Source organism: Rhinolophus sinicus, linkage group LG09 (assembly GCF_036562045.2).
Source record: "Rhinolophus sinicus isolate RSC01 linkage group LG09, ASM3656204v1, whole genome shotgun sequence".
NCBI lineage: Eukaryota > Metazoa > Chordata > Mammalia > Chiroptera > Rhinolophidae > Rhinolophus > Rhinolophus sinicus.
This window is the reverse complement of record NC_133758.1, coordinates 100018553-100237400: the sequence shown is the minus strand read 5'-3', so window position 1 is coordinate 100237400 and position 218848 is coordinate 100018553. Positions and strand designations below refer to the sequence as shown.

The 218848-nt window shown below is 40.0% G+C and overlaps 4 protein-coding genes across 11 annotated transcripts; 1 reads left to right on the top strand and 3 right to left on the bottom strand.

The window, feature by feature from the left end:
- Positions 1–15583: 15583 nt before the first annotated feature.
- IGF2BP3 (insulin like growth factor 2 mRNA binding protein 3) lies at positions 15584–133129 on the top strand. 4 transcript variants are annotated; one of them, XM_074340851.1, is made up of 15 exons: positions 15584–16473; positions 17887–17947; positions 56765–56813; positions 93158–93209; positions 93305–93368; positions 102901–103182; positions 106946–107080; positions 108353–108475; positions 110690–110825; positions 112364–112489; positions 125947–126060; positions 129110–129184; positions 131767–131898; positions 132592–132705; positions 132992–133129. In XM_074340851.1, the coding sequence occupies exons 1-15, from the start codon at positions 16299–16301 to the stop codon at positions 133088–133090; spliced, it is 1737 nt and encodes a 578-aa protein (XP_074196952.1). In that variant the 5' UTR covers positions 15584–16298; the 3' UTR covers positions 133091–133129. The 4 variants fall into 4 exon arrangements, with proteins under 4 accessions (XP_074196952.1, XP_074196951.1, XP_074196953.1 ...); XM_074340850.1 differs by having other exon boundaries at positions 15587–16473; positions 125944–126060; XM_074340852.1 differs by lacking the exons at positions 15584–16473; positions 17887–17947 and adding an exon at positions 50968–51073 and having other exon boundaries at positions 125944–126060.
- Positions 126840–143649, bottom strand: MALSU1 (mitochondrial assembly of ribosomal large subunit 1). Of its 5 annotated transcripts, none has more exons than XM_074340855.1 (6): positions 143360–143649; positions 142026–142204; positions 137272–137353; positions 135872–136051; positions 135188–135247; positions 126840–131760 (listed from the first exon to the last, which is right to left on the bottom strand). In XM_074340855.1, exons 1-5 carry the CDS (start codon positions 143613–143615, stop codon positions 135198–135200), a joined length of 747 nt encoding a protein of 248 aa, XP_074196956.1. In that variant the 5' UTR covers positions 143616–143649; the 3' UTR covers positions 126840–131760; positions 135188–135197. The 5 variants fall into 5 exon arrangements, with proteins under 5 accessions (XP_074196956.1, XP_074196957.1, XP_074196958.1 ...); XM_074340856.1 differs by having other exon boundaries at positions 126840–129200; XM_074340857.1 differs by having other exon boundaries at positions 126840–128529.
- Positions 143650–156108: 12459 nt separating this feature from the next.
- Positions 156109–175575, bottom strand: GPNMB (glycoprotein nmb). The gene is made up of 11 exons (XM_019727640.2): positions 175411–175575; positions 171180–171332; positions 170297–170440; positions 168079–168252; positions 165713–165871; positions 165086–165397; positions 162899–162997; positions 161936–162038; positions 160124–160338; positions 157682–157775; positions 156109–157217 (listed from the first exon to the last, which is right to left on the bottom strand). The coding sequence occupies exons 1-11, from the start codon at positions 175478–175480 to the stop codon at positions 157070–157072; spliced, it is 1671 nt and encodes a 556-aa protein (XP_019583199.2). The 5' UTR covers positions 175481–175575; the 3' UTR covers positions 156109–157069.
- A 23994-nt stretch (positions 175576–199569) lies between these two features.
- NUP42 (nucleoporin 42) lies at positions 199570–213501 on the bottom strand. The gene is made up of 7 exons (XM_019727627.2): positions 213286–213501; positions 210488–210719; positions 209069–209169; positions 204491–204567; positions 203650–203736; positions 201115–201199; positions 199570–200491 (listed from the first exon to the last, which is right to left on the bottom strand). Exons 1-7 carry the CDS (start codon positions 213395–213397, stop codon positions 199920–199922), a joined length of 1266 nt encoding a protein of 421 aa, XP_019583186.2. The 5' UTR covers positions 213398–213501; the 3' UTR covers positions 199570–199919.
- Between the last annotated feature and the right edge of the window lie 5347 nt (positions 213502–218848).

Below are 218848 nucleotides of genomic sequence, written 5' to 3'. Positions count from 1 at the left end.
AGTGTGAACTTGTTCATGCAATCCTTGTATTTAGAATTAGAAAGCATGCTTTCAAATCTTGAGAGATGTTTGGGGAAAAAAAGGTCTTTAGAGCATAAGTAGTGAGCTGCTTGTGCGCCCTTACCGCTAGTCTCTGTTGGGACATGATGAACCCAGATATCTGTGGTTGACCCCCCACAAAAAAAATTTATTTGATGGAAGTGTTGTTTTTTGAAGTTACTCTGATATTTTCATTTCATTTAGATATGTTCAAGAAAGGTTTTGATAAATCCTAAATAAAAGCTTTCAAATGGACTATTAAAGAAAGCTAAGGACATTTTGGTTATATAGCACTGACATTTTCAAGGACTGCATAAATGGCGTTTATATGCTGCCTCTTCAGGGGTGATGGGCCAGGACCACACCTTACGCATCAATCTCTATCCTCCACAGCGCCCTACACTTTTTGGGACACAGTATTTGTTGAATAAATAAGGAAACCCTACTTCACCAAATTTTTTTGGTAACATTTATGAAAGAAATTGTAGACTTGAACAAATCCAGTTCAAAGTACACCTAAATACATAAAGGTCTTTACAGGAAAATGTATCTGCTATACTCATCATGTTCAGAATCTAGTGCTTATATAAATCATTTTTGTTAGCTAACCACACAATGACACTATATTACTGTATTTTGGATATGCTAGCTATTTGATATTGCCCATAATGAAATAAGAAATGTAAAAATTAAGGCTTCCATAAAAATCAAAGCATATATTTTACTATCTAAAAATTACAGCTATTTGAAAGAGGAAGGTGAAATGAGTTTACTGTGACTTTCTAGAATCCCATTTGATAATTTTTATGAGGCTCTCATCACCTCAACTTTTTTTTAACCAGAGAGTTGTTGTTTAAGGAGTTTAGATCGCAGATTGACACTTGTTCTGGACTTCTGCCATTTCTTCTCTTCAAATAGGACTATATCATAGGACTACATCATTAAGATTGTGTTATAAAAACCTCGTGTTTACTCAATATATTTTGCCAAAATGTGACAAAAGTCATTCATAGTAAGCCTCAAAAGAGTTTCCTTTGAATTCAATTCTCTCTACTCTTGTTTGTTTAGAAGTTAGCCCATGTATGAAGGGATAGTTTATGCTGCTTTACCTGACAGGATTGTACTGAAAATGAATTATGACCAAGGATTTTTCATTACCCTTACAAAACTGGAGACTATAGAACTTTAATGTGTTTTGGTTCAGAAGTATTAGTCTATATTCTCAACCTCAAAGTAGTTAGTTTTTTATTTGAAACAGTCACCACATGCCTTTTAGAGGGCAAGGTGGAGTATGTGTTTTTGCACACAAACCCCCCAGTATTTGTATGTTCAACAACTTTAATGGAGGACTTGCTTCTTAGAAGGCTGGATGTTAAATGGTATCATGCATTCATTCAGCAAATATTTATTTATTATATACTATGTGCCAGGCACAATTTTAGGTATTGGAAAACTAGCAGTAAGTAAGCAACACAGACAAAACAAAACAAAACAAACAAAAAAAAACCAATCCCTGCATTCATGGAGTTTACTTACACTCAAAGATAAATCAGAACTTACTAATCAGTTTACACTCTAATAGGGGAGAGAAGCGTAAAAATTTTTTAAATGATTAATGTCTTCCAATATATAGACAAAGTGCTATTTCAAAGTTCACACTTTAAAATTCTGATATAAGAGGAGGGGTAGATTATTTCTAGTGTCAAGGCTGAGGGAAGACTTCATGGGAAATAATGATTCAGAAATAGTCTACAAGTGTAGTCTAAGCTATGAATACTTGATACATATAATTATTTTACATTAAGTTCAGTATATTACAAAATAAAAAGAACAAAGAAAAATGAGGTAAGTTTAAAATATAAAGTGCACAATCTGCCCATCTTTGACTGTCATGGACATGAAAGATTTTCAACCTTAAAGACATAAGAGCTCAGGAATTAAAAGGAAAAATATGCCCAAACTTGACTGACTTCCCTGTTTTCAAAGAATTATTAGTTCTGGGGGATCAAATATATGGTGATGGAAGGAGAACTGACTCTGAGTGGTGAACACACAATGGGATTTATAGATGATGTAATACAGAATTGTACACCTGAAATCTATGTAATTTTACTAACAATTGTCATCCCAATAAATTTAAAAAATAAATTTAAAAAAAGAATTATTAGTTTTGATTTTAGACCATAATGATTTTTCTCATTAAAAATATATTTTGGCCGGCCCAGTGGTTCAGGCGGTTGGAGCTCCATGCTCCTAACTCCGAAGGCAGCCGGTTTGATTCCCACATGGGCCAGTGGGCTCTCAAGGGATCCCTTGAGTCCCGCAAGGGATGGTGGGCTCCGCCCCCTGCAACTAAGATTGAACATGGCACCTTGAGCTGAGCTGCCTCCCAGATGGTTAGGTTGGTCGGAGTGCGGGCTCTCAACCACAAGGTTGCCAGTTCGATTCCTGGGGCCCCCAAGGGATGGTGGGCTGTGACCCCTGCAACTAGCAATGGCAATTGGACCTGGAGCTGAGCTGCGCCCTCCACAACTAAGACTGAAAGGACAACAACTTGAAGCTGAACGAAGCTGAAGGGCACCCTCCACAACTAAGACTGAAAGGACAACAACTTGACTTGGAAAAAAAGTCCTGGAAATACACACTGTTCCCCAATAAAGTCCTGTTCCCCTTCCCCAAATATATATATATATATATATATATATATATATATATATATATACATGTACATGTATATGTGTATATGTATATATATATATATTTAAATTTTTTGCAGTGGTATAAAAGTCTTATGAAATAGAAATTTCTTATCCTATATTTGCATTATTAATAACTCCAAAGTTGCAGGGCCAGATTAAAAGGCTTTTATTTTTATAAGCACTTGGAGCTATAAACTAAATAAGCTAAATAATATTTTCTGCTATGTTATTGAGAGTCTTCATTTACTTTCATATTATAAAAATTATGTTAACGAAATAGCCTTTCAATTTGCCTAGACTCTAAAAATTTTAGTCTCTGCAAACATTTGAAATATCATACGTGAAAGCACCAACGAAATCTCTTTCAATAAAATTCCAATGAGGTTTTTTTTGGTTTTTTTTGCTTTACAATTTGTTATTTTAAATAAGTGAGAAATAAGAAATGGTTCCTAAATCACTCAGTTTGCTCCATCAAGCTTCACATTCTCCTTCATTCGATGAGAATGAATTAAACAGATAAAATGTACAGGGGTACTATAATCACAGAGTATTAGATTCTGAGTCCTATAACTGTGCTTATTTCAAATATTTAAAATAAAGATTCATCTACGGGATGCTTTTTTTTTTTCCCTCTTAGCAGAGCCCTGCCACTTCCATTATTTTTGCTAGTTTTTTAAGTTCACCACTGCTAAAGCTATTTTGCAAGAAGGAGCAGCTATGCCGGAGTTCTTTAATTCTTTGGAAAATTTCCTCTTAAATGATGTTGCTCAAATGAATGTGTCAAATCAGGAGGGGAAAAGCCCAAGCCAGAGACAGTCACTGCAGCACAAATGAAAATTTTATGTCTATCTTTACTCTAAGTAATTCTTACAGAATATTTCAAAATTCCACCAGGAAGAGAAGTAAACATAGACATTTAAACCCAGCACTTTAAATTCTTTCAATATATGGTCTAAATCTAATGACATTTTATTTACCTTTAATTTGGTCTAGACTATCTTCCAATGGGTCTCAAGGGGCTCTAGTTTTTGTTCTAGCCATCTGTAATCTGTTTCTATAAAATTAAAATATCCAAATTGATCTGTTCTCCAGAAATCTAAGGGAAGAAGATAGAAAACTAATTTCAAGGCCAAATATAATTAATAGTAAACATTCACACTGACTAATCTAGTAATTTGGATGGTTTTGTTTTCCCTTTTAATTCTTTTACACATAAATTCTGTATTATGGCAATAATACCTTCTCTAAGTTCTTGTGAAGCAGAAGGATCTGATCTAATAGAAGGAAACCTTTTGTGAAAATAAATTCTTTTACTTGGAGAGCAGATACAAATTTCAGATACTTTTCAGTCAGGACATTAGTTTGTGTTACTGGTTGGCATCAGAGAGGGGTTTCCTTTAGGATAGATTGGCATTTTTATTCTACTTTCCCCACCAACTGCTACTTAGCTGTGGTATTTATATAAGCTTTCTTTTCTCTGATACTGGATAGATGTATACAAAACATCCCTCCCTGCATTATTTTCCGGTGCCAAGCATTAATCCCTCCTCTTCTTGCATTTCATAGAACTTCCTGAAGTGGTCCAATAACTTCATTGATATTCCCCGTCCTAGTCCTTTTTCTGAAACTAAATTCCACGAATAGTTGTAGAAAGCCTGCTCAGTATCCTATTGTTTTAACAAAGGTAAAGGATGGTATAAATAGTTTAACTCTCTCGATAGCTGTGGAAACAAAGGCCAAGGAGGTGACAAAACTGATTCAGGGTCACAGCAGGGTCAGCTACCTACATAGAAAACAGGCGCCATTGTGGCATCCACCGTTGTGAAGATCAACAGATTTACAGATAGACAAGTTATTCAAGTGCAGTGTTTAATTCAAAGGCACAGCCAAGGACTTTGAGCTCTTAGAACAGGATGTGGTTCATGCATCTTCTCAGGGGTTGGAAGCCAGGAGGATTTATGGCCAGTGACCACTACTCCTTATCGGTGGAGCAAATAAGAGCTGGTGGCAGGGTGAGCTTCTGCCAGCTGTTCTTCGACAACCAGCAAATAAGAGAGGAGTGAACAACACCATGGGAAGATATATATGCACATGTGTGTGTACCTATATATGTACACACACACACACACACACACGTAAATAGTAATACACGGTCCCCCACCCTCTGAAATTTTACGAAAGCTGAAAGTAAATAAAATTCAAGCCCACTGATAAACTATTGTTAATTCGGAATAAATCCGAACATATCATTTTTAAAGTTTCATATGAGGAGGAATTTCTTAACTTATTGCTAAGATTGTGTGAGGTGGCTGAAATGCAGATTCCTTGGCCCCTAGAGGGCCTGATATAGCTGAGCCACGAATCAGACTTTTGAGAGTACACAAGAGAAATCATGGGCTCTTCTTCCCTACAAGCTTTTCACACTGAATTGATTTTACCTGTTTGGGATAGTTTAAAGATACCGAGTAAAGTCACTAAGATGAACCAGGTAAAAAATGTTTTTCAAGGTCTCCTCTACCCTCAAAGCTTTTTCCTTTAGCTTTCAATGATAAGCAGAACCTTTGGTCAGGATAAATGTACGGTTTTTTTGTTTTGTTTCTTTTTTTGAGTAATGATATTGAGTCTGCGCAAACCTCACCTTGAGTCTGTTTTCCTATCACCAAAAATAGAAAAATGTATTTATTACTAACTCTCACTCAGGATTGTTACATGGTTTCATTCCATGATAAACACGTCTCAGTCCTGCCGTTAGACTAGCTGTTGTCTACCTGCATTGACCTTTCTTAGCCTCAGTTTCCTCAACTGTAAAGTGGTAATCCCTAATAATCCTTACAGCCCTCAAATTATAGAATCATTTTATTATGAAACAGGTTCAACTGTAAGTCACGTAAAATAGAAGATACCCTAATTTAACACACAAACAAAAAATCCAAACATTTTTAGACAAAGTATCCAAAAATTGGGAATATATGTATATAGAAAAGTATAAATATTTTCCTCCTTTGAGTATTTTAGTACTAGGCTCTAATATATATTGTCTCAATCCCTTCCTCTTTCCATTAAATAAAAAGTCCTAACAGTTTACATTTCCAAAGGCAAAATCTTAACTACCAAAATTACATTTTAGGGAACTGTAACTTACTATTTATTCTAGTAAATCTAGATCTCTTCTGGTTCACACAGCCTTTTCCTGTTACAAGTGCTTTAAACACTTTGACTTTCCATCACATTACAGAATCTGCTTTCTTGAATTTTACATCCACTGTAGTCTGTGTTTTTTAAAAAAATAATTTGCATATTTATATTGATATAGCCATAGCAGAATTTAAACTCCAGAGTCTATAACTTCATATTACATTGCATAATCACTTTGATAAAGCGACTCTGACAATTTGCTTGAATTGCATTGGTTTCAAAATAAATTTGTTTGACTATCCAATCTCTAATTATTTATATATGATATACATATAATCAAATTCTCCAATATTCTTAATTATATGTAAGATTATTTTTTTTAAAAAATCAGTAAAAACCTATTTATTAGCTTACAAATACCATTAACTTTGTTGACTTTTAATAGGTTATATTCCAAGCTTTCATGGAAAAATTAGAAGAAAAAGTACATTTTAATCCACAGACAATAAATTTTAACAAAGTAATTAATAGTCTTCAGTTTAACTTTCATGTTTTCGATTTTACTGCAAGGAAACATGAAAAAATGTTAAAAAGAACAAGGTAATTGTTTCTTTATATCACATGTAAAGTTAAAGGGAACCACAAACTATCAAAGAGATTCTTCCCATAATAATTAGTAATAACTGCACACTAAAAATATCTTCAAGTATTAACTGTTACAGACTTTATACAACAAAAACTATAAGCTTGATCATTGGATTTGGTTGTGGGAAGATATTTCAATTTTTAGCTTAATCGAGTTCCATAAACACGCTGATTTTTTTTCTCCTTGCTTATACATCTTCTCTGCATTGGGCTATAATATATTTATTTCCATTAACTGCCACATCCGAGAGTAATTCAGTTTATTGCTATATTAACAGAACATTGGTAAAGATAACGAAAAAAATAATAAATGCATCATTTATTGTAACAAAAAGAAACTGTTTATTTAAACAGCAATGGCCATTCTTCATCTACCCAAAGTTCAAAGTGTTAAAAATATTTGGTTATCCTAATGTAACATGACTCCCCCCAAACTTTGTAATGAAATAACTTAGGGATACTTAATAATCTAGGAAGGAGAATCTCTCACAAGAAGAGTAATAGGAAGAGGCTATCATTGATTGAGACAACATTCTTCATTTATAGCCACTAAAAACTTCATTGGTGGTCAGACCTGAAGCAACATTACAGTTTAATCTGTTTCCTTATCCCTCCATAAACATAGAAAAGGCAATAAATAACAGAACCCACCTTACATTTAAAATCTGAGTTTCCTCTCCAGATTTAGATTTCAAAACATGTTGTTTTCACAACACAGCAGACCATATCTTTGGCATTTTTAAAAATTAATAGGGACATTTTCTCAAATAATGCTATTTACTTTGATTAAAATAAAGTGCCACATATGACTTATATGCACAAATAGAAGTGGTAGAACAATTCAACAGAAAGAATGTGATAACTTTATACCTTGTAAATAAATTTAACATTATTTCAAAATATGTGATCATATTATTCTGTAAGTTTTAAAACTGATCAAGTATGTTTTAATATTGAATACTTTATTATATGTGCATAGTAAAATAATTGAAAACAAGATACAGAAAGTTATAAAATTAAAAACATTTGTATTATTTAAATTCTAATGTTGATGTACTAAAAGTATCCTAATTTCATTCTGTATTGTTATTCCGGTCTTCCCAGCTTGAAAAATATCATATTCAAATATTCTGATGGTTAAGAATAAAACTTAATAAAATAGTGCTACACCTTGCTTGTTTTAACCTGCAACCTCAGAATTTGAACACAAGTTCTATCTTGTTTACTCCTTTTCAAATCTCCAGAGGGCTTCTCACAGGAATATGTGTATATATATTCTTATTTCCAATTGCACATACTGACTGCATTCCATACCCGACAAAATTGCCCTCAACTGTAAGATTTGCTGTTGTTGAAGGGAAAAAGTAATATTACCTTTAACCCTATTGTCTATTTCACTGGATTAAAACATTTACTCAACTTTTTTTGTGTTTATTAATATTTAAAACAAAATTCAATTTAATCTCTTTTTAAAAGTCACAATATTGGCTCTGGATTAATATAAAATTTGAATATAGCTCTATAATTGCCAGAGATAAGTACTTAGAGTGTATTATACCAAAATTTTCGATTTTTTAAGTTTATTTTCTATTTGGCTTTTTATATATGGCCAGTCATTGAAATCAAAACCAAAAATGTCATTTTAATCTTGGTAGTTGAAATATAAGAGCAAAGAAATTACCATAAGAGATACAATAATAGAATCAAAGAGCAAAATTCTAGGCAATTTTCAACAAACGAAAACAAAAGATGGTGACAATATTTTGTATTTAATTGTCCTAGAACAAAATTTTAACAATATAACAGAAACCATATCTATTTCTGATGTAACAAAATTGGTATTTTTCTTGTTTTTTATAACTTTTGTTAGTGTCCTTTTTATAAATTAGATTTTTAATAGCTGGATTAGAATTAGAATGGATTAGATGAAATTAGAAAAGGCATCATAAAATTACATTCAAATATTCAATAGTAATATGTTTCATACTTGTTTGCATCAAATTATATACATTTTAAAGTCTTTACTAATATTTTACAGAGTAAGATTTAGTTAAATTATTTTCCAAGTGTTGGAAAGTGCTAGGAAAAACATTTTTAGGTTACAAATAAGATATGAATAGTTTACAAAGAAAAATTACTTTAAAAATAGAAAAGTTACCTCAATGAGTAGCACATGACATCCCCCCCAATCAAAATTAAATAAGGAGAAATTATTAAACAGATTCAATTACTGATATTAAATTAAACCTCAGTTCAAGCAAAATTTTACCTTTGAGAAAGCACTACCATTGTCAGTTTAAAAATAATTGATCAGTAAAGTTAAGTCACTTGAGAAAACCAACACAAAATATTGCCAAGTTTTAAAAATCAATTTACTACAAAAAAGTAAATGTTTCAACAGAAGTGTGTTAGACATGAATTTTAGAACAAATAATAATTATAGAGTCAATCTTGATCAAGATTTCACACTAGGTTTGTTTTTTTTTCTGATGTATCTTAAGTTCTCAGATTATGATGAACTTTAGCTGAGCTGTTTTGAAATAATAATAAAAAATCCTCACCTTCCTTGCTGCTTTCATCTTTAAAGCTGGGATTATCATGCTAGAGAAGCTGAGGACCAAAATGTAAACTGAACTCAAAAAAGGGATGAATTTTAATGAGTTAAAGTGGAAATGGTAATGATCTACTATTGTTCTTTCAAGTAAGGAATTTACAAACATATCTTTCCTTATTAAATCTAAAAATTAACTTTCCATTTATAGACAGCATGAGGAATCCATCAATTTATCTCTAAAATCACCTAGAATGAGCTGATTTGTATCTATTTCTCATGAAATCTGCTGTTTCATTAAGAGGACTTTAGTTCCTAAGTTTTTTGGAATGGGATCTGGAAAAGAAACGGTCAGGAAAACAAAGGGTTCAAATATTTAAATAGTAACCTAAGATGTGTCTTTTAAATGTACATGTTAGAAAATGCTGAAAATTACCTATAACGTCAGCATGTGCTTTGCTTTTCAGTTATTTTAGTGAGGGGAGTGGGTTCTTATTGTTCTTTCCAGTGGGATTTCATGCTTGGATTACTGTCCCATTTTACTCCATTAGTTAATACATTCTCTCTCTCTACCACCCTTAGCAAGGAAGCCTTCAGGATACATGAGTTGAAACCAAGAAACAAGTTTAAATACCCAACTCTTCTCTGCCTTCCCATACTCCTCCCCCACAAATACCTACCTTCTTTGTTTTCTAGGGCTGGTCTGCAAATACTTATGTACACACCAATTACCAAAGAATCTTTTCACTAAAGGTCTCATCCCTCCCCCTCCTAGGAGAATAGTAATAATAAATGAATATTTTAAAGTTTCACCCAAATGAAATAAAATACATAATTGCAATAAGAGGAATCATGCTTTATTTACTACTTTAACACTTAAATACAAAGTTTACCAGACAGATTCAAATTCTCATTCCTGACTTAGTAGCTGAAAATTAAGACAATCAATTTCTCCCAACCAGAACAAAGTTTTCTTAAAGAAAAATACTGGTTATATAAATCTTTGATTTTGAGAAAACATTTGAAAATATCTCAAGTTCTAGAGTTTGGGCTTGTCTATACTAACTTTGGAATTTTTTGTACAATTAAAAATTTCTCTAAGAATTTTTTAAAAATATTTTTCTAATGCATCATTTTCAAAACATAAAAATTGCAGAATATTAAACCCCAATCTAGAATCGTTTTACAAATAATCATGTTTTCACCTTTTCAATTTCTTAGGTATTTAAGAGTTATCTAAATTATTAACTCTGTAATCTTCAGCATTTACACCATAAATTTAATCTCTAAGCTTTAATTAATTTGTTCAACTCAAAATAAACCATTTTTAAGTTACTGATGTTTCTGAGAAATAATTGTACATGAAGACTTCAATATATATATATCTATTAACCACATTAGTGAAATGTAGTTGAATTATACAAAATGTAAACAAAATATTTGTATTTTAAGTTTTTTCTTTACTAATTAAGTCAGTTTAAATTTTTTGTTTTAAACAGCTGTTAAAATAACTTTGTTTTAGTGTTATGGTTCATGGCAATTTATGTCACTCCAATTAGTTGGTTTTTAGACACTAAAATGAAAGAGTACAGAACTAAATAAAGAATACTTTTTCCAAAAGATTAAGAGAATGAGGTAACATCACTACTAGCTAAGATTTAACAATATAAAAACAAATTTTGAACTCAGTGTTTTAAACCAATTCTCTCCAAGTTTTTAATATTTACTGGGGAATTATCGTTTTACTGGTTTTTAACCACATCAAATATTTTGTCAATACTTAAAAAATGAGCAATTAAATTATCTGTGAACAAATTATTAAATTACATTTCTAACTGGTAATTTCCTTTTGCTTAGATAGTGAAAGAATTGGAAAGTCTGTTACGAAATTAAATATATCAAACAAATTTATACTTCCCTCTTTTCTGTCATGGTCAGAGTTCTGATCTTTATTTTTGAGAAGACCAATAGCAACTTATGTAGATAATTACAAACGTTGCAAAGACACCAACCACTACCTGGAAGTCACACCACTGTAGCTGTTAGCTTTTTCAGTTAGTGAAATTAAATATGATTATTCGTTTGTTTTGTGCTTTCCTAAGCCAAACTTGTATTTATTTTTTCTCACCGTCTCCACCAAATGTCAGTAAAATTAGAACATTTCAGCTACAGAAATCGCTAATCCTTCAAGGTCGGTCTCAGCTTCTTTGGTCTTAGGACAGCTTCAACGAAAATATTGGTCTCGGCATAGCTGATATTACCCGGAATTTTTCGTTTGCTTTTTTTTGGAGGGGTTGTTTGGTTTTGCTTGTAACAATCCCGTGGACCACAAAGGGGGTTATAAAAGGAGGGGGCTGAAAAAGTGGATTTCTCTAGAAGCCCAGGAAAATTCAGGCATCTAGAGACGTATTTTGCTGTTGTAATTTAAAAAGACGTATACATTCTAAGATGTTGGAAACGAAGGAAACGGTGTGACTTCAGCTACTTAGCATGGCGCAAACCCACGACCTCCGGGCGCTGGACGTTGGGGGAAGGGAAGGGAGTCTGCGGGCACCATGCGGTCAGCCCAAGGGGCGGGCTCCACACGGACACGCAGAACTATTTTCTACTCTTCCTTAGTCATCTCCCCTTTTCTTCTTCGGGGGTTGGGGGCGCTCACAGTTAAAGGGCAGGAAAAATGAGAGCACTAAGAGGGGAACCCAACCTCAACCCTCAGCAACAACAGAACCAATGAGAGGGAGTAAAGGGTTATTTTCGCGCCACAAAAGATGGAAATCCAGGGGTGGCTCGCGGGCCAATGAATGGAAACCAGCAAACGGCTCCGGCGGAGGCAGCCGATGATGATAGGCTCCCTCCATCCACCAATCGGGTGAGAGTCGAAGACCCCCGCCCCCTCCCCAGCTAGGGGCGGTGTCTCTCTCCGTGCCGGTTGCTCAACTTGGTTTCTGCGAATCGGCCCCCGTGCAGCACAAAACCCCGCCCCGGGGCCGCGTTTGCGCGCCCTGGGCGCCCGTCTCGCTGTCCCGCCCCGCCCCGGGCAGAGGCGCTGAGTTCAGCGAGGGCTCCTTGCGGTCTTTTTCCTTGGGTACCAAACATTTCCCAGCGCGAGGGAGCCCCTCGCAAAGTCGAAACAGGCTGGGAGCGCGGGAGGTCTGCTAATCGCACGCTGCTTGATTCGCCCCCGCGGGCCACGGAGGAGGACCTCAGGTGGCGTCAGACAGTGAGGGTAAAGATAGAGGCACCCCCCCCCGACCCCCAAGTCTAACCAGTGCACGCAGCTCCACGCGGACGGACAGGACCCAAAAGGCGCCTGTCCCGCGGCAGAGCCAGGGCCGTGCAGTGTTCGAGGGCCTCCGAGGCTAGCCGGCACCGACGAAGGATCTTGCCCAGTGTGCGCTGCAAGGATCCCGCCCTCTTTCTCCCGGCAGAGCCAGGAGGAAAGGAAACAACCCCATCTTCTCATCTTCTGGGGCACCATTTTTTATTTTAAACAAAAATAACTGAAGGCAGGTTCAGAAGAGGGCAGAGCCAGGTTACTACTTATCACGCATCTGGTTTAACCATCAGAGCCCAGGAGAGCTGGTTGAAGGAGGAAGAGTGATGTTAAAAATACGTCGTAGGAGGCCCAGGCGACGCGGCGAGCATTGCGTGCTCACCCGAGGACTTCGTCTCCCGGCTGGTCCCCGAGGCAGCCGGAGTTAGGGGTAACAACGAGAATTTCCTTTCCCCCTCCTTTACCTGCTCAGCCTTCGGTCATTACCTGTGGATACCGCAACGGTAACCGACCTTCTAAAGAGCTTTTTTCTCCTTTAATATTACACTCACCCATAAACATTTTTATTGCCCTTGGGTCAGCAGATGAGGAGCTGCAGCTGTCCACAGAGTAAACAGGCTGCAGTTGGAAAGACTCAGCCGCATCAGAACACATACAATGGGTGGGAGTTCTTCGTGAAGTTAACCTTAATTAGGAGCTGCAACTGTTTCAGGAAGAACTTGGAGTAGCCCATATACATAGTTAATTTCTTGTGGGAGATTCATTAAAAGATTGCGAGTTACATTGACTTTATATTCATTCTTGAAAATCCACCAAAGTTATTTTTGCAGTTGAAATGCCAGTAAAAAACAATTACCTATGCTTTTTTTACTCAGCCATTTAGTGTATACTTATCTCTCAGTGCTTGGAAGACTCGAAGTGGACTGTGTCCACCTCCTTTTTTGATGTGTGAGCTTATATAACTCGTGTATGTTTTTAAGGTCCTAGACGGAGTATCCAGTTTGTTACAATAATACACAGATTAAGTTCACAAGAGTCCTAGGAACATATTTCATCAAAACAGCACACACTTGTTTTAAATTCCAGCTGTTAGATTTGTTTGATAGTGACAGACAAGCATGGGCTAGTATTTATGGAAAATAAACAATTTATCCCATGCTTTGGAAGTAGATATTTCCTTTGGTCTCAGTTTTAATAACAGCAAATTCAGTCAGCAATCCAGAAGGCACCATTCAACTGACTTTGGAAACAAGCTAAACATACAAAATTTGTTTTTATGAAAATTACTAAACGCTAAATTATCAGTAGACTCGTTTATAACATTTAAAGAAGTATTTAGAAAACCACACAAATGAATGAAAAGCATATTTTTCCAAATAGTTTTTGATCGCATGCAACAGGTCCATGAAAAATAAATTCACAATTTTTGATATTTTGAGTACCACAGAAGTCATAAAGGAATACGTATTTTTTCTTTAGAACCAAAGTTCTCTTTTTAAAAACATCAAAAGGAAACAAGCTCCTTTCAAAAGTTAAACCTAGCCATAAACTTAAATTTTCACCAAAATGTTCAAGATAGAGCTCACAAAACAGTTCTAAACATTATACAAAAACACATTTGTCTCCTCTATTTGATAAAGTAAAAACATTTTCCTAAGTTAAACCGTGAATGAAAATACTGTGAAAGTAAATTTACGTTTGAAAAGTTGGATTTGCTAGGCAGGAAAAAAACCTATTAGAAAGAACAGTTGCATTTAAAATGGATGATCTGACACCTTCCGGTTCCTTCACACAAAATTACAAAATAAGTTTCTCTTAAAAGAAAAAAAAATGTAAATACTCTTTATATCATGTAATAATTCCCACATACTTAAAGAATAATCTGCCAATCATCTTTTTATTGGAAAATATACTTTTAAATGCCATATACGGGTTTGACAAAGGGAAATTAACTGTATCAATTGTCATAATTACTTCAGCTATTTCAGTGTAAATTACAATAGTGTCTATTACACAATACATTTTCCTACTAGTAAGAGTACGAAGTGATTAAATAGTTTTGTATATAAGTCTATGCTATATAGAATTTCATTCACTTATTTAAAATAAACATTTTGTTTTCCATGGAATACCTGTTAAAAATATACCACAAGTATCTGGTACAAGAGAAGCCTCTGAGTGGAGTAGACAATCATTAAACGACATTTGGAGATTTCCACCAATACCCCAGCACTGCGTTCATTTCCGTATTCCTCGTCTCCAGTCCACATTTTGTTGCCCAGGAAGGCTCCACCGGGCCCAGACCCTCCCCCAACACCCAGCTTGTACTCGTTACGTACAAGGGAAATTCTGAATGGTTCTCATGGCCAAATGCGGGCAGAAAGACAGAAACAGACTCAAATAATTTTTCAAGTGCGAATACCACCTAGGGGTAACGCAGAGTGGTCTTTCTGTTTTAAGAGTCCCAAGTTCTCCAACTAAAATTATTTAAATGAAAGTACGAGCCTACCCCACTCCTCCTCTGGAAACTACAGGAAGATATGGTTTCCGTTTAAATACCGACTTTTCCCACTCTGTCTTCTCTGCTCCGGCCTCCGAGGCCCCGGGACGCCCCTATCCCCACGCCAGAAACCGCCACCCCTGCGCTCCCCTCCCCCACTGTTGGCCAAGCCCGCCCCCGGCCTCATTTATCCCGGAGCCTTTTCTGAATCGCGCAACCAATGGCAAACGCGAAGCCGAGAGCCACTGCGAGCGCAGGCGGAGGCGGAGGAGGTGTCGCCCAGACACCCGCCCAGGACGCCGCGGGCTCCCATCCCCCACCGCCTAGGACTGGGGGGCCCCCCCACTTCCCCGTTGCCCCGGCCCGTGAAGGGTGCAGGGGTGGGGCGCGCCTGACCACCTCTCCCGCCCCTATCCACCCTACCCCCTCGCCGCGTTTCCGCCCCTGCCAGCTCTGGAAACGTGCTCGCGGCTTTGCCGAGGTTACACTTCTAATGTCATCCAAGCCACAAGGCGAGTTCGGAATTGTGACTCTTTGCTTTTGTTAATTACCTATCTTAAGAAATCGAATATTTAAAACTCCGGTAACTAGAGCTGAGGAATTGCCTAGTTAGTACCCACACCCCATCTCATTTAAAAAAAGAAAAAGATCGATATTCCAACCCTACTCCCCTCCCCCTCAGGATCCGCCCCGACCGGATAACCCTTTCTAAACTCTGTTGTGACAATCAGCTCCCGCAGCCGCGCTCCCCTCGCTCTCCGGCTGCGGCTCCTTTAGCGTTTCCCCCGCTGCCTCCTCCCCTTCTCAGGGTCCCTCGCCCAATCTCCTTTCCCCTCCCCCTCTTCCTCTCGCTCGCTTTTTTTCCCCCCGAAACCCACTCTAATTGAGGCGCTGGGATTCCTCACGTGAGACGTTGATTTGTAGTTTGAACACGTGGCTCATTCAAAAAGCCGGACACTCGGAGCGGATTTTTTCCGCCTCCTGCGCCTTCCTCCCTCCAACCCGATTCCCCTCCCTCCTGCCAGTCACTCTTGTGGGTTTTTTATGGGGAGGCGGCGCCTGCCCTCACGTAGTGTGATATTTTCACAGTCCTCCGGCCCAAGCTAAAGGGGTTGGGGAGGAAGAGACAAAAAGTAGTTTTCCCCCTCCTCCTCCTCTTCTCCTCCTTTTTCTCGCTAAGCCCGCCTCCTCCTCCGAGTTAGGAAGACTCGTTGATGCGTTTGGGTTCTAGCAAGGCTTTTCAATTTCCCTTTTTTTTTAATACCTAGAAAAGGAAAAACAAGACTCCTTGGATCTGATTTTTCTGTCCTCGTTCTTATCCTTGGTTCTTACTGTGTTTGTGTTTTTTAACGGCGAGAAGACGAAGGGAACAAAACCCTCCGGGTCCATCCATCCCTGTGGGTGGTTTTAATTTTTCTTTTTTCTCATAATTCTTTTAAACAACCACTCTTCACAATGAACAAACTGTATATCGGAAACCTCAGCGAGAACGCCGTCCCCTCGGACCTGGAAAGTATCTTCAAGGACGCCAAGATCCCAGTGTCTGGCCCCTTCCTGGTGAAGACTGGCTACGCGTTCGTGGACTGTCCGGACGAGAGCTGGGCCCTCAAGGCCATCGAGGCGCTTTCAGGTGGGCCCCGGCCTGGCCCCGCCGGGCGCCTGCCCCAGCCCTGCGCCTCCGCCTGCCCGGGCCTGCCGGGGTTGAGGGCCCGGAGCCAGGCCCGCGGCTGCCGCCGGCTTGTTCACGCAGGGCTCCGGGTGAAGGCGAGGAGAGGGGCCGAGGCCCCGGCGCCCGTACGCGTGGGCTCCGGGGTGCTTCCTCAGCTGGGCTCCCACCCGGGCCCCCGTCGCTCCCCTCCCCCCGCCGGGGGTTTGCGGGCTCAGGGCGGACGCGCTGTCAAGAAAGCTCAAGCGCGGGTCGGAGGAGGAGCGGGGGACCGCGGCGGGGCCCGGGGAGCGGCGCCAGCCGGCGCCGGACCCTCAGCGCTCGCCCCGCGCCCCGCCCGGGCCCAGGCGCGTGCTCAGGCTCCGGCACGCCGGGCCTCGGGGGCCGAGCGCGAACGCCTGCTTCTCCCTCCCTCCTTCCTCCCTCTCTCTGCTGGTTACTTATGGCATCGGAGTCGCTGCGCCGCTCCCGCCCCAGCCCCCGGCAGTGGGGGAACGCGGAGTGGCCTCGACCCGGTTGCGGAGTGAGGCCCGCCGCGGGCTGGTGCTTCGCACCGGAGGCCCCGCGCTGCCTCTCGACACTGTGGGAGGCGGGTGAGTGCGACCTGGGTTCCATGCTCCACCGTCCACGAGACAAGGGCAGGTGGACAGGGGCGCCCGTGGTCGCTAGGTAGGGACCCGCGGTTCTCCGCACCCGGCCACCCGCTGCGGCCGCCGGGGGTTTCGGGACGCGCTCTGCGAGGGCGGGGGACAGTGGGTAGCGGGGTAGCGGGCCCGGCCGCCCCCAGGGGAAGGCTGCGCTGGGGTCCCTCTGGGCTCCCGGTGGCTTTCGGTGTGGTGGGCGCCGCGCAGTCCTTCGCGCGTTGTCCATTCGATACCGAAATGCACCTCCGGGCGTTCGCTCCTTCTGCACCCACTCTACTGTCCTCGAGCCTTTTCCTCCACTCCTTGTTCCCGGAGGGCCCGGGCGCCCCCTCCTGAAGAAAGCCAACACAGCCCCCTCTCCTAAGTTTGTTTTGTGTGTGTGTGTCCAGGGAGATGGGCGGAGGGGCCGCGTCCATCCTGCGGCTATCGTGGGGTTGGGTGACCCCCCTCTGGTGGGCGGGGGGGCTCTGCCAGTGGGTAGAATGTGACTGAAGTAGTGGGGCCACCAATCGACTCCCCTCCTCACCCATCTGTAAGTTACACACACAGCCGGGAGGGGGTCAGCTTCCCACCCGCGCGGTGCCGGGCTTCTCTCCCAGCCTTGAGTCGCGTCCGGATGCCGTTTGGGGGTCTCAGGAGGCCACTTGTGTCGCCGCTCAGGCTGTGCAGGTCCTTTGGGCACGGAGAGCCGCTAAACCCGGCCAACTGTCTTCCTCCTCTTGTGTGTCCGCAGGTAAAGTGGAACTGCACGGGAAACTCCTAGAAGTTGAGCATTCGGTCCCTAAAAGGCAAAGGTGAGCTCATTTATTCTGTTCTCGCCGATTGTGTTCTCATTCCAGTATCGGGAGGAAAGACTATCAACACAGCTAAAAACAACTTTCCCTCTTGTACTTATTGGGCGGCTGTATGGCGTGGCGTTTCTCGACTTTTTCTCTCGTATTTAAGTGTATAGCAGGTGTGTGTGCGTGGGTAATGCTGCAAAGGAAGAGAGGGCTTATGTGTGGCCTCTGCCACCGGATTAGTGTTATTGGACTAAGTCGAGGAAGATCTCCCATCTCAATATTCTCTGGTAGAGGGGGTCAAGTTGCTTCATCTGGAAATCAGTCTCAGAGGGCAGGTTTTGGGAATTTGTAACTCTTGGGAAGCAATGGGTGACCCCTCCCCCACCACACCTATAAGTACAGGGTAGGCGAAATCAGCTGTGGACACGCACGAGTGTGTCGTGCCTTTCTTTCTCTGTCCTCAGCTGGCGGCGACCAGCCTGAGAGGCCAGCCCCTAGTCTGAGGGGAGAGGGATTGCCTTTACCCTGTTAGCTGGCCAGCTGGGATTGGAACACGTGAGTGAACCTCTGGCCTTCTTCTGCCCAGAAGTGCCTTGCACGCACTCCGGAGGCACACAGGTTTCTGCAAACCGGTCTTTGTCTCCCGCTTCTCTCCCCCATCCTTAAAAAAAATATTTTTGCTTACGAATTACCACCAAGAGATCGTGGAGACTAAAGATTTGTGCTACTTCAGCAAAGGGATTGCACTTTGCAGAGAGCATGTGTCGTGTGTCATTTTATAGAATGTTTGGAGGCTGTGTTTTAACCTCTAGAGTAATTGCGAGAAATGGCTCTTTTTCTCAAGAGCAGGCCAGATCCCTGCTCTGTAACTCTAATTGGAAAGGTGCTGCACCCTCCCAGTGGTGCTAGGGCTGGCCTATGCCTTTCTGGGTTTCACAAGGTGGGGTTAAGGTTCCTGCCCTTTCCCCTCCCATCTCCCCACTCCCAACCTGGGTCAAGCGATAACCGGGAAGTTAATTTCAACTAGGACTCTGTATGTCTGGTTAGGTATTGGTGGAGTGTGCATGCTGAAAGGCAGGAGGGGTTTGCTGCCTAGTTTCCTGGTGCAGAGCAGACATGGCTGCACAAAATGTCATGGTTTGCCTATTTCTAGATTGAACTTTCTTCCAGGTAAAGCATTTTCACAGGTCACGTTTTTGTTAGTGAGCTGATTTTGATTTTTGTAGCTTTCTCTTGTTCATGTACTTAATTTGTATTAGGATAGTTGGAAAGGGATTAGCCTGACCCAATGGATTTAGTTCTAGTTGGGAATTTGGTAGGGGTCAAATGATTTCATATAGTAGAATGGAATTCTTTTTAAAAAGCTATTAAAATAGTAGAATGTGTACAGAAAATTATCTGAATTGATCTCAGTTTAATAGGAATTGAAAAATTGAGGATAAAATCATATCCCCTCAAAAAGAAGTTTAAAGGCATGATCTGAATTGTTTACCTGGGGAAAAATGTAAGCACATTCGGCAAATTCTAATTGTTTTCATGTTTAGCCAGTGTGCCTTAATTTTCATAAAATACTGAATAAAAAATAAGCAAATGGTTGTGTTGAAGGACTGGCATTTTAACATTTGAGTTTCTAAATTTAAACATTAACTGTCTTGTGCTTTTCAGCTATAATTCATTGACCTGCAGGTAAATGCAGGTTACTTTAGCTCACTTTCCTGATTTTCCTTTCCATCCTGTGTGAATTTCTCCCCATGTGTAGGGAATTAAATTTAAAACATCTGGTAAGGAGACTGCTTGTTTTATTCTTAAAGACTTTTGCTCAAACCTAAAAACATAGTTACTTGTTACTTGATAACAGCAGGAGTTCCTCTTTCAGAAAGCACATAGGTAAAATGTTACCAGTCACAGCAGCTATTTATCAATGGAAGCCTCTTCAGTTTATTAACAATGTAGATTAAATGCTCAGGATTTTAAATGATACTGTGTTACTAGCAATGTAAATAGGAGTACATTGGAGGCAATCAAGATTAAATGCTCAGGATTTTAAATGATACTATATTACTAGCAATGTAAATAGGAGTACATTGGAGGCAACTGATTTAGAGAATACTCAAATAAGTCCTTTGCTTGCTTTGAAATAGCTAAAAACAAAAGGAGAGCTTTCTTTTTCTGCCCAGGGAAGTTTGCTGGAAATCCATATTGCATTTTTGTTTTAATTGAACTTTGGAGCTGTGATGTAGTTTCCCTTATCTGGACAGTTCCACTTTCTGAATGAGCTTTGGGAGAGGGCAGAGAAGGCACCCTGGTGATACACATGCCCAGCACCTATAGGAAGGTCAAAAGGTAGTATTGGTGAAAGTGCATTGAATGCCACACACTGATTCTTGCCAAGGGAGCCTGCTGGACTTCTGGGTGGAGTTCTTTGTGTTTAGCAGTCACTGCATTCCATCCCATCATCATGTAGGCATCTGAGACAGGCACACCCACACATGCAGCAATGACCTTTATACCTGCTGTGCAAGGCATGTTGGGAGCCGGGTACTGAAGAATGCTTATGGCAGCACTCTGTGATGGATAAATGGGCTTGCAGGCCTAGGAAGCGATTCGTCGCTTAGCAGACTGGCCCAACTCCGCCTGGGAGCAGAGCTGGGGGTGGGGGGACCCTTTCAGGAAGGGGTATTGTTGAATTTGGTTCAGACCAAGCTTAGCTCCTGATTACCGAAGTCTCAAGGGAATGTGGAAGGAATGTTGCTTTTCTGCATTCAGATACCCCTCAGTTGGGGAAGATTATAGCAGTACTTCACAGAGCTTGAGTTCCCCTGCATCCAGAATGAAGAGAGGATTGCACTGAATATCAGTGAGAGTGTTGCATTTTCTGTTCCAAATGTTTCAAATATAAAAGATAGGAATATAAAAGATACATGAAGACTTGGCTTCACTCTGAGGTATAAGCTTTAAAAAAAAATCCCTCACCTTTGGAGTAAGGGTTAAGGGTGGGCATGAAAATTGTGACTTTGGAAGACTAGCTGAGCTTGGTTGGAAGAGCCACTGGTAATCTCTGTGGGACCTTGTCGGTGCCCCTATGTGATTATGTAAATAGCACTGATTTTTTTGTTATGTTGTGGGCTGTTGGGCATGGGAGAGGGAACGGGAAAGTCGCTGACACTGGGGAACTGAGGATGGTGGTTTTAGTTCATTTTCCATTACTTTTTTATGAAATTTTAAAAATATTTTCAGTTTTCTATAGCTTAAATTTCCTCATGGTTTCACTGTCAGCACTGATTAGGATTCCATGTAGCCAAAAATATATTTGAATAACGGGGAAAAAAATAGTAGCATGTTATAGTTAATATTTTCCCAGGAAGAATCTGTTAAATAATCCAGACTGTGGTGGCCAAGCTCAAATGTCCTTTTTTGTTTGTTTGTTTGTAGCCTTAAAAAAAAATTAAGTGAACAACTTAATCTGCGTATTAGACCCTTGTGTTTACCAAGTAATTTGGGTACACAGAGCATGTAGAAAAGTTACTGGGGTTTTAAACGTATCTTGTTTTAAATGGCTATTTAGAAGCTAGAGCTGCCTTTTAATAGCTGTGAAGTGTGGACTAGGATGCGACCACGACCAGCCACGTGCCCAAACCTGGGCATCTGACCCTGTTGTCTCAGAACAGCAAAGCTGTTTGTAATGCTGACCATTTAAATAGAGGTATGAATAGCTGAGCTGCTCCTTGCGTATCAGTGTGGTACAGGTGAATCTTGTGAATTAGGGAGATTTCTCACACGTGTAGCCACGTGAGGTTCTGAAACTTTCCTGGCTGGTTAAGAATCATAAGCACGGTTATCTCTGGGGTGCTCAGTTTAAGATCAGTAATGCATGACTGCTTAAGTGGTTGTAGCCAACGAGATTTTTCTTGATTTCATATTGTTTTCTCCGTACAGTTGAGGAGTTTAAGTGATTTCTTAACGTTGGCCTTATTAGGATTTAAACAAAAAATCAATGTAAAGCAGCGTGTGTGTGGCTGTCCACCGTAATAAGGAAGATGTTATGGAAACGTGACCTGAGCCTGGAGCTGGTGGGAATCGAGAATCTTGGCTTCTGTTTCTCTCTTTCCTTTTGATTTGTGTGATCACTTACATTCTCTGTTCATACCAAATGCCATTATAATACATGATAAGGGGCATATCTTGTTCTGAGTTTTGCTATTCTGCTTGACATAAATGACCAGCTAAGGCTTAAAAAATATCTTTTGGAATTACAGAGATCTGTGATTTCCCTAGTAAGAAACTTGTGTTTCTTTTCTGTCCTATGGCAGCGCAGTTGTTTTTGCACCTGTACCTCTTTCAGGCAGTCAGCAAGAGGGCAATGCTCCATGTCAGGCTCAGAAATTCTTCTACAAGACACACAACACCAGTTAAAGTGTCGTTCCGGGTCTGGGATTTTGTGTGAAAGTGAAGCTTTGAGCCACCTCGATGATGTATTTAAAGCAATTCCATTGTAATTGTCTCTAGCCGTATTAAGACAGCAACTTTTCTAGCAGTAACATTTTTGAAAGGTATGAATGATCCATTCAGTAACTCTGGTGGTTGGTTTGGTCTTGGAGGAAGGAGAGAGTCTGTGCTATTCTTAGCTGAGTTTCCTTTATCGACTCTTGCCTCTGATTCAAGCTTCTAAAGTCATAAGACGGGAGGTGGCAGTGTGGTAGCAGTGACGGAGAGGTAGGATTGTCAGTTTTAGTTAGGTCTCTACCCCGTAAATCTGACACTTAAAAATTGACTTGCACTGCCAGGGTTTTGCTTGAAAGCTGGTGGCAAATATAGTTTTCAGTGCTCTATTAAAACTGAGGGTATAATTTTTCATGGTCTGAAATTGCTGTTTGGCAAGTGTTCAATATTGGTAAATAAACAGTTATAAATGCTAATATACTATGTGGATTTTGTTGCCCTGAAGGGAAACACATAGTATATAAATTATTCATTTTAGAAAATTATCCTGAGACCATTTAACTTGATTAGGAAATAATTTTAAATTATGGTGAAACTATTCTTTGAGGACTCGAATAGAACTGAGCTGAAAGAGACCTAAGTCCTTAGAATAATCTCTGGCTTTATCACTTAGTTGTTTAGGAAGTTGATTCCATTGCGGTCAGGATGCTACAGTTATCTTTTGCTACTACGTAACAGACGCCCCCAAAACTAGTGACTCAAGACAACAACTTATTCATGATTCTGTGGGTCCGCTCGGTGATTGGTTCTGTTCCATCTGGTGCTGTTTTGGGTCACTTACTAAACGAGGCTAAAAGGTGTAAGGAGGCTTCATGCATGTGTTTGGCCTCTCGGTGCTTGTCCTGGCCTTTCTCCTGGGTATCGCATCATTTGCTAGTAACCTATAGCGGGCTACCCCCAGCGAAAGTAGAAGCTGCTAGGCCTCTTAAAGGTTTGGTCCTGAATTGGCACTTTAGTCCCTCTATCCCATTCCCATTCTGTTGATCGAGGCAAGTCGCAAGGCCAGCACAGATTCAAGCGGGGTGTGGACGCAGACTTCACCTCTTGATGGTAGAGTGGCAGCCACTCAGAGAGAGGGAGGAGCTGGTGGTGGCCATCTTTGTAGTTTATCTTCCATAAATTAGAGGGCGGGAGGAGTAGTGGCTTCAAAATGCTTGGAATGTAAAATATCTGAAAATTGCATTTCACTCTAGAAATGTGGCGCTAATCCCCATTGTAATATCCTGGCGAGAGATAACAGTGCTAGCTTTGGAGGTGATGAGTAGTGGTCAGTCTCTCGTTTTCTAAGGAACAGCCAATAGGAATTGCTGATGGATTAGGTGAGGGGTATGAGAAGAGGAAAGGATGGCAAGAAGATTTTTTTTTGTGGCCAGAACAGCTGGGTGGAAGGTGATGCCACTTACTAAAATAAAGAGCATTGGAGGCAGAATAGATTTTTGGGTAGACATCAGGAGCTTTACTTTTAGCATATTATGTTTCTGATTCTTATGAGAAATCAGGAATGTAAGTGAAGAAGTTGAGCAGCTGGATACAACAGTCTGTTGCTCAGGGGAAGGTGGGAAGTAGAGGTGAAAATTAGAGGCTTCGTTAGCTTATGGTATTTGAAATCATGGAATTGGATAAGATCACCAAAGGGGGCCGGCCCGGTGGCTCAGGCGGTTAGAGCTCCATGCTCCTAACTCCGAAGGCTGCCGGTTCGATTCCCACATGGGCCAGTGGGCTCTCAACCACAAGGTTGCCAGTTCAACTCCTCGAGTCCCGCAAGGGATGGTGGGCTCTGCCCCCTGCAACTAAGGTTGAACACGGCACCTTGAGCTGAGCTGCCTCCCGGATGGCTCAGTTGGTTGGAGCATGGGCTCTCAACCACAAGGTTGCCGGTTCGACTCCCGCAAGGGATGGTGGGCTGTGCCCCCTGCAACTAGAAAACGGCAACTGGACCTGGAGCTGAGCTGTGCCCTCCACAACTAAGACTGAAAGGACAACAACTTGAAGCTGAACAGTACCCTCCACAACTAAGATTGAAACTTGACTTGGAAAAAAAAAGGCCTGGAAGTACACAGTGTTCCCCAGTAAAGTCCTGTTCCCCTTAAAAAAAAAAAAAAAATAAAAAAAAATAAAAAAAAAAAAAAAGATCACCAAAGGGACTGAGACTGGTGCTCTGGGAGGAAGGAGGCACCAGCAGAGGAGAGGGAAAGAAGCCAGTGAGGAAAGCAAGCAAGCAGAGTGAGCTGTACCTTAGAGATAAGGGAGGAAAGCCTGTGGAGAAGGAGAGTGTCACCAACTGTGTAGCACACCACTGAGAGTTTCAGATTCAGACGAATGAATAAGCGAGTGGGGGTGGTGTTAAGCCTCAGCCTTCTGGCTCTACTGTAAATAGATGGAGAGTGATCTGTGAACTTTGGAGCAACCTGGAATGTAGCCTTTTCTTGCAGAATTCGTTTATTAGGACATTAGTTCATTTTCTTACTTTCTGGAGGCATCTATGAGCATGTTTATTTTATCACCTGCTAGAGATGGAAGAGTCTGAGTTGAGTAGATCCTCTTGCTGAATGGACAAGACTTGTTTATGACAGTTGATCTACTCTGTGGTGTCTGTTTCAACACTTCTGGTGACTGTGAGCATACTTGTGTATAGACAACACATTCTGCTTTTTATTAATATACACTTGGAAAATATTCTGGTTCCAAAACAGTGTAGAGCAAGTCCAGTGCTTCTCTATGTTCTTGTCTAAATACTTGATGATTTGACAAACAAAGGTTGAAACTATTGGCCAAAACATTTATGGATATCATGGGCTAGGTTTAAAATACTTGAATCACTTGGTGATGTTAAGATGCTGGAATAAGTGAAGCATTTCTTCCATTTTACTCATAAAACGTTAGCTATGAGAAATACAAGAAACCTTTTGTAACCCTCATTTTTGCATATTTAAACATCTGGTCTTTGGTAAAGTAGCCTCCTCCTCAAATTACGAATTCTCTTTGGCCACAGTAGTCACCTAAACTAGGTGATGTGTTACAGCAATTGATTTTGAGACAGCTGACTTGGTCAGAACGCATGTCTAAGACTTTCTGTGTCTATGCAAGTCCTTTGATCAATAGGGTACTACTTTGAAAATAGGTTAAACTACTTAACTAATTGAAGAAAGGAGAACTAATCAAAATGAGATAGCACAATAGATTTTTTTTTTTTAGTGGCATTAGTTGCTTTACCAAAGGATTCTGCATAAAGCCCAGGAGAAGAAGTGACTTGCCCAAGGGCTGCAGGTGATTAGTGGGACCTGTTTCCAGGTCCCTGATGGGGCCCTGCCTTCATTCCTCCCACTTAAGTTGTCAAATCCTCAAAGTAGCTTACACAGCAGCCTGGTCATGTTTGCAATGGCAAGTCAGAGCAGAGATGTCCTGTTTCTTGCTTTCTCGGAAGAAAAAAAAGAAATCTTGTTTGGCGTTTTTGAAGGGTTGATTTATTGTCTTCCTGTAGGAAAAAAGACAGGAACAGGTAGTCTGGAATTTGGGGCTTACTACAGAATAAAATATACAGACATCTTTGTTTTAAGATGGGAAAAAAAAAAATGAGACGACTTTTTCCTTGGAGGTAATTTTCAGCAGCTTCACCTTAATATAAATGAATCGCAGAGAAGTTGGGGGTGCCTAAGGAGATATGAGAGGAGAACAGGGCATGAGGAGGCAGACGCCATGGTTTTGTCTCAGGCAGGTGATTGTGACTGATGGGACGTGTTCTGGATTGCAAAAGAAGGGTGTCTGGAGCGGAGTCTCCTGCTTGTCCCAGATGGTTACCAACATTAGCAGGATCCCGGCTCGCAGAAGGAAGTCTCTTAAACTTGGGAGTATTGTTAAGGATTAGGGGCGAGTAGGAGACAGAAGTTGTGCTGGAACCCCTTGATTACGAGGCTGAGGCTTGCTGCATGTGCCCTTGTTGATCTGAAGGGTATGGCCGGAAGAATGTGGGATAGGAGATCTTTGATCTGGGTTTGAATCCCAACTCTACTTTCTAAATGCATGATGTTGTTTCAGGTTGAGGAAATCGAGGCCTGGGGAGGTTAGAATGGAAGCAATGCCTCATAGGATCGTTGGGACAACATGTGTAAAGCATCAGTACAGCAGCATTCAGTAGTCACTCCAAGGGCAGCTGTTGTATTTTCCCCCTTGAGATTCAAAAAGCAAAGGCTGGATGTAGGTTATATTTGGTGGTGATAATAGAAATATGGAAAATCTTTCTTCTGTTTTGGGATGTGGGCTATAAGTAGCCATCTGTGGGTGGTGTCCTTTTGTTTTTATTTTCATTGAGCAAGCATTACCTTTTTTAATTAGGGAATAACCTAAATACAGTAGAGTGTGTAAGTATTAAATAAAAAGCTTGATGAATTTTTGCATATGCAAACATTCAAATTAATTCAAAACACATGAAGGAAAAGGTGAACATTACTTGTTTTTCAATCCTCTCTTCACCCATGTATTTCCCAGGTTTTACAGCTGGTAGCTTGGTATATTATTTTCCAGAAATTCTTTTTTGCATGCATCCACAAACACTTTTTAATTTAATAATGAAATCATTCTGTTGATATAATCTGTTCTTTTACTGAATTGCATATTCTGAAGAATCTTCAGTGTAGATACAAATAGTTCACTCTCTTTAAACAGTGGCATTGTTTAGCATAGGTGTGCAACAATTTAACTGTTCTTTTTATAGTAATTTCACTCGAGCATATTTATATCTATGTCATAGAACTCTGGGTTGTTTATTCTTAGAAGGTAAATTCTTAGATTGGGAATTGCTATGTCAAAAAAAGACACACACGTTTAAATGTGAAAGTCTCTGCCCAAAACACTAAGTTAACATATTGACATGGTTAGTCATAATTTGACAACCAACAGAGCTGTTTTCAGTGAAGTGTGCAATGAGATTGTTTGGTTAAAAACTGTCTTTTCAAGCATGGAGGACTCTTATCATTCTAGAAACATCTTATTCTTTCTACTGTAGATGTTGTACTAACTCTGACAAGTCTAGGTTCCAAATCATCTGTGCCCCTTGTATGTAAAAATTAAGTCAAAAGTTACAAAGGTTTAGGTCTCGTAACTTATAGCTCGAATATCTAGGGTTTATGTTTTCCCATACTTAGCACCTTGAATTTTGGATCTTACCTAGAAACTCACAATATTTTCTTGCACTGGGCATTTTACTAAATTATATTTTGAGGTTAAATTTAATTAAAAATTAGTTTCCAAAACAAAGTGTTACTCAGCTTGCCACTCAAGCTGGGCAGATGATGATTGGAAAGTATAATAGAAGCTGTGATGTTATTAAAACTATTTGAGAAGTGATTGCGTTCTCCCCAATAATCCACACATGTCTATTTTTTTTTTTTAAAGTCAGTTGTTCTTGCAAAAAAGGAGGAGCTCTTGTTTTTTCTTTGGAGAGATACGTGTGGTTGAAAATTTTAATTTCCATATTTTTTATGTGCTAGTTTACCCATCTCTGCATTTTTATTTTTATTTTTTATTTTTTGAGTTTCAGAAATGAATGCATTCCCTATGGCTTATATGAATTTTTAGTTTAACAAGCACTTGTGCTCATAGTTCCATCCAGGTTTCAGGGGCTAAAAGAATATGATACTTGTTCTAAAGAGAACCTGGAGTGCAGTGGCTTTTCCTTCAGAGTTCTGTCTCGATCCCTGGATGATGTTTTTATCTTCAACACCGACAGTGGCTCAGTGTGATGTAGTCATCCTGAAGGTGGATGCATATCTCTGCAGGTAAAGAGAAGTTGTAAAAATGAAACACAGGACGAGGGACAGCAGGCTTAGCTGGTATTGGTTCGCCAGCCAGGGGTAGGTTCAGAGAGGGAGGGATAAGGTTCAGATGGGGCTGTGCAGGCAAACAGACGACCCGTGTGCGTGGGGGTGGAAAGACAGAAGGGACCACAGGAGCTGAGGCGTGTAAGTGTGAAATACCCTGGTGTGTGCGGGCTGGGGGAGTGGAGGGGAGTGAATCCCAACTACAAGCTGTTTGGGATTAGAGAGGCTCCCCTGCAGAGGATGGAGTTTGGGGCTGAGCCTCGAGGGGCAGCAGCGTGAGCAGCCTGTGAGTCAGGCGTGTCTACCGTGTTTCCCCGAAGATCAGACCGAGCCGGACCATCAGCTCTACTACGTGTTTTGGAGCAAAAGTTAATATAAGACCTGGTCTTACTTTACTATAATATTAAGACCAGGTCTTATATTTTACTATAGTATAAGATGAGGTCTTATATAATATAAGGCTGGGTCTTACATTAATTTTTGCTCCGAAAGATGCATTAGAGCTGATGGTCCGGCTGGGTCTTATTTTCGGGGAAATGCGGTATATTATTCTGATTCTTCATGTGTGTGAGTTTCGAGGCTCAGTCAGTATAATTTAGCAGGTGGTCATCTGGGGTTATCATGCAAGACTTGATTTGCAGGTGAATTTTGGGATCTGCACAGCAGAGATTGTGTTGAACTGCTTTTACCTCTTAAGTACTTCCTGGGAAGGACTGTGCCCCCAAAAACATGCCATGAAGTTGAAAGCTGTTCTTAGGGTACCCTCTGCCGGGGTAATTAGGGTCCATTGTGATAGGACTAAGGAACCCGGACTGAGCCTGTGTTACCTTTTTAAGGTCAGCTATGACAAGACAGTCGCGAATAGTGATGATTAAAGCACCGGTGGTATCGATTTTTATTGGAGCACCTCAGATGATGTAATGAACCTTTGGAGAAAAATGAGCTAGACTCATCTACATGCCCACACTGTTGACAGCAAAATTAGGGGCAGCAGTAGAGCACAGTGACAGGGAGGGCCGGGGACATCCTGCTGGGAAGCACCAAGACCCCACTTGCTCAGCTTTGTGATCTTGGCGAACTCTGAGCCTCTCAGTTTATACACAGGGGCAATAAAAGTAACTGCACCAGGTTTTTAGGAGCTGAATGATCATGTTTGTAAAGGAGTCTTGGAATATCTGACACCTAAGTGGTATTGACTCATATTAATTAGCTTGTGTATTTTCATGGGGTACCTGGAAATAAGTGAGGAGTGTATCTAGTCCTGTGTAATCCCATGGTTTGTGTCTCATGCAGCTTCCACATTTCCTTGTTAGAATGAGTTCTGCGTTGCGAATAAGAATTCGTACTTTATGTTTAAATGTGTAGGTCTTAGGTACCATGTGTCTAGTTGTGAAATTTTCTTGAGAGATCGCACTGTTTAAAAAGAAAAGAGAAGAAAAAAAAGATGAGGAGATGAAGAACTGTTCATTTCAAAGAGGTGGACAACATTGCACAAAGATGTACAAAGGAGAAGGCGCTGCAGTTCAGAAGGGGATAGCTGAGAAGCCAATTGTAAGGAAAAGAAACGCAGTGTTAGTAGTTAGTATTAGGAAAATGCCGGTGATAATGGCAGCGTTGCTTCTCAGGCTGGGGACAGTGAAGGAGACTGACAATATTTGGTGTTGGCAAGAATGTGGAGGAATGAGCACTCATATGGCTAGAGAGTAAATTGTCAGCGACTTCTCCGCAGGACATTTGGCAGTATCTGTTAGAACTGAAAGTGTGAATACCCTTCAACCAAGTATCTTGGAAGACAGCTCAGTCCCCATGGTTTTGTGTGGTTTGTTAAGCTTAGTTTTAATCAGCAATATTATAAAAGAGCTCCAAATCACCAGGTAGGGCTCGGCAAAGAGGTCTTGGGGAGAAGTCCATAATAACATACAGATAAACCTGTGGGCTTTATTATATCATTCATTACATTTTAACAGGTATTACACAGATAATCTGGAACTTTCACCATTGTCTACTTTCCAAGCAAAGACGATCCCTAGCCTTAATTTGACTGTCTGGGACATTTTGTAGTTACCAATTTTTTTTTTTTTTTTTAACCTGTAAGTACTGGGAAACTGTCAGAGCTCATGGTGGTAGATAAGTTTGCCAAAATTCTGTTTTTTTTTTTTGTTTTTTTTTTACTGATTTTTGAGCTTTCAAAAGTAGAGTTTTGGAAAGGAGGAAGATAGATAGAACTCCTTCTCTTCATTTTCTTTTTTTTTTCCCTTAAGAGAAGTTTGAAATAATGTTAAACAATTTCTAACTTTCAGGCTTCTTTAATGTTTTTCTCCATACTAGCAATTTCACTTGTCGTGTCCTGTTAAAAGGAAGTACTTGGCAAAAAGACATTTTTTTGCAGTAGTGTTTCATAGAAAATTGGAAATAACTTAAATGTTCATCCAAAGAAAATGTACGATATTTTAACAAACTATACTGCGGTATGTTTTGTGGCTGTTATACAGAATGACATAGATTTATATGAGCTGCCATGGGAAGAGCAAATTGAAAAGCAAGTTATGGAAAGACAGGTATTTGGAAAAAATTCTTATGCACAGGTCTGCTTAAAAACAAAAATGTCTGGAAGGTTATCCACAGAAAAGAGTGGTTATCTCTGCAAAAAGGAACTGACTGAGGAAGGTGGAGGCTAATGGTTTTGTACTCTGTAGTAATGGTTCTCAAACTTTTTGCTTTTGACTCTTTGACACTTAAAACTTGAGGACCCCCGAAGAGCTTTTGTTTGTTTCATTAGCAATCAACTGGATAATGTTTAAAATTATTTGTAAGTGAATTACTGTAATAAAACCCATTACTTGTTAACATAAGATTTTTGTAAAAAAAAAAAAATTCTAAAAACAAAATAAAAATTAGAAAGTAGAATTGGTTCACATTTTTGCAAATTGCTTTAATGTTTGGCCTAAAAGGTAGCTGAAGCCTTATAACTATTTCTGCATTCAGTCTGTTGCGATACATTGTTTTGATTGAAGTATGTGTGTGTGTGGGGGGGGAATCCAGCCTCACACCACTTTGTATAGTTAGAAAAGGAAAGGGATATTTTACTAGTCTTTTTAGATACATGTGGATATTTTTTGTTCCTACACCAAAACTTGACAAGTGGTAATTTTTTAAAGGCTCATTGAAATGGGGAATCTGAAATCGAACAAGTGAATTTATTGAATTCTGTTACATTAAAATCCATTGGTCTTTCTTGCACTTTGGACTTTTTTTTTTTTTAATCTGTAAGTATTGGGAAACAGAGCTCACAGTGGTAGAAAAGTTTGCCAAAATTCTGCTTTTTTTTTTTTACTCAAAAGCTCAAATTTAGTCATTGGCAACAAATACTGTGAGTTTTTATAGAAGTGACTGGCCGACTCTTCTCTTTTGAGAAACTGTCTATCAGATACTCAAGGTTAAATACTTTGTCTTTAACTCATTCAAGTGAAAATGGTGCTCCGTGAATAAAGTGCCTGGTTCAATCTTGCAGTTCAAACAACTGCTCACTGTGCTTTTTCTCCAGACAACCATAATAGGTAACCCAAGTTCTTTGCGCGTACTGCCCTTGGCTTCACAGAGATATTCACAAGATGCGTACTCAAGGGTCACTTAAGAAAATTAATGAGTTGTACTGCTTCATCAAGAACATTTAAAAATGAAACTTGGATTATTATGTCCTTCAGCGTTACTGCCTTGCTTCATTCATGCTCACGTGCTCCAGGTTACCCACCATTGCTTTTGCACCATCGGTGCCAATGGCAACACAGTGAAAAAGGCAAATAACAACTTAGCATGATAAAAATAGTTTTGATTTCTTGGACCTCATGAAAATGTCTCAGGGACCCCAGGAGTCCACATACTGTACATTAAGAATTGCAGCTCTACACGAATGCGGTGTTTGAAATTAGTTGGATTAGCTCTTCCTGTGAATATATATTTACATCATAACACAGCAGATGGCAAGAACAAGTGAGGACTTTATACAACTTCATGGCATGTTAGCCTTGATAAGGAATTTTACAGAAGTCAGTTTGTGAAAAACAGGTGTGGGAAGAGAAAAAAAAAGTAAGAAACTAAGCACAAAGGAAAATTCTAGGTGTGCGAAAGATAAACTATTTAAGCAGTTAGGGAGCACTTCAAACAAACACACAGGAGCAAAATGAAGTGAGTTTGGACATTTGGGCACCCACAGTCCTGTTTTAAGTTCCACAAACCAAAGGGAATGGTATTTGTTGACTGCAGGTCTTGCCTAAGGAAATGAACAGCCTCACTACCTTTTGTTATCCCTAAAATGTTAAAGAAATTAATTAGACTCTAGGGGCACCATCAAAGTTGGTGTTTTAGATATTTTGATGTTTAGATATTTTGATGTTTAGATATTTTGATGTTTTAGATATTTTGCGGTTTGAAGCCTGCGGTGACTCCTTGAATCCGTGAGGGTGGCCAAGTGAGGAGTCTCACCTCATACATTTCAGCTAGCTTTCCTTGCCCTTCCTAAGTGTTGGTTAACCTCGGAAAAGAACTACTTTTGTTCCTATCACAGGAGAGGTACTTTGCTTAGACAATAAATTTTTTTCCCCCTTCAAGAGTTGTAACACAACAATGACCTTTCATGGTATTTCACCAAGTCCTTTCCGTTCTGAATATATATATTTTTTCTGGTTTGAGAAAGCGTTCTGTTTTTCTGGTTTGAGAAATGGTTCTGTTTTGTCGATCTCGGATCTTAGCAGTTTTTAAAGGATTCATTCAACACAATTTCGACTGTTTACTACCTGCCAAGGCACTGTGGTAGTTTCGGGAAGACGAGAACTTGCTGTCACAAAGCCTAAGGTCTAGGAGTGTGCTGTCCGCTAGGGCAGCCCCTGGCGGTGTGGGGCCGTCAAGGAACTGAGATGTGGCTAGTCCTAATTGAGAAGTGACGTATGAGTAAAGTTATTGGATCTTGAAGCCTTAGTTCAAAAAGAGACTATAAAATATCTCAAATTTTATATTACTTTCACCTGTTTCTTTTTACTTGAATGTGGCTCCTAGGAAATTGGTGTATGTGGCTTGTGTGATAGTTATTGGACAGCACTGATTTGGCGAGGAGAGATGGAATATACATGTATATACATTATATATATACATATACATGCATATATAATGTGAGGCATGCTGAAGGTTATGGAGAATAACTGAAATGGTAAGGAGGAATGGGGACAGTTGGTTACTTCATGTTGATCAGGGAAAGCCTCACCAATAAGGCGCTCTGCCTGAGCAGCGGCTCATAGGAGGGAAGGGAATTAGAGGACTCGGTAGGTGTGGGGGAGGGGAGGAGGGACAGCAAGCCCAGGAAGCACTGATGCCTGTGCATGCTCACCACCCTCTCGTCAATAAGGAGGCCATTGTGGTTGGATTAGAGCAGCAGGAGGAGAGCTGGAGGACGTGAGCTTGCCTGCGGGTGGCTAGGAATGGAATGAGAGGAAGCCATGCAACGGTTTTTAGAAGGGACAGTTCTGTTGAGGTTTATTTTTAACAGGGAACTCTCTGCTTCAAATAGAACCTGGTGGGTGGAGTGGGACCAGGGAGACCAGTTAGGAGAAAATTACAATTACACAGGTCAGAGATGGTGATGGTGTTGCCAGGGTTATTGACATGATGGTAGAGGTGACGTATGGATAGAATCTTCTACTTTGAAGATGGAACCAACAGCAAATGTGGAGGGATTGGGTGAAGGGAGTGATGGAGGAACCAAGGATACCTTGACCGTTTGGCACAAGCAACTTCAAGGAGGAGTGGAGGGGAAGACAATGAGTTCCCTTTGGCCGGATTAAGCCTGAGATGCTTGTTAGACATGTGGTGATAGGACAGTGAATAGTTGTAAGTGGAGGAGCAGGGTGGGAGGAGAAGAGGTCCATGGGTATGGTGGGGAGGTGAGGGGAATCCCAGTGATGAAGCCCAAGGACAGGCCCATGAGGTAGGAGAATCTTGAAAGAAGCACATGTAGGCCCTTGTGAAGGTGTTTCAGGAGGAAAAGTTATCCGCGGTGACAAATGATGTAGAATAAAGTGAGGATGGAGTTGGCCACATGTCACCACTGGTATCCTGACAGGTGAAATTCTGATGGAGCAGTAGGGCTGAAGTCTTGAATGGTATGGGTTTGTGAACGAATGGCAAGCTGGAGAGGAGGTCGGCACAGCAAGCGTGGATAGGCTTTGAAGGGGTGCTCTGTAAAGATCTCAGAGAAATGGGATGGCAGTTGGAGGGGTTGCCGTCTAAAGGGAAGGGAAGGATTGTTTAAAGCTTTTTATTTCAAGTCATAGGAAAGTTGCAAAGACAGTACAGACTATCCATATATCTTTCATCCAGTTTCCCCAAATGTTAATTTTGACTATAATTTTTCTGGAACATGTGACTGTAAGTTGCAGAGCTCAGTATCTCAATGTGTGTCTCATAAAAACCAGGACATTGTATTACATGACCACAGTAAAATGATAAAAAAAAAAATTAACATTGATACCCTGGTGTTTAATGTACTGGTGTTATTCAGATCTTGCCTGTTGTTCCACTAATGTCCTTTTTCTGACCCTGGGTCCAATTCAACATTACATAATGCATTTATGAGATATTTCTTTGTGTTTTTTTTTTTTTTAATCTAGGATAATTTCTTAGTCTTTTATTTGTCTTTCATGACCTTTATGTTTTTGAAGAGTGTAAACTAGCTATTTTGTAGACTCTCTTGTATAGATTGGTCTGATGTCTCCCCGTGGTTAGAATCAGGTTATGCATTTTTGGTGGAATACCACAGAAGTGATGGTATCCTCTGTGAACCACCATATCAGGAGGCTCGAGGTGTTCGTTGATTTTGTTCCAATAATGGAGATGTTAACTCTGATCAGCTGGTGAAGGTGGTATCTGCCAGGCTTCTCCTACTATTTTCTCCTTTGCGTGAAGAATCTTGTGAGGGAGATATATATATATATATATATATATATATTTTTTTTTTTTTTTTTTTTTTTTTAAAGTGTGTTTTTCCAGGACCCATCAGCTCCAAGTCAAGGTTGTTTCGATCTAGTTGTGGAGGGCGCAGCTCACAGTGGCCCATGTGGGGATTGAACCGGCAACCTTGTTGTTAAGAGCACCGTGCTCTAACCTACTGAGCTCTACTAGCAGCTGCCCCATGAGGGATATTTTGAGACAATGTAAAGATCCAGTTTCTCATCACACTTTCACTAAATTAGCATTCATTGATGATTCTTATCTGAAATCATTATTATTGCAGTGGCTGCCAAATGGTGACTTTCTATTTGTCATTCCTCCTCCATTTATTAATTGGAATTTTACTCTAAGGAAAAGCTTTCTCTTTTCCATTTATTTTATTTATATTAATATGGACTCACTCATTCTTTCATGGATTATAACATGTTACTATTATTTTGTTACTCTGTCAGAATGAGGGATTTTAAAGCAAATGGTATTTTAGGTTTTAGCATGGTGGTGGTGAGCTAAAGGCATGATTTGGCACAGATGAAAAATGATTATGATAATCTAGTGTCCATAGTACTAGATGAAATCTTTGCATGTTTATGTTTCATTTTAACTGAGCAGCTTTGCACTTAACTTGAAAACACGTTAGCTGCCTAAGTGCAACACATCTAACATATTTGACTCTCTTCTGGTAATGTCTTACAACTAGTAAAAAATGAGGTCGTTCTTCAGGTCTATATGACACATTAAGTCCAAATTCAGACACTGTGCAGCTGAAAATGTGTAATACGTGCTGGCTGGTGTGTGCATCACTTATAAGAATTGGTAACCACGTGCAGGTTTTTCCCATACAGGCCTAACTTGAGCTCATGATCAGGCATTTTCCCCGCTCTATTGCATTTTGATGCACTAACTATATATAGTGCGCGTGAAATTGCTAGAGCACTGTCATACATTTCTTCAGTGTTTCTGTTTAATCTTACGTCTTTTGGCAAGTGGTATAGACACTGAAACAAATCAAATGGAATCTCAAACTATCTTCTTGAGATAATAGACTATACAAAACACCCACAGGAATTAAGCAAAACTGTTTTTTTCAATGGTAATTAAAGTTTGGAAGATTTTTTAAAATGTAGTTACATGACAAAATTTAAACGATAAAAATGATTAAAATCTTTTTCTCTGCCCCCAAATGCAATCACTGTGTAGTTTCTTGTGTTTTGGGGGGAAAGATTTGTATACATATACAAGTATCTGTGAATGTATACTTTTTAGAAAAAAATATTGCTTACTCAGTTCTGCCCCTTACTGTTTTGAAGTTTTAAAAAGCAGTTTTAAAGGTGCTTTGGAAGCTGGGGTGGGGGAATTATGGCAATATAATAGTTCAAAACTATTAAAATAGAGAAGTCTTGATTTAGGAATAAAGTGTGTTTACCCATATCTGGGCTGATAACATATTAAAGCTTGTTTAAATGTCTTTGTTATTAATAGGATATTAAAACTGTTAGGTTTCATTATTAGTACTTATTACAGATCATTCTGATTTCTGAAAACTCCAGTGTGTGGTTTACCTCCATCATCAGTATGGAAAGAAGAAATATGTTGTATAATGTTGAACCAAAACTGAAAAAAGAAAAACCACCCTGCAACTTCTGAGAATCTGCGAGCAATCCTTTTAAATAGCATGTACACAATACATTATATTAACTGGAACTAGTTCAGTACTCAAAGTTTCATTCTGTTAGTGTTCTTTTTTCCCCCCAACGTTTTGGTTTTAAAAATTTCCTTAAAAATTTCTAAAACACTTCATTTTTAATATTTAATTTTTTGTATTCTTATTTTTCCTAATGGTGTTCTTAAACTGCTTTTTTGGGTTCTCAAAATGCTGTTTATTTTTTATTTAAAGTATCTTTAAAAATTATTTTTGAATTACAGTTGACATACAGTAATTTCAGGTATACAACATAATGATTAGACATTTATATACCTTATGAAGCAATCACCATAAGTCTAGTACCCATCTGACACCATACATAGTTATTACAATATTATTGACTATATTTCCTATGCAGTACTTTACATTCCCATGACTATTTTTGTAAGTGACAATTTGTAATGCTGTTTATCTTTAAAATTAGAATTTTTACAGAAAATCTTATTAAAATATTCTGCAAATACAGAAATTTGATTTGTAAACTTAAAGGAAATAATTCAAGATTTTAAAGAGGGGACTTATGTTTATTTTTAAACTGTTAATATAAATATTTTAAATTGATGTATATATTAATGAATTTTTAACAAGTGAAATACTGGTGTTTTTTAATTCCAGGTGGAAGTCTAAAACGTTTAGTGCACATCAAACTGGCTGACACTAAATTTATAGACTTGTTTAATAGCTCTTAAATAAACTATAATTAAATGTTAAGTATCTCTTAATGGATTACATTACTAATTACATTAGTAATTACGTTAGTAATGACATTAGTAATTCAATACTGCATATTCTAAGGCTAGTTATGTGTCTTGAACTTTAAACAAGTTTATGTTTTAAAAATATCACTATGGTGTCTAAACATGTAAAGCTGAGATATTTTAGTTTTGGTCATGTTACATTTGTGTATCAGTCTTTAACTTTTTCAGAACAAGTTCTAAATTTTATGATAGTGTAATTAATTTTTAAATGTTAAAATTTCACTGACCTTCCAAATGGCTTGGTCAAGCATAAAATTCTAGTTAGTTAAGTTTTATTGTAATTTTTTAAGTTGGTTTAAATACTGGTACCCTAAATCTCTAAATTTATTTAAGGACTGGAAGGATATTTTAATAAAATAACAGCAAAACAAAGTATCTAAAACAAATACTTAAACTTGTTGATTAAATTTGAAACACTAAAACTTTTTAAAATCTGGAGATTGGTCTCAGAAAAGTCTAACTAGGTATATGTATTATTTCTTCCAATAATGGAAAAAAAAAACAAAAAAACACCAAAATGTCAAGAATTAAGATTTTTGAAAGTATAGTTCTATATTACTAATTTTGAACAAAACTTAAAAATTTACATGATAACATTAATTCAGAGCCAGCTGATAATAAATCTGCTTCAAGACATTGTATTTTAAAGCTATTGATATTTGCAGTTTGACTTCTGTGGCTTATTTGCAATTTTATTTTATTTTTTCAACTTATCTGTTGAGTCCTACCTATGACAACCAGTCCATCCATGTGCTAGGGATACAGAAAAGCATTATCTTACAATTATGAAAGAGAAAAACATTTTATAGTAATTTGATTCAAATAAGAAAGCAAATTTATATGAATGATATGTACATTAACATATTTTTATCCATTGTCAGATTGGCAGTAACTTTAAATGCAGAGCTCAACTGAGTCTTTCAGACTCTTTGATTTGGTAATCTGTAGTTTTTGGAAGAGGTGGGAGCGGTTAAGAGTCTGAAAGTTTCTCTTTTTTCCCCTCCAGAATATTAAGATGTGTGTGTTGTTTTAAGTAAATCAGGTCTGGTTCTGGTTGGTTGTTTTGTTACTATTTGCTTGGTTTCAAAACTGTCATTACTCTGAATTTACAGGCTCTTGAAAAGACAGACTAAGTTACATATGCAGTATTCTTCCTATTGCTTTTTCTGCTTGTATCAGAGTGAAGATAGAATTCTGCAACTAGTTTTTTAGTTACCCACTGTATATAATTAAAGCCTTCCCAGGACTCAGAATACCAACATTCGAAACATAGGAGTAAATAACTAATTGATGTCTAACAAATAAATCTATAAGAAGGGATTTAGAATCCCAAATATTTGTAACTGATATTTTGCTCTTAAATTTAAGATGTGTTTTAGTTTAAATCCTCAGTAGAATATGCTACATGCAAGTGTATATGTTTGCTGCAGGATCTCTTAGAAAAAAAAAAAAAGTTAAAATTTTGACCTAGGTCCTTCCGCAGTCCTTCTGAAACCTGTGGGGTTTTTTGTTTTTTGTTTTTTAAAGACCGGGTGAACAGATGGCTGGTGGTTAGGGGGTGTGTCAGAGTCCTCGTGTGCTGCCCCCTGGTGGACGGTCTGTCCTGATAATTTACGTTTTGCACTTGTTTCTACACGTCAGTCTTTAGGCAATTAATTAAGTGCTTGGCCAGCGTTTAATACGTTCTTAAGTGTTTTGAAAATGCATAAGCTTTTATTTCAACATTTTTACAAGGTGTTAAAGTCTAAAGCCCAGCCCACTAAAATTTAATGCCCTGTACAGATTGTTAATGACAGGCTTAGTTTGTGATGGTTTTCCTAATAGTAAAGCTTTCAAAAGGGTTAGAGCACTTAGGAGTAGTTAGGGGTGTGGGGGAAAAGGGGGAGAAAAGGCCATTTTAAACTCTCGGTGTCTTTGTTATAGAGAAAGCCTGAGGGCAGATAGATGTGCTCTGGGTACTTTTGAAGGTGAGCACTGTGCAAAGGTGAGAGCCTTTTATACCTTTGGTGCTCAGTGCCCCCCTCTCCTTTTGGCTTATGTTAAACTTTTTGGCCAATTACATCAACATCGTAAAGCAGACCAAGAGTTTCTTCCTTTGAGGGACTTATGTCCTCCGTAAGTTAGTCATAGATAGTGTTTTTTTGCATATAATCACAGTGATTATAAGCATGATATTACATTCTAAATTATCATAATAGGCACAATTTTAACATGTCACTTTTTAAATTGATGCATATGTAACATTTTCTTAAATAGAATGAAAAGTACAGCCATTGAATTTTCTAGCATCTAGGTCTTTTACATTTATTTAGTAGATTTTACCATTATTGCTCATGGAAATTTCTCGTATGTTTTAAAATGTAATTGGAAGTGTGAATATAATTTGGAAATGTAAAATATCGTTACTGAAGTTGTGAAGTAAAGAAAACACAACAGAGCTAGATTATTATAAAGTTTGTTTAACGAAAAGATGAATGCTTTATAATTTTAAGATCATTTTATCTGTGTAATAACAATTATAATCATATGGGGTTCTTGATAGGACTTCCCAGTAGAAGGGAACTTCTTGAGATATCATATGCATTGGATTTTCTATTGTCAGAGTAGCTATTTGTCTTATTCATGTGTCATATTAGCTGCTGGGTGAGGTTGGATGTTTGATTACCTTGCAATGATGTACTCTGTGTTGATGTGAACTCCTGGGGCCCCCTTTATAAAATATGGATGTAAATTTAAAAAGTTAGTGTTTTCTCCAGGAAATTGGGATTTATGTTGTTCTGATTATATTGGACAGTTTTTTGGAACATCTGTGTAAGTGGTTTTTTGTTAGACAGAAGCCAAATAGAAGACACCTAAAGTTAAGGTAGAAATAGCATGGAGGTAGGAATTTGAGTTTGACTTTTTCTTTGCCTGCTTTTTGACCTTGGTTAAAATAGTAGCTTGAGGCTGTTTTCCTTAATCTGTAAAGTGGGAGTATTAATGCCTACTTAGTTCTGTTGGTGTCAGAATACAATGAAAAATTTCTAGTGCCTGGCACAGCCTTTTATCCATTAGGAATTCTGGAATAAATGGCATGTGTTGTTATTTTCATTCTCAATATTGTTGACAATTTAAAATTTATTGGTATATTGTAGTTGTGGCAGAAATAATCTGGAAATGATCAACTTTCTCCTGAATGTTGCTGTTTTCAGTCTTCCTAGCTAGATGATGGAACTTTTCATCTGCAGTATCTCTTATTTGTATCAGAATTGGCACAAATAAGAATTATGTAGAATTTCCTAATATTAACAAAATATTTCTTTTAAATTAACAATACAATTTTATTAATATACATTAAGTTATAAAACAAAATTTTTGTAAATAACCTAAATTTGAAGTTACACTATAGTTATGGCAACAAAACGAATCTAAGTGTACAGTCATCTCTTGGTATCCATGGAGGATTGGTTTCAGGAGACCCTCGCTCCCCAACTGATACCAAAATCCAAGAGTACTCCAGTCCGTTACATAAAATGGTGTGGTAGTTGCATATACCGTCCCCCACATCCTCCCATATACTTTAATCTCTAATTGCTTATACCTAGTACAATGTAAATGCTATGTAAATAGTTGTTATGCTATATTGTTTAAGGAATAATGACAAGAAAAAAGTCTGTACATGTTCAGTACAGATGCAACCATTGTAGACCTAACTATATAGTACACATCAGCAACAATGTAACTTTTTTCCCCAGAATATTTTTGATTGTGGTTGGTTGAATCCATGGATGTGGAATCCTGCAGATACAGAGGGCCGACTGTGCTGTCCTTCCCAGGCAAGAGAAGGAGACTATTGTCTAATGCAACAATCTTAGGACCGTTTAGTGTTTCTGCAGTATGGGAAATGCTAATGTGATTGAAAGTTATATGAGTGAAAAGTACTTACAGCTTCTTTGTTACCAGACAGTCATGTAAACTTAAATCATAGTTTTCTTCTAAAACTTCCTTCCTCGTGGTATGAAGTACTAACAGGCCCAGAGTTTGATTTTAATGGAATTTATCATTTGTGAAGATGGTGACTTCTTGATTTAAGGGAGTTGGGAAAAAATGAGGACATTTCAAAAGTACTACAGTAGAGACAATAGAATAATAAATACTGTTATACTCCTCACCTAGCGTCAAGAATAACTAACTGGTGACGAGCCTTATTGGATCTCTCTGCCCCAAGGCCATACCTCTCCCCATGATTTTTGGAGCAAATTCAAGACAGCAAGCATATTGCATCCCTAATTCTTTAGAATGTATCTCTAACAGATAAAGAGTTTTATAAAGCATAGCCAGTGCCATTATTACATATAAAAAACATTGGCACTAATTCATTGATGTCAAATACTCCAGTTTTTCCCAGTTGTCTAATTTTCCCCCCATTAGGATTCAAATAAGTTTCATAGATTGTGATTGATAGGTCTTAGATGTTGTTGTTTTTTTTTTAAATGTCTAGGTTCCTCATCTTTTTTCTTTGAAATTTGTTTGTTGAAAAAAAGTTACCGTGTCTTGCCGAAAATAAGACCGGGTCTTATATTAATTTTTGCTCCAAAAGACACATTAGGGTTTATTGTCAGGGAATGTCATCCTGAAAAATCATGCCAGGGCTTATTTTCTGGTTAGGTCTTATTTTTGGGGACACATGGTAGATATTTGTGCTGGAGAGTTTCCCAGGGTCTGGATTTTGCTGGTGTGGTTTCTTTCAACATGAACTATATACTCTCTGTCCCCAGAGGACACCATAGGTCTAGAGATTTGATCGTTTTCAGGTTTTATTTATTTTTTTTAATTGGCAAACATGTCATAGGCAAGGCATGTGAAATATTGAATGTCTTGGCCAAGGTTTTGTTTAAAGGAATAACACAGATTTAAGTAGTTTATCAATGTAAATTCAAGTTTGGGGAAAAATTGATAGGGTTGAGGAAGCATGTGGCATTTAAGTAAAAACAGTTTCTTTAACCTATTCTTCCTTAAGTAGTATAAACACACACGTGTGTGTGTGTGTGTGTGTGTGTGTGTGTGTGTGTGTGTGTTTAACTGCACTAGAAGGTAAACTAGCTTATTAAACAGGAACAAATGGCTGCTAGCAGGCACTGGTAAGGTAGCATTGCATTTATAGTATGCATGGTGCTGGGAGAAGGGTTATCTGCAGAGTCTAATAAGGTTCTGTCAGAGGCACAGCAAGGGTTGAGTAGCCTTGGACAAGGAAAGTCAGACAGAGATATTTGTCTGCCTTCTTTGTTTTCTTGCTGTGTAAGAATTCTTCAATTGCATGAGACTGAGAATTTTCATACTGATTTTCTTGTGAGCAATAACCATTGTTTGCTTATTTTATTTGCTTGATTATACAAAACATACTAAAATTTGAAATGTAAACTACATAGATTCTGGAACGACCTCCTGGAAATAAGAAGGCATCCGGGGTGGCTGGTTAGCTCAGTTGGTTAGAGCGTGGTCTAATCACACCAAGGTTGCCTGCTCGATCCCCTCATGGGCCACTGTGAGCTGTGCCCTCCTTTAAAAAAAAAAAAAAAGGAAAAAAGAAAAAGGCACCTAAACTCTCTTCATTCTTCAGACTCTGGTAGTGGGGTTATTATAGGTTATTATAATTTCTGAAGTCGGTGAGAATTTGATGATCAACTGTAGCTTTCCCACTTAAAAAACAAACCCAAGGATGGCCTTGGAGAAGGACATCCAGTTGGCAGTAATATGAAATAAGTGTTAATGTAGAGATGCCCTAGATTCAAAATGCAGCGCTTTTAAACGTTGTCCTAAGACACCTCTTCTGGCAGGTACAGCTCACTTAGTGATGGTGGAACTTTGTTTCTTGATTGTTCCTGACGTTTCCTTGACAAACAGAAATAAAATTTTATCAGTTAGTTTTGCCTTTGAGGATTAGATCAGCTCTGTCCCATTGGAAAATGTGAAATTTTATGTATATGTAAAATTTTCACTTTTCTAGTAGCCACAGTAAGATGTAAGAAGTAACAGGTGAAGTTATTTTTTAATATTTTATATAACCCAGTATAGCTAAAATTTTAATCTTTTAACATGTGATCAGTATTGAAAACTGTTGAGACATTTCATATTCTTTATTTTTGGTACTAAGTTTTCAAAATCTGTTATATATTTTACACTCATGGAACAGTTTGGTTTGGACTAGACCAGCCGCATTTCAAGTACTCGGTAGCCTCATGTGGCTAGTGGTTATTAGACAAAGTAGTTTTAAGATTTCAGCTTTTAAAATCACTTCAAAATATGATGAATCTTGCTGGAAAAAAATAGTATTTATAAAACTAGTTTTAACTGTGGAAAAATAGGGGAATGATTAATTTTCAATGTGACTGAAACAAACTAGAGGTTTCATATCCAAGTACTTTATTCCCTTGTGACCACCCTAATTTTCAAGGAAGATATGTGTAATTTGCTATATTGTGTTAATGTTATACTTTTGAAAGAGCTACACTTTTGAGTTATACAGGCAATGAGACGTGTATTTAAATAGAACTCTCTCTGATATTCAGTTGCATGTGTTTCTGTGGTTGGTTGAGATACTGGTAGTAACTGTTCTGGGTAAATGCATATTGTCAGATTAAGTCTCAGCATGAAGACTTAACGGTCTGCACTGGGGCTCTGGAATCTTCATGTTAAGTAAGCCCTTCCGGTGATCTAATGTAGATGGTTCTTGGACCACACTTGGAATGCCATCTCTGTACAGTGAGGGGACAGCATACTTTGTCTTTTCCTCCATGCACTATTCAATTCACTAGGATCCGGCATCATTGCAGCAAATATGCTTTTTTTTACAGTGTGCGTGACCACCTGACTGTCAACCCAATAGATAGGATTCTCACAGGGATTCTCACAGTCTTTCACAGGGATTCTTAACCTGAGGCCTACCTGATTTACTCCTAAATCTCAACGTTGCTCCCTCCTTCCTATTTTTACTGACACTGCTTCTTTTTTCTTTTTTTTTTTTTAAATAAATTTTATTGGAGAGTATTGGGGGTAGTGTGTTTCTCCAGGGCCCATCAGCTCCAAGTTGTTGTCCTTTAATCTAGTTGTGGAGGGCGCAGCTCAGCAAGTCCAGTTGCCGTTTTCAATCGTTAGTTGCAGAGGGCGCAGCCCACCATCCCATGTGGGAATTGAACCGGCAACCTTGCTGTTGAGAGCTCACGCTATAACCAACTGAGCCATCTGGCTGCGCCCTTTACTGACACTTCTTGAAGACTGTCCTAAAATGTCTAATTTCTTCTGTTAGACTGTAAAATTTTGAGGGGAGAGAGAACTGATGTTACAGAGCGAGTTAGAACTCTTAGAATCTACAGCTGGTTTCTCATGCTTCATCTTATGTTATACTGCAGGTTGGAGATGATACCTTATTTCCCTCCTTAACAGTTAGTAAAGTTTATTTTATAAAACACAAAGGCAAAAAGAAATGGAAAACTTCTCATGATTCTATCAGTACATCATGGTCGTTATTTTGGTGCTGTACCGCTTTCTTATTTCTATTTGTGTGCTTGTGCACACTTTATTATCTGCTTGGGACATTATTTATTGTGGTAAAACACAAATTTTTAAATGATCATATTTTCTGTTTTGTTTTGTAATGTACTTTTCCCAAAAAATAATGCAACGAATATGTGTCATCATTAAATACTCTTTCACATTTATACTATCTCCATGATATTTTGTTGCATATATGATACAGAGTGTTCCAAAAAATTATACACACCTTTAAGGAAGGAAAACTATTAAAATTGTCATACTCAATATATACTGATAACAAAAGATGAATACAAGTCACGTTGACTTCTGCAATTACAAGAGGTGCTCAAAGTGGTTACCATCAGCGTCCAGAGACTTCTGATTTTTTGGTACCCCTGGTATTGTAATTTACTTAGCTAATCCCTTTTACCTGGACCTCTAGGTTCCTCCTAGTTTTACTGCCATGTTTCCCTGAAAATAAGACTTAGTCTGACAATCAGCTCTAATGCGTCTTTTGGAGAAAAAATAATATAACACCTGGTCTTATTTTACTATAATATAAGACCGGGTCTTATATAATATAATATATAAAATATAATATAATATAATGTAATACAATATAATACCGGGTCTTATATTAATTTTTGCTCCAAAAGATGCTTTAGAGCTGATTGTCTGGCTAGGTCATATTTTCGGGGAAACCGGGTACTACCTATTTACAAACTTCAGGCTAACTCTTGGCGCATCTTACAACTTTACCTAAGGAAATAACATAAGAAAGAGAATCCCCAAATCAGAGGCTGCGCCTGTAGGCAGGATTTGCTAAGAAACTGCCAAGTCAGTGATGAGGCAAGGCTATGCCAAGTAACGCTTTTTATCAGCAATGTGTATTAAATTTTTTAAACATTGAGGTTGACTTTTGAAAGAGCTAATTCTTAACTGTATAAAAGAAAGGATATAATTATAATATTGAATACTGTAATTATTACCAGTAACTAGAAGCAATAGTAAATTTGGCCAGGTTGAACAAATTCTAATTTGGGCATAGACTGAGTTGGTTGTTGCACAGCTGGGATAAAGATCAGAAACCAATACAGAGGGCCCCTAAGTGACAAATCAGAGAAGCCATGCTATCCTGTGTTCTGAGTCCACAGGGATGGCTTTCTCTTTGGAAGTGACGGGTCCAAATATGGACCATGTACCCCAGTTCTTTGCATACGAAAACAAGGCAAAGAGGATGGGTTACAAGTCAGAGTTGGTTTTCTCTTCCCGTCTTCAGCTGGAGTTAGCAGTAATTCATGATCCAAGCTGCAGCCTCTCTCTATCGAGTGGGAAGTGGTGATTCCCTGGATATAAGCATTGGTAGAAAGAAAAAAGTGAGACAGAACATTTTAGGCAAAATAGATAAAATATACATTCAGGACTTGCAGGTAGTTTGGACAGAAGTTTGCGAGTCTAATCCATTTCTGTGTCTTGCATTAGGACTTACCATGAAATGGGTGGCTTCACAAGTGGCTGGGTGCCTGGGCCTATGATTCTCATGATATCTTGAGGCAGTTGAGTTAGCTGAGTTTTCAGCATAGTTGCCTTCCTTTCTTGGTAATGATGTGTAACCATGTCCATTTGATGTCAGTATTGAGTCTTGGTATGTAAATTATGATTGTACAGCTTAAAGCTGTGGGATAAAGTGAAAATGTAGTTTAGGATTAGCATGTCTTTGACCTTTTGGGTTGAACATGCAACCTGTTATTTTTCTAAAGTTATTTGATACTGTTACTTTATTGGTTGGATTATAAGTGAGATCAGTAAGATTAAATACAGTGTAGTTAAGAGGATAGACTCTGGAGCCAGAATGCCCAGATATGGATTCTGACCCTGCCACATGTTTGCCACATATACTAGTGTAGACCTGGAAAAGTTAAACTTCTGCTTTTGTTTCCTATCGAAAATGCTGACTGTGAGGGTTAAATGAGATAATAGACATTCTCTTAGGCAGATCGGGCTGCTATAACAAAATACCATGCACCTGGGTGGCTTAAACAGCAGACATTTATTTCTTACAGTAACGGAGGCTGAGACCTCCAAGATAGAGCGCAGGCAGATTCATTTGTTCTTGGTCAGGGCCCTCTTCCTGGTTTGTAGACAGATGCCTTCTTGCTGTGGGCTCCCATGGCCTTTCCTCAGTGTGTACCAATGGAGAGAGTTCCGGTTGGTTTCTCTTCTTACAAAGAGTAACCCATTGTGGGGGCTCCCCCCTCATGACCTCATCTAAGCCTAATTACTTCTCAAAGGCCCCAACTCCTAATACTCTCAGGCTGGGGGTTAGGGCTTCAACATGAGTTTTTTTTGGTGGGGATACATAAAGTATTTTCTGGTTTATATTCTTATTTATACTGTTGTCAGACTTTACAGTGGAAGAAAAGATGCAAGTTATCAAAGACTTTTGGCAAAAACTTAGGAACCTAAAATTTGAATTGGCATTAATCAGCATGAACACATGGTTTATTTCTCTTTCCAACAAAATGTATGTTTTCTAGCTCTGGTCTGGGAGCAGTGACCAACCCCATAACAGTGAGCACCCTCGTGACCAGACGGTGTCTCCAGGTGTCATTTCTGACTCAAAGGGACCAGTGCTCCATGTAGAGAAGGCTGACTGCAGATGGGGGCAGGAAGTGTACAAGTTGAACCTGGATTTATCATGTCATGACAGAAAGCAAAAGAGCTCTCAGAGGTTACTGGAGTCATTTCAAAAGATGCAGGAACCAACCTGAAGAGGCTCCTACCGACGGACTAAAGATGAATGAGGCAATTTGAGCATCAAGAAGAATTAATGCAATGGATTGATACACACAAAATACCTATGAATCCATGAGTTGATAATGATACTGAAAAAAAGAAGCACTTAGTCGTCTTTGGACAGTGCCAGGGCACCAACTGAAAATTTTGAAATAATGATGTCAATAAACTCCTGAAAGACAAGATTGAGATGGGAATGTGCACGAAGCTGATTTATTTTGGAGATGATTTCAGGAAGCAGAGCGAGGGAATGGGGAGAGTGAAACGGGGAATGAGGAAAAGCTAATGAAGGGGACTTGACTGAGTTTGCCATAAGGAAATAGTGCCTTAGAGAGATGTACGGAATGCCTCCCAGCTGGTAGCCTGGGGCATTTATCTACTGTCACCCACCCCTTCCCCTATAAGCTACAGATTGTCTTACGGGTTTTCTCTCTCCTGTGCTTCTGAGCTGCTCCTGTACTCTTCTGACACTTTGGAGAAGTCCTGAGATAAAACGGCAAAGATGGGTGTATGCTGAGGGGTGGAAGGAGGCAGCTCAACTTCAGGGTGCATGGGACTGTCTACCACAGCTGTGGATGAAATCTGAGGTGAGTGAGGGGATGTGATAAGGGACACACAACCGTCTGCTGCAGAAGGGAAAGAAGTATTTATCTGCCTGCACTGTACTTACTCTGCTTCAGAGTATCCAAATATTTGATAAGGGTAAGTTGTTCTTCATGGAAAAAGTCCAGCTTAATCAAAACACAGACGGTATGATAAAATGAGAAAATCAGTTTTCAGCCTTGAATGGAAGAATGGATTTAGGCAATGGCCATTAGCAATTGCATCATAGGAAGACATCCAGAGAATGTATTTCCTCGTGATCTCTTGAGTCACGAAACACCCCCTGTGATGTATTATTGACTCTCTAAACAAAGAAACAACAACAAAAACCAAATTGAGTCTTCAGATCTAATAATCACTTGTATAGGGGACAGGGGAACATATTAAACACTACCATGGGGGTTTAATTAGCAAAATCCAGGCAGGACAAATGATAGGTTTTGGGTTTTTTACCCTCAAGTAAACGGCAAGAAAAAAAAAAAGAAACATGTAGATTATAAGACGAGTCATTACTTGGATACTGATTGAACAAACAATTGTAAAAAAAAAAAATTATTTTTTAATCTTGGCAATTTGAACACTGACTAGATTTTTAGTATGAAGTTTTTAAGGACTGATAATATTTCGTCTATTTGAAGAGTCATTTAAAGATATAGTAATACTTATAAATAAAAGGCATGAGAATGACAACAAATTGGGGGTGAAGTTTACATTCTGGGAGACAGGCATTTGGGGTGGGGAAGGAGCATGGGTGACTTTCGTTGTCTTCTATTTGGTTTCATAGATGTTTTATGCTTTATAATATAGAAAATTACACATTATTGTGTATCAAGTTCAACACAGTAAACAATGACTAAGACAGGACAAAGGGGATGCAGTGGATCAAATCTAGAAAGAGTGACTGTACAGGATTTGTGACCTGGATCGCCAAAGAAATGGCATGAAAACAGTGAAGAGAAACTCTTGTGTCAAATAGGCCTAAGAGATTATCAACTCTCCCGTGCGCATCTTGTTGAGACCTTGATATGAACAGACCAACTGTAAAAAGATAGTTAAAAGGCAATTGGAGATAAACGGAGTGGATATCTGATAACAAGGAATTTTTGTTTATCACTTTGAGGAGCGATAGTGGTGCTGTAGTTAGGTTTAAACAAAAAAGGTCCTTTTATACGTATCTATTTACTGATGTACTTCAGCATGACAGGACATGTAAGTGGGACTCGTTGGTACAGGTGTGAGTATAGATGAACAGGATCAGCTGATCGTACTTGATAATTGAAGCTGGCACGGCCACATGGAGGTTGATTTTACTTTCCTAGTGTGGGGAATATGTCTATAAAATCAGCTTCAGTTCCATTGATGACTGAAGATCTTGGAGATGCCCTTCGTAATCTACATGAGCTTCTCTGTTGGCTCTTTATCCTGTAATTGAAGCTGCTTTGAATGAATAACTAATACTGAGTTTTCATGGTTAACTAATATTTCAAGCACAATTGGCATTTTTTTTTAATTCTTTTTTTTTTTTTAATTTTATTGGGGAATATTGGGGAAGAGTGTGTTTCTCCAGAGCCCCTCAGATCCAAGTCCTTGTCCCATTGTGGAGGACACAGCTCAGCTCCAAGTCCAGTTGCCGTTTTCAATCCTTAGTTGCAGGGGGTGCTCGCCCACCATCCCTTGTGGGACTCGAGGAATTGAACTGGCAACCTTGTGGTTGAGAGCCCACTGGCCCATGTGGGAATCGAACCGGCAGCCTTCGGAGTTACAAGCATGGAGCTCTAACCACCTAAGCCACCGGGCTGGCCCACAATAGGCATTTTTTAAAGTTTTTTTTTTTTTTAAATCTGTTAGCCTGAGAACTATAACAGATTAGTCCATTTTACTCTCTGGGGAGAAACCTTTAAATTCTATATGATTAGCATATAAACAGATTGTGCTAGAGTTTCTTAAATAACACAAGTAATTAAATCAGTATTTTTCTGGTTTTTGTTCTCAAACTTAAGTGTGGCAGTTGTTCTCTCTCCCCCTTATGAGCTGTAAGAAAATCACTGGAAATGTTAGTAGTTTTTGGATGGCAGATCTGTGAGTCTTGTTTTTCCTTCTCTATATAACAAATATTTATTTAATTATCAATTGAATGCTTCTCAGGTGCCAAGCACTGTTCCAGGCTCTGAATGCAACAGTGAATAAGACAGCCTAAGTTTCTGCTCTCATGGAGCGTGAGTCCTCTTAGCACCACTACAGTGTGTTGCAGGAGGAAGTGAAACACCAACTTATTTTGTTAGTGAAATTGAACTTCAGTGATTTGGTAATCATACAGTAGAAACAAGTACCAATGTCTGTTTTCTTGACTCTTAAGTGTAGAATCAGAGTAAGATACAAGCTAAAAGCTCATATGGGAGATGGCAGCTCAGAGAAGCAGGTGGAAGTGTCTTAATTGTGTACAGCCAACTTGGTAAGTACAGTTGAGTGGGGTAGATTTTTCTCTAGTACTTACCAACCAGGTCACCGGTTTGTATTTATGAGCTGGATAATTAGAATTCATGCCTTTGCTTGGTCTCTTTTAGTTTTTAAAAGATTTTTATTAAAATATAGCTAACATTCAATATTAGTTTCAGGTGTACACCATAGTTATTCCACATGTATGTACCTAAAGAAGTGATCACCATGTTAAGTCCAGCAACCATCTGACACTGCATCATGCTGTCACAATATTATTGACTATATTCCCTATGCTGTATGTTATATCCCCATGACTTATTTGTTTTATACCTGGAAATTTGAACCTTTTAATCCCCTTCACCTTCCCCCCCCCTTTTTTAAATTTTAAATTACAGTTGACATTCACTGTTATATTAATTTCAGGTGTACAGCATAGTAGTTAGACATTTATATAATTTAAGAAGTGATCCCCCTGACTAGTATCCACCTGGCACTATACATAGTTATTTCCATATTATTGACTATATTCCCTATACTTTATATCCCTGTGACTATTTTGTAACTACTAATTTGTACTTCTTAATCCCTTCACCTTTTTCACCCTGTCCTCAACCCCCCCTCCTATTTATCACCCTCAGTAAATCTAGTACCCATCTGACACCATACATAGTTATTACAATATTAACTATATTCCTTATGCTATACCCTACATCTCCATGACTACTTTGTAACAACTAATTTATACTTCTTAATCCCTTCCCCTTTTTCACCATTCCCAACTCTCCTCCCATCTGTCAGCTATCAAAATGTTCTCTGTATCTATGAGTTTGTTTCTGGTTTGTTTATTCTTTAGATTCCACATATAAGTGAAATCACATTGCATCTGTCTTTCACTTTCTGATATGCTTCACTCAGCGTTGGCCATCCATGTCACTACAGATGGCAAGAACCCATTCCTTTCCCTGGCCAAGCAATGTTCCATTGTATATACATACTACCTACTTTTTATCCATTCATCTATCAATGGACACCCAGGCTGCTTCCACATCTTGACCATTGTAAACAATGCTGTAATGAACATTTGGATGCTCACGTCCCTTGGAAGCTGTGTTTTGGGTTTCTTTGGATGATTAACCAGAAGTGGGATTACTGGGTCCTTCTTTGTCACTTGTTATAGCCTTTGTTTTACAGTCTATTTTCAGTGGTATAACTGTTGCTACCACAGCTTTTTTTTTGTTGTTTCTATTTTCATGAAATATCTTTTCCCCATCCCTTTACTTTCAGTCTGTGTGTGTTTTGATCTGAAGTGAGTCTCTTGTAGTCAGCATCTGTAAGGATCTTGTTTTCTTATCCATTCAGCCACCCTATCTTTTGATTGGAGCATTTAAGTCATTCACATTTAAAGTAATTGTTGATAGATATGTAGTTATTGCCATTTCATTATTCATATTATTTATTGTTTAATCTTAAGTAAGTCCCTCTAACATTCCTTGTAATACTGGTTTGGTAGTGAGGAACTCCTTTAACTTTTTCTAGTCTGGGATTCTCTTTATTTGTCCTTCAATTCTAAATGATAGTTTTGCTGGGTAATATAGTCTTGGTTGTAGGTCCTTGCTTTCCATTCCTGAATGTTTCCTGCCTGTCCCTTCTGGCCTGCAAACTTTCTGTTGAGAAATCAGCTGACAGTCTTATGGGAGCTCCCTTGTAGGTGACTAACTGATTTTCTCTTGCTGCTTTTACGATTCTATCTTTGTTTTTAACCTTTGGCATTTTAATTGTGATGTGTCTTTGTGGGCCTTCTTTGGTTCATCTTATTTGGGACTCTGCATTTCCTGGCTTATATATCTTCCTTTGTCAAGTAGGGAAGTTTTCCGTCATTATTTCTTCCAATACGTTTTCAATTCCTTGCTTTCTCTCTTCTCCTTCTGGTACCCCTATGATGTGAATGTTGGCACGCTTGATGTTGTCCCAGAGGCCCCTTAAACTCTCGTATTTTTGGATTCTTTTTCCTTTTTGCTGTTCTGATTGGGTGTAGTCTGCTACCTTATATTCTAAATAGCTGATTTAATCCTTTGCTTCAGCTAATCTGTTGATTCCCTCTAATGTATTCTTTATTTCAGTTATTGTATTTTTTATTTCTGGCTGGTTATTTTTTGTTATCTGTCTCTGTTTTTATGTTTCCTATCTCTTTGTTGAAGTTTTCCTTGAGATCATTGAGCATCCTTGTAACCAGTGTTTGGAACTCTGCTTCTGGTAGATTGTTGATTGTGTCTATTTTGTTTAATTCTTTCTGTGGAGCTTTGTTCTGTTCTATTTGGGAAGTGTTTCTTTGTCTCCGCATGTTGGCTGCATCCCTGTGTTTGTTTCTATATATTAGGTAGGGCAGCTATGCCTCCTGGTCTTAATAGAGTGGCCTTATGTAGTATATGTCCTGTGGGAAACAGTGGTGCAGTCTCCCTAGTCACCTGAGCCTGGTGCTCCGAATGTGCCCCTTGTGTGTGCTTGTTCCCTTTTAATATGGATCCTTTTGACTCTTGTACTAAAAGAGTGGAGCCCGGGCATGGTTAGGAGCCAGAGGTGAAACTGCAGACAGAGTTTAAGATTAGTTACTGTGTAAGAGGGAAAGAACAATTCTTTTTATTTTTCTTTCCCATTTCAATGTTGTCCTAATTTGCATTGCTTCTGTTCTTAGTGTTATTGAATATATTTCTACATAGTTTCTTAACAATTCTTGATGTCAAAACACTGAAAACAATTCCGATGTTTGTCTAAAATGAAACTTTTGAGAGAATCAGATAATGGAAACAGGACAGCCATTTAAGGGAAATGATTATTCTGGAGTAACTTTCAATAAGTAAATGGGTATTGGATGTGAATTTGCAGAATGCATTGGGAGACATGGCTAATGGATTACTTCTGATGTACGAAAGATGGTATTCTATTAGGTTGGTACAAGAGGAATTGCGGTTTTTGCAATTATTTTTAACCTTTTAAACCGCAATTCCTTTTGCACCAACCTAATACTGTGTTCTCCGAAAATAAGACCTAGCTGGACCATAAGCTGTAATGCGTCTTTTGGAGGAAAAATTAATATAAGACCTGGTCTTATATAAGAACTGGTATTATGTTATATTATACTATACTATACTATATTATACCCAGTCTTATATTATATAAAACCCGGTCTTATGTAAGACCAGGTCTTATGTTAATTTTTGCTCCAAAAGGCGCATTAGAGCTGATGATCTGGCTAGGTCTTATGTTTGAGGAAACACGATATTTAAAGAACTCCTTGGGAGTCCTGTGAAGTGGGTTTTCCCCCCCTTTTAAGAGGATTTTATTTGAGTGGTTCTTACGAAGATCGTTGCACTATGAAAGTCACTTGTTTGATAGAAAATTTGATATTTGTTTTTGTAATATGAATAATTACTTGCTAGTTGACCCAGAACTCTGTATGTTCAATTATACGTGTACTTTGGGGGGAAAATTTTGTTAATTCATACCCAGAAAAATGAGTCCAGTGAGGATGAATGCTTAGTTTCTTAACATTATTCTGCTAACTCTTACTGTGTCAGATGTTTGATTAAAACAGATTAGTATTTACATATGTGTAGTAATTCTTCCTTGGTTACCCAGAGTAAATATTTACACAATGTGAGTAACTTCTGCTAGCTAAAGCAATATATAACAGTTTCGAAATCTATGTATTAGACATCTTTCTACTGTGGTGTATTTTTTAAGGCTTTCATAGAAAATATAAAACTTATACAAAAAGCAGAGATATAGTACACATCCTGCAGTTATTAGCACATGAGTTATTTTGAAACAAATCCCAGACAAGTATTTCATGTGCAAATTCTGGTGTTTGAAAATTTTTTTTCTTAAATTGACATTTTCTGTCACTATCTCTTTGGTGTATTGCTTCTGCTGATTGTGCTTTGTTTTATTGTCTCATAAAAATAATGTAAAAATGCTTCTTCCTTCCTCCATTTTATGATTACAGATGGTGTACCTGAGTTTGGTTAATCTACATATTTTTTAGTTCTCAAAAGGATAGGCAGTATCTGTGGCATTTATTTGTTCTCATGCTTTGGGGGAATGGAAGAGAAAAAAAGGACTGGGCTATCAATCTTGTATAAGCTGTTGTTTTGCTGTGGTACTTCAAAATAAGTGGATTATTTGACCTGGAAAGGAAAACTAACTGTGGTTCTAATTTTAGAGGTTAAGTAGTTTAATTACTTCCCTTGAGATGTAAAGCCCAATGTGGTAGGTTTTGTTTTGTTTTTTAATAGCCAGTTGTCTATAAATTCCTTTCCCTTCTAAAGAGGGTGATTGGTGTGTGGCATCTACTACAATCTTATATAATTAATGGCCCTCCCTCCCTCCTCTCCTTCCTTCTTTCCTGCCTGCCAGCCTTTCTTCCCCTTCCTTCCTTCCTTCCTTCCTTCCTTCCTTCCTTCCTTCCTTCCTTCCTTCCTCACTCCCTCCCTCCCTCCCTCCCTCCCTCCCTCCCTCCCGTCATCCTTCCCTCCCTCCCTCTTTCCCTCTCCTTCCTCTTCTTCCTCCCTCTGACAGTGTTGAAGAAGGAGTAGAAGAAGAGGGGATATACATTTATTTACATATAATATAAATAATATAATAATAGACATTATATATAATGCATAATGTATATGTATATGTGAGCATTTGAACTAAGGTGGGAATTTTTAATGTTTTCTGTACTGTGGACTTCTTTGGCAGCTTGAAATGTATTTGACTTCTTAGGATGTTTTTAAATACATAAAAAATACATAGAACTATAAGGAAATCAATTATTTTGAAATCCAGTTAACAAAATGTTAAAAATCATAGTAATATATGCTTTTTAGCATAATGAGTAACACGTTGTAGCAACACATCTAAATTTCACAGTAATCAGTGTAAATGGTATTTAAAGGTCTACAACAACTTAATGTGATATGAAAATAACTGATTTATGTTGATGTCCGAATTATAAGTAGTGTAATTCTACTGTAGTTTAATGCCACCATTCATAATTGAAAAGAGGTACTAAATTTCAGTTTGTGGATAGTGAAAATAAATGTAAAATCTCCCCCCCCCCATCCAAGTTCCCCGAATTCTGTCCATGGACCCCTTGACTGCAATCTCAGATTAAGAACATCTGTACTAAAGCTTTGTTTGTGTCCTGCGATGCTTAATTTGAGGCCAGAGCGTTTGAGTTTAGAATATAGTCACCAGATGTAATGCGTTTCCAACATTAATGTGTGCCAATTTTAATGACTTTTTTTTTTAAACTTTTATTTATTTTAAGTGTGTTTTTCCAGGGCCCATTAGCTCTAAGTCAAGTAGTTGTTTCAATCTAGTTGTGGAGGGCGCAGCTCATACTGGCCCATGTGGGGATTGAACCGGCAACCCTGTTGTTACTAGCATTGTGCTCTGAGCTAACTGGCTGCCCTTTTGAAGGCTTTTAAAATAAACCATCTTTGTAAGGGCATCACAGTGGAATAATGCTGGATCTCCAAATGATCTCAATATGTACCCTGTGATTAACTTTGTCTCTTTTTTTTCTTCTTGGGCCGCCTTTTCATACTGGTTTGTAGTTAATATAAAAATTGAGTAGTTTCTCAACACCCATGTTGGTTATTAATGTCTTTTGCTTTTATGTTTTTTTTTTCTTTTAAAAAACATTTTAATTCTTCTGCAGGATTCGGAAACTTCAGATTCGAAATATCCCGCCTCACTTACAGTGGGAGGTAAGAATTTCTATATTTAAAGTTAAGATTTTAGTACTAAGCCTAATGCTGTTAGTTTTTCCAAAGGTTTTTCTCCTGCCCCCAAATCTTGTGTTAGAGCCCAAAATTTTCTCTTACAGTCTGTGTCTTGCTGTGGGATTTTCTTTGTAAGGGCACACTGTATCTTTTAACAATTGCTCTTTAAGATACTTTTTTAAAAAGTTGAAATAGGTTCTTGGGTGAACTGGCTAATTTTCCTCATTCAGTCCCATCCCAACAGAATCTTGTTTGAGATCTTTCTGATGAGCTTGCCAATTAATTGTGTTTAAATATGAAGTTCCCTCCTTGGCAAACTTTTGAAAAGAAAATTCCTGCTACTTACGCTGTATTTTAAAATGTTACTCTGCTTTCTCTTGCTCAGATGGTGGCACTGTAGTGACTGTGTGTAAACACAGGCTATTTAGCACAATTGAGTAACCTGTGTCAGCAATTTCCAAAAGCATAATAATGATGTCAGTGGTGAGAATGTGAGACACCTGTGGTTGAAGAGGTAAAAGAAAATGTCTGGACTCTTCCAGATGATGGAATCTGAAGTTCTTAAAACCTACCTGGGAGAAGGTGGTGCAGGGAAAACTGCTCAGCTCTTAGGTATTTTTAATATAAAAATCAAGAGTAACTAGCTGTGTGTGTGTCACGTTGTCTTCTAAAATGATATTAGATGAATCACTAACCCAGAATCTTCATCAAAATGCAAAGTATGGTAAAAAGGTTATTTTGGCAGTGAGCTAAGGGAAGTTGTTCTGAGCTGTTTCTCCAAGGTGCCAGCAGTTGGTAACAAATCATTTGTGCTCAGAATATTTTACACAGCATTTATTTTGAGAACAATATCATCGAGTGTAATCTTTGTAGAGGAGTTAGTTCTTTGGTATATGCTGAATATTTTTCAAATTATATATAATGTATGAAAAGTACAGTTTTGTAGATGGAAACAGTGACTTACAATATTAAACTCTATGCATTTTCCTGTGTCAGATTAACATTTTTTGGGGGGAAGTTTAGTAGCTTGGAGGTGGGTCCCCCAATCAAGTGTTGTGATATCAAGATTATTGGTGTGATCTCCCTGGGCCATGTTACATATGATTTTCTGTTTGGGAACTATATCTAGTGTAATGTAGCTTTCAATGCAATAGTCCAGTGGTAGTAGCCAAATTAAATAATTATTAGAGTAGAAGCATATCAGCTACAGGAAAGTGGAGTTTCCTTTTAATTCATTCCTAATATTTTTTGAAATTTAAATTGCAGTGGCTTCTCAAGCATTTAGTTTATTGTATTGGTGGCTTTTCAAGTTTTTAGTTTATTGCATTCTTTCTCATTCTGGGTAAAATTTCATGAGAATAAATCTATCTTTGTCTTATCTAACGTTTATATTTTATTTTATCCTCTCCATAGTCCTTTGAGGTATAGTGAAGTTGGTGACATTATCTCCATTTTCAGATGGGCAAATATGGGTACATAGGATTCATACTAAGAACACATTAAATTGTAAGAAGTCTGGAACTAGACTTTGAAACTCTTGGCTTTTAACCTCTTTAAATTTTTTTAAATGACTGTTTGAAATATTGCTCAACAAAATTTATTGAGGGTTTGTCAGGAGTAGCATGAGCTATTGCAGTGTTTCCTTTCCTTGAAGACTTGAATGAACACCGTCAGTTATTTCCTTTTTGAAACGACTCACTTTGTATAAATTTTATTTGTACACACTGAGTGTGCTGGCTGTCTCGTGTCAAAGCCTTATCTTAGGCAGTGATAATTTTGCACTTACTGGCCTGGACTCCCTTTATATTGCAGGGATTAGACTTTGAATCCCTTGATTATTCTTAGAATCAGTGAAAGTAGAATGACTAGACATTATGTGCCTCCTGATTTGATGCAATAGGAAATACATAGACACAGGTGAAATACTGTCTAAGAAATAGAGGTTTGACTAGATTCACTTTCAATCTAAGTTTGAGTTTACAAGAAATACAGAAGATAGAGGCAAAACTTAAATGAGGCCACGAAGGAACAACTAGCCAAGTCCAGAATATGGGACATTCTATAGGACAAATTCTACTCTGAAGAGGTTTTTGCCGTGTAAGAGCCGTTTCTGCCTCGTGCATAGTCTGATGTGATTGAGTAAAGGAAGCAGAAGTTGTTTTCCTGGGCTAAACATAGGGGAGCAAGGGGGGGGTGGCATGTTCTTTATAACTAAAGCGCCCTCAGATTGCATCAAGGCTTCTGACATTCATGAGTTGGTCTCTCATTCTTGACACAGACAGCAAGTAACCAGTATACTAAAAATGAAAGACTAAAGCTATAGGTTGGATATTACAGCATAAAATTTTGTGTTTTTTTCTCAGAGCAGAGTTACCTGAACGATTTCTTTTGAAGGTCTTTTTGGTGCTTCTAGATGCACTTGAAGCTAGTTTTGGAAGTAAGTGGATCTTATAGGAAATCTTAAAAGACTCTTTTGTAAGGCCAAAGGATTGCCCTAACAGACTGTTTTACTTAGCATTTGGCTTGTTAGTTTTGAACCCAGCTCCTAGTAACAAGTTTGGAGAAAGTTGACTTCTAGGATATAGGGAATATTAGAAAGCCCTTGGCTTCCTTCATGATGAACAGAAGTTTATTCCACATTTCAGACCATAATGAAAGACACACTCTAGTAAATCAGGTGGAAACCTCAGAAAATGGGTATTTTCTTGTGAGCTGAGGCAAGTACTTATAATGGAGAATTTATATGGTCCACGTTATGCTTCGAAGAATACTTAATGAGGGTGAATTGTAGAGGTGAGAAATTTCCCAAAGATTAGTAGCAGCTTCTTCAAGCTGGTAACATCTAAATGAAATCTGTTATTTTCTTTCCATGTGTACTCTGAATCTAGTAAAAAAGATCAATTGCAGGAAACCTCCCTGGCTGTAGGAGGGAGCAGAAATAGCAGTACCATTAAACCAGGCCCTGGCAGAAGGGACACCAAAGGAGTTTTTATTTAGAAAGAAATAAGGAGGTAAGCAAGAAAGTGATGTCATGTGATCTAGTCAGGGGCGGAAACAAAAAAGTAGCATAGTTAATATGAAACAGCTCCAAGAGAGCCCTCCTAGGCACCCTTGGACAAATATGTACTGAGAATTGGAAGACTGTTTTGGACATTGGTGGGGAGGTGAGATGACTTCCAAGCGAAGAGATTTAGGCAAGAGCTGTGGAATCTGTTAGGTGAAGTTCCTGGTAGAGGCTGACGTCTTGAAGGGAAGGGACTGTCATTCATCTTCATCTTCCCATGTGCTGATTCCTGTTTGGCACTGTGCTCAGATGATTTTTTGGTCCATGATGAATATGTGAATTAATGCCAAAGAGAAATTGGGTGACACCAAAACATGTAAGTATAACTGACAATGTAAAGCTAACAACAGGAGGTGCTTTACCTCAATGAAACAGCAAGCGACATCTGTAGAAACAGTGGCGTTGAATTAACTATGAACTGAACAAGAAGTCACCAGAGGCACTGATACTGAATATTAGAAATAACCCATTTGAAGGTGGCCTTTTGCAGCAGACACCTTGGAGTTGGAGATAAAGTAGCAGCAGATAAACAGTGTTCTGGGAGGGTGCTTTTCAGACTTTTTTCTTCAAAGGAGATGATATGGCAGAAGCCTGGTGTGAATATAGACAAAGGCAGAGCTATTTAAAGGTGGCACAGAACCTTACCTGCTGGTTCCCTCTTTGGCCCGTGGGGAGCCCCCTGGGGAGGTTTTGTGGGACTCTTTGAAAATCACTGTGACATCAGTGAATTGGAGTATGAAGCGTTGTTAGAGGTAGTTGATCTCCATCAAATAATTCGGAAGGAACGTAATAAGCAATGAAGGGGACCATTGACACAGATAGGTGATCTTTCTTCGCCATGGCCCACAAATAGCTGACACACAGCGCTTGTGTGTTGGGTGCTGGATTAACCCATTTTATCTTCACAACAGTCCCATGTCCCCACTTTACAGATGAAGCAACTGAGGTAGAGTGAGGTGAAGTAACTTGCCCAGGATCGTGCAGTTGGATAGTGGTAGAATTTCTGCTCTTAATCAGGTTACTCAAACAGAAAATTCCCCCAAAACATAAGTTTCTGTTTCTTGTAATTATCACATATTTGCTTTCAACGTGTCCCTGAAAGTGTGACAGTAAATCCAATAAAAACTGGATCCTCCCTGGGTCTGGAGGAAACGTGGTTATGACTGATGAATGGGCTTGGACAGATTGTTGGGGAAAGTTGTGGGGAAACTCTTCCTTTTAGAGAACTATGGTCAATAGAGTTTTTCATGCATCGTTGGTCTGGGATGGGTCAGACTTTGCCCTGTTAGAGATGACCTGGTGAAGGTGTGCAGGGGATGCCAGAGTTGTCTGCCACCTGTACGTGAGTGGTGTGTGAGGCATTTACTTCTGCTCCGAACTGCTTACTTCCCTGTGTCAACCAAGCCATTGCACTGAGATGCCTGGGCTTTTGCCCTGAACTTCCGTAGTTCTTCTGACCCAGTCATCCCAAAGGTCTCCATGCCCTTTTATTATGAAAATATCAAACATAAACACAAATAGAGAGGCTAATACAATGACAGTCAGTTTCAACCATTCGCAATGTATGATCAGGCCGTCTTGTTTTGTTTATAACTCTGCCCTCTTCACCCTTTTCCCAGACTATTTTGGAGCAAATCCTAGACATATCACTTCGTTTAGTAAATACTTCAGTATGTATCTCCAAAAGATAATGCCTCTGTATTAGGTTGCTAGGGCTGCTGTAAGAAAATAACACAAAGTTGGGGGATTAAACAACAGAAACTTTTAATTGGGAATTGAACTGGCAACCTTATTGTTGAGAGCTTGCGCTCTAACCAACTGAGCCATCCGGCCGCCCCACAAGATCTTTTTAAGACATCTAGTCAGTAGGTTCACCCCACCTCTGCTGTGTGTGTGTGTGTGTGTGTGTGTGTGTGTGTAGCATATTTGTTGAAGTTGGTTTGTTCTATAGAATGTTCCACACTCTTAGTTGGCTGAACTACATTCACGTGTGATCCCTTAACACGTTCCTCAGACCCTTGGGGGACTTGGATTACACTCAACTTCACTTTGTTTGGACAAGACAAGGTATTCAGGTGGTTATGTATTCTTCCACCAGGAGGTACATAATAGAATGTCTGTCTCTGTGGTGTGAAATGCCATTGATCATTGCGTAGGTTCATTGTTGTGTGCTTGCCAGGATGGTAATATTCTAATTCTGCAAAGTCTTCCTTTATTAGTTGGAATGCAGTTGTAAAGAGGAACTTGTCCCCATCAGTCATTTGATCACTCTGAGGTAAAGTTTGTATAAGAGAGACAGGAAAAATGCTTGATTCTTTCCATTTATTTTCTATCTTATAAATATGGGTGCCTTGGCGTCCTACAAGGATGACCAGTGAGTTGTTGTTTTTCGAACCTGTGAGTTTTTATGTGTATAATTATGAGCTCATGAGTTTAAATACATTGAGTTTCAAAATTATTCAAATCATTCATACAAATACTCAAACTATTCTAACCCAAGAGACCCGTGGAACTTCTTCAAGACAATGCCAGTGTCCTTTTGATGCCACCTCAGTTGTTGATGGCGTCCTTGATATTGGGTACAAGAAGCCCCAGGTTTATCTTGTACATTTTCTGTTCCCAGGACCGGAATCACCCCTCTCTCCAAGGAGCCTGGTTCCTTGGGAAATGGTATGTGGAGATCACAGTGTGATCGTGCTTCTCTTGGGACCAAATCCATTGGCCTTTCCTTAGTTGTTCATTTTTTGGTAACGTTTATGCCTTCAGTTCTGCTGTCTGTGGGTTTTGGTTGTGGCTGCTCTTCTGTGTTTTTCCTTGATGTGAGCTTCTCCATTCCTAAATGTGAACATTTCTATTATTTACTCTGTTTTTTTCTCTCTTGGACATTCCACTTATTTCTACTGGTTTTTTGCTTCCTGCTTGAAAACAAACATTCTCTTGAATATCCATTGAACTTAAGGTGTCAAAAACTAAATTTCTTTCCCACTCAAATCATTGCTTTGTTTTCTCTGAGTTTTAATATTGCTTAGGTCACGTGGGCTTGACCTTGAGGTCATCCTTGCTTCTCCCTCTCCCTTTCGCCCTCTGGCCACAGGAAACCAGGTGTTCTTAGGTTCCCTGTCCCCATGCTTCCTTTGATGTTCTTTCCCATACCCATGGCCACCACCCTGCCGAGGATTCAGTCATAAGTCAGCCTTTTTAAGCATCTTAATTACCAAGTGTAAATGGAGAAAACAGCATGTAGGCACGACCACCCCATGAGGAGTGACCACAGAGGGCTCCTGCTATGTGTTCTCAAGCTTTAAAACCATCTTTAGAAGTGTCTGAGCACTAATTTTAGGATTCTGTGTTAGTGCCAAGATGTTAACTTGCTCTTTTAATTTCATAATCTGCAAATGAGTCCTGTAACTCTTCAAATGAAAACAATTTGTCCTTTCTGTTTGAATTATATTAAACTGTCAACAACCACAAACAGATTGTTTATGGTTGTAAAAAGAGGTTGTTGGTTTCAGTAGTATTTACTTGGAGTCATTGGCACATCCAAGAAGAAATAATTAGTAATAAATCTCTCTGATTTGTGTTACATGCAGAGCTTTTTTTTATGTGATACCTCTACTGCTTTAAAGTTCAGATTGGTGCTTTAGGAATAAGTGTGGCTCCCATGAATAAAGATTGAGAGGAAAAGAAGTTAACTACTTGGGGGTGGGAAATAAGAAATAAGGTAATAGTTATACAAACTTTAATGTTCCATGACTAAACAATCAAACAAACAAGCCACTTTTAAAAAGCCTATTTAAAAAACAATCTTCTTTTCTGCATGGGATATTTATGTTCTAAACTTGCAGAAATCCTCAAAACTCTTGCTGTTTTCTATGCTAAGTGGTACCTTAAGTGTGAAGAGGTTTGTTTGTTTTTTTTGAACCTGGAGAGAAGGGATCTGTGTTGTTTTTACTGACAAAACTTCTGCAACCAAATACATGGTGTCTTTTCCAAACCAGTTCCACTCTCCATCACCATCCAGGTGTCCTACAATTCAGTTCAATTCTGACACTAACTATTGGGTTTAGTGTCAGACTCCACAGGTTAAGGGTTCCATTTCACAAAACGGGCCCCTTTCCCCCCAGATGCCAGCTGCAGTGGGATATCTAGGTTAACTCACATTTCTACTTGAATGACTACAAATTTGGAGGGACCCACAAGCCACCTCCCTACCACCACCACCACGTGCGCGATAATTCACTAGACTGGCTCACAGAACTCAGGCAAGTCCTTTACTTACTATTACCAATTTATTGTAAAGGATACAACTCAGAAACATCCCAATGGAAGAAATGCTAGGGTTAGGTAGGAAGAAAGGGGCACAGAGATTCCACGCCCTCCTCAGGCATGCCATGTGGTTCAGCACTAGACATGTCTAGAGAATGCGAAAGAGAGAGCATTTGAAATTCAAGTGCAGAGAAACCTTCACTTGTTGCTCTTTTTCTATTGCTTTCTACTTCTGATGTCAATGAACAAAATATTGAGGGTCAACATGGGGGCGGGAGAAGTGCCAAGGCAGGGGTTTAGAACAGTAATGCAATTGGGAATGACAGGGCACTCATAATCCTAGTTCTAATTTTAGCATCGGCAACCAGAAAGCAGGGTTGCCTCAATACTTCGGGCATTTTCCCCTTTGTGTTTTTGCATTGCTCAATGGCCTACTTTGTCTTATCCCAAACATAATCTTACTATTTAGTTTCTTTCCTTGTGGGAATGAGAAAGGCTATCGTTTTCTGTGGTCTTTCCTAGATGTGTAGTATACACGCACTGACATCTTTTCAGGATTCCTCGGTTATCAATTGCTTCTTGTCTAGTAGACAAAAGGAAGTGTTCAGTGAGCATTGGCTGAACTGAGAACGTAGTGTGATGCTTTTCAGAACAGGACCGTAACCCAGATAGAGATCTCTGTGTTCATCTTGCAAGGTTCGTTCTGGCTCTAATTGTTGTCACCCCTCCTCACTGGACAAGTATATATGAAAAGGATTGAAATGGTTTTAATTAGCTGTCGTCAGGGTGGTGGTAATGAATTGATGTTTCAGCCTTTTGTATTTTTTTAAAAAGCAAGGTCTATATTTGATTTGTCCGATTTCCCTTATTTTTGTGCTGTCATGTTCTTTTCTACTCTGCCTTTAAGATCAACTTAATAGCACACATGTGGGGAGCCCTGACCATGGACAGCACAGGATGCTAAACTCTTTAGATGGATGGTCGTTTGTTTCTTCCAGCCAACCTTAGATATAAAGGAAAGGGTGCTATCCCCACCTGGGGGAAGGAAGGGAAGAAGGTAACAAATGGAGAAATTTGTTGAGGTCTTGCAGCTAACTTTGGCTGAGTGGGATTCAAACCAGGCAACTTGACCCTGAAGCCCCCTTTCTTCGTCACTACTGTATGTAAGCTGTGTGTAGTTCTGTCATCTCCTATGTAAAAATACGAATGACCTCTACTATGCCCTGTAAGTCTATTTATGACTTTGAACACCAACTTCGTCAATGTTTTTATTTAGATTTACCATAATTTCTTCCTATGATGAGCACTTAGATTTTTAAATAGACCTGCATTTTCAATCCTCAGACCTGTACCCTATTTTAAACAAATATTTTCTAATGTTTCAATTACAATCTTGAAACTTACAGAAAATGTAACCCTTCTACATACATTTTTTAAAACTCAGTACAGGGGCCAGCCCGGTGGCTCAGGCGGTTAGAGCTCCATGCTCCTAAGTCCGAAGGGTGCCGGTTCGATTCCCAGATGGGCCAGTGGGCTCTCAACCACAAGGTTGCCAGTTCAGTTCCTCGAGTCCTGCAAGGGATGGTGGGCAGCGCCTCCTGCAACTACAAAAAATTGAACACAGCACCTTGAGCTGAGCTGCCGCTGAGCTCCTGGATGGGTCAGTTGGTTGGAACGCTTCCTCTCAACCACAAGGTTGCTGGTTTCGACTCCTGGAAGGGATGGTGGGCTGTGCCCCCTGCAACTAGAAAATGGCAAATGGCAAGCTGCGCCCTCCACGACTAAGACGGAAAGGACAACAACTGGAAGCTGAATGGCACCCTCCACAACTGAGATTGAAAGGACAACAACTTGACTTGGAAAAAAGTCCTGGAATTACACACTGTTCCCCAATAAAGTCCTGTTCCCCTCCCCCAATAAAATCTTTAAAAAAAAACACAAAAAAATAAACACTCAGTATAATGCCCTAGTAATACCAGAAAGGAGAAATAGAAAATAATATTTCAATACATATGATAAATACCTGGGCATGACCAGAGCTTAGGCATAATGAAATAATCAAGTGCCTGCACCATATGTAGAATAACCGTCAGCAAACCAATATTGATGTTAATACACAGGTATACCATACAGGCGCTTCAAAATTGTGTTCTGTAGGGGTGAGAAGCAGACCAAAATACAATTATATCTTTTTTTTTTTTAATTGAGGAAGGGGTACTTTATTGGGGAACAGTGTGTATTTCCAGGACTTTTTCTCCAAGTCAAGTTGTTGTCCTTTCAGTCTTAGTTGTGGAGGGTGCCCTTCAGCTTCGTTCAGCTTCAAGTTGTTGTCCTTTCAGTCTTAGTTGTGGAGGGCACAGCTCAGCTCCAGGTCCTGTTGCCATTGCTAGTTGCCAGGGGGCGCAGCCCACCATCCCTTGCGGGAGTCGAGGAATCGAACTGGCAACTTTGTGGTTGAGAGCCCACAGACCCATGTGGGAATCGAACCGGCAGCCTTCGGAGTTAGGAGCATGGAGCCCCAACCGCCTGAGCCACCGGGCAGGCCCCTACAATTATATCTTGATTTACATAGTGGTTGCAGTTTTGGAAGATAGAGCATGTATTCCAAACTGAACAATTGCATGAAACTGAACACTAAATAGTTTGTGAGGTTATAGGCTCAGGTAAATGGGCGCTATGTGTATGTGACTGTCAAGGGCTTTTCAGAGCTGTGCAGGACTTGGGGCATCTCTATGTGTGAGACTGTTCTGCTCACTTCAAGATGTATGCCTTACCTGGCTCCTGCCTATCAAGTGTCAGTGAAACCCCTTCTCCCACCCTGAAGGACCCACAGCTTCTAAAACCACTCCCTACGCGTAGGGAGTTTTCTGTACTGGGAATTACTGCTCTAGATCATTCCTCTCCCAACAGTGGGGAAGGTCCAGTTTTACAAAAATTTCCAATCAATCACTGACTTTGTATAAAATACAAAAATTATTAGAAAAATGGAATTTTAAAGTCAGCCAAAAAGACAAGCCAATTTTTATCATGAGATTCAGCAGATGTAAAATTCTTATCAATCTGCTATGAAAATTTCTAAATGCTTCATCTCCACTTCTGAACTTACCTTGTTACTGTGTGGTCTCACTCTTTCTTGCCCCAAAGTCACCCAAAATGAATGTATGTTATTGAGAAATTCTTCCTCTTCGAAGATTTCAGTCCTGCTCTTCCTAGCCAAATGCTCAAACGTTTTATTCCCAACACCCCCTTTGCTGTCCAAAAATGCTACCCTTTATAAAACTATTGTTATTTAATGATGGAAACGAGTCTAACTGTCTCACTATCAGGGATGCTTTTTTATTCCATGATAGAAATTTGCAGTGGATTTTTACAGGCAGAACTCAGATAGTTTTTGATCTCTCTATAGCTTTTATATACTTGAAATCCACTGCACTTTCTCCATGCCAACGCACAGAGAAGCTGTGACTTTTCTAACCTTAATTTTAGAAGACTTCAGCTATGTTTTTCACACTATGAGACTCTTGATGATTGAATATAATTCCTGTGACATAGCAGGAAGGGTCCTGGATCATGAAATGTGTCCCGCGATTCACATTGCTGATATGATGGCAGAACACCCTCAGCAAGGGGCCTGCAGCTGTTCCCCTGTGGATTTGTGGGGTGAACACTAGCGCTGCTGGAGAGATCAGACGATGTTGCCACAGTGACTGAATCTTAAATGTGACCTCTCTCCTTTTCCTGCCCTTTGGGTTCCTCCAGATGAGCAGAACCGCTTATGTGGCTTTCAGAGGGACCTTGCCTTCAAACACAGGTTCACAATCTGAGGTTTTTTTTAAGATTGGGGAAGGGGAACAGGACTTTATTGGGGAACAGAGTGTACTTCCAGGACTTTTTTTTCCAGGTCAAGTTGTTGTCCTGTTTCAGTCTTAGTTTTGGAGGGCGCAGCTCAGCTCCAGGTCCAGTTGCCATTGCTGGTTGCAGGGGGAGCAGCCCACCATCTCTTGCGGGGCTCAGAAGAATTGAACTGGCAACCTTGTGGTTGAGAGCCCACTGGCCCATGTGGGAATCAAACCGGCAGCCTTCAGAGTTAGGAGCATGGAGCTCTAACCGCCTGAGCCACCAGGCCGGCCCCACGATCTGAGTTTTGATAGCAGCTCAATACCTTCGCTTTGCCAGCTGACTCAGTGCACAGTTAGTCCTGCTGTGATGCGTGTGCTTGGCTTTGGTGTGTGTTTGTGTAAGTGCTTATGGGATAGACCCAGACACAGTCATGAGGTGGCTTTTGAAGTGGTTCTGAAGTGACATGGACATGCTCGGGCCTTTAGCTATTTCTTAAAAATTTTAGTGCTTATAAAAAACACAAGTAGGCCGAAGGACGGGGTTTTATTTCCTGCCTTACTTTGCGAGGCTGGGTGGCCTATCAGAACGGCTCCCTTTAGTTGTGACGTTGGTGTGGTAGAGGGGGGTACTCTGCTGTGAGGAAGCTCTCAGTTGGCAGCGCTGGCTCTCAAAAGTGTTCCCTGGAGGAGAGGAGCAGGGCAGAGCCAGCTGGGGCTCACTCGGGTGCAAACCACCTGCTCAGATAGAGCTCACAGACATTTGTTTTTCAACATTTACAGAGTTGAGTTGTGTTCGAACTATGTTCCTCTTAGATGGATTTATCTATATGTAATCAGCAAAACAAAAGGCGATATACTGGGGGTGCCAAACAAATGTATGCACATGACTTGTATTCATCTTTTGTGATTGGTATACATTGAGTGTTACAATTTTAATATAGTTTTTTCTTTGCTTAAAATGTGTATACATTTTTTTTTGGGGGGGGGCACCCTCTGTATAGTACTTTGAGTGGAGAATTTTTGTCCATCATTTTATTCCTTGATCCGCCATCCTGGGGAAATGCGATATGGGAAATATGAATGTTTCTTCAGTTGCTCAGTTCCCATGTGCCGCTCATACACACTGAGAACATGTTTCAAGATCCATACTTTTTATACCACGTGTCCCATAACCACTAGCCAATAACCTGATCTGGTGTTAAATTTAAATAACAATGTGTTCTAATATTGGAAGCAAAACGGGCTCATCTGCCCCTAGTGGGCGCAATGGACTGAATGTGTCTCTCCAAAATTCATATGGTGAAGCCCTAATCGCTAACATGATGGTATTTGGAGGTGGGGCCTTTGGGAGGTAAGTAGGTCATGTGAGTTGAGCCCTGGGAATGGGGTTAGTGCCCTTAGAAGAAGAGACCAGGAGAGACAGTTTCTCTCTGCAATGTAGGATACAACCAGGAGGCAACTGTCTGTAAACGAGGAAGAGGGCCCTGATGCAGAACCCAGCCATGCTGGCACCCTACTCTCGGACTGCTAGCCTCTAGAAACTGAGAAATTAATTTCTGTTGTTTAAGTGGCCCAGCCTGTGGTATTTGTTACAGGAGTCCGAGATGACTAAGACTTTAGGGAAAGTGTAGAAATGTGGTACTTCATTAGGAATTTAAACTTTTAAATTCTCTTTGTTGGAAGTTTTCAAACATATACATGTAGAAAAAATAGTATAATAGAACTCCCACGTACCCAACTTTAACATATTCTGTTTTTATCTATATCCCCTAACTTTGTTCTTTTTTCTAGACTATTTTAAAGAAATTCAAGGGTGATTGATGGCACAGAAAATTTGTTTTACATGCTCATGTAAACATAGATGCATTAGTTTCCTATTGCTTATGTAAGGCAGAAATGACCACAAATGTGGTGGCTTAAAACAATAAAAAATTTTTCTCTTCTGGAAGTGAGGAATCAGAAATCATTCTCAATGAGCTAAAGTCAAGATGTTGGAACCATTTACTTGCCTTTTCCAGCATCTAGAGGCTGCCTGCTTTCCTTGGCTTGTGGCTTCTTCCTGTATCTTCAGATCATGTCATTCCAATCTCTGCCTCTGTTGTCACTTGACCTTCTCTCTGACTCCTCTTGTGCCCCTTTTTATAAGGACCCCTGTGATTACATCGGGCCCACCTGGATAACCTCTCCACCTCAAGATCCTTAATTTAATCACACTTGCAACGTCTCTTTTGCCATAAGAGGAATGTCCACAGGTTTCCGGGATTAGGAAGTAGATACATTTGGGACCATTATTCAGACTACCACAGTAGGACCACCGTGTGGTCAGCATTCAAATGTCAGATAAAGGGTAGAACCACAGTCCCAAGAGTGGGGACTCTAATCACAGCGAAACACGTGAAGACTCAGTCCTTCAAAACCTGGAGAGATCGCTATACAGAATACAGCCTGTCAGATAACAAGGAAGAAGGAGGCGCGTGTTGGGGTAAGGCCAGTTCATAACTGGTGTCTTTTGAGACATAAAAGATAGCTGTAGTCCAACATCAGATTCGAGACTTCGAGCAAAGGTGACTTAAACGTACAGAGCCTCTTTCCCACCTGTGAAAAGGAAATCAACAATATGGTCCTTTCTAGGGCATTGTAAGAACCAGCAAATAGCACAAGTGCCTTGTCCCATAGTTGATTGTGAATTAATAAACTTCAAGTGATTTGTCCTTTGGCTGAAATGCCCATCCTTTGTGCTCCACTCTAGGGAAGTACTTTACTTCCTCAACCCCATCACTTTCATAGTTTTGGAGCTTTTGTCATTCATATGTTCTCTGCCAAGAATCCATTTGCTCCTTTCTGTTTTCCTGAATTCCTATTAATTAGCCCTCAACTTAGATGTCATTTCTTCCACAAAGCATTCCTTACATTTTCTGCCATACTTGGATTAGGTGTCTCTTCTATGTTTCGCCCATAGTTAGCACTATAGTACCACTTAGCACTTTATATTTTAATTGCCTTCTGACTTGTGTCTATTCCACCACCAGATTCTGAACTTTGGGTGCAGGACTGTATCATCTCCCTATTGTCGTTAAAGACCCAGAATAGTGTCTGTTGTGGATTAGCTGATGCCTGTCAGCTCTGAGCATGTTCTGTGCACGTCCAATGTTCCAGTATTACTGCACCACCTGAAGTTGGCCAGCTGAACAAATACTTCTGATATCAAATAGTCGTCATTATTTCTTTTCCTTAAAAGACATAACCTAATCACGTTAGCTTCTTGCTTAGCTAAACATGGGCAAGTCTGTCATCAGACACAGCTTTGTTTCTGTATGCTAGGAATTTTATTCTGACTTACTGTTTAATTAATGCTTATTTAATTACAGGACCTTTGCTCATACGCTCCCTCTGCTGCTAGAGACAGAGCTTTGTAGTACGTAATAGAGCTTTAGTTCCTTTTTACTGATTGGGTCCAGCTTGGTGTTTTTCTCTTAATGATTTGAAGGATCACGTCTACCTTACAGTATATTTCAGGGTTTTAACTTTTTACTACTGATTTCATACTAATTATTTTAATCCTTAGTTTCCGCTGGCTTTATTTTTTCTCTTATGGACATTCAAAAAAAATCTTGTGTAGATTGTCTTTTGTAAGTTGCTTCATCCTTTTGAGAAGTAGTTGTTTTTCAGTCGTGCAGGTTTTTCTGTAGCTAAAAGAGCTTGGTGTGTGAACTAGATTAGTGGTTGTCACCTTTAGAAAACGAGACTCTCAATAAGCCTAATCAGTGTTTAAAAGCAAACAACCCATCTGTACATCCAAAAAAATTGTGGTATACACATGGTTAAGATTCATTATTTGTTCAGTTTACCAAAAGCTCATGAAAGCATGTATGGATTTATGTACCCCTTGCCATAACTCTGTGCCCTCTGAAGGATCCGGTCCACTCCGATCATTGACGAAGGACCAATGATGGGAAATCCATGGTACTTGGGCTGCCATATCTCCTTCCTTCCACACCAGGAGGGACTGTCTCAGAGAGAGCTTTTCCACTGAGCCCAGAGTGAGCCTCAGAATCCTTCCTAAACAGTGTCCCAGGGTATCACAGCCAATTGTCGCAGCTGGAACGTGAGAAGAACATTGCCTCCTTGGGCTAGATGCTCTTTTAAGAGCCCATCTATCTGGACTTCCATAAAGCTCTGCTGCTCCCTTGAGAGTGTCTGCTCCCTTATTCACATATACAAATCCTCCCGTCATGTGAAGAGAGCACACTTAGGGGGTCCATTGTTTATCTGAGACGCACTTCTCCAGATCCCTCATCTGTGCCTCCTCTGTTCTCCTTCCCTGACCCCTCACAGCTTGTCTCCCTCTGGGGTACTGGTTTCTGAGTCTCTGAGAGTAGGGCTCAGAACTGATTATAGCATTTTATTTGCTATTGTAGTGTAGGAGCTTTCCTCTCCTTGATGGTTGCTGACATTTGTTCACTGAAGGAAAGATTATGTGCCCACGTTTCCTGGACGTGAGACTTTCATTGATTATAATTGAGCTAAGTTTTAGCTATTAAGAATATTAAAGTATTATTGATTTACACTTTTAAAGATAATGTGTAGTGTCTGACTTAGCTGCTGCCTGGCACTAACATGAATGATTAGTCTGGTTAGGGTGATTAGTAGTGAGGTGATGGGTACCCTTTTTGTGGGGCAAGGGCTCTTCTGGAAGCCACGCCTGTGGGCAGAAGACATACTGACATGGGGTGACAGCAAGTTCTCCCTGGTCATGGAAGTTGAGGTGGGTTAACTAGAAGCAGGGTGATGGGACTTACTTAGTACCCACTGAGGAACTGAGGTATTGGGTTATTCTCACTGTGAACTCCAAAGAAGTTGATCATTGATTGTCGTCCATTTTAATTTTTTAAATTAGAAATGTTTTGTGTTCTTTGTAGAAAAAAACCAACAACAGAAAGTACCTATAATGCTATCATCCAGAGGTAACCACCATTACTAGTTGAGTATTTCTTGCTTGCTTTTCTTTCTCTCTCTCTCTCTTTCTCCCTCTCTCCCCCTCCCTCTCTCCCCCCTCCCTCTCTCCCTGCTTCCCTCCCTCCCTCCCTCCCTCCCTCCTTTTCTTGCTCTCTCTCTCTTCTATCTATCGTGAGCTAGTTAACAACTATCCTTGGGTTTTTTTCTCCAAAATGGTTTTCTTTTTAAGATTTTTTATTGGGGAAGGGGAACAGGACTTTATTGGGGAACAGTGTGTATTTTCAGGACTTTTTTTTTCCCGTCAAGTTGTTGTCCTTTCAGTCTTAGTTGTGGAGGGCGCAGCTCAGCTCCAGGTTCAGTTGCCATTGCTAGTTGCAGGGGGCACAGCCCACCATCCCTTGGGGGCCCTAGGAATCGAACTGGCAACCTTGTGGTTGAGAGCCCGCACTCCTACCAACTGAGCCATCCAGGAGGCAGCTCAGCTCAAGGTGCCGTGTTCAATCTTAGTTGCAGGGGGTGGAACCCACCATCCCTTGCGGGACTGGAGTAGTTGAACCAGCAACTTTGTGGTTGAGAGCCCACTGGCCCATGTGGGAACCGAACCGACAGCCTTCAGAGTTAGGAGCATGGACCTCTAACCGCCTGAGTCACTGGGCCGGCCCCAAAATAGTTTTCTAGTTGTGGTAGCACCACTTCATGAATCAGCTTTTTCTTAGCTGAACCTTTGCACTCTGGGAGTAGGACAAGTTCACTAAAAAGTGTTGCCATTCTCATTTGAGGCTTAGTCAGGCACTGGGAATTCTTCACAGGTCAGTGAGGAGGGGAGAGCTGGTTCTGCCACATCTGTGAGCAGTATTGGCCATCTGTTTACAACCAAGCAGCAACTGTGAATGTGGAGAAGAGCAATCTCATCCTTTTTTCCTTCCGAACTCAGTTCTGGACTCAAATACCTTGTCTTTGTATTTTTGCAAAGCTAGCTAAACTGGTTAGGGTGTGTAGCAGATGACACCAGTGTTGTTCATTTTAATCTGAGGAGACTATATTTTATGTCATGAATACCCTAGAATGGCTGTCAGTGAGATTTATTGGGTTGTTCAGTTTTTAGCTTTGTTTTCAGATGCTTAGCAATGTACTTGTTTCTTGAACTAAATGCACTGAAGAGTAAGGGCAGAAGTGATGGTTAATGAACATTCACATTCAAAGTCAGTAACATTCCTTCTTCTTGCCTCAAGTTCCTACTCATCTTGATTTTATTGTTCTACCTTCTGTTATAATTTATTCAACCACAGTGTGTATTGGGCTTGTCTACAGACTATAGTCAATGTTTGCTATTCTTTATTTTTACCTACAGAAAAAGTGTTTTTGTTTGTAATCTTATGGACAAAACATTTCTCCATTATTCTGCCTTGCTTAGGTGATATTCGAGTTTAAGGAAGGCACCTGTAGTACCTTGGTCATTGTAACAGAATTCCCAGTTTTGGGTTTAGTTTGGGGCTCACTTCTGAAGAAGTTAAAAGCGGATCAGAGTAGCTCATGATGTCTGAGTGTCTTTAAAAGCCCCTCCCAGCTGTCATAGCTGTTCTTGCCCTCTCCCCGCCCCCAAAGTGAAAGTGTTACTGAGAAGCTCATCCTCCATAGGTGGGTGACATATCTCCTATGTCAATAGCCACAAAATTGAGATTAAAAAAGGCAAAGAGACTCCCAAGGTGACAAACAGCTGTGAAGTCTTTAGGCTTCTTGCCCGGAATGAGAGGCGTCTGCACTGCGTAATTGTGGCTTTGGCCTCTGTGTGCTGCATCCACAGGCCACAAAGGAGGAAAAGGGCATAAGGGTGGGTGCGTGCTTCCAGCGTCCGTATTTAGCTCTAGCTGGCATTTGAGGGATTTCATTCACGTCCAAGAATGGGTTGTCCCGGAGGGGGTGCCTTACTACCTGAGTCTTCCAAGGAACTACTCCTGATAGGGGTTAGTGGTTTGCCCCAATCCAGTGGTACTCCTTGCTTGCCTCTGGCTCAGTTACTTCATCAGTATACTTCGTGTCCTGGCCAGTCAAGACACAGATGAACTCTTGTTTGGCTTGTACGTGTATTTTGGTTTGAACTGCTTTTTTCCCCCCTAGAAGCCACAGTCAACGGAGTGACTTAAATGCCCCTCCCGCCTTTATAAGTAATATAGATTCATTGGATAAAATTTGAAAAGTACAAAAGGTTTTGGTGTATTACCATTCCTATTCCTATGCAGGAATTCAATATAAATTGAACGAGCAGATCAGAGTGAATTTTTAGCCTATTTGTTGGTACAAAAACTTTTGTAGAAATTTTGTGCTTCTTTATACTTCCCCTGCTAATAGATGAGACTGATTTTCACCCATATCCTCTCCCGCATAATTCATGTTAAAATAATTTAAAATCTTAACCAATTTTATTAGCAAAAACTAGCATTATTATTTCAATTGGCATATTTCGTCCAGTAGTAGAACTTTTAAAATGCATGTTGACCATTTCTTTTTGGCTGTCAGTTCTGTTCATGGTCTCTTTCCTCTAACTATATATGTCTGGTAATACTTTTGTTCCTGGGCAAACACTAGTTATACTATGTCGAGATTAAAGATTTATCATCCAGTTTCTTTTCTTTCCATCTGTGCAGGCTTATAATTGAAACACACACACACACAAAAACTGATCCTATTGCATATAATTTAACGTACTGCTTTGGTTTTTTCCTTTTAAACCTTAGATCCTCCTCTCAAGTCAAATGCTGGTAGTAATCCTCCTTTTCTTAATGATTTACAACAACTTAAGCCATATTAGTAGATCTTTTATTTTTCAATAGCTTTATTGAGGTATGATTGACATAAAATAATTTACACATCTTTATATGATTTGACAAGTTTTGACATAAGTATGCACCTGTGAAGCCATCACACACACACAAAAAAGAGCATAACTATGACTGCCCAGAAGTTTCCTTTTATAATCTTGCCCACCATTCTCCTCAAGCAGCTACTGGTCTGCTTTCTTTCACTGCAAATTATTTTGCATTTTCTAGAGTTTTATAATTATGAGTCAAATAATATACACTCGTTTGGTCTGGCTCCTTTCAATCAGCAGAATTACTGTAAGATCTACCTATGTTGTGTGAATCAATAGCTTATTCCTTTTTATAGCTGAGTAGTATTCCATTGTGTGGATATACCATAATTAGTTTATCTGTTCGTCTGTGGATGCACGTTTGGGTTGTTTCCAGTTTTTGAACAAAGGTGATCTGAACGTTATGCACAGGTCTCTGTATGGATATAAGCTTTTGTGGGGACCCACTTGGATGTCCAGAGTTGGTATGAAGATTATCTTACACTAAAGACTTTTGAGATTCAACAGAGGCAGAAAGAAGCCTCTTTATAGTTCTCCTTATCTGAATTGACTAAAGGCAGAAACTTCTGGGAGTGAGGCTGCCATAAATACCCTGTCTGGAGTTTTACTAGCCTGAGGAAAGATGGAGAAGACCACTCCTTTATAAACAAACATCACAAACTTTTATGTCCCATTTATTCTTCATTTCTTCTCCACCTTCTCCCCCATCAAGTTAAATATATAAGTCCCCATCTTTAGCTATTTAGAGAGCTACTTCTTTCGTGTGCTTCTATATGCATATATGAATAAACTTTGTATTTTCTCCTGTTAATCTGTCTGTTGTCAATTGAATTCACAGGTCCCCAGTCACTCAGCCTAAGTTGGTAGAGGAAAAAGTTTTTACTCCCAACACTTTGATTTCTCTTGGGGGAATTCTAGAAGTGGAATAACTGGGTCATAATGTAGGTATATGTTTCACATTTTAAGAAACTGCCAAACTGTTTTTCAGAGTACAGTAGTTATACCATTTTATGTTCCCACCAGCAGGTTACGAGATGTCCAGTCCTAACGTGTGCAATTCATTGGGTTTGAGTGTATTCACTGAGTTATGGAACATCCCCACCGTGTAATTTTAGAACATTTTTATCACTCCAAAAATCAACGCTGTACCCACTGGCATTCACTTCTTGTTTCTCCCCTCCCACCAGCCCCTGGCAATCATTGATCTACTTTCTATCCATGGATTTGCCTATTTTGGACATTTTATATAAATGGAATCATACGGTGTATGGCCTTTCATTTAGTATGAGGTTTTCAAGGTTCTTCTAGGTTGCCAGTGTGTGTCAGTGCTGCGTTCCTTTTTTCTTTTTTAAATTTTTTATTTTAGAATAGTTGTAGATTTATAGAAAAATTGCAAAGATAGTATAGACTTCTCATATACCCCATAGCCAGTTTCCCCTGGTATTAATACATTACATTAGTATGGTACATTTATCACAGTTAAGGAACCAACATTAAACTAAGTCCATAATTTATTCAGATTTCCTTAGTTCTTACCTAATATCCTCTATCTGTTCCTGGATCCCATCCAGGATACCACATTATATTTAATTGTCATGCCCTTTTAGGCTCTTTTTGGCCGTGATAGTTTCTTAGGCTCTCCTTGTTTTTTGATGACCTTGACAGTTTTTGAGGAGTATTGATCAGGTGTTTTATAGAATGTCCCCTAGTTGGAGCTTGTCTAAAGTTTTCATGGTTTAGACAGGAGTTACGGATTCTGAGGGAAGACGACAGAGATCAAATGCCGTTCCTGTTATAACAAAAGAGTACATATTACCAGCATGACTTAATCACTGTTGATATTAACCTTGATCAGCTACCTGGATGAAATAGTGAATGTTAGATTGCTTCACTGTAAAGTTACTTCTGCCCACCCCCAACCCCTTTCCTTACTGTACTCGTTGGAAGGAAGTCACTGTGCACTGCCCACATTTAAGAAGTGGGGAGTTAGGCTCTACCGCCTTGAGGGCAGAGTATCTACATAAATTATTTGGAATTTTCTGTGGACATTTGTGTATTCTCCCCCATTTATTCCATTTCTTCAATCATTTAGACTCGTGGATATTTATTTTATACCTTGGATCATAATTCAACATTAATTTTGTTCATACTGTTCCAGCTTTAACTGTTGGGAGTTTTCCGTTGGCTCCTGTATCCCTGTGGTACTCTCACCATTGTGTGTGTGCATGGTTTTTTTTTTTTTGTTTTTTTTTTTAAAGCTCTTCCATACTTTCTGGCACCAGAAGATATTCCGCAGTCATCTTGTATAATTTCTGCTTCAGTCCTAGAATCAGCCATTTCTCTAAAGAGACTTGGCTCCTTTTATTGGAGACTGGTATTAGAAACCAAGGTCTGGGCACTGAGTATGACCATTGCTATTGGGGTGTCATTGCTTCTGGGTTCTCTGAGCTGACAGTACAAGGGAATACATGGCTATATGCCAACCTGTATATATGCATGTCTATAAATATCTCTGTGTGTAACTATCACAGTAAGCTACATATCCTGATAACGTCGTTTCTTTCTATTGCTATGTAATATTCCATTGTGTTGCTTGCTATACCACATTTTGGCTGTTCATCCATCAGTCGATGGACATTTGGATTGTTTTCACTTTTTGCATATTGTGAATAATGCTGCCGTGAACATTCATATACGGTTTTTTGTGTGGGCATATGCTCTCAGTTCCCTTGATGTAGACCTAGAGAATTGTACTGAGTCACATGGGAACCCTATGTTTAAAAGTTTTGCCAAACTTTTCCAAAGTAACTGGACCATTATACAGTCCCACTAGTGATGAATGAGAGCTCCAACTTCTTCACATCCTTGGCAGCGCTTGCTATTGTCTGTTTATTTAGTCATCTTAGAGGGTGTGAAGTGAGCCTCGCACTGTGGTTTTGATTCGCATTGCCCTAAAGACTAACAATGTTGAACTTTTTTTTCCATGTATGTATTTGCTATCCATATATCTTTTTGGTAAAGTGTCTTCTTTAAGTCTTTTGAACATTAAAACATACATTTTCTTATTGAGTTTTGAGATTTCTGATCCAAGCTTTTTAATCAGACATATGCTGTGCAAATACTTGCTTCCAGTCCAGTATATACTTTGCAAATACTTTGGTTTTTTTTTTTTAAAGTGTATTTCAAACAATATTGAAGGTAATGATCATTATCTTATTGATTTGGATGCACTATATGCCATTCTTCAGCCATATTAGTAGATCTTTCACTTCAAAAAATGTTTCGAAAATTTTAAAGCTTTCTCAGATGATAGTTTCAAGTGTACACAAATGTAAAAAAAATAGTATAATGAATCATTCCATGAACATATCACCTAACTCAAACTGTGTTTATAGCCAGTCTTATTTCCTCACATCTACTCCCAGTACCCGTGCTTCCTCCATCAGATAATTTTGAATAAATCTTAGTAAATAACTTTATTGATAATTTCATCATATATTTCTAAAAATTAAGGGCTTTAAAAAAACATAACCAATATCTTTACACAAAAATTCTTATTACAAAATATGAAGCCTGTTCAGATGTTTTAGTTGCCTCACATATTTTTATCAGAATTTGTTTGCATCCGGATCCATATAAGGTCCATGCTTTGCAGTTGGTTGATTTTTTTTCTTCCGCCTCTTCATCTTTGGCTTCGCACTCCTTGTTTCCTTGCCATTTGTTGAAGAAACTGGGTTTTTGTCCTGTCACATCTAGATAAGCGGATTCCAGCCGTGTCACATAGTTTTGTTTCTCAGTCCTCTGTATTCCTGTGACTTGGCAGGTAGAGCAACAGCAATGATCTTAACCTTGGCTGCAGGTTACAATCACCTGGGGAGTTTCGTTAAAAAATTCAATGTTCAGGTTATATTCCAAGCTAATTAAATCAGATCTCCAGAGTGAGGGCCCAGACATCAGTATTTTAAGGTCCCCAGGTGATTTGCTGTGCTTCCATGGTTGAGAGCCACAAAAGGCTTGGTCTTAACTCAAGTTCCCTTCCTCCCTCCACCCTCTTTCTCTTGTAGGAAGAATAATTCATAGGGGGTAGTGCAGACTGCTCTCAGGAAGCCCATATCTGGTTTTCTGTGTTTGTAACTTAGCAGCCATAGATTTTAAGAAATCCATTATTTCATGAGGGGAGGTAAAAGGTTGATTTTTTTTCCAGTTCTGTTCTTTCATTTACTAATTAAACTGCTTTTATAAAGAGAAACTTCCCAGGTATACTATTTTGTTCCTGTGAGATTCAGTTCCTATAAGAAAGGCAAGGTAAATGTTTGATTCTATTTTTTTTTTTTTTAACTAGTTCTCAGTTCTCCAGTGGAACTGATACTTTAAATATTTGAGTTTGTATTATTAACACTTTACATGTTTCAGTCTATTTTTGTTAGCTTTACTGATAGTCAAATTATCTTATTTTTAGCTAGTGGGAGTTCTTTCTAGGTGGCTTCTGAATCCTTTTGAAAATACACCTGTAGTCTTTGGTAATAAGAAAGCAGACACCAACGGGAACTAATAAATGACACCAACGGGAACTAAAAGGTTTCTTTATTTGTATAGAAAACATATGCTGCGTATATAAAAGGACAAACAAAAAGTCAGAGTGAAAATTTCCATTTACTTGGAGATTTAGTGAAGAACTTCCTGAGCATGCTTTATTTTTTGGTTTACATGCAGAGTTATTTACACAAAGGGGATGATACAATCAGTACCTTTTTGCAAATAGTGTTTAGTACCTACCAGGTGTGTTGTAGAGATCCATTCATGTCCATTCTTTTTTAATGGCTGTGTAATTGGAAAAGACTAATTTATTTATCTTTTGTTGGGTGTATAGATTGTTTCCAGTTTCTCGTTCTTATAATATAGTCCCCCCTCTTATGACTATTCAGATGTAATCTACATAAAGTGTATGATTCAATGGTTTTGGGTATAGATAATATGTGCAATTCTCACCACAGTTAATTTTGGAATATTTTCATCACCTCAAAAAGAAATCCTGTATCCTTCAGCTATCACCTCCTGTCCCCCTGGCTCCCCTTAGCCCTAAGCAATTGCTAGTCTTTCTGTCTCTATAGATTTGTCTATTCTGGGAGTTTCATAGAAATACAATCATTGTATTTTTTGTGTCTGGCTTCTTTCACTTAGTCAAATGTTTTCAAGGCTCCTCTGTGTTATAGTGCGTATCAGTACTTCATTCCTTTTTTGTTTGCTAAATAATATTCCATTGTATGGACATACCACTTTTGTTTATCTATTCATCCATGGATGAACATTTGCATTGTTTCCACTTTTTTTGGCTATGGTGAATAATGCTGCTTTAAATATTAATGTACAATTTTTTTGATGTGAACTTATATTTTTATTTTTTGTGGATGTATACTGAGCCATGGAATTGCTGAGTCCTATGGTAATCTGTTCAAAGTTTTGAGGAACGGCCACTGTTTTTTTAGAGTGGCTGTACTGTTTTACATTCTTACCAGTAATATATAAGAGTTCCAGTTTCTCCACATCCTGTGTCAGCACTTGTTATTATCTGACTTTTTGATTATAGCCATCCTAGGGTATAAAGCACCGTTTCATTGTGGTTTGGGTTTACATTTCCTTGATGGCTAATGATGGATGCCAAGCATCTGTTCATGTGCTTATGGGCCATTTGTATATCTTCTACGGAGAAAGTCTATTCAGATCCTCTGCCCATTTGTAAATTGAGTTTTGTCTTTATTACTGAGTTGTAAGAGTTCTTTATACATTCTAGATTACAAGTCCATTATCAGATAATGATTTGCATGTTAACCTGCAGGTAAAAAGTGTATATCATTAGCTCACCTGTCCTAATTTTTGCTCTGCACTTCCGATCAGTATTCATTGCATGTATGTGAATAATTAATATTCAATACTTGCATATCAAAATAAGCAATGTACTTATAGTGTTTCCAGACATGGCTTTGCTGAAGGAAAATTAGTGAGTTTGTTATGCGGTTCTAGAATTTTGATTTTTATACTTATCTGAAGTATCACTAATGAGCAGGGCCATTTTCATTTCACCATAGCGGCTATAACAATTGTATAAAAAGTGGTGGGAGGATAATTATTAGGGTGGCAGATGAGGCACTAGTTGTGATGTAAGTTAATTTGTATTTAGTTGAACTTTTGGTAGTGATTGAAATTCTGACAGATACAGTGCTTGAGTTTTTAAAATTTTAGACAAATTGCTAAGAAGGTAGAATTTTGTTTCTGTCTATAAAATATAAAAAATGAGAGAACATTTTTCTTAGGGCATATTTGAAATCCTGGGAAAGAAACTTAATCTTGGAAAAAATAAATCTGGTGAGATCAAATTTCATTTTACTCAGGAAGACTGCACTGTGCTCTGAAGCATAGAGAAGCAGCTTTTCTGTGAACCTGTTCTTGTTGTATTCAAAGATAATGACCTGTTTAGTGCTAATTACATAGTGGAATTTTAATGACTGGTGCCAATGTTACACCTTTGCCTGAGGATTATTGTTCAAGTTGCTGAGAAATACTGATATTAATTTGTAATTTTGACTTTTGAAGTAAATTTCAAATCAGCCATCACTTTAATAAGTACAAAGAACTTTATTTTTCTCTCTAATTATACATAAGCATATAGAGAGTATATAGTGAATTCTCCTGTAACTGTCAACCAGTTTCAGCATTTATCGACTTTCTGCCCTTAGGTTGGTAAGAAGAGGTTTTGAAGATCATTTTCTATTCAAGATGGTGACCTGAGAAATGCATGGTGTATCATAATGAGCACTGATTTTAGGGTCACTCGGGGGAGTGTCCGAATCCTGACTCCCCATATCCTTGCTGTTTGACTGGGCAAGTGACCTTTCTTCTTAGAAGCTTAGTTTTTGCGTCCTGGAAACAGGATTAATAATCTACCTTTGAAGGTTGTCTAGATGATTAAATGGGCTAATGTGGGTGAAGAATCCCAAGAGTGTTTTGTGGTTAATTACTGTGTGTGTACATATGTGTGCCAATGGGATGGGTTCTCGGTTGCCATGTTGGATTTCCAAAGTCTGTAACTGTGTGCTAAGGCCTATCCTAGATACAGCAGTGTGATAAAGAGTCTAAATCCGACACAGGAATGGACAAGCCCCTGGGTTAAGTTCGAGGTGCTTACTATGAAAGAGAGGGAGGTGTACTAGTCTCCTAGGGGCGCCATAACAAATTCCTACAAACTAGGAGGATTAAAGCAACAGAAACTGATTGTCTCAGATTTCTGGAGGCCGGCTGTCTGAAATCAAGGTGCTGACAAACCTGTCTCTTAGCGTTTGGTGGTTGCCAGCAATCTTTGTATTCCTTGGCTTATAGATGCATCCCTCCAGTCTTTGCCTAGGTGGTCACCTGTGTTCTCCCTGTGTTTCTGTGTCCAAATATCCCTTCTCTTATAAGGATGCTAGTCGTTGGATTAGAGCCAGGTTCGCACATAATGGTGGACATGAATTTTTAAAGGACCCAGTACAGGAGGTTAACCAAGATGGCGAGGTGGGGGTGATCAGGAATTTCATTCTAGAGGGTAATAAGATCTAAAATGTATTCCATTTTAAAGGTGGTTACTAAGGAATTCGTTGGGAGTAGATGAGAGATGAGGTTGGAGAGTAATACATGATATTATTCTTGAACCATATTACACTGCACGGATTTTTCTCCCCCAAAGAATCATGGGGAACCTCAATGTTTTAAATTCAAAATTCACATACCATAGTGGATTTTTGTTATATTCATGGCTGAACATTAATTTTGAAATAGCCTTTCTGTATTTCTTCTTTTGAGGAAATTACCTAGATTATGAATCTTACAACACATCTTAGAAATTGGCACTCAAATTTCCAACCCCTTCATCCCCCGACAAGGATGTAGAGAGCTGACCTTGCCTTGGCCTCTCAAATACATCCACATAAGAGTTTGATTCAGTTGTGAGCAATAATAGAAACATGGGTTTGCCATGTGCATAGCAAGTATATGGATGTATGTTTTGAAGTGTCCAAAAAGAAACCACAAGAACATACAGTTTCCGAACCATGTATGTTCTGGGAGTGGTGAGTTGTAGGCAGGACTCTGGAAGTCCCTGTAGTTTGAAGATGGATGCAGCATGGGGAGTAGTTTGAAGATTAGAAAATCGAGATTTTTTTTTTGTTTCAACATTTTATAAAAACCCACATGAACTTGGTTGTTGAGTAAATAGAGCCTCTGAGAGGTGAACTTGACGTTTTAGAGACTTGATTTCCTAAAAAGGGTGCATTTAAAAAAATTATCTTTCTCTAACTATAACTTTTCCTTGACTACTGATCGACCTTTGTTACTTATTTAAATAAAACCTTTAAAATTACTTGAGCATGCCCACTTCCAGTCCCAATTCATCAGGAGTAGGTGTTATCCAAGTTGGTGCTCAAATCTTTTCTAGAACAGCATGAAGCAGTATCATGTTACAATCTGAGGGTAGGATATGGGTGAAAAGTTTGCTCAGTAGAATTTTGGACTAAAAACAGGACTCAGGGGCTTAATTAGCAGTTTTTAAGTACACCAAATACACGGCTGGGCTCCAAGTAATGCCTTGGCCTTGAATACACACTACCAAACACTGAGAGCAGTGGGTGGGTATGGGGAAACCCTGGTTTGCCTTGTAGACCCTCCTGCCCCACCCAACCAATAAATTTCAGAATGGGGAGAATTCCAAGGACATTTGTGTGGGTTACTTTTGTCAGTAGCTCAGCAATATTGTGATGATTTGTCCACCCCACTGTTCAAAAGCAACTATACTTCTTATGAAATACATGTCTGTCATAGGAAACAAATAGTGATGGAGGGAGGGATTCTAATTGGCTTTTGTCCCTAGTCCACTCTCTTCTAGCACTCTGACCTTGTCTTAACAGTGTTCAGGCCTGTTGTAATGGGTTAATATGGTTAATATGGTAAGCATCTTTCCTCCCTCTGTCTAATACCCAGATAATTCACGTATGTAGCTCTGTCCTTTGTTCAATTGTTTCTCCAGTGAGAGCCTTAAGATGAGTAGAGGAGAACTTTATTTTCTTGGCATTACTTTTTTTTTGAAACGTTACTTTTTAAAAAAAAACAATTTAAAGACCAATATAAAGCAGTTTGATGTTCTCATTTTTTTTTTTTTGTCATAAAATATTTATTGTAAAACATTTCTAAAGTGATTAGGAAAGAAGGAAAAAAGGCTTTCTCCCAATGGCAATATTGTTATATGACTCTTAGTTCAATCTGGTGTGATATGTGTTTTTCAACATGATTGTCATGTTGTATGTGTAAGTTTATATCCTGTTATGTCTTAAACATTTTCTTCTTTTTTAAAAAATTGAGTTATAATTCACATAGCATAAAATTCACCCCTTTAAAGTGTACAATTCAGTGTTTTTTAGTATATTCCCAAGGTTAGGAACCATCGCCACTACTTAATTCTGGAACATTTTCATTATTCCAAAAAGTAATCTCATAAACAGCACTGCCCTTCCTCCCTTCCAGCCTCTTCCCAGCCCCTGGCAACCACTAATCTACTTTCTGTCTCTAAGGATTTGACTATTCTGGACAGTTCATATAAATGGCATTATGCAATATGAGGCTTATTTCACTTAGCATAATATTCTCAAGGTGCACCCATACTGCAATATGTACTTCATTCCTTTTTATGGCTAGATAATATTCCAGTGTATGACTATGTCACATATTTATCCATTCATCAATTCCAGGTATTTCATTATACGGTCCCATAAAGCCCAGTAGAATAACTAAAGCACATCTGAAGAAGTAATTCCTATGGCAAATATTCTTATTAGTATTGACTTTGGAACCAGCCTTCCTCTGTAGCTGATTTTATTTTTTAAACCTTTAAATAAGGATAGTGTGTACATGGAAAATGCCAGCATCAGGATAGTCTGCCACCACTTGGATAGTTTTCTCCTCATTTAGAGAAGTTACTTCTTAATCAGTGCTTTTATCCAGAATTACGTTAGAATTGTAGTTGGGCTTTTCAACTGCTGTCTTTGACCCCTTTCCTCTAGTAATTTGTAGCTGTTTAGAGAGGTAATCCCTGCCTTCCTGCAAAAGGAAGAAGTTAGTGAGTTACTGAAATTGACTTTTGCATCCAGGATTCCCTAGTCTTTGATTTTTTTTTTTTTTTGGTTTAGCAGCTGAGGTCTGGCAGGAGGAACAGGCAGTCACTGCTCTCTGAATGCTCTGCTGGACTCTCCCGAGACCTGTGGTGTGTTTGGGGCAGGCCACAGAAGGCTTGGGTATGCCAGGTTTGGGGGATGTTGTGACTGAGTGCTCTGAATGGAATTTCATGTGGCATTAAAAAAATAAGCGAGGTTTGTATTTATCAACGATGGATTGTCCACCAAGATGACGGATTGGGGGGAAAAGCAAGATGAGTAATGAATATCATGTTGTGAGTTACTTAAAATCTGCCTCAGTTTATTCATCTGCAAAGTGGGAGTAATAGCCACATTATGTGGCGTAAATAAGAAAGTATGTGTAAAATGTTTAGAACAGTAATTAATACACCTGTTTTACAAAAATTAGAAACTCAAAATATTCATCTTCTATAGGTGTGTATGTGTGACTATGTAAGTATATACATATTTTTAAAAACTTGAGCTAAAATTTACATATTTATAAAATTTACCGTTTTATAATGTGCCATTAAAATTTACCATTTTAAAAGTTCAGTGGGTCTTAATATATTGACAAGGTTGTACATATAGCACTACTAGTTCCCGAACATTTTCATCCCCCCTCCTCCCATCCCCTGACCTATTAGCACTCACTCCCCATCCCCCCTCCTTCCAGCCCCTGGAAACCACTAAACTACTTTCTGTCTATATGGATTTACCTATTTTGTCTGATAAATGGACTCATACAATAAGGCATATTTTATGTCTGGTGTATTTCACTTAACATGATGTGTTCGAGGTTCATCCACCCTGTAGCATGTGTCAGTACTTCATTTTTTCTTGTGGCTGAAGAATATTCCAGTGTGTGTGTGTGTGTGTGTGTGTGTGTGTGTGTGTGTGTGTGTGGCACATTTTGTTTATATCCATTTGGGTTGCTTCTACCTTTTGGCGGCTGTGAATAATACTGCTATGAGCATAGGTGTTCAAGTGTCTCTTCAAGTCTCGGCTTTCAATTCTTCTGGGTATATATTCAGAAGTGGAATTTTTGGATCATATGGTAATTCTATTTTTAATTTTTTTTTTAAGGAACTGCCATATTGTTTTCCATAGAGGCTGCACTATTTTACATTCCTCCCAGCAATGTATGAGGTTCTAATTTTTCCACATCCTTGCCAAGACTTATTTTCCTTTAAAAAAAAAAAAGTTATAGCCATTCTAGTGGGTATAAATTAGTATCTTACTGTGCTTTTAAAATGCATTTCCTTAATGACTAATGATATTGATCATCTTTCCATGTGACACAGACTTCTGAAAACATTTGGAGAGACACCCCAAACTTACAGAGGTTTCTTTTAGGGTTTGGGGGAAATAACTAGTCTGGAAGTAGGAGGTCAAAAGGAACCATAAGTTTATATTATTTGGAGTGTTTTTTACGAGTATTTCTGTTAGTAAAATATAGAACAAGTTAATGCTGATTAGTACCTTCGTCTTATTTAAGGTATATAGAAATACAATATTTAGCACTTGGGACATGGGAGTTGATAAAGTTCTTTGCCTGTCAAGAATGATTTTGATTTTCCAGCAAAGTAAGGATTGAACTGGTTTCAGTCTGTCTCATTATATTTCATTTTAATTGTACAGGGAAATGAGGCAACTCAGTTAACCAAGTGGATAGGAGTGTGGGCTCTGCAATCTGACAGCTGGGGCTTAAATCATTTCTCTGTCACTTAACTATCCAAGTTCAAATACTGTTAACTTCCCCATGCTGTAATTTACCCATCTGTAAAACGGGATGCTACCTCATGGTATTGTGTGGACTAAATGAGTTAAAACAGATAAAACATTTTGGACAGTGTTCTACTAGAAAGCACCTAAATTGATCACCCATAATTCATTCTGAACGGCCAGTGTAGTTGGAGAGAGTGGCATTAGATGGTGAGTGATGAGTGGGTCACATAGGGCCCTCAGGGCACTTGTTAGGGATTTTGGACCCAATCCAAAATACAAAGGGAAGCTCTTAGAGTTTACAGTAAGGTGTGAGTTGATTAGCTCAGCTTTTAAAAATCAATGTAACCCAGCACTGTCTAACAGAAAGATAATGCAGGCCATGTATGGCTACTTATTAGCCACGTTAAAAGTGTTAAAAAAAATAAAAAAGAAAACCTGGTAAAAATTAATTTTAATTATAACTTGCTAAACGCAGTATATCTAAAATGTTGCAGTTTTGACATGTAATCAATACATTAAAACTTGAGATTTTGTTTTAAAAACGAAGTCTTCTAAATCTGGTGTGTATTTTACACTTAAGCACCTCTCAAATATGGGTTAGCCACATTTCAAGTGCCCAATAGCCACAAGTAGCCAGTGGCTATCATGCTTGCACAATGCAGGTCTAGTTGTTATGGCAACAAGCCCTTGGAAGCAAAAATGAATATGGGAGGCAATTTAGGAGCGTGTTGCAGGAGTCCAGAAAGAAGTGATGGATGCTTGGTCTGGTGTGGTGGCCGAGGAGAGAGCAGTTAGCAGGCACAGAGCAATATATGGGAGATAGCAAAATGTAGGTGGACTTTTAATGATGAGCTTCAGGAAAGGGAAGGTAAAATTATCAAGGTTAAATGAAAGGTTTCTGATACACAGACACGAAGCCAGTCTAACTATTAGGAATAGGTTACTTAGAACACACCTGACAAATAATCACCTCACTATGGTTAATAATCACTCGTCTAGCGGGAGAATAAAGATCAGTGAAGAGATTATAAAATGACATTGCTTTCATTTCCAGGATTAGGTAAGCTCAGGTGCTATGGAAACGGGCACTTTACCCAGTCTTGCAGGTGTGATGAGAGCATAGGTGTGGGGGAAGCATATTAAAGATGATGGGAGAGGTAGGCTGTGACAGTACACTGGTGACCTCCTTCACCCTGTTGCAGTTTGGACAATTTCTATGGACATTTTGAAGCCACTGAAGAGTAGTAACTTCTAGCAGGACAGTAGTCGTGGGGTGGTGGGCTGGAGGCAAGGATGCCAATTAGACCCTTGATTCAGATAGCTCAGAGGTGACGGGACCTGAGCAGTGGTTCGAAAGAATGAATCATCAGCAGAAGGTTTACGAGCAGAGCATGAATTGTTCTAAGCCCATAGGGGATTAGCTGAAATATAACTATTTTTGTCGGGAGTCGTGGTGGGGCCGCTGTGGCAGAAGAAATCTGATCATGTGTGAGGTACAAAGATAGTTTTTCAACCATCTTTATTCTGGTGTTCTGTGTATGAATAAATTAGGCTACTAGATTGAAGAGGGCATGAAGAAACTTATCTTGATTTTGGTGATGGTTTCATGAGTACGTACATCATGGCAAAACTGATCAAATTTCGTGCAGTTTATTGTACTTCAGTAATACTTCAAGGGTTTTAAAAAACTGGGTCATTAGCTAGTATTATTGATCGTAGTTATTCTTAACAGTTTTATTGAGCAATAATTCACATACCATACAATTCAGCCATTTAAAGTGTACAATTCAGTGGTTTTTAGTATGCTGACAGATATGTGCAACCGTCACCACAGTCAATTTTAGGACTGTGGTCATTTTCATTACCTCAAAAGGAAACCTTTAGCTATTACCCTCCACCCTCCCACTCTCACCAGCCCTAGGCAACCACTCATTTATTTATGTTTTGTTTCTATAGAGTTCCCTATTATGGACATTTCATATAAATGGAATCCTGTAATATGTGGTCTTTTGTAATGGCTTCTTTCACTTAATGTTTTCAAGGTTCATCTATGTTGTAGTATGTATCAGTACTTCATTCCTCTTTATGGCCAAATAATACTCCACTGTATGGCTATACCACAGTTTGTTTATCAATTCATCAGTTGATGGGCGGTTAGACTTTTTTCTGTTTTAGGCTATTATTAATGGGTATAATTCTTTACTGTTACGTTAAAAAAGGTGATAATCTTTGCATTCATCATGTGATTCTTTCTTTGCTATTTCTATATTTGGATGAACTTTTTTTTTTAAGTGTTGAACATTTGAGATTTTAAAATCCTAAATATATGAAAAGGGGGAATTCCACCAAGACATTTCCTCTGAGGGTTTAATTTGCTTTGATACCTTCTTTCCCTTCTAGTTGGTATTTAAACTTAACTAAGCATAGAGAAATGTTTTCTTTCTGGCTTGAGTAAAATAAATTCATTTAAGAATGAGAATTTCAGTTAAGAGATTGTTGGAAATGTGCAGTGGAAACATTTTTGTTTTTTTGTTTTTACCTTTAAAACAAGGCTGTTTAAAAGAAACATTTGTGATTGAGATAGATGGGAGAGGAAAACATACAAATGTTCTAGAAACTGAGAGGGGACAAGAACCTAGGGATGGGTGGTTTATGTGACAGATAACAGGAATATTTGTCTTATCTTCCTGGTTAATGCAGGATAAATCAAAAGGGCAGAACTCATCAGGAGTAAGTTGTGTTTACTCTTGGAGAGTTCAGTGGATCTGAGTGGCAGGAGACAATTTGGTAGTGCTCCTTGACATAACACATTCAAAGAAACGCCTTCCTAATAGGTTAAAGGAAAACTGGTTACTTAGCTTTGCTCAATCATTTCAGGCTTGGAAACCCTTCTGGGACTTGGGAATCTGATTGGGCTATTGACAGTCCTCCCCTCATCTCTCAGTTGTGATTATCCCCAAACTTGTGCATAAAACTTTGAGTGAAGACCACAAAGACCCATTGAAATCCATCTGTGGTATCTAGGTAAAACCCTCTAAGTTGTGCAGTTAACTTGTTCTCAGTTAGGTACCAAGATTGATGCTGGACCTATTTTTTCTTTTAAGGATTATAGCTTTTTGTTTGTTTGTTTGTTTTAGAGTCTAGTTTTTTAAAGTATAATTTACATACAATAAAATTCACCATTTTTAATGTATAGGAATGTAGTTTCTAATTACTTTCCTAGAGATTTTATACCGAGTATAGTTGACAATCAGTAGCATTTATTATTTCTTAGGAATAACTCTACAATTTTGTTTGAATATATTAAACTTTGCACAATATATGCAATGAAAATTTTTATGTACGTATCCTTGATTTTTTTAAGTTAAAAAATTTAGTTGTATAATTTATGTTTGTGTGTATGTATATATTTACATGTAGATATATAAATATATGTGTATATTTGTGGGTGTGTACCTGTATATAAGTATATATAATTTATACATCTCTGTCAGTGAGCCCTTTGGAGAACATTATTGCAGGTTTAGTCAGCAATGTTTATAAATCATGGGCGTTTAACTTTTGTAGTGTTTTCTCTATAGTAGTAAAAGTTAAGGTGATATAAGCTAAACTATGTGGAGAGTAGTGTATTAAATTGTTGAACAAATTGCTTTTAGGAAGAATTAAGAATGATGTTTATTTAAATTAATATATTAAATTGGCAGTTACCCCTTATTCTCTATACCCCTCCTCCATCACCACCATCTCCACCCCGCCCCCCAAGATGTTTAAGTTGCCATAAAGCTCTACTATTAGAGTTGTTTTCATTTAAAAGCTAATTTTTAAATGGTCGATGTACCTTTCCTGCAGCTTTAATTATTTAAGATGGAATAAATTAAAATGCCTTGTTAGAATTCTGTTAATTTACGTATAAAACTTGTGATATTGAAAATTAAAAAAAATATATGTAGGTTGCTTTTAAAAAACATTTAAGGCATGATATGCTGCATATTATCAATTTGGAGGGCATTGTAAGAATTTTCTTATTTTTGGCCTTTATAAATGTCTTTTTGTGCGCTAGGGATAGTACAGTGAACAAAAAAATTCCTATTCACATGGAGCATACATTCTCATGGCTGAGACAAACGAAATTTTATGCAGTCAGTTAAGTGCTCTGAATTAAAAATTAAAAATTAAGCTTTATGATTTAACAGTAGCTGTAATTGGAGACAAAGATTAGGGTGCTTCTATGAATAGGCCTCCCTCAAAAGAAATTCACCATGTCAAAACTTGACTATGAAAATATGTAACTATTCCATTCACAAATAGGTATTAACTTTATTTAAAATGAAAAAAATAAAATAAAAAGCTTATTCTCAGACAAATGTTGCCATAGATTTCAAATTGGAATCAGTAGACAAAAATGAAATTCTGAAAAATACAGCATAAGATAAACATTCCTTTAGAAGAAATTGCTTACAGTTTAGTAGGAAATTACCATAAAAATTTATTTAGTGTGTTTCTTAATGGTTTACTGTGTTCTGGGGGCCATAAAACATTCTCAAGGGGTTGTCCTTCAAGTTTTGCAATTAAATTGATGAGTAAGTCGTTAAGTATAAATTAATAGAAACTTGTCACAGTTCTTGGAAACTGAGGACAGTTGAGTTTGGTTTTTACCTATGAGACATACACCTGCAGTTTAGACTATAATAAAATTTAGTTACTGTTTTAACGACCTCTCATTAGAATAACATGCACAGACAGTATAATGATTCAGCTACAGGAAAGATGGCAAAAACATAGTCTCCAATTGTACATTTTCCAACCCAGTGTCGATTTAGAAATTTTCACTTTTTTTTTACATTTTTTACTAAATATTGATATACCTCTTAGGTTAGTCTTTAAAGACTCCAAATAAAATATCATCTATGTTCTTTCTTCATTTTGCTAGCCTGTCTTGAGACAGTAGTCGTCTGTTCCGATACACCCATTATAGCTATAAAAGGAAGTACTCTGAAAAGGAACATCTTAAAGAAAAGATAAAACTTGGGCTCTTGTCTTGTGACTTTGTATACAAGGAGGAAGTAGATGATGTGTTGCTGTATGTATGGGAAATATATGCTTCTTTCTCCTCCAGCCTCAGAAACCAGGTGGCTGTGGCTTGGAACATTTTGCTGAGCTGCCTTACTTCCTGGTTACCTGGAGGATCTTAGGTAACCAAGATCAAGTCAGGGATTGTGGGATAGGCAGAAAAGAGAAGCCCATGGGTACCCTCTATGGTGCCCTTTCCTTGCTTTTGTAATCCAAAACCCCAGTTAATTTGGGGGACATTTTTTTCATCACAATTACTTTGTGATTTGCAAACAGATTTCTGCCCATGCTAATAATTTGGGAAACTGAAAATTTGTAATTTTCTCTCCCCCTCCTGATAGGTGCTGGATAGTTTACTAGTCCAGTATGGAGTGGTGGAAAGCTGTGAGCAAGGTACATGTCTTCTCAATTGCTTTCAAATTTGTAAAAAGAGGGAAGTGAAAAGAAAACTAACTTATTTTTTTCTCTTCCTTTTTCTCTTTTTCTAGTGAACACTGACTCGGAAACTGCAGTCGTAAATGTAACCTATTCCAGTAAGGACCAAGCTAGACAGTAAGCAATTTAAAACTTTTTATATATAATGACTAGGTGAAGTATAGCACTTATATTTTGGGTTGGTGGATAGCAGAAATAAACTTTATTTTGCAAAATTTGATCCTGCAAATCTTTTAAAATTTGAATGTCTAATAAGAATTTGCATTGGTTAAAACTTTTACTACATTTTCAATATATCTTTAGTGCCAATAGAGTGATATAGTATGAAGCTGAATTATATCTTATTTGCAAAAAGCGGTGGGCCTGGGTATCGTCAAATTACATAAAGACTTTATTTTATCCAAAGCTGGTAAGTTGATCATGTATTAAACTAACAACAGTGTTAAATGTTAAGTTTTCTTGCTCACTGATTTTTCTAATGGTAACTAATGTCACTTAGGAGTGTGCGGACATTGAACCAATTTCATCTGCCTTTAGATTGGTGGAAGAAATATATTCCAGTGCAACTGGGAGGCAAAAGTTGATGAATCAAAAAAAATAAAATCTCAGGAAAAGATAATTCTGTAGACTTGGGAATGATCTAATGAACTGACTGAGCACTAGAGAGAGAAAATGAGGACCCCACCAATACTGCTTTTGACAGATCTGCTCAAACGCCATCGTGATGGAATGGCAGGCGAGTACGGGAAGGAACAGACTGTCCTCTGTGCAAGAAGGGTGACAGGAAAGACCATGCTGGCTGACCCTGAGCGCTAAAGGGAAGAGGTGAAACCAGTTGCAAGAGTGGGAATTGAGCGAGGTTACCAAAGGCAATACCACTCAGGGAGGAACTACAGAAGGAAAGATAGGGCTGGGAAGGAGATGGAAATTTGCACAACACAAATGGAACTTTATTTTTTTTCATTGGTAATATTCACATGGTTCAAAAATTTAAGGGTCCAAAGATTTATATAGTGCAAGTCTTACTCCTAGTATTGTTCCCCAACTTCCTTGGAGATTGCCATGTGGAAGACAAATATATGTATTTTTCCTCCTTTTTACACAAACGATAACCATAACAGTTGAGCGTTTTGTACATAAAAATATATTTTTTGTAGTTGTCTAGAATATGGATATGGAAGGCCTTAGTTAGTCCCAAATTGGATGTTTAAGTTACTTCAAGTTTCTTGTAGTTATGAACAGTTAGTGAATCTCTTTTTGCATATGTCATTTTGTATGTGTGTGAGTATAGCTCTAGGTTAAATTCCTAGAAGCAGATCTGGTGCTGAGTCAAGATATATGTGCCTTTTATTTTATTAGACATTGGTAAATTATGTTTTATAGAGCTTGAACTAATTTAAATTCCCATGTGAGTCTCTTTCTTCTTACTCTCCCCTAACACAGGGTTTATCAAACTTTGCTGATCTAGTAGGTGAAAAGTAGTATCTAGTCATGTTAATTCCATTTTTTTTCTCATAAGCAAGGCTTACAAGATTCACTTTTAATGTTTTAATGAGACTTTTAAGATTTTAAAAAATATTCTATTTTTCCTTCTGTTTGTATGTAATATGAGGTTTTTGGACATCTAGAAATTGTGGTATGACTTGTAAAACTGAATTTTACCCCCTTCCCCCCCCCCCCCCCCCAACTCTGGTTTAAGCCGTTGTTTCTCAGTTTAGTTGTGTAGGACACACCTCCCTGGCCAATGCTGGTGTTATGAACTTTTGGCTCTCCCCAGCTGAGGCAGCTGGTTGCCAGTTGGCCGGCCACTCACAGCAGCTCATGGCAGCTCTTGCCGGCTGCTGGCCACTCACACTGGCTGCTGGCTGCTTCACCATAGCCCAGCTCCAGGGAGAGCTGTTGTTCACAATCTTAGCTATAGAGGGCACAGCTCAGTGGCCCATGTGGGAATCGAACTGGTGACCTCAGCGTTAGGAGCACAGCGTGCGCTCCAACCACCTGAGCCACCGGTCCGGTCCAAAACGGATTTTTTTTAAACAAACTTTATTGTTCAACCATATCATCTAAGAGGAAGAACAGGAAAATTTCACATTTTAGACCCCAAGTAGATTGGAGGGTAAAAGTGAGGACAGTGAGAATGTAGAGACTCCATTTGTCTTACCTGCTTCAGAGTTTAGAAAGATTTATAACGAATATTTGGTGGACCCAAATCTCTCTTGGATGGAAAATATGAAATAACACAAACCCAAGGATATTTGGAGAGTGTCAGAGGCCTGTTTTAGTTGTCATATTCGAAAACTTATGTAAGGCTAGCTAGGTAAAGGGGAAAGATGCTTAATTTGACAGTGATTTTGTCATATGGGAGAACATAACCTACATAGTCTTGTAAGAGACAGAAAATGAACTTCAGTAGGGACAGGTTGACATTCCAAAGCATTAAGAGCACAGCACAGGAAGGGTAGACGGGTCAGTCAAGGCAGAGTAACTGCTGAAAATAATCCTAACCTGACAGCAAGCTGCTTGTGGAGACATTTAGTTCTAAAAGTCCTTGGTGGTTCTGATGGTTGGAAATTTGCAGGGTCCTCCCTACTGCCCCAGGAGGAAGGAAAGGACTGTTAGGAATTTGTAATTCCAGTAATTAGGTAACCTAAACAAATAAATTGGGCATTTCCATGAGGGAAATGATCATCATATCTCTTGTTCTAATAGTCAGTCAGTTAACACTGATGGATCACCACCACCTATGGACCAGAAGGTGCCAATGCTTAAAGGCAAAAATCCCTGTTTTTACGGATGTGCCTCCCAGTGGTGAAAGTGTATTTGGAGAGAGATCACCTGATTTTAATTCCTGCCCAATTTGAGGATCCTTGTAGAATATTGGGTTTTCTCCCCCTCAAGAATCCCAAAGATCAAAGAAAATTAGAAAATAATTCAGAGAACATTAATAGATGTAAAGAATGGAAAAATCAGTTTTGTGATACAATGTTACGAAAATTTCCTATGAAAGCTTTCTAGTCAGTTTTTTTTTCAGATACGGAGTATACTCTCACTCTGTGAGGAGAATTACTCGTATTTGAGAGGCACTGGATGTAGCGGGAAAAGCATTGCCTCTGACTGTAACCATGATCTCTGAGCTTCAGTTTTCTCAGCTACAAAATGGGGGTTGACAAGAAACAAATATCTTCATGCCTGTAGGCACATATTTATAGAAAAGAGTCTTATCAAATGGCCTGCCACAGAGGCACCCAGGAAATAGTACCTCCTGTTCAACCCACTGGTTCTGGGCTGCTTCTAGAGCAGCATGAAGTGACTGGAGCTGGGGAAGGCTGGTCCCTCCACAACTTGCTCCACTGAATCTCACAAGCCTGTCCTCTGGGCTCTGCATGACGGCTGCCTAAACCAAACCGCTGGGGTTTCTCCATGCCCTTTCCTTGGCAGGCCATCCAGAACTCACATCATTGGGTAATGAGGGTTGAGTTGACTTCTTTTCTTTCCTTACAATTAACAAGCACCTGTTACTTGTGAGTCTGTACCCCTGGGAGGTGCTTGTGCAGGTGTAGGTAGAATATGGAGGTTAAGAGGATCCATCCCAGAGTCCAGTTCCATGGGATGGATTCTCTGTGCCACCACTTTTCTAGCTGTGACTCTGGTCAAGTTAATCTGTCTTAGTTCATACCCATCTGTGAAATGGGAATAATTGATAGTTCTTAGCTCATGAGGCTGTTGAAAGAAGCTAACATAATGCTTCTAAGACACTTATGATATCTAACAAGTAGTAAAAGCTCCAAAGTTAGCAGCTATTACTCACGTTTCCAACATTTTTCATTGCTGTTGATGATTTGCTGTTCTTGTTCAGTATACCTCATTTCAGATAATGACTGGCCACTGGTACTCAGGAGTTAAGGACCTAGTTTAAAAGCGTTTGCGGCTGCCTCTTTTTGTTCCTTAAAGCTCTATGAATGCCACTTTTAAGAAGATTGATTCCTCAGAGTAGACAGAAGTTAATGTGGAAATTCCTGCCACCTTGTGGCCAAGAAAAATCAAAGGTTACTAGTAAATATATTACTAGGACATACATACATTTGTTTAATCTTAAATCTTGAATTATTATTAAAATAGTAAAGTGAGTAAAATTTATAAAAACATTAAAAAACAGAAGTATGTATTTAGTATTTCTCATTCTTTGGAGCAAGAGAGGCTTGGGTCTCTGGAACACCTATTTCCTTCCAGGGATGTTCACATAACACAGTCAGGGACAGGCATTACTCACTGGAAGATTTGTAATGGGTGACAAAGAAATAACCCTTTAGAATTTGTAGGCATTTAGTTCTTATACTTTTCTTTAGGGTTTTTATTTCTGATGTTTATTTTTGGTGAGGGAATAGGAATATAGTTTGTTTCTATTTTGAAGCTTTCATCGCAGGTCCTTCTATATAAGTTTGAAGACCTGTATCAGGTACACGGTTATGGTTAGACGTGTTTGAAACAACTTGGCAGATGGCTAAGGGGAGGAAAATCACCCGTAAACTTTAAAAATTATGTAAATAGAAGATTTATTCTAGAAAAAAAAGAATAACAGGTGAAGCAGCGAGACAAAGGAATTTCTTGCCATTTTGACAGAGATAATCACTGTTAAATTTGCCATCAAATTTTGTAGACTTTGTCCCATGCGTTATAACTTTTAACATTATGAAGCTCATTCTGTAGGTGGTCTTTCTCTTAACTATATTTATACTGTTTGTAACCTCTATGTAGTATTTCATCCCTACCCCAGTCTATGCCTCCAATTCTCTACTGCACATCTAGATTGTTTGCAGTTTTTGTTGTGGTTGTTTGCTTTTAGAGATGCTTTAATTAATATAGTCCTTTGTAGGTAACTATTTGGGCTTCGTCCATCGTTATTTCCTTAGTGGTGTTACCTGCAGTGGTGTTACCAGGCTTTTGGTAATTATTGCTGAATTGTATGTTTCAACCTGTTTTTCTTGGTGCAAGCAGAAAACTGAATTGTATGACTTTTCAATAACGGTTTGATCTCATTTTGTTAGGACCTATGCTACACACAGCAGTGAGGTCGGGGAATAAGAAAAAGGAAATTTTAGACATGGACTTTTACAATGGAAAGGGATCATAAATCTAATCTTTGAGGTTTGTAGGTGAGGAACCTAACGCCAAAGAAGAAAGTGATCTTCCCAAGGTTACATGGCTCCTTATTGTTCCAGCTGGGCTAGAATTTCGGTTTCTAGTTCCTCCTCTTTTTCACTACGAAGATCTATCTGTATGTGTGTACCTTGGAAAAGTTTAACTTCTCTGGGTTTCCTTTCTTCTTCTTGCCCTCACCCTCATCCTTGATTTAAACTACTTATTCTCTCTTTCTCTTTCAAGGCTCTTTCAGCTCTAAGCTGTGATCTATCCCAGTAAACTTCTTACTAATACAGATAAGTGCTACCAGCTACTCACCATCTTCGAAATGACTCAAAATAATGTCAGAGCAGTCAGGTCATGAAGAGAAACAGGATTCTGAGTGATGCCCTTGTTGGATAAACATCTTTGCGTTCTGTGGACCTCAATGCATATGTTTTGAATAATTATAACAATTGGTCATCATATGTCTTTTTTTCAAGGTGTTTTTATTTTAATTGAGGTATCATTGGCATACATTATGTTAATTTGTATGTCAGGTGTATGACATAATGATTCCATTTTGTATACATTGTGAAATGATCACCACAATAAGTCTAGTTAACCTCGGTCACCTTATCGTACATCTTGTATACACAGTATTTTTTGTGAACATACAATGTTTCCCCCACGGACTCAGCAAACCATTAAATGACATAACTGAATATCAGACTTTGTGCAGAGGAAGGTTTTAGTGTTGGACTGAAAGTTCAGAAACTCAGAATCTTTAGTGATGAGAAAGCTACGGCTTGCAGTTAGGTTATTCCTGTACTTTCTCAGCTATGTCCAAATTTGGAGCACTGTGGTTTAAGGGGTCGGAAACTCTGCTTAGTTAGCAGTTAGACTGTGAGGTGTCACAGTGTGTGCTGGTTGCCCTCTGACAGCAGCAGCCCGAGGCTGGAGCCCTGGGGGCCCAGACTGTGCACAGTACTGGAGCACCATGCTTTCTGACCTCCCGAGTGAGAGAATCTTTCCTCCTCAGAAAAAAAAGAAAGAAAAAAAGAAACTTTTAAAAGCAGCACAAAGAAGTTTGGAAGTTATAGTTTATGCCAAGTCTAGTGTTGTTTCTTGGGACACGTGACTTCAGCCAGCCCCAGAATACATAGACGCTTCTGGTGACTTGCATGTTTATTTCTTTTTATCTCTGGAGGAGGATGTTTTTCTGTTTGTCTGTCTCACTCAAGGAAGAAGTTCTTTACCTTTTTTTCCTAACATTGCTGACTGAATTCTGCAGTCAAATTTTACTTATTCTTCTAAAGTCAGCAATATTCAGTTTTATAGTGGGAAAGGGTATTATAGTAAACTACATTGCTGTTTATGCTTGTAGATATAGTGGATTCCTTCACTGGGTTCACAGTTCCTTATGTTTCTGAAAGCACCTTCAGTGATCTGTTTCTCCAGGCTTTTGAAGAGTTTTAAAGTTGTTTGGAATAAATATCTAATTGGTTGAAATGTCTACAATTCCAACTTTCTATAATAAATATGCATCGTACATATTATTAAAATTTCTCAGCGCTTGCCTTCCTTCAGAAAAAAACAAACTATTTTAGGGCCCTTCCTCCATATTCCCTTAAGGAAAAAGGGGAGAGGGAGAGAGCAAGGAACAGTAGGTTACATAAGGCCCTGTTATCAGGACATTGGTACAATAAGCTGTGATATGTGCCTACCGTCACCCTGGGAAGCTTATGAAAAAAATGCCCTCTGACACAGAATCATATAGAAACATCCCTAGATAGATTTGAAAAAGAAAAACACAAAATTATGTACATTGTGATCCTGGTTATGCTTTTAAGAAGGTGTTGAACACGTACACCATGTGTGTAACCATGCGTAAAGGACTGGTCTGTTTACGGAGGTTATCCTGGTTCAGAGTGATTCTGGGAGTTGGTGACAGTGACAGAAATATCTTGTTACTTTGGTGTTTCTGTATGACTGGGATCTTTTGTAATAAGAGTTAATTCGTGTGCTAGGCACTGTAGGACAGTGAGGTAACGGGGATTGAAGTGAGAGAGGAGGGCAGAATTCTGGGTCCTGAGAACATCAGGATCCAGATATTCTGGCTGTTAGGCCTGTCTTCCAGTTCTGTGCTTTTGGTGCCCTTTTTGGTGCTACCATGTTTCCCCAAAAATAAGACCTAGCCGAACAATCAGCTCTAATGCATCTTTTGGAGCAAAAATTAATATAAGACCCGGTCTTTTTTTACTATAAGACCGGGTCTTACATAATATAATTAATGTAATATAATATAAAATAATATAAAATAATAATAAAGACCGGGTATAATATAATATAATATAATATAATAATATAATATATTATATATAATGTAATACCGGGTCTTATATTTTTTGCTCCAAAAGATGCATTAGAGCTGATTGTCCGGCTAGGTCTTATTTTCGGGGAAACAGGATAGAACCATCTCCTCCCCCCCATTCCTCCCCACCCCACCCCAGTCTCAGTCGAAAATTGAAAGATCTTCAACGAGGAAGGCAGTATGTGAACTAGAAATGACCACTGAGCAACTCGAGAGAGACCATTTCATGCCTGTATTTCTTCCCTTCCTGGGCTGAACTCAAAGTCCATTGGAACAGAATCTGAACAAAGAATCTGAACCACCCTAGGAAAAGTGGGGGACAGTTAATTTGTTTTTAATTTTGTTGTGTACTGGGAGTGTGTATTATTAGGAGTGTGTTTGTGTGTTTGAAATCTTGCCCATATTTTCTCTATTAGTTTTTTATTGAATTCTCTACTTTTAAAATACTTAGGTAAAGTAGAACACAACAATAAGGGTGAATCGCATCAACATGATAGGTAACAGACGTCAGACATGAGAGAGTACGTGACATGTGTACTAATATATATTTGTATATAGACTTCTAAAACAAGTCAATTAGTCTGTGGTGTTAGAAATCTAGAGGAGGGGCAGTTACTAGAAAGAGGTGCCGGTCGGGCTTCTGGGGCACTGGTGTACCCTAGTTCTGGAGCTGGGTGTGCGTGTTCACCTTATGACGATTCATTAAGATACATTCTTAAGATTTGGGTACTTTTCCATAATAAAGTTCAGAAATGAAAAAAAAAAAGGAAAGGTCCTCAAAATAGAGGGATGGATGGATGAATGGATGCATGGATGGATAGGTTAAATAGATAAGGTAGAAAATAGCTTCACTTGCTTTTTCTGGTTCATTATCCCCGTCTCTCAGATCACAAGGTCAGGGGCTGCTGTTTTCTCAGGAACTGGCTCATAATAGGTACTGAGAATTTATTGAGTGATTGATTATCCTGAGTTAAATCCTACCAATCTCCCATGAGTGGTTTAGAGAGAGTCCTTTGATGCTGAAAATGTTTTAATATTTGTATTTTGTAAGAGGGTGAAATGAGGGAGGTATATATTGCTAACATCTTTTACCTTCTGATTTGGAAAGACTAGCCCGGACAAGGACAGCCCACTCACTTCTCTTGCTGTTTGGGTACTCCTAAGTTGTTACTAACCTCTTTGGTAAGAACTTGTTGAAGTTCAATTGCAGCATTGTTTACAATAGCCAAAGGCATGGAAACAACTGAGTGTCCATTGATGGATGAATGGATAAAGAAAAGCTATCCCTTTTCTCTTCTCTTCTCTTCTCTCTATGGAATAGTATTCAGCCATGAAAAAGAATGAAATCTTGCCATTTACCATAACATGGATGGACCTTGAGGACATATGCTAAGTGAAATGTTAGAGGTCAGACAGAGAAAGACAAATACTGTATGATCTCAATTATATGTGGAATTTAAAAAAAACAACAAAACAAACAAACAAAAACAAGTTCATAGATTCAGAGAACAGATTGGTGGATGCCAAAGGTGGGGGTTGGGGGTGGATGAAATAAGTCAAGAGAGTCAAAACGTACAAACTTTCTAATCATAAAAAATCAAGGGGATGTAATGTATAGAATGGTGGCTACAGTTAATAATACTATAGTGTATATTTGAAAGTTACTAAGAGAATAGAACTTAAAAGTTCTCATCACAATAAAAGAAAATCTGTAACCATATATGGTAACTTATGGTGGTGATCAGTTTACAATACATACAAATGTCGATTCCTTATCTTGTACACCTGACACTAATGTAATGTATGTCAATTGTACCTCAATAAAAAATAAATTTAAAAGTTTGACAAATAGTATTTTTTACTTTCGATTTTTTTATTGGAAGATGGCAAATATATGTTTCCTTTAGAAAATTGTTGGTCTTTCCTGTGTGTACTTCAAAGGAAAAGTGTGTGTGTGTGTGTGTGTGTGTGTGTGTGTGTGTGTTGGTGGGGTGGAGTATTAAGTGTGTTCTGGGTTTGCTACTTGTTCGGTGGCTTTATTCAGAAGTTCTAGAGCCAGTGATCCTGAGTGGAAAAGGTGAGTATTGCTCTTGCTGGAAGGTTTATTATATAGCTCAATTTCTCTTTAGCGCCCCCTTGCTCTTTGTCACCTTTCAGAGCGTTAGACAAACTGAATGGATTCCAGTTGGAGAACTTCACGTTGAAAGTGGCCTACATCCCGGATGAAATGGCTGCCCAGCAGAACCCCTCTCAGCAGCCTCGAGGTCGCCGGGGGTTTGGACAGAGAGGCTCATCGAGGCAGGGGTCTCCAGGATCGGGGTCCAAGCAGAAACCATGTGACTTGCCCTTACGCCTGCTGGTTCCCACCCAGTTTGTGGGAGCCATTATAGGAAAAGAAGGTGCCACCATTCGGAATATCACCAAACAGACCCAGTCTAAGTGAGTATTCCCGGGTGTGTGGTGGGTGTTCGTGTTTTCCCCTTCGAATCTTAATAACAAAGTATGTTGTTCTGGTGCTGGGTGTTCGTCTGAAAATGGTTATGATCCCTTCTTGTCAGTGCTTGGGAATCAGGGCGAACCTTGTGATCGATACCTTAGTGTTCGTTTCATAAAAATCTGGGGCTAAACCTTTATCTCAAAGGGGAGCTCAAATTTTCACACATTAATAGAAAACAAATGATACCGAATCCACTTGTGACAGGGGAGGCCCTGGCGAACTAAAGGGCCACTTCTAGGTTGTTCTCTATGCCTCCAATACCCAGTGATACCTGCCTTTTTGTTTTTGGAAGTGATTTTCTGAGTCCAATACAGACACAGTTTTTCAGCCTTGCTTTACTTGAGTAAAGAATCGTCAGCTCCTGGTCTAGATTTATCTCATGATTAAGCCATGTAGCCAGATGGCTTTTTCTTCAGGATGTGAATTGGGAATTTTAATTTGCACATTCTAGGGGTTGGGAGATTCTTGGTTAAACATTGGAGCTAACTTTTCAGGCACAGAAAGCAGGAGTTGTTTGTTAGGATTTCCCACGGTGGCCCCAGTGCTGAGCACGTGGCCTGATATGCAGAAGGGCTCTCGTATTTGGCAAATGAGTGAAATGTAACTCCAATGCTTCACATACTAGTTGCTTTGCTTTATTAGCCACCCTGTTATGCTGTATGCTACTATTTTTGACCCAAAGAAGCTTGGTGATGACCTCTCTCTCCACCCCTACTTCCGTGGAGTACCTGGGGATTGTGACAGCCATGTTTCCTGAAGAGCTGTGAGTGTTCCAGGGAGAAGAGGCTGTGTACAAACCTCTCTTGTGTCACTCTACACCAAAGCGTAGGGAAATGGCCTGGGGCCAGCTACAGAGATAGGACTGTGGAGAGTCTTGCCTTTTAAATTTAGTAGGGAAGTGGATTTCATTTGATGTGGTCCAAGGAATTAAGGAGAGTCTTTTCTGAAAGTACAACTATGGTGCTGTTTGTACCATGTGCAGATTCATCATAGACACTGTGCCTGCATTCAGTGAACTAGCCGACTGATTCCTCACGCAGAACCGAAAAGAACTGTGTTTAGGGTGGTGGCGTGCCCACTCCACCTGCAGAGTGGCGTCTAACCCTGCCTTCCCCTGCTTTGAAGCAGGAGATGTTGGGTGTTGGTTACCTTTGTGCCAAATCAGTGGCCTTGACCTCATAAAGTAGCAGGTGGGGAAGACAGTTGAACCATAGCCTCAATCAGTTTTATTGTTAAATTGACTGGTTTTAATCTTAAAGTCAAAGGGTTTCTTGCCTCCCTTGATCCACCATTACCTGCAGAAACTAATTATTAAATGGTTTTCCTTCCTTGTTAAGTGGCAGATTAGAGGTGTTCCTTTTAAGGATATTCATTTCCTTGTCAGAGGAAAGAGTTTCTGTGATTTAAATTGAACTGTTTTATTTCAGGCAGGAAGATGGAGGATGAAGAGGGAAGGGAAGCAATTTTTGTTATATCTGACGATTCATTTGCAGAGCTCTGCCAGTGGATTTAATTAATTCTTGCCATTGAACTAGTCATTATCAGATCCTCTGTTTCTGGAATGACCTCAGAGGGTTACCCTAATCTGTAAAGCAACAGTCCCTTCTCTCAGAGGATCAGAGTTGAGTAATCCTTAACACTGAACAGGTGGAAATAAACTGGAAGGAGGGAGTTCAACATGTTACCTACTGGAAGATAAGCAATACTTAACAGTGACCAGGGATTGAAACAGTGGCTGGAAAAATGGTTCTGAGATTGGGGCTATTATCTAAGGCACTGTGTTTTATTGGTTATTTCTAGTTAGCCCTTATTTGTTTCATTTCTACAGTAATTCATTCATTCATTCATTTAACATTTTTAAAAAAGACTTACTGGGGAACAGTGTTTTCCCAGGGCCCATCAGGTCCAAGCCGTTGTCCTTCAATCTAGTTGTGGAGGGCGCAGCTCAGCTCCAAGTCCAGTCGCCATTTCAATCTTTAGTTGCAGGGGACGCAGCCCACCATCCCATGAGGGAATTGAACCAGCAACCTTGTTGCTGAGGGTTCGTGCTCTAACCAGCTGAACCATCCGGCTGCCCCATTATCCTTATTTTTAGTGATAGGTTTTACTTCTGAACTGTCTCTTCAGTTTTCAACTAAATATTTAGGAAAATGAAATCCAAACCTCGATTTAATCGGTGTGATGAAGTGGTCATTCCCATGGCTTTATTTTCTTGTGTTTGAGTGGCCAAAGGGACTCACAGGTGTCTAATTTTCTCTGAACACACTTTTTTGGATAGTTGATTTCTTTCTTGTACTTTTCCAGCAATAGCAGACTTGTTTTGCATTCAATGCAAAATGTACAAGTCTGCAAATGAAAAAACCAAAGAGTTCCCCGTCTTCATCTCAGCTCCTGAGGTAGTCATTGTTAAGCTGAGGCTGTATCTTTCTAGGACTTCTTCCTTGTGCCTACAAACAAGTGTAGCTTTAAAGGAGAAATCTCAGCATGGTATGTATTGCGTTTTTTCATGGGAGATCAAGGACTTCGTACCATGTTGGTACCTGGTACCACATGTTTTTAAACAGCTGTATGGATACACTGTTACTTAACCATATCTTCCTGGTGGGCATTTAAAGTAATTCCCAATTATCTTTCTACTGTAAATAGTGCTCCAGTGAACATTCCTAAGCCAGTGGTTTTCAACCACAGCTGACTCTCCCCACCCCTGCCCTTTTGGATATTGCAATTTCTGGAGACATTTTTGGTTGTCACAATTGGAACAGGGATATGGTGTAGGCATCTAGTGGGCAGAGGCCAGGGATGCTGTTAAACATGCTACAGTGCACAGGACAGACCCTACAACAAAGAATTAAGCTGGTCCAAACGTCAATAGTGCCGAGGGTGAAAGCACCACTCTTGACCCACGTAGGAGACGTTACGAGAAATAGAATTCTTGAGTCAAAAGGTGATAAGCATTTTAGCTTTGATAGGTTCTGCCAATTTGTTTGACCCTCCCACCAAACCTATGGGTATGCCCAGTTACCCATCCTCTTGCCAAACTTTATCTGTCAAAATATTTGCAGGGCTGGAAGAAAATACACCTTACTTTAATTGCTGTGTATCTACTTACTAGTGAGGTTTAACATTTTGTGTTGATTGGCCATTTGCATTCCTTTGAAGTAGAATTGCCATCTCTTTGGGGTCCTTTCCTGTCACTTGGTTACTGACCTTCCACTGTGAAGGAGGTAAAATGTAGGAAGAGCCTTGCAAAAGGAACCAGATGAGCGAAATCTCAGATGATGAATAGTGAGAGAAACTGTGTAGACCAGGGAGTTCAGCCTGGCTCGTAGGATTCCAACTGCAGCCCTCTTGGCATGAGTTCCAGTTCCTATTTGTTTTAGAACAGAAGGAAGCCTTTGTCTGAAGGCTCGCTGACATGAGATGTTTGTTCTCTGTCACCTAAAGGGAAGCGTTAAGCAGATATGGAGGGGCAGAATGAAAAGATGTCCCTGCTTGGTCAGATTGAGGGAAGACAGAGGAGTGTTCCTGGAATTAAAATTCATCTCTAGGGCACCCATGTTGACAGTTTATCAAGAGCTTATGCTCTTGAGGGAAGTGAGTCATCCGCTCTGCCCAGAAGTCCTATGACTTGGAAATTGGTCATTATAGACTCTTGCGAATGCGTGTACAGCTCTTGTTTTCCTCTCTCCTTGTGCCCTCCCGAAGAATCGATGTCCATCGTAAAGAGAACGCAGGTGCTGCTGAGAAGTCCATTACTATCCTCTCTACCCCCGAAGGCACCTCTGCGGCTTGTAAGTCTATTCTGGAGATTATGCATAAGGAAGCTCAAGATATAAAATTGTGAGTAAAGAGGATGAACCGATGAAGAGGTTGATATTCGTGCTGTTTTGTTGTGGCTTTCTATGACACCATCCTTGGGGATTGACAACAAACAGAAGGACTTGCTGTCCCAATGAGCTACAGAGGTTGGCACTACTGATTTGGTTGTAAAGCATAAGTCCTTAAAATATTTTATTTTCACTCATGTTTGGATATGGGGTGAGTGGTGGTAATGGGGTAAGTCTGGCTGTAGAAGAAGGCGACTGGGGAACATGAGAAGCCCACCTGAGGACCAGGAAGTATCTCTGGGATTTAGCCAAGGCAGGGCCCCAACTCCTCACTCTTACTCTGAGTTCATGGGGGTTCTGTTCCCATCATCTGCCCCGCCCACCCGGCAGCAGCAGCAGGGAGTCAGGAGGTGGGGGAAATCCCTAATCTCGCGCTAAGGTAAACTGGGGATTTATTTGGATGTTCCAGGTTGGAACTCTAAATATCTTTTCCACAGAAACTGTGAGTGGAGGTTGGGTTTTGTGCTTTTAGCATTCAGCCCAGTGCTACGCAAAAAAGTAGACTCCAGGGTAAAGTCCCCGGAGACGTAATCACCAACATTTAATTTGTAGGGACCTTTAAAACAGTAAATGTATTTTTAGTTATGAGGTGTTATGTGGTGCTATAAGATTTTAATTCTTTTTTAGTATAGAGAAAAATAAAGAAAAAGCCCATCATCCAGATAACCCCAATGACCTTTTAAACAGTGATATGTACGTGTCTATGCCTTGGAAATTCAGAAAGGTACAAAATGAAACACGAAGCCCTTGCTTCCTGCTCTTACGTTCTTCCCCTAAAGAGTAACCACTGTCGAGTTTCTTCTGTTCCCTTGTATAAATTGTGCATGTTTCGCCAGGTATGTATTTTAAAATTTATACTAAAAACATACTATTTTGCATTTGTACATTGTGTTCTGGTATTGGGGGTTTAGGAATATGGATTTGAGTAGGCAGTGTTTTCAGAGAGCTAACAGAATCCATCATTGGAAGATATTCCCTGAGATGAATAAAAGAAAACTTTTAAAGATTAACTTCTATCCAGATACCTGTTAATGTTTCTTCACCCCCTCTATTCAGGCACTGCTAGAATGTAGGCTAATGGTCAGTAAGCTTTAAACTCTCCCTCGCATGATGCTTCCTCTATGGTAGGTAGGAGGTAAATGTTTAATGAATGAATATTGTCTTTCTACCAAAGAGGACATTTCCTTACCTTAGTTTCATGACCATTCTTTTTTTTAATTTACAGCACGGAAGAGATTCCCTTGAAGATTTTAGCCCATAATAACTTTGTAGGCCGTCTTATTGGTAAGGAAGGAAGAAATCTTAAAAAAATTGAACAAGACACAGACACTAAAATCACGATATCTCCGTAAGTGCTGCCTTACAATTTCGTTTGAATTAGAAAATTTTCAAATATTTTTACCCTGTGGGTTACATATTAAGCATAGCTTCTCCAATTTTATAGCTGTTTTGTTTTCTTTTGAAAAATTTCAAACACTGTTTTTAAGCTGTAGGTTACATATTAAGCTTAGTTTTACAGCTGTTTGAGCTAGCCTGTAGTGCCATACTTATACTTTGTTTCTCAAACTCAGTCTACTATCTACTATCTGTTTCTAACCTATATTGAAAGTATTAGCTATTCCCACTAAAGAGGCAGGAAGCACTAAATAGTTTCCATTCCTATTTCCTAGTTGAAGTTTTGGCTAAGTTTTCTGACATATACTTGCAAAGTCAGAGTACATAACCCAGTTTATTATCCACTGCTGTGTGACTAATTATCCCAACATTTGGCAGCTTAAGACAATAGTAAACATTTATTGGTCACCTCGTTTCTATGCATCAGGACTTCAGAAGCAACTTAACCGGGTGGCCTGGCTCAGGTGTCATGTTGCTGACAAGTCAATGCTGGCTGTTCGTGTGAGGCCTCAGTTTTACACCACAGGGACCTCCCCACACGGCTGCTGGGGTGTCCTCAAGACAGGGCAGCTCTCTTCTCCCAGAGTGGACGGTCCAAGAGACCAAGGTGCAAGCAGCGATGTCTTTTCTAACAGACGGCCTCAGAAGTCACACTCTGTATTCTTCTAATGGTGCTTACACAAGTCAGCTCTGTTCCGGGTGGGAGAGAACTGCACGTCACTGGGCAGGGGCTCGTCCTGGAGGCTGGCTACCACACCTAGGGTCCACGAATGCTGTGGAATTATATGGAAGGTTTTTCTTCATCTGAGGATGACTACTTAGTTTCCATCGGAGTGTCCAAAAAAGATCAGGTGGGAAGAGACTGATGAACTAAGGAAGAATGGTAGGGAAAGACTGAGGCAGCATGTTTGTGTAGCAAGGAGTTTTCAGATAAAGAGGTGGTAAGGAAGTAGGAAAGTCCTGCTTGGTTGTAAAGAAAGAAAAGGGAAAAAAAACCTCACAAAGTGGTAAATATAATAAATGATCCTACCCTGTCTCAAAGTTTACGTTCAGAAAGGGGAAGGTTTTAAGTGAAAAAAAATCTTAAAAGCTATTCTAGAAGCAGCTATTTCAAAAACTGTAATATAACATCCTTGGCGGGGGAGAGGTGGGTTGGGACTGGAGATTAGAAATGCACTTCTGTAAGTGGTCTAAGACAAATAGTCTTATTGTGTAGATGTGTACATATTTAGCAACTTGTAGGGGGAAAAAGGAATAATATCCCGTTCCTCTGGCTCAAGTTTAGCTTAAGATATTCTGCTAGTAGTGAAAATGAGAATTGTAACTCTAGGAATATGAAGGAGAGCTAAACCAATATTCCGTATCCTTTCCATCTATGTCCTTAATCTTATTTTCCATGGTAAGTAGCTCCCCCGCATTCCCTCTCAAGGCTGTTGACTGGCTCACGTGTCATCTAAGTGGATTTTGAAGCTTCAGCAGCACCTGGGTTAAGCAGGGACTATTACTGCTGCATTCTAACTTTTTAGTTGTCTGAATGGTCTTCAAGCGACCATTTTTTTAAAAATTTAGTCAAGATGGATTGATTTACATGATTTCCTTCAGCCTGCTTTGATTTAAATTCTAAAATGACTGGCAAAAAGTTAAGTTTAGACACATGAATTCTGGTTTGCCCTTTTGGACTGTTTCCATGCTTATTCCTTGCTTGGTGACCCAGAAAATAATGCAATTGTGTGAGAATGCCGATTATGCCTAGAATTAGTCAGTGCAGACGAGGAACGTACTCGCTAAAGGTTGTGTGCATCTGGTTCTTGGTTTCTGCTAAAACTGTACATCCCTCCATTCATTTTCTTTATATTCCACTTTTAAATTGTGAAAATGGTTCAAATGTAAGTGGTCAAGAAATACACTGTTTAAAACAGGGGCTTAGTTGAACTATGTACACCCAGTCATTTTATTGAGAAGGTAGGAGGGGGAAGTATTTCCTCTCCTGTTCTGCGCTTCACATCTTTGGGAGCTGACTCATTTTTCCTCACGTCTAACCCCTCACTTTTACATACTGCCAGCCTCCACATTTGGGTTTTAATTGCCATCTGTGGCTGAACTATCATTAACTGTCTTCCTCCTGTAATTTCCATTCTCTTTCTTTCCTCTCGTTTTCAACCTGCAGGTTGCAGGAATTGACGCTGTACAACCCGGAGCGAACCATTACAGTGAAAGGCAGTGTGGAAACATGTGCCAAGGCTGAGGAAGAGATCATGAAAAAAATCAGGGAGTCTTACGAAAACGATATTGCTTCTATGAATGTTAGTTTTAATATGAAGGATGTGTCTTTTCTTTTGATGAATAGTTATAAGACGTTTTCAGTTGCATTAATATTGATTTCTTTAATGGTGTCATCATTAGATGGAGTTTCTCATTGATTTTTAGCACCGTAGTGAGTGTCTGGGGAGAGTTGGGAAGACACAGGCTTTGACATTAGGTTTGACTATCTCTGTGATTTTAGCAAATTATTCAGTCTTTGAGACTTAGCTTTCTCATCCGTGAGGTAAGGCTAATACATACAACCTAAAAAAGGTTGCTGTCTCCTGCACAAGGTTAATTTGAGGGAGATAAGTATAGTAAGCTTGTGGGCTTCAGAAGTGTGTAAACTGGGTCTGAATCCCATCTCAACCATTTATTAGCTGCAGCTCTATTCTCTTGGACATGTTATTTGGTCTCTCTAAGCATCAGTTTCCTCTTCTGTAAAATGGGACTACTGCCTACGTTGCATGCTTATTAGAATTACAGTAGATACAGTGTATGTAAAAGCTGTTATGAATACAAATTGAAAACTTACTTGGTTACTCATAAACCTTGGAGATAAAAAATCATCTGTGTAGGACAACTAAGACAAAAGTGAATTGCCAACATTCCTTAATGGATGGACTGGTACTGAAGATGTAATGTTTCAAAACTACATCTTGAATTTTCAAGTAAGTGATTGAAAAAATATTCAGCTGGGCCTGTCACCTGAAACATTACATCTCAAAGAAGGAAAATGTGAAAATGATACGTTTGTCAGAAGAGCCGAGAATGCTAATCGTTTACCCCACTTGACTGCTTGTCTGCCTTCACGGTATCACTGCTCATCCAAATGTTTGAGTCAATTGGGACTTCTTAAAAGATTCTCAAGTATGCTCAAGTCTCAACTAATTTTCTAACCTCCACCTTACTTCTTCAACCCTTAGAAAATTAAACCACAACAAAAATCCCCTTTGTGGGCTCCTGGATCCACTCCAAAGATACGTGCAATTGCAGCCGTCACATGCAGATGGCACCTGATTTCCAAACACCTTGGCTTTGTTTTAGGGCCTTAGACCCATGACTGCCAAATTTTACCCAAGGAGTAACGATCTCGTAATAGCTGGTTCTATATAGTATCTGGCTTGCTTTTTAGTGGACAAACCTTGCTTGCTGACTTCTTCCACTGATGCATAATTTCCAGTCTGTATTCACCGTGTGCCCACAGTATGCAGAGGACACATTTGTCTGAGCGCTGTCAGCTGGTCGTAAAGAAAAGGGAAGCTGTGTTCCCTGCTTAGAGAAACCCCATGTGGCTTTAGATCAAGGAGGGGGGCAAACAAGCACACGGATTTTAAAATACCAAGAAACAGAAACAGATATAAACTCTGTACTCAAGTGGAGTCACACGGGAGCACCTTGGTTCTAAAATTTGATTTTTAATACAATGATTTTTTCTCTACCAGGCAAGAAGCCACAATCTGACTATTTTCACTTACTGAATGCTCAGTGACCCTTGATCTTTTCATTGTAAAACGAAGGGACCTTTTTCCTGTTGCAGCTTCAAGCACATTTAATTCCTGGATTAAATCTGAATGCCTTGGGTCTGTTCCCACCCACTTCGGGGATGCCGCCTCCCACCTCAGGGCCCCCTTCAGCTATGACTCCTCCTTACCCACAGTTTGAGGTAAGATGATATGCCTCGGCTTTCTTTATGGTTGAGTGGGACATAGACTTTGTTGCCTTCGGGTAGTGTGACATGAGATGTGTACTGGGAAAAATCAGGAAATTGTTCCCTGCGATCTAGCATCAGTTTAGCATCACATGCTTTCCAGGTCTGGTCACTAGAACCTTACCTAGTTCTTCGGAGACAGACAACGTGCATTATTTCTTTTGAAGTTTTTGGGTGGTAGAGTTGTCAACATGTGCTTTCAAATATCAAAAGACATAGTTTTGTGCATGTGTGTGTGCAAACATTCAATAGCTTTTATTTATTTTGTAAACAGGTATAAATTATTAAGAAATAAATCTTATTTTTATATTTGCTTTTTGAGAATAGCATTTTCCCTGAAGTCAGAAATAGACCAGTGATAGTCTGAAAATAATTGCAGCATAGCAGGCATCTTGTGTAATAATTCTTTTTCAAAGTAGTTCATAAGTCAGTTGTATTATCAGTGATGATTGGGGGTAGACAATCATGTGAACTAAAATTAACAGCACTCAAGGATCTTCTTTCATGACTTCTTTTTACATCTCCCCCTTCCTGTTTGGTTTTCTCCTTGTCATGTAACATTTGAGTGGTATCTCCTACCCCAATTTAGGGACATATCCAGGTGGAATAGGTTGGGGGGGGGTCCCATGATCCCACTGTCTAGGATACGTGGAGAGTAAAATGTCCCTGGAATTTTACAGAGGGCACAGGTTGCTGAGATTATCCATATTTTATCCTTGTAAGAATGAGACTTGCCCTGCCTATCCTTGAAACCATGAGACTGCTAGGTGTTCTGAGCTTTTGCCCTCTTCTTATCAGCCTTTGCATCTTCCCCTGCAACTCATCTGTCCCTTGAACATGTTTGGGCCTGAAAACCATACAACAAGCCTATTAATCTAAGGATAGGCCTAAGAATTCCAGCTTTGTGTCAAGTGTGACTAGTTTCATGCGTTAAAGGAAGCTTCCCCCCACAGCTAACGGTGCTGGGAGGTAGCTGACGCATCTGCACGTTGATGCGAAAGAGTTGAGAGCCCAGGGTTTGCATCACTGCGGGTCAGTCTCCTCTTTGCTCTCAGTTTGTTGTCTCACCGGCCCAATGAAGAAACTGAACCAGATGAATTCTCTCTAAGGAAGGACTCGTCTTTCAGGTCAACTGTTTCTAGTTTTCACAGAATTCAATAATATAAAAAGTTTAAGAAGAGGATAAAAGTGAACCTAAAATAGGAATTTGAGAGTACATGGACTTGACCTCTAATATGCCTGCTAGTGTCTTTATTAGAAATAGATGCATTTGTAATATGATTGCGTTGAGGGCAGACTTATCTCTGATAGTTTTGTGCAAAATGACGTTTATTGAAAGCTGAAAGGAGCTGATGATTTAAAGGGACTCTGTGCTAGGGAAGCTCTCATCTAATCTACATTTCCGCTCACTGCCCTAACCTAGGTTTCTCTTTGAGCAAATCACTTCACTTCTCTGTTCCTCACTTTCCCAGTTTGTAAAATGAACTGTCACTTTAACTCTTTTCTCTCTCTCTACTGGTTACATGTCATGTTCCCATGAGTAAAGCCTCTCACATTCTGAGTGGGAGCATTTCAGAACAATTTTGGGCATCATCTGTGTTATACACTTAAGTGGATGCTTCAGTAGTAAAAAAATGCCTATATTGAATTGCTAGGTAGCTATTTTTTCATTACACGAATAAAAGAATAGGAATAGTCTCTGAATTTAGTCAATTTTCTGATTTAATGACACGGTTCTGTGTCTTAAGTTGCAATGTTGTTAGAAAAATTAAGATTGGTTTAAGAGAAGGGAGATCATATTAAGAACATATATTTCTGAAGCACTTTTACAATTTTAAATGTCAGCGACTTAAGTAGCAATTTTGTTTTATATTAAGAACGGGAGGAGGAGGTCAGTGATCTTGGCTTTATTGAAAGTGAGCCAAGAATAAGCTATAAGGAAGATCTCACTGGAATAGGTGGTCTTTGCTTCTCCTGAGATTTTACAATGAAATCACATAGGTCCAATTACATAGGAACAGTCAGTGAGAACAGGAAAAGATGCGGAAGCTGCCAACAGAAAAAGTGGAAACACTGCAAGAGAGCAAGAGCTCAGAACCCCGACTGGCCTGGTTTCAAGGGCAGGAAAAGGAAATTCTCTTTATTTATTTATTTATTTGTTTGTTTGTTTGTTTGTTTGGGGAAATTCTCATTCTTAACGGGATAAAATGTGGACAGTCTTAGCATTCCGTGTTCTCTGCATAGTTCCGATGGGCATTTTACTCTGCATGTGTGCTAGGCAGTAAGAAAATGGAATCCCCAGCTTTATACCGGACATCTCCCTATATTGGTGTAGTAGTTACCACCTAAACCATTCAATGCAAATCTGTCACCTACCAGCTGGAATAGTCGACAAATTGTGCAGATATTGCATGTGTTTGCTGAAGATGAGTGTGATCTTGTAACTTTTCTATAGATTTAACTTCATCTCTCTCTCTCTGCCTTGGAACTCAAAGAATGTCTCAGGAATTCTCCATAGAACTTAACAGTGGAAAGGAGACATATTTTTCTACCTTCTTCAAAATGGAAGAAATCTTTGCCTTTGTGGTTTTTAAAAACAGGTGCCCACAATGGTCTTTTCCTCTTATAGAGGTGCGTGATCTTCTCTTGGACATCTGGTGTATATTTTTGCAAACTTTGTAATTATAGGTGCTTATTAATGAGAATATTGTACTATTTTGAACGTTTCTTCTTGAGGACATTCACCTTGATGTTAGCCACAATAGCATCAGAAATTTGGCAGAATACTATTATCTAATAGGCAGTCTGTGTTTAAATTTCCAGTTACCCGAATTCTGTCCTATATATCTGTGTGTTTTCAATAAAGAATCCAATCTAGGATCAAACACTGCATATAGTTGTCATGTTTTTAGTCTTCTTTTTTTTCCAGTCTTGAACAGCACTCCCTCCTCAGCCCCCATTTTCCCTTCTTTATGGCATTGACAAATCCAGGCTAGTGGTTTTATAGCTTGTCCCCTAATTTGGATTTGACTGCCTGCACACGATTAGGCTCAGATCATACCTTCTGTTGGGGCAGGAATATCTTCTCAGTATGTCACACTGGGGAGCAAATGATGTCACTGTGTGTCACTATTGGTCAAATTTGATCATATGATTAAGGTCGTGTCTGTCCAATTTCTCCACTGTAAAACCTGGGATTAAGAAGTAATCAGTAGTGCTTTGAGAATGTGTGAGTATTTGGTTCAACAGTTTTTCACCCAGGGGGTTTAACATCCATTGCTGACATTTGCCCTTATCATATAGTCCTGTCTTTATGTCTGTTTTCTTTTACACTGTAAGCTGACAACCTTCTGTAAAGTAGAGCCTTCTCCCTGACTTAAAAGGAAAACTTGTTTTTTTGTTATTTACATTAGAATTTCCCCAGACCTTTTGAATTAGAGCCCCCCCCCCCCACACACACACACACCTTGGGGTAGGGGGTTGGGGGTGAGACCCAGGTGTCATTATTCTGGAAAACTCTATAGATGACATCAGTGTGTAGCCAAGGTTAACAACAGCTGTTCTGTTTCTTAACTGGTTAAGAGGCTGTTCCCCACCTTGAACTTAAAATGAGTCAAAATCTCAGTGGGAGTAGATGGAAGCTGGTTTTGTAAAGGTCAGCGGGAGCTATTTGTTACCCATTCACTGTCAAGAACTATTCTGCAAGGAATGTTGATTAGTCTGTGGAGGGTGGACCTAAATGTTGGAGAGAATATCTCCTATCAAGACTAATGCTTGGGAGACAATATTTGGAATAAGCATAAACACACACCACTCATGTATGCCCCTTTTTATAACTTGTTTGAGGCATTATTTTAAAGTATAGTGGAAAAACTTACCCCCTTTTCTCTGCACCACCTGTCATTCCAACACACAGGCAACTATCAGGCCAAAGCCTTCTGTGGGATGCTGCCACATGTCTGTTTTCATGCTTCTAAATATATTTTGGCATGCTGTGTTATCAGGATTAGGTTTGGCTGTGTGTTACAAGTTTAAAAATGTGGCTTAAATGAGTTTTCCTTTTTCAAGAGGAGAGTTGAAGGGTAGTTCTGGTGTTAGTTCTGCCATGTCATCTCGGCCTGGTGCGCCTATTGGCTTAGAATGCCGTCTCCTGGCCCAGCATGACTGCTCAAGCTCCAGCCATTGAGTCTGATTCCAGCCAGCAAGAAGGTTGAAGGATCAAAAAATTGGCAGCCACCTCATTTAAGGACACTGCTTTTCACACTTCCACTGGTGTCATGTTTGCTAGACTATAACACCTGGCCACGTCTACCTGCAAGAGAAGCTGGGGAATGGAGTCAATAACTAAATAGGTGACTAGGTGCCGAGGACGGTTCTTTGACTGGGCCCACCCTAGATTTAGCATATTACATGTTAAAGGAATCTCTCAAAGCCTGGGAGGCAAGAGGTAAGTGTTAAGCTCTCCCTCTACCCCTTTACCCACCTCCCCCACCCTCTAAAAAAAGAGCAGACTCTAAATTAATTCTGGAGGAGAAAATTCCGTGTTCTAATTCCACTCCTGCGGATTATTTTCATCTAATAAAGAGAAAACACCACTTTCAGAGAATTGTATTATGTCTCTGGATGCCAATTAGAGTAAATTTTACTTCCAAATAGCTGTCAGGTAATTTTCTGGTTTAATTTTTCAGAGAACAATTCTTTAACAGGTTTTCTTTTAGTCTGTAACTTCATGGGGGAGGCATACTTAGTTTTGGAATAGCTTTGCCTTACTGTCTATTATTAGACTTTGTTCCTTTTCTAAACCCAAATCACTAATAAGCGGTCACCACTTTCTTTTTTGCTTACCATTGCTTCGTATGGTCCTTGGATTCTCTTTGGCTTCACTTTCCTTCTTGCTGAAGAACATTGTCTTGAAGGTCTGTGATGACAGTTTACAAACCCAGACTAGAGGATTGAAGGTTGGCAGATATTTGCTCTCAACCCTTGGTGGTTACCCTCCATCAAGGTCTGGCATCCACAGCTGCTGCTCAGAAGCTTGCTGGCCTTAGACGCTCTCACAGAAAAGCTTACTAAGATTGTCTCTCTCCTCGATGCCCTGTAGGTTAGCAGTAAATCTCTGCTTTTACTTTAAATGCGTATTGCCTGGCAAGGAGTACGTTTTGATGACCAAATGTTTCAAAGAATCTGACTCTATTTTTATGCACTGCTTCCTCTTTCTTTTACAGTTGTTTCATTTTTCTCCTCATGTTTTCTCACTTCTGCTTTGTAACATGAAAGTGGAATGGATGCCTCTTGCCTTGGATACATCCCTTGCCTCTGCTCCTTCCAGAACGTTGCCCACCCCTCCCCCGACAACATACCCTTCTTCCTGGAACCTGCCAGGTTGATTTTTCCCAGAGAGCCAAAGAGTTGGTTCTTCCAACAGACAAAAACTGTCTAGTTCCTGCCCAGCAGCTGGCTCATGCCATATTGAATTGGCAAACTTCAAGTTTATAAATGACAGGAAATGCTCCTTTCAGAAATGCTCCAACAGTAGGGAAGAGGCAATTGGCAGCTAGTGAGCAGAGCAAGAGCTGGAATTGGCAGACAGCATCATCCGTAGCTGGATGGACCTGGCAGCTTGCTTTGGGGTTGGCAGAAGTTACCCCAAGTGCTGTTTTCTTCATAATTTTGATAGCGTCTTTAGAGTCTTCCCAGAAGTCTCCAAAACAAGTGTAACCTTAAAATTGCTAACTTTCTGCTGATGGAAGATGCAAGAAATGTGAGCAGTTCCTCAGGTCTTAGCTAGGGGAAAATGCTCTTGAAGAAACAGTATGAGTTGAAAGGGAGTTTTAGATCAGATGAGTGTTTCATGGAGTCTCTTCGTCTTTCTGAGGATTTCTTACTGTGGGTGCAGCTCTTGTCAGTAGACAATTTCAAAGTAGGTAATTCATCGCACTTTTATTACCTCTAAGAGGCCTTGATCACTAAGTTATGGGAAAAGAGCTTCTTTGCCTTTTTTTTTCTTTTTTGAAGACTTCAATATTCTTTTCAGGTCATGGAGTTGAGTAAACTTTGTTCCAGTTCCAGACCAAAATCCATTCAAACAAAACAAAAAGACCCAGGAGTATCTATTTCACAAGCCCAAGGAAAACACTGGCATCCTCCCAGGTTCCTGGAGTCTGGTGTTGGCTGGTATGCTCGTCTCCATGCCTCTGTGCTGTCTTACATTCTGTTCCCCACAAAGTAAATACGCTTAACCTTATACTGTTTGCTCATTCTTGTATCGCCTCATGATAGAGGATTAGGAATTACTCACTGGCAGACTTCACCAGTTAGGCAAACTTTCAGTTGAGCAGCTTTGTTCTTTTGTTTTTTTTTCAAGCTATAGCATAGAGTCGGCCAACCAGGTCCAAAGGAAGTTTTGCCGATAGCACCTGGCAGAAATCCACTGGGAAGCAGCTTGTGTCCTGTGAATGTCCTTCACCTCTGAAGGTTTAGGGAAAAGGGCTCAAGATAATGCATCTGACCATTAACTTAAAGGCAAAGAATGTGTTACAGAAAAGGTCACGCTGATGAGTTTTTCCAAGTTCCATCTCCGAGACTTAAATTCACAGATGGAAGAGGCTTATCACAACCCATTGTTCTGGCTTCTTAGTTTTGTAAGTAAACATGAAGTTCTCTGCTTATCTGAGTGTCCAAATCCTGAAAACATGGCTCACTGTATATGCTCAACCCATAGAAGAAGGATTTGTAGCAGAGCCAGTTTAATGACTGTCAAGTGGACAGGATGTTTACTCGAGGTGACTGATGTTGCCAGAGGAAAATTTCTTTCAAAAGTAATTGGTGGTCAGGGAGATGCCAGGTGGACGTGGGATTGGAGCAGAGGGAATTGAGCTGTATTCAAAATGCCTCCATCAAGCTTCAGACCTCTGATGAGTCAGCGTTTTATTAAGGTGCTATTGCCAAGAGTGCACGTCACCGTGTCGGTCCGGGGCACCCCCTCCTGTGCTTGGTCTGCTTCTACACTGCTTTTTCCATTTGACAGGCTCTGCGGCTTCTGTTTGCAGGCTCGTGCACAACGTTGCTCTGTCTGCAGAGTGATTCTGCTGGTCTTTGCCCCTTCTTCCTGTTAGATTTTGGTCCTTTCGGCCCTTCTCTGCTGACCACCATTCCTTTTCCACACTTTGCACAACTTTTAAGTTTCTTCTTAGGCGTCATGTTGGATTTGTTACCTCCCTCCCTTCCCCAAATCAAGAAAACAAAAGCACCAATAGCATTCATCACTGTGGTAGAAAGATGATTTTGCTTTGGCGCAGCAAAATGAGGCTGTGACATAGTTTTTGTCTCCGAGCTTTTCTCACAGCCGCGGTCTTCTGGATCTTCTGGGCTGAGACGCAGGCTCCGGCTGTGCTTGTTGGCCTTCGGCTCAAAGGATGATGTTGCCTCTTATGTGCATCCTGAGGACACTCAGAAGTGGCTCTCTGGGGTCCGTCCCACGAAGCGTAGTTTTTACTAAGTAGATGAAAGAATTTTTCTTATAGACATGGTAAATCTCACAACTGATTTTCCTTTTAATTAGCTGCTAGAGAGCTTAGAGCCAAATTTGTGTAATAGCATTTCTGGCTTCATCTTGTCTTTTCTACTCGGGTCCCTTTGCTCTTATTTCTTCACCTCCTTTGTTTTATCTTTCTAGGTTATGTGTACTTTGTAAGCAGCATAAAATCTTTCTGGAACGAGGCCCAGAAAACAAATAATTATATGCAGTGGGGCAGATCTGGGCAATTACACATTAGATTTAGTCTAATCATTAAAAAGGTCCTTATCACCACCAGACACCCCCCCCCCCAAGTATATTATTCAGAAGAACATTATATGTTCTCTAAATATAAAATATTTAGATCCTATCTTTAAAAAAATTGGTTAAGATTAATGTATCGGTTTTACTCTAAGGATCAGACTGACAAAATAAATTGGTGCTAACACTGAGCAGAGCTGATGGTCACTGTCAGCACTCATGCAGCTGGTCTACCGCGTTTCCCTGAAAACAAGACCTAGCCGGACAGTCGGCTCTAGTGTGTCTTTTGGAGCAAAAATTAATATAAGACCCGGTCTTATTTTACTATAATATAAGACCGGGTCTTTATAATATAATATATAATATAAATAATATGAAACATAATACCGGGTCTTATGTTAATTTTTGCTCCAAAAGACGCATTAGAGCTGATTGTCCGGCTAGGTCTTATTTTCAGGGAAACACGATATCCAGTTACTAAAGTGAGATAGCCCTCAAAGTGTCCCTCTGGAATTCTTGGTGTATGGGAATTGCATAACACTGGCAGGCTGGGAAGTATGGCACTTTCCCAAAAGAGGCACTGTTCTGATGGCTTGGAAATACTGAAGAATGAAATAATCTTAAGTGGTGTTCACCACTGAGGAATAGCCACAGAAGTGACCCGACCAAGCCGTGCAGGAAAGACCCCTATTGCAAATCTCCATAGTCAAGAGTTTCATGGTAAAGCAAAGTCTTCTGGTGTGCGTGTTCTAAGAAGGATCGTAGAGCCCCAAGGGAGACAGCTGACAGCTGTATGAAGTCCTGTAGTGTGTTATGACATCCTGGGACACATAAGGAATAACAAAGAAATACCAAGCTGTAAAGAATATAGTGCATGTATTTATACAGATGCTGAAGAAACAAACCCCAATAATCAAAGAAGAACCCAATGGTTTTTGTCAAGAATATTTCCTGGAGTTGAATTTTAGGCTAACTCGTATAGGAAATAGGTTTGTGGTGGGGGTTATAGACGAAGGAAGAGACTTAGATAAGCGGAGTTTAGATGATTTTCATTTGTGGAAAACTAGGCGTGGCGTCTAGAATCATATTAATACATTGCTGAATTTTTCGTAAGTGTGAACGGTATGGTTCAAACTAAAATGATTTCCCTTTAAAATATTGATTGTAAGATAAATTTATTAGCATGAGAATTTGGAATTGTCTCAATTTTAAATGGTCATGCTTCAATACAGCATTTCTATTACATAAAATCTTAGAAGTATTTGTACAAGGGCACAAGATTTACATTTGAAGATTTGATTGCAGTATAGTATGAATTAGTGAAAAATTGGAAACAAGACTTTTCCCCCCCCTTCCTCCGCCCCCCCCCATCCCCCCACTCCGTTTCAAGCTGTTGTTTCTCAGTCTAGTTGTGTAGGGCACAGTTCCCTGGCCCATGCTGGTATTATGAGCCTTGTGCTCCCCTCTGAATGAGGCAGCCGGTCGCCGGTCATCAGCCACTCACGGCAGCTCACACCAACCTCTGGCTGCGCAGGGCAGCCCAGCTCCAGGGATAGCGTTGTTCACAACCTTAGGTGTAGAGGACGTAGCTCACTGGCCCATGTGGGAATCAAACCGGCAACCTCGGTGTTAGGAGCACGGCGCAACAACCACCTAAGCCACCAGGCCGGCCCCAGACTTTCTAAAGGTCTTTAAAATAGCATCCTCAGGTGTAACAAAACTGTCAGATACAATGAAGGAATTGCAGATTTCTTTTCTTGACACCTTTTTAGGATGTAGTTATTTTATTCCCATAGTGGAAAGAAACATTGAAACTCTTAAGTTATAAAGTGTCTTAAACATGCATAAGATGGATGTGTGCAGATGAGACAACAGTCCTGTTGCTTTTCGTTTCTTGTTCTAGTAGAGCATTGTGTATGATTCAATTAATCTTTTTTTGTGTATGTGGTAATTTTAATTTGGGTATAATGGACATAACTAGTTTCAGGTGTACAACATGATTTGCTATTTGTATATTACAAAATGATCTCAGGTCTAGTTAACCGTCTGTCACATCATTACAAAACCTGTTTTTCATTGTGATGAGAACTTTTAAGATCTACTCTCAGCAACTTCCAAATATGCAGCACAGTATTAAGAGTCACTATGCTGTACATTACATCCCCGGGACTTATTTTATAACTGCAAGTTTATACCTTTTGACCCCCTTTAGGTCGTTCTTAATCTTTAGTTATCCCTAGTCTTCAAAATAAAGGAATATTTTAATGGACTATCTCTGGTGCCCTTTTTAGGATGTTGATGATCAAAGGCTTAAGCTTTTGCCAACTACACATAATAAGAACTTTCTTATGATTCCTAGGAAGTCATGCCACGGCAGATGAAAGAGTGATCTGATCAGGGAAGGCAGCACTTTCTTGAATGCGAGTTCTATTGGGCCATTTTTCTTAAGAGTAACTTATCGGCTCTAGGTGACTATTTCAAAGCAGAGCCATAGCCATTGGAAGCTGGGTATATACTGTGTGTGTGTGTGTGTGTGTGTGTGAATATGGCTAAGGTGATAGAGAAGCCCAGATTTGAATCCTGGCTCCATTAGTATGTGACCTTGTGCAAGTGACTTCACCTCTCTGGCTCAATTTGCTCATCTTTAAAATGGGAATATTGTTGTTAGTTTCTATCAATTGGATCAGTTGCGAGCTGTAAATGAGGTAATGCACAGCACCTCACAGAGGAAACTCTCAAACTCAACACACAGGATTGCTTGTCTACCCCTGCTCTCTGACTATAGTTACCTTCCTTTAAGCCCAACTTTTTATGCTAGCATGCTTTTTATCCAGCTCCCACTACAGAAAACACAAAGGCAGCATTGCAATGTTCCATGAAGGCGTTAACTGGAATTACACCATTCTGTGTGTGCGAAGAGAGAGCCTTTTTGTGTAACAATAATATTTATCAATTTGAAATGTTTAGGCTCTTTAACTCAGCATTTCTAAGAATTTATGCAGTAGAAGTATTTGTACAAGGGCAGAAAACTTTGTACAAAGATTTGATTGCAGCATTACATGAATTAGTTGAAAATTTGGAACTAGATACATATATATTAGGGATGAGATAAATCAGCTGTGGCATATGTTTGAAGGAATACTGTTGCTAGAATGAGGTAAGGATGTCTGAATGACATGGGAAGATATCCAAGGTGTACTGTTAAGGTAAAAAAGCAAATTAGAGCGTGTTATATGTAGTATGCACCCATTTTTTAAAAATTTAATACCTTTTCCCCCATGAAACATGTCTGCCTGTCCTTTTCTAGTTTCCCATGTCTTCCTTTTCCCTAGGTTTTCGTCATTCTTCCTGAGCATTTGGCTTGAAAGAATTACGACTATTTGGGCTTGGTACTTTACTTAGACAATTAGCTGATTGTGGAGTTAACAGTTATTTGGTCAATGTAAGTTTTTCTGAGTTTAGGAACTCCTAGACAAGTTTTTGACATTTTCAGATTTTGATGATGTTGTACCTTTTTATCTTGTCTAATATGATTTCCCTTACTTCCATTTTATAATTGGTAAATAGGGAAAAGAACCAGCCCAGCTCTTTTATTGTTTCTAGAGTTTTTGTTTACTAATTTCTTTATTTTTATATTTTGGCTTATAAACAAGAGAGATTTCACACAGCTCTAGAGGCTGCAAGTCTGAGATGCGGGTGCCAGCATGGTCCGGTGAGCGCCCTCTTCCAGGCTACAGACTTTTCTGGTTGTATCCTTACATAACGGAAGGACCTAATTTAATCTTTTTTAAATCATTGCTTCAGAAGAAGGAAATTAAAGACTAAAAAAAAATTTCCTACTGAATAGTGTGACTAAACCATGTCCTATGGAACAACCTTCTAGTAAGTCCGTGTTGAGGGATAAGTGGAATGGCTGATTCATCCATCCGTGGGCTTCTGCTGTTGGCCGTCAGTATCTTTCCAGACACGTGGCGCTTCGTGCCGTGTTCTCTAGCTCCCCCTCTGCGCTTACAGGGAAAAGATGGTACCCACCGTTAGTGCTACTAGTAATTTCTGTGTGGTGATGTCCTTTGGTGGAGCAACATTAAATGGGACAAAATTATGTTTCCTTATCCAGTAAAAATGAATGCGCCCAGTGCTGCTGTTTCCTTTGACTAAGATTTCCAGAAACTTCTAAATCAAATTCTAAAGATTTCCCTAGTTTCTGGGATGCTTAAAAGCAAAACTGCTGGCATGTTTTTGTTTGAGACTTTTAAAAATTTATAGGAAGAGTTTAGGTTAAAAAATTAGACATTATACTGGAGCTATTTGGTGGCTGTATGTGTACACATTACAGTATTGATGGATTGAGTTCTTAGGAATTTATAATATCTTACATAATAAGAATATGAGAAGGTTAAAGAATTATGTGAAATGTTTCTTACCAAGTAGTTCATGTGTACATTTCTTACTGCAAGGTATTGTCTAACATTTCTAGAAATGTTTGCTAGGTGTACTTTTTCTTAAACAAAAAATGCATATTATGCTTGGTTTACTCAGTCGTTGCTCATCTTAAAATATTTCTTAGCACATATGGGAAATCTCTGTACCTTCCTCTCAATTTTGCAGTGAACCTAAAACTGCTCTAAAAAAAATAAAAAATGAAACAAAATATTAAAACATTTCTTGGAATGAATTACTTAGAATTATAACAACTTATCCTCGGAAGCCTGTTTTTCTTACTGGTAAACAGTGTTAGCTGCATGAACGTGAGACTGCTTCTGCGTTTTAAACCTTTAGCTCATTGGTGACATTACTGAACTTTGAACCGGCCTTTTTTAGGGACCCAGTCACTGGGAACTGTTCTCTTGAGCGTGTCCTTTAGCCCTGCAAGAATGACTGTTTGAAGGGAGACTCAGGAGGGGCACAGCCGGCTCGAGGTGGGAAGATAAGATAAAATCCACTGATGAAAAAAACCTTTTAGGAATTAGCCTTCAAAGTGTGGTCCAATTTGTCCGTGTGTAAGAGGCAACGGAAAAGTAGAGATAGAAGGAATAAAGAAGTATATGGGGAAAATCTTACCGCATTTTACCACTAAAGTGAATTAGTTCTCTTCTAATCTTGTTCTATGCTTAGGTGTGAACTTGTACATGATTTAGAAATACAGAGATTCAGCTTTTCCCTTTGAGAATAGTTCTAAGTATGTGTTTCAGAAGCAGACCCTATGCGGATAAGGTGTGGAGCTGGGATCCCTGGATGCTGTCCTGTCTGTTGATGTGTAGCCCAGGAAATCATTTACTTGTCAAGAACTTACCTTGGGTATAGTGATGGGGGATCTTATAAATTTTGCACAGTCTTGTGTCTCTATTCTGTTTAAAGTTTATAACATTTACGTATCTTTTAAATCTGCAATTTGGTGACATTCTAAAGTTTATGAAAATTGTGTACAGAAGTGACATTTCCAGTGCAAATGCTTTCAGGATGAATATGTAAGATCTTCTCAACCTGTTAAGTAAATGCGTGTCAACTTACTGTGGTGGTTTTTCTAAAACAGCCCAGTAGCCCCGCTGTATGAAGATGCCCGCATCCCCGTGCCCACGACAATAGCCTGATTTGTATTAAATAAGCATGAATGTTGTTTCATTTCCAACAGCAGTCAGAAACGGAGACTGTTCACCTGTTTATCCCAGCCTTATCCGTCGGTGCCATTATCGGCAAGCAGGGGCAGCACATCAAGCAGCTTTCTCGCTTTGCAGGAGCGTCTATTAAGGTACTGTGTTCCTCCCTTGTAGCTCTCCTGGTGCCTTAAATCGAGTAAGTCAGACACAAGTCTTGTTGCCACTTCACAATTTGAATGGAAGGGAGCAATCTATACTGAGGTTACATAGGGGTGTGACACAAAACCCCAAACAGTAGCTTACACAACGGAAGTTCGATTCTCTCTCGGAAAGAGCCTGGAGGTGAGCAACCCAGCGCCGGTGCTATGGCTCTGCCCCAAATCCTTGGACTGAGGTTCCTGTTGGCTCCTCTACCCCAGGCATGGCCTTGGTCCCTCATGGGCCCAGATGACACTACTCAGTGTTCTAACAACCACATCTGTGGCCCAGCCAGGAGGAGAGGAGGACATAAAGAACCTCTCTGTTAGGTTTCCCGTTAGCTGCTGTAGGATACTGGCTGCTCACATTCTGTTGCCCAGAACTGAAGCACGGGGCCAGACGCAGCAGAAGGGGCAGCTGGGAAATACAGTCTATGTGTGGTCACCTAACTTTTATTATGATGGGAGGTAGGGTAACAAACATCACAGGACAACTAATGGTATCTGCTGACTACATAATTGTGTGTTCTGAAGAGTGTATTTTGATATGTTGGGAAACATGGGTCATTTTGTTTTTTAAAAAAATACACATTGACAAAGGCTTGCTATGATAGCTTTCTTCAGGAAAGCCCTTCTATTGGAGGGTTTTATTTTGGTTATGTTTTATAACCTTTGGTTATATATTATAAACTTTTAATAAGATTTTATTTAAAAGAATATAGTACCCAAAAAACTGCACTCAAATGTTTGTAGCATCTTTATTTATAACTCCCAAAAATGGGAAGAAGCAAATGTTTGCCAATTGGCAAATGGATAAACTGTGGTCCAGCTATACAATAAATACTGCTTAGTAATAAAAAGGAACAAACTATTGATACATACTATAACTTGGATGAATCTCATGTGTTATGCTAAGAGAAAGAAGTCCGATTCAAAAAGCCACACACTGTATGATCCCATTTATAAGACAATCTGGAAAAGGCAGAACTATAGGGATGGAGAGAAAAAAAAATCAGTGGATGCTAGGTAGGCGTTGGAGGTGAAGGACGGGGTGACTACAGAGGCAGCACAAGAAAATTGGGGGAGTGATGGAACTGCTTTTATTTTGATTGTGCTGGTGTTTACATGACTGCATGTTACCAAGAGAGTTAACTTTACTGCATGCAAATAAATAACAAAACAACCACACACAGAAATAGTCCTTAGACACTCTCTTATAGCAAAAGATAACAAAATGCGTGCATAGGAAATGGAGCCAAAATAAATAAGTGGGTAAAGGAAAAAACATTGTGAAAAATCAGGTGGTGAACTAGCTTTACTATCCTGCTAATTTCCTGATTAATGAGTTAAAAATAAATCTCTGACACATGCTCGCACATTAAAAAGAACCTAGTAGATTCATTTTGGGAAAAACTGCAACGAACATTTCATGAACAAGAACTGGGTATTTAGACATTTGTTTCTTTTTCTTTCTGGCTTTTCATGGAGGTTTTATAATGAGGTTAAAATGTTTTTGTTTCCAAAAAATCTGAAACACACAGAATATGATTCACCACTACTTTTAACACTTTGGTAGATTCACATATATGTAAATTTCCAATTATGTGTGTTCATGTCTTACAAATGTAGATTGTTCTTAAATCTGTCCTGCACAGATGAAATGCAGCGCTGCACAGAGTTCTTTTAGCCAAACAGTTATACACAACCTTGTGCTTTAACAAAAGTCCACAGAAGTCGATTTGATGAATCAAAAGGCACGTGCTTTGCTCAGACTTTTGAGAGATGGTGGTATTTTCTAGTCCTAACGTCAGTACCAGTGCCCTTAGCCTCAGCCCTCTAGCACCAGTTTTGACAAAGGGACTTTTTAAAAAAGAAAACTAGTCAGAAAGATAAAAAACAATTATCTTCTTTTCAGGGATTTCACGGGGATTTCCTGTGAACAGAGCTTGGACTAAAAGGAAGTAATTATTTGCTTGTTTTATAGACTCAAAAGTAGTCAGTGCCCAACATAAAGCAGGAATAGTATCAGCTTGGCTCTAGGTGACAGCGATGTTCGTTTTATGTTGCCGGATGGAGAAAGCATGACGCCATGAAAAGCAGACACGTTCTCTTGATTGTAAACGTGCGGGGAAAGGTCTCTTAACTGACTGTGACCGAGCTCAGAACTGAGGGGTAGAATTTGCAGTGGTTTTTATTGTCTTCTTTGTTTCCTATTCCTGTATAGTGATGTACTTTAAATAATGAGAATCAATTTGCTTCCTGTACAGTAAATGTCTAGCAAATATTTTTCTTTTAAAACAACTCACCAGCCGGGTCCCAGAATCCTTTCTTACTGTGACTCTGGGGAAATGCTGAAGGGAATTCCTCCTCCTTCAACTGTCTCTACATTACCCCAGCCCCGACTTGCGTGTGATTTCAGATACGCTGCAAGAATCGAGAAGTCTGAGTTTACTTTTCTTCTCTCAAATTAATATTAGTTTATTTCACGTTACTCCAGTGAGCGCAGTTTGGGGGAGTTTGCCAGTCGTCCTGACTGGTGAACGTAGCGGTTTCTTGCACACACAGGAAGCCTTGGGTGTCCTCATACATGTGGGCCAAGGGCCACACTTGGAGCACCAGGGTGTAATGATTAGGAACGTGGGTAGTGGCGATGACAGGACCAGCTCGCCCCAGCTCTGTGAGCTGTGTTGTCACGGGCCAGGTAACTCCCCTTCAGTTTGCCCATTGGTAAAGTAGAGGCAATACTGCATCAGGATGGAGTGAGGCTTAGCTGACAGCAGATGCACTTTTCCGTTGGGGCAGGCATCTGCCCCGTGTAAGCCACAGTCTATGGCAGGAGCAGTAACTAACGAACCCACATGAATCACTGCCTCTTTATAACTTCCTCCCAGAAGGCTTTCATTCTACATTTCAGTAAGTCACGTGCACATGTCTGGCTGGTTTGTGTAGCATTTCTGTTAGTGGCACCTGAAAATGTCATAACCCCCTGATGGGTCTGTTACAGATTGCTCCAGCGGAAGCACCAGATGCTAAAGTGAGGATGGTGATTATCACCGGGCCACCAGAGGCTCAGTTCAAGGTATGTGCTCTAGAGTCTGTACACAGGGAACGAGCAGATGCGGAGAATATTAATGGCTTCTTTTCAGGAACTCCATAACCTGGCTTCTCCTTTAAATGTACCTAATACTCAGTAGGAACAATTTCTCAGTGGATATTTGTCAGACTAAGAACCAAGTAGAAACACATCCAAAATTACATTTAAAAATAAACCCAAAGACTTTGTTTTAATTTCGAGAGTTCTGTAATGGTTGTTGGGTTTACCTATCTCCCAAAGAGAAATTGGCTCAGTGCCTCATTATCATATGTGAAGGTGAGACCTTCAGACTGAAATTTACAAACCTGCCTGGTTAATGTGCTTCGCAGAACTTGTTCCCAGATTTTTCTTCTAGTCCCTGAGAAGCCTTAACCTTGAATTAAAACGCCCCCTCTCCCTCCCTCTTGCCCTTGGATGTACTGTTGCCCTTGTCCATAGTCTCGCCACAAATCACTCTAACCCTCCAATTTTAGAGGCAGTTGTGGCATGTGTCGTGTGAACCACTGCTCACTCGTTTATTGGGGTCAGGGGCCTGTGAGGCTGGAACGCCCCTCACTGTACTGCAGTGCTGTCGCACGGTGATGAAGCACCGAGACTTGGCAGCCAGGCTGCTGGTTCAAATCCCAGCTCTACTGTTGACCAGCGGTGTGAACTTGGGCAGGTTTCTTAACCTTTCGCTGGCTAGTTCCTCATCTGTAAAATGTGGGTTAAGAGCACCCACAAGGCTTAAACAATATATAAAGTGCTTGGAATAATGCCCGGCACACAGGAAGCACAATATAAATGTGCTTGCTGGTGGTGGGGTTAAGCGGACTGGGTGAGTCAGATGAAGACCGGGCCGAGTGCTCAAATACACAAATACGTATCTGAATACGGTTTCTCCTGTAAAAATCAGTGCAGGTGTCTTGTCTGTCACAGGTCAAAGCAACTACTGAATTCCAATGAAACTTATTTATCCAAAACCCATGTCTTGTTCCTACCGTGTAGCAGCTGCGTAATAGGACGACTCTTTAACCTTAAGCCTTAGTTCTTTTAGCTCTAAAATGTGGCTGGTGACAAGTGCCTACACCTCTCCCCATCTCCTCCTTTTTAAAACCATCACTTTCTTTGCCCTCTATTTTCTATGGGCCATTTTCCAGTAAAAATCCAAAGGTTTTTTTCATTTCATTTATAGGAAGAACAGGAAACAAAAGGATTAGTTGCTTTGAGACGTAGGTGTGAGTTGCCTGGGCTCAAACTCAGGTAAAGAAATTTAGTCCCTCCACCAGCCTTATGGTCTGGGCCTTTCTAGTCCTAAGGCAGAAATGTCAAAATTATTTCCTATCCTGACCCTACAGGGTCAGTCACTTTTAGTATGAAATCTTACAAGATACATACAAACATCAGTTATTACTGTTTCTTCTTGGTGCTGGGCTCTTACTATTTGATAAGTGGAATGACTACCTTGCAATTCCTACAGTGCTTGAATGCTGGGAAATTCAGTTTGCTTCCCCGTATCCTCCAGTGCACATGCCGTACAGTTGTCTTAAATGGAACACTTATGAAAAGCTATAATGCTTATATGTATGTGATCAGTGAGAATTACAAATGAATTATTTTAGAGACCTAAGGAATAGCAAACCTCCTAACCTGTATTTTTTTCTCAGGAGCTTGTTTTGGAGAACGATGTATATCCCCAGAGTCCTTTGTACTAACAGCTCCATCTGTGGTGAGACTTTGAGGATGAATGGAATATATACCAAGATGCATTTTTTCCTGTAATCCCCTAAAATGAGCTCATCATTTTCTGCACCAATGAAAGTGTGTTGGATACTTTTGTTTTTGTGGTTTGCACTGGCAGCTTGTTAGATCAAACCAATCTGACTTCTTTTCCCTTTGGTGCATAGCTGAGCTAATTAATGGTGGTATCCATAATAGGAGAGGTTTCTTCTGTATAACTTCTAGTTGTGTGCAGGTGACAGGATGTGTTGACTACAAATATCAGAAGTATATGTTAACTTGATTTTGTAGCCTTATTATTCAAAGTAGAAACCACCTGGCTAAGATGGAGAAACGTGTTTAAACAGAAAATACTCCTTTCAGCAGGTTTCTTACTGGCCCATTTAGACACGAGCGTGGCTTCCTGTGAGCCTGGCACAGCTGGCTCTGTAGTTCTTCCCCAGTCTCTTTTGCTCAAGAAAAACACAGTTGTTTCCTTATTGCCTGTAGGAGAGGTTTTACCTTTCAGGACTAGAGAGCCAGTGGCCATCTGCCCATAAAAGTGATTTACTTTTAGTTAGGATGACTACTAATCAACTGTCTTGAACTGTTCCTGTCAGAAGAACATGGTTTATTCTTCTTTCATCGATCACTCAATTACTTCGTCTGTGATGTGTGGCTGTTACTGTCAACCTTTTCTCAGGCTCCCTAGAAAACTTCTCCATGTCTTATGTGGTCTTCAACGATCGACCAAGTACAGCTGTGCCTCTGGAACGGCTATTCCAGTGGATCTGGGCCATCTGTGAAGTTAATGGACCTTTTGTGTCTCCTACATGAATGGCACTGACAGGATATGTTCTCGTCTATAGGCTCAGGGAAGAATTTATGGAAAAATTAAAGAAGAAAACTTTGTTAGTCCTAAAGAAGAGGTGAAACTTGAAGCTCATATCAGAGTGCCATCCTTTGCTGCTGGCAGAGTTATTGGAAAAGGAGGCAAAACGGCAAGTACTTCAGCAAAACCTGTGCAGTGGTATGAAAGGGAGAGCACTGAAAGGTACTTAGGAGTTCCAATCCCTGAAGTTGGGCTCATGTATAAAAAGCAGGACCGTCTAGGCCCAGGTTTGGAGGAGCCTGCCTTTGTTCCTCTCGCCTGTGTGTCGCTGTCACTCATGCCTGTCCTTCAGACCACTTGTGAGAGGACGGTCTCATATTCATGTAAGGGGCATTCAGCATTTTCCTGTTGATGTAGCTGCAGCTTTTCTTTACTGCACAATGATGTGAAAAGAAAATTTTTCAAAATTCCATCTATTTCTATAACTTGTACTTCCACGACTGAGAAAAGCAAATGGTTCCCAGTTTCTCCTTAACACAAGTAACATCTAAGTTGTTTTCAAAGCTGTTTGCAATTTTGAAGTGATTGAGTACACCCTTTGGAATCAGACTTTCAGGGTTTGAATCTGGTTCTGCCAGTCACTTATGTAACTTTGGGCATGTCAGCTGCATTGGCTTAGCCTTAGTTTTCATCATCTTGCAATGGGGACGATATTCATCACCTGATAGAATCATTAGTGGATTGGATGAAATTTGTAAAGCATAGCTAGTGTTTGGCCCAGAAAAATGGGATTTAAAAAAAAGTGCTCAGGAAATAGTGATTTAAAAAAAAACTCAACATGATTTATATTTATCTTTTTCAGGTGAATGAGCTCCAGAATTTGTCAAGTGCAGAAGTTGTTGTCCCTCGTGACCAGACGCCTGATGAGAATGATCAAGTGGTGGTCAAAATAACTGGTCACTTCTATGCTTGCCAGGCAAGTGGGCTCGAACAGGATAAGCAAGCTCTTCTTCTTTGTCAAGTGGAAACAAGTTTCCTATGGGTGCCCCCACCACATATAAATACTTAAGGTTGTTTGGTGCTAAACACTTTTAATCCCCCTTTTAGCAGGAGATTTCAGAGACTACTAGCAAACTGAACTAATTAGTATGTATCTTTAATCTTCAAATAAATTTCTATTTGAAGTTGTTGAAATGGAAAAGTAAAACAACTTTTAGTAACTTTTGATCAGGTAGAAATTTCAAAGCTCTCTCCTTTTGTAGGTTGCCCAGAGAAAAATTCAGGAAATTCTGACTCAGGTAAAGCAGCACCAACAGCAGAAAGCTCTGCAGAGTGGACCACCTCAGTCAAGACGGAAGTAAAGCCTCAGGAAACAGCCCACCACAGAGGCAGATGCCAAACCAAAGACAGATTGCTTAACCAACAGACGGGCGCTGAACCCCCATCCAGAATCACATGCACAAGTTTTTACCTAGCCAGTTGTTTCTGAGGACCAGGCAACTTTCGAACTCCTGTCTCTGTGAGAATGTATACTTTATGCTCTCTGAAATGTATGACACCCAGCTTTAAAAAGAAAAAAAATAAGGGGGGGGAGGGAGGGAAAGAGAAGAGCTCTGCACTTCCCTTTTGTTGTATTCTCAGTGTAACAAATATTCTAATTTTTCTTAATATTCCCCCATAGTGCCAGAAATTGGCTTAATGATGCATTCACTAAATTCATCAAATAAATAAAAATAGATTGCTCCTAAGTCCAATTGTGAAAATTGGATCAGAATAGAATTGTTACAGGAACTTAAATGTTAAGCTGTTAGCACAGAAAAACTGTTCAGTTTATTTTTATCTAACACTAACACGAATAACCTAAGGGAAGTGCTGAATGGTGTTGGCAGGGGCACTGAACGTGCGTTTTTACTCTACTACCTCAGGTATTCACTAATGCAATGAAAGCAAAATTTTGTGGGGTTTTTGTTTTTTTTTTGAAAATTTTATATACTTTATAAAGATAAAAATCCAACTGTTTTTTAAAAAATAAACTTAAAATTTAATTAGCTAACAGGCAAATCACTGAGAAAAAAAATTTTACTTCTGGCTGGTGACAGTAAAGCTGGAAAATTAATTTCAGGTTTTTTGAGGCTTTTGACAGTTATTAGTTGGAAAATCCAATAAACGTTCAGTGACATGGAGCAGTGCCTATATTTGGAGAGCAGCGATACCATTCATTTTTTCGTTTATGGTAGGAGACGTTTGGTAGTCCTGACAGCGAAGTGGTTGCAGGTTTGGGAATGGCTAGTTTCAATGGCTTCAGGAGACTTTGCTTCTTTCTGTTTGGCTACGTGATTGAATACATGAATGCTTTGTGCTTTTGACTATCACTACTTAATGAAAGTGCATCAAGGAAGAGATGCAGCCCCTGTGGACTTTAAACTGATCAGCAAAAAGCAAGCCTCAGCTTGTCTCCTAGGACGCTGGGTTTGCCCAGACACCTCGGACCAGCTGGTCTACGCTTTGAGCAGACCCCACAAGAATTGCTTTTCTGAAGCCCAATGGGGCAGTCAGATGGTGTGACAGTGTTTACAAAGGTTACATCTGCGTGTGCAGGCGCTGTCATGAGCCTCACTAAGCTGTTTTGAAGATTTTTAAATGGTAAGTCAAGAAAAATGAAAGGCCACCTAAAATGTTACATAAAAATGTAGCAGGATTTCTGTATTCTCTGCAACCAGTTATTGTAAGGAAACAATTTTTGGAATATGATTCAAATGATGGTGATAAGACATTTGACCTTTGACACTGAGCTAATTTGCCCATCCGTAACTTGATGGCAAAGCCCAGTATGTACAATTATGTGGGTGTGGGTGGTCTCCAAGGCCACGCTGCTCTCAGAATTGTTTGTGTTGCTTTTGTTCATAAAATGATCACAGTCATGTCACATGAATCTGAAGGACATGTAATAACCCCTTAAAAATCATTTTTGCCTCATTTGTATTTCAAGATGAATTTCTACAGCCTAGGTAAACTTTTGTGATGATCTGCGTATCAGACATTTTGAAAATGACTTGAAATGTTTTCCTAAATGTTTTCAGAAAACAAGTTTATTTTGTAGTTTTAGCCAAAAAGTGCCCTTTTTGTCACTGAATTCATCTAGCATTCATAATTTTTTTTCCATACAGTGAAATGCTAAAAAAAACACAAAAAAAACATGGACTGGTTTTCTAGTTGGTTTTTAGGTGAGATGTGCTTAAGGCCAGAGCTCTTCCTCAGTATTTGATTTTTCCACTATTTGGTGTTTGTTTGTTTAAATACAGATAGGTGCTGCATTTATTTCTGCTGGTTTAAATTCTGTCATATCTCACTTCTAGCCTTTTAGTGTTGGCAAATCATGTTTTCCTTTCAATTAAGCATTGGCAATGGAGTATCTGGTAATAGCTAGGAAATAATTCTGTAACTGAGTTTGTACTCACCGCATATGGATCATTCCTCATCTGTAATGTGCCCCAAATGCAGCTTCATTTTCCAGATACCTTGATGCAGAATAAAGGTTTTCATCATTAGATGCAGCTTGGTGTGTAGTGTTTTATTTTTGGCTTTTCAAGTAAATGTAAATTCTAAATTTGGTCAAATTATAAACTTACACAGACTTTGACACGATGTTACTAAATTTCAAGTTAAGCACCAGTATCTACTGGTCAATTATTTTCTCCATTCCATGGTACTTAACTTGAGCCTCGGTAACACTGTTGCATATGAACTAAGAACTAGAGGCTTTAAGTCATAGGATGAGCGAGTGGGGTACTTATGTGATTCTTGTTTTATTTAAAAATTTTTGACTATTCCATTCTACAGAATAAGATTTACACTTAAGCAAAATTAATTAAAATCTGAGCAGAGAGCTCAAGTGAAGCACAGGGACCAGTGATAACGCCAGGAAATCCTGCTGGGACCTCAAGAATAAAGACAACATATCAAAATGGTAGTTGATGCTCATTTACCTACAGTCTCCACAACCAGGTGTCAGGGAGCAGAGTGCCCACAGAGAAATAAGACTTGCTTTGACAACTTACCCAACTGGGTGGGGTTTAGGAGCTATGTTTTTGAGAAGTGACTCAATCCCAATCTGAAATGACTAAATCTATCATTTTATTCACATTTGAACTCCACTGAAGTCAGGGATGAAGTGTCATCTTCTAGGCCAAGAATGAAGTCTTCAGGTAATGTCTCAGGTGCCATCTGAGCTAACTGGTCATCATAAGAACGTAGGGTCCATAATTTCTCTAGTTCATATGTTTCTCTGGTTTCTGGAAGCATCAGATGAATCACCATGCTGCCTGTCAAACACATAAGAATTACAATGAAGAAGCAGTTCTTTTGCTGCTGTTCTTGGGACCACCCAACCCTCTGTGACAGTTTATTATTCCCAGTATAACTACAGGAACTGGAGCTGTGGTTTCTCAGTGTGGACCACAGATGAGCATCACCTGGGAACTTGTTCGAAACACAAACTGTAGATCCCAGTCAGCAAAACACCACAAAAGTGCTGCTGTACCTTTTTCTCAGTTCATCATACATGATGTCAATAGGTAACGTTACTCAAGTGGTAACTTTCTTCAAGCGGCTAAAGGTCAGGTCTGTCAAGTTTCTCTTGGGAGACAATTCTCCAGATGTGTCACATGTCCGCACAGCCTGTGAGCACAGCACTGGCTGCCTTTCCTTCTGGACTGCCTTAAGGATGTTTGTATGGCAAACAGTCTGACACTGTCTCTGGAGCTGAGGGCAGGTTGCTTACAGTAGTGGTTTTCAATCAAGGACATTTTTTATTTTCACAGTTGTGGAAGAGCCAGAACAAATGCAGGTCTGCTTCCTGCGCATTATAAAAGCTGTGGATACCCTATTCTCGGGGTTCCTCTCTTAGACCTATGTGTGCAGGCCCTGTGTTTCTCTATAGAAACCAGGGCTCAGGGAACCTAATGCAAAAATGCTGCTGTTGGTTACTTTTACTGCTGTGAGCAATAAACCGTCCTGCATCTCTCACCCTGCAATAGTCTTTGAGTCTTTAACAATATCCATGAAACTGGTCAGCTAACCTGTTAGTTTACCAGTAAGATGAAATCTCGGACCCTTCATAGTTCTTGACAGTTACTGTGTTTCTCTTTGTAGTAAGTACATTGTGGGTAAATACTTTTTTTCATACTCAAATTTGTTAGGTCTTTTCAAACTTCCAGTCCTGTGCCTGGAATGCCTTTCTCCTCCACCTCGGCTGAGTTGTCTAAGGCCAAGGTTACATGTACCCCAAGCCTTCCACCACTATTAAGGAGATCTCTACCATGTTACCCATCCTATTCTCCATCATCTTTCTGGCCTGTGTGACTATATACATACAAGGCTGGTGAGCATTTCACACGTGAATAAGACCACCTGGGTTATAATGAAACAAATTTCAAAATTTTTACATGGAAAAACTCAGCAATTTAATCTAAACCCTTTTGTAACTAAAATAGTTCAAGATTAGTTCAATGCCAAATACGTAAAATGTGCTTAAATCACTTACCAAAGTCCACGCAGAGCCAGTCATCAGTGTCTTTTCCTTCGATCTTAACATGAGGCTCACTTTTATGTTTCAGAAATTTGTACTGAAAAAAGGCAGGCCATGTATTAAAGGGAGAAGGGATAGGGGAAGTTGCTCTGAGGGTCTGAAGGTTTTTTTCTTGGACTTAATTTGGGACCTACCTTACTCATTCCTCACTATAAACATAGGGATCAAAAAATCAGATTCTAAACATGAAACATTGACAGAATTGAAGGAAGAAATACATGGCAACACGGTAATACGAGACTCAGTACCCCATTTTCAATAATGGATAGAACAACTAGACAGAAGATCAACAATGAAATAGAAGACTTGCACAACACTACAGAGCAATTGGACGTGACAGACACTAGCAGAACATTCCACCCAACAATACATATGGAACACGCTCCAGGATAGACGATATGTTAGGCCACAAAAAAAATCTTAATCTAAGAAGATCATATAAAATATATTTTCTGATCACAATGAAAAGAAACTAGAAATCAACAGAAAAAGACACCTAGAAAATCCACAAATATGCAGAAATCAACACTTAAGAAAACCAATGAGTTAAAAAATAAATCATAAGGGAAATTAGAAAACATCTTGAGACAACTGAAATAAAAACACGACATACCAAAACTTAGGGGATACAGTGAAAACAATACTAAGAGGGAAATTTATAGCTATAAATGCTTACATGGAGAAAAGTTCCCAAACCAAAAACTTAAACTTATACCTTAAAGAACTAGGAAATGAAGAACCAATTAAAGCTAGCAGAAAGAAACAATGATCAGAGAAAAACAAAAGGCAAAAATCAATGAAACCACGATATGGTTCTTGAAAATGATCAATAAAGTTGACAAATGTTGAGCTAGATTGACTAAGAAAAAAATAAAAAACAACTAAAATCAGAAACAAGCAAGGGAACATTACTATCAACTTTAGAGAAAAAGGATTATAAAAATCTATGAATGACTGCACACTAATAAATTGGATAACCTAGATAAAATGGACAAATTTCTAGAAACACAAGATTGAATCATGAAGAAATAGAAAGTCTGACTAGACATTCACTAATAGTAACAGGATTGAATCAGTGATCAAAAACCTCTCAACACAATCATACTTCAATTTAAAAATAGGGGAACATAGGGGACAAAATCTCCCAACAAAGAAACGCTCTGGACCAGATGGCTTCACTGAAGTCTACCAAATATTTAAACAAAAGCTAACACAAATTCTTCTCAAACAATTCCAAAAAAATTCAAGAGGAGGGAACACTAAGTCATTCTATGAGACTATCCAAAGACACCATAAGAAAACTTCAGACCAATATCCCTGAATACTGATGCAAAAATCCACAACAAAATACTAGCAAACCAATTCAACAGCATAAAATTTTCACACACACACACACACCCCACAACCAAGTGGGCTTTATTCCTAGAATGTAAGGATGGTTCCATATGAAATCAATGTAATAAGCCACATTAACAAAATGAGGGACAAAAACCACAGGATCATCTCAAATTTATGCAGAAAAAGCATTTGACAAAATTCAACATCCTTTCATGATACAAGCACTCAAGAATCTAAAAATAAAAACAAACCATCTCAAGATAAAGGCCATACATGAAAAGCCCACAGCTATTATCATACTCAATGGCAATACCTATTCTCAAAACTGTCCCAAAAAATAAAAAAGGGAAAGCTCCCAAACTCATTCTATAAGGCAAGCATTACCCTGATACCACACCCTGATAAAGACACTACAAAATGAAAATTAAAGGCCAATTCCGTGATAAACATAGATGCAAAAATCCTCAGCAAAGTATTAGCAAAGCTAATTGAGCAATACATTAAAAAGATCATTCACCACCATCAAGTGAGACTTATTCTAGGGATGCAAGGTTGGCTCAGTATCTGCAAATCAATCAACAAGACACACCTCATAAACAAAATGAAATATAAAAATCGTATGATCATATCAATAGATGCACAAAAAGCATTTGGCAAAATTCAACATCCATTTATGATAAAATCAATAAGCAAAGTGAATACAAAGGAAACATTTCAATATTATAAAGGCCACGTATGACAAACCCACAGCTGACTAATCCTCAGTGGTGAAAAGCTGAAAGGTTTTTATCTGAGTGGACAGGATGCCCACTCTCACCACTTTTATTCAAAACAGGATTGGAAGTTCTAGCCACAGCAATCAGACAAGAAACAGAAATAAAAGGCATCCAAATTGTAAAGAAATAAAACAGTCACTATTTGCAGATGATATGATACTATTTATAGAAAACCCTAAAGAGTCCACAAAAACTACTAGAATAAATGAATTTGATAAAGATGCAGGATACAAAATTAATATTCAGAAACCTGTTGTTTTTATACACTAATGAACTATCAAAAACAAAATTAGGAAAACAATCCCATTTACAATTGCACCCGAAAGAATAAAATACCTAGGAATAAATTTAACCAAGGAGGTAATAGACCTGTACTCAGAACTGTAAGACACTGAAGAGAGAAACTGAAGACATAAATAAATGGAAGGATATACCATGCTTATGGACTGGAAGAATTAATATCGATAACATGTCCGTATTTACCCAAAGCAATCTACTATGATTCAATGAAATCCCTATCAAAATATCAACGGCATTTTTTACAGAACTAGAATAATCCTAAAATTTATATAGAACCACAAAATACCCCAGAGAGTCAATGCAATTTTGAGAAAGAACAAAGTTGGAGGCACCATGCTCACTAATCTCAAAGCTACAAAACAGTATGGTACTTTTACAAAAACAGACATGTAAATCAATGAAACAGAATAGAGCGCCTAGAAACCGTGCTTATGTGGTCAATTAATCCATGACAAAGGAGGCAAGAATATACAATGGGTTAAAGACAGTCTCTTCAATAAATAGTGTTGGGAAAACAGAGCAGACACATGCAAACAAATGAAACTGGACCACTTTCTTAGATCACATATAAAAATAAACTCAAAATGGGTTAGACTTAAATGTAAAACCTGAAATCCTAAAACTCCTAGAAGAAATCATAGGCAATAAACTTTGACATTGGCCTTAGCAATTTTTTTTTGGATATGTCTCCTAGGTCAAAGACAAATAAACAAAAGGGACTACCTCAATCTAAAAAGTTTTTGCACCTTGAAGGAAACTATCAACAAATGAAAAGATGAACTATTGAATAGGAGAAGATAGTTGCAAATGATATATCCAACAAGGGGTTAATATTCAAAACATATACAAGACCTCATACTCGTACAACTCAACATCAAAAAAAAAAATCTGATTAAAAAATGGGCAGAAGACTTAAATAGACATTTCTCCACAGAGGACAGACAAATGGCCAACAGATACATGAAAAGATGCTCAACATCATTAATCATCAGGGAAATACAAATCAAAACCACAATGAGATGTCACCTCACGTGTCAGAATGGCTATCAAAAAGACAACAAACAACAAGTGTTGGAGAGGCTGTGGAGAAAAGGGAATCTCTATACTGTGCACTCTTGGTGGGACTGTAAACTGTTGCAGCCACTACGGAAAACAGTATGGAGATTCCTTAAAATTAAAAATAGAACTACCATATGACCCAGCAATCCCACTTCTGGGTATTTATCTGAAGATATCAAAAACACTAATTAAAAAAGACATATGCATCCCTACGTTCACTGCAGCAATATTTAAAATAGCCAAGATATATAAGCAACCTAGGTGTCCATTGATGAGACGATTGGATAAAGATGTGGTGTATATATATGTATGTATATATATATATATATATATATATATATATATATATATATATATATATAAAATGGAATATTACTTAGCTATAAAAGAACAAAATCTTGCCATTTGCTACAACACGGATGGACCTAGAAGGCATTATGCTAAGGGAAATAAGTCAGACAGAGAAAGACAAATACCATGTGATTTCACTTACATGTAGAATCTAAGGAACAGAATCAACGAACAAACAAAACGGAATGAGACTCAGAGACACAAGGAAAAACAACAACAAAACTAATGGTTGCTAGATGGGAGCGGGGAGGGGATGGGGGAGAAGGTAAAGGGATTAGAAAGTACAAATAAGTAGTCACAATACTGCCATGGGGAAACGAAAGACAGTTTGGGGAATATAATCGATTACACTATAAAGATTTTGTAGGGTGTCAGATGGGCACTTGTCTTATTAGGGAGACCACGTCATGGACTGTGTAGATGCCAGACCACTGCACTGTACTCCTGACGCTGAAGAGTACTGAGTGTCAACTATAAATACATATATATATACATATATATGGTCACGGGATGTGGAGGACAGCATAGGAAATATAGTCAGTGGAATTGTAACAGCTACATACAATGTCAGAGGGATAGTAGACTGGGGGGTTATCACTTTGTGAGGGGTGTAAATGTCTATTACATTGTTTTGTACACCTGAAACTAATAAAAATAAACACTATTTGTCATAAAAAAAAAAAGAATTAGAACTATCCTGACTCATTAGGGATGGATATTTGTCCCCATAACTTTCACTATCAAAGAACATAAAACACAAATTCTGAAAATTTGGGCTTCTTATATAATCTCATATGATGGGTTTACTTTTCGAGTATTGCTCCTCAGCCTGATGCTCTGACACTATTCAGTCAACGGCTCTAAAGAGAAAACAGAGCACCCTACCGTTTTCACAATGTAGTCAGCCATGGCATGTAAATGTCGGGTAGAAGTCCCACTACCGATCACAAAGTAATCTGTGTATTTCATTTCTGGAGGGACCTTGATCACACAAATGTCTCTTGCATTTTCTTGCCTCAGAAGTGAAACCAGCAGATCGATGTCAAACCGGAGACCAGCAGGACCTGAAATACACAAAGATTTGCTTATGTCAGGTGCCAAGTAGGAGAGAGACCCTGTATGCACCCAGAGATACAGGCAACAGACAGTGCAACTGCTCCTCCGTGCGGGTACTTAGATCTAAAAATGTTTTGAAAGAAGACAGTGCCCAGGTCTCCTGGAAGTTGAACTTGGCCAGTGGTTTTATATAGCACAGCTGAACTTTTATAGGAAGTGCGCTCAGGTTCCTGAGCCACCACACATCCTTTGCCATTACCGTGTGCAAGCAGAACCACACATCAGCAACAAATGACTTTCTGTTCACTAGCACTGGCAATATACCTGAAACACAGAACGGCTATAGAAATAAAGGAAAACAGAAGTTGGGGAGGTGCTGGTATGCTGGGGCATATTAAATTAAATCCCAGACATAAAGGGTCACAGAACGAAAACTGTGAGCTGGAAGGCTCCGAGGCAGTACCTCCTCCACAATCACTTGAGAGATGAAGAAACTTAGTCCTGGCCGAGTAAGCGTGTGGCTCCAGATCAACCAAAGAGGGTTACAATTTTAATAGCAATTCTCATTTTAAACCCTCAGGTTTTTCTTATAAAGCCATTTAGGTTAAGTAACAACTATTATCTGTGGAAACCTCTTTCCTTTTTCTGTGGAGAGTGAGAGAGTCTGTTTTTCATCTTGAGTATTAAAGCCTGTGAATATAGCCCTTAAGTTCCTAAACGGACTCCCAATGGCTAGTTCACTAACACCGCTCCCTCGCAGACACTATCCTTCTGCACGTGTCATCTGCCACCTCTCAAGTTTCTACAAACTTGATTAGAGGACCTAAATGAGCCCCGCCACCTTTACCGCTTCCTACACACCCCTTCGCCCCCAGCCCCCGGCTCTTCCTGCGAATCCTCACGCCCCAACACTCGACAAGTCTCGGGAGCCTAGGAAGAGTTTGAAGGGGGATGAGGACAGTGTGGCCGTTCGGACGCCTGGGTTTTGGAGACGTCAGTTCATCCTCACAGTTGGCGACAAAAATCTGTCCCTTCCAGCTCTGGATCAGAAGTTTCGTGACTATGAGAAATACATCAAGAGGGGAACTCAGAGCCTCCTTGGCTGGGGCCAGGCTCCCGGCTGCCTGGAGGAAGCCGCCGCCGCCCTCCTCCACGTCCCGTACCTGCAATGCCTGATTCGGGGCGCCCCTCGTCGGCTGCCCCCTCTTCTCGCTCCTCCAGGCCGGGCCCGCCGTGCAGGCCGCGCGCATGATACGGAGTCAAGCAGGCCCGGCTGAGCGCTGGTCCCGCTGAAGGCCGACCCGACGTCAGCAGCCGAACCCGGGGTCCCTCGCTCACCGCGGACCCGGCTCCGGCGGAAAGGGCCCTGCGCCGCAGCAGCGTCCACACCCGCCGCGCCGCACATCCACCCGGCCCCATGGCCGTCGCCACGCATCTACTCACGGGGCGGGGCTTAATGGAGCACAAGCAGTTCTGCGGCTTTCGATTGGCCAGTTCAATACAGCGGCCTGGAAAATCGACGTCAGGAGCGTGGGCGGGACCAGGTCCCGAAGGCGGGGCCGTGGGCGGAGTCTGAATGCAGAGGAGGAGGAAGGTGGCCCAAACAAAACGATAGGGGATTATATTTTGAGTGGTCAGAGGACTACTAATTACTCACTTTGCCCTACGTGATAGTGATGGAAAACGTTGTCCTTTTTCTTTTTTCAAAAGTTTTATTGGGAACTATTGGGGAACAGTGTGTTTCTCCAGGGCCCATCAGCTCCAAGTTGCTGTCCTCCAGTCTAGTTGTGGAGGGTGTAGCTCAACTCTACGCTCAGTTGCTGTTTTTAATCGTAGTTGCAGGGGGCATAGCCCACCATCCCATGCGGGAATTGAACTGGCAACCTTGTTGCTGAGAGCTCCCAGCTCTAACCAACTGAGCCATTCAGCTGTCCTTCCAGAAGATCAGCTGCAGCTCGTTGTCTTCAATCTAGTTGTGGAGGGCACAGCCCACTGGCCCATGCAGGAATCAAAACCGGTAACCCTGTTATTCAGAGCTCACGCTCTAACCAACTGAGACATCCAGCTGCCCTCTTTTTTTATTTTTTTAATCTGTCACCATTCACTGAAATGTAAAACTTCATGAAGGCAGAAATTTTGTTTTCTTTTTAACTCTCCTCTCCGCAGCACCTAAAACAGCTGGTACGAATGAACAGAAAGAAGTTGCTGCTGTTCATTAGACTGCAATTAGGACGTATTATTTTCTACCCCTTGCCCATTACCAAAAAAATTATCACTTGTTTATGCCAATGGACTGCGCTGTGGGTCCCACGTCTGTGCGAGTAAAGAATGCTGAGGTACAGGTACAGTATTAAATCCTAGGACTTGAGAGCTGAGAGACCCCAGGAGGATAAGTGACTTGCTCATGGCCATACTGGAACCAGAAGCTGTTTCTGAACTCCAAGCCTGATGACTTCTGAAAGGAAGAGGCAGGTAGAAGGGGACAAATATCCCAAATGCCTGGAACAGGGCCAAGCACGTAGTAGGTGCCCCAAATGCTTGACACATTATTTAATTTCTTTTAAAGAAAGAACTCCAAGCAATAATTTGGGGGGAATTAAAAAGTACAGAAACTAATATAATCACCTGTGTGTACCACCCCCAGATATTTACAATTGCTTCAAGTAATTTTTGAAAATAAGAATAAACAGATAAAGTGAAGACTCATCCTCTTCACTTCCATTTCCTTATAGGCATAGATTTGGTGTTTCTCCCAGCTTTTGCCATACCTGCGTTACCACCTGTAGTTGCCATCTCTCTTAATGGATAATCATCCGCCAAATCTCCTGACCTGTGGACTGTATTCACTCCAGGATCTCCCTTTAACAAACAATTAATCCATTGTTAAATCCTGCTTATGCTACCTCCAAAATATTTTCTGAATTTGACTTCTTGTCTTCATTCCCACTGTTCCTTCCTTAGTCCAAGCCCTCATTAGCTCTTGTCTAATTACTGAGACAGTCTCTTACCTGGCTCTCCTGTCTCCAGTCCATCTCTACTTTTTCCACCCTCCATGCTGCCACACTGCCATCTAGAATTATTGTAGCCTCCTCTGCTTTTTGCTGTTTTCCAAACACACCATCATCTTTCAATGCTGAGATATGCACATGCTATTGTTTTTTTAAAGCACCCCTCTTCCACCTTTTCACATGACAAACTCAGACTCACTGTATAAGACCTACCTTAAACATTAAGACATCTCAGGGGTGGCCGGATGGCTTAGTTGGTTAGAGCACGAGCTCTTAACAAGGTTGCCGGTACGATTCCCACATGGGTAGTGACCTGCGCCCTCCAAAACTAGATTAAAAACAGCTTGAGCTTGGAGCTGAGCCACCAGTGGTTGGCTCCGTGGTTAGAGTGCAGTGCTTATAACACCAAGGTCACCGGTTCGATTCCCACATGGCCCAGTGAGCTGGGCCCCCCACAACTAGATTTAAAAAAATGATGACTTGACAGCCTGGAAAAACACACTGTTTCCCAATATTCCCCAATAAATAAATACAAAAATTAAGACATCTTCCTCTGCTTTCTCAGATGGTCCTTCAGAAACCTCTTCTCCCTTTGCTCATAAATATGTCAGGATGCAGCAGTTCTGTTTTTTTAAAAAAATGGAAGTGTTTACTTTGCCCTTTGTTTTCTACAAAATGTTATTCCTTTGATTTCCTAAGAAGGAGGCTTCTGCTGCAGAGGGCTTCCTGACTTGAGCTTCCCTCTTTATGCTCCCATTTGTTCTCTTTAGGGTACTGAAATAACATGGTTGTTATCAACTTATCCAAACAGTTCTCTTAAGGGGACACATTGTAAAAATGTTAGAGTAGCAACAGCTGTGATGAGACATCCCAATGTTGGGCAGATCAGAGTGTTCTATACTGATTATAACACAATAAATTCAAGGTAATTCTAAATTAAATGCATCCCAGTTGAGAAGAATTCTCAGCCAGTGTTCTCTTTCAAAGATACCCCCCTGCCTCCACTTTTCTTTCTCCCTGAAAGGTTCAGATTCTAGGCTGTATAGGCAATGACAGCTGGGAAAACACTCAACAAAACGTGCTTTCAGCTGCCTCCAGAGGCCACATGAAGGCTTTTCCCTGCGAGCAGACATAAATGGCTTGAACTGTGCTTTGCTTTGCGTTTGTTTCCATTCTGGGTCTGCTCTCCTTTGCTAAGTGCCCACATCAAGAAGGTCCCTCTGATAGTGACAGTTGAAATGTCGATTCTTTTTTTTTTTATAGCAATGAAAGGATTTTTTTCAATTACAATTGACATTCAATATTATTTTATATTAGTTTCAGGTGTACAGCATAGTGATTCGACATTGTGGGGACAGCCCCAGAGAGCAGTTTCCAGGCTCTCGGCCTCACGTGGAAAGGTGCTAGCTCGGGTAGTAGTTGGCTGTCAGCTTAGCCAGTTAGACAATTGGTCCCCGATATAACTGCCGCGGCTGCGTTAGGGAGTGAAGTCAAGGAGAGAGTCGGTCGGTTGGCAGAAAAGCAGAGAGCAGGTTGCACGTCGTGTGAATCCAGCCTCCAGTGAGACTATAGCGGACTATGACTCCCCTACCTATGGCTCCGTGGGTGTTCCTTTTTGGCCTCACCATATCCTGCGTTCTTATGTGGGGAGCGGGACCAGAGGCCCCGCAGGCCGCCCCACGCGACAGACATTTATATAAGTTACTAAGTAAATGTCTGTTTCTTGAGCCATGTTTTTCTGAGGTCCCTTACCCACATGAGTAGGTAGGGGACTGCTCATAGAAGCTACCATGGATTTAGGTGTTAGGAGTTTTAACTAGAACTATTCATATGTATATGTAGCAGTAAATCATATGAGAAAATCCTAAAGACTTGGAGTTTGTGGGATTTTAAACAGTAGGTATCTAGCAAGTTGCCTTGAAGCAGTCATTTAACGATTATTGAATTGAGTTAAATGGGTTCAAAGGGTTTCTGTGCCAAAAAGGGACTAACAAGGCACTCCAGCAACAGCAGAGGCTAAAACCCAGTGTTTGGCTTTACTGGATTTAACATGTAGAACGGAAAAAAAGACACAAGCATGTGAAATAGGAAAATAACAAGAAATATTTAAATAATAGTATACAGCACAATAACATGTTGCATTTTGAAACATGACTCTAAATCCTTTGACACTTTTCTCATTGAAAGGTGGTGTCATGAAGAGATTCAGCTTCCGTTCCTCGCACGGTAACGCAGGATATGATGAGGCCATAAAGTAACACCAACAGAGCCATAGATAGGGGAGTCATACCACTGTATTCTCTCTGGCGGCTGGGTTGGAGAACCAAAAGCAAACATCCGCCAATACCTCAACAAGGGGTCTTCCTGCACCCCAGTCTCACTGGTAGCTGGGCGAGACACACAATATAGGTTCCACACGATGTGCAACGCACCGTCCGCTTCTCTGCCAACCAACCAACCTCCTAGCGTAGCCACGGCAGTTATATTAGTGGCTAATGGCTAACTGGTTACAGCTGACGGCCAACTAGCCACAGCTGATGGCCATCTACTACCTGGGCCAGCACCTTTCCACGTGAGACCGAGAGCCTGGAAATGGCTCTCTGGGACTCTGTCCCCACAGGTAGGGTCTATGTCCCCTCCCCTTAAATCTGGATAACCTTGTTTCCACCAATAAAACATGGCTGAAGTGACACTATGTGACACCAGAAGCTAGATTGAAAAAGGATATGCCACTTCCTCCTGGCTCTTTTGAATGACACCTCTTGGAATGTTCCCTCCCAGGACACAACTACCATGTTGTGAGAAGTCCAGGACACTTGGAGGGGTCACATGTATGTGCTCTGGTTGACTGTCCAGCTGAGCCCAGCCTTTGATGCTTCCCAGCCAAGGCCCCAGACACTATGGAGGAGAAACAGGCCATCCTTGTGCCCTGTCCAAATCCCTACCCCACAGGATCTGTGAACACAATAAAGCAGTTATTTTACACCACCAAGTGGGGGATGATTTTAAATAGTAGGTAACCAGCAAGTTGCCTTGAAGTAGCCATTTACCTAGCCAGAGTAATTGGCACCCACCTCAATTCCAAACAAACCATTCAAATTGTATTACAGAAGTTCAGCAGAGAGTCCAATATAGATTACTCAATAAACATTTCGTTGAAAACAGAGATGAAAACACTTTGTGCTGGGTGGGAGAGAAGAAGCGTGGAGAGAAAAGTGGCAGCCCCAAAGCTGGAGGCAGGCAAGGGACATGTGTGATTCTCCGTGGAGTGAATAAACCAAATGGCCCGCAGGAAGGGGCCTGGCAGGAAGTATGGAGTTACGAGGGTAGAAAGGAAGGTTGGTGTCAGACTGCAGGGTGACTGTATCGCCCTTTCAATCTTAACAAACACATGAGGGACCATCATATATCGGTCACAGTCCCAAACACAGGGCTCCAGGCATTCATTATAACACCCACCTACCATTCTCCTGCTCTGAGCATTTCACAGTGCAGGTCAGTGGTTTTAGGGTTAATCTTAAATCCTCATATGAACAAAAGGCACCTGATTAGATGCAGGCTTCCCCACTTGCCTTTGTAGATGGCCTTAGAGGCCACATCAAAGAGTTTGGATTTTCCCTATAAGTGATAGGGGAGGGCTTCTTAAAACATGACTCCAAATCCTTTGGCACTTTTCTCATTGAAAGGTTCCCCAATAAAGTCCTGTTCCCCTTCCCCAACTTTAAAAAAAAAGAAAAAGAAAAAAGAAAGGTGGTGTCATGAAGAGACTCAGCTCCTGCTCCCCCCGCACAGTAACGCAGGACATGGTGAGGCCATAAAGGAACACCCACAGAGCCATAGATAGCCATTAATACTAGCTTAGAAATTTCAAAGTTATCTTTTAAAAGATGGCCTTGGAAGGAAGGAGCAGTATATATACAGGTGGGGGGGGGGGGAGAGAGAGAGAGAGAGAGAGAGAGAGAGAGAGATCATTTGGAGCCATTATTATAATCCAGGTCTGAAGAATGTTAGAGACGAAAGGACAGAGATGTTGTTTTTTAAAAAAGACTTAAAAGTGCTTATTAATGGAAGCCTGATGGAAAAATGTTAGCAGGAAAGGACAGAGATTTTGTTTATTTAAAAAAACTGAAAAGAGCTTATTATTTAAAGGGTCATGTAAAAAGGGTCATCATTTAGGCATATTTTTAAGGGCATCCTGAGAGAGAAATGGTGTAGATGAGCACATTTCCGTTAATCTCTCCAATAACCTCATGGGATGGCTGAGGGGAGACTCAGGCTGAACTGGAATCAGAACATCACTGTCTGTAAAGCCAGGTGTCCCCTCAGGGCATGTTCGCTATCCCTGGGGCTCAGAACCAATTGGTGAGTAGCTATTTTCATACAGTATTAAAATGAAGGAAGGCAGCAGCTGAAAGCTGTGAAACACAGCTCATCTGCAGAAGCAGTCTTCTGGTTTCAGAGCCCAGCTTTCTGCCACCGCCCTGAGAGGAGTCAGGGAGTATGGAATGCTTCCATGGCTACCTCTCAGCCGGAGGGACAGAAGTGAAGTTCTTTCATTTTATAGATGCAGTGAAGTACATTTTGGGGGTTAACCATCAACGGTTGCTGTGAATCCACCCAGAAATAACATCTTTAAGTTGGAGGGTGGACTTTGTAGGAAAAGGAAAGAGGTCAGGGTTTGGGGTTTCAAAGTTCTAGACAGTTTTGAATGGAATCTCTTCAATTGCATTCCTATTAGGTTGTTCAGACCACACGTGAGGAATGAAAAGACTGTTCATAACTCATTCCTTTAAAATGCTACAAAAATTTCCAACATATAAAATAGTTGAGAGAAAAACAAACGAAATACCCAGATTTAGCAAATCTTCATTTTGCTATATTTCAGATCTTTTTCCCTTTAGAAGTAAAATGGTACCGATTCAGCTAAAGCCCTGTCACAACCCTCTCTCATCTCAGGCCTCCTTCCAGCCTCAGTGATAACCACTCCCCTGAATTTGATGTGTACCCTTCTCATGCATGTTTCTAGTCTTTAACTTCCTGTGTGTGCATAAACAGCTTAAATTATTGTTTTAAATGTTTTTAAATTTGACCTACATATTATCATACTGTACCCATGACTTGTTGTTGACATATCTTTGCTCTTTCTATTAGCATTTCCCCAGTTGCTAGTAGGGTTGAATATCTCTTCATATGTGGATTTCCTCTTTCGTGGATTGTCTGCTCGCAAAACTTTGCCAGTTTATTTTTTTTTTCTAGTGAGCTGTCTTTATTTTAAATTTCTTTTTAGAAGTTCTTTTATTCCACTTGAAAAATAAGTAATATTTGAAAACTACTAAAGCGTACATCTAGCGTGTAGATCAAATAGAAAGAATAATAAAACAAACCTACCAGTCTGCTGAAGCAATAAAACATGGCCAGCTCTTTGAAACCGGAATTGCCGCTCCAGCTGCACCCCTCCCCCTCCCCAGAGACAAGTAATCTTCAGTCTTCTCTTCTATAGGCTTATTACGTGTGTTTGTGCACATTCCCATATTGTTTGGCTTCCCACGCTTCTGAAAACTTTACATAAAATATATCATGTTGTATGTATTCTTTGGCAACTTGCTTTTTTCTGTTAATAGTACTTTGGTGAATCTTTCTTCTTGGCATTTATAGCTGGAGGTTTATTCACTTTCACTAATAATTAATATTCCATTGTATATCCCAACTGATTGATCCATTCTACTGTTGAGGGACATTTGCATTGTTCCTCATGCTGTTCTGAGCGTGCTTGTCCATGTCCCCTGGAGCACATGTGCAGGGTTTCTCTGGGGCATCCTACACCTGGGAGTGAGATTGCAGGCTCATATGTGCATCTCGAACTTCAGATATTGCCGGATTGTTTTCCAAAACCATTGTTCCAGTTGAGACTCCCATTAACAAAGTATACTTGTTCTCACTTTTGCCAATACTCGATTCTGTCAGATTCTTTTTTGTCACCTTTGCCAATCTGGTGTATCTGTAATGATGTCTCCTTGTGTGATGATTTGTATTTCCCTAACAATTTTTTATATAATCTGGGCATTAATCTGTTATCAGTTACACGTATTGAAATTGTATTCTTCCAGTCTGTGCCTTTTCATTTTTCATCAACTTTATTGAGGTGTAGTTATGTAAAATAAACATAACCAATTTTAACCCTACAATTTGATGATGTTTGACAAATCTATGCAGTTGTGTAATCACTACAATTATGGTATAAAATGTTTCCTTGTCCCCAAAACTTCCCTTGTGCCCCAGTCAATACCCTGCCCCCATTTCCAGTCAAAGGCAAGCATAGATCTGCCCTCAGCAACAATAGTTTGCCTTTTCCCGAATGTCATACTATAAACAGACTCATCTAGTATGTCTGGCTTCTTTCATCTAGCATAATGCTTTTGAGACTTACCCATGTCGTGCCATCTATCAATAGTTTTTTTTTTTTTAATTGTCAAGTAGTATTTCATTATATGGACATATGACATTTGTTTATTCAGTTACCAGTTGATAGAAATTTAGGCTATTTCTAGTCTGTGGCTATTACAGATAACATTATTATGAACATTTAGGAACAAGTTAGTGTTTGAACATAAATCTTAATTTCTCTTGGGTAAATCCCTAGGACTAGAAGGGCCAAGTCATATGGTATGTGTATATTTACCTTTATAAGACCCTGACAAACTGTTTCCAAACTGCTGAATTGTTTCCCATCTTGCACTTCCACGAGCAGCATATGAGAATTCTGTGGGTTGTTTTTCTTTTCCTTAAACAAGAAGTTAGTGGTGTCTTTTTTATACAGAACTTTAAAATTGTAACATAATCTGATATATCAATCTTTTTCTTTATAGCTGGTGCTTTTGGGGATTTATGAAATCCTTCATTACTTGGTTCTTCATGTTGTGACTCCCCCACTTATAATTTTTCCTGAGAAGATTATTAGATATTTTTTTCTTCAGAAAGTCTTTTTTGACATTTCCCCATAGCAGTTCACAGGCAATGTACACTTAACTTACTATGTCCCATAATACAGCATTTGTTGTCATTATAGAATAATGTGACCTGAAATTGAGGCTAAGAGCTCAAAGTATTCAATTAAGAAAATTACATTTCATGTAATTGGAAGTCTCTGAAGAATTCTAGTTTTCTCAATTCAGTTCAGAATGGAGTTCAGTAATGCTTTAAAACACAGATCAGCAAATGTTTTCTCTAAAGGACTAAATAGCAAATATTTTAGGCTGTGCAGACCATATGGTCTCTGTCCCAACTACTCAATTCTGTTGTAATACAAAGCAGCCGCTGATAATATATAATGAGTAAGTGTGGCTATGCTTCAATAAAACTTTATTTATGGACACTAAAATTTGAACTTCGTATAATTTTTATGTGGCATAAAATAATATTCTCTTTTGATTCTTTCCAAACATTGAAAAATAGATAAAAACTAAGTTTTGCTTGCAGGCCATAGAACAACAGGCAGACAGCCAGATTTGGCCCATACATGTACTGCCAACTCCTGATTTAGAATACAGTCCTCTTGACATCACTGGAAGGAAACTGGGTAATATCATCTTCCCCATTTTGCACAGTAAAGCATTAGAACCCAAAGAAACTTTAGAGTTCATCCAGTTTAGTTTCCCTCTCCTCTCTTTCCTCCACTTTATAGATAAGGAGATTTTGGTGCACAGAGGGAAAATGCCTGGCTTTAGGCTACATCTTGTTTTAAGTCTTATCTACCTTCCTCTATTCAATTCCAAAAACAAAAATTTAAAACTGTATCCATAGCCACAAAATCCTTCTGCCACATTCTCATCTCATCAGCAATTAATTTTCTTTTAATATCCTAAAGCAACTTGTTCTAATAAACCACCTTAAAATTAAGGACTCACTGAGCTCAAGTCTTGATATTTAATTGGTATCATTAAAACCTGGACAATGCAATTAACTGACAATTGCCTTGTAAATTTGAGATTTTGATTAGTGGGGTGACATGGTGATATCTATGGGAAAAATTATACAGAGAATTAAAATTGGTTACACACTAAAATACCATCAAGGTACCCAAATCTCAGAAAGCCTATGGAAGATCTCCACAGCAAATTTTATTCCAGAATTTCAAGGACAAAATGGCAGTTCAGTTATAAATAGGAATTGTTTTTGCAGGTTGGGCTGAGGCCAATGGGGTTCGCTGGATTGGGGGAGGAGGCTCCAGGCCAGAGGTTAGCGCTCTCCCGGCAGCGAACATTTCCAGGAAAGCAGAGTCCTTGCCTCTCCTTCACAGCTGTGTCCCCTCCAATCCAGAGTCTGGGACATACTGGTACTCAGTAAATGATGGCTGAAAGATCAACATCAGTCTGCGAGAGGTGAGTCCTGGGAACTTTCTCTGAGTTTTCATTCCGGCAGCATTGAGACCAGTCTTTAAAAAACAATCTTAAAGGGCGGCCGGGTGGCTCAGTCGGTTACACTGCAGGCTCTGAACAACAAGGTTGCTGGTTCGATTCCCACATGGGATGGTGGGCTGCGCCCCCTGCAACTACAGATTGAAAACAGCGACTGGACTTAGAGCTGAGCTGCGCCCTCCACAACTACATTGAAGGACAATGACTTGGAGCTGATGGACCCTGGAGAAACACACTCTTCCCCCAAATTCCCCAATTAAAAAAAAATTAAAAAACAAAACAAAACAAAAAAAGAATCTTAAAAGATGTTTTCCCCAACCAGGAGCCTGATCAGAAGGTGGTCTCAGAAGGTGGTCACCTAAACACCACCAGATGACTATCTTCTCATCTGCCCTTAGCCTGCCACTTACATTTGGAGTTACCATACACACCAGGTGCCATGCATGCATTGATAGTACAAGCTGTTAAAAAATTGAAAATTCAAGAAGGGCAACCTTTGTGTTTCTGAATGAGTCAGAAGTGTTTAAAATGCAGACACTTACAAAAAGTCCTAGGAATGATAAGTTCCCAGAATAATTTATTACCTACACATGTCAATTTTCTTGGGAAATTCGAATTCTCAATGAACATTAATGGTCATCTACATCTTTTAGGTGATTTCCCCCATTTTACAGATAGCCATTCAGCAGAAGTTAAATGACTTGCTGCCAAGGTCCTATGGAGAATATAAATCTAAATAATTCATGATTTCAGCTCATTCTCCTGCTATTTGTTATAGTGAAATGGAGGGAGGTTGGGTGATGGTTTCGACTGGCTTCCCACCGGCTTCCTCGGTGACTGACTGTATATTCCCTGCTCTCTGCTACTCCCTGTTGATTTGAAAAGGAAAGTGTGGCTCTTAAGACCACATTTCTCTAAGTTAGAACCTGGGAGCAGCAGTGTCAGCATCATCTCCAAACTGGCAAGAAATCCAAATTATGGGGCCCCACCCCAGAACACAATTAGAAAATTTGGGGCGGGGGGAGGATCAGGAGTCTGTGTGTTAACAAACCTCCAAGTAATTTGGCTGCAACTTGACAATACTTTTCTGTGTTAGGTTCTAATGTCCTGGCCTCCTACTCATTGTAAAAAATGATAAAGTGTCTTCCCACTGCTTCTGTCCTCAGGCCTCACATGTGGTATATGTCACTATGCCATACACAAAGGGCTTTCACGTCCATTCATTCTTTCAGAGGGACAGCTCTGTGAAGTCAGTGAGGAAGGGACCACATGTCCATTTTACAGATGAGGAGACTGAGGCTCAAGAAAGGTCAAAAAACTTGCTCAGGGTTACTCAGCTTTACGTGGCAGGATTGGATTCGAATCCAAGTCTTCTGTCTTTAAACCCATGTCCAAGATTTCTTCAATTACTCCACAATAGGTTTTCTAATATTTTGGGCCAGATAACGTGGGCGGCTTTGGTGTGGGGTGCTGGAATTGCAGGATGTTTAGCAGCACCCCTGGCATCTACCCACTAGGTGCCAGTAGCACCCCACCCTTGTAGTGACAACTAAGATTGTCTCCTAATATTGCCGGTGTCTCTCTGAGGGTAAAGTAACCTATGGGTGACAACCACTGACCTACAGCCAACACATAAATGGGGAGAAATTTCACAATACATGTTCTGCAAATTTTGTAGTCTTTGGAGATGATTTCAGAATAAATAGCTGATTTTTCACCTGTAGGCCATCTATGAAATGAAGGAACTAGATAAAATGCTGATCTCTTCCAGCTCCTTAAGAAAATCGTCATCGCTCCTTAAGAAAATTAATAATTCCATAATAACATCTGGTATACAGTATGTATTTAAATTTCCCTCAGTTGCCAAAGAAAATCTTCCAAAGCTGTTTTTTGTGTGTGTGTGTTTTTTCCCCCATGTAGGATCCAATCTAGATTCCTAAATTGATTTCAGTTGCTGCGTGTATCTCTTTGGTCTCTTTTAGTCTAGTACAGGGGTCAACAAACTATGGCCCAGGGGCCATATCTGGCCTATCACCTGCTTTTGTAAATAGGCTTTTGCTGGAACACAACCATGCTCTATGGTTTATGTACCTGGTAGTTACTCTGCCCTTTGAAAGTTGAGTAGCTGCAACAGAGACTGTAGGCTCCCGAAGGCTAAAATATTTACTACCAGGCCCTTTGGAGAAAAAGTTGACTGATCTATGACCTAGAACTATCCTCTTGCTTTTATTTTTAATATAATACTGACTGTTCAAAGAGTCCTGGACAATTGCTTATAGAAAACCTCTTCTCTTAGATTGGTCTGATTATATACATTTACACGTTAAATGTATTGAAATTTCACATTCGGTATATAGCTATTTAAAAATATAGAGTGTTTATGACATTATCAGTGTTCCACAGGGCAGCATTAATAACTTTTTATGCATCAAAATTGTAAATGAAATTGAAAGGCAAACAACAAATTGGAAAATAATTACCATTCCAGGATCTTGTTTCTTTCCAGACTTTATTTTTCAGGAAGGAGAAAAAAAAAAGTCATGTCTGACATACAGTAGATAGTTTTAGTTATAAATGGAGGTAAAACCCTTACTGATCAAGTTTCTATGTCATTTAAGCAGAGAAACTAGTAGGAAAACCACGGGCCTCCTTTAGAAAACTACAACATGTAATTTCAAATACGTGCACCAGAGTGTACAGGAATTCAGATATATACACAAGTGTCAACACTCTGAACGCCAGGCCATGTGCCTAGAAATATGCCTGATATACAGACAGTGCTAAATAAATGTTCATGGGATAAATGAATGAATGAATACCATTCCTTTACACAGCTGGGCAGGGCAGCCTGTCATGAAAACATTCACATCTATTTATTAAATAACGATGATGATGATTTTTGTATAACAAGCATATACATCATAGTAGAGGCTTGGCCCGTTATTGTTCCATTGGGAGCTCATGCATGTTCATTGAAATAGGATTCAGTTAGCTTGGAACGTGATCTTAACGACAAGAATACAGTATGTACATTTGTTTATGCATGTGGTTATATATGGAAAGTGTCCAGCCTCTCCTTCCGGGTAACCTAGATCAGACTCTAATGAATAATAGTAGCTTCTCCCCCTATGCTTTGGACACAGCATGTCTATTCTACTAATGACATAGACATCATGTCACTTAAGTGAAAACATAAATCATAATGAAAGAAAGCACTGCTCACTGATTTTGTCAGTTACATAATATGGCGGTGGCTGTGTATAGTATATAATTCCTCACCACTTCCCTATAATGTCATCTAACCTGTATAAAAAAAATTGTAACTCCCCTAAACCACAATAGACATTTTGCAATAATCTTTAGGAAAAAAGTTAACAGTCATTTACTCTAGCACAGCTCACATATACGGCACTTGAAGAGTGAGCTGTGGGTGAGAAAAAAGGCTGAAGGTTTAAAGAGTTCCCGGTTGGTTCTTGAGCAGTGGATCTTTTTCCCGGCTTCCAGGGAAGAACGTGACCTTCACATGGTTGAGAAAAACATTCAGGCCTTGGCCTCTGGTCCCGGTCCTGTTTCCTATCTGTTTGTATTCCTTGTGTTTTCTGAAAGCAATGTGTTAGACGGATTAAAAAAAGATCTCCAGATGGAATACGTTACTTTCTACAATCTTTTACATACTCCGTGCAAAGGGCAAACAACAAACTGATTAATTCCATTTAACCTAATATAGGGCTTTAAAGAAGCTGATGTCTTATGAAAATATATTTATTTTCTCTTCTTTATGCAAAAAATGTGCCTGTTTACTATAATTTGAGATTAGGTGTTAAATATTAAGCTGAGACAATTTTGTGAAGTTACTGACATCTGGTAGTGTTTTTAGGATTTAAAGAAACCACAGTAAAATCAACAGGCTGGTTTGGTATTCATCATTCAATGGAAGATTTTCCTTCCCTCACACAAAATGGTTAAAAGCCAAAAAGGGGACATGGCCCATTTGTGCAGTATATTGTTATTTAATTTTGACAATACACTATAGTGATTTAAAGTGTTAGAACCAGCAACTTACTTGTACACCAAGAGGGCGATCACAGTGACAAATATGGCCAAGCAGACAACAGAGACCAGGGCACCATTTGCCATTCTTAGAGGGGAGCCTGCATCTTAAAGCAGAAGAAAGACCGTATTAGTGCTATCTTCCAACTAGAGGACATGCGGCTTGTAATGTAATTAAATAAATGAGGGAGGGAGCTTTCAGAAGATACATGGCGCCCTCTGGGCTTTCAGTAATCTTTTCCATTAAATAATACACAGTCTTTGGGTCAGTTTATCTTCCATTTAGAGAACGAGTTAGCATGTCTGGAACACTGTGTTAAGGGCTCAGGAGAGAGATGTCATATCCTGGAGATACCTGCTCAGGTCTCAGCTGACCCAGCAGCACCCACGTGGTGCAGTGATAGTCCCGCCCACTCCTCTAGCCTCATCTACTACTTACCGTCCAACTGTGCTAAAAATCCTGGGAGTTGCCCATCCTCCCTCTCCTCTTTCAAATCTCCACGCCTTCTGCCAGGACTGTCCTTCCCCCAGCTCATCTCAAGTGCCCACCCCTTTGGGACACCTCCCAGACATTCATGAGACAGTGGGTCACCCCTTCCTTCCTCACTACTCTACTTGCCTCTCTTCGTCTGCCTCAATCACATAGTATTGCAGTTACTTCTTTACACATATTTCTCTCCTACTAGATTGTGAGAACCACGAAGCAAGGATTATGTCTTCCTCTGTACTCCTGGAACCCAGCAAATCAATGAGTCTTATCTCTACCGCCAAAGTCCAACTGGAATTTATTTTTCCTTCATCTCCTCCGCCACCACTGCAATCCCAGCCCCCAGTCCTGGGCACAGAGTCGATGATGAATATTTGTTGAAAGAATTACGGATGCTTCCTGCCTGTTCATTGAATCAATGAATAAAATAATGAATTTTTATTCATTACCCCATTTCAGCTAAAAGTCTATGGGTTCGAACAATGAGCTACGTCGGAAGTTCTGACTCTGAAATCCGAGTCATCAAGTTACAGTGGTCACTGGATTAAAAGCTCTCCTTCTGAGCTTCCTTTATTTGGATTTTGAAAATGGCTCGGGTCACCCCTCAAGTTATGACTCACTACAAGAAGAATTAAAGGAGCACACATATCTAAACATCTAATCCAGATAAGAGACCAGCAGTTTGCCAGCAGCAAGGGAAGCTTCACAGAACAGGTGTCGACTCCAAAGGCACTTCTAAAAAAATCTGTAGCAGCACAAGAGCAATAGCGCAGCAGCTCTGGGAGGTGACAGCTTGAAGTTCCAAGCTCACCTGGATACAGAGGCAACACCTGCCTTCTTCCGCTCGGGAGCCTTTCATCCCAGGCACGCCCTCCAGGAAGCAGGGGACTTTAGTATTCTTGTTTTGTTGTTTTTAAATCTACACCTTGGATCTTACCAACAAGAAGCCCTCGTCCAAATAATTATAGGTGTGATGACTTAAGCTTTTCTTTCAATGAGGTTAAAGCTGCCTTTTTTCTTGTTAGCAGGTAACTATATATATTTAAGTACATTTTACCTTATGAAGTCCAAAACAGTTATCTGTGAATTAGTTATCAGACTGTACCTGTCCATCCTCAAATTAAGGAGCAAACTAAGTGCTGTAATGTGTGTACAGTTTAATCTCTCCCTTCCATTCCACATGTAGCACTCCTCCTAAGAGATAAAGCAGTAACTCACAACAAAGTTGGTTATAAGTGAAATCCACTTAGGGTCACCAGGTCCTGTCCTGATTTTGAGGATGGGGAACATTGGAAGCCACAGTAAATGAAAATTTCTCAAGAAAATTTTTTAGTCCACTTTGTTAACATTTTACCTCTGCAAGCATCAGGAGGGTAAAGATTAGTTTTTCTGGTGAACATCTGAGGATAGGTAAGTTGGTTTGGTACAGTCTCGGTGTAATGCTTGGTAGAATATGGGAAGGGACAGAGAGGACACACAGCAAGCCAGGGGCCCCCTTGGTTTCTCACTTCTCTTCTTGGCTTCATACCTTTGCCTGGGTGGATTCTAATGACTACAGGATACCAGCCTCCCCTTTGTTATAGTTTAATTGGACAACAGTGTTATTTTTGATGTTGGGCTTTATCCTTCCCCCTCGAGATATGAGTCTATTTGAACATGTCGTGATTATATCCTGTTATTACTGCTCCCTGATCACAGCTGAGTTTTTTGATCAAAAGGCTTTTCTTTGGCCATTATTTCACGCGGTCTCTCTCTCGCTCTCATCCCTTCCCTAAGTAGATTTGCTGTTGGATTTTAATGCCAGTTCTCAAATCCACATTAACAATAGGTCAATGAATTTTTGCCCTGAAATAAAGTTAAACATTGGTAACAAACCTCGGAATAGCTTTCGTGTTGAACACGACACCCTTGATCTGCATTATGAAATGCTTGTACAATCACCTCTGAGCAAAGGTGAGCAAAACTCACCTCTGCCTGGGATGGAGACGAGGGTGCTCGTGAGGACCAGACTGGTGTCATCACCCAGAGTGAGGTTCATACAGTAGGTCCCAGACCCGTTGAAGGCTCGTCTCACCGTCAGCAAGCACCTGTCGCCCATGTCCACATCCACGGGGTTGCAGACTGCGTTCTGGGCGATCTGGCAGGTGGGGTCAGAAATTATGGTGCAGACCTCTGTGGGAATGCTGAGGGCATGGATGGCACCGGGCAGGAGAGAGAAGAGTGCAGTTGTTTTAAAGGGAAAATCATTACATTTCTATAAAGTTAAATTCCACCTTATTTTTACACAAACCATAGAACGTGGAATAGTTGCATATCATTTACCCTTAAACAAGCCAGGTGTGAGCTACTGTGACAGCTGTATCCTCCAGAAGGTGAGGCCCTGGAGGTGGAGGGGGAAGAAATGCTGTTCCCCCAAGGCAACAGCCTCTTGGAAATGGTGCGAAGCCCAAGTCATTCCCTCTACCTTTTGGCTCCCTAGAATGGCCAGAGATGCAGATGGCTCAGCTGTGAGGCAAAGGTGTTACTGAATGCCAGAGCTGGCCCTGCCTGGGTCCCTGAGACATGCAACAACAGCAGCGATGATGGCCGATCATGCAGTATTTACTGTGCGCAGGGCACTGGCTTTAGATATATGACGTGGTCTTGTCCATTCCTCTTAATGATTTCATGAGGAAAGTATTATATTACCCAGAGTAGCAGTGGACAAACCAGCTTGGGGAGGGGAAATAATTGGCCCAAGGTCACACAAGCGAGTAGAGGTGAAGCTGGGACTTCAACAAAAGATGTTTGACAACTGTCCTTGTAACCACTAGGCTGCCTGGCCACGCATTACTGTCAGAGCCACTGTTTCACTTCTGAGTAGACTTCCTGGTATAATCAGTAGAGCTACTGAGTAGCTCTGATGTGGTCTGAGGAGGGAATGGGGTGATTGGAGGGCACACCCTGGCCTCTTGCAACGGTCTCACTCCTTTTTCACTCAGTTTTTCTCTAGTTTCTGTCATCCTCATTTGTCACTCCTCTCCCCAAGCTGAATAACATCTTAGTTACCCTTTTTGACCAAATAAGGCCACATTTTTTATACCTTCCCATGCTCTTAACTAATTTATACATCTACATACACATATATTTTAATGACTTGATTTACATATACGTGAATCAGTTAATTCATTAACATATTTAATTAGTTAATTGATATGGGACATATATTAATTAATATATATTTAGTCTATTATATACAGTTATAACTAAACCATCGGAAGTCAAATTAGCTAATGCATTCGAAGAGCTTCGTAAATTATACAGAGAGGCAGAATTATCAGGCATTGCCATTAATTAATGCCAGGACACAGCCATTCCACATTGGCCTCCTGCCACTCCAGAGAAGCCTCAGGGAGCTTAAGAGCGGGGTTCTGGGCCAGACCTTGTCCTATGAATTGTGCTCTGCTGGGTACCCACTGCTTATGGGGGCAAGCTCTCTAATCACCGTGGCCCCATCTGTAAAATGGGGAGAGTGATAGGATTGTGTGAGGATTTAATATGAGGACAGAGGTAAAATGTTAAGAACATAGGAAGTGTTCAATCAAAAATTGTTATTCAACTCCATCAACAATTAAAGGGAATGAGCATTGCTCAACTCTAGCACAACAAATGCATGCTTGAGAGTGCCTGGTAGGGTCCTTCCTTGTCCTGGCTCACTAGTGAACCCGGAATTTAAATCAACTCAGAAGGGGAGCCTGGGGTCCTCACTTGACCCATTCCTCTGACAGAAGATGTACTCACGGCCCTTGGCAGGTCACGACAAAATCCATCAGGGAGTCGGCAGGCTGTGGCATGGGCATCTGAACGTCTGTCATCTGAATGATGTTAACCTCTAGAATTCCCTCTAACAAAACAACCCCCAGAGAAAAACACATCAAAATACAGTGGAAACCAAACCAAATCAAACCACACCTTACCAAACCAGAAGGCCAAACAAAATGTACACGGCCTTCTTGCCACACAGAAACACACCCGATCTGCAAATCTATCCCCTAGCATCGGATACATGTCCATGCAGCATTTTCAAAGCCAAACTGAACTGTTCTTCAACCCAGCTCGTTATTTCTGGAGCCTGTGTATGTATTAGAAGGCAGCACTCCCTCTGGGCAGAAGTTTCAGGAAAAGGTGCCCCTGCGGGGATGCAGCCCCCAGGCTCAGGCCTTGGCCAGCTTCTCTTGGCAGAGGTGGCTCCGCCCCAGAGGGCACAGCATGAGTTTTAGCCCCCATCTCAGAACCAGGGTGCACAGCAAGGCTCCAGCCCCCACCTGTCTTCTCTTTGGGGCACCTCTGGGCTGTGCCTAAGACACAGCCAGCCAGCTATGGTAGTCCTGTTCATGCCTGCTTCTTACACACCACAAGTGTGACTGTGAAGTCGGCTAGGGGAAGAAAGTGGAAGTCGTGGGAACTTGTTACTGGCCTTCCTTCAAGGCACATTGATTCAGATTCCTGGGATGCACAGGGTGGGGGGTCCAGTCCGGGTAGGCTCATTAGTATGTGAGCCTCACGGAGGGCTCATTTCCATCAGGATGTCTAAGGAAGGCCGGAATAGGCAAGTGGGAATCTAGAAACGCGGAGTTCTTGCTCATGCACGTGCACCTTGCACAGACAGCGGGTGCCCCGCTCCCCACCCCCACCCCTTCAGAGCCAGCAAAGTGGGCGGGTGGCCCATGGTAGATTCTAACCCCTTTCCCCTGCTGGTCTTACCTACAATTGTGATAGTGGCTTTAAAGTAACCGTATCTGGTGATCTGGCAGTCTTCACCAGGTATCTCCCTTAGCTCCAGGGGGTCGTCACCAGCAAGTACTGGACAGTTTGAATAGCAAGATTTTAGATTAGTTGCTGGGAATATAAAAGCTGTACATCTAAACATCTTTCTACCCACTTTTAGGAAAACATCAGGAATCCTATGCTATTAAACTGCTGCAAAAATTTGAACTGAATGAACAAAGACCTCACTTTGCTCCCCTTTTTCAAGTCATGGGCTGACTCTTATAATCACCTTGGATCCCATTACTTATTTCCACCCATCCCCCTTCTCCAACTCTCACAGTTGCTATAAAGCATTTTGGGGTTAATTATGGTTGATTTAACATCATTAGATAAAGACAGACAGCTTCCCTTCACTATAAAACTTAACTCATAAGGTTACGACCTTATGTCTTATGGTCTAACCTATGGAAAATAATAACAGAAATTTAAAATACCCTTTCATTGACTTAAAACACATTTTAAATGTTATTATATAAACAGGTTCTAAGAAAAATAAGCTACCTGAGTAAAAATACAATTCAAAATAGACTAGCATTAAGTAACCTGACATTAAGCCCGTTACCATTCAGGAATTTCTGGACAATTCTAGACATTATAGGCATCTGTAATTTATTTTGAATTTTACACCTGGTCTCCTTATTTGTAAGGAAGACCATCAATGCTTGTAGATAAAGAAATTGATTCTCCTACAGAAATACCACAACAAAGCTACATGTTTATAGCTGTTCAGTTCAGCTATATTTGTAATTGGAATTAGGATTAACCTAATCATCCATCAATAAGAGAATGGTTAAGTAAATTACAGTTTATATATAGTATGGAATGCTATGTAGCCATAGAATAAAGTGAGTTAGATTTGCCTGCACTGATCAATAGAAAGTCGTCTGTGATATGTAAGTGAAAAAAAGAAAATTATAGAACAATATATAGAGCATGAACCTACATACATAAAAATCAAAACAATAAACCCTATGTGTAATTATAAAATATGTTTCAAAATGCATAGAAAAATGATCTAGGAAGAAACCCTCCCAACTATTAACAGGATTTAATTCTTGTGAGGAGAGTGTGAATAGGAACTTTCACTTTAATTCTAAATTTCTTTATGGGAGTTTTCACTAAGGAACATGCAATTAATTTTGTAATTTAAAACATTTCGAAAAAGAATGAATCAAAATCAGTAATAAATTATAGTGTCTCGATTTATATATTCTTGACTTCACAAGAACTCATTTTATTAATAACACACTATGATGACAGTTTATTATTTATAACTAACAGGTTTTGGCAAAAACAATTGCGGCAAGTCTGAACGTCATGAGGGAGAGTTCCCTCTGGGCTTGGTTATGGCACCCTCTTGTGACCGCTGAGAGGATGCCAGCCTAGAATCATTCCCAAGACCCTAGGGTGCTAAGACGACTTACAGCTTTGTGGGGAAGGATGGGGAACCAGATGGAAGCTAACACTTCCCAAAGTAGACTCTTAAGAACTTCTTGAATGTCTTCATATACTATTACCAGATAGTGGGATTTAATTAACTATGGCTTATATCCAGAACAATTTTAATGTCTAAAGTCTTTCCCGCTTGCTGGCCAAGAAATATTCTCAAGGTGCATTCTCTTGGGGCCATTTAGGAAGTGCTCTTAAGGTTTGCTGTGTTTTCATGGGACATTAGATGGATGTAGGCAAGGCAGAGAGGAGAGTGAAAGTGGGGAGAAAAGTGGGAGGAGGGGAAGGAAAGTACAATGGCCTGAATGTTTATAAGGAGTCTTCTCAGAGAGACAAAAAATGGTAGACAAAGAGAAATGTGATGGGCTAGAAGGGGGAAAGCATCTGTATACATAATAAGGGCCGGTAACAATGAGGAAGGTCAAAGAGCTGTGTACAAGTCACCAAATTCAACTCGCAAAAGTGACTTTAAACATATTGTTCTTTCTTCCGTATTCTAACAGCTTACAATGGTGATAAATTGGCTTTTAAAATCAACCGGTACAGAATAGAATCATTGCAGAGTCTGTATACAATTGTTTTAACTAGGGATCTAATAACATAATCGACATGAATTTTTTTTAGAGGTTAAAGACCACCTACCCCGCCAAAGATCACCCAGAAAACACTTACGTGAAGAAGGGGTGGGTTTTGGAGGTCTGCGTGAAGGTGAAGGACAAGGTCCAGGCGCTGCAGCTTGCACAGTAAGGTTAAGGCTGAAGTTTCCATCGAGCACATACAAGTGATTCAAAGTGTGGTTGTTGGAAACAATCAGACCAGTATTATCCCCAAAGTTCCATTTGTAGTAAATGGCAGACTCATTGAGGAAATGGCTGGGATCGTGAATCAGGACATTGAACGTGATGGGGAGGTCCCTGAGGAACGTGTGGTCAGATGAATTGCGATCATTCGTCTGGGACATATTCACAGACATAGGAATCTGATCTAAAAGTTATACACAAAAACAAAAACAAAAAAGCATGATTGCTTGATTTTAAATGGATGACTTCAGAAATGTTTTCAGGCGAAAAATTTCAATTAAGGAGAATTCAGCATCATTTTTCCTTTTCCTCTGCAAGTTTTCTAGAGTTTCCCTAAGTTATTTGGGAAAACCGAGAAAATTCATCACTAGATATAAGCCTGAGAAGCAGTCCAGATAAATTGGAACCTAACCCAGAACACTTGGCTCTCTTTCTTAACCTAGTAACCTCGCCAGAACTAAGTGCTTCATCCAGCTAATTTAGAGTTCACACCACTCACCTGTTACCACGTACACAGCTTTTGCTTTTGTGATGGGAACATGTGTCCATCGGTGTCTTCTATAGACAGTTACTTCCATGATTTGAGGGCCAAGTGTCACATTGGCTGTGTTTATTGAAACTCTCTCTGAACATCGTCCCAGTTTCTGGAAATACTGACCTTTGAGAGATTGGAAATATTTAGGTATTGGTTACATTACATGATCATTACAGGAAGTAGTTTCTTAAAGACTGGCGACTGCCATTTATAGTTTGCTCTGGGGAAGGAAAACCAGGATGAGAGTGTGGGTCTGGCTGCTTCTGAAAGGAACATGGTGCTCATTTTTATGTAAAACTTTATAAAACAAACCCACAGTTAAACATATTTGCATATCGTTGAACAGAGTTGTTTAGTGAGATAATACAATCGTTACTTTGTAAGTAAATAATTTTTATAAGTAATCTGGTACTTGAAATACATATAGTTCCCACATAAAATACATTGAGTGTAATGATGAGCTGTCCAATGGAGCTTAACAAATTTATTCAAAAATCTACCTTATTTTTATAACAATATTACTATTTCAGCTATATTATTAAGCAGCTTTTTCTTTTTTTAGGGGACCAGAATCCTCTACTTTAGAATAGTACGTGTATATAAATATGCAATAAGTGATGAAAGCTATGGTGGGTGTAAAAAAGAGCCGAGTGGTTTCATACACACATTTCTAAGACACCCTTGGCCATTCTTTTGCTTTCTCCAACCCTGACCTAAATTGAACTGCCACTGTCCAGCTAGTGAAAGGAATTCCTCTCCTTCAGGGCTCAAGGATTTTTCTAATCCTATTGAGGCACGGGGATAGACGTGTCATTGGAACAACAGGTATTGTGCGATGGATGCCTGTGAGATGCAGATGTTTAAAGGCCATGTTTGTCACACGGTAAAAGTCATGTGACCTGGTAAAAAAGTCACATGGTAAAAATACATTAGTCTTTTAAGGGGTGTGTAATTTGAAATCCCCCTTTACTTTGAAATGTAGACGCAGTTCTGTTGGAGGTTGTAGGAGGGAAGAGGTATCTCTCGGAGTTAGTTTCAAGTGAGAAAAAGGTTAATTCTGACACTGATAGATGACAGAGGCAATGCTTAATTGAGGGAGAATATCAGTTAGATCTGAGACCTCAGCAGAAGATGGAACTTCAAAATAGTCTTGTTATAAAAACAGAGCAATTTCCAGCTGAAAGCTGATTTTAAATAGTTAAGTTAATGGATGTTAACAAGACCAAAAAGAGTCTGGAGTGTTAGTGAGCATAAGTAACTCCATGCAAACTGTCAGGTCAAAGAAATCATGACATTTGGTGAGTTGACTGACAAGCCCGTGAAGGCATTGCAAAACGCCAGCTTTAAAGCAACTGATTGAAATAGATGGGCATAATATTTGAATATATTTTGTACTTCGTTCAGTTGGAATGTATTATTAGTATTTTCTTTGGCTTGTAAATAAGTTAATGGGAGAAAGAGAAGCTCTCTCTAATTTACAGAGAAAAACATTGAGAAATTTGGAGGCTGCACAATTGGTAGCAGTTTTCAAATCCTCAGAGCCAGGTGGTACCTGGTGACATTTTAAATTAATAACGTAGCAGCTTTGCTATTAATAACCTAAATTTGCTCCTCCTAAAAATAATCACTTCACCAGCAATAAAGCAAAGTGGATACCATTTGTGGTTAAAAAAAGAAAAAGAAGGTAGGTTATATCAAAGAAGAATAGTGGCTAGATTATGCTATTTCTACACAATTGAATATTATGCAAACTGCCAGGAATATTATGCAAACAGTCAAATGTTCATGATATTAAGAAAAAAAAATCTCCATGTACATTATAATCCTAAACAAGAAATACTAGCAAGGAAAACACCACCAGGTTAACAGTGATAATCTCTGATGTTAATTATGGACGACTTCTTCATTTTACTTTTCTGAACTTTCCAAATTTCCTAAAAAGAACATGTTTCTTTAATTCTTTAAAATTCATTTGACAATATGAAAATTAAAGACTAAATCAACTGATGCCCATCTGAATGCCATTCAAATAAATAAATATTAATATTTTTCATATTACTATTATAGACAGAAAAGATTGAGTAGTTTTGTTCTAAAACAGAAAGATGGAGCTGTTTTTTTTCCCTCCTTTTAATTTTTTGTTGTCCCGGAGATTTGACAAGGCTAACCCTCCCCTTCCATTCCAGTTAAGGAAAGTAGAAAAGCTAACAGATTAACTGTTATTAAACTCTCAGTGTTATAATTCTCAATTTCAGAATAAGAAAAGAGGAAAAATTTTTAACTTTAAGGAAAGGTAACGAAAAAGCTAATAAGGATAGTAAAAGTCCAACCAAGTGTGTGAAACACATATACGAAATTCCATTTCCTCCATCCATGGTGGTGAGGGAAAGGCCTTCCGTCGGGGAACACATTGTGATGGCTTTGGTTGGGGCCACTTTCCCAGTCATCATCCTCTGTCCATGCTGTCCAGTTGTAAACATGTGGGTCAGGAGATGGACCTGTATCTAAACAGAGAAACAAGCCCTGTCATCTGGATTCAGAATGCACAATGCCCATCATTGAACCAAATACTTTTCCATATTTTTTAATAACTAGTTTAAATATAGTGGGACAACTAAAACCCTAATGGTCAGAATTCATTCAATGGTACATTGATGACCTGTGCATTTTTCTGAATATATCTTACATTTCAATAAGTTTTATAGAAAACAATTATTCATGAAAATTCAATCTAGAGATATCACTTACTATATTTTATCTTCATATTGGGTCTCCAGATCACAACTATATTCAAACCAAACTCAAGGATACTTTATCGTTTTATTTGGATACACTCTATTTGCAGCTTTTTTTCCTGACTCATTGGACATCATGACTTTCCACTCCTAAAGGCTTCAGCACACATCTTCTAAGAATAAGGGTATTCTTCTATGTAAACACAACATCAGCACCCCTACCACAGTAATCAAGGGTCACATACTACATTTGGCTTTTTTGTTTCAGAAAGAAAGGTAGGGAGAAGGGGAGGTAGAGAGAGGGGAGAGAGGGGGAGAGAGAGAGGGAGAGAGAGGGAGAGAGAGGGAAGGAGAGGGGGGAGAGAGACATACACAGAAAGAGATAAGGAGGGAGGGAAGGAAAGAGGAAGGGAGAGAGAGAGAGAGAGAGAAAGAGAAGAGCAAATATGGCAAAACGTTTCAATTGTTGAATCTAGGTAGAGGATATTTGGTACTTAATGTACCCTTCTTTCTACTTTTCTGTTGATATGACATTTTCCATTTTAAACAAGTCATGACTAATAACTTTTCACCTAGAACAACCTCATCACCCTCTTGATTGTTGCTGTTGTTGTTTTTCTTTTTACGTCACTGACATTTATGAAGAGCTTTTTTATTGATCAATCGATTACAGCCATAGTATTTTGTATTCTTAAATTGACCCAAACAGGGCCAGTGGGGGAGCGCCTCCAAGCTGGCTTCTGTGTCCTTAGGACACGTTCCCATGAGTCTTGGAGCACTTCCTTGTTTTCTGGCACAATAAGATGTCCCAGGCTCACCTGATACTTTTCATGCCCTACACCTGGAATCTGTCATTTCTTCAAAGATCCCTAGTTCCGTTTAGTGGTGATAGATATTTTATTAACATTTTCAGAAGTCTCAAGGACTCTTTCATATAAAAAATGCTCAGAAGGCTAGACTGTCATTTGAAACATTTCTAAGAATCAGCTTTTTTAGAAAAAAAGAGAAAAATGCTACAGAATATTAAATACAACACCTTTTAACTGTCAAGCCCTTTCCATATAGAATCTAATGTTTTCCTCATAGGAAGATGAGGAACGCACTCATTGACAATTTAATAGAAGTTCTAAATAATAAAATCAGATAAGTGTATTTAATAGCCTTGTCACTGCTTAAATAATCTTGGTAATTAGCTTGGAGTTTTTGAGAATGTATGATTCCAACAAGATAATTTCCCTTTATGTATTGTGTTCATTTGTGTTCTTTAACATGTACAAAGAGTTTCCTGCTTTAATTAAGAGCAAAACAAATCCAGAATATATATATTTTAGCATTTGTGCTAGTCACACAGCATTTGCTTAAGAAATACTTGCCGGCAGAAATTAATATGATCAGCAAACACCTGTCAAACTGGCTATTTTTTGAGTAGCCAAAAGAATTCTGAGTACTAAAATCAAAATCTGAGAGTCAACAAGGCATTCTCTGTCCAATCGACTGGCCACTAAAACAAAGCTGAGTATGACAATATAGCTTCTGAAAAGGGTCCCAAGCAGTGCAGAACCACCAGTTTGCTGAAGTGGCATTGGCTAATGTGGATGGTGACCAAGGGACTGGATGGAAGCACACACTCACCCTCGCTGTCATCCAGTTCGAGGAGAGGGTGACATGGGATGACAGCAGCATCTTGCACTTACAGAAGTACCTGTGAGCATTGAGGTTTCTGAGATGGGTCTCCAGTAGTTCAGGAGAACTACTACCATATCCAGTGGCTTGGAGAACTAGGGAGTTCCGTGATGTGAATAACATTCCTTACCATTTCTGCAGTTCTTCTCATAGACTGTGTTGCCATCAGCATCTTCCTTTTGGCCTCTGGGGAACACCAGCTTCACCATAAATGTTACATTCGAGCCCACCAGTGCTGGAGAGTCACTGGTCAGAACCACTCTCATATTGCCTTCTGGAACAGAGAAAAGTGGAGGGACCATGCATCTCTCCTTCCTTTCACTGATGAAGTGAAGTTAAATCCACTTCAAAGGATCAACCAGAGGATCCTTAGGCCTCTTTACGATGCAGTCATTTATTTTCTGGATTCCTAACTTTTGCTTTCAGAGTACAACCTTCTAGAAGATGAATAAAAAGAGAAGTCAGATCATTTAAAGAATTCTCTCAACACAGAAAGAACATTTACTTAAATTTTTAAAATCTGCTCAATTGGCTCGAGGAGACAAGTAATAAAGGTTTGTATTTTTTAATCTCAACACTGTCGATTGAAGAAGTCATTCATTCATGTGAATGAAAATATACTCACTTTCCGACAAACCACACTTGAGATGGTTAAAAACTGCTCTGGAGTCTCAGACCTTCTGAAGATGACCATTCACACATTAGTTAAATAGGTTTGAGGCTAAACTTGCTCACCAAAATCTTCGAAGAACTACAAACTTGTAAAGTCTTAGATCAAACTGGTGTGTGTGTGTGTGTGTGTGTGTGTGTGTCTTAGAAAGCGATATGTTGAGATAAAGGAAAAATTGCCAAATCCATGTGCCTGCCACTTGGTAACTAATGTCATTCACAGAAGAAACATAAGTCATGTGATCCACAAGTCTAGAATCTCTGAGACTAACTTTAGTAGGAAATGACAGTTGTTTGGGTTGAATCTTTTTTGGGGGAGTGAGGGGTTGAATCTTTTGACTTACCTTTCCAGGAGTTTTTCCACCTCGGGTCTCCTCTTTTCCATACTGGATAGAGTCTTTCATTCCAGTCATTTTCATCTGAAGACCAACCACTTAATTGGTTGTACTCCCTTATATAATCAGAAGTTCTTTCATTGCTCAGTGCTTCATGAAATCCTATGACAGTATTTGAAAAACAAATTATTTTGTCTACTCCATTCCTCATTTGGGATTTAACCTAACAATGGTTAAAGCTCCTTTGCATTTCATAAGTTGGAAAGCACATACGTATTACTTCCAATATGTCTAGCAAGTAATATTTTAAAATATTTACTGGAAATATCTTTACTACAAGTATTCAGACCCTATCTCTTTATGTACCATCAATGAATCAAGGAAAAATTTTCCAAGTCAGTATTTCTTAACCATCAGCTTGTTTCTTAATATGTATCCTCTGAATATTTGGATTTGATACAATATCATTAGGAAAACACTGATGCCAATGATCTTCAGACCAGTTTTTGCATCTCTTCCCATTCTGAACTGTGCACTTGGCTAAAGGAATGCTAGTCTCAGGAATGCTTCCAGGATCCCGAGAGATGCATACTGGAGAGCCCGCTATTGAACAATCTATTTTTTCTGTTGGCCCAGCATATGGTAAATGTTCCATGTGCAGGATTGTAGTCTACAGTTGTTGGGTACAGTGTTTTGTTTTGTTTTTAATGTCTTTATGTCAGGCTGGTTGATAGAGGTTTTTTGTTTTGTTTTTTGAGACTTCTACGTTCCTATTGTTTTTCTGTTTCTGTATTTTAATTACTGAGAGAGGGATGTTGAAATCTTCAACTACAATTATGGATTGGCCAATTTGTCAGTTTATTCTTTCAGTTCGGTCAATTTTTGCTTTATATATTTTGGAGTTCTGTTTAGAATTTTTAAGTGTTCTTCATGAGTTGATCCTTTTATCATTAAGAACTGACCTCTATCTCTGGTAATACTCTTTGTTCAGAGAGTACCTTGCTATTAATCCTTAGTGTTTAATTGGCACATCTTTTTCCATTCTTGTACTTTTTAAAAAAAATGAAATTTATTGGGGTGACAATGGTCAGTAAAATTACATAGGTTTCAAGTGTGCATTTCTATAATATATCATGTGTATAATTGCATTGTGTGTTCACCACCTGGAGTCAGTTCTGCTTCCTTCACCATATATTTGACCCTCTTCTACCATCTCCCCTCCTCCCTTACTCTCTGGTAACCACTAAACTGCTGTCTGTGTCTGGGAGTTTTTGTTTCTTTGTTTTGTTCCTTTGTTGCTTTCAGTTTTATATCCCACATATGAATAAAGTCATGTGGTTCTCAGCTTTTTCTGTCGGACTTATTTTGCTTAGCATAATAATCTCAAGATCCATCCATGTTGTCGCAAACGACAGTATTTCATCTTTTCTTATGGTAGAGTAGTTAGTATTCTATTGTGTATATATACCATATCTTCTTCATCCAATTAATCTATCGAGGGACACTTTGGTTGTTTCCATGTCTTGGCCACTGTAAATAATGCTGCAGTGGACATCAGAGGACGTGTATCTTTATGGGTAGATGTTTTCTGATTTTTGGGGGTATATACCCAGGAGAGGGATTGCTATATACATTTTTATATTTGAAGTGAGTTTCCGGTAAACAGCATATTGCTGGTTTTTAAAAAACTACTCTACTTTTTATTTGGTATGTTTAGGTAATTTTCCTTAGATTTTATTTTGGAAATGGTAGGGTAATGATGTGATGCCTGGAGCTGCAACAGCCATATTTAACCATGAGGGCACCAATCTGAGGAAGCAAGGATTTCAAAGATTTCAGAATAGAAGGATAAAACAAACCCAATAGTAAGCAGACTTTAAAAGTCTGTGTGTGTGGTGGGGATGAATGGAATCACTCCCAGTACCGCTGTGGCTTTTCCCTCTGCACTTTGGCCTCCCTGCTCCCTCCACCAGCAGAGAGGTGGCTGCTCTGCTTAACCACTTTGTCAATACCTCTCCTTCCTCCTTTCTACCAGGGCTATGATTTGAAAGTGGCAAGGAATTGCTTAGTGTTTGAGACACTGCTAAATCCTACCCATCCTTATTTTTTTCTGGCCAGAATCTTTGCTCTAGGGCAAGGTGAAATCGGAACGTCTGGGTTTTGTTTACATTGCCTAATGGGCTGGGACTCCTCTCAGACTGACAGCAAAATTCAACTTCAGGCTAATCTATTTTACTGAGCAGTGCAAAGAGGTACTGGTGGAAAGAAGGCTACAATTAGGCTCAGAGGCCTCATATTGGCCTGTCAGTTCTCCCATCCTCCATCTGCCAGGACAGCAGACTATAGAGGAGTCTCTCCTGGCAGGTTCATTGTCGTAAGAAAATTGCTACCATGTCTGTCTCCCCCTCTAAGCACCTTTTGTTAGCTGATCTCACAAGAACCCCATTACTCAGTTGCAAAGAAGGAAATGAAAGCTCAGTGGAGCTAAGTCACTTGCGGCCCTGCCCCACCGCTGGCAGGGAACCCGGTTTGTCCAACTGCAGGAAGGACATCCGTCTGCAGGGAAGCCACCTTCTTCCTCTCACCTGCTATGGGGTCTGGGGCGAGTTACTCGCCTTCTCGGTGGCCTGTTTCCTGGTCTGGGAAACGGGATCATCACAGTGCCAGCCTCCTCAGTCTGTCCCCAAGTCACGTGAGCCAAACCCAGGCCAGCGGCTCTCCCAGACCTGGCAGCTCCCTTGTCAAAGACACCAGGACTTTTCTCGGCCCCAGTTGCAAGAGATGGAGGGGCGGCGTCTTCCAGGACCCGCACTTCCCAAGCCTCCAGCCTCAGCTGCTTGGAGAACTAGCTGTGCCTCCACCTCCTCCCACGTGCCGCGTCCCTCTCCCCCCATTGCCCCCATCGTTGGGTCCCGCGGCCCCTGGCCTCCCCCACCCCAACCTGGGCCTCTCCAGCTTCGGGGAAACCTCCCTCCCTGGCCCTGCGGGGCTACCAGCAATTCCCCGCTCTTTCTCTGTACACCCAGCAGTCCCATCCCATCCCACTCCGCAAGGACAACCTACTCATAGGACACTTCTCTCCCGCCAGGAGGAGTGAAGTGATGCTTCCAGGGGCCCCTCCCGCCATGCGTTCACGGTCCTTCTCTCTCAGAGCTGGGCCAGCAGGTGAAAAGCAAAACCTGGGCTTTAGTTTCCTCACCTGTTGAATAGGGGAAGGGTCATCTGCTCCACAAAGGTGTTGTGGGGAATTACCTGAGTGATGAAGGGAAGCAGTCCCCATAGAGGCTACACATGGTGGGCACGAGGTGGATGCTGGTCCCTTCTCAGCGTCTCCCTCTCCCAGGCCCCTTTGCCTCCCCCCAGTTGCCTGGCAGGATCAGGACCCCTGGAATTTTCATCCAGTGAATGTCACTACTCTTTTGGAGTGAGGTGCAGTGGACCTTCTGGGTGATGTATAATTCACTTCCTCTCCCACTCCACACTAACTCTGCCTCACGGATGGGGGCTACCATCGCCACCCACCCTCTGGACTTGACAAGTGGCCACACATGGCCCAGTGGCTAAAATTCTGGCTTTGCAATCTAATCACAAGAGGAGCTTTTTAAATAGGGATACTCCCACCCCACCTCCGAAGATTCTGATTCCACTGATCTGGGCATCAGCATTGTTAAATAGTCCCCAGTCTCTACTGTAACTAGAATAGAGACCTGGGGCTTCCGTTCTACTCTCAGTAACCCTGCTATAGCGGCTGCAAGTTCCTGCAGGTCTGGAAAGAAATATCAGCAGAATTTTAGCAACAGCTTCTGGGTTGGGATTATTAGAGAGCCTGTCTCCAGATTTGGGGCCCCAGTCTATGTGAGCTCTCTACCTTACTGGATAGAAACCAAAGTGTAGTGGGAAGCATTGCTTCGTTCTCAGGCCAGAGACGATTCCCCTCACACTGCCACCCGCCCACTGTCTGGCAAGACAGTGGGCAGCAATTGCGATGGAAAAAAAGCTCCCTAAGAGAGAGGCTGCGCAGTTATTACTTTCCAAGAGCCTGGCAAGGAGTGGAGCTGGAGGCATTTTACTGGAGTTCCAACATTCCCAACAGTTTCCAGAAGAAAAAAACAAGTGAGCCTGAAAGCTTCCTGAGGCGTTCCATGAAGCCCTGCCTCTGGCTCAGACAACAGTACTTCAGACAACACAGCTTCAGCCAATAGCCAGAGAACGGGTTAAACACCGCAACTGGGTTACTTACGTTTGGCGGCGTCTGGTGGCAATCTTGCAGCCAGAAGCAGAAATCCCAGGAAATAGTAGAGATACCCCATGTTGTAGCCTCACAGACCCAGCAATCAAGGTTTAACTGTTAGCTCCGCTGGTTCCATCCACTAAGAACAAGGGTGCTTTTCTGGCCTCTACCACGCCCCACTCCCTATTTTTAATTAAATATGGGCCTCAGGCTGATCATGTGATGGTATTAGGGCAGCATTGCCTGATCTGGTCTCTTGAGTTCAACCTCTTACAACTCATGTGCTTCTGACTCACTCGCTCTTAGCATCTGTTTATTCACATTTCAGATGCACGCTGTTTCAATGCTGTGATTCCACATTTCTAGTTAAAGAAATTTCGAGTGAACTTCCTTTCTATTGGACCCTCTATTCATATCCTTCACCAAGTAAAATTTCAATGTGCACCCTTATGGAGCATCACCTTGCAGCCATCCCTTTACTGATTCACTCACTAGCTCATGTTGAAATGACACAGTTCTGCTCCTTTTGCTGTGATTTAGATGACCAGCTCCTCCCAGGGCTAGCTCCTGCTTGTACAGACCCTTCCCCCAAGAGGAGACAAAGCTGGGGGAGGTATCTCTTCAATACCTTGGAATTGTGGATTGCATATATGCATAATAACATAGGTTGTGCCCGAAGGTGCTTTGAAACAGCTGCACGGGCCTCCGGTAGTGGAGAAATTTACCCCACAGCACATTTAGGATAGCTGTGCAATTCCACGTAATTTTTGGAACAGCCCTGCATAATTTTTGGTAACTGCTCTCAAAGCGTTTATGTGTTGTATCACATTGGGCCAATTGCAGAGAACATACAGCCCATTTATTTCGTGTTACAGAAAGCAAGCCTTCGATGGCAAAACAAGCTTCCCTGGAACATGAATTTTATACCATCAAGTCATTTCTAGTTACAGAATGTGCAGAACATGTGGCAACATGAACACTTTACTGCATGTGACTGTTCTCTGAGTCACATCGACATGACCATTTTCAGTAGCTATGGAAGTCCTGGTTGGGGGTGAGGGTACAATTTGGGGTACCGATTTATATTTCAGCTTTGCTAACGAGGACGAGAAACAGTCTGTGAGACTGAATTCCATGGAGTGGGAGTGGCCAATTCCCGACCCTAAGGCCCCATACAGCTCTTCTGAGCGGCTTTTACAGCCTTTGAAGCAAATATGAAGGGAAAAACATCAAAGGGAGCATAATCATGACTGAAACAATGGTTTCCTAATACAAATGAATACATGAGTAATGGAAGTGTTGATTAGTTTTATGTTCTGTGAATAATCGATACAGTTTTGTTTGCTTTTTACAACAAGCGTGTAACTTTCAGAATTAAAAAAAAAGCTTCCGTTTAGGAAATACTGTTGATTTTTTTTTTTTTTTTAAGAATTATTACTCTTTGTTACTGATAATTAGTTCAGGCTGTATTTTTGGCCAGATTAGCAACCTCCATCACTAAATAAATTAGAAGTGTCACACTCTTCTGTAACAAAACCTTAATTAATAGAGAGACAGACACCATGATCAAATCATGTCTCGTGTCTTCTCTTCTTCCCTGTCCCATCAAGGGCAGATGGCTAGGGCAACAGGTGAAAAAGCAGGCAGCTGGATGAGGTGAAGAAAAAACCAGAAGTGCTTAGTTTCAAAGCACTACCGGTTGGGTCCTCGGTGCCTTGATAATCAGCAGTTGACAACATACGAAGTAGTTTACTTTGTAGGACCACACACAGGGCTATGTGTTGGATAAGAAATATCCTCATGGTTGGTGTTTTTGTTCTTTGGTTTTTTTAAAAAGTAAAATTGTGCTATAAATTAAATTTGAAATAGTTCATTGAAAGAAGGGAACGATCTCAATGACTTGGTATTATCGATGGGATTATTCTGTTTGGAAACAATATTGAGAAACGTATAATAATAATCAACTTTTGAGAATGCACCAAATTGCCTGTAAGAGTCCTGGTTTCTGACACCCCTTGTGGTGGCCCTGGTCCCAAACCTGAGGAGAAGCACCTGTAATGACTGCAGCAGCCACCCAAAAAGGGACACGTGGCATGGCTGGTGACAACCACACGCAGGAGTCGTGGCAGGCAGTAGAGGAAAGTTAATGCCTTTAGGTTTAGGAATTTTTCAGTTCAAGCTAGTGTTTTTAAGAAAGATCTTATAATAAAAATTCAGGTTCTTTTCTCCCCAACTGTTGTAAACAGCTATCGTATTAGTTCCCTGTTGCCACTGTAACAAAAAAGAGAAACTTAGAAGCTTAAAACAACACAAATCTATTATGTTCTGGAAGCCAGAAATCTGAAATGGGTGGCACTGGGCCAACATCAAAGCATCCACAGGGAAGCTGTCATGAAGACTGTTTCCTTGCCTTTTCCAGCTTCTCGAGGCCTCCCTGTATTTCCTGGCCCGTGGTCCCCTTCCACGTGCAAAGCCAGCTGTGGCCTGCGGAATTCTTCTCACATCACATCCCTCTGACACTGACTCTCCTTCCTTCCTCTCTCACTTGTCAGGACCCTTGTGATTACATGGGCCTCACCTGGGTAATCCAGAGTCACTTCCTTGTCTCTAAGTTGGTTCATTAGCAGCCTTCATTCCACCTGCAGCCTTCATTCCACCTGCAGCCTTCATTCCCCTTTGCCACATAACGTATTCACAGGTTCCAGGGAGGAGGGTGTGGACATCTTTGGGGGGCCACTGTTCTGCCTAGCACAGTCATACAGCAGGTGACTTAGCACAAAATTATATTTATGAAGAAGAGCTATGTGATAAGAACAGTGGTAGGAAATACCTCTCAAAGTTTCCAAGGCTTGTTGAAACACAGCCCTTGCTACTTGGCAGAGCAGAAAGGCAAGAATGAACTAAATATAAAGGCCTCAGTTCAAAGAGGGACGAGGCCCATGTGACTGCCGTGTCCTGAGGTGGGCTTTTGAACGTGATATAATCAGAGTCACGGTGTTCAGATTTAAGCATTAACGAATGATCCAGGAACGTCTGGTTCTTCAGTTTCTCCTGTCTGAGTGCTCTTCCGCATGAATAAGTAATTAAACTCCCTCATTTTCAGGTTTACTAAGTTTTGAAATGACTCTTCCACCAAAATGTTTTTCCTCGCTTTTCAGGGAAAGAGGAGAAAATGAATCACAAAGGTCAGTGCACCTTTTTCTGGTCACCTCTGCAATCACAAGGTATCCGTGGCTGTTGTATCTTTAGCCTGATGCACAGAGGAGGTGTGGGGAGAGCACATTCCAGGTGGGAAGGAATAATATGAACAGAAGACAGAACATAAAAAACAAACAAATGAAGTACTGCTACATGCTACAATGTGGACAAACCTCAAAACATTATGCTACCTGAAAGAAAACCAGGCTCAAAACGTCATATGAAATATCCAGAATAGGTAAATCTGTAGAAAAGAAAACAGATTGGCAATTGCCAGGGGCTATAAGGGAGGAGAGAATGAGGCGTGACTGCTGAACGGGTGTGGGGTTTGATTTTGGCGTGATGAAAACGTTTGGGAATCCGATAAAGGTGGTGGCTGTACAACATGTCAAGGTACTAAATGCCACTGAATTGTTCCCTTTAACATGGTTGGTGTTATGTGAATTTCACCTGGATTGAAAAAAGAGTGAACATTAATGATGAACTCCGCAATACCCTTTGTCAGATGTGCTGGGCATGATGCTACAAACAGGATAAAAAGAATAGGGCACCTGGCTTTATGGGGCTGAGAGTCCACTGGAGGCAGTGGCCAGATGATGAAGCATAGATGGGGGCTGTGACAGAAAGACGTCAGGGTGCTCAGCGACAGCATGGAGGAAGGGGCCGCTCCCTACTGTCTGGATAGCCCTGTCCCCTACAAACATAATACAAGGTGAGCCACATACATAATTTAAAATTTCCCAGTAGCCACATAAAAAAAAAAAAGTACAGAGAAACAGCTGAAATTATCTTGATACTATACATTCATATGCCATCAATAAAACAGCATGTCAGCACGTAATCAGTATATAAAATGGTTAACAAGACCTTTTACATTCTTTTTTCGTGCAGCCTTTGAAATCCAGTGTGTGTTTTACACTTAAAGCACATGTTGTTTCAGACGGGTACATCAGCTGTCCCATGTGCCAGTGGCTGTGTACGGGACAGCACAGCTCTGAGGCCTGAAGCCTATACTGCAGGTAGAGGAAGTCGTGGGGCCACAGCCCAGAGGAGCGCAGAGGCTGAAGGGGTGCTGAGGTCTGCAAGCTGTGAGGTGACATGCTCACTCTCCAGCCAGGGTGGAGGGTCAAACCTGATTTTGATGGAAAGTGAGCATAATAGGGAAGATGTTTAAATGCGCATGTGGTATTTTTTTCTCTGAAGATTTCTCAGGAGTGGAGATAAAGAGGAAACTTAGAGGTTGAGTTCCCATTCCTTACACATGATTGATCTAATGACCACTTCACCCCCTGACTGCCCGTCTCCAGCATTCTTTTCAAAGTGGAAATAAATCTTGCAAAACTTGGTCTCGTCTCAACGTAGTCATCAGTGCCCTCCCTACTCAAGATGATGTGTCAGCGTTAGCCAAGCGTGAAATCTCTCCAGACAACTGATTTCAGAAGTGTAAGATGTGTTTCCATAACTTTTTGCAAGAACAGTACAACTGCCATATACCTTTTCTCCAGCTTTACCAATGTTAATGTTTTGCCACGTTTGCACACTAATTTACATATACTCGTGTGTATATTCATATATATATATATATATATATATATATATACATACACGTTATTGTTTTTTTCAGTTTTTATGAACCATAAATTACAGACCTCTTGCTCCTTTACTCTTATGTGCTTCAGCTGTTATTTCCTAAGATCAAGGGCATTCTGTTAACATAAGTACAGTACAATGATCAAAATCAGAAAATTTAACATCAGCAGGAGTATAACACTACCCAATCCCTGGTTTATAGTTACCATTTTTCCAATTACCCCAATAACATCTTTTCTAGCACTCCCCCCGGCGCCCAACTCAGGTTCCGATCCAGGACCATGCATTGTATTTGCTTGTCCTATCTCATTAATCTCCTTTAACTTAGAACATTCCCTCAGCCTACTGTATCTTTCACGACATTAAACTTTTTGAAGAGTATAGGCTAGTTTTTCATAAAATGCCCCTTGTTTCAAGTTGTCTTCCTCATGCTTAGATTCAGGTTGTGCATTTTGAGCAGGAAAACCACTGATATGACTCCCTTTTCAGTGCATCCCCTCTTCCAATAACTTTTGAACACTTTCTATTCATGACGTAAACAGAAATATATACAAACTCTTAGCACAAGAACATGGCGTAGAATAGGCACGGAATATTCTTGTTTGAGGTTTGGAGGCCTTACCAAAGGCCTATTCTAATTCTCATATAAAATTTATAAACAAATTAAAGTTGCATTCACATAAAAGCAGCAAGGTTGTTCCGATTTTAGTACATCTGGGAAGAGTCTAAATATGTTTAGTGTGTGATTTCATTGAAAATATTTACACAACTGTAATGAGACGTCCCTCCGTTCACACATATAACAACACACTCTCCTTTGGTATAGCAAGTTAGTTTTTATAAGAGGCTACATTCCAGAAGTTTCCTGTCTTGCCCTCTTTACCGTCAGTATTTTTGTAGTTCACTGGGTTTGAACAATAACTCTTGAACATTTACTTATCTTTCATTTATTAATCATGTGAATGCTCAAGCTTATTGAGCTTTATACCTCAATGTTGTGTATTCATTAATCCTTTATAGGAAGTGATTGAAAATGAAACGGGCTTTGCTCAATAGAGGTATTTTTAAAGGTAACTAAATATGGAAATGGAGACAAAAAATGTATAATTCTGAATATGCCCAGTTGTGTAAAGCAAAACCCGGTGCTGTTTCAGAGCTGAGACCTATGAGCAGAGGCAGATTTAAGGCCCAGCCTGATGGCTTGGCCCTCGGTTCTCCCAGGAACCCCCCGGTTCCGGGTGGGAAAGGGGATATGGCTGAAGCTGACATCAGCTTCACAATTCTCTTTCTTTTCACCTATTCGCCACCGAATGCAAATTCCATTATGATTTTTGAGTGTGTGTGTGTGTGTGTGTGTGTGTTGGGAGTGCTGATAATAATGGGTCATAAAAAGTGCAATGTTTGAAGCAGAGCGCACCTCTGGAGCCATATTGAAATTTCCAGAAGTTTGGGTAGACTGTGGTTCATGGCAGTAGTTGATGCTTCAAGGATTAAAATCTTAGATCCGTTTTACTGTTGTTGTTTTGACCCACTCCTCACCATCTTCTGACATAAGGAAACATCCACAAGTCAGGGCTATGCCCTGAACCAATCAAAGCAGATGCCTGAGTGAAACAAACTCTTTTACTTGCTGTAAGTTTGTAATTTCTCATCACAGTCCCTATTTCCTCCACGTTTCAAACTCTGTGTGTGTGTGTGTGTGTGTGTGTGTGTGTGTGTGTCTGCGCGCGCGTGCGTGCGTGTGTGTGTTTGGGGGGCTGTGTGGCTTTACTTATTTATGCTCGTGCCTGGGTCTTCAAGGCAGGTAGGACTATCATCAGAAAGGACAGGGAAAGAGTTTGGGGACAGATCCCCGCCAACGTCACAGACTGAAAAAAAGTTGGAAACACTGATACAGAGCAAGCCAAGCAGCCACATTTTAAAGAAGTCTATAAAAACCACTGCATCGTAACTCTCTCTTTACCGAGTTTAAAAGCTGTAGTACTTGTTAGTCTTTGTTCGCCTGTGCCTTCAATTGCCATCTGCTGACTCGAGGGCTCATAAACAGAACATGTAGCAGGTTCTGTGAGACCGAGAATCAAAGGAGCCACCTGTCCCGGCACGCTCGCGGAGCCCAGGGCTCTGACTCACGACAGCCAGGACCCCGTGCCAGGCGCTGGTTTCACGTCTCCTTGGAACCTGTGTGTTCACATCCTGGTCTTTCTTTTTCACTCACAGTTGCGTGCTTTGGTTGTAAGCCACTGCTATCATTCTGTATGGTGGCCGGTTTAACCCTTGCAGAAGATCACCCTGGTAAACCTGATGAGACAGCCATTATGCATATAAGAGTTTTGACTGCGGGAGGGGTGTGAGACCCTGTGCAACTTATGGCCTCATGCCGTGCGACTGAGTCCATCAGCAGAAGGGTCCTGACTGTGAAACATGCCATTATATTAGAAAAGGCCAAGCAGAACTTATAAAAGCTACTCAGCTAACCTGGGTGCTTCTATGGCTTGGAAACCAGGAGAAACGATTGGGAAAAGTTTTTTTCTCTTTTAAAAGGAGTAATCAGGGCCGGCCTGGTGGCTCAGGCGGTTAGAGCTCCGTGCTCCTAACTCCGAAGGCTGCCGGTTGGATTCCCACATGGGCCAGTGGTCTCTCAACCACAGGGTTGCCAGTTCAATTCCTCGAGTCCCGCAAGGGATGGTGGGCAGCGCCCCCTGCAACTAGTAATGGCAACTGGACCTGGAGCTGAGCTGTGCCCTCCACAACTACGATTGAAGGACAACAACTTGACTTGGAAAAAAGTCCTGAAAGTACACACTGTTCCCCAAAAAAGTCCTGTTCCCCTTCCCCAATAAAATAATTTAAAAAAACAAAATACAAAAAAAGGAGTAATCAGTCTTAGGGAAGGTTGGAATTAAGCTATTACTTCGTTCCACTCATAAAAAAAAGTTCAAATTTCTGGGTTGCCTTTCCAAGATGAACCTTCCCACTAGTGAACTTTGGGGCAAACACTATTTGCCTACCCAAAGCCATTCCCTTATTCCTCATTTTCTGATGCTATTTGAGCTTTGGGTGGAGATCTCCAGTTCTCAAGGGAGGGGGTCGAGCCCCTGGTCTAACTGAGCATGTGATCCACTCCTGGCTAATGCCACAGGGGGAAGTCTGCTGGGGGGGGCCTCGGGTACCTTTTCCTCTCCTGTAAGAGGATGGTAGTAAGACAAATTCTTCGCCATGTTTCTGCCAGTTTTCTGCCTTTGAATGTGGTCACGTGATGTGGAAACTATGGAGGAACTGCTGCTACTAACTTGCAGCCCTGAGGGGGCAGGGGAAGAGGTCTCACTCCAGGGCCCTGAGCTGACATTGAGCTGTTGAATCAATGCCAGTCCTATCTCTGGAATTTTTGTTACGGGGGCATGAAAAACCCCATCAGTAGGGTATTCTGTTACTTGAAGCCAAAAGTAGTCCTAAGGGTTATAATTAACACTGGTTACCCCCAAGGCCCAGTGCGAAGCAATCAAGGAAATAAAAGGTATGATTCCTCAACGTCCATCATCAAGGGGACATTCAGTCTGGTTCGGGGATTGGCAAACTTTTTTTCAGTAAAGGGCCAGAGAGTAAATACTTTAGGCTCTGTGAGCCATATGGTCTCTGTCACAACTACTCAGCTCTCCAGTTGGGAGAAAGCAGCCGTGGACAATGTGTAAACGAGTGCGTGTGGCTGTGTTCCAATAAAACTTTATGGACACTGAAACTTGTAGCTCATGTACTATTGTTCAAGTGTCACAAAATGTTCTTTTTTTCCCCTCTTCAACCATTTAAAGGTGTAAAAATCATTCTTAGCAGACGATGAGGTAGGCTGGATTTTACTCCAAATGACTCACCCCTGTGCTGGGCAAAGGAGGAACCTAGAGAAAAAAATACTATCATTTTGACTTACGGAAAGGAGGGAAAAGATGTGTTCTTCCACTTTTGTCCTTGAAAGAAAACCTCTTGGCACTTGAGAAGGGCTGACCAAGGGGTGAGAGAGGACTGGAAAAACCAATGTGAATGGAAGAAATGTTCAAGGACTTTTATGCTTTTGAGGTTTGGTTTGAGAGGTTCTCTCCTCCCCCTAGGTCACTGAGCTATTCACCCACACTTTCATCTAGTAATCCCATTGTTTCAGCTTCCAGATTTTGGCCTTAAATGGATCTAGAGTTCGCTTTGTATGTGTTATGTGGGGGATTCAGTGTTACTTTTTTCCATGTAGTAGAAAGATTTCCCAATACTATCTTTCCAGAACCCTTCTTTTCCCTGGTTTGTGGTAGAGGATGGTTGAGGGGGAACTTGGGTGTGTGTCACCTGAGGACCAAATGTAAGGATGTGGCTACGGTAGGGAGAAGGGACGTCTAGATGTCCTCACAGCAACATGAATCTGAGGACTGTAGGGAGAGCATTAGATGTAACACTTATGTAACCTAAAGACACGTGCACTCACCATCACAACAACAACACACAGGAGGAAGCAGAGTCCCCTGAAACACAGGATGGTGGGGTGGGGGGGATACGGGAGTGAGGAAAGTGAATAAGAGAATCAATAGAATATAAAGCAAGGGAACAGAGTTATGTGAAGACTAATGATGAGAATGTGCTTCAAACAGAGGAATAAAATTAACTCTCTTCATCTAGGTTAATAGGAGAAAAAAAAGTTTATGAGCGTCTTGAAAAACCAGATCATGTTGTAACCTGGGGTTTCCTGATCATTCTCGCCTTCCGAGTGAAAGCTTGGTAATTATCATGCCACAGCAAGGACACTTCCTCCTAGGGGGAGTGGAAGCCCACTTGATGAGTGAAAAAAAAGGCCAGAGGTTTTTGTCAGGCGTGGGCCGGTGTTAGGGAGTAAGAGTGTGAGAAAGGATGGGAGCAGGGTTGTAAGAAGGCCGTTCTGGCAGGACGACAGTGGCAATGACAATGATGGTTGCTTTTCATATGCTGGACAATAATCCAAGTGTTTCCATCCTCACAACAACCCACAGGGGTAGGTACTCTAATTGTTTGGATTTTTTAGATGAGGAGACTAGGGCACAGAGAGGTGAAGTACTTTGCCCAAGGTCACACAGCGGATACTAAGTACTGGGACTGGGATTTGAACCCCTGCAGTCTGGTTCCGGAATCTGCCACTGAATCCTCGACTATGCTGAGGGTTTCACTAGGGGTTGGCAGTATATGGTAAAGCTATATCACCTGTAACACTAAATTTACGTTCTTGGTATTAATGATTTAATTACAAAAGGTTTAACTTTTTGAAAGTATCGGGACGATGTACAGATTTTTTCTTTTGCCTTAAAATCTTTTTTTTTTCCCAGGAATATTTGTTCTGTGGTTTTATTGCTCGATAAATTAATACAGCACTGACAATTTTTTAGTTAAAAAATACTGAGGGCCACGTTCTTTGCTGGTGCCATGAAAAGGATACTGTGACGTGTCCTTCCTGGGCCTGAACACTGAGAACGACAAAGGTGAGAGGAGTCCATTTTGATGGAGGGACAACTATGACAAGTTAACAGGTTAACGGGACCTTTTAATCTCTAATTATCTTATTTGTAACTTGATCAATGGAAAAGATTCTGGCATGTCTTCATTAGTCTGGAAAATAAGTGGTTGCATTTTACACTACCAACCAGATGAAAATACCGTCAGTGAGCAGAATAAAATGAGGAGGAAAGAAAATGCAGAATAAGGTCAGTGAGCTATGTAAAAGGGAAAGTTAAAGATGTTTGTATTCAGGGCTCTCCAGTGTTAAATTGATCTTTCAGGCCAATGTTTTGGAGTGTGTTCAAACCCAGAAGAAAGAGCGACATTCTTCGTTAGCTGGAGATAACAAGAGGCATTTTCAGTGGGATTTAATGCTGGGTAGAGACTGCAGCAAGCGTGGAAATAACTAAGTCTGAACTCATTGAACTGATTTGTGCTGTTTACTGATGTTCAAACATGAAAAGACCCCATTGATTCAAGTTCTCTGCCCCTGAATCCTTTCAGCAAGTGTGCAAGGAATTGGCATGACACTCAAGGCCAAAAAGAGTGACACCATGAAAAAGAGACACGTAAAGGAAGTGGGCTTTTCTGGCAGGGGCACCCAGCGCCTGTGAAAGGAAACACTGAGTATCTGTGGGGCCAGGCCAGGGGCCACAGCTGTCAGATGAGGCCTGAGCTGAACACATGGCTTCTGTCGAAGGAATCGGGTTTCTGAGAAAGAATGAAGGCCTGGGCTGCACCGAGGTGGCCGAGGAGAGCTCAGAATGGCGAAAAAGACAGCTGGGTTGGCACTAGGAGAGCGCAGCAGGTCCCCTGAAAGGCAGCCCTGCTGCGAATAAGGGCCATTGTTCCACGACTCTACAGCCCCCAGGGGCTCAACCAGACCTGCTGAGAGGAGGGGCTGTCCGCCTGAGTCACCTCCCACTGGACTCCATGACACACAGAGCTGGCGTCTAAAGTCTAATATTCTCTACTAGGTACACCCTTCAGAAAGACAGCAAGCAACAAAGGGATGCTCTTGGAAGTGAGAAAACGAAAGGGACAATCAGGAAACAGCATAAAGGAGGAGGGGAAAAGGAGCTTTAAGACCGAATTCCCCCTCTACATACACTTATCTCTCTATATAACTAGTTACACTTTATTATTTAAAAATTTCAGACATGCATAACAACAAAATAGTACAATGATTCCCTGTATCTCCATCACCTGGATCTAATAAGTACCAACATTTTGCCATATTTTCTTTATATAGTTTCATGGTGTCACTCTATTTATTTTTTTTCACCGTTCTTTTAACACAAATCCCAGACACTTCCTGAGTACTTCCGTATGCATCACTAAAACAACAAGGATTTTTTTTTTGTAACTCCAAATTGCCAACAGTTGTAAGTTAATAATTCCTTATTATCACTTTATACTTAGTCCATTGTTTTAGTTATCTGTAGCTGTGTAACAAATACAACAAACCTAGTGGCTTAACACAGCACACATTCACTGTCTCCTAGTTTCCATGGGTCAGGAGTCCAAGCTCGGCTTCCCTGGGTCCTCTGCTCAGCGTCACACAGGCTGTGATGAAGCTGTCAGCTGGATTGCGTTCCTTTCCAGACCCTAGGGTGTTCTTCTAAGCTCCTGTGATTGGTAGAATTCAGTCCCTTGTGGTTATAGGACTGAGCTTCCCAGGCCAGTCAGCTACTGCCCTTTGCAGCACAGCTCCTGAAAGGAACGCCCACGTTCACCATGTCCACAACCTCACCTCCCATTCGCTTTTGAAACCATTTCTATTAGGCTTTCTACCCCACCCTTCCACTGGAACAGCTCTTGTCAAGGCCACCACGTCCTCCGTATCGTCCAATCTGCTGGTCCTTTCATCTAACTTCACTTAACAGCACCATCAGCCACAGCTGATCACCCTCCTTCTTGAAACACTGTCTTTTCTTGGATTCCAGAACCAACCCCCCCCCCCCCCCCACACACACACACACTCTATTGCTCCCTCCTCCTCAGTCTCCCGTGCTGGTTCCTTCTAATCTCCTTGACCTCCAGTCCTCAGCGCATTCCTGATGTAAGCTCACCCAGCCTCACGGCTTTCGAGGCCTGCTATATGCTGAGGACTCCCAAACGCATCTCCAGCCTGGTCTTTTTTCCTAAACTTCAGGAAAATAGTAATAGTAATAATAATGATAACAACAAAAACACTAAGCTAAGCACAGTGTTTGTGTATATGTATTGGCTATTAATACATTATTAATTAAAATAATAATGATAGCAAATACATATACAGTACTTAATTTTGTGACAGGTACTGTGTTAAACACTTTACAAACAACTCATGTAGCCCTCATAACAGCCCTATTCAGGCAGATACTGTTATCATTTCCATTTTACAGATGATGATAACTGAGGCACAGAGAAGTGAGGTCACTTGCCCAATGTCACACAGCTAACAAATGATGTATGTATGATATGAACCCAAGCAGACTGGTCTCATAACCTGTGCTTTACTACGTTAGACTGCGTTTTATTTCCCTGCCTACTATACATGTCTACTAGTATATCTAAACAATACCTTAAAGTTACCGTGTTCAAAATGGAACTCCTGATTTTCTCCCCCAAACCAACTCCTTCCATAGTGCGATGGATATTGTGGATTGCCTCGCTCAGCATCTATCCCAAGCTCCTTCAAAAGTGCCTTCCGATATTACAGGGCCTGGAAAGCTAAAAACTACATTAGGGTTCCAGATATTATTTCGGTTTTGACAATCAGATGCGAGACTTGACTTTGGAACTGATTTAATGGGAGGAGAGGCAGGAATAGGCACGTGTTTGCCAGTGAGGACGCTGGCAGAAGCAGCCCACCTCTGAGGCTGGCAGAGGCCGCTTGCTTACTGGCAAGCTTGGTGGTGTGCCTGAGAGTTGCTCCCAGAAACGCAGTCTAGAGCCTCTATTGTTGGCCCTTGTAATGATTCTGGGAGTCATTTTATGCCCTGAAATGTCCTTTTCTGCTTAAACTAGCTGGAGTGGATTCCCTTCTCTGCAGCTGAGCCTTGACTGATAGCGGCACTTCCATTCTTACCTTAGTGGCAATTCCATTCTTCATGGGTGTGTATGTATGTAAAACTTACTCTTCAAATATGTGCAACATGTTATTTATTATGCCTCAATACAGCTTTTAAAATATGGTCCATTTTGAGTTAATTTTTATATATGATGTGAGGGATGGCTTGAAGGTCATCTTTTACATGCGAATATTTAATTGTTGCAGCACCATTTGTTGCAAAGACGATTCTTTCTCCACTCAAATGCCTTCAGATATTTGTCGAAAATCAGTTGTCCATATATTTCTAGACTACTTCTAGACCCTCTGTTCCACTGATCTGTTTATCTATCTTTTTGCCAATACCACACCATCTTGATTATTGTACCTGTATAATACGTTTTGAAATCAGATGGTGTCAGTCTTCCAACTTTGTTCTATTCCACATGAATAGAGTCTTATTTTATTCAATGGATTAAGATCTATTGCTACAGTTATTAATTTTAGTGCTCAAATTGTTCCATATTTGGCCCGTGGGAGCCCCCTCAAATGAACTCCTTCATTCTTTTTAAATGTCCCCATAATTAATTCATATATAATAATTTATATAATTTATGACTTTTTGACATAAGAAGACATTCCAGGCTTATCCGGTATTTCCCCTCTCCCAGCCCAAGAGTCAGATATTTCCCCTAAAGAACCTTGATTCTTCTTAATAAAGTGTGGTATTTAGAAATCGTGACCTTGGTGCTAGGGGCCAGGTCATGGTGCCCAATTTTGGCATGTGGGGCTGTGCTGAGCCACCCTGGCCATGAATCAGTAAGCACCTTGGAGTGTGTGCCCTTGGTTTAGCTGCGCACTGAATAGGGCTCTTCCTAGCTGCACCCTTTTCCTCTGGGCCAACTATAGAGGTCAAAGGACATTCTGGGCATCTTCTCAAATATCAAGAGAAGAGGAGTGCCACAGGTGGGGTGGTTCCGGAGCTCTGTGAGGGTACCATGCCCGGTGCCTCATCTCTTCTGGGTTCTGTTCTTTTCAATCCCTTGGGGTGCTTAGGAGGGATCCTTAGACACTTCCATTTCTGCCAATGTATCTAAGCAGGGAAGTTGGAAACTAAAAAGCTTATTTGCCCCAATACCCCTAAGCTTCCATGCAACTTCTGATCCTGTGGCCCCCACAATCTCTTTTGGAAACTCTAGATTTATCCAGCCATAGGGAGCTTTCTGCTCCCAGTTCTGCCGACTCTGCTCACGTCTCCTCCCAGCTTGAGTGGTCAGAGTGAAGGCTTCCCCTCCTCCCACGGCTAGAGAGCCTTGGCCACAGAGGCAGCCACCACAGACCAAGGAGCACCTGTGTGCGGAGCCAAAGGACAAAGAGACCTGCACCCACCCACCAGAACTGCTGAGCCTGTGGTCTCCCTGCTGCGGAAGTGTCGGATTGGTCATGCCTCGAGGGCATTTTGGTCAGTGAGAGAGAGGAGATGGGAAGGAGACCACAGATAAATATTTTGCTTTCTTTCCTGATGAAAGACTGTTTCCAATGCAGTAGCTTTATGTCACCTCTCTTGAGATGTCCTGTGATAATGATCAACCTTCTGTGTTAGTTACAAGGCAGTGGCCAGCGTGATAACACACCCGCCAGTGTTCCATCTCTCCCTGCGTCACCTCTCTGTTCCTGTCACTCTGGCTGCCCTTGGACAGTATGCTACAAGGAGGCATGAATGTGTAAGTATTAACAAGCTCCTATCTCAGGCCATTTCCCAGGGCGAGGACACAACCCTGTCAGCTCTTGTAGCAGAATGTTCACATATGTACTAAAAATAATCCCAGCCACTGTCCAGCTCGTTACACCCCTCCTTGGACCCAAAGGGACACCTTTAGCTGCAGTCCCATTAGCCTCTTAGAGAAAGGCCCAGTGTGAAAAGGCTGAAAGCTCCAACTATGTCACCACCACTAGCAAGTGCAGAGCCCACATTGCACATTGGGGACAGTCCTCATTCTTGGCTCCATTTCATTTTCCCCCACCTTCTGTTTCCTCATCTACTTGTTTAAACTGGTATCTTCTGGCATGTAGTTTTGTAAGTCATCTCATCCTTTCTAGATAAAAGTTGTCACTCAGTAAATAACTGACGATTGTGGAAATAAATTAATTCCAACAAGATCAAGGGCCCTCTGCCCGTAAAATCCCAATGAACTAAAAAGGGTTTTCAGGACCTACTGACTTACGCGGTATTATTCCCTAGGACACTCTGGCACAACAGCGATCGGGCAGTGCCCCGGAGTCATGGGATTTGCTCTGCAAGGGCCCGAGCCTGGTGGTCAAATGCCTCCAGGCCAGCAAGCCCCATGACACCAAGTCAGCTGCCCGGGGCTCCGGCGGAGGAGATCACTACCACCCTCTTCCTCTTTCTCAAAAGTAAAACACATCCAAATCCACTCACTGTCCATTGAACAGATAAACGCCCGACAGCCTTCTCTGATACCCGAATGCAGCATAATTAGTCCACCAGCTCTGCAGGAAACAGGGAGCCCAGAGCACCAGTCACGTACTTAGCCTATGGTGAATTACTTGAAATACTGCAGGAAGAAGGATGGATGAGGGTCAGCCTCACATTATTGAAGTCGGATGAAGTACCACGACCTTTTAACCAGCATGAGAGAGAACAGGGTCTTCTCAACGTTGTCATTCTGGTACCACCGTCGTGGTTTTTGTCATCTGCGTACTTTTTGTCATAGTTTTTACTTAATCGTTATCTTGAGTCTACTATACCAGTGATACTTTAATCTCATCCTAAGCAATAGCACCCCTGAACTGGGGAGTTTGATATGCTATGGTGTTTTTTTCCCGATCTATAGAACAATAACAATTATAATCTATCTATAGAAAAGCAACCTATTGTAAAATAAATATTGGAAGCCTATGGAAATTTAAAAAATGTGTTCACATACCTCCTAAAGTACATCTCACGTACATCCAGTGGTGGACGTGCTACACTGGGGGATGCACCAAAGGAGGACCTTAATCCCGGGTCTCACAGTGAAGCCCTGAAAAGTGCTGGCTATAGTGGGATTTGGGAGATTAGAGAATCTGTCCTTTAAAAGAGTCAGATGTACATACATACGTTATTAGAGACTGAGACACTGAATACCGTAAATGTAATTGACCCCCAGAATTCATCAAATCAGCAAACATTTATATATTGATTCCACTTTCTTCATTTAGTAATGGAAGTAGGCCAGGTGCTGTGTCTTCTGCCTCAAGCATTACTTAGTAGAAACTGTTTCAAGTTGAATAACTTTCCTTTTGTGCTCCTCTCTTCTATCTGAATCTCGTGATTAAATGGGAATTAGGGAAGTCTGCGGCGGGCGATAAAGTGCTACTATCACAGGATAAAGAACAACTAATGTATACAGATCTAGAAACCAAAATAATCACAAGGTAGCAAGTATAATTTGTATATCATTCCTGTTTCTGTTTTGTGGCTTCTGGTAAAACCAAGTCTTTAAAAGACCACTAATGCCAGTGGTGCAGATTTTGTGAAGCCCTTCAGAAACAACGCTGACAGTTACAAGTTCTCTCTGTATTTTGTGAGCAGTATTTGTTCATTCAGTTTACCAAGCACCAGTAAAAGAAAGTTTTGTTTATAAAATTCCAGCGAATGTTGTGGCCTGAGGGAAGACTGTATTTCTCTCTCTCTTTTTTTTTATTTTTTATTAAGGAGGGTGCAGCTCACAGTGGCCCATGAGGGGATCGAGCCGGCAACCTTGGTGTTATTAGCACTGAGCTCTAACCAACTGAGCTAACTGGCCACCCCAAGACTATTTCAGCATGGGCTGGGGATTTCCTGGGAAGCCCTGTGGAGCTGAGAATGCTAATGGAGAGAGGCGGGATCCCATTAGAAAGGGGCTGGAGACAGAGTATTTTCAGTCTGTTCTTGCTCCACGCTGGGCATGAGGACCTTTGTTGTAAGGGTTGAAAAATGGGGTTGGTGGTGTTTAGTCAGGATATCACTAAGCGTATGAAGGCAAAAGAGAAAAAAGTTTGGAAAAATAAGTTTTCTGCAAGGTCAAGGAAGAGAAAGCTTACTTATTAGCAATAAAACAAGGACAGGAAGTGTAAGCAGGTATTAACTGGAGACCTGGACAGTGTTAGAGATGAGTTCTAGAACTTCAGAACTGAGGCTAGCCCAGAGAGGTTTGTGATTGCTTTTTTAAGAATCAGGCAGCAGAAGCAGAAAGGACACACGACATACTTCTGAGAGAAACTGCATGCAGTTAGCTGGAAGTGCCCATGCATGGCTTTGGGGTGATGGGTTGGCAGGGTCAGAGCATCGTGGGACAGGTGAGGCCATTCACCACAAACCCAGGGCACAGAGATGAGAAGCCAGGCACTGGTCTGAGGGCGATGTTGCCTCTTTGGGGCTGGAGGTTGGAGGGCTGAGGTCGTAGCTTTTTTGGTGGCTTGGGTTGTAGCAGCCCTTAGACAATGGCAAAAGAAGGGACATTGGACATTTCAAGGTTTTTACCATTTCTTTAGAACTGTTACGGTGGAAGCAGAGGCTATGAGGCAGAACAGATTAGGAGAAAGGTACCCCTGGACCCCCAACCAGGTGACCTAAAGGAATTAGAAGGCAAGTGGGGCTTCCCTAGAAACTTCAAGTTTTTTTTCCTTCTAATCTTTGGGGAAGTTTCCAAGAGTCCCTCTATTGCCAGGTGGACATTTGGTAAACTGAAGACCATGAAAAAAAAAAAAAAGTCTAGACGTTGCAGCCTCCACGGTCCCCTCCCCATGCCTCTTCCTCAAAGTAATCATAGGAACAAACAATGTGACATGTTGATGGTGTGATGGAAAGTTGCTTAAAAGCAAAACAAGCACAATACAGCAGTCATGTGCTTCCTGAGACTGGTGAAGAAAGAACCGTGGGTGTATGTGTTTGGGTAGGCAAGGTCCAAGAAAGTGCATCCTGGCATTATTTGTGTTAGTAAATTTCTAGAAAACCCAAATATCCATCAGCATAGGAGAGCTTAAATAAATTACACATTTGTGCACTGGAATATTATACAGCTGTTAAAAAGCAGGCAGCTCCTTGTAACAGTTTGGTCAGGACATCAGAAGAGCCTTTGTGTATTTTATGACTGACCCAGGAAGGGCACAGAGCCCTGATCATAGCCAGTGAGAGGCTGTGAGAAATGCTACTACTATGTAATAGCTTTGTCCAGGTCTCCTTCTTCCAAATGCAGTTGTTTCTTATATATTCACATGCACACAATCATCTGGTGAATCTCGTTAAAATGCAGACTCTGACGCAGTAAGTTTGAACTGGAGCCTGAGACCCTACCTTTGTATTGAGTTCCCAAGTGGTGTTGATGCTGCTCGGCCTAGGACCACACTTTGAGGAGCAAGGGTTTTGCAGAGAGGTGGAACTGCTAGGTGGTAATGATCTGTTTCTTGAACGTTGCTAGATATTACCAAATTGCTCTCTGAAGTGCTTGTACCAATCCACCATCCACAACAGCCCACAAATCTCTACAACATTACATCTTCAATGCCTGTTATTGTCAGATTTTAATTTCTGCCAATTTGATGGGCATGAAGTGGTATCTTGTTATATTAATTTGCCTTTCATGAGTATTGAGGTTGGACTTCTTGAGTTTCTTCTATAATAATTCTCAACATAAACAAACATTTTGGGCAGAGAAAATGTCTTCATTCATCTGTTTCATTTTTTAAAGCATCCTTCTTAAGTGATTCCCTCCCATTTTCAACGCTTTCAATTGTTCCTTTTCAAAAGTACTGGAAACAAAAGTGGAAAGGCAGAACTGAAAGAACGGAACTGGAAAGGAGTAAAGAGAAGCAGCTAGAATCAAACCAGCTGGAAGAATTCTTAGTCTTGTTTTTGCACTTTTCCCTGGCTGAGTAAGAGAAGGAATTGCAAGTTTAGGGAGAGAGAGATTAGAGGTCTGTATGTTCGGAGTACTTCATTTATCTCGAATCTTAGGGTAATAAATTTCACTTAATAATCCTGCCAAGGGGCTGGCCCAGTGGCTCAGGCAGTTGGAGCTCCGTGCTCCTAATGCCGAAGGCTGCCGGTTCGATTCCCACATGGGCCAGCGGGCTCTCAACCACAAGGTTGCCAGTTCGATTCCTGGAGTCCCGCAAGGGATGGTGGGCTTTGCCCCCTGCAACTAATAATGGCAACTGGAACTGGAGCTGAGCTGCGCCCTCCACAACTACAATTGAAAGGACAACAACTTGACTTGGAAAAAATCCTGGAAGTACACACTGTTCCCCAATAAAATCCAGTTCCCCTTCCTCAATAAAAAAATAAATAAATAAAATAATAATCCTGCCAAAAGTAAGCCTTTGCCATCTAGAATGGTTACGCTCCATCCTACAAATTATACTATGTCTATAAGGGAAAATGGGACATACATGTATTGTAAAGGTAATGCATATGTATTATAGAAAATGCTAATAAGCAACCCCTCTGCCCCCAAAATCCAATGCTCTAGTATCTAGTGTAGCATGGTGGTTAAAACATGGGTTTCTAAGTGTGTGACTTCCAATGTCACCATTTGCTAGTTGAGTGACCTTAGCTAGGTCATTTAATATCTCCATATTTGGGTTTTCTCACTTAGAAAATGAGGATCATGATGGCAGCACCTACATCACAGGGTTGTAAGGATTAAATTAGCTCCTAGACGCAAAGTACTTAGGACATTGTCTGACACATACCAAAAGCTCATTAAAACTAGAGCGATTGCAGATGACATAAGCAAGATGGTAGAAGACCCCCCCAACGCTCCTTCCCCATGGACACTTGAATTTAACAGCAATACAGGGACCAATTGCCTCTGGGATAAATCTGGAACCCAACTAAGAGGTTCTTGTACTCAGGCAAGTACAAAACCAACCACATCAAGGCCTGGTGGGAAACTGTGTGGCACTCTCTCCAGAGCCCCTCTCCCTGGCACCGTGTAGTGCGACTGTGGGGAAACACCCAATCCCCATCTTGTTCCTGGGAAAGAAAGGAGTAGAATGTACTTCCAACAGCCTGACCTGTAGGTGGACCGCCCTACCTGCCGGTTTCTATCTTGCCTGAATCCAAGTGCTGACAAGCAGCAGGAGCCAGGATGGAGCTTGGCCTTAGAGAACAAAAGTCATCAACAGGCGCCAGAGCCTGCAGTACCACAGATAGACACGAGGTGGCGCTCCGGCACCATGGCACCAGCGAGGCCACCTTGACACAGAAACATCCCGGGACCTCCTCGGTAGAAATAGGCAAACCTCTTAAATTAGGAGATAACATTACTAGCCCAGAGAGGATGCATCCCCAGAAAAAGGTTTGAGAGATCTCCAGAATCTCTACCAGGGCTCAATGGAGAATGTCCTCCTTGCATGAAACCAGACTGCAAAGAGAAACCAGACTGGGAGAGATGGCTGATTCTTCAAATACCGAAATCCCACCATAAGGTAACAAGACATACAAAGAAACAAGAAAACATGGCCCATTTAAAAGAACAAATTTAATCTCCTGAAACCAACCCTAAAAAAACAGAGACATAAGTTACCAAAGAATTCAAAATAACCATCATAAAGATGCTCAATGAATTAAAAGAGAGCACAGATTTACAACTGAACAAAATCAGGAAAACAATGCATAACCAAAATGAGAATATCAACAAAGAGATAGAAACTATGAAGAACCACCAAACAGAAATTCTGGAAATGAAAACAATAACTGAACTAAAAAATTCACTAGAAGAACTCAACATTAGACTTGATCAGGTCCTCAACCCCCGCCCCCCCCCCAAAAAAAAAAATTTCGGTGAACTCAAACACAGGATTTTCAAAATGACTGAGGCACAGAAGCAAAAGGAAAAACGACTGAAGAAAAATGATGAGAGCCTAAGGGGTTTACAGGACACCATGATGCAGAACAACGTACACATCATGAAGCCCCAGAAGAAGAGGGAAAAGGAGCAGAGAGCCTATTTGAAAAAAATAACGGCTAAAAACATCCTAAAATTTGAGACAAATTCATGAAATGCAAAAAACTCCAACTGGGATAAACAGAATCCAGCAATCTCACTTCTCGGTGTCTGTGCAAAAGAATTCAAAGCAGGAATCGAAAGAGCTAGTTGTACACCCATGTTCGTTGCAGCATTATGTACAGTAGCCCAAATTCCATCGACAGATGAAGAAAATGTGGGTCATGCATATAATGGAATATTATACCACCTTCAACAAGGAACTCTTATCACATGCTAGCACAGGGAGGAACCCCAAGGACAGTACGTAAGTGAAATATGCTGGTCAGAAAAGGACAGTTACTGTATGATTCTCCTTCTGTGGCACCTAAAGGAGTCAAAATCTTAGAAGCGCAAAGCAGAAATGTGGTGGCCAGGGGTTGGGGGAGGAGGGAGAGATAGTTAATGTTTGGTGGGTGTGGAGTTTCAGAGTGGTAAGATGCAATAGTTCTGGAGGATCTGTTGTCCCACGATATGAATGTTGTGTCCACTACTTACCGCTACTGAACTACACACTTACAAATGGTTAAGGTGGCAGATTCAACATTATGTGTTTTTATCTTAACCACAATTTTAAAAATTCTGAGCTATTTTTAACTTTTAGGTTTTGCCCGCCTGTAAATATATACTTTCCCCCAAATTGGACCACATTGTACATGCTCTTTTGTAATTGGCTATTATTGCTCGTTGACTACAGAATCAAAACCTTTCCAAGTTACTCTTGATTCTTCTAGGTCATTTAGAAAAGGTGTTTAGTATTCCAGTATCTGCATCTACCACAATTAACCGATTTCCTGTTGGTGGTGGACAAGAGATTGAATTATTTTACTCTTTGGAATGATACTGTGGATCTAAATCATGCTACGCCTTTTAATTAGTCTTAATATCAGCTTGTTTTATCTCTCCCCTTCAAATCCGCTCTCAGTTGTTACACTTCTCCCCTTCTAATCTGTGATCAGATAATCAAGCTGGTGAAATCAGTTGACTTGTAATAAAACCTTATTTGTAATGCTGTCACTTGCTCTAAGTTTTAGGTGAAAGGGACAGCTGTTGCAGCAGTGTGAAGGGAGGCTGTTTCTGCTTATTTGGGGGTGTACCTTTCAGGTAGACCAGCTCTGCTGGAACTGGTTCTTGCCTACCTGAATAAATCCAGATGGCAGCCCATGGTCTCTGGTTGCCTCTTCCCTTCCTCTTCCTCTTGGGGTCTTAACTCAGTCTACCTTCGTGCCTGGCCACCACCTCATGGTTACCTGTTTCTGATTTGTTGAAGCCCTACTGCCCCTTAGCTACGATTAGGAGTTCCTGGCCTTCTCAGACCCGACAGCTGTATGCACACGCACTGCTGGCTTCCACTTGGTCGACTTCTTCACTTAAGTTTCTCACACTTGTAAGTAACTCATAGCACTTCTCTGTGCTTTTTGACAGCTGCACTATTTGATAACTTTGGATCTCATTAAATTCACCACATTTTGTGTGTGTGTGTGTGTGTATGTACAGAAAACAGACTTCAATAATTAAATCAAACGAAACTCCCAAATCGGTTATTACTGAGTAGCCTAAGTGCAGCCGGATAGGTTCCCATTTCCCAAACTCGCCTGAGGAATGTCATAGAACACTTGGTAAAAAAACACATTCCCAGGCCTAGTGCAATGGATATATTAATAAGTACCCACGTGATTCTTAAAATCAGGCAAATTTAGAAACCCGGGGCCCTTACCTGAATCCTCCGAGTTTCCAGGACAATGGGAAGTTCAACTGGGACCCAAGGGAACCTAGTAAGGCTGTGACCAATCTTTGGTAGCATATGCTTCACCTCATCAGGGCAGGAAAATTCTAGGAGTCAACTGCAAGTTGAAAGAAACATTGGAAAGTCTCTCGAGCTTGAGACCAAAGCAGGAACTTTGGGTCTGCTTATCATCTGTACACCAACACTGGCTTCAAACATACACCCCTTGGGTATAGGTTCTAGCCCAAATGCTGGTGTTCCAGACTGTCGGCAGGAGCGATACAGTTCTTCAAAGCGTAACAGAAAATCTGTATCCTCTGAGGACTGAATCCTTTGCATATATGCTAAAATCATTTAAAGAGCATATTTTTATTAGGTAAGGTTTTATTTTCACTTAAAAAAATCAGCACAATACTAGATCGATGTTAGGTAACTGTTCTTGCAGTGCTAGCTATGTAATTTTTGAAGCTTGAGAAAGGAGCACAGAAGCTCTGATACATATGCTTCAACTAAAGACAGGTCTTTGGTTTCTTGGATCAACCCATTATAAGATACACAAAATCTTACCCCTCAATCTGAGGACACAGGGAGATTCAAGCATGTCTGAGAATACCAATAAAAGCTCCACACACTGAGCTGGTGAATCTTGACCCCCTATGTATACTGTTCATTCACACGAGATCACAATTTTTATTCCCCTTACAATCCAACCACTTGGTGGGATAATGTAAGGAATAAATAGAATTATGTAAAAATTAAGCTAAGATAAAAATTACCATAAAGTTGTTGAAGAAAACTCAAATGGTGGTCCATGAGACAGACATAATTGAAGGGGGATCAAAACTATCAGGGAAAAATGCCTCCTAGCCTTAAAAACAAGTTTTCACCCCGTATAAACTGTTGTTTTTAAGAGAATCTTCTTTAACATGAAGGAAAGTTATGCTATTGATGTTTATTCAGTAAGTAGGCTAAATATTTAAGCATTTTTCTCCTAATGGTTTAAAAAATTATCTCCTTCCCCCCCAAAAAAAAAAAAAAAAAAAAGTTTAAAAGTAAAACTTGAAAGGGTAAGATAGCAAAGTGACACAGAATGAAAAAAGAAAAAAGTACTTTATTAACAGTACACTGATAAGTTTTTCAGTTCCATTCATGATTATAGTAAAAAAAAATCTCTTGCTGAGTATTATTTTAAATAGTTAGGTTCAAGAAAAGTGCACGGCTCATAATACCAGCACGGGCCAGGGAGCTGTGTCCTATACAACTGGACTGAGAAACAACAGCTTGAATGGGGGGGAGGTGGAAAAAAGAAAGCTATATTCCTTATAAATATATATGTATATATACACATATGTGCATGTGTGTGTGTATCTGTTCTTTCATATGAACCACTCAAAACAAGTCATTTTACAAGTTGTTCTTTTCTGTATTTAAAACTGTCCTTTTAAATATTTAGAAGTTCCACAGGTGGTGGCTTCAATGGGATTTTTCCCAGAGTAAATCTGATGGATTGAAATTGCTCCAGTTCTCCTGCTGTTAGTTGATTCTTGGGTGTGAATAATATATTACCTGTTGTGCTGCTACTGGAGATGGGAAGAGCAGTGGATATGCTGTTACTTCCAAAGGTATCACTGGGTGACTTGGAAAAAAGAGAGTGAGAATGGTAGCCTGGACTACCAAAACCAGCCACAGAACTACTGTTTCCAAAGGCCGGGGCCACAGGAGGTGCAATGGGGCCTGCTGCACCCGTTGGAAATCCTGAAACCCCAGGAGATCCAAAACCAGACGCTGCAGGGGTTTTAAATGAAAATGAAGCAGCAGATGGGACTTCCGGTTTCCCAAATCCAAGAGATGGAGTAGAAGTCGTGATGGCAGAACTGGAAGAGGGTACAGCTCCAAAGGCTGGAACATTCCCGAACACAGAAGGGCTTCCAGAAGGAGCAGTGGCAAATCCAGAGGTTATTTTAAAACTAAAATTTGGAGTATTATCACTGCTGCTGTTATTCACTGGAAAGCCTACAGAAAAAGAAAAAAACTATTATAGCCAGAAAATGTAGCCATATTAACCCCCCTCACAGACCCATTTCCCCCTTATCCTTGCTATGTTTGGATGCTGAGAAGCTCATTGGAAGGGAGAAGGGAAACTGAGAAGAGAGAACAAACCCACCAAATCCCGTTGTCCCGCCTACTGCTCTCACAAGCACCATAATTTACCTTCCCTGGAGGAGGCAGCTGTGAGAAACCTCAGGGATAAGGGAATGGACTTTCACTTTCGGCTGGAGCCCCCTCTCCTCAGAGCTGTCACGTGGGGATAATGCTATGCTGCTGTACACAGTGACAAGCAAGTCCTCACAGGTGCTGCTACCAGAGCTACGAAGCTCTTGGAACCCATTCCTGAAACAAACTTCTGAAGCCTGAGCCACAGGGTCTTTCAAAGGACGTGCCCATTCTGGCCCCCACTGCACAAATGCTTGATGGGCCAAAGTCTTAGAAGCGCCATTACGGAAGGTGGTGCTTTACAAGGGTGAATTTACAAGGGTGATTTAAAATGGTACTTAACGTACCTTCAAGCTTTATGGTTTGAAACCTACATAATCCTTTTTCTAAATCAGTGAAGTCCTGTATTACTTTTCACTCACCTGGGGACCCAAATGCTGCTGTTGGTTTACTGACAAGTCCAAACGCAGGTGCTGTTTGACTTAGTCCACCTTTCCCTTCAAAGAGCTAGAAAAAACAGCAAATGATAAAATACTTCATGAATAATTCTCAAGTATGTTTTCTGTAAGCTTTAGAGCCGATTTCAATGTTTAAAATGTGTACTTAAAATGTGAAGTTAAATATTTAACACAGAAAAATGCCCACAAAATGAATACGCATAGAAAAAAATGGACCAACCCCAATGAAAAGAAAAGTAATTGGCTGATGAATTATGCATGATTTCAATTTATGCTTTTAAATATTTTCTAACTTTTTTCAATGAACACATTAAAATCAGAAAAACCTGTTTAATAATACATTTCAGTGTCTACAGGCTGATCTGCATTTACCAAGAAACCTAGACATTAGGTAAGGGACATTTAGAGGCTACCCCATCTACTTACTCTCATGCTTGAACTGAAGTTGATTTGCAATTATATTATAAAAACCTACCACTAAAGTCTATTAAAATATTTCCTATTCCCTACAAATACTTCATGCTCTTGCTATTTCCTGGTCTAGAAATGTCTTTCATCTCTGCTTACTGAAATCTTAATCTCCCTTTCAAGGAACTTTTCACTTACTCCTTACCTCCCAGAAGTCTTTCCTTTCCTAATCAACCCAAGCAGGTATGATTTCTCTCATTTGGAAGCCCCAACAGCTTATTTTAAAAATAAACTTTATGAGGTATAGTTTACATACAATAAAATACATCCATTTTACATAACACACACACACATACACACACACACACACACCCCCCACCGCCCCACCCACATCCCTATCAAGATTTAGAACATTTGTCACCTCTGAAAGTTCCCGTGTTCCTTTTCCAAAGTCAACCCTCTCCTAACACCTCTTCTGCTTTCTATCACTATAGATGAGATTTGTCTTTTCTAGAGTTTCATATAAATGGATTCATTAGTATGTACTCTTTTTTTCAGTCTAGCTTCTCTGCCTCAGCGTAATATTCATTAATATGTAAATGGATAAACAAATTGTATTATATTCACACAATGGATTAAAAGAATAGTGAATGACTTATTCAGCGTAAGAGTGAATTATTGATACATGCTAAGCAGCTGTAGGTGGGCTCTCCCGGATGCTCACCTATAGAGGGGCCCCTAGGAAGCTGGCAAAGAGCAGGGAACTCCAGCCCTGAGGGAGGGTCTGCAGTTCTCTAGACTCAGTTATGCCTTCTACATCAGCTCTCAGCAATGGTGATGGGCCACCTCTAGCTGGAATACTTCCCAGAAGTCCTACTAAATTCAAATGACATTATAACAACTGAAAGATGGAAGAAATGAGCTTGTACAGGAGTCTAGTTATTCAGGACGCACATATGTAAGAAGGGATGGGGGTAGGGACTGTCGTATAGTCATTCCCAAGTTTAGGCGGCAACTACTCTCATAACCGTTTTCAGAAAGGAAAATTGGAAATAGTAAATTCTAAATGTAAATATCTTATTTTAAAATAAGGTTCTTAAGAACTTTTTATGGGGGTAGAAAAATCCTAACTTTATTCACAGATAATGAATATGCTCCAGTCAGGATCATGCATCTTTGGAGACAGGTGGTTATGTATCTCCTAAAGGCACTTCTGTGTAAGACAAGAGTCATGTGGGAGGAAGTATCCTTCAACCACAAAAGTACACATTAGTCTAAATGTGCATTTGTAACATTTTTCAAAGCAATTTCTTTTTAAACACTCATAACCTGGAATACTTGAAGTTGTGTTTTCCAATTTTCAAAATTAGTACTTCCAAAGTTTAAAACTTCGCCCTAAAAATAGCTTTAAAAAAGCATTATTATCTGTGCTTTTCTTCTTCTTCTTTTTTTTAAAGATTTTATTGGGGAAGGAGAACAGGACTTCATTGGGGAACAGTGTGTACTTCCAGGCCTTTTTTCCAAGTCAAGTTGTTGTCCTTTCAGTCTTAGTTGTGGAGGGCGCAGCTCAGCTCCAGGTCCAAGTCCTGTTGCTAGTAGCAGGGGGCGCAGCCCACCATCCCTTGTGGGAGTCGAACCAGCAACCTTGTGGTTGAGAAGACGCACTCCAACCAACTGAGCCATCTGGGAGCTCAGCGGCAGCTCAGCTCAAGGTGCCATGTTCAATCTTAGTTGCAGGGGGCGGAGCCCACCATCCCTTGCGGGACTCGAGGAGTCAAACCAGCAACCTTGTGGTTGAGAGCCCACTGGCCCATGTGGGAATCCAACTAGCAGCCTTTGGAGTTAGGAGCACGGAGCTCCAACCACCTGGGCCACCGGGCCGGTTCCATATCTGTGCTTTTCTAACTGAGAAACAGAGAGAAAGCAATTCCTGGACCTGCCCTCTAAATGCTGACATAGTTCTTGAGAATGTGTGTATCACAAATTCTTGATAGAAAATTTTACCTCTGCTTTTCAAATTGAAAGTGAATTTTGCTGCAAAAAAGCAATAGTGAAGACACTTCCCTGTAAAGCAAACTCTTCTATACTCACCAACGCTGTCTGAGTTGATGCATTTAGACTTTTCAGTTCATTCACCCTGTTCCTCCACTGATTTATTAACTGCTGGATGGAATTTAGCTGAAAAAATAGAAAACTAACGAGTCAATTCTGAGTGTTTATCTCTCAAACCACTTCACATGTTTGCCAAAATCCCAAAAAGTTTATAAGACATTTTTATGAGCCATAGCTTGTAAAACTTGCATTGACCTGCCCCTATTTGCCAAAGACGTGCCAGCTGTAGTCCCCTCTCCCCGCTCCTCAACTCCTGTATCACCTGGTTAAAAAGCACGAGCACCTGGCAGCACAGACTGATACGTGGATGGGAGGTGAACACGTGTGCTGGTGAAAATGCATGATCATGACTCAGAGAACCAAAAAATGCAGTGTATGTCATTTCCTTTAGGGGCCCAACTTATCGAAGCCCAGCTGCGTTTACTTTTTGATGTTTGATGGTAAGAATGCTAATCTGTGGGACAGACTGCTGTGTTTAACTTTGTTTTCTAGCATTCAGCACAGGGTCTGCACCTAAGAGATGGGCCATAAATGTTTGTCAAACGATGAAAGGGTTTGACTTCTGGGACTGATTGCTGGGTAATTTGTAATAAAATAATGGCACTGCTAGGTACCACAGCCAAAATATATTACCACCATTTTAGATAACCAACCAATTTCAAAGAAAGTAATTTACAAAATAAAAATAGCCTTGTCCTGAAAAATATTATAGATTGAGATCTTTGCCACTTTGCCAACACAAGCAAGCCACTACGAATAGAGAAGACAGTAATTAACAGCTCATCTGTTATCGAGGTAGATGAAAAGGAAATAAACTTACATAACTCTGTAAGTTATTGCTTGTTAAGAAGTTATGGTATTCAAGCCTCAACTCCTCTGGTGAAATGTCTGTGAAACCTGAAGTGAGGAATCAATTGGAATCTTTAAAATAAATGCCAATACTTTTGATAGTAAAGCTACAGGTGCTAGACAAGAACATATGCTAATGTTGTGATCATTAGAAAATTTTCATAATTATGAGGGAAAAAATTCAAAGTGTGCACTCTTGTTAATGTTTAGCAAAGTATTAAATCACAGTAAAACATAGTTGGCTACTTGATCTTTGCAGGGGGAAAATTTTCTAAAGATAAATGGAGTGGAGGGAATAATAAAGAGAAGAAAAAGAAAGTTGACTACATATACAATCAAACTTCTGTCTAAAAAAATATTCTGTATGTCAGAAACTACAGTAAGCAAAATTAAAAGGTAAATGATAAGCTGGGAAAACCATAATTGCAATATGACAGGAGAAGAGCTATTGCCAATGTATAAATAGGTCTTACAAATCAATAAGAAAAATAAGTTAATATGAGCAAGATAATAAACAGGCAATTCACAAAAAAAATTCAAATAGCCAGTAAGTAAATTAAATAAAAATGGTCAATTTAAAAATATAACTTAAAACAGAGATAAAATGCTTTACTTTATTGGACTGGCAACATTTAAAAATGAACGTTCTTTATTGTTGCTCAGAACGTGGTGAAGTGGACATTCCCCTGAATAGCCATTAATGGAATTAAAAAGGTACTTTTTTGGGAAGAAAATTGCCTTAGAAATGTTCACACCTTCTGACCTTTATAAAATTTCTAGGATTAAACCTCAGGAAATAATTAGATGCGTAAACAAAGGGTGTTAATGTATAAAGATGTTCATCCTAGTATTTTTAGTAATAGAGATAAACTGAAAAAAACAAAGTAGAATACAAAACTAGATTATGATCCTAATTATATATATATATATGCAAGAAATAAGTTTGTGTGTGCATATTTTGAAAGAAATATACTAAAATGTTACAGTTGTTATCTCTGTGAGATTATGTGATCCTTATTTATATATTCCTGTATTTTTCAAGTTTTCTATGGGCAATAGCTGTAATTTCATAATTAGAAAAACTTTAAGAAAGAAAAAAAAATGTTCAGGATATTTTCTACAGAGAATTACTTGTAACCCAGGTATCATTAATTCCAAGGAAACTGACTCCAAGAATAAAGAAAAGACTAAACATTCAAATCAGAACCCTGGATTCCCTCTAACAACTTGTTAGTTCCTAGGTTTTTTAGCCTGAGTTGTTGATCTTTATCAGGCCTAAAAACCTAGCAATTACACCTTGCATTTCTCTCTTTCCCCATATCTAATTAACCAGCATCCTGCCAGTTCTAGCTCCAAACCAAACCCGAATTAGACCAATTCTGTCTCCACTGCTAGTAATCCAACCCAATCATCAGTAACTGTCTCCTAACTCATCTCCCTGCTTCTATTTTGCCCCTACCCCTGCCTCCAACAGACCATTTCTTTTTACACAACAGTCTGAGTGAGCTTTATCTAATCAGATCATTTCCCAATCCTGCTGAAAGCTCTTCATGGTTGCCCAGCACAGTTAGGCCCACCACGATGGCTGACTCTGGCCTTATGTCATGTTACTCTTTCCCTGATTTACTCTCCTCCAGAGATTCAGGACTCACTCATCCTCAAACATGCCAACGTTCTTCCTATTAGCACCTTCACACTAGCTGTTCCTATTGGCAGGAACGTTTTCCACAAATCTTCCTACGAGGGTCACGTTCCCTTCATTCAGACGCAGCTCCTAAGCATGGATGACCACTCCATCGAAAGGAACACGGTCCCTCTTGTTACTCCTCCCCCTTCCAGCTGTTCCTCATTTGAACCACTGAACACAGAAATGATCTGGTTGACTATGTTCCCCATTCTCTCAAGGGCGCTACAAAAGTCATATTTATTCTAGTTGCACAAGAAAGGTTAATTCATCATAATGGATGCCTAAAGACAGAGGTTCTCTGACTTATTTGGTCTCAGGACCCATTTATGTTCTTAAAAATCATTAAGGATCCCAACCAGCTTTTGCTTACATGGCTTACATATACCAATATTTGCCATATTTGAAACGAAAACTGAGAAATGTAGGAAATACTTGATTTCATTTCAAAATAAAAAACTAATTCCCTATCAACATAAATGAAAAACTGTTTTCCAAAACAAAAAACAAAAATCTAGTGAGATGAGTGGCATTGTTTTATGTTTGTGTATCTCGTTAAGGTTTGGCTTAATAGAAGACTGCTGGGTTATTATACCTGCTTCTGCATTCAATCTGTTGCAATATATTGCTAAGTTGCAGTGTATGAAGAAAACCTGTTCTTATACAGGTATGTAGTTGGGAAAAGGATGCCTTTTCAGATAATTGTGAATATTCTTCTTTGATATTACACCAAAACTTGACAGGTGGCAGTTTCTAAAAGGTTAGCTATAATATGGACTCAAAACATATGAATGAACTTTTTGTACAGTTATACTAAATCCACTGGTTTATCTTGCACTGAGAAAGGATTTTTCAGCCATGTGTAATTTTATAACATCATAGATTTGTCATTTGGAAAATATTGGTTCACTGAGTTATCCAGACCTTCCAAATGTTGGCACGTCATTTTACCATATCAAAAAATTCATGTTTGTGAATGTTACTATCCATCTCATCAGAAGAGACTGTAAGTAATACGAAGTCAGCAAACTCACAGTGGCAGAAAACAGTTTTCCATAATTCTAATTTTCACTTGAAAGCTTGAATTTTGTCATTGGCAATAAACACTGTCAGTTGTTTCCTTTGAAGTCACAAGCTCACTTCATTTATTTTTTTAAGAAAATGTCACCATATACTTAAGTCTAAATACCCATAGTGCTCAGTCAATCTTTCAAGTAAAACTTGTCCGTGATCAAGCAGCTAGTTCAGCTTACAAGACAAACAATCAACACTAGCGCTTTCCCTCAAGATAACCATCATACTTGAGTACGTGGCTGAAGCACTTTGTGTGTGCTTCCCATTTTGTCAGACAGAATATTAAAAAGATTTGCACTCAAGGATCAAGATTTAATAAAAGTAGTAATTTTTACCATTTCATCAAGGACACTCAGAAGTAAAAATGGCATTAAAAGTTTTTAAATTGACTACTGTAGTCTGCTAGTACAGTTTGCTGTCTCTGTTTTGACTCATACTAAGACACAAGGAGTTTTACTCATCAATGATTTTGCACCAACAGTGCAAATGTTAACACAGTGAAAATGGCAATTAATGTGTTAGCATTATTATGAAAATATTTTTGAACTTGTATAGCTCCTACAAGGGTCTCAGGAATAGTGTTGCCAAATTTAGCAAATGATAATACAGGATGCACAGTTAAATTTGAAATTCAGACATACAACAAATACTTTTTTAGTATAAGTATGTCTCAAATATTACATGGGTATTCATATGCTAAAAATATTATTCTTTGTTTATCTGAAATTTAAATTTAACTGGGTATCCCATATTTTATCTGACAACCCTACTTAGGGATCTATATTCCACATTTTGAGAACCTCTGCTTTAGGGCTTTAGGCATTAAGTTCAATTCTGAATTGATTAAAAAAGGTTTAACACTTCATTTTCTCTATAGAAAAATCAGTATCTGAAATTCTCTTATTTATTTGTTAAGACTTATCGTCTCCTGCCCTCAACTACTTCACAAAGGAGGGATCTTGTCTGTCTTGCTCATCACTACATCCCTAGCACTTAGAATAAGCACAAAAGAAATTCAAGACGAATATGATGGATGATTGAGTAAATAACTAAGGAGTGGTATGACACAAATGCTTACAGAAAACAAGTAGGTAGAGTAGAGATCCCAGAGTTCTGAGGGATTGCAAGGGATCTCATCTGCTAGGTACCTGCTATTTACTCATAGGGCAGAGGCCCAGGACCTCCCAGAATTGGGCTGAGAGAAGTGTGGTGGTCTAGGTTTCAGCTCAGAAACGGCTTAGGGACGGACGATGGACAAGAGAAAATGGGAAAGAAAGGGGTATTCTAAAGAAATGCTATCCCTGTAGCCCAGCTAATGCTCCTTATTTTTAAACATTATCTCCAGGATAGGTCTCAACATGCTTTATGAAAAACAACTATTCTTAGAAGGAAAGATAGGGAAAAAAGAGAAAACAGAATCAGGCAGTTAAGGCCTTAATGGCAGGCTGAATGTGACCCTTCTATTCACAGCAGGCAGTCAAGAGGTTCTGAAGTGGTACCTACAGGGAACCAAGAAAGCAGAGCCTCTTCCTAGGCCTATAGAATTGGAATTGTGGTGGGTCCTGATTTTACTATTTTCTCATGAGAACTACATATCTTAAAAGAACTATACTTTCTAACCTCAATCTCTGAATTACAAAGTTCTGCTAGAATACTCAGATACTTTAAACGGTGTCCAAACTTGTCTAACTGTAGCCTACGTTTGTGGTTAATTTCTTTAATTTGGCATGGTCTTAGTTTTATAAAATAGTAGTTATAAAATATATTTTAAAAACACAATTTCTCAGTTACCTGAAATATTAGATTTCTTCTCTTTAGTCACTGGTGAATAAACGGAAAACATCCACTGCCCTGATGATTCCCAGATCTCCATATCTTTTATGATTCCTTCCCTTTCAAAAAAAAAAAAAAGCATAAAAACCTTTTTAATCTGCTTATCAAAATTTATTATTTATAATTTTCAATGACTGAAATATTAATTACATTATAATTTTAGATTTTTTTCAATTATATTTTCTGAAGTGTTCTTTAAAGCAGAAGCTTATATAAATATAAACTATATTTCACGATTACAGATATTATAATATCAAAGTTCAAACTTTTTACTTGATTTTCCAGTAAACTGAACAATTAACCAATACATTTGATTGAGAAGTATTGTACCATACATATCTTTAAAAAATGAAATACAATAAAATATACTAACTTTAATCTTTCTTTGTTCATTATCATAAACATGAATGATCATTTAACTGGGAAAGACAGAACGTAATATAGACCCATAACATTTTTAAAGTGGGTGGGACTTTGGGAGATCATTTTTTCTAATCCTCATATTTTGCAAAAGGAGAAACAGACCTACATCCATACAATTAATTTGTTGGCAAAAGTGTGGATAGATTCAGCTCTAAATTATCACCCCCTCCCCAGTCCAGAATGCTACAATTAATAAAATGATAGATACCACAGAGAATCTATATAAAGTTTTGGATTTTTACAATATTATCAAATATTAGAAGGGAGGAGGTTCATTTTTTAAAAAAAATCAGTTTTATATGGTACATGGCTCAAAATGTTTACCACTGGTTCTAATTTCATCATGGGAAGTAAAAGACCTACAAGTATATTTAAGTTCTGTCCTGGGAGCTGGGAGCTGAGGGAACAGTTACAGACAGCCAGGTGCTGTTTTGGCACCAGCCATAAATTCTACCACCAATGTTCCCAAGAAATGATAAGGAATCTACTTCACAATAATGAAAGAAATCAAATGAAACCAGTTTGAATAGGGTAATTGAAGTAAAAATTTTAGAAAGAAAAATACGAGATGCTGTAAGTGACCTCCAAGATCACAAGTTAAATTACTTCATACTTTGTAAAGGTCCCATAATTTATAACAAACTTAAGCAGGTCTATTTTAGAAAGATATTCACAATACAGTGGTATTAATAAAAAAGTGGGAAAAGCATAATTAGCCCTAAAAAGGCACTGTACTGCTATGGAAAGATGACACATTTTTAAGTGAAATGAAGTCTAGTAAGATATATGGAAAATAGTGGTTATCTCTGAGTGATAGAATCATGGGAGCTTTTTCTTCTTGTTGCTTATTCTGATTTATAAAATAATGTATTACTTCTTTTTTCAAAATATATTGTAGGTATTTTGAAAAAAATAAGCAAATGGTTAGCAATTTTTCTGAAGGCTTTCACTTACAAAAGCTTCTGTTCATCTTTCTGCCCATCAGAGCTACATGAAGAAGCAAATGAGTTCTGAGACAATCCAAACTCCCTATTCCTGCTAGTTGAAGCTCCAGAATCAAAAGAACGAAAAGATGGTGTTTCTTGATCTCTGCTGCCCCCCCATGGTGCGGATCTGGAGAAACGGGGTGGCTGGATAACACTGGAGTATCTCTGGCTGGTGGAACTCCATCCACGTCTGTTACTACCTGAAATAAACAATAAAATAAAACAATTTTACCAGCAACTCCTCTTTAAATCTCTAATAATTGCATTATATTTTTGTCTTACTACATGCAGACATTATGCAAAGATTCAACATTTTCACTCACTTTAAATCACAAAAACTCTTCATTTTTGACTTACATAGTTAAGCATAATATCAACAAATAACACAATGGTCTAATTGCATTTTTGTTTAACAAGACTGAGAAGACTGTAAATCCATAGAAAAATGATACCAGGGGTGCCAAAAAAATGTATATAAGTGGACACTTTGGTCAATGTTGCTCAAGCAGTAGTTCACCGTAAACAGCGGTGTCTGGACGCTGATGGTAACCACTTTGAGCACCTCTTGTAATTGCAGAAGTCACACGTGACTAGTATTCATCTTTTGTTATTGGTATATATTATTACAATTTTAATAGTTTTCTTTTCTCAAAATGTGTATACATTTCTTTGGCACCTTCTGTATATTACTAAGTTCAGCTGACATAAGCTTATTAAGTAAACAATTGCTAGATAGTGGAATGGACAGAGGGACAATCCTAAATTATAAGCTCCTTCAGGATAAAAAGCTGTGTCTTTATCATTCTTTGCCACCCCACTGGGACCTTACAGTGATAAAGTCTGAAAAGTGGGGAATGTATTAAAGCTTACTGAATATAAAAGATTAGATTCAAGGGTGGCAAATTAGCTCAGTTGGTTAGAGCGTGGTGCTAATAACAAACACCAAGATTGCTGGTTTGATCGCCGCATGGGCCACTGTGAGCTGCGCTCTCCTTAAAAAAGAAAAAAAGGTTTAAATAAACTGCACTGTTTTTTAAAAAAAATTAGATTCTACCCTCTGCCCTCGAATAGATGCTTAACATTTTTTGACTCAGTCTTCCCTCTGAGAAAATAACACATACACATCTATCTTTCATAGGAAAATTATAAAAGAAATTTACATATGAATAAGTGCATTGAGTTCTATTGTGAAATTTCTAATATTTCATAATTATCCAAAAAAATTATCTAAATGAGCTAACAGAAAAAAATCTTATCACTTCAGCTATCTCATTTACTCATCACTTCTTACTTGGGGCCAAGATAATTCATCTTGTTTCTGACTGAATTAGGAGATATTCCATTAAATATATTAAAAACTGGAGTGATAGGAGATACACTCCTTTATGACAATTCAACTCCCAACCCTAACAGTACTTATTAAAACCAGAGATTTGCTGGGACAGATCCCTCAAGTAGGGGATTAATGGTGTTTTATTTTTCTAAAGTTCCAAATCTTTGGGGGATGACACAAATGAAGGAATTCAATCCATCTTTTGTATGTAGCTTTTGGCCGTCATACTCATTATTAATCCCATTAGTATTCATTCGTTTCTGGTAGCTAAATACCCTGTTTTCTTGATGAATTTTAGTTATACTTTTTTCATCAATCTATCCACTCAGCATTCATTTTCTAATTGCTGTATGTGTGAGTTTCTACAGAATGTCAACTATGATATTCTGTTGTTCCTGGAAATACACTCACATTTATTAGATCCCAAGCCCTAATTTTTGGTTTGGTATATTTCACTAGACCAATTGTGGGTGATGCAAAGACTGTCTTCAAGATGAGGGATCAGGTGTGACACCACAATGTAACACAAGGTTTAATTAAGGGTCAGATGACCACCCCTAAAGGAGGAAAGGGAGAGGAGATTGTGTGTAGGGGTCAGCATTTTGTGATACCTTAGGCTGTTTCCATCGTTAAGAAAATAAAACCTCTTCATCTGACCTTTAAAAACTTGTATTATGGTTTCATGTCTGATCCCTCCTCTCCTTGAAGACAGCCCTTTTGCATCACCCACAACTGGTTGAATTAAACATTCCAAAAGCTTCCGTAATGACTTAGGCCCAGGAAGCAGATTAACGTGGCCCTCTACCCCCCACTCCGTTCCCTCATAGCCCGGAGTTCTTAACTGGGCGTCCCCTCCTCCCAAGGTGACCCCAAATGTCGAGCACGCGCATTTGTCTGAGAAATGGCTTTATAGTTTTTACTAGATTTCCAAAGGAGTTCACGACTCCCCCAAAGTTAAGATCTTGAGTGACCCCAGTTGCCAGCCTCTCCCTCGGAAAAAAAGTTGGGGTAAAAATTTTATTCAAGGAGTCACGGGAAAAACAAAGGCTGCAGAAAAGCAAGTAGTAAAGCAAGGCGGCGTCTGGGTTCCCCTATGCCAATTCTCTGCACCACTGCCCCCCACCGAGAGGGTACTTTTTACACGTACATCCGACTTAAAACACATTGTTTGGCATTAGCATCCAGAACCAAACCCCTGCCTTCATCCGCTCGACAAAAATCGACCGAGTGATAAAGCCGGAAAGAAACTGTGTGCCCGGCCGGGTGGGCAGGGACGGCGAGGGGGACGACGCCGGCACGTCCACGTCACCTGACCCGTGCGCCGCCGTGCTGTGCCGAGCCCCACGCGGGACGCCCGTTCCCTGCCGGCCGGACCCCACGCCAAGCCCTCCCTAGCTCGGTTAGCGGCGGCGGAGGACTGAGGACAACGTCACCTGAGGGCTGTTGCTGCCGTCCCCCGCCCGCACCCCCGGCACCAGGATGTTCGTTCCAACACCGCTCTCCAAAGCGGCACCGGCCTTGAAGGAAGAACTGACAGATGGTCATTACGACGGTGTCTCCCACCCGGAGGTCTTCAACCGGTACTCTTGGACCTAGGGCCCAAAGCAACGGAAGGTTCCGGCCCCGCTACTGTGACGTCATCTTATCGCGCCTAGGAAAGGCCCTTTCTCTCTTGTTCCGCCCCCAGTGCGATGAGAGGCGTGAATTTTGCCCAGTAGGAGTTGAGAAGAGCAGGTCCCGCCCCGCCCCCTCACGTCACGTACTGAGTGTGTGGCCTAGGAAGGCGGAAGGTTTGAGCGGTTCTGTGAAGAAGCGCGCTTGACACTAGTGCAGTTCCTCTGGGTGCAAAGGAGGCTCGAGATCGAAGTGAGAAGAAAGCGAGTCAAGCAAACCCAGGGCTTCAGCAAAGTCCCGAGAGGATTAGCTTTGGTTTGAGAGACCGAGAAGTATTTTCGTTTGTAGCTGCTGAGAAAGTAAGTCTGCCCAGCCGTTCCTCAGGATGGGTAACAGTGTCAGTTAAAGCCAGTTGCAGCGTTAACAGGAAAACAGTGTTTCTTTTAGGGACAGACTGCAACCGAAAAGTGTAACAATCCCCATCTTTGGATGAGTGCTACGTTCTTACACATAAACGTTGCCATTGGAAATTATATCAGTAGGAATGAAACATCCTATTCTTGGCTAGAGGATCGAACTAGATTCTGGAAAGGGGAAGCAGTCTTGATTTCTACCCAAGAGCGGAGCTCACGTTAGGGATTCCTGAAAAAGAACATTTTCCATATTTTCTTAACTTCGTAGTTTCCAAGGAAACACGACCTTACAGCCACTTCTTAGTCCAGATCTGATGTTGATGCCTTTACACATCGCTCTGCTTTGCTTTGAGCCTATCAGTACTGTTTTTAAATTTTACCTGAAGTCCACCTTCCTCACAAATGCTACAATAACTCTCTCTTTCTTTGTATGGTGAGACACCCTGCAGTTCCAATGGTGTCCAGTCTCCTTGGTCGCAGCGAATCAAATCTGACTTTGTTGGATTACAGGTTTGTCCCTGGTAGTTTAGGATGATGGGCTATTGTTGTTTTGGTCACCTATTTTGGATTTTGAGGACAGTGGAATCGACAGGAACACTGGGAATAACTAGTGCAACTTAGTTTATTTTTAAAAATCCATTTAATTCATTTGTTTTGACCCAAATTTATGGAAGAGTTACAAATAGAGTGCAAAGAAAAAATTCCTGAGCCATTTGAGACCATATCGCAGACCCGATGCCCCATCACCCAAATACTAACTGTACTTCCTACAAAAAAGGGCATTCTACACAAGCACAATACAATCACCAAAATCAGGACATTAATAGTGATGCATTGCTATCGTCTAATTCTCAGGTTCTGGAAATCCATGTTTTGCCAAATGTCCCAATAATGTCCTTTAAAGGAAAATGATCCAGTTCAGAATCATTATTGATTTACTCCTGCTTCTTTACAGTTCTTTAGCCTTCTTTATTCTGGAACATTTCATACGTCTTTCTTTGACGCTGGTACTATTAAAGTTTACAGCAAGTTATTTTGTAGAAGTTCCTCAATGCAGATTTATCTGTTTTCTCATAATTGGATTCAGATTATGCATCTTTGGCAGGATTATCATAGAAATGATAATGTCTTCACATTGCACCTATCAGCTTGTGCACAATTTGTCCCATTACCTGTGATGTTATCAATAAGGATTTTTGTGGGGAGATCATTTAAAAGTATATAAAAATCTCATTCCTCACCAAACTTTTTGTTCATTCATTTTTCCTATCAGTATGGATTCATGGTTTTCAGTTTTATTCAGTGGGTGATAATCTGTTTCTATCATTTATTTTGATGCGCAAATCATCCCAAATTTGGCCAGTGGGAGCCACTTTAAGCTCCTTTGTTCTTTTGACATATCCCGTGATTCTTTGAGCAGTTCTTCACTTGCTGGCCCCAAACATGCTCCAGGCTCATTTTGCACTTTTCCTGCTGCAGTTCTGGAGTCAGCCCTTTCTCCAAGGAGCTCTGGGTTTTTTTTTGGTGGTACCAAGAAAGACCTTGGTGGTACCAAGAAAGATCTGAGCTCCAAGTTCGCTCATTGCTATTGTGATGTCTTTGCTCCCAAGCCCTTTTATGGGCATTGTTAGGGAAAATATACTATAGACAGGCACACAATCAATACGTACATCAATACATAATTCTGTATCTATTTATATTTAAAACTGTGAGTTCACACTGATAACCTTCGATTCCAACCTAAGGTCACAGGATTCATTTTATTTTTCTCCTATATTTCAAACTTGCTTCTTTGATAGTGAGATACTTGGCTCCCATTATTCTTAACATGTTTATTTTGAGCAATCCTCTCGTGTGAACCAATCTCTCATTGTGCCCATTAACTTCTTGTCCATGCAAATGCCAGCATGTGTAAGGACTTTGCTGGGATCACAGACCTAAAATACCAGTGGTGGCGGAAGCTTAAAGGAGTGTGAGCAGGGTGCCTGGTGAACGTGGAGAGGTGGGCAAGGCCAGAATCGTGACTGACATCCTCCAGGTGGAGTGCTGTCTGAGAAGATGCTGAGGCATGCAGAGCTCGGTAGTGATCAGTTAGGGGAGGGGTAGGTGAAAATCAGGAGTGGGTCACACGAAGGAAAGTTCCAGTTTCAAGACAGTGGAGTAAAAATACTTCTGCCTCCCTTTCCTCTTGAAAATCATCTCAAAATAAGAGGCAAAACAAGCAAAAACATCATCTTCGATTATATTAGGAGATAACCATTATCTCACATGTAATTTTTGAAGGCTGAATGCATATGGAAGAAGACTAAATAGTAAATGACTTAGAAAAGAGGAAGAAAGTGCAATTCCTTTAAGGTGGACACTGATATCCACAGAGCAGGCTGAGAAGTCTCAGGAATTAAGAGCCAACAGTTGACCACAGAAGCGTGGATGGTTTGAACATCTGTGTAAAGTGCAATTAGAACCTAGCTCCATAAATCCACCCAGTGAGGGTACTATCCCGACCTGATTGAGACAGGTTTTTTTCTTGGAAAAGGGAATGAAAGCCTTCTGAGCCCAGGATAGCAAGTGCAGAGGGGCAAATTGTGGTCCTGACACGAGGGACAAAGTGATTCTTATTGGATGTGAGTTAAGAGTTCCCTTTGCCTGAGCTCCAGAAACCCTGCAGCCAAGCTTAGTCCCTCTCTTTCCAACTTGCCTACCCCCACCCAAGGGACAGGAATTGGTAAGATTATTTTCTGGAGAATCTAATACCCGCCCCCAAATATCTATGATCCCCAACAAAAGTATGTGGCCATTCCCTCATCATGTGATGAAGTTCACTGATAATTAAGCCCACCTTTGTACACAAAACTTATCAACTTTTAAAAAATGTATTGGGGTAACATTGGTTAATACAATTATATCATGTTCAGGTATACATTATAATTCAACATCTGTATATTCTATTGTGTGCTTACCACACAAAGTCTAGCTGCCTTCCTTACCATATATTTTACTCCCTTTACTCACTTTGCCTCCTCCTAACCCCCTATCAACTTCTTAATGTCTCATTTTAAATATAAATAACATAGCCATGGATCAGATATTTGAGGAAAGACTCTAACAGTAAGGAGCAAAGCAAACATGAAAGTTAGAGGAAACAGAAACACACTGAGTATACAAAATGTTAAAAGAAACTAAAATATCTTGAGAGCATAACATGAAACACAAACATGCTATATAAACGAACAATCATTAAAAAAATGCTCTTGGAAATGAAACATGAATAGTGGAAACAAATTCAATAGCGGGTTGGAAGGTAAAGAAGTCAGAGAAATTCCCTACAAGAATTGAATAAACCAGGTCTTACAGCTGTAAGACCCCGTTTTACAGCTTTGTTATGAGAGGACGCTTAAAGCTCTAGAAAGCAGAGCTTTCTAGTTAGTAAGAATAACATTTCAGACAATTTCCCAGCACAGAATTTTTATATTTATTTCTCCCCAAGTAGTTTGAATCACCTTGGGAAGGAGGAAAGTTAGGAAGAGGAAAGTCGACCCAAGCTTTTAAGTCTTTTGAAGCAATTGTGAAGAGAAAGGGGGATATTTAAAGGAAGGATTTATTGTGTTGAATGATGCAAACTGTAAAATGTCCTGTTAATTACCAAATTATTAGGACTTGGTGAGAGCTGGTTTGGTGCCATGTTGGAGTGAACTGAATTTTCAGAGGCTGCTGGTATTTTAACAGTACCACCTGTAAAAATCAAAATTTCTTTAAAATGTCTACCCGGCCTCTGGAGCAAATCCAAACCTTTTGCTGTTAACGCCAAAGGAATATAGACTGCTTGCTTGAAAATTGTTTATTAAATAGTTCATTTTCATGACTCAGAATTTTCCATGAGACTATGTGTCAGGTTTTGGCAAGCTAGGTCACAACTGCAATAAAGAAATTAATTACTGTTTTTTATAGCAACAACTTTTTTCAAGACATTAAACTCTCATGTTCAAGTTGTGAGTTTCAAAAGTATAAATTGCTGTCTTCAAAATAGTGTCACTGCAAAGAATATAACAACATTATAACATATCTACTAAAAATAACAGAATATGGGATAGGGGATTTTTTGTGGGGGGAATAATAGAAAATGTACTTGCCAATATATTGTACTTTTACTCATTATCCTGGCATCAACAATTTTGTAAAATATTTTCAAGGCAGAAAACAGACACCAATTAGGAATTAATAAGATTACTAAGAAAAAAACCCCACTTCATTATAACCTACATCAAACATGTCTACATACTTTTTATAGTTGTGTTCTAGTGAGTTTATACACCCTAAAGAAACGTCTAGTCTATTTCAAATATCTTAAAACAATGCTGCATCTTCCATATGGTAGATTATTATATTAAATTAAATATAACCAAATTGTAGTATGATAAATGGATATTCTGCTCTCAAAAAAATCAAACTGGACACACTTTTTTTTCAATGGAGTGAAAAATTCAAAACCAAACATAAAAATGTTCAGAATAGGCAAATCTAGAGGCAGAAAAATTAATGGTTGCCTAGGGCTAGGGTGTTTGGGAGATCTAATTAGGTAGATTGAATAACATCCCCCCTACCCCCAATTCACCTAGAACTTCAGAATGTGATCTTATTTGCAAATAGGGTGTTTACAGATGTCATTAGTTAAGATGAGGTCATACTGAATTGAGGGAGGGTGGGCTAAATCCAATGACAGTTGTCCTTGTAACACCACATAAAGCCCCAGAGACACCCAGGGGAGAAGGCCATGTGAAGACAGAGGCAGTGATTGAAGTGAGGCAGTTCGTTACAAGCCAAGGAAGGCCGTGATTATCAGCAAGGACCAGAACCTGGGGAAAGGCACCGGCAGTGTCTGCCTCAGAGCCTCCAGAAGGAACCAACCCTGCTAACATCTTGATGTAGGATTTCAGGTCTCCTGCACCGTTTAAGCCACCAGGTTTGTGGT

Excerpts from the sequence above, each read along its gene's own strand:
- MALSU1 (XM_074340854.1), bottom strand. The coding sequence starts at position 143,615 with ATGGGGCCGGGTGGATGTGCGGCGCGGCGGGTGTGGACGCTGCTGCGG. Across the intron at positions 137,354-142,025 it reads CTGACTACATTGTGAAAACG|TACAAATTTCTGAAACATAA; the intron begins GTAGGGTGCTCT and ends GCCTTTTTTCAG. Across the intron at positions 136,052-137,271 it reads CTGGCTCTGCGTGGACTTTG|GCAGCATGGTGATTCATCTG; the intron begins GTAAGTGATTTA and ends TGTGTTTGACAG.
- GPNMB (XM_019727640.2), bottom strand. The coding sequence starts at position 175,480 with ATGGGGTATCTCTACTATTTCCTGGGATTTCTGCTTCTGGCTGCAAGA. Across the intron at positions 162,039-162,898 it reads AGCCACTATCACAATTGTAG|AGGGAATTCTAGAGGTTAAC; the intron begins GTAAGACCAGCA and ends TTGTTTTGTTAG. Across the intron at positions 160,339-161,935 it reads GTCGTGACCTGCCAAGGGCC|CATTCCCACAGAGGTCTGCA; the intron begins GTGAGTACATCT and ends CCATGCCCTCAG.
- IGF2BP3 (XM_074340850.1), top strand. The coding sequence starts at position 16,299 with ATGAACAAACTGTATATCGGAAACCTCAGCGAGAACGCCGTCCCCTCG. Across the intron at positions 17,948-56,764 it reads TCGGTCCCTAAAAGGCAAAG|GATTCGGAAACTTCAGATTC; the intron begins GTGAGCTCATTT and ends ATTCTTCTGCAG. Across the intron at positions 56,814-93,157 it reads CGCCTCACTTACAGTGGGAG|GTGCTGGATAGTTTACTAGT; the intron begins GTAAGAATTTCT and ends CCCTCCTGATAG.
- NUP42 (XM_019727627.2), bottom strand. The coding sequence starts at position 213,397 with ATGACCATCTGTCAGTTCTTCCTTCAAGGCCGGTGCCGCTTTGGAGAG. Across the intron at positions 209,170-210,487 it reads AAAGATGAACAGAAGCTTTT|GGAAGGAATCATAAAAGATA; the intron begins GTAAGTGAAAGC and ends TTTTTTTGAAAG. Across the intron at positions 200,492-201,114 it reads AGCAGCATTTGGGTCCCCAG|GCTTTCCAGTGAATAACAGC; the intron begins GTGAGTGAAAAG and ends CTTTTTCTGTAG.